This window comes from Carettochelys insculpta, chromosome 5, assembly GCF_033958435.1.
Source record: "Carettochelys insculpta isolate YL-2023 chromosome 5, ASM3395843v1, whole genome shotgun sequence".
NCBI classification, from domain to species: Eukaryota; Metazoa; Chordata; order Testudines; family Carettochelyidae; genus Carettochelys; species Carettochelys insculpta.
The window spans coordinates 97,953,465-98,241,822 of NC_134141.1; the positions used below are offsets into that span (position 1 = coordinate 97,953,465).

A 288,358-nucleotide genomic window follows, 5' to 3' on the forward strand; every position below is an offset into this window, starting at 1 on the left:
CTGCCCCTGGCGCACCCACCAACACAGCCACCCCCCAGCCAGCCCCCAGTGCACCCCAAAACCCCCACTAACCTGCCCCTGGCGCACCCACCAACACAGCCACCCCCCAGCCAGCCCCCAGTGCACCCCAAAACCCCTCTAACCTGCCCCCGGTGCACCCACCAACACAGCCTTGCTCAAACCAGCCCCCAGCACACCCCAGTAACCTGCCCCCGGCGCAACCACCAACACAGCCACTCCCCAGCCAGCCCCCAGTGCCCCCCAAAACCCCTCTAACCTGCCCCCGGCGCACCCACCAACACAGCCACTTCCCAGCCAGTCCCCAGTGCACCCCAAAACCTCCTCTAACCTGCCCCTGGTGCACCCACCAACACAGCCACTCCCCAGCCAGCCCCCAGTGCACCCCAAAAACCCCTCTAACCTGCCCCCGGTGCACCCACCAACACAGCCACCCCTCAACCAGCCCCCAGCCCACCCCAATAACCCCTCCAACCTGCCCCCAGCGCACTCACCAACACAGCCACCCTCCCAGCCTGCCCCAGCATGCCCCAATAACCCCCCAACTTGTCCCCAGTGAACCCACCAACACAGTCCCCTCAACCTGCCCCGAGTGCACTCCAAGAACTCCTCTAACCTGCCCCGAGCACAGCCAGCAGAAGAGTAACTGAAAATACCATGGGGCTGGTGTTGTGACAGTCTTGTGTCCCATGTCTGTCTGTACTGGCTGCCTCATTATTAGCAATATTGTGGGTTATGTCCAGGAAAAGCAGGCCAAATCAAACCTTTCCTCTGCCTACCTCTCCACCCTCTGCCAGGTTGTCAATTACACATCCATCTGCATGGTGATCCACCTCCAGCCGAAACTCTGCGGTCTCGGTGCACCAAGTTTATGTTTGTTTGTTTTTCAAATTATTGTTGTCTTGTTTATAGTCATTGTACATTGATTGTTTGATATATTTTGTTATCATAGCCTTGCCTATAGTCACTATGTTGCATTTGGATATATTTTGTCATTGTAGCCTTGGTCATAGTTATTAGTTTGCATTGTTTTGTTGTTTGATATGTATTTTGTTATTATGGACTTGCTTTCATTCGTTGTTTCCTTATTAATGTATGTTGCCTTTAGTGTAGATTTAGGGTAGTACCCCAGCACACCCGACCAACACAGTCAACCCCCCCAATCTGCCCCATCACATGCCAACCTGTTCCCAGTCACGCACTAACCCACCCTCTCCCCTGCACTAACATACCTCTCCAAACACCTACCCAACCTGTCCCCCCAAACACACCCTACCCCCACCAACTTGCCCCGTGAACACATCCCCGCCTGCCCCTCCAAACACACGCCACACCATTAATCTTTTCCCCAGCCAGACATTAACTTGCCCCTGCAAACACACGCCAGCCTTTCCCAGCAAACACACCCCATTCCACTAATTGCCCCTTCAAAACAAAAAGCAGTCAAGTAGCACTTTAAAGACTAGCAAAATAGTTTATTAGGTGAGCTTTCGTGGGACAGACCCACTTCTTCAGACCAAGAAGTGGGTCTGTCCCATGAAAGCTCACCTAATAAACTATTTTGCTAGTCTTTAAAGTGCTACTTGACTGCTTTTTGTTTTGATAGTGTATAGACTAGCATGGCTTCCTCTCTGTTACTATTAATTGCCCCTTGAAACACATCAGTCTTCCCAAACACACCCCACACCACTCGTCTGTCCCCAGCCACCATCTAACCTTCCCCAGACACCCCAAATACTTCCCAATCTGCGCCTCCAAAAACCCCACCAACACATCTCCCCAAACGCACTTCACCCCATCCCACTAACCTGCCCTCCAACTACACACTAACCTGACCCTCCAAGCACCCCCATCCACTGACTTTCTCTCCCTACATACCTCATCCCAGTAGCCTGTCCCCAACAACCACACACTAACCTGTCCCCCAATACACCCCATCCCATTAATTTACATTTGCAGACTAAGAAATCCAACACACACAACCTGTCATGAGATAGCCCCTCACCACACATTGTCCTTCCTTAACCCTATCTAAAATCCATTCACCTCCACCAACACAGGCAGCCTTTTCCCCTAAACTGTTGCCATATAGTTACACCTGTGTAAAAATAAAAGAGTTTTGCTGTATGCTCTGATGTAGTAGAAGCTTAGCTCAGCCTCCTAATATCTCTGTTGGAAGTTGTATGGTCAAGGGTCTTCCACTGAGAAAGGCTAGTCCTGGACTGCTGCTGAGCATTTTACATTGTACATTGTCAACCTTACATCAGGGCTCTCTGTTCCATGGACTCTGATTCTTCCATCATGGGACTTCCAACAAAAACATCTCTTGCAACAGAGTTGTACTGTAAAATCTCAGCTTCCCTGTACATCTCTATGGCTACGTCTACACTAGCCCCTTCCCTTTGGAAGGGGCATGGTAATGCGCGAGTTGGGAAGATGCTAAGGAGGCACTGCCATGAATATGCAGTGCCTCATTAGCCTCATGGCAGCCACGCATGATTCAAAAGTGGCACTTTCAAATCACATGCTGCCTGTATAGATGGGTGCCTTTTAAAAGGACCCCCTGGACTTCGAAAGCCCCTTCTTCCTATAGCCTAATATTCATGGCAGTGCCTCATTAGGATCTTCCTAACTCACTCATTACCATGTGCCTTCCAAAAGGAACGGACTAGTGTGGACATAGACTGTGTGTGTTATACATCTATATCTCCACACACAGAGTCTATATAACACACGTTTCCAGAGCTCAAACAGTATTTGCTTCTTCGATCTGTTGACAGCCTGAAAAAATAGTTCTGAGAGATGTGAACTCCTCGTTTCAGTTATGGAGTAAGTGAAAAAATCAAAAGCAGAGACGTAAAATCAATTGGGTTAACATAAAAATAAACAACAGTGGATGCTGCACAGATCATATAATTTGTTCTCAGGTTTAATCAAATAGCTCTATCTTTTAATCTAAATGACTGCTACAGATTTTCCATTCTGCCAAACCAGAGTACTGAAGAATCCAAGAATCTCGCCGAAGGACTGAGTTCAGTTGCTATAGAGTACCCATCACGTTGTCTGCTGTGTACTAGTTAATATGCCATATTTTTGTCTTTAACACATCAGAGACTATAAGGGTCAGAAATGGACACCAATCTGAAGCTGAACAGGAAAAGCCCATGTAAGTTGCTGGACCTCTGTGCTGTTTTTAGCCAATTAGCACTAAAAGCACTACCTGGATAAATCAAAGCCGTGGACAGACATTCTCCTTTTCTTCCCCACAATTCTAACTCGTATCCAAATTCACATTGATCCCTTTTTTCATTCTGTTTGGAATCTAGTACAACAATGATTCTTTGGTGAGTAAATATAACTTTAGGGCTTATTTACATAGGGACAATAGAGTATTGGCAAAATTCCCCTGGAATAAACCTGGAATGATGGTATTCCCCCCCACTCCCGATATATTTTACACCACTGTTAAAATGATATAAGCCCTGAGAAACTGGGAAAAGATAGGAGGGACTTGTCATATAAGTCATTTATGAATACCTTTCCATTATTTAGCAATTTCCTGGTGCACAGCCACTTACTAACCCTGACACACCTACTCATGAACAAACATACATAGTCACTACCTTTATTCCCAGAAAACATACAGTTACTTACTAACCCTTAAAGATTCCCCATAAATACTCAGTCAGTTACACACAGCTCTCTGAATACAATCACTCAGCTTCTCCTGTTCTGAGACATACTTCAACATGCCAACACACTCCCTCAGGATGTACAAACACTGGGGCCGTGGCTACACTGTAAAAATAACTTTGAAGTTGCTTACTTCAAAGTAACGGAATTCAAAGTTGAGCGTCTACACATATCCTACTTTGAAGTTAAACTTCAAAGTAGACTACTACTCCATTCCCAGGAATGGAGTAAGGACTTTGAAGTTGGGCTCCCTTACTTTGAAGTTAACTTCAAAGTAAGGGAAGATATGTGTAGATTCTCTGAAGTTAGTTAACTAATTAACTTCAAAGTTAGTTCCTAATGTAGACACACCTTGGACATTTTCAGCTGCAATAATAAGTACAATGTAGTAGTTCTGAAGCATTGCACTGGTCACTCCTGGTCTTCTAGAGGAAGTTTATGCATGTGAAAGCACACATACTATTAGTGGGAGAAATGCCCCATACTTTGTTATAGATACATCCTAAAGCAAAGAGAGAAATGGCAGCAGATCCTACTAAAAGAAAAACAAAAGCACTATATTTAAATCTAGAAATTCACAACATATGAACATAGTGTCCCTATGTATGAAACTTATGGTAAGGGGAAGATTACCAGTGTTCATTCTTTTGGTCAGACAAGGGAATAACATAAAACACAAAGCACAGAGAATAATCTTAGAGAGGTAGATGTTAGTCTGTATCTTCTGGGAAATCCTGCTCTGAACAAGTGGGTCTGTCCCACAAAAGTTCATCACCTAATAAATTACAGTGTTAGTCTTTAAAGAGCTACAGGACTGCTGGTTTTTTTTCTTTTGTAAAAGCAAGACAGCAAGGTGCCTTACCTGCAGTCTTCCCAGAACCTAGACATAGTTACGTCATTCTCACTGTACATGTGGCCTAAGGATATGAAATTCTCACACACATCATTCTAAGACAAAGTGTCTCATGTACAGACAAAGGCAAAGGGATTTTTATGTTCCACACACCCACACATAGGTATACTAATACATGGTACAGTAAGTGCCGTACAAATACCATACTCTTATAAATGTGACTTTAAATGGGAATGCTTTACTGATTAATGATTTAAGAAGCTTTGGATACTACTATATCTTAAATATGACAGGAAAACAGTGCCATCTTATCCCATTTCCCATTTTCTTTAGTAGTACAGGTTGAGCCTCTCTAGTCCAGCACCTTCAGGACTGAATAAGAGAATTTGCCGACCAACAGGAGGTCTATGTTATCTAGCAGCATTAGCAACACTTCCACGGCTTACTGGGCTCTTAGAAGACATTTAGGGGCAAATTCCAGCTAAAGAATATCACAGAACACAGAGAGCCAGGACTGGTGACTGTAAACAAACTTTATGGGCCTGCAGAAAACTTGTCCACACTCGTGATAAATGGATATCCACTGAACTAAAACCATGCCAGTCTATGGATGTTTCTGGACAAGAGAGTACAGGATTAGAGAAGTTCAGCCTGTATTAAACAACAGCTTCTGATACTACTATATTGTCATGTAAATTGATTTTATATCTTACACAGTGCCATCTCATCACATTTCCTGAGCTCTTTATTGTATTGTTATACAGACACTGATCCACATTTCATCTTAGCATAATTTTTTCCAAGTTAAAAGACACCAGAGATCAGTTTGTTCTATGGTGGGTATAGTTCCTGCTCTGATAGATGCTTTTGATAAAGAAAAATTACAAAAGTCAATGAAAGAACCACAGATCATTGCACTTGGATATATGTCCAAACATTCTTATATGAAAGGAGCAGAAGTTGAGGTTGAGGTGGGGATTTGAGGAATAAGTAGGAAGGGAAAATGGAGTTCTCTCAATATAAGAAAAAAGTTCAGTGTCGGTTCAGTTGAAAGGTGAAGAGAAGATTTATGTGCATACTCATGAAAACAAATAAGCAGTCAAATAGCACTTTAAAGACTAACAAAATAATTTATTAGGTGAGCTTTCGTGGGACAGACCCACTTCTTGAGACCATAGCCATACCAGAACAGACTCAATATTTAAGGCATAGAGAACCAAAAACAGTAATCAAGGTGGACAAATCAGAAAAAAAAATATCAGGGTGAGCAAATCAGAGAGTAGAGGGGCAGAAAGGGCGGGGGGGTGGGAGGCCAAGAATTAGATTAAGCCAAGTATGCAAACGAGCCCCTATAGTGACCCAGAAAATTCCAATCTCTGTTCAAACCACATGTTAATGTGTTGAATTTGAATATAAAAGAGAGTTCATCAGCCTCTCTTTGAAGAATGTTGTGAAAATTCCTCTTCAGTAATACACAAACTCTTAAGTCATTAACAGAATGACCCACTCCATTAAAATGCCGACTAGCAGGTTTGTGGGTCTGGAGTGTTTTTATGTCTGTTTTGTGCCCATTAACTCTTTGTCTAAGAGAGTTTGAAGTCTGTCCAATATACAAAGCATGTGGGCATTGTTGGCACATGATGGCATATATGATGTTAGTTGAGGAGCATGAGAATGTGCCTGTGATTCTGTGAATAACCTGGTTAGGTCCAGTGATGGTATCTCCAGAAAAGATATGTGGACAATGGCTATGGTCTGAAGAAGTGGGTCTGTGCCATGAAAGCTCACCTAATAAATTATTCGGTTGGTCTTTAAAGTGCTACTTGATTGCTTTTTTTGTTTTGATAGTATATAGACTAGCACGGCTTTCTCTGTTCATATTCATGGTTACTCTGCCAATAATGTGAACATGTGTTCTCTTTTCTCTTTCAGCAGGATTTAATTATATTAAAACATTTCAATACATTTTATTTTATAGATTTTTGGATAGATTACATTTTCTTTTAAATTAGAGGTGAGAGAAGATCACCAGTAGAACAGATGTTGTGAAGATTGTCTATAGAATGAATGGGAAGTTTTTCAATCTCAGGAGACTGAAGGCTAAATGCAAGACCTCCACAATCTTGATCATGGAGCTCCAGTATGTAAATGACAACATGGTTGTTGCTTTTTCTCCCACAGACCATCTTAAGTGCCTTTGCTGAAGCATAAGAGAATCTTGGCCTCACACTGAACATCAAAAAGACCAAGGTGCTCCACCAGCCTTCATCAATGTGACAATCCCATGCACCTTCTATTGAAGACAACGGAGAACTGCTCAGGTATGTGGAGCACTTTCCATCTTTTCATTAAAGTCGACATTGATGCAGAAATCCAGCATTGTCTGAGCTGTGCAACTCTGCTTTTGCCCACCTCACACAACGGGTCTTTGAGAACCAGGACATCTATCCCAAGACAAACCTCCTTGTATACCATGCAGTGGTTGTTCCTGGACAACATACAAGCCTAATTTGAAGGCACTTGAACAATATCATTACAGTCATAACCCGAGATATGCACATTCAGGTTATGAGAATTTGACTTTATGAGGAGTTTCATTTAATACCCCTACTTCGGCTTAAGAGGCATTCCTTCGCATTTACAAGGACTGATTTGGATTTTGCACGCCTCAGCGGGACGTGGCTTCCTGCAGTGGGAGAAAGGCCGCGGCTCCAGGCAATGGCTGCCCACAGCTGCATCCCGCTCGGCGCATCTCTCCGCAGTGCCCGGCAGTGGTTTCCCGAAGCCCCCGGCCAGCCGCACTGTGCGCCCACCTCCGGAGCCAGGAGAGGAGGGAACCATGCCCATCCACAGAGCTGCCGCCTCGGGCACCTTGGCCCACCCTGCCTTTACCTTGACACAGCTGTGGCTGGTCTGGTTTCCACCTTGGCACTGCAGCCACGACGTGCCTCAGCCTGGCCGGTGGCCGTGGGCTCCCTGTGCTCCTGGCAGCACGGGCTGGGGCCAGGCAGAGGCTGGTGGCTCTGGAGACGAGCACTGAGGGGATGGAGTCAGCTGCATCAGTCTTGATGAAGAAGCTGTGCAGGGGGGCGACGGCACCCTGCAGGAGGGTGGTGGTCTGGGGCAGGGAGGTAGACTCCTCCAAGTCCCAGCAGTAGATCACGCCGCTCTGTGAGACATGGATGCTGGGCCTGCACCCTATCCTGGCCCACCACTGCCACTCACCCCCTGGGTGGCTAGGGGGCCACCGCTGCCCACCCTGCGCAGCTGTGCCTCAGGCACCGCTTGCCACCTGCGGCGTTCTGTCCCATTTAGCACCTGGCTAACCCGCTGCTGCCATCTTGGCCACCGCTGTGGGGGCCTCTGCACCGTGCAGGCCCGCATGAGCGAGTCATCGCCCAGCTGGGGGCCCCCTATGGCTGCCTAGCTCCCTCCACGGCCAGCCCGACACCGCCCCCTCCCCGCTTAACCTAAGCTGCACTCAGGCTGGGCTGCCTCCCTGTGCCCTGCTCTGCCCTGCCCTCCCGCTTGCCCTGGCCCCGCTTCTGCAGCTGCGGGCAGATACCCAGCCTTGCGCCCCCCTCCCAGGCGCTCTTCGATTTCCTTTCCCCTCACAGCCCTGTCTCTACACCTGGGACAGCCCCCCCCCCAAATGCAGGTAAACAGCCATATTATAGAGTAATTAATGGAGGGAAAATGCCTTGTTAGGTTGTGTTATGATAACTAATGTTAACTATTGAAGTAATTGTGTTCATTTTAATGGGATTTGGCGTTGTTTTAGCATAAATGGGTGTAAATTTTGGGGCTCAGGAACACACAAAATTTTTTCACATTGAAATTAATGGTAATTACATTTTTGACTTTTGAGAATTCACCCAAAGAGGGGCTTTTCAGGATCGAATTACCCTCGTAAGGTGGGTGAAGACTGTAATGCTGCCTCAGGAAAATCCTAAATATCTCTTGGGATGATAGACATATGAATACTAGCGTCCTGAAAAAGTAGAACATGACCAGCAATCATTCAACAACAATTTTGTGGGACGGGTCACATGGTTTGGATGTCTGTTCAGCACCTTCCAAAACAGATTCTGTTTTCCAAATTGGAAGAAGGACAGAGGAGCATTGGGGGCCAGCCAAAGCGATATAAGGAAATGCTGAAGGAACACATGAAAGACTGCAGCATTGGCATTGATACATGGGAGAACGTTGCCCATGACTGTCCCCAGTGGGAAAACGGTAATTCGTGAGGGGGTGGTGCAATTAGAGAGGTCCTGCCACAGTGCAAATGAGGAGAGGCAGGGAAGAAGAAAAGAGCATCAAAAACTGCCCTGCACCCCTAAAACAGCTACCAACACCTGCCTCTTCTGTGATAAGATCTGCAGCTCCAGAACTGGGCTGATCTGCATCAACAGACTCACAAATAGGAGAGTGACATGAAGACACTACTCATTATCGAGTGACTGCCAAGAAGAAGAAGAAGTAGAGCAATCCACTGTAGCTACCTATAAACATACTTAGGGTTTGCTGTAGCATCTGTCACCAAAATATCTGAGTGTTTCCTAGATCCACTAGTTATGTGTGAAACTACTAAAAGTATGTATTTTTTGTACCCAGCAGCCCTAGTAAAGGACCAGAACCCCATTGTGCTATGTGCTGTACAAACTCAGAAGAAAAAGGCAATTCCCTATCCCCAGGAATTTATAATTTAAGCATAACTCAAGAGATGACAAATGCATATTGATGGGCCATAGAGTACAAGTAAACAATTTGACAATATTGATTATTATCATTAAGGAGAGGATAACAAACGGTATGTATTACACAGCACAGTGAAGCTAAAACTTGATAATTATTGATTAACCCCCTACTGGGCTGATACTAATATATTTTAGATCACTACTGAGTGGAAAATAGCAATTTTAATTAATACCAATTTGCAAGATATCAAACCAGTTTCGTGCAAGAAAAGCTTTTATATAAAGTATACAAAAGCCTGTGTACATTTAAATACATATTTCAAATGTGTTTCTTCTTGATAAACTTTAAAGTAACTTTTCTCTATCAAGATGAAGATTCCAGAAGATAAGTGGTTTGACTGGAAGTTACTGTCATTGTTTTGTTTCCCAGAACAGTAAGAAAATGAAGGTGATGGACCATCTCGTAAGTTTGAATTTATTGTTAATTTTGCCAAAGAATAAAATCCAGTGACTAGTTTTGTTGCTAGGGCTTTACCAGTTAAATAGTTTTACAGATGTTTATACTGAACTTTTCATAATCTGATGACATAATACCATTTTCAGACCTTTTTATCCAGATATGGCCACACCATCTTCCTAAGAAGTAATTTCATATGTCTGTATTTTTGATAATTTTTTGTTTGGGCAGCGGGGTGAGGGTGAGAGAAGAGTGTTCTGTGTGCTTTGCAAAACACAGAATATTTTTAAATTGCTGTTTTAAGTGGGACTTTTTTCCAAATTAATGTTAAAGAAAGACCTTATTTGAACCTGAATGGACCAAGTTACATCATCCCAAATTAGGTTTCACACCTAAGTTGTCCACACACCCTTGGAGGGAGGCACTGCAAGGTAGAGTAAATGAAGTTTGCCAATGACAGCCTGGTTAAGGCTGAGAAATCTTGTCTTTCAGGTCAATAAGCTGCCTGAGTGAAGAATGACCTTCAAGAATCTCTGTGATTGATCAGTTTTGGAGAGGAAATCAAGACAGTAAAGGACAGGCCACTACAGCCTTTTTCTTTGGGTCTTTCTCTGGACTCAAAGCAGGACTGATAGCCAGAAATGCTTGGCAGCTGAACGTTACTGTCTGGCCCCTCCAGCTTCTACTGTATAATGATTCAGAAGACTGCAAGAGCTGAAGAGTTTGAATCTCCCTAGTATCTTATTTTTTCCTTTTTCTATTTGTGTGAAGTCGTCTGTGAGTACCAGGGAATATCTCTGTACAATGTGCGAATTCTGTGGGAGGTTATGAACAATGTGTGTTGACCAAGTGACAACTTTAGGAGGTGCAGTCTTTGACCTTCTCCTTGGGCTCTTTGCCTCCATGTTGGGTTGGAATGCCAAAGGCTGATGGCAAAACAAGAGAGGAAAGCAGACTAAGTACCCAGTCTCTGAGCACTGTATGCCCCTGACAGAGTTAAACAAGGCACACAGAAGCTTCACTTTGGGGTCTGAGTTCTGGCAAAGTGGTATGTTAAAGTGGCTTGTCTGAAGGGTCAACACTGGCCCTGGGGGCCTAGGGCAGGTGGGCTGAGCACTCCATTTCTAAGTAGCTGCAGTAGACAGAATCAGTACCCAGGAAATCTGCCAGAGAGGCCAACACAGACATGAATGCCATAAGCTGCCCAGGCTCCAGAAGCTGAACACACCCCAGGAGATCCAGAGCACCAGAGGCTTGGATTTCTCCCACCACGGTCCCAGCGAGTGGACCACAGAGAGTGTTGACTAGGCTCTGTGGCATCTCAGTCTTTTTATACTTTTATTTGTAGAAGCCAACAGCATGTTATCACTCTGTACAATTTAGTCAAAATCTTTTGACTATACCTAGAGATTAAAAATATACTAATACACACTGCATAATAGTAGCTTTGTACTAATGAGGAGATGAGTTACTTAGATGAATCCATGCAGTAAATCATTCCACTATTTTTTATACTTACGACTTCAGTGTTTGTATAATTATGTGTAATGATAAGGATGAAGGTGCGGGGGGAAAGGCAAAACTAGAATAATGGCCAAACCCATAGAAATATTTTGCTTATGAACATTTGACACTTCAAAATAGACAAATGAAATTTATAGTTTCTTTCCCATTTGTGAATTTCATTAACTGTGATTTCACTCTACTGTGCATACTAATTGTGCATTGGAGAACTTCACACTCCAGGCACTTTCAGTGAGAAACATTTTGCCCGGCTATTTTTCTCTCTCCATATGTCACTCACTGGGAGATTTAATGCCTACTCCAAATCATAGTTCTCAGGTAAAAAGGTCATTTTCTTATTGAAAATCTTTGATGTCACACCTCTAACTGTATTAATTCTCTGAGTCAAACCACCTATCATTCCACTCCTAACACTTTTGTGAGAACCGTTTACATTCACTTTGGGAAGCAAATTTTCTCAAGGGAAAATAAAGCATAAATAAATGATCTGATAGAGTAACTACATCATCCAAAATAACCTGACTTTCCTACAAGAGTTGTTGGGATTGAAAGGGAGAGGAAGCAACTTGACAAACAGAGAAAGACAGCTAGATCAAGAGTGGACTATTATGAAATATAATAAACAATTGTCAGCATGTACTTGACTCTTAGATAATGGGAGAAGATACAAAACAGCTAGGGAAGAGGAAATAGAATTGAAGAAATGAGATGTGTCGTTTATGGAGAGAAATCACACAACCTACTGTCCAAAGTTTTTTTTTTTGTCCTATGGCAGATGTCCTATCAGATTTTTTTGAGCTGAATAGCATCCATGTAGGAGAACTTTGAAAATGGGACTGTCCACTGAAAAGTTAGTATGAAAATGGCAGTTTGGGCCTCAGTCTACTCTGAGCTGAAACTTCTGATTTCCAAGTACTCAGATACTGTGTGGTGGCAATTCCCATACTATAGTCTGTGGACTAACAATGGTTCATGGCACACTTGCTGACTATATGAGGTGGGACCTTTTTTTTTTTTCAGGGGCTAAATTACTTTAAAACAGCATGGATTACTTTCCTCTTATTCATTTTCCATGTAAGAAAATATGGTAAGTGAGTAGGTACAGTGAAAGCATTCCTTAGACTTTTTTTCTTTTTAAGCTAGAACTGGAAGGGACCTTGAGAGGTCATCCAGTCCAGTCACCAGCAGGACCTACAACCATCCCTAGTTGTAATCACAAAAGGGAGGGGAATTGTCAGTGGGTGAGTTTCTTCATTAGCATGTGACACACACAGGCCTTGTCTACACTACAGCCCTCTTTCGAAAGGACGGCTTTCAAAACAGAACGTCAAAAGTCGTCCTTTTGAAAGGGAGCGTCCACACAGACAAACAGACCGAAGGTGCGATCCGCTCTTTCGAGAGTCCCTGAGTACAATTTCGAAAATGAGCATCCACACTATGCAGGGCGCTCTTTCGAAAGTACAGGCGCAGGAAGTCTCGTGGGCAGGGTTGCATGGCAGACGAGCCCTTCTGGGACTGCAGCCCGCCGTCCCCTTAAAGGGCACCCCCCATCCCATACCTTGGCCTGCACATGTCCAGGGCCAGGCACCTGTCCCCAGGCTCGCACACCGAGGAGACCAGAGGAGGCACCCCAGGCCCCCATGGAACCCAAGCAGCCCCCTGTCCCCATTGACGCCACGGCCAGTGTACTGGCTGTAGTCCTGGCCACTTCGCAGCAGCAGCTACGGTGGCCAGCCTACTAGCCACCCTCCTGGAAGTCATCCTGAGGGTGCAACGTCCCCAACCAGTCCCCCAGGGCATCCGCCACCTGTGGAGCTTCCCCACATGCAGCGACTGGTGGGACCAGCTGGTGCTGGAGGACTGGGGCGACAACCGGTGGCTACAGAACTTCTGGAAGACCAAGGGAACATTCCTAGAGCTGTACCACTGGCTCGCCCCAGCCCTCCAAGCACCAGGACACCCGCATGAGGCCAGCACTCTCGCTCCAGAAAAGAGTGGCCATTGCCCTCTGGAAACTGGCTAGCCCAGACAGTTACTGATTCATTGGCCACCAGTTTGGGGTGGGCAGGGCCACCGTTGGGGCCATCCTCAATGAGGTAAACCATGTGCATGCGGGGACCAGGGGATGGGGGGCACTCTAGCATAGGGCACCATCGAGGACCACAGGGCAGTCCTCACCAGGGACTGGACAGGGACAGGAACAGGGACCCCTGGGAGGCCTGCCCTGCAGGGGACAGGGATGGTCGGGCATACTGCTCCTCACCCCATGCTCATGAATGCATCCTCCTCCCGCTCCCTGAAGGCTGTCCGGGCCATCAACAGGGTCCTCCTGTGGCAGCTGGTCCATGTCAGGGACCTGGATGACGCTATCCAGTGCTTTGAGGAGTTGGGCTTCTCAAACTGCTTCAGGGCCTTGGACAGCACACATCCCCAGAGCACAGCAGCAGGGCTTTCATAAACCCTAAGGGCTACCACTCTGTGGTCCTGCAGGCACTCGTCGATGCCAATGGTCAGTTCCAGGACATCTGTGTGGGCTGGTCCAGCTGTGCCCCTGATGCCAGGGTGTTCCAGAACTTGGGGCTGGGCCACCACACGGCTGAGGGGACCTTCATGCCCCGGCGGGAGCTCCCCATTGGGGACTCCACAATGCCACCCTGCATCGTGGTGGATGTGGCCTACCCCCTGCAGGCCTGGCTCATGAGGCCATACATGGGACACACATAGCCCAGCTACAACTTTTTTAATGAGTGGCTGAACTGGTGAAGCAGGCATTTGTCCGCCTGAAAGGGTGCTTCAGATGCCTCCTCATGAGGCTGGAGGGGGGCCTCCCCAGTGTTCCGGCAGTGGTTGGGGCCTGCTGTGCACTGCACAACCTTGTGGAGGCAAAGCATGAGCCATTTGTGCATGGGTGGTTCATTGAGACAGGGCACGGGTTTGAGCAGCCCCCTGCTGCCCCATGCCACCAGGCCCAGCGGGATGGGATGCAGGTACGGGAGGCCCTGCGCCAGGCCTTTGAGTGGGGACCACAGTAACCACCCCACCCTGCACATGCACACCCCACCCCCATGCACACACACCCCACCACCCCATACACCCCACCACCCCCACACATGCACAGGGGATGCAGATGGAACCATGAAATAAACACTTAACTGCTGTTACTGCTGTGCCTATGTATAGGGAGGGGTATCACAGAAAGGTGGGCTGGGGGAACTGTATACAGGGGCTTTGCGGCTCCAAGTGGTCATCCTCCAGGCCCTAGGAGGGCTGAGGGTAAGGGCAGAAGGCCCTAATCATTTACTGGGGTCGAGGGATGGGATCCCTGTCGCCCATGTCTGTCCCTCCCCCTGGAGTCCAGGTGGTCCGTTGTGGCTGGGCTAGGGCGGGTGGCATGGGGAGGTATGGGCGCTGCTGGGGTGGGTCCCCTGCTGGCTCCCTGGGGTCAGATTGGGGGTGAGTGGGGGGGCAGGAGGGATGGCCTCACCCTGGCCAGCACTGGCCATCAACATATGGGCCAGCTGCAGCCGGGCGGCTGGGGGCAGGTGGGTTGGGACAAAGGCAGAGAGGTTGGGCTTACTGCGGGGGGTTTGCTGCAGGGGGTAGAGTGGGGAGACTGGGAAGGCAGGGGAGGTTGGGGGTGGGGAGGCTGACCAGGGGACCACGGAGGCGGTTGAGTTTGGGGGTAGGGAGGCTGACCGGGGGACCAGGGAGGTGGGAGAGGTCAGAGATGGGGGGGGTGGCTGGGTGATGGGGATGAGGGGTGGTAGAGTAGGGGCAGGAGGGGTGGGTAAGGGAGTGGCTTGCAATGGGGCGGCAGCTGTGTCTAGGTGGCTCACCACAGTCCGGGTCAGGGCATCCATGTTTGCCGCGACCCAGTCCCAGGCCTGCTGCTCCATGGCAAGCCACTCCTGCAGTATGCCAGTAAGATCCTGCAGAGCTGTGGTATGGGCAGTGTCCCCTGTCTCCTTGTCACCGCCCTGGCGGTGCCAGCGGATGGCCTGGTGGCAACCCCACAAGGTCCCTGCTCGGGATCCAGGCCGCTTCCCCTCACCCTCCGTGGGGGGGCTGGTCTGGCCACTGGGTGCAGGAGCTGTGGAGACAGAAGGGGAGGGAGGAATGGGCCATTAGTCCCAGGAGCAGGTCCCCTTGTCCTGCCCACCTCCCCTCCCAAGGTCCATGTCTCCGGGTCCCCCACAGGGGTACCAAGGACATGCACCCCCTGCTGTTCCCCAGTTCCTCCAAGTCTGATCAGCATGTGGTGCTGTCCCATCTATGTAGTTCTGAGTGCTGCACATTGTGCCGCTGAGCCCGGGGAGCATAGCTGTCCAGGGTCCACATGCACCTGGGCTGGTGGCTGTGTGGGATGCCTGTGGCCACCCTGGGTGGGACCTGACACTCCCTCCCTGGGCACTAGGGAGGCTGGTGTGCACGCCACCCACCTATGGGTCCCTCCAGGAAGGCAGGCGAGGCACGGTCAGATGGGGTCTGGCTGGACGGCCCAGATGGGATGTCAATGACAAGGGCCCCCTTGCTTGACCCCTCATCATCACTGGTGGGGTCGAGCTGCTGTGCTGTCTGTGGTTGCCTGGAGCTCCTCGCCTTCTGTCGCCACCTCTGGCTCAGTGTCAGACATGGACGTGTCGAGGAGGATGGCAGGGGGGTCCGGCATCCTTCGGCCCCAGGAGGCGGTGGAGCTCTTTGTAGTAGGGACAGCTTGTGGCAGCTTCCCCTGACCGCCCGGCTGCATCCCAGGTCATGCAATACCCCTGCTGCAGTTCTTTCACCTTCGACCAGACCTCGTCTGGTGTGTGGGTGGAGTGGCCACAGAGGCTATGGCATTGCGGCGACGGACCCCCATTTGTTGGAGGACATCCTCATCTTCCCATAGGGAGAGGAGGTCCTGGATCTCAGCCTCTATCCAGGAGGCGGCTTGACACTTTGGGGCCTGGCCCACCTCCTGGGACAACTCCCTGCTGTCTTTGGGGGGGCCCTAGGGTGGGCGGGGGTCCGGGTGGCTGGCCATGGGTCCAGGTGCTGTGAGGGACTGGCTGGCCGACATAGTGGCTGGTGAGCTGGAGAGCAGTGTGGCCTCACTGCTGCCTGCATGCATCACACTGTTGTCTCATATTTAGCTTGTGGTCCACTATAACCCCTAGCTCCCTTTCTGCTGTAGTCGTTCCTAGACAGTCTTTCGCCATTCTGTGTGTGTGAAACTGATTGTTCCTTCCCAAGTGGAGCACTTTGCATTTGTCCTTATTAAACTTCATCCTGTTTACCTCAGATCATTTCTCCAATTTTTCCAGATCATTTTGAATTATGACCCTATCCTCCAAAGCAGTTGCAACCCCTCCCAGCTTGGTATCATCTGCAAACTTAATAAGCGTACTTTCTGTGCCAATATCTAAATCGTTGATGAAGATATTGAACAGAACCGGTCCTAACACAGATCCCTGTGGAACCCCACTTGTTATACTTTTCCAGCAGGATTGAGAACCATTAAGAACTACTCTCTGAGTATGGTTCTCCAGCCAGTTATGCACCCTCCTTATAGTAGCCTCCTCTAAATTGTATTTGCCTAGTTTTTTTTTATACGAATATCATGTGAGACCGTAACAAATGCTTTACTAAAGTCTAGGTATACCACATCTACCGCTTCTCCCTTATCCACAAGGCTCATTATCCTATTAAAGAAAGCTATCAGATTAGATTGACATGATTTGTTCTTTACAAATCCGTGCTGGCTGTTCCCTATCACCTTACCACCTTCCAAGTGCTTGCAGATGATTTCTTCAATTACCTGCTCCATTATCTTTCCTGGCACAGAAGTTAAGCTGACTGGCCTGTAGTTTCCTGGCTCAGAAGCATTTATTACTACAGCTATAGGAGAGAATGCAGAGCGACAGAGGTTTGGTCTTCCATCGATGCGAACCCTAAATGCAAGGGCTTATATAGAAAAATTACCTCTGTGACCATATAGTGAAATGCTGACAAAAGGCATATCGACAGGAAACTCAGTAACACACAGTTGTTCCCAATAAAGTATACAGTTGATAAGAGGAACTAGCAGGTCAAGGGTTGATAAGAGTCTAACGGCCAGACTTGTGTTTTTTTATACATATTCAGCTAAATCTACTAATATCTTCGTTTGTGATGTAGCATATGCTAAACTAAGCTAAACTAAATGGCCTTGGCCAAAATTTTAGGCCTAAAGAGGCCTTCCTCCACAGGTCAGAGTATAAAATATGAAAGAACAAGTTAAAATTACTTAGACAAATTAGATGTCTTCAGGTCCCTAGGACCTGATGAAATGCATCCAAGAATAATAAAGGAGCTGACTGATTAGCTATGTGAACCACAAGCTATTATTTTTGAAAAGCCATGGAATACAGGAGAGATTTGAGAACACTGGAAAGGGGCAAATTTACAACCAATCTCTAAAAAAGAGAAATAAGGACAACTTGAGGAATTACAGACCAGTCAGCATAACTTCTGTACTCAGATAAAGGAACAAATAATTAAGCAATCAATTTGCAAACATCCGGAAGATAATAAGATGATATTCAATGATCAGCATGCACGTAAGAACAAATCACATCAAACCAATGTGATGGCTTTCTTTGACAGGGTAACAACCTTACGGATAGGTGGTAAGTGGTAGGTGTATAGTTTGATGTAGTAAGGCTTTGGATACCATCTTGCATGACCATCTTAAAAACAAAATAGGGAAATACAGCCCAGTTACAAGATGGGTATAAGACTGGTTGGAAAACTGTTCCCAGAGAGCAGTTATTTATGATTAACAGTCATTCTGGAAAGGCATAAAGAGGGAGGGTCCAGCAGTTCTAAATCCAATTCTGTGTAATGTCTTCATAAATGTTTTTTTAGCTAGTGGCATAGAGAGTGTACACTTTTAACATTTGTGGATGATACCAAACGTTGCAAGCAGTTTGGAGGACAGGATTAAAGTTCAGAATTATCTGGAGAAATGGCTTGAAGTAAGTAGGATGTAATTCAATATGGACAAACGTAAAATACTCCATTTAGGAAGGGGCTATCAGTTGCCAGTCCTGGGTCCAGTACTATTCAATATTTTCATTATTCTATTGGAAAATGGAGTGGGGCATCTGTTTATAAGATTTGTAGATGCAGAAGAAAGATAAATGGTATGGGGAAAAACTGGCTAGGTGAAATACTGCTGAAAAGTTTCTGGGGGCTATTGTTGATCACCAATTGCCTGTGAGTCAATTATGTTTGGCAGCTGGAAGAATGCTAATATCATTTTTGAGAGTCTTACTGGGAGTGTTGTAGCTAAGACGTGGAAGGTAATTGTTCTACTCCGCTAGGCACTGGTGACGTCTCACCAGGCATATAGCGCCCAGCTCTGGGTGTCACACTTTAGGAAAGATGTAGAGAAATTGACAGCAACCCAAAGACGAGCAACATAAAGTATAAAAGATTTAGAAACCTGCCCTATGAGGAAAAGTTAAAAAAAATGGTATGTCGTTGTCATCAAGAAAAGACAACAGAAGAGGACCTGATAACTCTTCTGGTATGTAAAGGGCTGTTAATAAAAGGTGGAGAGCAATTGTTCTCCAAGTGCACCGAAGGCAGGACAAAAACTAATGGTCTTAATCTTTGATAGGGGAAATTTTCTAACTATGTGGATAATTAAGTACTAGACTTCCAACAGAGATTGTAGAATCCCCATCATAGATTTTTAAGAGGAGACTAGAAAAACACTTGCCAAAGTTCGTGCAGGTATACGTGATCCTGCCTCAACACAGTTGCTACCTTATCAAGCTTCCTAAGAAAGGCAACCTGAAGAAATGCAAAAACTGGAGGGGCATCATGTTGCTGTCTATTCCAGGAAAAGTGCACAACTACACTCTTCCTCTAATTCAAGGAAGATTGCAAAGGCCAGACTAGTAACAGCATTTCACATCTGGAAAGTGCTATGTATGTATTAACCAGTGTGTACTAGTATCTTCCGTAAGAAAAATAATGAGATGAGCTGTATTTATATCTCTTCAGGGTTCTGATGAGACGATTTTCCATATAACTCTTTTACATCAGTTTCAGCAGCCACTTAGCCTTTGGGCTGGTCTTCTTTGAAAAATTGTATCAGGATAGTTTTATCTCTTGGTTTTGAATTTTTCCACACCTGAGAGGGATGTAGTTAAATTGACCTAACTGCATCCTCTCTCCCCAAGAGGTGTCACCAGCTGCCACCTCTTGGGAAGATGGAGTATCCATGCGTAATATAGTAAAGCAGTGTAGCTGTAGTTAACATAGCCCCCTTCATTGGTTTTCTTTCCTTCTTACAGGGCTTAATCCTGAGCACACTGAAGGGAACTGAAAAGTTCTGGTGTCTTTCAAGCATGCAGGTTCCAGGACTAAGACTGTTTAATTTGATAACTTTGTATCCAGTTTTGTGTCACTGGCACAATATACTACAAGGCTTACTTGAGGATATAAATTCTGATTTGTTTTATTCATATGGGCTGTGGCCACACTAGCCCCTCCTTTTGGAGGGGGCACGGTAATGTGTCACTTCAGCAGATGCTAATGAGGTGCTGCCGCGAATATGCAGTGCCTCATTAGCATAATGGTGGCCACGCTCTTTGAAAGTGCTACTTTTGAAATGCACGCCGCCTGTGTAGTTGGGGGTCTTTTGAAATGACCCCTGATTTTGAAAGCCCCTTCTTCCCATTTGGTTTTGGAAAGAAGGGGCTTTCAAAATCAGCGGGCTGTTTCGAAAGGTCCCCAGCTACATGGGTGGCGTGTGTTTAGCAAGTGGCACTTTCGAAGCGTGTGCAGCTGCCATTATGCTAATGAGGCACTGCATATTCATACCACATTCCCTCTGAAAGGAGGGGCTAGTGTGGCCACAGCCATGAAGTTGTATCAGCACAATGAGTGTGGGAGGGCGGACAGAAAATGTGAAAAAAAATGGCAAAATGTTTTGTGATCCTTCCCCAATCCCTCCCCTCCCAGAAAATGTTGGTTTCACTGGAAATTTTTCCACCAGCTCTGATTATTAGACATGTACATCACAGAAACCTTTGTAAACATATGCTCAGTGTGTGACAGGATGTTGCTAATACTGACTTGTAATTCACAATGGAAGCAGGTTTTTATTTGATAAGTTCACTTAGGTAAAAAATTGTAGAATTGAGGTATTATTACAAAACATTTGTGTTGTGAAATAAATGATGCAACCTTTGCCTTCTAGGAAATGCTGTTTGAAGTAGTTTGGTGGGATGTGATGAGTCATTGTAATTAGACAAGACATCTAAGTATTCAAGAACAAACTGCGAGCAACAGCTGTGAATTGGCCAGAGTGACAGATAACATGGACAATGGGTTCCGTTTTTAACTTCCATGATGATGGGAAATCTTGTCTGTGTTAGTTTAGACATACTATATAGATGTATGCACTTTTCATATATGCTTGTTATTTAAGCAGTTTCCAAAATGGTGTGTGTGCAGTTATTTTATATTTAATGACAGTCCAAAGTTCCTTGCTATTGTAGTTTTGCCCCAGTGCATACTTTCATAATACATTTTTTCCAGGGTCACTGTTGGGGGAAGGCAAAGAGAGCAATTGCCATGTGGCCTGGAGATTCAAAGGGGCCTGGAGCTCCCAGCCCCCACCAGAGCCTGGGGCCCCTTTGTATTGCTGCTGGAGTATTGCTCTGCATAGCTCTGAGGGTTGGAGGGGTGGATCATACCACAGTCTGGCTAGAATTAAGGACTGACTGTTCTCAGCCCTGCCCCTTTCCAGGAGCACAGATCCTCTCCCTGAAACCCACACATACCTTGTCCCAGGGCCCACAGTGGATGTCAGCTGTTGCTGGTTTTTTTCCATTCACATGACAAATATCTCTCATATTATGGTTCTTTCATATCACTCAGGAAGCAACATTATATCACACAAACAAAATATTCAGCCAATCTGGACACATTGTTATTTATTAATAAAATGTATGAAACAAGTCTACAGAAGAGAAGCAAACGTACAGAATTTAACAGGCTTTCTTATGATTCTCCCTCTTAAAAAGTGTGCAAAATTCAAAGACTTATTACCATTAAGTGGTGTAATAAACCATGGTGCTCACCCCCCTTGGTCTCATTCCCCTGCCCCAACTGATGGTCATGCATTGTCCATATAATGCCTTGCTTACAGCAGTTTCCAAAAGAGGCTGAAGTGGAGGTGTAGCTGATGAGTGGCCACTGCACCAGGCTCCAATCTTGAGGTTTGTGGGTTTGTATCTTGCTTGCTCTGACATTGAAAGGCCACCTTTAGTTCACCTGCTTGCAAAATGGGTATCTGATTCCAAGACTTAGACAAGCCAAAGATGGTTGGATGTGATATTAGCCACTTTGCTGATGAGCCAGTGCCTTAAACCACATCAGCCTAGTCAATCATCTGTGATTTTCATTAAGGTTCTAACTCCACTCTACATATAATTTGAAGAAGAGAGCTTTTGCCTTCACCATATGCACAGTCTAGTGATACCTTTTCATCAGCATACAGTGTTCTTTAATTGCCTCACATAAAAATTCTTTGGGATAAGATTTCTGTCAATACTGATGCTGGAAGTCAAAAAGTGGAAAAAATCTCAACCAGTGGCAGAGGAATTTAATTTAACATGAGATCAGTTTTTGAACACTGATGCTTAAGTTGCATCAGTAAAAGAATTGCAACATATACTCCCTGTTTATGCAAAGTGTATACTGGTATGTTCAAAATGTCTATCTGCATATTTGATGGTATGATTTAGAAATCAAAGTTCAAAGTGTTGTATTTAATGACACACAAATATTCATGCTTCAAATACTTATTTAGGCAGAGGTAATTACTCAGCTGATGGACTGGAGCTATGACAATTTACACCAATTGACAAACTATTTACAAGTTTATGAATAAATGAGGACATAATTCAAAAATCAGCATAATGCATTATTTTTGTGTAAATTTACTAAACCATTATCAATTATTTATACTGTGCTGAAAGGGACTTATTGCTTTATACCGTGATGATGGACTCAGGGCAGAAATCCAGAAACTCCTTAGCATTTTCAAGTAAAGAGAAAAGGGCACAAGATGGATAAAATTGGGCTGGGAAGAAATTTCATTTAATAAAGTTTCTGAGAAGTGTATACATGTGCAAGAACACTTTTTCGTTCATATGTACATCTTTTTGCCTTTGCTTTTAGTAAAAAATAACTAGCAATATAATTAACAAAACTGAAAAGCAGTCCTGTAGCACTTTAAAGACTAACAAATTTATGAGGTGATGAGCTTTCTTGGGCAGACCCACTTCTTCAGATCACCCAATACATTATTTTGTTAGTCTTTAAAGTGCTACAGGACTGCTCTTTTGTTTTGTTCAGATACAGACTAACACGGCTACCTCTCTGTTACTAGCGATATAATGGCAGATGATCCTGTATGCAGTATATGATAAATCTGAAAAGATTAGGTTAGCTTAAAATTTAGGACATATGTCTCATGTTGGTGCAATCCTTATCCCCACTCTGGCTTCTGTATGTCAGGCAAAAATACTGGCCTAACATCACAGGGCTGCAAAGCCTTTGTGCCATCTGGAGGACCTCCCTCTGTGCGGGCACTGCAGAAGACAATCATATGGCTGCCTGCTGAAGATTTCTCAACAAGTCTTGACATAAGATTTGTGGTAAGGGCAGGGCCAACAGTAGGAGGAGTGCATTTAGGGTGAGGCCAGATTGTGCTGCACTGCAGTCCATGGAAACTGCTATACTTTAATAGGTCCCCCAGGGCAGCATAAAGTACATAGGAGACTTCTAAAATTCTTAGAATGACCCAGGATTGGAAAGGGAGGTTTAGTGCTTCCTCCTCTAGGCTGTGAGTTCTGTTATGTCTCAGAAGCACAACACAGAATATCACTCTTTAAATCAGTTTACAGAACACCAGAATGAATCATCTCTCACCTATCTTAAGTCCCTATCCTTAAAAAAAACCAAAAAACCAAAAAAAAACCCAAAACCACCTCTGTATCAGTATCAATAATTTCAAAGGGCCTCTGGGGACAAAACGTTCCTTCTCTACAAGATTGGGCCCCTCAGTCTTCTAAAATTGTATTGGGTATACACACCAGCCCTGCTGATAAACTTTTTTAAACCAAAAAACCCTCAAAAGTTCCTACCCACCAACTGTTAATTATTATATTGACACTTCCCTGCTTCTTAATTAACAGAATCAAAAGGTCCTTGAGAGGTTTCTGAGATTTGCACCATAGTTTCAATGGAGTCTTCTGTGGATAGTGTGATAAGGGCCATATTGCTTTTGCTATGGCATGTGCAAAGGTTGTAGGGGGTACAAACAGAGCACTGCTAATCACTGCTAATGCAGGTTGAGTGATAAGGAAGTATTCCATCACAGCACTTATGTGTGTACTAGTTATGTTTAAGTAGTTTCTTTTTTTTTAAAAAATGAGACTCTAAAGCTATGTCTACACTAGAGGATTTTGTTAACAAAACTTGGGGAACGCCCAAATTCCCAATGTGTTCCGTCGACAGTAATTCGACAGAATGCTGCACTTTTGTCAACAGCATTCCGCTGTTCTCCCATCAGGCAGAATGCCTCTGTTGACAGAGATCTGTTGACTGAAAGCCAATCTGGACATTCCGGCAGGCCCTCTGTCAACAGACAGAGCATCTGGGACACTGGGCAGTCCTGTCTGCTGTACTTTCAGTTGGTTGTTTTGTCGAGGGAGTGGCCAGGCAGTCCGGCTGCTCTTTGTTGACAGAGTGGATTGCACTTGTGGTGATTCACTTGGCAATGTGGCAGTGATCTGTCAACAGAAATTTTGTCAGAAAATATCTTCCAACAAAAACTTCTGTTGACAAATCACTGTAATCTAGACATGCCTAAGAGAGAAGAATGAGCAGGAAGAATGCACCACAATGCAAGCAGAGAAGACTATTATTGCATGTACGATGCAAAGAGTGACTTAAATGGATGAAAATGAGCTTTACCTAGGAAGGATACTTATGTATTCTTTCCCTAGGGAAATATATTGTATACAAAATCATGGTTGATGATGCATATTACTCAATAACAGCATTGAGTAGAAATGAAATGAAACATTTCATTAAAAATATCACTTAATGGATTGTGACTGTTGAAAAGTGAAGAACTTAGAAGTCAGGATATGCTACAGTTTAAATTACCTGACTTTACACAGCTCCATTATATTATAATATACACATTTTTACACAGCAGTTAATCAGGTGTAGGGAAGGAAGGATGGCCTTATAGTTAAAAGACAACACAGGAATTCAGGTGACTGGGATGAGGGGTGTCACTTCCTGCTCTGCCACAGACTTCCTGTGTGACTGTAGGTGAGGTCTTGATCTCTACAAAACTAGGGATAAAAACATTTTCCCCATCTCCCAGGGATGGTCTGAGGCTACATGTGTTAACATTTGTGAGGCACACCATATTAAGAACCTCAGGCAGCAGCATCTATTTGGGGCCATGTCTGTGTGCCTACAGCGTGCAAACTTGTGCTCTTATAGTGTGCAAACTGGACCATAGACAATGAATGAAGAAGCTATTTAATTGTTGTTTTCATCTTCACAGTGCAATGAGTGGACTGCTGGTCATTCCGCTGCTGACCATTTTGCACACTGAATGGAGCTGGGGATTTTACATGCCACTTTTTGAATCCTAATTTTCCTTCCTTTCAGGTTCTTATACTATGACCATCACCATGACAACAGAGCACCCATGCTTTTTGAAGGCTCATTTCTGCTCTCAGTTATCACACCATCACAGAGCACTAGAACTGGAAGAAACCTCTAGAGGGCATCAAGTCCAGTCCCCTGTCCCCACAGCAGGACCACGCACCATCTATATCATCCCTGTTAGAAATGTATCCAACCTGCCTCCGTATACCTGTGGAGTAAGCCCACTGACTTTGGTGGATTTACTCTGAACAAACTCTATGGGACAGGATAGGCCCAGTTATTTATAAAGTTCATGTTGTAAGTCTGCCATACTTTCTAATGAAGTACTAAACACGGGCAATTCCAGTCTGGCTATTATTGTGCAATCATAATCTTCCTTGCATATGAAAGAAAGCTGATAAACACTTTGGCCATTTCTACACAGGCCACTTTCTTTGAAAGTGGCATAGTAATACCTGGCCCGAAATATGCTAATGAGGTGTGGATGCAAATTCCCCGTGCCTCATTAGCATACAGTCACGTGATTTGGAGTCCAGAAGATCGTTCTTCCAGACTCGAAAACACTGTTTAGAAGCATGGCCCCCAAGGGGTCTTCTGGAAGGAAGTCCTCCTTCTGGAGGCCCCTTCTTCCCAAAAATTTTTGGGAAGAAGGGGCCTCTGGAAGAAGGACTTCCTTCCAGAAGCTCTCCTGGGGCCGTGCTTCTACATGGCGTTTTGGAGTCCGGAAGAACGGTCTTCCGGACTCCAAATCACGTGACCGTATGCTAATGAGGCACGGGGAATTTGCATCTGCACCTCATTAGCATATTTTGGACCGTGTATTACCATGCCACTTTCAAAGAAAGTGGCCTGTGTAGAAACGGCCTTTCAAATGAACTCATACTTGCTATAGTCATGACTTTCAAGCCATGCCAATGAGTACCATATAAGATAAAGATACCTGATTTCCTCCCAGACACCTTTCAAACATGAAGCACACCCTAGTAAATTTCCAGAGCTCTATTTGCCAACTTCAGCCAAATTCAGCCAATGGTCACTTTTTTAGAAAAATCTACACTCTTATTAAAAAGTAACAATATATCTGATAAAACTATTATCAAAATATAAAACAAATATACCTGACATGTTGTGTTCTTTGGAAAAACTACAGTGGTTTTTGCATTTCAGTGAAATTTGTATCAAGGACATGAATAAACTCCAGTGTCTAAATGCTGGGCTAGTTTTGGAAGATGAAGGCATATCCACATAGGCTCATCTTATAGAAGGAAGGCAACCCATGTGAAAGATAGAGGCAGCATTACATTAAAGATTACTAGTGCTCTAAGTGATTTTAGAAAAACAGAAATATCATTTTAGTATCTGTTTCAGTGTATTATAAAACATTTTAAATCTTCGCTACAAAATAATTATCATTTGTTAACTGCTTAGTTGGCATACAAATTTTGCATCAATACTTAAAGCTGTAAGTAATGAGTGAGGTGTGGTTTGTAACACAGAAAGCTTGCCAGTGTTTTTCTAACTGTTCTTTTGATAATTATCTTCTTCAGAACTTTCAGACTACTGAATTAAATAGCTACACAGTAACTTCTCCCGGATATTTCAAGAAACTACCCTATTGGCTAGCCCTACATACATCGTAAGCTGTAAAATTTTCAGGGTGCCTCTAAAAAACATCTACTACAATATTTCTGGGCACATGAGTTTGTGAATCTAAGGGTAGGTCTACATAGCAGAGTTATTTTGAAATAGCTGTTATTTTGAAACATCTATCCTAACATCTACACAATGCAACTGCTATTTCAAAATAATTTCAAAATAGTGTTTGGCTTATTTTGAAATTGGTAAACCTCATTCTTTGAGGCTGTGGCCACATTACCCCTCTATTTTGGAAGGGGCATGTTAATGAGGGATTTTGGAAGATGCTAATGAGGCGTTGACATGAGGCGTTGACATGACAGAGCCTCATTAGCATATTGGTGGCCACATGTAATTAAAAAGTGCCACTTTCAGAATGCATGTCTCCTCTTTAGATGGGGGCCTTTCGAAAGGACCCCCTGACTCTGAAAATCCCTTCTTCCTATTTGTCAGTGCCTCATAAGCATCTGCCAAAATCCCTCATTACCATGCCGCTTCTGAAAGGAGGGGGCTAGTGCAGACACAGCCTGTCTCTACTTTGAAAGAGACTGTGTGTGCGGACACTGTATTTTGAAATAGCTGAGTGCTATTTCAAAATGCATTTTGGGTTATGTCTACACTAGCCCCTGCCTTTCACAAGGGGATGCTAATAAGACACTTGTGGAGATGCTAATGAGGCACTGCCATGAACATGCAGTGTCTCATTAGCATAATGCTGGCCGCGGTGATTCGAAAGTGCTGCTTTCGAATCGTGCACCGGCCATGTAGCCGTGGGCCTTTCTAAAGGACCCCCCAGTCTTTGAAAGCCCTTTATTCCAATTTGGTTTTATCAATAAGGGGCTTTTGAAGACTGGGGGTCATTTTGAAAGGCCCACATCTACACAGGCAGCGCGCAATTCAGAAGTGGCACTTTCGAATTGCCATGGCAGGCATTATGCTAATGAAGTGCTGTCATTCATAGCAACACCTCATTAGCATCTGCCAAAATGTCTCATTAGCATCCCCCCTTCGAAAAGCAGGGGCTAGTGTAGACATAGCTTTTGTGTGTAGCAGCGTTATTTTGAAATAAGTTATTCTAGAATACCTTTTCCAGAAAAGCTTATTTCAAAATAAGGATGCTGTGTAGACATACCCTAAGGCCGTTTCTACACAGGCCACTTTCTTTGAAAGTGGCATGGTAATACATGGCCCGAAATACACTAATGAGGCCTGGATGCAAATTCTCCGTGCCTCATTAGCATACGGTCACATGATTTGGAGTCCGGAAGACTGTTCTTCTGGATTCCAAAACGCTGTTTAGAAGCACGGCCCCGAGGGGTCTTCCAGAAGGAAGTCCTTCTTCCAGAGGCCCCTTCTTCCCAAAAATTTTCGGGAAGAAGGGGCCTCCGGAAGGACTTCCTTCCGGAAGCCCCCCCAGGGCCACGCTTCTACACGGCATTTTGGAGTCCAGAAGAACAGTCTTCCGGACTCCGAATCACCTGACCGTATGCTGTGAAGCGCGGACAATTTGCATCTGCACCTCATTAGCATATTTCGGGCTGTGTATTACCTTGCCACTTTCGAAGAAAGTGGCCTGTATAGAAACAGCCTAAATGTGCATCTGTTTACTGGCAAACAAACCTGCTGTGCTTGTAATTATTGTGAGCACAATTTTACAGGCCTGATTAAAAAAACAACAGATTCTGGTTCAGACATTTGTATGAGTTAAGCAATCAATCCTGAATGGTTTTGTTAATAATACAAATGTATTTAATAGAATGGCCTCTGTACATCTGGATGAACTGCATTAAGAAGTAAGAAAAGTTCTTAGCATAGCAAACTCTGCAGTTGCCCATTTCCTCTAGATTTCCATTTGCCAAATATACCCAACTATATCTGGTGCCTGCTCAAGGTCTGAAAGTCTGGCCTAGCCAATTGTCAGGATATTATGAGAAATGACTATTGCCCATTTTTGCTGTTGGAAGTGAAAACATACGGTAAAGATATTGTGATTACTGCTTTCTTGCACAATTTGGGCCAAAGAATTATTTCACTTGTTGGCTACGTCTACACGTGCACGCTACATCGAAATAGTCTATTTTGATGAATAACGTCTACACGTCCTCCAGGGCTGGCAACGTCGATGTTCAACTTCGACGTTGGGCAGCACCACATCGAAATAGGCGCTGCGAGGGAACGTCTACACGCCAAAGTAGCACACATCGAAATAAGGGTGCCAGGAACAGCTGCAGACAGGGTCACAGGGCGGACTCAACAGCCAGCTGCTCCCTTAAAGGGCCCCTCCCAGACACAGTTGCACTAAACAACACAAGATCCACAGAGCCGACAACTGGTTGCAGACCCTGTGCATGCAGCATGGATCCCCAGCTGCAGCAGCAGCAGCCAGAAGCCCCGGGCTAAGGGCTGCTGCACATGGTGACCATAGAGCCCCGCAGGGGCTGGAGAGAGAGCGTCTTTCAACCCCTCAGCTGATGGCCGCCATGGAGGACCCCGCTATTTCGATGTTGTGGGACGTGGATCGTCTACACGTGCCCTACTTCGACGTTCAACTTCGAAGTAGGGCGCTATTCCCATCCCCTCATGGGGTTAGCGACTTCGACGTCTCGCCGCCTAACATCGATTTCAACTTTGAAATAGCGCCCAATACGTGTAGCCGTGATGGGCGCTATTTCGAAGTTGGCACCGCTACTTCGAAGTAGCGTGCACGTGTAGACGCGGCCGTTTTAAAAAAAGAACATACTATTTTCCCCTATACAAAACAACTCAGAATCTTAAAATTGAGTTACTCTCCAAAAAAGAGTAACAGCTTAAGATATTTTCCAACATATTACAAAATACTATGTGGTTGTCTTTCCCCTTTTTAACATTTGCCTATATACTTCGTTGTTTATCTTAAAAAAACCCCTCAATTAGTTCATCATGAAGTTTAGAAAATAGTGTGACCATCAAATTTATAACTATATTTTTAGATTTACAGTCATGTATTTGAGGCAGACCTGAGGACAGATCATTGTTTAATTGCAACATGTCTTCCTTTGGTAGAATTCATTTCTCCATTTTCTTCTTTAGTGGCCTTTTGAAAAATCCAATCTGTATATGGAAGAAAAAAATAATGCAATTCAAAACGGTTTCAGAAACATCTGTGACACTTTGGCAAAGCTTAAATGTTTTTATTTACTGTTTTAAAGCCGGCAGCTGATACCAATTCACTTACCACTGAAGTACAATGTTGCTTTAACAGAATTGAAAAACAATGACATCTCTCATGCTGACAAACTGAGAGCAAAGTCAATGAACAATGATCACCAAAAAAAAAAAATTGTCAAGTCTTCATACAAACTAATAATACTTGGAAGTCTGTTGAATAAACATTAGTTTACCATTTAAATGCCAGATTTTCCAGTAGTTACTTTTGCTAATTACTTACATGCTAATGGGACATACTGAGTTTTGGGTTTGAGAAGACTGCCCACTTGTGGCAAAATATTTGAGCACAGCAGTAAAGTGGAATGTCGTAATTTATGAATTTCTGATCATCAGGTCCCTTCATGTATCTCAAATTGAGGCACTCCAAAATTATTATTCACTTTTAAGTTTATTGCCTAATTGCACAATTCATAGCTTATACCTACATAATAGAAAAATAAGACCTTAAGATCAGCTGAAGAAATATGAGCAAATATTGTGCCTCCCATGAGCATACATACAAATCAAGTGATTGAATATATGTAAACGGTTAATTAAGAATGTAATCAGTTTAATTATATGTTCGAATGGCTGTGTGTTTACAATACTGTATCTATGTAGACTGTTGCATATGGACCTCATGACTCCCTTTTAAAATGTAGCCTAATGTATACAGTTCTATATTTAAAAGGGAAAAACATTATGAATGACTACTGATACAAAATGTTACTAGCGCCATCTCTCTAATACACTTCTGTTAGGTGTAAAACAGACTAGCAATCATGAGGTCTCTAGTTGATTTCATGGAGTTTGACTCTTCTCCCATTTCATGGTATAGGAATTCTGCTTGGGATAGTTAGTGACTTCTAATCTTGGATTACATTTCACAGCTACAACAGTGTTCTATTTCAAGAGATAGTACAATGAATTGTTAAAGGGCTTGCAAGGTGTTAAATGTTCACTGTAGGATTCTGTTAAATGTGAATTCCTATTGAGTTGACTGAAAGAGAAGGGCATCCAACTTCAAGAAGTGCTCATAACTTTGCAAGATCAAACTGTGAATCCTTGGATTTCCGTGATACTTGTGAGTAGGTATTTAGGGCCTGACTCTCAGAAAGGGGGGGCATTCATCCTGTTTTTGGTGGGACCACCCCATAATTTGGGCACCAGAATGGCGTCCCAACTTACTTTAACAAAGGGGCTAATTGCCCCGTATTCGACCCCCTCCTGGCTCGCAGGTGCAGCTGCTGGCTGGAGAGCACCATGTGGAGAGCATGTACTGACATGCTCTCCAGCCAAACCAGAGGGAGCCAGCAGGGGTCCCTGCAAAGGGAGAAGTATGTCGGGATACTGAGGTGGGCGGTGGTGACTGCCTCCTCCTTCGCAGCTCCCCGAGGTGCAGGGAAGCCAGGAGTCCAGTTTCATGGCTCTGGCAGGGGAGGCAAGGGTCCCAGGCACCGCACCGCACAGCACTGGCCCATGAGGCCAGGGTGCCCCATCCACTCTCTGTGGCTCTGCACCACCTGGCAGCCCTGTAAGCTGCTCAGGGCTTGGGGAGACCAGTGCACAGTCCGACATGGAGCGCAGGCCACACATTGCCCAGAGGTCCCAGGGTGGCCCTCAGAGTGCACAGCTGGGCCCAGGGCTCCCAAGGCCCCACATGTGTACCCTACCACGGCCGGGACCTTTCCTGCAGGGGCAGCTGTGGGGTCCAATGTGCCCCACCCACTCCATGCATGGGTAGCCCCCAGCCTTGCCCTGGGCACAGAGCCATGTGGAGCTACCAGGCTCCCAGAGGCTGGCAGGGGTCACCCAGACCCCAAAGCCCATGGGCTGTGCATCAGGGCAGCACAGGCAGAAGCCCAAAACTCTGAGCTGGACCAGTGGAGATGGGGCAGGGGATGGGGCCCATGAGTGCCCTCTGCCTGGGTTCTGCTCTCAGCAGCATCTGGGCTCTGGTGGGTCTGCAAAGGTACTGGCACCCCTTACCCCCTGCCGCAGGACTGCTCCTCCGGGGCAGGGTAGTGCTTCCTTGAGCTTCCCAGGAGCAGTGGCGTGATCCCATCCCTCCCGTGCACTCCAGGCACCCTGCAGGGTCTGGCCCCTGGAGCACGCAGCGAGTGCCCCTCACCTTGCAGGGATCCTTCGGCTTCTCCCGACACCTGGGAAACAGCTGCCCTGGCCCCCTCCCTGCTGCACTCTGGCCACCCTGTGCAGCAGCCTGCTCTCCACCAGGCATCTGTGCATCCGCTGCTCAGGCTGATTGGATTCAGGGGACCGGGGCGGGGGATGGAGGGGCTGGGGCAGCCCAGCTCTGGGCGGATCGGCAGGGACAGGGCTGAGCACCACTGAACCAGCCTGTAATACTGGGCAGGATGGAGCCTGCCTCAAGCCCCCAGCACCTCTTTGGCTGGCACCCTGCGGGGCGGGGGTTAGAAGAGGGGGTGCTCAGCTGCTCATGCCCTAACCTGGCCCAGGAGGCAGCTGCTGATAATTCCAAGGTTGGTCCCTGTCCCCTCACCCTGTGGGTTTCCTCCTCAGCAAGTCAGGCCCAGCCTTGGACCAAGTCTGGGTTTCCAGCCCCCTCTACCTGAACTGGGGTCCTCACTGCACCGTACTGAGGCAGGGACAGAACACTGGCATGGCTGCTGCTTTCTTCCTGGCTCCCTGAGGTGTGGGGCAGCTGGGGAGGTCCACTGGGCTGGCGGCACATGGCAGCCACAGCCAGGGAGCCATCCCCACCTCCCCATATCTTCCTGTCCCATATTATGTTTGTCCAGTTCTTGTGGTAAGAACACAAGACTGAACTCAAACATCCAAATATATAAAAATCTACACACACACACACACACAACACCCCACCCTCTGCCAAATATGTAGCTTACCTTCCACAATACAAATATAAGAAGTGCAAGAATCAAGAGTCCAGCAAAGACACTGAGTAAAATGACCCATATAGGGGTGACACCAGGCTGAAGTTCTTTTGAAACTTTAATTATGATCTGTGAAGATTAATTGAAAGATAAATGGTAAAAAAAAAAAAAAAAAGAATCTAAGTAACAAAGTAGTATAACTTGTATCCCCTATTGTAGGTACTGTTCTACCACTTTCAAGAGTACCCAATAGTTTTGTCATGAGGGTAGAAATTTATAGGATGAAAATGAGAATAAAATCTCTAGCATAAGCACTGATATTTACATAAAAAGTCTCACAAGATGTACACAATTCACACAAAAGACCAGTTTTCTTAAGGACATCACTGCTTCCTCCAGAAACTCTGCAACATCAACGACTTCCTTCATGACACCCTCTCTAACCACTATAATGAACACTCAGAAATCTAACCCAAATACATTGCCAAATTCACCCACAGCTACTTTACATTTAACAATAAACATCTTGTCTAAACTATGGGAAGAGCAATGACTAGTAAAATGTCAACTTTTTTATGAGACACCTCATGGAGGAATTTCTGGGAATATGCACCAAAAACCCAATGATATACCTGAGATACATCATTTTTATTTTCATCCTCTGGACAGGTGACCTAAATTCCCTCACAGTTTCTACCAGAACTTCAATCACCACAGACAACTTTATATAAGAAAGACATGGATCACCACATTTACCATTCCAAATCCAACAACCACCCCAGACATGCCAAGAAATCTGTTCTTTCCAGCCAGGCGCTCAGATACCAAAAGAATTTGCTCCATAGAGAAAGTCCAGGATACACATCTGAACACGTTTAATTTGCCTTCTTTAATCAAGAAGTACATTGCATCATGGAATGGGCCACCCAAAAACCCAGAAGAACCTGCATCAATACAGGGGAAAAACTCTGGCAGTCACTTACTTCCCATATGGAGTATCATCTAAAAATTATAACTCATACTTGAAAGGGAACTAAACCCTGCCTTCTACACTTCAGCTAACACCCAATCAACAAATGCTGCACAGACCAGCCAACTCTAAGTGGGACTAGACCCTGATTAGATTCATGAAAAAGCTGCACTGGTTTAACCAAATTTGTTGATTTTAAACCAATTTAGTTAAATCAATATCAAATGCTACGTAGACAATCCTATCTCAGTCTAAATCCGACTTTTTTCAGTTTTATTAGTAATTGGTTTAAGATAAACTGAAATATCAGAGTCCACTCGGGATTTCTCAGTTTTAACTTACATAGGTTTAAACACTAATTTCAGTTATAATAGTGTAGCTTTCTTGTACAGCAAGGCCTTAAAATCTGTAAACTAAATATTTAATTTCAATGACTTCTTATATTGCAAACTAGAAATCTCTGATCAAATCACACTGTACAGATAGCTCAGTTTAGCCTCAAGAGAAGTTCAGTTAATGAAATTGATCTGGCCAGAAGAGCTATTTGAAATGAGGGTGCACAGTCAGGGTAGATGTAGTTTTGAGAAATAAAACTTTATTTTCACATAAATATAGTTACGAAAAGGAGAAAACAGAATTAGAGGAAAATATTGTGTATAAGCAGAATTATGTTTGAAGGACATTTGTCTTCAAACTACCCAGGACAGCTGCATTTTAAATTATTGTTTTTAAAAGATTCTTTTTAAGTGTCTCATATCCACATGGATAGAGAATGCACTACTATAGTGCAATGGTTAGCTCCAGATTGGGTGGATAATTTTCCGCTTCATAGGTAGATTGGTAAATCGTATGGTTTTCTACCATACAGCATTATTTTTAGCTAGTTCTGACATTTTTTATTTAGAATAAATAGCAAATTATAAACCTCTTCCTTGGAGGAGTGTGGCAGGTAAACATATTAAACATGCCATTCACAGGGTGTCCTACAATGGCTGTCAGAGATCGGGTCACACATACCTCTCTTTTTTGATTGCTTCCTCTCAAAATCAGTGATGAGTTTTCACTCTGAAGTAATGCTCTTACAGTGAGATTTAAACTGTGAATAACTGCCTGAAAGAAAACAGACCCCACTGTTTACGTTAAATTATTTTTGAGTCTGAAATTCCATAAATGAATCTCAGCATAGAACTAATTTCAATTTCCGGGGAAGTATGATTGCAAAATGCAATGATAAGCAGAAAAATCACAGAGAGACATAGTGGGATGCAACTAGGATTATTAAGTCAAATCTTATTAATATTATTAATGAATTTAGGTGTGGGGGTAAATGGCACATTGATTCTGCACACTATGCTAAACTGGGAAAAAACTCAAACTATGGTGAAGCCAGAGAAATGCCAGGCATGAGAACATGCCAGGCACTCTCAGTACTTACAGAATTGAATCCCAAATATAGGTAAAATTATGGTAAAGAAATAAAATATATGAAATTGAGACTGGACATATTTAAAACCTTGAGGCTGCAATATTGCACATGTGCATGCCACAAGCATGCAGGCATAACTAGTAAGCATCAAATTAACTGCATACATAAGTGTTTTTAAGAGTGGAGCCTAATACAGCTCTAAAAATAAAGCAAAGCTAGATATTTAAAGGAAAATGGACTCTTGAAAAATTGAATTCCTGACATATGAATTTGGAATGTAAAATATTAGCAAAAATCTGAATGCTATTTTGGATCAGATACACAGAGGCATCCCATCACATGTAGCTAATAGTTCTTTTGTGTATAGATGAAAAGGCATTTTTAATTCTGATCTTCTAAATACTTTAGTAAGGGAATTTATATAGGTTAATCTCAAGAGATTTCATAACAGAGCGAGGAAACAATTTCAAGTACTGTAAGAATGAAGATTAAAAAAATGTGTAACTGTCTAAGCATTGCATTTGGCGTAATGTTGTTTCTAACCCATAGTTATACTGAATGTGGTGAAGGCTTACTTACTTTTATAAAAGTCTGCTTCCATAATCTTAATGAAATATTCACTTGATTTATATCAGCTGGAGCAAGGGAACAATTAATAGATGCACATCTGTATTTATCACAGTCCTGTTTAAATGATCATGCACAAGAATTAGTAATTAAATATTTTAATATCACTCTTTAGAAAAAAATTGTCCTATGTATAGGCTGGTAATTGGTAATTTGTATAGTTTAGTTGTATATGGCATTAACACTAAGAGAATATTGATTACTAGGACTTGTCTAGAGAAAAAAAGTTTCACAAATAACCAAGTTAACTTTTTTAATTCACAGTTTCTGATAGATTGATCTACACAGAAACTTGCAACAATCTAAATATCAAGAACCTAAATATCACTTGCCACCTTACACAATCACTTACATCTGGGCAAACTGCCTGGCTAATGTAACATGTCACAATAATAATATTTTGTTCATTCTTTGCATAATTGGAAATGACTAAACAAAGTTACCAAGAAGTAGGGGTTCAGGCATTTAAAAATTGCTTAATATTTATTTCATTACAGTAGAAGAGTAGGGCTAGAAGATTTATACTGATGTAAATAGGCATAGTTCCACTGAAGTCAACAGAGATACAATGATTTAGACAACCTGATCTGAGGATATGTAGTTCAGCTTCATGTGCAAAAAAACTTCAGGTTGTTAAAATATACAAGATTAAATTATTTGGACAAATGTCTTACTAGTATTTTGGAACTCAAAATATTACAGGTAACTAGTGCAATGAATTTAAACATTTTAGACAGGCTTACCATAATTGTATCTTTTGTAGGTTCTTTTATTTTTTTCACCTCAAACAGTGTCCCAGTGTTAATCTTGAATGGATCTATGGGGGGGCTGGTTTGGCAGGTAGCATTCTGTTAAAAAAATATTAACATCTATTTTACTGTTTGAAGGTCCAATATAATAATATTTAAAAGCTCCAGAAATAGGCCAGTATTCTTAATATTTAGTAGCTGTAATAACAAGGTATTTTATAGTACACCCACTTCTATATGTGTAATAAACAGAGTATAGAAGAGCAAAATGAAGGTGACGTACATACTGAAGCATATTATTTGTATTACCTTTCTCATTACAGATATAATACAGTCTTTCGTGAGCAGGCTTGTCAACAGGGCAGAGACTACAAAATGGGTAGCTGCCCCAACACCTGGCAATTTGAAAGGGCCTGAGGTTTGTGGCCTCTAGCACAGGAGTGGTAACAACCACAAGCCCCATGCATTTAAATCACTGCATGGCTCTGAGGGCTGGGATCGACCAGCGTGAGACAGCCTCCAGGCGATCCTAAGATCTGGCTGCCCTCTTCTGCCCAAGGGCCCACCCCTTCCAAAAGCTCAGAGCCAGGTTCCCTCCATCTTGCTGAGGAGCTCAGCAAGGCTGTTGGCCCCTCCTATTTGCGAAGTAATTTATGCTACCTCTACGCTGCACACCACTGATGGTGGTAGGTAGTGTGAATGTAGCAGGAAAAGCAGGATGCTGCCAAATCTTTCAGAGCCCCAACTGCTAAGTCACACACTCTTGTCCATAAATGAAATTAACTTTGATATTTTAAAATTATTGTTCAAACATCTTTAAATAAAACTAGGTAAGCATTCTTTTGTGAACATCTATATTCCTATAAATTCTTCATTCAGGTTTACCTCTTATTCCAAAGCCAGGTTATTGCTTAGATTGCAATCAAAACAAAACTTTCTGTAATCTAATTGAATTATTCCATTTCTGACACCAAACCCAAAAGTGGGATGAAACACATTTCAGATTTAAAATAAAATGAAGGCGCATTCATGTTTACAGGCATCACTTACAGGTGAAGACGACAGTCCACTTAGGTAGAGAATGGGGTTTTGGGATGAAGTCAAATTAGGAAATGAAATCTGCAGAGTGAGTTGTGCCATTGGAAAATGTTTACCTTTTTCAATCTATAAGAAAAAAAAAAGAACAACACTGTTTCCTGTTTTTTAGTTAGTACCTTCCTTATTTTATTGGTGTTTGTGCTTTCCCCTGCTTCAGAACTATGCAGCCAGCTGGTTGTGAAAGGGATATTGATGTAGCTCCATTACTTTTATTCCAGCAGAAGACAGGTATTATTGTTCTCTAGAATTAGTAAAACTAGATTATTGTGTGTCTGATGAATGAACAGGGGGAGAAAAGCAAGAGAATAGAAGGATTCAATCTGAGCTTCTATTTTGATGCGTTCTGCATTTCTTGCTACTCCCTTGTACAGCTCATCTGCTTTGCATTTAGCACTTGTATTACATTAGTTCCTAGGGGCTTCCTGTTTGGAACTCTGTGGTCAAGTCCAACACAATACTTTAACTTGGGAAGCAGTAGAAGCCAGTGTTGGGAAAAGGAAACGGCTTCTGGCAGCAGTATTGTCCAGCTCAAAGAAAGATTTTTCCCCGAAGATGCTTAAAGCACAGGCCATTTTACTCCTTCCCTATCTCAGCTCAGTCTGACTGCTATTTCAGAGACTACAATAGCTTCACAGCCATGCCCCTTGCCCCCCACCCCCCACATGCACACACAGCTGTATGTTTCTGCTCCCTCTGAACTAGTACTGTGTGTGAAGGGAAGGGGAGAAAGAATATCACTTGCAAGCATGGTCCCAAGTTAGTAGCAAGGACACTATAAGATCTGAGACAATGCCTCTCAGCTCCTGCTTTCAGTCAGTCAGGTAGGGTTTAAAGTTAGTTAATCCAACCTAAAATAATCTCTTAATTTAAACAGTAAAACAAAGGTTGGACATTACTGTATCTCAATTTAAATGTTTAAAAGTATGCATGGGTAACACTGCATAGATGGGAGATATCAAAAAGGAATCACAGTGTCACCTTTGTGATTACAGTATTGTATAGAAAGTGCTTTTCTAAGGTCCATCTGTTATAGACAGAAAGTCGAGGATGCAGACTTTTCATACGGGAAAGACTAATAGTCAGTGCTAGATTTAAAACTGGGATAATTAAATTCAGTCCTGATGCAATGTGAGGCATTTATAACCCACTAAATGTCTTTTCCAGCTCAACTCTTCTACTTTGCCATCTTCATTTAATTAGAAATGCAAAGTCCTTAGTGCATGATACTTTCTTTCTACAAGGCTGGCTAGTTTCTGGAAATATCAATCCTCAACAATGAGTACAAACTGTAATAAATTAAGGGCTACTTCCTGTTTCAAGGGCACATGCCTTCCCATTCTGAAAGGAAAGACCATCTGGAATGTCTCCAAAGCCCACAGATCATATTTGAATACCACTGATATTTAATATTTTGAAAGCAAAAAACTGCTGAAGGAAGTGTAATATGTTGCATATGTGCCACTTAGATAATAGGTTAGAAAAGGATGTAAATGCTTTCAACCTAGTCTCACAACATAGAACTAGTCCTTTTACAATACTGTTGTAGCTCCTGTAGCTTACCTTATAGTTTATGTTAACTTCATCCCCAATGTCCTCAGTTGTATTTATGTAAGCAGGAACTGTATCATTTGCTGCAATTATAATATGGGATTCTTTGGGATCTTTCAAATGACTGTGGGTTAAAAAATAACAAAACCTTTACAATCATGCAGTCTAAGTGACAGATCTTTTTGTTACTTTGCTAATTCTTCAGAGCTAGTTTTGTTACAGTCAGTATAGTATGCTACAATTTCAATTAATGCATAACTCATCAGTTTGCTAAGTACTTGTCATTTTAAATATTATTTACTTTACGCTTTCCTTGTTTAACTAAAACTGTACCAGAAGAAATCACTAATAAATGAAAGACAAATTCAAGGCCTCACTCTACATTGCCTTGCTCAAGTAGTAGTCCTTCACTCCAACCACAGTGACCAGCAAAATGGACAGTATCCTAATAAACAAAAAGAGCAAGGAGGATAAAACCAGACAGGCAAAATTTAGCTCTATTCCATATAGGTAGGACTAGTATTCAAAGCTAGATTTGACATCCATGTATGGCGGTGATTTAAGTCAGTGAAGTAACACAAAGAGGGGAAATTTTCAGAAGCACAAATGAGAGACAGTCAATTCTCTTGAGATGCTTTGAACATCTGACTTAGAATGAATTTATTTTCATCATTTACACTGGGGTAAATAAATTTAGACTGCTGAAATTTGACATTTTGACTCTATGTACAGCCCAAGTGCCAGTGATAGTTTTAAAGTCACTAATAGTCCTATTACTTAAAATAGCTTCATTAATAAATTAAGATGTAGAGCTTTACTGTTTAGGTTGGTTGTTGGTAGCATTAGCTTCTCTTTTGTTAATCCACAGGCATCAAAGCTTGGGGCAAGCTCATGGTGGCATGGGGGATGAAGGGCAAGGCTGAGCTCCTGACTCATGTGTTGTTGAAAATTGGCTTGTGTGTCACTTGTGAGCCCTGATTTAGACACACAAATACACGCACAGCACATCTCATACATCTTTACTATAGCAGAACCTTTGTATTAAGAATATATATGGGAACTGATAAAAGGCTTTTGAAACTCTGGAAATTAAGGCTAATTTATGAAACCTTAAAAATAAAATATAAAAGAGGGCCAATACAAAACACTAGTTTTCATTAGCAGGGGAAAGCTGTAGTTTCTATTACAGGCTGATGCACCTCAGAATGAAGAGAATAAGTATGAGAGTCACTGTCTCTTCTTGGTGATCACTTGATAATGAGTAGGATGTCTTCACGTCACCCTCCTATTTGTGAGTTCATTAATGCAGATCAGCCCAATTCTGGAGCCACAGATCTTATCACAGAAGGGGCAGGCACTAGTAGCTATTGGAGGGGTGCAGGGCAGTTTTTGACTCTTTCTCCACCTCTCCTCGACTGCACTGTAGTGGGACCGCTCATATTTTGCCAGCCCCTCAAGGATTACCATTCTCCTCTGGGGATGGTCTTGTGCAAAGTTCTCCCAAGTATCAACGCTGACACTGCACTTTTTCATGTGTGCCTTCAGCATGTCCTTATATCGCATCTGCTGGCTCCGAACTCTCCTCTGTCCTTCCTCCAACTCAGAAAGCAGAATCTGTTTTGGGAGTCACTGATCAGACATCTGAACCACATAACCAGTCCAAAGAAGTTGTTGATGATGATAATGGCTTCAATGTTGATCATGGTTAACTCTTCCAGGATGCTAGTGTTTGTGCACCTGTGCTCCCAAGAGATATTCAGAGTACTCTGGAGACAGCGTTGATGATATTGTTCAAGTGCCTTCAAATGATGCTTGTATGTTGTCCAGGTTTCATATGCACACAGTAGCACTAGAACAACCACCGTACAGTATACAAAGATCTGGGGACAGATGTTCTGGATCTCAAAGACCCTATGTTATAAGCGGGAAAAAGCAGAGCTTGCACAGCTCAGACAATGCTCGATTTCCATATCATTGTTGACTTTAGCAGAAAGATGACTTCCAAGGTATGTGAAGTGCTCCACATCTTCCAGCAGATCTCCAATGGATTTCAATAGAAGGTACATGAGATTGTCCTGTTGGCGAGGGCTGGTGGAGCATCTTGGCCTTTTTGATGTTCAGTGTGAGGCCAAAATTCTCTTACACTTCAGCAAAGGCACTTAAGATGGTCTGAAGGGCTGTAAGAGAAAGAGCAGAAACCACTTTGTCATTCCACATACTGGAGCTCCATGATCGAGATTGTGGGGGTTCTTGCTTTTAGCCTCCTGTCTCCTGAGATTGAAAAGCTTCCCATTCATTCTATAGACAATATGCATGCCATTTGAAAGCTTGCCATCAAAGAAATGAAGGGTCACGGTGATGAAGATCCAGAACAGTGATGGGGCAATGATGTAGCTTTGTTTGACTCCCGTTTTGACCTCAAGGGAGCCGCTTTGGGATCCAATGTTGCTCAATACTGGGGAAGCTATGTTGTCACGAAGCAGTCTCAAGATGTTAATGAATTTTTGGGGCAGCTGATGTTTAAGAGGACGGTCCACAGGGCGTTATAACTGACTAACTTGAATGCTTTGGTCAGGTCGATGAAACTCATGTATAAGGCTTGGCTTTGTTTATGACATTTTTCCTGAACTTACTGGGTGGTGAAGATCTTGTCTGTTCCTCAGAATGGTCAGAAGCAACATTGGGATTCTGGGAGAATTTCTTCTGAAAGCAGCAGGAGTCGGTTTGCAAGGATTCAAACTAAGGTCTTCCTTGCTGTTGCCAGGAGGGAGATGAAACAGTTTCCACAGTCCAACTTGTCACCCTTGAAGAGACTGACGATTGGTGTGTCACTGAAATCTTGTGGCATCTGCTCCCCGTTCCAGATCTGGAGAATCAGAAGGTGGAATTGTTTGTGGAGCTCTGGTCTGCCTTGCTTGAAGACCTTAGCAGGGATTTTACCTAGTCTGGTTGCCTTGTTGCACTTCATCACTTTGACGGCAGCTTGGACCTCATTCTGGGTAGCAAATGTTGCAAGGTTGTGGGGGCTGGGGTGGTTCAAGAGCTCATTATAGTGCTCCCTCCAGCAAGAAGCAATGGCTTCATTGTCTTTCAAGATTTGGGTACCATCCTTTGATGTCAAGGGACTGATTTCATGGTTTCTTGGTCCATAAACAGTTTTGGTAACATTGAAGAAATCTCTTGTATATCTGATGTCTGTGAGATGCTGGAATTCTCACACCTTTTTAGTCCACCACTGGGTTTTCAGAGTCCTTGTTTTACATTGGACTTTTGTCTTGGCCTTGGCATGCACTTGTCTTTTGGTTGTGCAATTGATGTTGCTTTGCCAGGCCCTAAACATTTTCCTTTTTGCCTCAATCAGGCATTCAATTTCAACATCATTCTCATAAAACCAGTCCTGATACTTCCTGGACTGGTAGCCAATGGTTTCTCCACAAGCTCCAATGATGGCATTTTCAATTGACACTAGTGTTCTTCCATATCTTCCGGGTATACTCTCAGCAGCTTCCTTTGGAGCGCTATCTGGAAGTCACTTCCTCTGATGGGAACCTTCAAGAGCTCTACATTAATCCTTCATCGGATCTGTTTCCTCTGACTTCTCCATTTGGTGACATTGAGAATTGAATAAGACAGTTATAGGTTCAGCAGTCATCAGTACTAGTTATTGCAGGTGTGAGAAGGACATCATGCAGATCCTGAGTGGGGACTGACATAGTCTATGAGGTGCCAGTGCTTAGCTTGAGGATGTTGCCATGGAGGACTTAAATTTGTTGTTATGGTGGAAGAGGGTGTTCATGCTGATGAGCTCGTGTTCTATACATTTTGTCAGGAGGAGCACTCCACTGGAGTTGCAACTGCCAACTCCTTCTGTCCCAATGATCGTCAGCCAGTGGTCCATATCTTCTTAGACCATGGCAGTGAAACCACCAAGAGACTAATCTTGTCTTCTTTGGGGATGTCTTTCAGGACTGCGTCCAATTGGCTGGAGAACTTCTTCACATCATCTTTGGCATCTAGAGATGGTACACAAGCACTGATGACAGTTGCCTGCTGGTGTCTGCCACGCTTCAAGTGGAGAGTCATGAGGAGGATCTTTGTCAGTTCACTTTTGATGGCAAATCTTATTCCATTACTTGGGTTTTCTTTCTGTGGGGTTCCTTTCCAGAAAGATGTGTACCCCCAGCTTCTTCTTTTAGCTGTCCTTCTTCTGGTCTATGTGTTTTTGCCAGGTCACCTACGTCACTTGCAGGCAATAACTGCCATGAATCTTTTGGGTCACTCACTGTCTGGTTTGTCCATTTGAGTCCAAATATTCCATATACCAAAGTTTACTGCTTGATTTCAAAGACACAGTGGTGAACCCACTGGATATGGCTATCTAGCTGGGGAGAGGGTGTTGAGGTTCTTTTCTAGCCCCTCCCTATGTGGGGTGAGCAGAACGGATCCTAAATAGGCTGCTTAGTCATGGGTGCAGCAGCCAGACCGTTCTACCACATCCATAACTCCAAACAATGACTGATACATATATCCATCACCTATGTGCTGTCCATGACTAAAAGCTTCCAGATTTCACAATCCTGCTCTTGTCACCATTCATCAGTTGCCGTAGGGCTTAAGTTTAGCAGAGTAGTATGCAGAGGAAGATGCCTGTGCATGACTTGTTTTAACTTGGGGGTGGGGACTGTTGCACTGCAGCCACCATATGATTCTTGACGGATAGAAGGCTCAGGTCCAAGGGCATGGGATCCATGACGACTGGCGGTCTCCTGTCTGCTGCAGCCTTCACCTGCCTTCGCAGCCATTGTAGCATTACCCTTGCTATCCTTCACCTGTTCTGCTGTTGAGGACTTTTAGGCTCATTCTTCATCTGGACATGACTCCCCACCCCTTGTCCTTGCCACCATGGGTGACCCTGACAGGAGTCCCAGACTCCCTATGGCATCACTCTCAGGTTCACTGGAACACACGAGCCCACACAGCATGACAAGATCACGATCTGGAGAGTGAGATGAGAGTCAACAGAAGCTGCTACTACACAAGTAAATAAACAAAAAGTGGCAGCAGTCTGCTAGGAATAGTGATTGGTCCATCATGTCTTATCTAAAACCCTTTACTTCTCATTCATGAGACCACTGTTCGTCTTTTGTGTACATTAGCAACCACAATCTAACAGCAAAACCATGCATTATGCTCTTTAAATGTCTGACATATACTATCAAGTTAAGTACAGAAAAAGCATTAGTACCTTAAAAACTTTAATCCCATTTCATATTTTAGTGGAATTGTAATTTCTCCTCCATTGTCAGCAAGGGTCTCAAGTGGTTCTTCGCTGTCACTAGAACACAACACACATCATTCCAGTCAGATTATGATACTCATCAGTTCAAAGTACAAGTATAGTTGGGGAGGGCTCTAATAGACTGAAATACCTGCAGCTGTGGGGATAAAACCCAACTGGGCACTTCAAGTTAATCATGATCTTTTAAAAATAAATTGAAATGGCTGTTTCCAGTAAGTAAAAGGTACATGCTGCATTGGGCCAAAGTCAAAATTACACCCTTGTAGAAATGAAAATACAAACTGCTATAGATTGAATATAGTAACATTATATCAAGAAGGGGACATCTCAGTCACACAATCCCTGTAATTTCCTGTGAAAGCACATATTACTATCAGGTGCAGTACAATTTACCCATGCATCTGTGTCAAGACACTTCAATCTTGACCTTCTGCAATGCCATTGCTATTTGAGGTCTAGGCCACTCTCCTTGGCAGAGACTGAAAATTATGTCACAATGTATGGTAATTTTGTAATCAGACCAGATGCCTTCTTTGGTTGAGGCTACAAATCTGATTCACTTGTGACTTATTGGCCTCTATAAATTAATCTCCATTTATTTAATTCACTTCTTTTGATTGCATAAACTCAACCAATAGTGCTGTACTTCTTTATAGTTGGCCGCTCTGGACTTTCAGTATTCTCTTTTGAACCATAAAAGCTATCTCTGTCATAGCAATAGTAATGGAGTGAAAAGCTATAATGTACAGTGACTAAAAGGAAAGCCTGAGATACAAAAACAATAATTTTGGTAACTAACCTTGTTACATACACATGAACAGTAGCATTTTCCAGGAGATAAGAAGTGTTGAACTGGAACACTATGCTGAAGGAAATCTGAGAGAGAAAACTTATTTTAAAAAGATAATAGGGAAAGAAAAGTAATACTCAGCTAACTGTTAAAATTTACTCTGATGAAAATTGGCTAAAATCCTAAATCAAAAATCTTGGAGTCCATATACAGATTACTAACTGAATGAATAGGACTTCGGGATTTTGCCCAAAATGCATAGGAAATCCAACAGCAATCAGGTTATTACACTGGAGGACCAATTTTTCAAAACTGGGGACCTATAATAAAGCTGAATATAAAATAAGTGTAAAAATTGCAATAGAAATAAAATCACAAACTTGAATTCCAATTTATAAATTTATTTTCTTTGATTTAAGAATCCCATATGTTGATCCCAAGAGCTGACTACAACAGCTCTCAGACCTTTTGGGAAGCATCTGATATAAAGTCATAGCCGAAGTGGGCTGTATCCTCTTCTCAGTTAGACAAGGCTGCTGCATTTCCATTTATCTGTACTAATTAAATTGCACATTTAATACATGACTATAATCGAGAACAATACGTCATAATATGGTCACTTGGGAGGGTTTGGAAGTTCTGTTCTCAACATGAACTTCTCAACATTACTAGATAGATCACACCATAGCTTTGGTTTAATGAAAACGTAGCATTTGATGACATAAGGTAAATTTTATGTGCTATAACAATTTTACAGTTTGTTAAGGATTTGAATTCAAGATCTTTATTTCTCCATTGGTTTAAATGTGTACACAGCTTGATACAGAATAAGTCGGACAATTGGAACAAATAAGGAAGTCAGGAAGAGGCCTAGGACAGGAATTTATTGGCACTATTATTAGCCAATTAAATGAATTAATATCTGAATGCAAATAAGCGTATGAGACATCTAGGTTTTCAGACTGAATGGGAATTGATGGACATCAACGGATGATTACAGCTTGAAAGTGAAAAGAGAGAATTCTTAAGAAGCTGAAATTGGAACAATAATAAGCAGTGGGTTTTGTCCTGATTTGTCTACATGGAAGGAACAGCTGATCTAGTAGTTGCATATCAGAGACTGAAATTGGAAAAGTATGCACAGTATGTGGGTACACAGGAGAGAATCTAAGATAATTCATTACATCTACACAAGATTTGGTGCACCCCAAAACAGAAGGCATAAGATACTTTATCTCAGAGCAGCTTATTGTCCTTATTTTAAACTATTTTACACATATCAAAGTTCAAATTTAAACTGCTGTATTTGGTCATTTGATTTAATCAACAAAGAATACATCTGAACTACCAGAAGTTAATTCCCAAAATATAAAAAAATATATTACAATTGTTACACCTTATAGACTAACAGATATATGGGAGCATAAGCTTGATGCATCTGACGAAGTGGGTCTTTGCCCACAAAAGTTTATGCTCCAATAAGTCTGTTAGTCTATAAGGTGCCACGGGACTTTTCTTTGTTTTTGCAGATACAGACTAACACAGCTACCCGTCTGATGCTTATTACAATTGTTTAAAACATTTTATCTCCAGATCCCTAGGAACATGTCTTCTGAAAAACATTGAGATTTTGGGAAAATTTTCTTTCCTATAGCCATTTTTTTAAACAAACACAGCCAGGACACTCATGGAAAGTCTAGAAGAAGTTGAGATTTCATATGAATACAGCAGTCTCTTGAGTTACGTGAGGGTTGTATTCCAATGCACCCTCACATAACTCGAATTTCACTTAAGTTGGGGGGCGGGCAGCTTTTTTCCCTGGCAGAACACATATTCTGCAGCCAGGGAAGCAGTGGGAGCACCTAGAGCAACTTTTCAAAGGTAAGTACTGGGGATGGGGGGTCAGTTGGGGAGGGTTAAACCTGACGGTGGGTTGGGGCCATGGGAGAGGGCACAAGGGGGTTGAAGATGGGGTAGGTAAGGGCTCACGGGGTTGGAACAACTGATCTAGTAGCTACAGATCAGAGACTGGCATTGGAAAAGTATGCACAGTATGTGGGTACACAAGACAGAATCTAACCTCGGGGGGTAGAGTTAAGCTGGGGCCACACAGGGGAGGGGTGAGCCACAACTGTGCAGGGTGGTTGAGCCAGAACCACATGTGGGGAGGAGTGAGCTGGAGTTGGAGCTGGGCTGCAGGGGGTTTGAACGGGTCAGGATGAGCGGTTGAAATGGCGTGGGGGAGGTGAGCCAGAGCCATGCGTAGGGTTGGGGAGCCAGAGCCGGGGGAGGGGCGGGGGGAGAGCAGGATTTTGGTTTGCGCTTAGCTCGCGTTAATGTGAGTTAAGCACAACTTGAAATTGCACCTTTTGAGGGTTTACTGTGTAGCTTTCCACACCACAAACACAGCAATGGGCTACATCATCAATGTAGAGACTATGATCTACTCTGTGCTGGAGAACTCCCTTGAATTCCATTACTAGCACTGACGCCTCAATTCCAAGGAGCCAGGACAGAATTAGTAGGGACGTGGAAGCACAAGGGGTGGGATTCACTAAAGTATTGAGAGATTAAATCCCTTATTTAGGCATCTAAATCTCTACTTCATGCTCCATTGTGATCCACAAAACATCTGCTGAATCCTATAGGCATATAACAATCAGAGCCTAAGTTTCCAGGGTAAAAGCTCCCTTTGGGCAGGTGCATTGCTGCTTTACCAGAAGAATCCAGATATCTATCTCTTGAGTAAGCCTAAGACAGGGAGTTTCTGTCTGTGACTGATTAGCAGATACTGGTGCCTCCCTGCTGCCTGGAATGAGAAAAACTACCTCTGTGAGAGAGGCGGGGCTTAGAACACTTCTCTCTCCTCCATATCTCCCACGGCTGGCTCAGAATGCTGCCCCCAGCTTCTGTGAAGCACATTCTAATGTCACACATCTCTACTCATTCCTCATATAGGAGTCTAGGTCCCTGCTCAGGTTCTGTGGACCACAGTGTTGCTCCTGTGATTTTCTAGGCAACTAAAAGTTAGATGCCTTGATGTGGAATCCCTTTGTGGATGCAGACCGGGGCCTCCGTGATGAAGACCCGTACCAGTGCTCCCTCTAATTTTTTCCATTTGTGGATGGATTAAATTGTGTTATGTGTGACAAACCATGTGCAAATACACACTGTAGTAATAAGAAGCTTGGTGTAAGGCTAAAGGCCAAGAACAACACTCAATGCTTTGTTAACATATAGCAAAGCTAAAGGCTTCAAGCCTGAACAACAGCAGATTAAAGCAAAAACTGTGCTAGGTAGAGTCTGCCCACAGGAATGCAGCAAGAGACATAACTGGTAAGTCACAGGGCCTAAAAGCACCCAGAGTCAGGCACCTAGTGATACACATAAACACATCCTGCTTAGTACTATGCACTCCCCATATCCTCCCCATAAATAACAGCTGATAACCAGCTATGTTCCAACCCAAGTTCAGGAACAGGTCGTAATGACAGCATGACGGATAGTGTTGTTTTGATGGTACCACCATTATCCCCTAAGTTAACGGGTAGATCTAGTTACTTTAGGGGGCGTCTATGTATTACACTGAGGGGGTTGTACCTGAATACATAACTTGTTTATACCTGTGTATAAAAGTGTGTGTAACAAGGGCTCTGTAGAGCAACCTAGGGGATGACGGAGCCCCCCTTGCCGTCAACTGAGTCATGTCCATTGTCACGGAGTATGCATGTACCCATGTAAACTGTTGAGTCATATTATATTGGAGACTCATGAGGGTGTTGGAGACCATACATCAACGACAGTAAACCTGGCTCCAGCGCCTTCGTATCTCACTTTATTTGTGGTTCTTGGGGGCTCTCCAAGGTCTGCAGTGTTGGCTAACTACAGGGCCTACACTGTTGTCCAAAGGGAGCACACGCACGTGGCCAAAGTGATTAGCATCAAAGGGAGCAGACTGGATGTCTGAGCACCGTTCTGGCAGAGACACCCGACTACACATACCACCAGTAGAAACACATGGTGATGGCTGTGGGCACTCAGCTAATCAGCTGGGCTGCACCTGAATCCCTTCCAAGTGCTCAGACTACAGAGAACACTGGCTCATGCTATTGTCAGATATTGGAGGATCTGCAGAATTTGGAAGGCTGGATTCTAGGTTTCTTCCTTGAAGAACTGAAGGGTAACTATGCAGATAGTTGCCATACAGGACAACTGCCCCCTCCAAAAATATTCTATTAACAATTTCCTACCTCTTCTCCAGACTTTAGGAAAGGGTATCCCACTTTACAGGTGATATTGTGGTTGGATTCACAACTATCTTTCTGTATACCCTAGATAAAAAGAATCACAACATTACAAGACTAATCTCACTTTTATGTGTACCATTTTAAAAAGTTTTAATTAAAATTAAACAGACCAGAAGTATATCACATCATTTTCGTAATATTTGTCACTTTCCAACATAATTTAAAACTGAAATTGTTAACTGATATGAAACAAGTGTTCAAAGCTTTAACACATGTTAAATGTTTTATCAGAATATTGTTATTAAAGTTATATCACTGTTACTATCTTTGTTTATCAGTGGAAGTGTATAGGGAATTATACAAATGCACAGGGCTACAGTTTAAAATATCCGTACAATCAAATTAATTATTTTTTCTATCCTAAAGCATCTTTACAAGTATAGGAAACATTACAGTGCCAGCTGGTCATTCCTGACCATGACTTGTACCTTTACTAAACTCAGCTTGGTCATATAGCTGCATACAACGTTCTGTCAGATAGCCTGTGGCCAGCCTTTATGACTCTGGTTTTGTTTGCATTATATTTTCAGCTTCCTATCTACTGTTTATTTTTTCCAATGACCCCACCAGCAAAATATTTTACTGCAACCAATCCCCTGTTCTCATCCTAATTTAATTGTTTTGTTCCATTTTTAACCTGCCATCTTCCAAGAACTATCATCTCTACTTCCTCAACCTTCTGAGGTCTGTTTCATTTTATGTAGCTGCTTCCAAACTGTAGAATACTACTCTTAATAAATAATATTGATACATTTTCACTTTGTTAGCTAATGTATATCTAGTTTTAACCTCATCCTTGATAGAACCATCTGAACTGATCAGGCTTCTTAGTACACCTAATATTTCTCTTGTTCTACGGCTTCACTTCTGCCACCTTTCAACACTTTATCTATTGTCTGTTTCATAAGATACAACCCATTCATCTTCTTGGCATTCACTTTAAATCTAAGTTGACTACACCAATTTTCCTAGGTAACAAAAATGCCATATTTAAATAATAGGTTTCTTGCAGTTGTACAATGCCATCTGCATGAGTTAAAGAACTTAATTTTAGAGCATACAATGTCACACCTTCCATCTCATCTACCATTCTGAACACCTAATTTAGGAAGGATGAAAAGTGATGGTGATTAACTGCCTTCTTGCCTTATGCCCCCTTACTTGAATCAGCTGTTTATTTTTCTACCACTGGTACAGAAGAGGCCATATGTAACTTTTTTCATTGCAGTTATTCTAGCCAGAACACCATATGGATTTTCTACTTTACACTTCACTCCAAATTAAATTAAAAGCCTTTGTGAAGTTGATGAAAAGAGTAGCCATTTTAAATCCACATTCCTGTTTTTTCCTGTCTTGTGATATTATAAATATCTGATGAATGCCACTTCATTCTGGCTCGAAGCCACTCTTTTCCATGTGTGCTACTCCCTCTAAAACTTGCCTTAATCTACTCACAATTTGTTTCAATATGATTTTTATAGTACTGATCTTTAACTTTGACTTTTATAATTATTCAGACTTGCACGATCTTTCTTCAGGAATTGCACAGCTATTGCCTCTAAGAAGTCACCTGTTACTTCTTGCTCCTATGCTATCTTATGTGTTTTTCCTAATGCTCTGATAGTACTTGTCCCACTGATTTTAGCAGATCAGCTGTTTATTTCTGCATCTTTACTATGTTTAACTGCTTCACTGATCTTTCTGTTCCCCCTTCTGATCGTAGTTCAATGCTGATATTCATTCTGTCTTGCAGCCTGCCCAATTCATCTAGCATACGCAGAAAATTTGCATCTGGATTAAGTACAGGGTGCAGCATTTTGTCAAAATGTTCCTTCCATACTTTCATCACCTCTTTGACATATGGGCTACATCTACACTAGCATTCCTCTTTCGAAAGAGGAATGCAAATGAGGGGAATCAAAACTGCAAATGAGGCACAGATTTACATATCTGGCACTCCATTTGCATAGTGTTCTTTCAGAAGAGCTTCTTTCAAAAGAAAAGCAGGGTAGATGCAGCTCTTTTGAAAGTGATCCCCATCGTTGAAAGAACCCTTCTTCCTATATTTTTAGGAAGAAGGCTTCTTTCAAAGATGGGGTTTACTTTTGATAGAGCCACGTCTACACCATTTTTCTTCTTTCAAAATATGAATATGCAAATGAGGTACCAGATTTGTAAATCTGCACCTCATTTGCATAACTCTTCCAAAAGAGGAATGGTAGTGTAGACAGAGTCTTGAGGTCAGTTCACTGGAGCCTCTCTTACAATTTGCATTGCTGGCATGACTGTCTTTCTATACAACTTAACCTTTTTGTGTATTTTTTTCATATCTTCCTTTGCTGCTGCTTTCTACCAGTTTTCTGGGCTCTTCATTCCAGACCTTTACTTGACCGACCTTTGTGATTTTCTCTCTGCTTTGTGCAATGCTTTCACTTTTTCTGCTTTTCCAGCTGCCTTGGCTTATTTACACTTTTTCTTTAACGTTCTTGTTTAGTATTCAGAATGCATAAAATTGCATGCACAATGACACCTACTTGCAGGCACAACTACCATGGCTGCACATAAATCTAGCATTTAGCTCATAAAAAACAGGAATCATGTAAATCAAGCATTGGGTCTAGGTAGCCATTTGCACGCACAAAAACTGGATGTGTTCAAGTAACTGTGGAAACTGTGTACACAACTTAAGCACATAATTGCATGCATAGTTTTTAAAAGCAGGCCCATGATAAACAGATAAACAACACTTTCAAGCACTGGCATCTAATCAAACAGATCATCTTGATTGCCACAGAATTAAGTATAAATTGCCTGTAGTCCTAGTTCTACCACATTTATTATTAATATTTATTTTAACGGAAACTAAACAATGTCTGCCCTTGACATCACAATGTCAACAAAGCACATATTATTGTTCTCCCCTTCCTGTGCATTACATAATACCCCTCTTCCCAACTGGTGCTGCTGTATGTAGTGCTCCTTCCTGCCCTTTGACTTTAATGACACGATGGAGAGCCTCCTCTCAGGCTGCATTCATGGACCTGATTCCTCCTATCACTTATAAAAATTATATGGTCCATTTAAGTCAAAAGAGTTACACCATCTTTCTGATGTAAGTGAATCTGCTTTCCTGTTGTTGTCCCGTCAGTCCCAGGATATGAGAGAGACAAGGGGGATGAGGAGATATCTTTTATTAGATTTCCATCTTTTGACAGAAGTGATGAGCTTTTCAAACTTCATAGAATTCTTCCTCAGGCCTGGAGAATATAATCAGAATGTCCTGGATAAAGCTGAGGAACATGGGGAGAAGTTCTGTGAAGTTTGAAAGCATGTCCTTTCCACTAACAGAAGCTGGTCCAATAAAAGATATTACCTCACATTACTTGTGTTGCTGGTGTACGTGAAGGCAGATGTAGGCTCCAAGTAGCTGCACTGTTCTGACACCACCTTCGATTGAACAGTACAGCATACACTCGAAATAAGCAGCTTCAAGTTGCGCGAAGCTCACTTTAATGCAAGTTAAGCACAACTTGAACCCGCTCTGTGGCTGTCAGCCTGCCAAGCTGTCCGCACCTGCAGGTAGCTAGGCAGACTAAGAGTCCCTTCTCCCTGCCTTCCCCCAGCCACGCAGCTGTCAGGCTGACAGTGGCACTGCTGTGGGGAAGGCAGGGAGAAGTAGCCAGGAAACTGACCAGCCCTGGTGGGCTGGTCAGTTTCCTGGTTCCCACAAGCAGTGGGGAGCTGGGAACCAAGCAGCAGCCTGGTTCCTGGCTTACCACCCTGACTTGCACAAAAATTTGAGTTATGCGGGGGTTGCAGGAATGCAAACCCCATGTAACTTGGTGTTTTACTGTCACATTCTCATCCAGATCCTTAAATAACATAAGGGTTTTTGATTTGCATTGGCCTAGGAAAATTTGAGTCCCATGATAAGTGTCAAAATGATGTCCCTAGTTTAGCAGCTTAATACAGCAACTCCCTTAAATCTTCCCATGAAAAACTGAAAATTTATACCTCAATTCCAGCAAAAATAATATTTGGCGAGTACTTCACTAGGACCCTGGTATTATAGGCACTATCTTTTTCATTCTTGACAGACAGTGACACGTTGAACTTATCATTCCTTGATTTTATGATTAATGGAGAGGAACTGTAAAATAAAATAAAAAAATGTTGATAATCTTTTCCATTCAAAGTGATAAAAAATTAAGCAGTGGAATTTTTTCCCATGGTCACACTGTTTTGTCATTGAATGAGAAAACACTGATCACCAGTTCTCTATCAGTGCACAGAATCTCTATTATATTAGTAGAGAAGATATATTAAACTTCAGTGTAGTTACCTGTCTCCCGCTGTTATATTCAGAACCAGATCTGCAATACACTTATTTTTGATTCCACAGTCTTTTGTGAAAGGAATCTGCAACAATAATGTTGACAGTAATATTCACATTTTGTTTTAGGCATAATTAAAACCTAAGTATCACCATTTGAAGTCATTATTGTGTTTTCCATTATAAAACACCTTTTGTCTGACTGTTAGAGACCTTTGCTGGTATTAGTTAATGAAGCTTCCCAGCACCCTGTGAAAAAGATGGGTGTTATTACCCAGCTACAGCAGAGTGATACCTATACATGGATGAACAGAAAGGTTCGGTGATTTACCCATGATCACAGAGTGGGTCAGTGAAAAATTTTTGAACAGTATCAACAAGTCCTGACTCACACATCCCTGCTCTAACATGTAGACTAGATACAGTTGCTTCTTCTTACTGGAGCATCCTACATGTAGAGATGACTAAGCTTTAAAATTCTGTCAGATCCTGATTCAAAATCCTCTAAGTCAAAGTCCCCACCAGGATTTTTACATTTATTATTTATTTTTTATTATTTTGCTGGTCTTTAAAGTGCTACATGACTGCTGGTTTGTTTTGTCAGAATACAGACTAACACAGACACCTCTCTATTACTATCCCCCACCAGGAGGTGTCGTGTGAGAGTGCATCGTCCCAGCCTGGCCCTCCACACTCAGTGGCCAGCCCTAGCCAATTTGTGGTCTGAGCCATCGAGCTCTGAGATTTGTGGGGGCTATCTGGGGAGGGTGAATCTCACCATAAATACTCCACCTACTAGCAATGACCCCTACTGACTTACATATTCAGACACTGAATTTGGTTGCTCGCTATCGAGGACAGGACCATTCTCCGGATCAGAAAAATTGAACTCCAACAAAACCCTTACGGAGTCCCGAAAATCAGGCTTGTCCTAGAAATGAAACACATGAAATGGTTATGATAATATTTCCCCTTGAAACCACCAGTGGTGGAGGCTTCTTAAGGAGAATAAATAGGGAAACACCTCCCCCTGCCACCCTTCAGTGTCATATTTTTAGTCATATTTTCACCAGAACCACAGTGCAGGAAAAATATCTGAAAGATGAACAACTTGGTGTAGGAAAGTGATGACGACAAACCAGCTTGTTTCCAACCAAAACTTCCAAAATATATGTCCTGTAGGATCACAAAAGATTATCCAGTTCATCACTCTGCCAATGCACGATCATTCAAGATCTCAGAAATGACAGCATTTAAAGTTACTTTTATCCTTCTCAGTGAAGCACAGGCAGCCCTAAAATAAACAGATAGGATACCCACAGACATGCACAGTATCCTCTTGTGACAGGGATGAATTTGTACCCATTATTCTCACCTCATGTTCAAGCAAATCTATGTGTTATGTATCATATAGCTAGGGAGTCATTCTTCCTGAAAGCAACTGTGGAGTCATTAGGATCTGTGTGCACAAAAGGAGTTAGGTGCCAAAGTCCTTATGTTAAGTGCCTAGGTCCTAGTTTCAGAACCACTGAGATGTATGAAACTCCCAATGACTTTGTAACCATCTAAATTTGCCCTCCATCCGAGTTTTTGCTGTAAAAACTATCTAGGTGCCTGTGTTTCCAAGCATGTTCATTGCTGCCTCCCTGTAGGCATCCAGATGCCTATCAGCCACCTAAGTTCCTGAGAGATTCACAAAGTAGGAGAAGAAAGATTTTTTCCCCTTTAATTTGCACCAGAGGTTGATGCAGTAGGCATGCTCCCAGGCTGCCTAATGGATTGGGCCTCCATAGGTGATCTTTCACAAAGCAGCTTGAGGAGTGGAGAGGTACAGGAAGAGCTGCCACCTCTCAAATATTTGCTCGAACCACTGGGCTATGAGGTATTCTAATATAAGGAGTCCTTCTGTCTTTTCCATTAAAGACATTATGTGGATAAATAATGAATCACTGGAACAGGAGGACAGGATCCTGCATCTCCCACACCCTGGTGGACTGTTCCAAGCATCATAATACGGAGTCACTCTCATACATGTTCTTACTGTCTCCCCCTTCAAGAATCGGTTGGGCCAGTCGTTGGGCTTAGTGTCTCAACACCCAATTCCTTTGGAGCTTTCAGCCCTAGATGTTTTAAGAATACATATTGCTAGCATACACCCCAAATGACTGTATAAAAACAATGATCCTACCCTTATATTACCTTTTATTTAATAGTAAAAAAGTGCTGCCAGCTCTGGTCATCTCATACATGCTCCATCTCAACCCTAATTATGGAGATTTCAAGCTACCCTTGCAAAGAATTGCACCAGTGGGCAAATTACACTTCCTTCTCACACCTTTCAGCTGACTCTTCTGCCCACATTTAACCCATCGACTGTTCTGCCCAGTTGAGTTATTTGGCTTTTAGATATAAATTGCAAAGAAATGAAAAAATCTGAGCTAGCAGAATTTGACTATGTAGTCAAATTTTATTACTATGAAATTGGATTAATAAGGTGTATACCAGCTATTGGCAATGACTACAAATATAAGGACCCTTTTAAATCTATCTTAGCATTAATGCAATAAAAATGCACTTTGAGATAATTGTAGTGTACCAATGAGAAAATATAGCCACTTTATATGATTTACTTGCCAACATGTAGAAGTTATGTTTAATACATTCTGACCCTTTGACAGTGATATTTTTTAGCATCTTCCTTTCTTGGCTTTCCATGAACAAACTTCGAGATATTTGTCTTTGTGAATCAAGTGTAACCAAATACTTTATACCTACAAAGATAATTGAAATGAGAATAAAAAAAACTTGTGTGAACAGGATTGTAAGCAGATAGACATCTTCTTACTCTTTTTTCAACTCAGTATATTTTTAAAATAAATATTGAAAACCCTTTTTTAAAAAACATAATCATTTAGTAGTTGCATTCTTGGGGGCAGGGGGATGGGAGAGAAAACAAAATCAAGCAGACAACAAAAACAAAACACAACACCCCAAAACAAAACAAAAAATCCCTCCTGCCACCAAACCTAAATGTAAATAAACCAGGTTTGCATGCAAAGCTCAGATAGTTTGATCCTATCCACTTACTGGTTTTGTATACTGTATCTTCCTTAGACTTCAGTCTCACTTCAAAACAAATTGTCATATTTATACATATTTTTTCTTTTTTATCCATATTGCAGTTTTTGTTTTGGATATTGATTGTACTGGGTATGAAATTCATGGAAACATTTACTTCTGCTACATCACGCGACCTTAAGAAAACATCAGCAGGGGGAAAAAAAACCCTTAAAATAATAATGTAAATCTTCTAGCATTTTAATAACAAACTTGTAAGGCAGTGTATATTCGTAAGCAGATATACAGAGATAGAGGCAGATAATGGCACACACTCTACATACTACAAAATATACTTTGTAATGGGAAGGGAATATTTACTGGAATACTTTTCACACCTTCTCTGGCAATGCACAAACAATATGATTTTCAGAAGCAGCTAAGTGACTTAGGATCCTAAGTCCCATTTTCTAAAGAGATTGGTAGGTACTTAGGAGCCTAAATCTTATTGCAAGTATGAGAGTTAGTCCCTCTGGAAGTGGGACTTAGTCTGTATTTTTGAAAATTGTATGCAAAATGGTTGCTACTTATTTTTCTGAAGTTTGCAAAGTATGTAAAAGCCAGCAAACTAAAACCTAACCAAGGCAACATAAAATGTATTAACAAAAAATAAAAGTAGGTCTAAGGTGCAACAATTTGGTTGGCAAAGTCTTGGGGGAAGGATTATTTGTTTTGATGATTTCTATTCTCTGTTTTTACGAGAAGATGCTGATTTGTATATGCAAATTTCACTGTCTTCCAGGGTTAAATCCAGCCCAGTAAAAACAGTCACAGCATCCACTGGCTTCAGGAGTTGTATTTCCTTTCACTAAAATGTTTTAACGTATCTAATATTGTAGCAGTTAGATTCCTCAATCAGTCAGGCCTCTGTCGTACCAAACACATAGTAAATGATGGTCCCCGTGCTGCCAAATCGTATGATTTTTGTCATTTTTGAAATGGCTGATTAGGTAAGAATCTTAGCTGTCATTTATAAAAGAAAAGTAAGTTTCTAGTCCTTGTAGACACAGAGAAAAGCTTGAAATGTAACTCATGGACACACTTATGGTTAAAAAGTCAGAATATAAATAAGAGGACACCAAACTTGTTTTAAAAATTTCATATAATCGTTAAGAAAATCTGTTGACTCTTGCAGCCTTATTCGTGATTTTCAACACTTGGGCTGTTAACACTGAACCCACCCAACTCCTCTCTCTTTCCATCTAATAAGAGTTTGGTTTAGTTGGCCAATATTATATATTTTGCTACACTGCTCTTATCCTCCAGTTCAAAACAGACAGATAACTGCAATGTCTTACACTGCCCAACGTTGGTACAAGTTTGCCGGGATATGGAGTGACTAACAAGTGCATTTTCTGTGCTTGTGTTTGCAGCTGCAAGGCTATGAGTGAGAGAAGCTGCATTTTCTCTGTGTTGTTTTTTACCCTTTTGTTTGTGCATCCAACCTGTTGCGTCTTCTATGTCGGACAGACAACAACAGCAACAACTGTTCCAGCCTTTTTTTTTTCCCTAATGAGAACATTTATTACCATCTATAAACCTGTCAAGCACAGTGTGGAGGGGAATGAAGTGGAGATGGGAATTCTCCAGCGAGAGAAAAGGGCAATAAGGAATGCTATTAAAGTGAAAACCACATTTAATGCTTTGCATTTCAAATGCTTTAACTGATTATCCTTTTTCTGTACCTTTATAGGCAAAAAGGATGTGTCATGGTTTCTCTGCAATGGCATATACTAAGAAGTCTGAGGTCTCTGTGTATCAAACCCTGAATTTGTTTAGCTCTGCTCAGTGCTGGAAAGTTTCAGGTCATATTCATACCCATGAATCTTTGGGCCCTTTTATTCCATATAAATTAATACAATATCACTACTGGGAATAAGAAAATCTAAATCTACCGACAGAGCGCACCAACCATCTATAGGCAACAAGGTTTTTTTCTCGTCAAACAAATGCTTATACTACACATACCAGAAGAGGGCAGCACCACCAATGCCTCCAATAGTGACATCTGTTAGACCATCACCATTTAAATCCATTTCTCCGTGTATAGACTGACCAAAAAATTTCACTTTTTCCCCATCTCCACCTGATGGAATACGCTGAAAGAAGCATTAGTAGCTTTATGTAGAATACAAGAATGTGTATGTGAAAAATTAAGAAAAATTAATGCATGAGTTGGGCCTGACAAGGCTTTTTAGAACATTTAACACTGGATTTTTCACTATAGAAAATGGATGGCCAAACTATGACTTGTGAGCCACAGGCAGCTCTGTGGGTTTGGCTCACGGAGGACCCCACACTCCCTGCATTCTCCACCAGATTGATGGGTGGGAAGCTCAGAGCTTCTGCTGTGCACAAAGGTGGTAGACAATGGGTGTCTGGCTAGTGGGGAGGGTGATCACTCAGTTTCAGCCCTGCAGGGCACACTTGCCTGGGCTTGGGCTTCAACAGAACTGAAGTTCTGAGTTCTGGCAGGCGTGCCCTTGCACTCAAATTTCTGAAGATTGTCATATGTGGCCCAAAGGGTCAGTAAGTTTGGCCACCTCTGTTATAGACCTTCTGGAAGGATTACCACGCTTACTATCCTGAGAGGCTTTTAAGTCCTGGCTTGACAAAGTCCTGGCCAGGATCATTTAGTTGGGGTTGATCCTGCTTAAGGCAGGGGCCTGGACTTGATGACCTCCTGAGGTCCCTTTCAGCCTTAGGAGCCTATGAGGAACACAATATAAATGCCTAGCTACACTACTGGATCTTTCAGGACTTCTCACGTGTCTCCTTTATCTGTCCACACAGAGCACATTTGGAAGGTTTCTACTGAAAACACAACACAAAACATGATCATTCATAACAAAGCATTTCATAAAACTAGAGCATAGTAGTTAAATTCAGTTAAGTCAGAATGAGTTAACCAATACTTAGCTTTCTCTAAGGGAAGCTGCTGAGGTCACAATTTGATGCTACTGATGCTACGGTTGGTGGAAGGCCTCCCATAGACTTCAATGGGGCCTGTCAAATACTGACTGAAGTCAATAGGAATCATGCCGTCGATTTCAGCTATAACTGGATTGAGCCTAAAGTGCTGTAGCAAAAAAACTCAGTCTGTCATCGGGCTTGTCTACACTACCACCTTCCTTCAAAGGAAGGATGGTAATTAGAGTGTTGGGAGTTTTACTAATGAAGTGCTTCGCAGCATACAAAGCATTGCATTAAGCAAATTCCCCCCCGTGGCAACTTTGAAGTTTTAAACTTCGAAGTACAGGCGTGTATCTAGCCGTGGCTCACCTGCCCGTACTTCGAAGTGCCAGAACAACTTTGAAGTCCCTTTACTCCTCAAAATTTTGTGTGTAAAATTTGTATTGCAAAATTTTGAGGAGTAAAGGGACTTCGAAGTTGCCCCAGCACTTCCAAGTACCGGTGGGTGAGCCGTGGCTAGATGCGCACCGGTACTTCGAAGTTTAAAAGTTCGAAGTTGACATGGGGGCGGGGGGAAATTTGCTTAATGAAGTGCTGCGTATGCAGCGCAGCACTTCATGAGTAAACTCCCAACACCCTAATTACCATCCTTCCTTCAAAGAAAGGTGGTAGTGTAGACAAGCCCATCCAGAGTAAAAGGAAAGACTTCCACTCATTTCAGTGGGAGTTGGATCAAGTCCAAAAGGAGTAATAACTCGACCCTAACCAGAAAATAGATCTGTTAACAGTAAGAAACACCATTCTTATAACTGCTGCTAAGTAACATGTTTGACTCTAGAATGGTCCTTAGGTGGGGAGCGTTGTCTAGTGGTGATAACAACAATTCCTGGCTGCCAAGGCAATTGTGGGCAGATGACCCCAGGCCCTCCCACTCCACTGGACTTGAAACCAGGGACCGTTGGGCTATCAGTAGTCTGGCAACCAGCTGTGTATGGTAGTCTTTCTTGGGTCTTTTCCTCCTGTCCACCCCAAGGAGATCAGCTTAGTGCAAGTCTTTCCCCTGGTGGGGAAATCCAAATCTCAATAATTAAGAGGGATAACCAATGTCTAAGGTCCACAGGCTACTCTCCCTTTCCCAATGTCTCTTGCACGGGTCTCCCTCTCGGCTACTGTGTCAGAGTTTCAGGCTTCCCACTGTACTGCCAGAGCTGTAGGCTGCAGATCTGCCACCCAGGTCATCTCAAGCTCAGCCAACCAAATGAACTAATTCCCTGCTTTTTAATTCCTGCATCAGATAGAGAATTCACTGCAGGCATGGCTTAGTGGGAGCTGTCTCAGCCCAGAATAATCCTTAACCCCTTACTGCTCAATGTACGATTTGTACACCATATCACAGTCCTACCTGTGCATATTCCTTCCTTATACTACTGCCGTTGCCATGATAGATGTACACAGCTCCTCGATGATCATCCTCTAAAGGAGCTCCTATTACAATATCATTACACCCATCAAGGTTGAGGTCCTTTACTGCAGCAATTGCAGTCCCAAAGCGTGCACCGCAAGGTTCATTCTTGTGATTTTTGCAAGTGCTGTGCTTTAACAATGAACAGCAAGTTTGCTTCTTAGGTTCAAGGCTCATCTGATATTCAAATGTTGTCTGTGAAAAGGATAAATGTAATGTTTAGGGAGGGCCATCAACTCTGCAGCACAGCAGGCTTTTGAAAGCACGCACAGTTAAGACAAACAAAGCTAAATCACTTAACAAAAATCATGTGGTATTAAAATATTATTCTATATATGGTGAAAAGCTGTGGTTCCTAAATGCTGGCCCCCAAGCTGACTCTAAGCAGGAAAGGCGAGACAAGTAGTGTGTTTCTGTATCTGTGACAGCTTTCTCAAGTAATGGGGTGTAGGAAGGGACAGCATGCCAATAATGTCTATATGGTACTTCAACTAAACTTCTTAACTGCTTATGGTGCTGTGCAAAAGATTCTTTCCAAAGTGAGTTCCTTGAACCAGAAAGATACAACATGATTTATTTTGGATTACAAACAGCAGTTGTCCTGAATACCATAATTCCACTTGGTAAGTATAGTTGTTTATGAGTCCTGACATAGTCCCTCCTCACATACAAGATTGGATTTTTTAAATCATCAGGATCCTTTGGTGCTGTGCCAGGTTCTAGATCAGGGTGAGCAAACTTGTTACATTGGGCCTCACTTTTCATCCCTGCAATCAGCAAATCCCTGGTCCAGCCTTTCTGATGTAATCCAAAGCGATGGAAATTTTGGTTATGTTCATATAACACGCCCCTCCTCAACTTTTGGCATATGTAAGAAAATCAGTATGTACAATGTAAAAACTTTATTAATGGGTATATAAATGGGAATATACATACATAAAATTGTAACATATTTCAACATTTTTAATGAGATGGATGAGCCTGAGACCCCGCAGCTGATCATGCTGTGTGCCCCTTATGAAATTTCATGCCCCAAGGGGGCCCACCCCCACATCCTGTTCTAGATGTCCTCAAGTTCCCATCTGGGGGTATAAAGGACAGAGCATGCCCAGGTGGCCTTCAGTTCTTTAGTCAATACAGAATGCAGAGGACTAGGTCTTTACAGCAGCAGGGAAAGAGGGCAGATTTTGGAATCCTTGAGGACAACATATTTTGAAAAATCACAGTTAGTGTAAGGGAAATAACTGTGCTTTCTTCTTCAGAGGAGTATTCCCAGAGTTTCCACTTGTGATGGCCATCAAGCAGTTGTCTGTTCGTGTGTCGGGAAGCACTAGGAATCCTGCTTAAACAATAACTGTGGGACAGTTCTACCAAAATAGGCACCTGATCTGGAAGACTGTGTGAAAGACTAGTCTCTTGCAAATGTGTGGATTGAACTCCATATGTTGCTGTCCTATAAATTTCAGCAATCGGGACATTCCTCAGTCAGGCAACAGAGGCTGCCTGAGCTCTAGTGGAATAAGCAATAATGTGCCTAGTTGGAAAATGTGAATAACTTGTAACATGAAGCACAGCAAGGTTTTTCCCTAATTTGTTGACAACACAATTGAAAGTTGTAGTGTAAAAGGGGCTGAGCTGTTTTCACTCAGCACTACTGAGGGTGCTTTTCTCACCCACATGAAATACTATGGTAGGTTCCTTGGAGCTACTCTGTACTGTGTGCTGATAATTTAACAAGATTTGTCATTGAAAAATATTTTCCTTCCTCTGTTTTTCAGAGGTAATCTCCCTCGTCTTCTATATGAGCATTTCCAAGTCAAGGTTTTAACTAGATTATTTTTCCAATAAGGCATGCAAAGAAACTAATGATCATAACCCTTTCCCCCAGCCAATAACTGTATCACTGTTACCTTGTTCAAAGAATAGACATACACTTTTCCTTGCTCCTCTTTTTCAGTTCCCATGTACATAGGAGCTCCAACTAGTAAAATGTCTGTAACTGAGTCTTTATTGATGTCAACTGTAGTAATAACACTACCGAAGTATGAGCCAATCTGCAATAAAAACATATAATATATTTATTACAGGTGAGGCTGGTAATACTGCCTAATATTGCAGATGCCCAGCATTTCCCATTATAAAACCATGCTTTCAATTGTGTATATCCTGGTGAAACATTAACATTTGGGCTGAAATTTTACATATGAGGTTTCTGTCTTCAGCTGCACTTTTTGGAAAATTTTAGCCAACATGTTTTAGCAATTTCTCAGAATGAGATTAGAGAGAGAGAGAGAGAAAAAAAAACTTTAGGAAAAAAGGCTGGGACCTTTTCCTTGAACTGCTCCAGTACCCCCTTGCTCTGGGGCAGGAACTGAAATTTGGCAGAGGGTAGCCTTTCTGTCCGAGATATGTCTTCAGCTTCTCTTGTGAAAATCTGCCCAATTTGGGACAAGTTTAAGTCTTTGAAAAACATCCCAATTTAGTTTTACTAGAGTTAAAGTTTAGTGTGCTGGCCTCTATGACTTGAATGTGTGACCAGACACAATCCCCACAAAGAAAACAAGCATGCTGAGGCCAGGGAGATGGGGGCAAAGCAAGACTTTCCCTCTAAGTGCTGCTTTTGCTGCTGTGGACTGGGTGCAATGCAAGTGACTGAGGAGTCAGTCTCTCCTGCGCCCTCTTCTGATATCCAGACAGCATGGAAGAGGAAGATGCCTGACATAAATCCAGAGAGCACAAAACCAGACTGAGGTGGTGTGGGGGGAGGGAGGAAAGGGGAAGGAAAGGACCAGATTAGGACAGGGGGGCTCATGGGGAAGAAAAGAAAAAACTATGACTGGGAGCTGAAGGGAAAGACTAGAATTCATTGGGTAAGGAGAATGGGAGATGGTAGTGGGGAGGTAGAGAGGCTGACATTGCTTGGATAAGAAAACAATGAGCCAGTGCAGAAAACGCTGTATGTGTATGTGTGGAGGGGTTGAGAGTGGGCATTGGGACTGGGACCCAGCTGGCACAGGTTACCAAGATCAAAAGTGGAGATGGGAGGAGAAGAGGAGTGTGGTACTGGCTTGAGAAAGATGCTGGGAATATTATGAGACACCTGAAGTGTGAAGACTGGGAAGTGAAAGAGAATAGGAGGGGATGAGGAACTAGAAATGGGGAAGAGAAGGGACTGGGGCAGGACAAGTAGGTAGAAAAGAAGACAAAAGGGTCAAGCTTGAATAAGAAAACAGGCAGAAGGCTCTATGACTAACAGAGTACACTACACTTGAAAGTTGGGAATAGAATGCAAAATCCCAAGTCTCAGCATTCCTCTGCTATCAACAGTTATCTGCGACTTCCCTTGGAAGTGTGAGTTCTCATTCCCCTGTGGGGACGGTCCACGTAGAGGACAACAACCTACTATTGCTATCCTTTTCTTCATTATTTCAAGAGGCTACAGTCTGTGAAGTTGACCTCAATGTTCCAGTTCAGCTGATGAACCATGTAGATGTAAATGTGATGTCCTATGATGGAATTTCTGCTGTTTCAATTTTTTTTCTAAAAGCTCAGAAACTACAAAATATAGGAATTAAATGTTATTAATAAGATTGCAGTGTAAAGCACTCAAAACTTAGGAAATGTCAGAAATAAGGCTGCATCTGAACTTTAATTTGGCCCCTGGTGCATTTGTATTACAACATAGTCTGCTATTACACAATCACATACTATTTTCTCCAGAGGATTCCTGCTTCATTGAGTGCACAGGGTGGACCTGGTTTCAGGAAGGATCAGGCTGTGTAGGGATCCCCCTCATATTTATTGCAGAAGGTAGAAGATATCTAGTGAATGAGGACAGGGACTACAGGAAGAGAAAGGCCATGTCTCCTGTGTAAGGCAACTGAATGAGGTCTAGTCAGAGAGAGACAACTGTGTTAGTCTGTATCTTCACAAAACAATGAAGAAGCACCCTTGTCGCACGTCAAAGACTAACAAAATAATGTAGTAGGTGACGATCTTTCACGGGACAGACCCACTTCTTCAGATCCAAGAAGATCTGAAGAAGTGGGTCTGTCCCACAAAAGCTCATCACCTAATAATTATTTTGTTAGCCTTTAAATTGCTACGTAACTGCCTTTTTTTCTTTTTAAGTGAATGAAGTGTGGTAGAATTAGATTCTATCCCCATCCAGCCACAGAGTTCAAGTATAATGCAGGCCAAGTTGGTTAAACCAAACTTTTCAAAGCTGGATGATGATAATGTACTCCTTAATTTCTGCTTGCCTGACCTGAGATGCTGGGTTCTCATTTGCAAAAGTGCTAAGTCCTCACAAATGCCACTGAAGTGAATGAGAGCTGTGTGCTGTGTCTGAAATGCTAAGTACTGTGCTCAGCAAAATCAGGTCTTAGTTGTCTCAAATTGAGGATCCAAAATTAGCGGACACCTTTATCCCTAATCTCGCTGTCCCTCCATTTCCCATATGAAAAATGGGGATAATAATACTCCCACTTCTCATGGTGGGAAGATAAATTAATTCTTGTGAAGCACTCAGATGCTACTGTAAGGAGCAACATAGAAAATCCAGGAAAAAACATAATTATGTCTTGAAGTAGGCTTTCAGTAGTGTACAATGAATAATATAGAGGGCCACTCACTGAACAAACAGAAAACAAAATATTGAAGGGATGTTTATAAAATGAGCAACACTCATTCCGTCCACTGGATGAGGCAGTGCATCTTTGAGAAAATGTGTGCAGTCATGTAATTAAAGACTATATCACAATGCGTATCCACACAGGGCCTGAACTAAAGCTGCACAGGTAAATTTAATTTAGACATCTCCCATACGTTGAGTATACAATTTTGCAACTTAAGTGTTCTTTTCATGTAGGGTGTGTTTGTGTCTTTGTTTGTATGGGCATGTGCACATCTAAAAGAAGATTGCAGGACATGTCTGAAATTGCGTACCAAGGAGACACTATGAACTTGTAGTTTGTGGGAATGTATAAGCTTTTCAAATTCAAATAGAATAAAAGGTCATAGTGATGATACAGCATGAAATTTGGGTGAGTGTTAAGAAGATCTCTGTTGCCTTAAATATACAAGCTTAATAATTCTCAACCACACGTGAGCTGCGCTCTGGTATACGCAACGACAGCAGTGGGAAGTCAGCCATGACTCCTGGTTCAGGCTACTCAGTCCTGGTGGAAGTTTAAGCAACAGAGGCCAAGTGTAACTTTGCCCTCTAGAACAAGGTGCCACAGCACTTGTATTAGTAGGGAGACCAAGTGTAGTGTAACTTTCTTCTATCATACCCCCTGCTCTGCCCTGACACACCTACTCCTCCTCAGAGAGAGGAGTAGCAGTAGCTAGAGCAAGTGGCTATGTGTCCTCTACTAGCTGTAGAGTGGCTGAGATTCTCAGTACATGGTGACTCATCCAGGAGCAATATCTGGAATTTCTCATCAGACAGGAGAATCCTGCCATTGCATTATAATCTTTCAGTTTATGATTTTCCCTACGATGCTTTTCTGTTCCATAGTTTTCATTCAAATCACATTGCAAACAGATTATTTACACTAAATTCCACCAACATTTTAACTTCAAAATACATGCTTACTTGTTCTCCATTTAACCGCTGTAGTATTTCTACATCATCTCCTACCATTTTGTAAATGACAACTTGGCCTGTGTGATTATAGCGAGGATGCCCAGCAACGTACAGCACATCTCCAGGTGTTGATGCTGAATTTACTGTATATCCTAGGAAAAGTAAAACAATGCCCTATGTAACACTGACAGACTGGACAGCAATAATTTTCATGATTCTAAAACTTAAGGTCTCACACTTGTTTCCATGAGGCTCTATTAGCACATGTATATAAGGATGCAACCACATGGCGACTCAGAGTGAACCTTCTGGACCAGGTAGAGAGACTCCTGCTACCTTGGCTCCACTTTCCTGGTCTGAGCTCAAAGAGCTAGTCTGAGCCTCCACTGGTGTTACAATGCCCCCACATGCTATTTTTAGCACGCTAGTTTGAGCCAGACTAGCAATAATCAGTCTACTCAGGCTGGGAGACTTCCTTTCAACTCAGTTGAGACTGATCCAAAGGGTGAATGGCTGTCTCCTGGTCCACACTGACTTCTGAGTTAGGGTCATACTGTGTCATCTAACTTGATTGGACATACACAGATTCTAACATGATAAAATATAGTATACATATGCCCCCGGAGTCCAAAGCTTCCTCAGCACCTGGAAGCCAGGACTGTATTTTGTAGGGAATATCTTTTTGGAAGAGTTTTAGAGAGAACACATGCAATTCATAGGTCAAAGACCTGAGCAGGATCATTTTTCTTACCTAAATAAGCTGCAAGAGGTTCATTTTTTTCTGAAGTCTTGTCACGAAATGTATCATTTTTTGGCATGAAAACCATGCTCTCCTTTTGCATGACTATTGTCCCATTCCAGTCATAAGCGCCAACTGCTCCAAGCATAATCCAGTCCTTATACAGAAAAAAAATTGTGTGTTATAGGAACCATATTTATTTGATATTGTCTGATTTTTGTTTCACATATACTTGCAGTATTTAGCCTTGCATTAAACACATTAGTGGGTGTGTCTACACTAGGAACTAACTTCGAAGTTAGGCACTACATCAAAGTAGCCAGCAGAGAGTCTACACACATTTTTTTTCCCCTTACTTTGAAGTTAACTTTGAAGTAGGGAGCCCAACTTTGAAGTCCTTACTCCATTCCAGGAACGGAGTAGTGCCCTACTTCGTGTGTATAGACATTCTACTTCGAAGTAAGCAACTTCAAAGTTACTTTTGTAGTGTAGACACAGCCTGTATGTTCCACACAACATAAAGTGAAGTCACTTTTCATTCCATTTTTAGTAACAACTTTGGCCAAAGGAATAAATGTGAAGAGGAATACCTTATTCCACTGGTGGATGCAGAGTCAGTGGGAAGAAGCAAAACAACAAAAAGTAGCCAGTGCAAGGACAACTGGGAAATGCACTGATTTAATGCCTTTCTGGTAGCCTCTTAGAACAGTGCTTCTATTGCTCTCCAGATGGATTTTAAAACCTTAGCGGTGGGCCTACTGATCTTTTTGTGCTTGTGGGCAACAATCTCTCTCTCCAGAAAGAATAAAGGTAGCTCATATCAAGTCTGCCAAAATACCCTCAATCCCAAATGCAATCCTGCAATGAGATTCTGATCATGGCAGTTTGATCCTTTGGCTAGTGCAACCATATGCAGCACCAAATCAATCTTAAGCCTTTCTTTGGCTGTCAGTCTAGAAAATGTTGGTGTTTAAGGGCTAATGCTCTCTGTGAATCATAATTACCATGTTATATTTTATATTTCTCAGGAAGAAATCGGGTGATTGTATTTCTGAAACAAAGAATTTGTCCTAATAAAACAAAGTATGTTGTTTAGGTTGTCATCAATGCCAGTGGCTTTTGCCCATGAAAGCTTATAACCTATCAAATTTGTTAGTTTCTAGGTGCCAGAGGACTGCTTCTTCTTTGTGTATTCAAACCTGAGTGTGGAGGCTTTTCATGTGGCCTGGGCCAGTTCATACCTAATGGACTGCCCAGATCATTTCATTTCTTTTTGGGTGCATCTACACTTGCATTCCTCTTTCGAAAGAGGTATGGAAATGAAGTAAATTGAAAATGTAAATGAGGGGTACATTTGCATATTTGGTACCTTATTTGCATATTCTAATTTTAAAAGAGCTTCTTTTGAAAGAAGAAAGGCAGTATAGACGCTGCTCTTTCAAAAGTAAACCCCATCTTCGAAAGCATCCTTCCTTCCCATTAAATGGAGGACTGGGCCAAAAGAAATCTGATGCGGTTCAATAAGGAGAAGTGTAGAGTCCTGCACCTGGGGCGGAAGAATCCCAAACGTTGTTACAGGCTGGGGACTGACTGGCTCAGCAGCAGTACGATGGAAAGGGACCGAGGGGTTATGGTGGATGAAAGGCTGGATATGAGTAAACAGTGTGCCCTTGTAGCCACGAAAGCTAACAGCATACTGGGGTGCATTAGGAGGAGCATTTCGAGCAGATCTTGGGAAGTAGTTATGCCTCTTTATTCGGCACTGGTGAGGCCACATCTGGAATATTGTGTCCAGTTTTGGGCCCCCCAGTATAAAAAGGATGTGGATTTGCTGGAGCAAGTTCAGCAAAGGGCAACAAAAATGATTAAGGGTCTAGAGCACAAGGCCTATGAGGATAGGCTGAGGGATTTGGGCTTGTTTAGTTTACAGAAGAGAAGACTTAGAGGTGATTTAATAGCAGCCTTCAACTTCCTGAAGGGGAGCTCTAAAAAGTAGGGTGAGAAACTGTTCTCAGTGGTGTCAGATGGCAGAACAAGGAGTAATGGTCAGAAGTTGAAGAGGGAAAGGTGTAGGTTAGATATTAGGAAAAACTTCTTCACCAGGTGGGTGGTGAAGCACTGGAATGCGTTGCCTAGAGAGGTGGTGGATTCTCCATCCCTTGAGGTTTTTAAGTCCTGGATGGACAAGGTCCTGGCTGGGATGACTTAGTAGGGGTTGATCCTGCTTGAAGCAGGGGGCTGGACTAGAACACCTCTTGAGGTCCCTTCCAGCCCTATCATTCTGTGATTCTTTTGAAGATGGGTTTACTTTTGAAAGAGCAGCATCTACACTAGCTTTCTTCTTTTAAAAAAAGCTCTTTCGAAATTAAAACATGCAAATGAGCTGTCCAATATGCAAATTTATACCTCATTTGCACTTTCGATTTACCTCATTTGTATACCTCTTTTGAAAGAGGAATGCAAGTGCAGACGCACCCTTTATGTTGTTTTTCTTTGCCTCTTTATAGACGATAGTTATTGAGAGCTCCAAAACACAATGCAACAAATCAGTAACAAAATTGCGTGCAGAATTCAGGAATCTGAATTCCAAATCCATGCATTAACTAGAAGACAACTGCTTGCCTTCTAACAATGATTTTTACATCTAAAACAGGCAATTTACCTGGGAATAATGAGCACTGAAGCCTGCTTGGGACATTTCCATTTCAAACGAGGCTGCCAGCTGGTCTGTTGTAGCTACCAAACAGGAAATTTTGAGTTTTAAACATATTACACATTTCAGCATAAAAATCATATAATGAAAACTCTGATCTGATGGGATGAGATGATGCAATTAACTCGTGCATTCAGTGAACAGTTTAATGTGTATCATTATATTTAATGAGCATTACAGACTTTATGGCCTGGGTAATTAGTGTTACTTTAAGAATGAGGAGGCATTTGTAGCCTACTGCACTATATCCATTCTAACTTATCATATTAAACATCTATCTATCTATCTATCTCTTAATGTTTGGACTGAGCTTAACCCAGTGGCAAATATGTTTGGAAAGTCTGATCAAAAGTGCTCCAGCCATTTTTCACTTGATGAAGGTAAACAGTAAAACCCTTACTTGTACAACCTATTTTTTTTCTTTTTGGTCTCAAATATTCAAACATTTTAGGCACTTTTAATGATAATGTAAGAAAGCTGCCATGCCAGTGTGTCCCCTGTGGCCACATAGTAACACCAACACTGCCTCAGTTTCTTCTTTGGCTTACTGTGGTGAATGGAGTTGCCGGCCCTCATGCCAGATCACTTTGCAAATCCAGGGTTTCAGAGCCTGTTACCCAAATCCAACAAAAATATGAAAATCACCTGTTCCTTCAGCCCAGCCAGGCTAAGTAAGCTACCCGTTCTTCAGTTTCTACTATCTTTCATCACATCTCTCTGAAGGTTCCTGTGTCTCAGACATCACCACTGTCTAGGGGCAGGGGCGCTCTTCCACTTGCTAGCTGTTCAGGCAGGCTGCAGCTCATCAGGGTTCCTGTGTCCAGGCAGGATCCTGGCCTACCACAGGACAGTCTATCTGTACATCTTTCCCCACCAGTCTCCATCTGTTGGGCTTCACCCTTTCCAACGTTCTTTTCAAGCTTAACAGCCCACAAAGATGTAATAGGGTATTGTTACTTATCCTTCAGATTGACAGTTAACACCTTTCAGCCAGGGACAGGGTTTGTACACAAAGGAACAGTTAGCCTATGTCTACACGTGGCCCTTCCTTTCGAAAGGGGCATGTTAATGAGTGGGTTCAAAAGATGCTAATGAGGTGCTGCAATGAATATGCAGCACCTCATTAGCATAGTGGCGGCTGCGGCAATTCGAAAGTGCAGCTTTTTGAATCACGCACTGCCCATGGAGATGGGACCTTTTGAAAGGATCCCTCCTCATTTTTGAAAGCCCTTCTTCTGATCACCTGATAGGAAGAAGGGCTTTCGAAAACTGGCGAGGCTCCTTTTGGAAGGTCCCGTCTCCACAGGCAGCGCGCGATTCGAAAAGCCGCGCTTTTGAATTGCCGTGGCCACCATTATGCTAATGAAGTGCTGCATAGTCATTGCAGCACCTCATTGGCATCTTTTGAACCTGGTCATTAACATACCTCTTTCAAAAGGAAGGGGCACATGCAGACCCAGCCTTAATCTTAGAGCCTTGTCGAACTTCCTCATCAAAACCCTAAATCAGATCAAACGCAATGGGTTGTGAACACTAACCTACCTAAAAGGCTCAGTGTGCTTCGGGCAAGATTTGACGGGCTTCAGTCAAGGGCTGGAAGCCTTACTCTTTACCAATGAGCTAGAACAACATCCCACTACTTCTTTTGGGTGGCTTTTTTGTTGGGGATCTAATCTGGTTGTCTGGCACAGTACCACATCTTTTCAAAAGACTGAGGAGGCAGCCAACTGGCCTTAACTTAATTTAGTGGGGACTGCTGGAAGTATAGCCCCGCTTACTTGTAGTGTTAGGTGTCTAGCACAGTAGGCTTCCTCACTCTGAGAAGCACAGCAAATATCTTCAGTGCAGTAAATTGTCTGCGTGGTCCCCCTTTCCCTACCAGCAGGATTAGAATGGCTCCTGGCTGACTGCTACATTCACTTGGAGGCTTGCTTCGCAAGAACCATCTGTTTGCCTGAGTCTGAGAACCTTAACTCCAGAGACACCTCAAAGAATGTGAAACAAACCACTTTGTAAGAATAGTAACAGAGAGGACGCCGTGCTAGTCTATACACTATTAAAACAAAAAGCAGTCAAGTAGCACTTTAAAGACTAGCAACATAGCTTATTAGGTGAGTTCTCGTGGGACAGACCCACGAAGCTCACCTAATAAACTATTTTGCTAGTCTTTAAAGTGCGACTTGACTGCTTTTTGTTTTCACTTTGTAAGAAGCCATTGCCATATACATAACAGAAACCAAAGGCATCCGAGGAAGTTCAGCCTGTGATACCCAAAATACAGGTCTCCATCTTTTGTGCAAAAGGAGGAATTATTTTGACAACAATAAGCTGTTAATTGCTGTTCTCAACCATCAAAGGTAGACTTGATCACAGGCACTCAGTTGATGAATTAGAACTGCAGGTGCAGCCTTGTGATTACACAAAACCCAGTAACTTCAGTAAGTCTGAAGAAAACTAAAAAAGTTTTAAAACAGAAAATGCTAAAGACACCTACTAACTGATATTTAATATTTACCCTGGGCAGCCCTAAACGCCCCATGTTGGTCTCTCTGGGGCAAAGTGGGCTCCACCTGATCTAGGTGGATGATTATATCACAGTTATAGTTGGGAATATAGATTAGATAATGGTGCCCACTCTAGTTTTCCAAATCATTCTTTTAAATTGCCAGCCATTCTGCAAAAGATGGTTTGTGCCAAAACACTTCTGCCAACCTAAAGTTTGGGTAAAATGGAAAACTGCTGTTAAAACCATAGTCTGTGCCACGGGATTTAGGGTCATATGAAAAAGATTATTATAAAAATGCATGTTCTAGCACAGAACTATGCAGCATTTCTTGGCTTTGTTTTTTGAATTTTCTTTGTTTTTTTTGTTTTTTGTTTTTTTGAAACAAACAAGACCCCCATGGAAATAAAATGTAAGAGTTATGTTACTGGAATGTTGGTTAGACTTAAAATTTAAACACATTAAAGTCAGTCGCTTCAAACACTAAGTTTCATACTGTGCTGCAGAAGATAACTCAGCCATGTGGAGCACATTTAAACAACACTTTGTAGGCTGCACCAAAACCAAAATGCTGAGTCTGACGCAAGGAAACTGCCCAAAGGGCATAGACAAAATGAATCACTTAGCTATTGTGTCCATAGTTGACACTGCAATCCTGAGAGTGGAGTAACTCCAGCTGTGTCTTTAGCTCTGTGTGAGGCAATGACTACAAAATCCACTACCCACCCTGTCCCACCCCTACCCAGACTGCATTGCACATTGGTACACAGGGGTTCCCCCAAGGGCTGGGCTCACTTTCTGATGCCTCTGAGCAGTCAGACTGCACTGCTCCTGGGGAACTCCACACCAAGGACAAGACAGCAGGATTTTGATCCTAGTATTTTCAAATTCTGGTTTTGTGATTAAAAATATCTCCCCTCAATCCCACAAATGGCTTGGCCAATGCTATTGTAAAAGCCTTGGACCATATCCCTAGCTAAGGTGACCATCGGTCCTGGTTTCAGTGGGACAGTCCCATATTTGGGATGCCAGGATGGTGTCCCAATTTATTTTGTCAAAGGGGCTAATTGCCCTGTATTTTCCTGTGGCTGCCACCCGCTTCCCCCAGGTCTCCTGCAGCAGCACGGCTCCCCCCCACCTCCGCTTTCCACAGCTGGGTGAGCTGGACCTGGCCATGGCTACCCCACCCCCAGCTTCCCCTGCCTGTGGGAGCCTGGAGCCACACCCACGCAGCAGCGGGGCTGCTCCCCAGCTTCCCCTGGCTTCTTCCAACTTCCCCCAGCTGGTGAAGCTGGAAGCTGGACCCGCACTGTGACTGCCCCCACCAGCTTCCCTCGGCTAGGGGAGCCGGAGCTGGACCCACACAGCAGCGCAGCTGCTCCCCAGCTTCCCTTGGTTGGGGGAGCCAGGAGCTGGAGCAGCAGCAGGGTGTTCCCCCAGCTGGTGGAATCTGGGAGTTTCACTGGGAGGGTGACAGCCCCCACAGGGCAGCCACCTCCCGACTCCAAGATAGGTGACCATCCGTCCCGTTTTGGCTGGGACGGCATCATTCCCCTTTTCCCACATTTGAGTGGGTGAGAGATGGTCACCCTAACCCAGCCATAAGGCCAGCTTCCCTAAAGGGGCAGCGAAGGATCCCCCTTTGTACAAAGGGTATAGAGAATAGCCAGCTCTATTCAACACATTCCCTCCCCACCAAAGGGAATGGGTTGTGGGTGGGTTATGGTGCAAAATGCAGCAAAACTGATGCTCTGTCTAACTTTTAGAGGGTCTGATGAAGTCCTTATAGGACTTTGGCAGGTGATGTAACTCAGAGCAGGCCTTGGGTTTCAGCCCCACACCTCCCAGATTCACAGGACTTGGAAAGGACTTTCACAGTCATCTTTCTCTCTGTCACTCTACCTGTATAAAATAAAAGCCTAGCCCATCTGAGGATTTATTCAATTTTTCTATTCCTGACTTCTCTATGTTTAAATTAGTAAGCCTAATTTTGCCTGAACATCATTTTTGTATAAAAGAGAAAGTTTATTTCTCCTGTTTCAAACAGGACCTTATTTTAAAATGCCCTTTTGCAAGAATGTGAAAAAATTCAAAATCTTGATGACATGTACATGAAATTAGAAAATTGCTAATTTTCTTTGAGGTATGTAACAATTTAGCCTATGTTCTCTTTAACTAAATATTTGTCTTTTGGAGGCTAGAATTTCACCTTTCTCAAACACACAAAACATTTAAAAGTGAGAAAATTAGAAGTCCTCAAAAGCCAAGAGAGGAAAATAAGAAAATATAGCACTTAATTGAAAAAAGCTGTCTAATATTTTTAAAGAAACCAGTTGAAATATTGGCACTTTAGCCAGCTAAATGCTCTAACAAAAATTTTGTCCATATTTTTCTAACCAGTGGAATTCTAATTTAAATATTTTTATAAATTATTTCTTGTATTTATATTATTTATTTTGGTCTAATGATAAACAATCCCATTCTAATAATGTGGAAGGTTGAAATGCTGAAATGTGAAGTACAAAACAAAAACCATACGGATGTCTTCCCTGCATGACAGTGTAATCCTTTTGAAAAGTGGTTATAATTTAAAACAAATAAATAACTTGGAGTTCTGTTACTAGCCGCACACTTGAAACACAGTATTGGCTGACTGGGATAGAGGATGTGGGCTGAGTTGGATGGTAGATATGGCAACTATTATTACACAGGGGATCTTCTTTATTAAAAAGCTGGACTCCATGAACATTTCCAAAAGAAAAGAATAGTTGGGCACAGTTCTAGCTCCTTGGCAAACTATTCTGTGGGCAAAGTAATACAATATAATCTTGAATAACTAACCAACATCTGGAAGGTAATCAGATTCAACAGTGGTAGGGGCTCCATAAAAATGTAGGATAGATAGCTAGGGTGAAATATTTCACCCTTTAAATCAACATGCACTCCTTTACCAATACTTTCCAAAATCCCAGCAAAACCAGTGAAATCTAAAATGAGACTTGGGGAAATTTAAAGATCCAGTCTGTCTTATATTATCTTTAACATTTCAAACTCCAGCTAAATTTTCAAAGAAATATATGTAGGAGGAAGAGATTTGGTTCTGTTAGGGCTTGTCCATGCTAGCTCCCTATTTCAAAGGGAGCATGGCAAGTAAGGTGTGGGGAGATTATTAATGAAGTGCTGTGCTGCATATGCAGCACTTCATTAAGCTAATTCTTCCCCACAGCAACTCCAAAGTGTTTAACTTCAAAGTGCCAGCTCAAGTCTAGCTGCAACTAACCCACTGGTTGTTCAAAGTGCCTGGGCAACTTCGAAGTCCCTTTACTCCTCAAAATTTTGAAGATCTTCTTGGATCTGAAGAAGTGGATCTGTCCCACGAAAGCTCATCACCTAATAAATTATTTTATTAGTCTTTAAAGTGCTACCTGACTGCTTTTTTGTTTTGCTAGGATACACGGCTAACTCTAACACGGCTAACTCTCTGTCACTACCCTTACTGATGTGTGTTATAAGACCACTGTATGATCAGTATGCTATAACATGAACATATAGGCTATGTCTACACAAGAGAGATCTGTCAACAGAAGTTTCTGTCAGAAGATGTCTTCTAACAAAACTTCTGTAAACAGATCGCAGCCAGACTGTCAAGCGGATCAATAGAGCGATCTGCTATGTTACAGAGCATGGCTGGACTGCCTGGCCATTTTCTTGACAGAATGGCCAACCAGAAGAACAGCAGACAGGGCTTCCCAGTGTCCTGGAAGCCCTCTCTGTTGACAGAGTCATTTTGCCTCATGGAGGAGCAGCAGAACACTATTGACAGAAGGGCCACATTCTGTTGATTTACTGCTGACAGAACGACTTGGGAATGTGGATGCTTCACAGGTTTTGTCAACAAAACTCTCTAGTGTAGATATAGCCATTATGCATTGTACTTTACCTAGTACAATACATCCCTAAGAGCAAGGGATCCATTATTTAATTATAATAATGCAAAGATACATTAAAATTTAAAGAAATTTCATACCTTCCAACGCAAATATTCTCTCTCCAAGTGCTTCAACAATAGTGAGAAGAGCTAATTCATCTGAGACATTGAAGAAATGCTTCTCAGTAGGTTCACTTGCAATTGATTTTATTTCCTCCACAAATTTTTCTGCACTTAAATTTCCTCTACTGTAGTAACCAAGAATCTAAGGCAATAAAAATGTCAAGAATACTTATTACACATTATATGTTAAAGACACATTTTAGGCAGATTGTCAGTGCATACCAGGAACTAATGCCTTAGCATAATTCAATCCCCTTAACACTAACCCTACAGTGTCAGAAAAGCACTTTTGGTAATATGAGATCATGAATATTAAATTTAAAGTTGATACAACTTTAAAAAACAAAAATAGGATTCTCACTAACACCAAATTTAACGAAGGCAAATACGTATATCCAGAAACCTACACAGAAATGTGACTTCAGAGTCAGGTTTTCAGAAAAGATCGACATTGCCCTGACTGTGTTCCCACTGATACTCTGAAGGAGTACACAGCCATACCAAGGCTAAGCTTCTCTGCAAATATCAGCCTTAATCACCACAACAACCATGTTACAAGCACTGTTATTCTCATTCTTCCCTATATCCTGCAACATTTCTAAATCACTCATCAAGTTACATCATAATTTAGGTCACAACCCTACACGTGATGCAAGTTTTATTGAGGTCCTGTACATGTGCAAGGGTCCACCAGCTCATATCATGTTGAGGTATCAGGGCTATAGATTGTACGCCCTCTGTTCTATTTAAGTGTCATGAACATTTATGGTACTATAAAAATAAGCCACAATGACGGACACTCCTATGCAGTGCTAATGAAAAGATTCTAGAGAATGGTACTGGAAATTAGGACATCTAGGGTTTGTTCATAGCTCTGTTGCCAACTTTGAGACGTCTTTGTAAATTATATAACCTCTCCATGCATTAGTTTACTCAACTTCAAAATGTGTGACTTCTTTAATTCAAGGGGATGTTGTGAAAGTTAATTTACTGAGCTTTGTAAAGTACCCTTTGATGCTCAGATAAAATTTACCCCATGGATTAAAGTATTATTTACTACTAGTGATGGGCCACAAACACCTCCAGATCATAAATGCCTCTGGGTTTTGGGGAAGTACAGATCCACACAGAGGCCTGAATTTTACTAGAGCCCATCAGTGCCTATGATATTTTAGCTCCACATGGGATTTTAAATTTGAGAAACTCTTGATTAATGAAGGAAACTACCATCAAACCCTACCATCAAAGAACCATAGAATACAAGAACTGGAGGGGTCCTCAAAAGGTTATTGAGCCTAGTCCCCTGCACTCATGGCAGGACCAAGCACTACCTAGACAGATGTTTATCTAACCTGCTCTTAAATATCTCCACAGATGAAGATTCCACAGCCTGCCTAGGTAATTTATTCCAGCCACATGTGATATCACTGGCAACATGAAACTAAATATTGTTTACTTCTTAAAATCTGTGATATGTGCATCTTAGTTACACTGATGTTTAATAATTAAACAATTAACAGCAAGCTGCTTGGCCCTGCAGTAACACTTCCTAATGGCATTGCTCATGAATGGATCCTTTGATCTGGCAGTTGTCTGTTCTGCCTATAAAATCTGGAAACAATACAACTGTGGAACAATAAAGAGAAATGTGATCTGGAAGGATTAAAAATAAATCAAGTACTTTTTAAAAAAATCAACTAAATATAATTAGACTAATTCTACTGTATAGATACAGTATATAGTTCTCACACAAAAATAATAATATTCCCCTTCATAAATTATTTTCAAAATAGGGAATAAAATCTCAAATTTCATATCCATTCTCCCATGGCTCATAAGGTTTGTCTGTCCCCTTTCTTGAAGTAGACAGCTTCAGTATGCTAACTACGCCTATTAATGAGCAATACAATGATTAAATAAATGATAGTGTGTATTAAGACATTGTTGGGATGATTCAGACTAATCTTCTCAATTCATTTTTGTTCTTAACAGAGAGATTTTACATGTTTCCTCCTCTCCACATAAACAATCCCCCTACACACAACAAAATGCCCTCCACTAGGAGTATGGACTGATTGGCTTTTTCTGATGTGTTCTGAAATTGGAAAGCTATCTTTCACATTCTTCAAGTATCCCTAATTTCACCCTCTCTCGGGTAAATGTAGTCATGAAACAAACTTTTTAACAGGCATTAAAATGTAAAAGATAAAACAAATATTTAAGATTTAAATTTCCCTGTAATATTTCACTTACAGCAATAGAAAATCTTTGAATGTTTTCACGTTCACAGTTCTCAATCACTTCTGCTAATTTGTAGCCATCATGCGATTCTCCATCAGTCACAATAACCATTACTTTCTTTACTCCTCTTCGTGCGCCACGAGCCTCGGTGAATGCCTCCTTCCTTTAGGGACCATGCACAGAAAAGCAAAGTACCACTCTTATTTCACAGCATTAAAAAAATGGATCAGAGACTAAACTACTTGCTGTCAACCCATACGCACAAATTATATATCCAATCCAATGTTGATATAAATGACAATTTTTATTATAACAGACTCTGGCTAGCAATCTTCACAAACCAATTAATTATTCACTAATTAATATTTCATGGTTAAACAAAACCATAAGAACAGCACAATTATCAACCAAACTCATACACTGGCTGCTGGAAAATAGAGTTCATAACTTTCTGTTCTAAACCACAGATTTCAGCAGTTTGTAAGGAAAGAGGATATCTGGTGGATTCACTGACTCTTGTTTGCAGTCACTGATTCTTTAGATAGGTGGGAAGGTTTATCCAACAAGTGAGAGTAATTACTTGCCAATACCTGGGTCAGGTAATAAGAATGAGATTAATAGTTACACTAATAGCACAACATGGCTGGCTGGAGAGGGGCAATGAATCGCTTTATAAGAACACAGCAATTCTGCCATGACAGAGAAACAAATGTAAGACAAAAGGAGAAGAGAAGAGAGAAGAACATAGTGAACGAAATTTTTGAAAGTTCTCAGCACTGGCCTAATTCATATTCCACTGTAGCCCAGGTATACAATGTACTTTATTATGGCAGCATTGCTCTATTCTTCTGAGACACTGCATACTCCACCTCCAGCCAACTACATTATGCTATTATTGTTATTGTAAATCTGTTTCTAATAATCTGTCCCGTGCATGTTGGGAGACCTTCCCAGCCACTGTACAGTATTTGTGCCTGTAAATAACACACGTTCCATCAGCTATTCTTCTTTGACATATGTAGCAGCATACTTTGACTTCAACGGGAGCAGAGCAAGATCAATGTCGAAAAATCTGAAAAATCTCACTCCTATATTTTCTGTCTTTTATATGAACTCTGCCTCTTTCAGTCACCTCGCACCCTAGATTGATGAATTCACAGTGCTGATCAGACAGCTGTCCACATCTGTTGTGTGAGACTCTGATTTGGTATCTATAGTCTACCTCGCAGACACCAGAATTTATCTATTGTGGTAAGGGAGGTATCCTAAAGTAACAATATTCAAAAAAAAAAAAAGCTTCTGATGCTTAGCAGTCGTTAGAATCACATATAATCACATATTCTAGGGCTGAATAGTAACAGAGAGGTAGCTGTGTTAGTCTGTACTCCAACAAAACAAAGCAGCAGAAATGTAGCACTTTAAAGACTAACAAAATGATTTGTTCAGTGATGAACTTTCGTGGGACAGACCCACTTCATCAGATCCTATTCTAAGGTTCTCTCTAAGATAATGACTTACAGATTTCCACTACAGGATTTGTTTTACTGGAGAGTGCCATGGTAGCGAGCAAAGCAACAGAAGCATAAACATCAGTACTAAAGCCCTCTACTGCTCAACTTTAGAAGTACCCATGGCTGTTACTGTGCTTGTTAATCTTCCCTTCGGTGAGGTTGTTTTTCCTCCCCACTCCACCCATTCCCAGCTGAAAGCTTTGATCCTGACTGAAACAGGCTGTGAAGGTATGAGGAGGAGATGAGGTCTGAATAAACTATAGAAGAGAACAAAATAGTGTAACAAATTGTAAATTCAGTGGGCTTTTTGGTAGATTGTGATGTTATTAAATCCAATAATAGAACAGACGGTGTCCTTCTAGGAGCAACATAGCAAGATTAGTTAGATAAGTAGATCTGTGCTCCATCTGTAGGTAGACAGGAAGATAAAGACATAGACAAAAAATACTAAGGGCATATCTACACCACAGAGAAGATCGACCCTGCCGTGGTCAATCTCCCGGAGCTTGATTTGGCATGCCTAGTGAGGACGTTCTATATAGAATGTACACAGCATTCCCATCAACCACCATACTTCTGCCTCCTGTTAGGACTATGAGAAGTCGATGGGGATGCAGGCTTAGTGGAGATGGTATGGAACCTGAATTAAGGTACATCAACTTTAGCTACATAATTAATGTAGCTGAAACTGCATATCTTAATTCAAACTTCCCCTATAGTGTAGACCTGCCTTTAGCACCAACCTGAAACTTCTATTTTTTCCATCCAAATTCCCTCTACACTTGACAAAGATAAGATATAAAAACATGTGTACAAGGAAAAATATTAAATCACAGCAGGAGAAAATGAAAACTATAATCTTTCATATTCACAAAGTACCATGTGTTATTCAGATGTTACATAAGGCATAAGGATGCATCAGATAGAGCTAGATGATATTTTTGGACAAAAGTATTTTTCAATAACTAATACAGATTGGGTAACATCACTAAATTTTGTGAATTCATGTCAACTTTACTGTATCGGCAGAAAAAACAAAATTCTGAAAAAATCAAAATGTTTTCCTTTGATATTATTTAAATGTCATGTTTAAATTTTTCAGTTTCAAATGAATTATTGTTTCTAAATTGCTTTTAATTTTATTTTAAGAACTCAAATACTTTTTAAAATAGTCAGCATCAAAACAAAATATTTTGGGTTTTTTTCCAATTTTCAGATCTAAGCGGGCCGTGATTTTGATTTTTCAGAATCAGAATCTGTAAAAACCAAATCTACAAACACATCTGATTTTAATCATCTCTATCATAACTTATAAAACTGTGTGCACTTACCTTGCTGTATCTATTCCAAGAGCTGTCATAGTTTGTGTTCCACCTCTTTGACGGATTGCCTTGGCTGCAATCAATACTTTATCTGTTGTCATGTAAGTATTGAGGTTAAATTCATGGACTACCTCTTGCCCATATTGAACAATTCCAACCTGAAACAAGTATTATTTATTTAAAAAAGCTCACAGTACGAATATTTTTGTGATCACCAGTGTCTCAATGGGCTAAAGGCCTCTGTAGAAGGCCTAGGCAAGGATTATGCACAAATCCTTGGTAGGGCTGTGTGAGTAACTGATTGGTAGCCCAAAACAAAAACAACGCCCCCCTCACCCAACTCCAAAAAAAAAAAAAATCAGGCAAAGAATTCATTTCACATGAACTCAAAATGAAAAAAATTCAAAATATTCAGGAGTCACAAGAAGTAAGAGAAATGGATGAGAGAGTTTCCTCCTGCTGTGAGGATGGCACAGAAAACTGATCAATTCACGTAGCTTCAGCTGCATACTTAAATTGATTTTTCTTCTCTAGTGCAGGCCTGGCCTCAGAGTGAACTGGGAGATCCAGATTTGAGTCTGATTTAGAGCCAACTGGGTGAGAATATCCAGGTCTTAATCCAGAGTCAGGCCAGAGTCTTAACTACTAACAAATAAACTATTTCTCTATCCTCAATACTTTTGTAAAAAGAATTATCCAGCTCTGCAGGTGAGCTTACACACCTTTGGAGTAAAAGAACATATTTCACACTCAATAATACCTACATTTTTCAAGTATCGGAGGGGTAGCCGTGTTAGTCTGGATCTGTAACAGCAACGAAGGGTCCTGTGGCACCTTATAGACTAACAGATAAGTTTTGAGCATGAGCTCCTGTGAGCACAGACTCGCTTCGTCAGATGCTGGTCATGGAAATCTGCAGGGCCAGGTATAAATAAGCCAGAGCAAGGCTGGGGATAACAAGGTTAGCTCAGTCAGCAAGGGTGAGGCTTACTACCAGCAGTTGATCTGGAGGTGTGAACACCAAGGGAGGGAAAGCTGCTTTTGTACTTAGCCAGCCACTCACAGTCTTTGTTTAAGCCTGAGCTGAGGGTGTCGAATTTGCAGATGAATTGTAGCTCAGAAATTTCTCTTTGGAGTCTGGTCCTGAAACTTTTTTGCTGTACGATAGCTACTTTTAAGTCTGCTACTGTGTGGCCTGGGAGATTGAAGTGCTCTCCTACGGGTTTTGTATATTGCCATTTCTGATATCTGATTTGTGTGCGTTTATTCTTTTATGTAGAGACTGTCCAGTTTCTCCGATGTATATAGCAGAGGGGCATTGCTGACACATGATGGCATAAATTATATTGGTAGATGTGCACCTGAATGAACCCATGATGGTGTGGCTGATCTGGTTAGGTCCTGTAATGGTGTTGCTGGTGCAGAGACGTGGGCAGAACTGGCAACGATGTTTGTTGCATGGATGGGTCGCTGAGTTAGAGAAACTGTGGTGCAGTGTATATTTGCTGGTTAGGATTTGCTTCAGGTTGGCAGGTTGTCTGTGGGCAAGGACTGGTCTGCCTCCCAAGGCCTGTGAAAGTGGGGGATCATTGTCCAGGATGGGTTGTAAATCCCTGATGATGCGCTGCAGAGGTTTTAGCTCAGGACTGTAGGTGATGGCTAATGGTGTTCTGTTGGTTTCTCTCTTGGGCTTGTCCTGTAGTAAGAGGCTTCGTGGCACACGTCTGGCTCTGTTGATCTGTTTTTTAACTTCCTCAGGTGGGTATTGCAGTTTCAAGAATGCTTGGTAGAGATCCTGTAGGTGTTTGTCTCTGTCGGAGGGGTTGGAGCAAATGTGATTATATCTTAATGCTTGGCTGTAGACATGTTTTTCAAATGCATTTCAGTTATATCCAATATATTATTTATACTAAACCAAGAGTAGAAGTATCTTGCAGCTGATGTTTTCAGACCCCTGAGCGAGATGAAGATCATGGCAATCTTTAGCTTGATCTTAAGAGCAAAGTGCTCTCTGATTTACGGGACAGGACAGAGAGTTGTCCAGGTTCAGGGCATTCTTCTAGCATGAGGTAAGACAAAGGAATAGTTTCTGTATGCCTGACTTGTGCCCATGGGAAGAACTTGAACAAAATGGTGGCTCCTGGAAGTCAGGGAAACCTCAGAAAACCTCATCTGGACAACTCTTTGCATGAGACACCAACACAGAATTATAGCAGAGAATTACAGCAAATGCCTGAGGAAACCTACAGCAAAAATGTAATGTAAAATAAAAAAAGATAAGCAATATTCCTAAATATTATTTAATTTCTCTCATTCATCTCAGTATCTTTTAATGTTTTAGCAAGTTCTTGACTACTTTTACTGGGGATGAAATCCACACAATATTCCATTAGCATATTTCAGTTTTATGGTAAGCTTTACAATTTATTGGCATTATTTAGGGTAATGCACCATTGCATGGCATATTTATATTTCACGCATTTGTGATTAAAAGCTCTGTAACATGTAGGTATTGCAGATCAATAAGACTTCTATAATGTTTATACAGTCATATTATTTTATAGGGAGCTTAGCATGTGTTTCAGGCTTGCTTTATAGATGTGTTTCTGAGACAATTTTATAACATTGCCTTCAGCCTGTGAACATGTTTTGTTCACTAGCATTCAGACTGAATACCAGAAGGTAACCTGCAACATGTGGTGCTGGGGCTAAAATGGGATAAATACTCTGAAACTGCGATAAACTAAACACTGATACTTTAATAGTCTGAATAACTCCACGGTCCTGCTGCCAGGTGTTTGATTATAAAGGGATCTGACAACAGGAGGGAGTCCTAACATCACCTTTAATTTCTGCGTCTCAGATTTGCTTGCTTTTTCTAATGGAAGGATATGCATACATTCACTCCATTAGTACAAATGGCACCATTTTAAAATTGCCTCTAAAAATGTGCCCTTCTGTTCCCATAAAGAGGAATGTCCAGAAGCTGTGTGCCTCTGGATTCTCCACATTGTGTATCTCTTGGTTAGGTTACATAGAAGACTGAACCACATACAGCATTTGCTGCTAATGGGAGATGTGTGGCTACATCTGTATCCCTTGTCAAAGATTAAAGTCTGAATCCCTTGCCTCCCATGCACCTAACTTTGCTGTTAATATAAAACAATTAAACCCAGGATAGAGTTTCATCCCCCTTATCTTCCATTTAATGTGGTAGAAGCCAACAAAATATCGATACATGGAAATTAGCTCTATTCTACCATGAACTATTTATATGCTCTTCCACATAAAATAATACAAGTGAGATACTGTGTATATTTTAACTAAGGGCTGTCAAAACTTTCCCTGTACACCTGTGATAAATGCCAAGGCCAAACCCCTCTACCCTGCTTGGATGTATTTTCATTGCTCTAGCAGCACAAAGCAGACAGAACACTTGTTTCAAAAATCAGCTGTGGATTCCCTTGCATTTTAAGGAATTCTTGGTTGGCATAAAGATGGTTAGGCAGCTCCATGTCATTTGCAGGGGACAGGCCAAAAGCGTGCTGGGGTCATGAATGAATGTAAGCAGAGAAAACTGAATCCCAGAAAACGCTGGCTGATGGAATTACTTCCAGGAGACCATTACCGACCACATAAATAAGATCACCGCACTGAGGCTGCTCTAATTTGCACTATGGGCCATATTTAATTCTGGCTGCTCACAAAATCAGGGAAGCTGAAAAGAAGCTGGCTGCCACAAATACCACCCTATCCCAGGAAAGTCCCATGTACATAGTACTCCTTGTTCTTGCAGATAAGAGGAGTGACAGACTATGGAATGGATTCATTTTTGTTTTCCCACTTTAACAAGAATCAGGCTCTTTGTGGAGTTATAAGGAATCCTGCCTTGGAAAAATGTTTCAAAAAACCTGCCATCTGGTACAATCTAGTCTAAGGGATCAATGCTATGTCATCTCTGGCAGGGATAGCTTACTGCTTTTCAAGAAAATTGTTCCAGTCTTCAGCACAGTGACAGAATCAGTCCCACCTTTTAAAACTAGACATTAATGATAGGTTTGGCTTTTGGGGGCCTTTAGATAGGACATTCATCTGACTAATGTAACCTTACCACATTGGGCCCATGATCCTGTGCAAACTCCACAAGCTCACAGACTGCTTATCATTATTCTATGTGTAATTTGAGTCTTAATTTACTTGGTTTGCATACGGAAACTGGGATCCCATTAGTTAGGGGTCAGTATTTCTGTCCTCAGCTGTGCTAACCACAGCTCATTGACCATGTTTTTTGGCTTATGGCTTATTGACCATATCTTTGTCCTCTTTGCTTACATTCCACACATTTTTATGTTCCAAGAAGGAATGGTTCTGTACTTGTCCCAAGTTCCTGTGAAACAGTGCTGTAAGAAACTTCAGGGAAAAGTTCCACGTTCTGTATGACCGCTCTATTCTAAGACAAGTTTTTTGAGGAATGTACATTGCTGTTCCTTCTATTAATAAAGGCAGTCCATTGCTTGAAATATGTAAGTCAGCTGCTCCAGTAAGTATACATGTAAACAATTGTATTCTTAAAAACAAAATAGTAAAATTAAAAGCAATAAAATGCCAGGACATTCATCAGTGGGGTATGGAGAAGGGAGAGAAAGAAATATACAATTGATCATCTTCTCTGAGATGAGGTTAAAAACTTAAAAAGCTTGGAAAGCAATAACCGATGATCCATTTTTACATATACAGAACCAACTGAACTTTCCTCAGTAATGACAAAGTCTGATTTATTTCATGGCTTTGTGTTTTGTCCATTTTGCCTCTAAGTCAACCATAATGATCTTTAAGGCACCTCTAAATCCTCCCTTCATTCAAAAGCTCCTTAATGCCACAGTATTTTATACATTTAATGCCTTTTCTGTCTTTTGGAAATAAAAGGGATCATTAAGCTAGCACACAGCGTATTTTATTAGCTCACGAATCCAGCCCTATGGGGGGAAAAAGCCGTAGCTCCCACAGTGTGAATTAATGCAACAGAAAATGTGCCTCAGAATCTCTTAAAATCATGGTAATAAAGTTTTAATGGAAGTTCCCCCACCCCCACTTTGGCATAGACTTGTGCCACAGGAAACAGCTCAGAAAGGAGAGGAAAAAAACAACATGTGAGAAAGGCAGTGATGCTCTTTTCCTTAATTTATTATCCCTATTTTAACTCTCTTTTCTTTGCAACTTCTCAGACCACTCCCAGTTTTCACTGTTTCTTTCCTCCTGTTTTGCCTTATCCAATTTCCTCCATGCCCCTTTTCCCGTTCCCCTCCATCCCTTCAGTTCTCTCCCCACCATTCAGAAAAAAGCAACCATACTCAGCCCAGCCACTTGAGCAGCTCTGCTCATCATATGACCAGCAATAGTTCTGTTCCCTTTCAGTGTGAGATCTAGGCACTCCCTTTCATGATTGATTCTCAAGTGGCCCAACTTCAAAGAAGAATGCCACATTTCTCCTTCATTTTGGCTTCTGTTACCAGCCACGACTGAAACAATTGGGCTGCTTTAAACTCTGGCAGCTGGGTTGCTTTTGAACTGAACTCTTACATCTGAAGCTGAATTCGGAAACATACATTCTGTGTCTGATATACAAGTACAACATAGAAGCAGGCCAGCTGCCTGAGAGGCTGTGCTGAGTACTCTGCATCATTCTAAAAGAGAGAATGGAGACTTGGTCTCTTTCCCCTTTCACTTCGTTCCTTTCTTAGTGAGGGTGAGAGGAAATCTCATCTAGCTATAAATGTGACAACCATATTTTCATGGAGGAGATAAAGAAGCAAAAGGTCCCCAGCAGACAATCAGAAAATGGTTCTGTAAAAACTAATAGCCAAAGCCATATCAATTTGTTCTATACGACAGTGGTTAGCAGGGACCCAATTCTCCTTTTACTTGTGGAGCACTGGCTTGACGTCTGTGGATTTCAAAGGGCTCAGAAATCATAGTGATGGAAGCAGTCATGCAAATCCAATCTGATCCGCTCAAATAGAATTTAAAGTAGTGAGAGAAAAATAAGGTCTACATGCTTGAAAATATAGATAAGAGGGGCAGAGGGCCTCACCCTTCCTAACCATAGGCAGGGAAGGGGAAGAGGCAGCAGTCCAGGCCACTCTAGGGGGTGGGGTGGGAGGGAGGAGAAGTCCTGGTCAATTAGGGTCTCTTCAGTGGGAAGTGAGGGGAGAGGTCCCAGTCTCTCCAGCAGGAGGGGAGAGAAAGCAGGGAGAAGGCCTGACCTCTCCATGGTGGGAGGAGGGAGTACAGAACTATTAGGGTCTTCCCAGTGAGAGGGGAAGGGTGGGATCTCAAATGATCGGAACTTCTATAATAGGTAGTGTGATAAGCTGCACTGAAATTCCCATGCTCCCATAGCCTTCTTTCTATCTCAGAAAGGAGGGAATGTTTGATCTGATGGCAGGGAAAACACAATGTCCAGTGTCCTGAAAAGAGGGAGAAAAGGCATGACTGCTCTGAGGCTCGCTGTCTACACAGAATGCATATGGAGATGGTGTATTGTAGGGAAGAGGGTAGAGGTGTGGAGATTCTCTGTTTTTTTTCTCATGCCATGGTCTAGGCTTGGGGATAGAGAAGAAGCCATGGGGCATGAGGCTGCAGCCATTCTCCTGTGGTTGTTTTTGCCTTCCTGAGCTGGTAATGGAGATACTGTTTGATTTGTGTTTCCAAGAAGCTGTGTGCCTGAGCAAGAAGGAATGTTTTCTTTTTCACAAAACTGACAAGGCAGAATAAAATAATTATTTTACTTTTACTCATTGTAATAAATAATAAACTCACTTTATTTTGCACACACTTGCTGCTCATTTTATTTTCTATCATTTCTATTTTTCTGCAAATAAGAATATCACAGCATCACTTTACCTGTGTTTGTTGAGGACCTATGTCCATTTTTTCCAAAAGGCGGTTTAAAAATTCCGTGACACTATCCCATGGGTAAATACTATTAGAACCATCAAGAACTATGACAATATCCAGTTGGGTTTTACATTCTGCAACATAAATTGCCAGATAAGAATTGTGACAACCAAGTGTCAAATACATAATCATTGCACCAATAAGTGTAGACATCACATTTGAGCCTGACTTTCAAAAATACACATCTAAATCAAAATGATTCTTCATCTATCTTTGCTTCGTGATTTTAGTTGTAGGGTATTTCATGTATAAGTAGTCCCATTAACATTAATGGAACTACTTGCACACAGATAATTACAATGTGTTTGTATAAAGGATGCAGATCTTTATTATGGTAAACCCTTAATTTTCCAATTTCTTACTTTCCCACTCTAGTTCTTCCACTGAAATATATCCTAGTGTTTGGTAATGTGCATCTTACCAGATGGAGCTTCTTAGACTTTGCAGTAACTTGCCATCATTATTTAAAGAAACTCTTCTGACCATAAGGAAAAGCATCAGGACTATTTTTAGCATTTTTGTTTAGACATTACATAGTGTGCTAGAAATTGTTTACACTGCACATTTAGTCCAAAAGGAGCAAGTCGTCAGCTTATATACTGACAATGAAAACATTTACTTAACTTGGTAACGCTGGTAGCTTGAAAAATAGTTTGTGCTTTTTGGTATGTCTGTGTGTATACACTTGTCTTGTTCAGTGTTTTATGCTTTCAAACAGATGAGAACATTACTGTGGTATGCATACCTCGTACAGATGGTGCAATGGCATTTACAACTTCAAATGTGGAACTGACGTTAGAACAGATGCCAGTGGTATAATGCAAATGCCCACATTTGTAAGCATATAGTGGCCCGCATGCCTTTAAGAAGTAAGAAGAGTTAAAAGTTAGATAATGGAACTTCTGGGAAATGCATAATTCCCTATCAAAGTCAGTAACGTATTTATTTTCTTACCAGAAAGCCTCCTTTTGGATTAGTCACTAACGTTGTTCCAAGAGTCATGTTCTCTTTCACTTCCATGACGTTAGGAATCGAAGTGTTAGCTATAAATAGATCAAAATGCTAAGTACTTTGAAATGTGAAAAGATGTTAAAGTATATATCCTGTAGTAATAAAACTTCCAAACTTTTAACATATAGAACAGCTTGGTTTTGGTTTTGGTTCTATCAAGTTTTTTAGCATGCCTCTTCCTCCTGGAACAATGATTAGGAGCACAAAGAACAAGTAAAAAATGCAACGGCTGGGCCTTCATCCCAGAATTTTGTCTGGGTCACTGTCTCACATAGTTTTCTTGAACCACAAAAGAACATAAAAATAGCAATGTGATGAAGGCAGGAAATTACAGTTCACACAACTTTGCCAATTAGAATAAATAAACATTATATCTTGCATGTAATTCTGCTGTTAAATAAGATATGGGGTTTTTTTACATCAGAATACATCACTGATATGCAAGGGTTTCAGAGAAAATTAGAACTAAACATGCCAAAATAATAAATCTTGTCAAACACAGCTTTATGGTAATTGTCTCCTAACGCCAGTAACGGTTATGGTATTAAGATCAGTTGACTCTAATTGACTTACTAAATGCATCACTTTTCTAGCAAGACCACTTCTACCTAGTGATGATTTCATTTAAAGCCCATTGCAGTAATTTGAAAAGTCGCATTGGTTTCAGCAGGGTTTAGAGCAGATCCTGAAAGGGTAATCTAATCCATGATAAATTAGCCCTTGGTCTGTCTAAAGGGACTGCCAGGCAGAATCAATTAGTGCAAATTGTACTGGTGTTTCTGTAACATAGCCATTGTTCACCATCAGTTAGATTGAAATCACCAACACATTTCATGCAGACATAAGGCAATGACGAGACTTCAGAATACTATTATTATTAAGATGTCAGTATGCAACCTTGATCTGAAAAGCTTCCTAGGTCATTATCATGAGTCATTTTATATCCCAGAATATAAGCATTTGATACATGAATTCAGCTATTGTTTTGCTGTAAACAATTTAAATAAAAATGTTAGCCATAAACATGCTAGGATACCCCCACTATGGGAGCTTGACGCATAGGTTAGTCCTCTACGATCCCTGTTTTCTTTCGTACCTGGTAGATTCAGTTTTATGCAAGATGACTGGCCCTTCCCTACTGGGCATTTGTAGACATCTCCTGTTCTCTTCTGGGGTTGACCAACTAATGGAGAACCAATAAGAACCCTGAAAATGAAATAACCACATAAATGTTCTCCTCAAAGCATAACATGCCTTCGTTTTCTTCCATTAGTGGACATGAGAATCAGTACTGAGTATAATGCACCTTTATAAGACTTATTGGGGAGCCCATCTGCAGCAAGCACTGAATAATTGTGAAGAGTGGAGAGAGAACTGGAAAAAACATACATCGTATGTTTAGGTAAAGAGCCAAAGAAAAATTGTCATGTTATCTTCTGTTCCTTAAAAGGGAACACAGAAATGGAAAGAGGTGCGTGAGCCTCTGTATTCATGGGTGTGTGGAGGAAAAGACAATGCTATATGAAAAAAGGACATTTGGTGGGACAAAAAGATTTAAAAAGTATCTGCATTTGTCTTTTTAAAAATTTCTCTCTCCTCCCTTATTGTTTGTATGTTATAGTTTACATTACAATGGTCTACTGCAGAATAATAGATGTTCACTGGCATCCAAGGGGAGAATTTGGCCTTAAGGAATTTAAAGAAATAGTGTAAGAGATATGGTTCTTCCCTTTCGGTATTCATAAAAGTAATCGCTATGTAGAAATTGTGAATTAAAACTAACCTTTTTAAAATTCTTCTAAACTGTTGGGCTCTTTGAGTTCGACAGAACCAATATTCTGGATTATATTTTTGCACTCTTCTATAATCCATATTTTATAAGTACTGTGAATTAATATTCACTTTGGCTGCATCTACATTAGCAAGTTCTTTCAAAAGATTTTTTGAAAGACGTGAGCCCTTTTGAAAGAACCCGTGGAGTGTCTACACACAAAGGCTGTTTCTACACTAGTGACGGACATAAATTGCACATTTGTCTCCATAAATGCTGGAATAATTTGTATAGCGTCAGCACGGAGAAACATTGAACCAAGCTTAAAACCCTGTACGTTATGGAAGCCACCAAGCCATTAAACCTGCACCCTTGCCACTCCTAAGTCTAGCACATATGTTTATTTCTGAATTTGATCTTTGGGGATCAAATTCTTTCAGTCACTGGAGCCTCATCATCTTTGGTTTGCATTTCTGATTGCATTTTCTGATTTCGAAAGAGTACGTTACACTGCCAGTGAGTGCACTTGGCAAAATTTCTCTTCTGGAATGTATGAAGTTTTCTAAAAAGCCAGATCCAGGTTAAGGAAGGAAGGCAGGCACAGGCCTGGCATTGACCATTGGTCATTACTTTCAAAGCCTTCTAGAGAGTCTGTAATAGTCAGCATGAGTCATTGTTTCTCAGCACTGACACCATACAAATTATTCCAGCACTTACGGAGACAAATGTGCAATTCATGTCCATCTCTAGTTCAGGGGTGTGTTGGGAGGCTGTATCTCTTTAAGCATTTTAATAGTCTAGGGTAGAGCATCAGCATGTTATAGAGAATAGGATATCTATAGACTGCTTAAAACATATTGTGCATGGACTAATCAACAACCTGAAGCTATGTTGTTACATTTGTGCAAAAGATTAGTGCTAGTATTACATACTGATAGGTTGATGTAGCAGAGTACATCTATAGCCAAATGGGCCTCAAACCCTTAGATTGTCATTGACTGTGTCCCTATCTCATTAAGCAGAAACATTAGACTGCTGCAGAGGTCCATTTTAAAAATAGGGAATGCACACAATAATGAATGCTTCAGAGCTCTACTTCAGTATTCCCAATATTTGGGTCATTCAAGCCCCAATTCAATCATCAGACCAACCAGCGACCAGTGCAGAAACAGGAATAATTCTCCAAAAGAAGTGAGTGCAATTTTTGTGCAGCTTCAGATAGGACGAATAACTCCTTCCCAACTGGACAGGTAACGGGAAGGAGATACTTTTATTCTGAATTCCACTCTCAATACAGTGGAGATGGTACCATCTCAGTGGAATATCTAGCCAAGCATCATTCTGAAGAAGCAAATACAGCAGCAAACCTTGCTGAATAAACCTTCTGTTTCAGATTGCGGCAACAATAAACAGAGGATCCAAAACACCAAAGAGCAAGACAATAATCAAAGGCGAAATTTTAGCCGAAATTAAAGGGTACTGAATTATTTGATATTTTGAACCAAAAGTCTTCCTCCAAGGTGGCCTAATCAATGGAGACAATCTATTACAGACAACCATACAGCAAATTATTCAAGTAAAAAAGAATCACTTTCAGTCATGATGTATTTAATCTGGTGATTAGTGGAGCTATGTGTTTTATAAAAATACTCTCTACTCACAGGACCAACCTGGTGAGGTACTAAACCTCCTTATCTCTAGGTGAAGTAGATTCATTCCCTTATAGTGCCCTCATCTGAGAATGCAAATTCAAAATTTAACCTCATACTTATCAGCACAATTTTCAAGTCGATTTCTTTGGAGCTTATTATAATGCCAGGACTATAGAAGGCAGAATCTGGACCTTAGTTGCTGAAATTATTGAAGAGAATACAGTTCCAATGTGTGTTATTTCTAGAGCGACCATCTGTCCCGTATTGGGCAGGACAGTCCCATATTTGGGATGCCAAAAAAGGGTTTGTATTTATCTTTTAAAAGGGACTAATTGTCCTGTATTTGGGCCATCCCCCCACCTCACTTCCCTGAGCCTTGGGGATGTGGGGGGAGTGTGAGCACCTGCTGCTTCCCCAGGGCTCAGGGAGTGCCGGTGTCTGCCGCTTCCCCGGGGCTCCAGGACAGTGCCAGCAGCTGCCACTTTCCCGGGGCTCCCAGGGAGTGCCAGCAGTTGCTGCCTCCTTCCCGGCTCCCCTGGGCTTGGAGGAGCTTCCCCTCCCACCATATCTCCCTGTCCTGTATTTGGGACAGGGAAATATGGTCGCCCTAGTTATTTCTATTATTAAATAGTTTGCATTTAGGACACTGTCCTATCTAGAAAAAAAAACTCACCATTTTCCTTCCTCATTTTCATACTGTTGAACTGTGTAACCAAACATGTCCTCCACAGGGCCATTGAACGTCATTGTATTTTTTACATCAACATTGAAGCATAAACTGAGGTGAAGAAGAGCTGTATAAAAAAAAATCAAATTCAATGTAACATGAAACAATATGTAACTGTAAACACAAATCAAGACCATGGAGTGGCCACTGTGATTTTGTTTAGAAGTGATTTTACTGAGCTTGTTATTTGAGGCAGCCATTTTATTCAAAATGGCATTTTGACACCAGAAACAATGCCTCTAAAATTAGGCAGCTACCTTAAGTTTTAGTCCTACATAACTTTGAAAAAATTATTCATTTATTTTAAAACAAAAATATAATAGGAATTTTGTTTCTGCGACAGCCAAATTGCAGGAGTTATGCCAGATAGCTGGATAAAGGAGATTATAAAGTGTTGAATGGGAGAACTGGTTGGATTCTGGATGGATGGATTTACATGACTCAGGATCTTTTCCTATCTGTTAATTAAGTGTGCTCCAGGTGGCTAGTATAATAAAACTGTTCACACTTGGGCTGCGTCTACACCACCCCACCCTTTTGGAAGGGGTACGTAAATACAGCAGATCGAAAATGCTAATGCGGTGCTGATATAAATATTCAGTGCCTCATTTGCCTAGCGGCAGCCACTCACCATGTTGAAAGTGCTATTTTCAAAATGTAAAATAGTGATGTAGACAGGGTTCCTTTGAAAGGATGCCCCATTTTTGATAGCATCCTTCTTACCAATTTGTTTTAGGAAGAAGGTTGCCTTTGAAAACAGGGCTTCCTTTCAAAGGAACTCCATCTACACAGCTATTTTACGTTTTGAAAGGCAGCACTTTCAATGCAGTGAGTGGCTGCTCTTATGCAATGAGATGCTGAATATTCATATCAGTGCCTCATTAGCATTTTTGACCCACTGCATTTACCTCCCCCTTTCGAAAGGGAAGGGCAGTGAAGATGCAGCCCTAGAGCTCATCCTAATGATCTCTGTCTTTATGATTTCTGTGCTTTGCTATTCTCATAGCCTATGAATGAACAGTGAGAATGACTTACTGCAATTTCAGCAGGAAGTCTTGTGGCACCTTATAGACTAACAGATATTTTGGAGCATTATAATAAATGCATCTGATGAAGTGGGTCTTTGCCCACGAAAGCTTATGCTCCAAAATATCTGTTAGTCTTTACGGTGCCACAGGACTTCTTGTTGTTTTTGAAGACACAGACTAACACGGCTACCTCTTTGACACTTATTGCAATTTGAGTCTTGCTTGTTCCTTGTGATACAGTACTGGGAAGAACAGCTGTTTCTGCACTTTGGTCATTGGATTACCAGTTAAATTGCCTGAGAATAAACTGTTTCTATCTGAGAGAGGTAGCTGTGTTAGTCTGCATCTTCACAGAACAAAGCAAGCAGTCCTGTAGCATCTTAAAGACTAGCAATATTATTAGGTAACGAGCTTTCGCATTGTTAGTCTTTAAGGTGCTACAGGACCGCTTGCTTTGTTCTGTGTCTCTCTTGCAGACTAAGGATGGGTTAATTAACTCATTAGCCCAGTGAATAGAATGTCACAAGAAGATAGTGGTCAGGTGTGAAGAGAAAATGTTAAAATTTTCAGTCAGAAGAGATCTCTTGGAGGGTAGATGCTTCCTCCCCTTCGTGACTGAGAGTATGCTAAGCATTATGTGTCCTTGTAAATATTGAGACACAAAGTCTGTAAGGCTGGTGGGAAAGGGCACTGTAAATAAAGTGCACATGGTGTTTGACCAATAGAAGATTTCTGAGCAGTTTGTGACTACAAAAGAGACATGAATGGGACAATGCCCTGTCATATTCCTTTAACATTTGTTGAATAATTGCCCCTCTTTCCCTCTGATGTTCATAGATTGGCTAAATCTCTTGGCATCAGCCACAGTTTTTGGTACTTGGATTCTATGATCAGCAGACATCTTGACCTTCAGACTAAATGGACTAAAAAAGAAAAGCAACTAAGAAGTTCATTCTGCTACCAAAAAGTGCATCTAACAACAGCAAACTATCCACTAAGGTGTAGCTCCAAATCTATGAGCCTTCTGTGCTCTCATCCCTGCTCTATGGATCAGAAACATGGACTACATTTGCAAGGCACATCAGAGGACTGGTCAGCTTCAACATGAGATATCAGCTTAAGATTCTGGAAATGAAGTGGGATAACAAAATACTAAACACAGAGGTGCTGGAATGCATGCGATCGACATGTTTAGAAATTACTATCAAGAAGAGGGGGTTGCGATGGCTCAGTCATGGCAGGAGACTAGGAGGATGCTGTATCGCCAAGAATATTTTGTATGGGGAGATTCAAGACAGCCCTAGAAAGTGTGGTCACCTTTACTGTGGCACCATTATGTGTACATAAATGATATGAAGTCATCCAAAAATCAACGAAGACAGCTAGGAGGAATGCACAGAAGCCTGTTCAATCTGGAGGGAACATCTTACATGGGGTGAAGCTCAACTTGAAATGGCTTTGATCCAGACAACGGAAGCAAAGCAAAAAAGGAAGAAAAGCAGCATGCTGTAATGTTGGACTCCAACTCAGACAACACACAGATTTGTCAAGCTTGTAATGAGCTGTGTTGCTTTTGAATTAGGCTTGTCAGCCGTAAGTGAATTCATCAGACCTCTGACTGGATGTTTAACAGCTACACCATGATCCAATGGATCGATGTTTGCCTATACAGTATATCTCCTTGCACTAGGAAAATTAGGTTCAGGTAAAGGAGATAAGGGAAATAGTAGCTGAAAGGATAAAAATACCCATTCTTAGCTATTTAAATGAGCCAGCCCACAGAGTACTGACCCCCAGCAGGCTGCAGGATGGGGAGGACACTACACCAAGCAAATCCTGCCCCCCCACCACCACCGGAGCAGCTGCAGCGGTGGCAGGGCAGCAGCAGGCTGCGGGCTGCCCCAGAGCACTGCCCCTCCCACAAGGCTGTAGACCATGTGGGACAGCTGGAGCCAACTGCCAGTTTGCAGAGTCACAGCCCCTACCAAACAAGCACGCGGCCCCAGATCCACCCCCGCAGGAAGATGTACTGGCTAGGATGCACTGACCCAGTCCCCTGGGAAGAGACTCCATCAGAGCAGCACCATCCTCATTGCTACACATGGCCCCTGTAAGCCCGTCCACCTAAAAAACCCTGTCCTGAATCCCCTGCCTTGACTTCTCCACCCTGCCCTTTGCCTGAGACCTCATCCCCACCCCTCTGCCTTAAGCCACCTACCCCTATCCCTCCAAACCCATGAACTGTCACTCCAGCCTTCAAATGTAATTGAAACAACACATGTACATTTTTCATTTATTTTCAGAAAAATTACTTTAAAAAACCCGAGCAATGCTGGGCATGTCTGCTAGTTATAAAAGTTTACCAGTTCTTAAATATGTGGCAGGTTTTTAAACATGAATGTGTAAAAAAGTTCATGCAGACAGAGCTGGTGGTCCACATAATACTAGTTATAAAACACTGCAATTAAGACAATAAATGAGAAATTACACATTATCTAGTTCACTTTTGTGTTTTGGCATTTTGTGTCAATGACCCTTTTGAAAAACATGTATATGAAAAATTACCAGATTACCAATCTGTTAGATTTACCACTCAAAGGCAAAACCTTATTTCAAAACTAGAGGAAGTGACCTATCTAATGACCAACTGTAAACTCCTAACAGCTTAGAAGGCGTTCAAAGATATCTATTCATTCATACTTTCAGAATCCACACACCACATACAAGACAAAGTGTAGAGGCCAGATTTTGCTCTTGTTGACAGCGGTGTAAATCTAGAGTAACTCCACTGAAAGTTGCTGTAAATTTCAATACTGTACGCTTTGTGCTAGGACTGAAAGGTTCTCTTTCTTCTCCTGTCAGTGCCAGAACTCCCACTGAACTGTGTGGTGCAAGATCAGATATTAAGGCCATGTCTACACTTGGCCATAATTTCAAAAGGGCCATGCTAATGGCCAAATCGGAGAATATTAATGAGGTGCTGAAATGAATATTCAGAACCTCACAAGCATGCTGCTGGCCACAGCACTTTGAAAGTGCTGCGTTTTGCTCGTGTGCAATTTGTCTACATGGGGGTCCTTTTCTAAAGGACCCTGCAAACATTGAAATCCGCTTAATCCTAGGAATATATATGCTATTACAGTAAAATCTTGGTTATCTGGCACGTGGATAACTGGCACATAGGGTTAACCAGCATGCCATGGAACCAAGAGCCAGCTGCTCAGCCAGGACCAGAGCTGGCATCCGCAGGGCCAGCTCTCCAGCCAGTGGTGGTGGCAATGGGGCTGGGAGCTGGCTGCTTGGCCAGTAGAACGGGGCCACTAGCCCCACTCCAATATCCAGCATATTGGATTATCCAGCACCCCCAGTTCCCATGAGGGTGCTGGATAACAGAGCTTTTATTGTACAACTATTTTAGTAAACAGTTACAAACTTAAACTTACATTGCAAAAAGTATTTGATTTTAAATCTTTATTCAGCTGTATAAAATGCTCATATCAATATGCAACAATTGGTCTACTCACTAAATTGTCTAGATAGACAATGGCCATTTAGATATAACTATCTTACCAAGTCAAAAACTAAGTGATGTATTCAACTCATCTGTGAGCCCTTGAATATGCAAATGTTTAATACTTATTTGCCTCTCTGAACTTCTTAACTTTTGTAGCACTGAATGGGAAATACATACAAACTCACACTCTTATGGTATTTTTGGCTCTACTGGACAGGAAATAGCTTAAGAATGGAGTAATGGTGAGGGTGGGGTATTTGTTTGTGGGGAAGGTGAGGGTGGGAGGTATTTTAAATTTTCCAATTTCCAGACAATGTCAGGAAGTTCAGAAGTCTCTCCTTCCCAAAGTCAACTTTAAAACCTCAGAAAAGACTCACAGGTTTGGTTTGAGGGATAAATGTTATACTAGGAGATTCTGAGGAAAAAAGGACAGGGATTATGGGGGGAAAAAGATTACTTAGCATATGTCCCTCTTATTAAAAATTAAGAGCCAGATATTACTTACTGATACTGAGTAGTTCCTTACATCAGAAGTATCAGGAAATGGTGGCAAAATCTGCCCCTTAAGGATCAAGAATTTTGTGATAGGTATACATGTTACTTGTTATCAAAATGACTTGTTAAACCTCATATATTTTAAAATAATCAACTGGTACAATTAATTTTTGACATTGTGTTACTATAATACAAAGAGGAACTCTTGTCTACTGATTAGAGAATATGACTGGCATTCAGAATGCCCACTTTCAACTTCATTTAATTAGCTTGCCACTGGCTCAGTGTATGCCCTTGCATACAAATTATCTAACGTCTTATGCCTCAGTTAACATACATATAAAATGTGGCCATCTCCTAGGAGTGTTGTAAGGTTTAATTCACTAATATTTGCACACTGCTCCTTAGAAGAAAGAAGCTCTGTATAAATCCTATTCCACAGGATTATAGAAACATAGGCCCTCTTTATTTCCTGTGTAGCTCTTTAGTTTCAACAGTTTACAACAGAGATGAATGTTGCTTTCCAGGATAAGACTGGGAAATCTTATCCCCTCTTACTATAGAATTGTTCCCAATAGCATCTTCTGCCATGCTCTCTTCAATTATCTTCATGGATAAGGCTTCTTCCGGCATTGCTCTGGAAAGCTCATTACAGAGTTTTATAATCAGATAGTCCACTGGGTGACAATGACTTGGTGTTTGGACCCAATTCATTTTAGTTAATCAAACAAGTTAAAAATAAATGCTGCCTAGCTTCACAATACCACAGACAATATTTTTATTAAAAAAACACAATGTCCAGGTTATCTGGGTCTTTAGAAACCTACTAGAAGAAATTTGAGTAGTTTCAATACCCAAGCGTCCGAAGGAGAATACATTCATATCAGCCTCACTTTTGCTGTACAGAAAATGAAAGGAAATAGGAGCCTTGTTACAAGTTTAAACTGTGTTCTAATGCAGTTCATTAGGCTGTAATACTAAACTTCAGCACATGGTCTAGGAACACAGGTGCTCTAATGCTCCCTATAAAGGGTAAAAGTAAAGTATTAAAGATGACTATGAATTCTCCATCAGAAAACACAGATTTATCGAAACGAACTGTGGGCAAGGACTGGTTTTAATGAATTTCTCAATTTGAAAAAAAAGGGGATATTTTTCAAAATTGGCAAGATGCCCCATTTCAATATTTTTAAAATTAAAAACCCTCCTTTCCCAGTTCAAAATGACTTTGTTTCAAAATACAAGCTAAGTATAGTAAAAATATTCAAGATCAAAACCAAAACATTGATCCAAACTAAATTTGAACACCAGTTAGATCAGGAAACAGATGTAGGGTTAGATCCTGGCTCCAGTGAAGTCAAAAGGAGTTTTGCCATTTACTTCAATATGACCAGGATTTGATTTATATTGTACATAGGAAGAAGCAGCACTGACATAGGATTAGCTAACTCCCCTCGTTTTCTCCCCACCCACACACTTTTTATCAATTTTACTTGCCTTGTTTCTTTTCTTATCTCAAATTCAATATCTTATTATTCACTTCAAGGTCTTGGCACAATTTCACTACTACATTTCTGATCTGATCTCATTTCCTTTTGCTCCCTAATGTCATTCCAGCACTCCTCCTAATCCTCTCTCTTTCCTGCTCTGTGCAGTCTCCTTTTCTCATTCAACTTTGTTACTTCAGTGACTGGGGAGGTATAGACAGTCAGGCCTAATATTCAAAGCCAATGGTCAAAAACAAAGAGGGCGTCAGTTTCCCTACCAGGGGTCACAACCAGAGACAAAGTCAGGGTTAAAGTGGAGGAGTACAGACCCGAAGTAGGATAGGACTGTAGTCACTGGAAGCAGATGGAAGTCTTGTTTGGACAGAAGACAGGAACACAGGAATCAGGAGTTAGGTGAACAGGAACAGTCCACAGTAGCAGCCAGCCAGGAATTCCTTTACTGTCTCAGGCAGCTTCCTGGTTTATATAGCACTCCGGAGGCAGTCAGGGAGGTGGATATTTCCCTTAGTCAGGAACTCTGGGAGTGGGGCCCTCTGCAAGCTGAGCCCTCCCAGTTTACTTAGGTGAGCTGTTTGGTAACAGCTGTGCCTTGAACACTGCTTAGGACTCCATGGACCTGGCCAGTGAAGCTAGTTATCCCTCAGAATTACCCATTTTGCTTCTGTTCTAGTTACTGCCTGACATGTGCCCACCCTCTCTTCCTTCCTTGTTTTTTAAATGAATTTTTCCTGCATTTTCCTCTCCACATACTCTCTTTGCTCAGCAGTCATCCCATGCTGAGTCTTGTTTGTGCTCAATTGTGAATTCTTCTATAGTATTTGGGGCTCGATGTGGTGGTGTCATTTGGTGTGCATGTCCTCTGAGCACATGATCTTCTGTGAGGTATTACTGAAAAATGCTCAGGCTTTCCCAGAATAGAATGGTAGCACAGATTTTCTGAGAACAGAATGGTAGCACAAAATCAGGCATGTGGCTGTGTTGTGGAAGGAAAAAGAAACCACCACGTGTCACCCAGAGATGCCTTTGGTTATTGGTTTAAATAACACAAGGAAAAAAATATCTCTAACCTGAAGTTTGTCGTTACCAGGCCCTGCAACCCCAAGTCTGCTGACACAGGCCAGCCAAGGTGCAAAAAAGAGGTTGTACCTTGCATCGAACAAAGGCTGCACATTGGCTTCCTGTTCATCTTCCTCCAGCTTGTGGAAAATGTTGTCAATTGTACAAATTCACACTTATTTGTACATGATTTTGAACCTCAAACACAAAACCTATATGCATATCTGTTTTTGTGTACATGCCAGGGTACAAAGGTGCTTAAGATCTGACACTTTGTAAAAAGGAACTGAAAACTAAAAGGGCTCTCTCTCTCTCCCTCTCTCACACACACATACAGAACAGCTAGAAAAATTCAAGATCTATCTCACCATGATTTTGGGAAATAGAAGGTGGCAGGGGAATTTAGATAATGATTAAAATGTTGCGCAGCATATACAAGTTAAATCAGGAAACTTATGCACTAAAAATGCTGTTATAAAGATCTGTACCTCACATACAGCATCCAATGCTATTACAAGGATATTTGAATACCTGAGAACTTAACAATATATTTTATAAGATGAACTCTTTTATAATTAAATGACACTAAGATGGGTGTCCCATTTTATAAGGCAATACTCAAGCTCCTGAGTGCCTTATACATTAGTTTATGTTGATGGGGAACTGAATTATTGCCTTGTAAAAGTTTGCCACTTCCATTAGTGCTTTTATGGTTCATTGAAAATAGGAAACAAATCAGAGAAATTACTGAAGACTGTTATTTAGAAATGGCAATAGCGGACAGTTCACTGGGAATGTTTTGTGGGCTTCACTGCTACAATTTATGTGAAAAAGAAGCGAAGTAAAATAGCCAATTTGCACTTACAAAACATCTTTCATTAGAGGACATGAAGCAACTCTGAAACAGAGGCCCAAAGTTTTTCAAAAAGTAGGTGTTATCCTCACTTTATAGATGTAGAAAATGAGTCACAGTCAGAAGCTGCTTAAGAAAGGTTGGACTGTGAGTCAGTGAAAAGTAGAGCTAAGGATAGAAACAAGGAGGACATCTCAGTGCTTGCATCCTATCAGTAGTCTTTACTCCTTTATGCAGACACAACATAGAAATGTTAATAACCAACTGTTGGCTCAAGAACATGGATGTGGATTCCTCAATTGTGCATGATATATGTGAGAAGCTTAATGCTGCAACTTTTTTCTGGTTTGTTAATGTCATCACTGAATTTTACAGTCTCGGTTTATTGTTTATCAAATCAACATCTTTCTTAGAGAAAAACAGGACTACTTGCAAAAATTCCACATGGAAGTAAATATCTGTTTGTGATACAATGACGTTCTTTGAAATTAGGCTACAGAGTGCTTTACTCTCACAGCATAAGTCTGAGACAGCTATGCTGGGAGTTCACATTACATTTAATTCCAGCTGGCTAAATATCAGTGCCTGTATTTCAGATAAAGTTTTACAAAAAGTTTTCAACTTTTTAAACCTTTCAGTACAGTTTAAATCGGTCTCTCTGTTTCTCTGCACTACAAAAGAACCTTTGTACAATATTGCCTCCAACTAATATTCCTTAAACTTTAACCTTTGAAGAGCAAAAGACCAACTTTCTGGATAGACTCCAAGCCACTGAAAAATGACTTTTATTTATTAAAAATAGACAACTGTCCAATAAAACAAGGCAAAGAAATAAATATCTTACAAGTAGCTCCAGATTCAGTAGCCAGGACTTACTCAAACCCAATAAAATGCTTTGTATAAACCAGCAAATAAAAGCTTCCTTTACTGGATTGTACAAAGTGATTTGTATTGGAACATAGTATTATAATATGGTATTAAGCCTGGAAATGTATTGAATCAAAGCTTTGTAATCTGTTCTTGAATGAATAAGACTATATAGTACCAAAAACCTTTTAAAATATAGTAAGTCATAAAAATGACAATAAAAATGTCACCTACTAAACTGTACAACTATTTGAATAAAGCCATTGAATACAAAAATTGGGAAACTGGCATTTTTATTTACGCAGCTCTTAAAAATTTGCATATTTCACCTTATGCAAGAGGTTTCCAGTTTCCAGAGTGCTTTACAAATATGTAAGAAGCCTCACAAAGAGCCTTGTGAGGTTTTTAAACAGAATTATGCTCTTGTTCATATGTGTAATCAGAGGCACACAGAGAATGAGTGATTTGCTGAAGGCCACACATCAAACTCCAGAAAGCTATTCAACTCACTTATTCAGTGATTTCCAATCCATCTTCTCATACACCTGCCATTGACTTTATTCACTCTCCAGAAACTCACCTCCCACTCCAGTTTGCACTGAGGTCCGTTCCCTTATTCACATCTCACATTCTCCCTTAATTCCTGGCATATCTTTTTCTCCTTCATCACTAAACCAGACTCCAACTTCTGCCCCTTGACCTTTTAGCTGAACAAACAACACCACATATTTTTATTTGCTTAGGCATAGGAACTAATACATTAGAGTATCATTAAAATTTTGTAAGCTGTAATTTGTTATGAAGAAATATAGAAATTTTAAAAAACAAATGTGACAATACAGAAGTTTCATGAAAAGGATTAATTTTAAGTCTTTCACAACATGCTTTGCATTTTACAGCATCTTCTAATCTATTATAGCTGACAGAAAATATTCTCTAGAAGAAAATCCACACCCTAAACTTTCACCAAGTCCTATGCACTTATTACTACTTCCATATTATTTTATCATGTAATGCCTCTATTTGTAAATTGGCTTCTTATTTCACTTCTTACACACTGCATTTAACTATATTAATATTACCCAAAATACAAATATATTTGAGAATTTCTTTGAAGCACCACAAATAGCATTTAAGTATCTAGTCTTGTTTTTAATACTATGTTTCAATGATCCTGTGCATTTTTTATCACACCAAGGGCACGTCTACATGGGCCACATTCCCTCGACAGAACAGGCTTTTGTTGACAAAACTCGCAGAGCATCCACAAGGTAAAAGTGCTCTCTCGAGGGTTTGTTGGCAAAACCCAGCTGTTTAGCTGACAGCATTATACCTCTCCCCATTTGGGTATAGGATCTCTGTTGACACTATTTTGTCAACAAAGTGCCAGTTTAGATGCTCCAGGGCCTCTTCTGTCAACAGAGGGGTCCTCCAAATGGTGTCAGCCTGCTACAGCTGGGAGACACTCTCCCCACTGCCCTGAGCTCAATGATCCCAGCTGCTGGTCATGTTTAAAGGTACAGGAAGCCTCACAGGCTCCGTCCAGAAAGCTGTAGTATGGCTGCAGGCTTCCGGCAGATGTGCTGAACCCCACCCAATCAGCCACTCCCCAGTGTTCTTAAAACATGTCCCTGCCCTCCTGAGACTGACCTGGCCCCTTCCAGGTGAGGTATCCCAGGACTCTGCTCGAGGAGCAAGAAAGTGAGCCCCACTCCTGGTCTAGCCCAGAGATAAAGGACTTGCTGGCCCTCTGGACCGAGAAGCCCTTCATCCTGGACCCCAGTGTCAACAGGAGGAATTCCCCAGCTATGGATGCATTGCCAGTGCCTGGCTGAGTGTGGCCACCTCTCATGCACACTGCAGCAGATGTATGCCAAGATTAAGGAGCTCTGCCAGGGCTACATGTGGGCCAGAGATGCCTGGCAGAGATCAGGTGCAGGGGTGACCACCTGTACCCACTTCAAGCAGCTGAAAGTGATGCTGAGAGGAGATGACAGCACCCCAATCCTGGAGGCCACTGACACTGGGGAGGAGCCCCCCCCACAACCAGGATGCTGGCACAGGAGCTGGGATTGTTGCCTGAGCCACTGGAGGAGATGTTGCCCAACCCCAACTCAAGCCAGGGCACCCTGGTGATTGCCCTTTCCTCTGGCACGGGCATCCCCAGACCTATTCTCAGGACCACCTGGTGAGTCACCCATAGGGCATGTACACATGGGCCAGTGGAGCAGGCTGGGTGTGCCATGGGCCCATGCCTGGAACCTACATAGCTGGGCATACCACCTGAGCCCTGCAGGCATGGCTGTCAGCTTGCTGACATCTCCACAACAGGTTGCACAAGCACCAGTGCCCCAAGGGAAAGGCAGCCAGCTGCTGCCACACCCAGGAGTGGGCCAGCTATGAGGGCAACGGGCACACCCCACCCTCAGCGCCACCCACACTGGCCCTCCTCCTATAGGGCCACTAGCCCATCAGGCTGGTCTTCAGGAAGGCTGCGGTTGGCCTGTCCCCATCACACCACTGTGTTCCTGAATGGCAGGGGTCACCAAACAAGGACCATGGGTGCACACACTGGGACAGTCACACCCCACGGCCCGGGGAGGGCACTGCTCACAGTCGTTTGGGGACTGGGCCCAGGGCCTGCACAGCAGGAAGGATTCACCCACCCCCTTTCCTCCATACAGCTGCACCTTCTGAGGGCCACACCAGCCCCCACACCCAGCCAGGCAGCCCGCCTGAGGAGCAGGACCTAGTGGAAACTGGACCTGCACACCAGAGAAAAAGCACCCCACCACCAGTGCACCATGCCCACACTAGGAGGGTACTTCGCCACCAGGAAGAGGAGAAGGTGCAATGGTCACTCACAGCTCACTCCGTGGTCACTCCATGAGCAGACAGAGTTCACCTGGCACCCTCTATAGGGGGAGGAGGTATGGCAGGAGCAGAGGGAGTGATCCTCCTAGCACTGGCTGGCGAGGGTCCACCATGTCCCGGACCTCGTGGAGGCCTGGCTGGCGCGGTGCGCTGCACCTGTGGCCCTTGATGCCTCTCTCTCCCACTGTGCCAGTGTCTCCACTCCCACTCAAGCTCGTCTAGAGTCTGCTGATCCTGAGCCTGTCCTCCCTGACCCGTGCACCACATGCTGGTGCAGCCCCCATGGTAGGCAGTGGAGAAGGCTGGTATATGGGGCCCCCAGATCCCCCAGCCCCCCCGTTGAGCCCAAACCTGCTGCAGTCCCCCCACCTTTGTACCTTCCCATCCTCCCTGCCTCGTAGGCGCCCCAACGAGGACCCCGGACACAGAGTGGGAGAGGGTCCCACAGCCGGTTTGTCTCACGGCCATCCACCCCCTGCCTTTACTAGGGTCCCCCCTCCCACTTAAGAACCTCCCCAGACAGGAAGCTCCCCACCCCACAGTTAGAGACAGCTTTGTATACAGTTAAAAACATATGGTTATTTTTGCACAACATTATATTTTTCTATGGTTTTGAAAATATTAATATTTCTTTTATATGCACGCCTTGGGTTTTTGTTACTAAACTGTCAGGATTTACCTGACAGCATTCCTCCTTGTGTGGTGCTGTTTGGGAGAAGGGAGGGGTGGCAGTGGGGAAGGCGAAGGGCTGTGGGCCCAGGGCATCCTGCACCCTGGAGGTGACCTGGGAAGGGTTACTGGGGCCTGCCTTATGGATGTGCACCCCATCAGTGTGTGTTTGGTGGCTGGGGGCAGCAGCCAGCTGTTCATAGGGGCCCCCTCCACCAGGCTGGAAGTCCTCCCTTTTCTGCTCCACCAGGTTGTGAAGGGCACAACACATGGTCATGACTTGGGGGATATTGTGCTTCACTACATCCAGCCGATTCAGGAGGCACCTGAACCTCCCCTTCAATCGCCCAAAGGTGAGTTCCACACAGTTGCATGTCCAGGTCAGCCGGGCATTAAATAGGTTGTGGATGCCTGGTGTATGGGTGCATAAGCCGTGGCATGAGTGGGTAGGCCGCAACACTCACAACACACAGGTCCATGTGCTTAGTCCCAATGGCCAGCTCGCAGTGGGGGATGCTGATGCCTGCCTCCATTCTCCAGAACAGGCTGGAGTTCCAGAACACCCTGGCATCATGGCTCCTGCCCCATCACCCAATGCAAACGTCCAGAAACTGTCCTTGGTGGTCCACCAGGATCAAAAAGTGGTAGCCCTTCCTGTAGATGTGTTGTCCAGTGCTGTGCTCTGGGGCTCAGATCGGGATGTGGGTCCCATCCAGCGTTCCAAAGCAGTTGGGGAAGCCAATGAGGTCAAAGCCAGCGAAGAGGGCATACATGTTGCTGATCTGCACAGGCCTTCGCAGCAGGATGGCATTGATGGCTCGCACCTCCTGCGAGTGGAGGAGACCAGACAAGCCCATGAGAGTCTGTGGGGGTTAGAGATGGTGGGTTACAGCGAGCCCTGCATCCCTCAGCCCGTCTCCACTGTCCCTGCTCCCTCTGTCCCCCTTCTCCCTCCCGTAACACCCTGCCTCTCCTTCCCCCTCTGCCTTTGTCCCCACTCCTGCTGTGCACAGCCTGCAGCCAGATAGGTTCCTTACCTGCATCATGACGGCCCTGATGGTGGACCTCCTGATGCCAAATTCGTGAGCCACAAAGCACTAGCTGGTAGGAATGGCCAGCTTCCACAGGGCAATTGCGACCCTCTCCTCTGCAGGGATGGCAGGCTGCATGTTGGTGTCATGCTTGTCGTAGGGCAGGAGTAAGCAAGTTGCAGAGTTCTAGGAACATGTCCCTGTGCACCCTGAAATTCTGTGTCCACTGCTTGTCAGCCCATTGCCCCACGATCTCACCAGTTGGAGCAGGTGGGGTGCTGCCCAAGCCACCTGCTCACCTGCGGGGGTGAACACAGGTGCGGCACTATGCCATGGAGGGCCTGCTCTGCAGGCTGTCAGCGTCTTCTGTGGAATGGCCATCAGGAGCAGGTCCATGGTTCCGGGCATGCCTGAGGGCTGCTCTTCCATAGTCATGGTCAGGAAGTGTTGGGGGTCGGGCTGGGAGGGAGAAGGGTGTTGGGTCAGGGAGCCGGGGGGGGAGGGTCAGGAGTGTGGGAGAGTGTTGGTCAGGGAGGGTGTGGGGTCAAAGGGGATTAGGTGTCAGGAAGGGTGAGGGGTCAGTAAAGGTACAGAGTGGTTTGGAAAGAGCAGTGTCTCTCACAAACAGCAAGGAGCCCTACAACAGCTTAGCTTTCCCTCCAAGAGATAGGCAAGCCTCAGCATGGGCAGTGAGGGTGGGTTGTGGGCAGGGAGGGTGGGGGTGCTTTCAGGGCACATGGTGGCAGCATTCCAGGAAAGGCTTCCCCTCCATACATGCCTGCCTTCTGGGGCTACGGTGGCCAGTTCTGTCGACAGAGTGGCTGGCACATTTGGACCATCTCTGTCGACAGAGCTGCTTTTGTGTATGGACATGCTCCGTGGACAGAGAGGGTGTCGGGTAAACTCCGTTGACGGGCATGTCTCTCGACAGAGGCGCCCGTGTAGACATGGGCCAAGTGATTTCATTTTAAATATATTATTTATTACTATTCTGTAAGAACAGATTTCTAAAATATAAATAGCCCCAAGCAAAAATGTTTTAGCTTACATTTCATTGCAGTGTTTTGCTATACCGCATTGAACTCCCAGAAATACTATACATCATTTTCTAACTGTTGTCCATCTACTCACAACAGTCCTCGCCAAACAAAGGATTTTTCAACATTGTTCTTCTGTTTCATGCTGAATTTTTCTACACTTAGCAGAAAAAAGTTAGTGAGGCAAAATCATACCTTGCTAAATTTACCATCAGGGTTAAATCTGCTATAAAATCCTTGAGTAGCATCACTCTGCTACTTTCTGATGTCAGCAGTAAACCAGTTAAGAAGATATGTCTTAGTATCAAAGAATGTACAATCTCCTAAGAATATATCAGTAGGTCTACTCCTATGCATAAATGTTTGCAGAAGCGGGGCCTTAAAAAGATACGTGGTGCCTGTTCTTTGCACAGAGGAGGACTTGTTTCTATATTTAAATCAAACGCCTATAAGTGATTATTAGTATCTCTCTTCACCTTCCTCCTAGATACATGGCTTTATACCCAATACACAGAATAGAGAAAAAAAAAACCTCCAAATTTATTTGCAAGTATGGAATCAAGCCCTAGAAGAAACCTAAACTTAAACCCACTGAAGCTATGACTTAAAGCGATCACTCTTTCAGGTAAGATGGAGTTTTCTATCCATTTGTGTTCAGAAACACACTGAAAAGCTCACAATACCTTCGCACATTTTAGGTCTCTTACTGAAAATGTTATTTGGTACATATGTGATTCTCCTTGTTCAAACTATTTTGCTTGGCATTTTATCTTCTAAAAATGCAATAAAATAAAATACTCTGACAGTAATGCGGGAAAAATTGCTCGACACAGCACTCAACTTAATGTAGTGATGAGGCAGGATGTATTTGGAACTATGCTGTAAACTGCAAAAATTTCCCATCCCATTTTATTTTACCAGGAATATGAAACTATGGCCCTAACTGTTCTACATTAGTCAATGCTATTGCACTTTGCAATTACTCATTGTGAAACTCTGTACCTCAAAGTAGCACCCCAGAGCTCCCATGTTCACAACTGCCACAATTATGTTCTGTACAAAGTATGACTTCAAAATATCATCTTAAAAATCTTGATCTGTTGAATATTAATATTCTGCTGCATCATATGTATTCTTATTGTTTGTGAAGTTATGAAGTATTGCTATGTGTGATATTGAAATATATAGCAAGGTGGAGAGATGCTCACAGCGACATGTTCGATAAGGGAGATGGCTCATATGCACATATGCAAAGAACACTGTTTGACCCATGGGGCCTGCCTGACCTAGCACAATAAATATCTCTGTAGCAGCTTTAAGAAGTTATAAAATGAGAAACAGTGACATAATCACCTGGCCTCTCTTCCTACCATCTCAATGCCTGAAAGATTGTCTGAAAGACAGAGAGTTTGGAGTCAGAGTTTGGTCTGAGGCTGAAAGGGGTCCAGTCTGTTCATCAAAGAATTGTAAGCTGCTTATACCATCAATTCAGGTGAGAGAGTCAGTTTGATTAAAAACCTTGCTTAATCTATTTAAGTTAAAATGTAGACTACCTAAGAAACAAAAATGAATCTGCAATCAACTTTGATCTCTCTGGCTATGTCTATACTATGATATTCATTCAATTTTATGAAGATCGATTTTATAACGCTGGGTTTTATAAATTTGAATTTGAGTATCCTCACCTCCCCACAAGTCCTCACAAAGTCGACTTATTGCTGCCACACAATCACCAGACATTGACTGTTGCAGCAGTGCATTGTGGGAATCTATCCCACAGTTCCCTCAGCCCCATAGCATTCTGGGTATTTTTCACTGATGCCCTGCAAGTGGTTGTGGGTATGTGATATCATCTTCCCACATTGCATTGTCCTCATTCCCCTCCTGTGGAAAGCAAATGGCCATTTTTCCAGAAGGAAAGAAGGAAAAGTAGGGAATCCCAGGAGAAGGAAAACCAAATAGTCTGGCTTCAGAAGGCAACTGAACCATGTAAACTAGTTGCTAAGCTGCTTTTCTGCCATGGATAGAACACCTTTAGGTATGCCTTTTACATTAACAGCCAAGTAGTGCACCAGGCAGGGGACTGTCCTACTGCCTTGGGATCACCCAGGTGACTGTGCCATCTCAGCTGTTCCCCCAGCCACTCTGCCCCATGTTGAAGCCAGAAACATCCTCCCTTAAAGTATTACAGGAACAGGTTTTGGCTTGAGGAAAGAGTAGTATAGTAAAGCTGAGGAAAGTGCAAACCGTAACAGCTAAAGCAAACTCCCTCAGGAAGGGGAAAGGAGGCAATTTGTGGACCACTCAGTTAGAAAAGATTTTTGGCTTCCCACTTCACTACACAGATGTGTCCAACACAGGGCATGGAGCTCACCAAATTTCCACATGCCAGATTGACTCTGTGCCCTGTGATCACCTAAGTGTCTATGCCATCTCAACTGGCCCTCCAGCCACACCCCCACCACTTGAAAGCACCCCTGCCTGGGCAGAATGGTATGGCTTCTACCTGATAAGCCAACTGGTGCTCCAGGCAGGGGATTGCCATACTGCTCTGGGACCACCCAGAGCAAGAGTCAGGGTGAGGCAGGGCTGGAGCAGAGTAAATGCGGAAGGGGGTGCAGTACAGGCAGCAAGAGGCATGGCCTGAAGTGAAAGGGGGTTTTCCTGGCCCTTCCCCAGGCTAGAGGAGAACATTTGGCTGATGCATTCCATCCCCAGGCTCATAGATTTGGAGTGCTCAACCAGCCCCACAGTCCAAGGGACCCCAGCACACTCATACAGTGATCGTTACAGTGGAAAAAGAAAATACAACTCCCTTCCTGAATTTTATGAAACAAATATCAGAGACCAGATGTCAAAACTGAGGGCAAACTAAAAAATATCGTTGGCATCTCACTATAAACGTCCAACAGCAGTTTTCTGGTGTCTTGACTTGTTCGTTGCCAGTCCTAGGCTATGTCTGTCCCTGTAGATTTCTCCCTCCCTGAGAAGTCCACAAAGCCTGACTAGCAAGAGGCAGATCGAGTAGGAGTAATTTGAGGGATAGAACTTCAGAACAAATCTTTTCTACAAACAGCTACTTTTCTCACTTTTTTGATCCACAATAGCCATAACCCCTTGTTTCTGCTAGGCCATATACTGAATATATAGACATTCAGGGCTCATTCTGACTACATCAGTAAAGGCTGAAAGAAAAAGAAAAAAAATCTTCTAAAAGGTAAAGATTTAAAAGTAGGCATCCTTCTACAAAAACCCTTCAAAACTGGATTATGAAAGGAAACAGCTGAATTGGAATTCATTTGCAAATTCAATACTATACAATTTGGCCTCAATAAGGATCTTTATTGATTAACTCTCTAGAGAGGCAACTTCCCATTGATGCACAGTCACATCTCCCTATCAGTTACAATGAATGGCCACAATCACACAGACTGATCACCCATATTTATAATGGATAATAACTTTTTTTACAGTAATTTTCTTAGATATATACTTGCCTTTGCATTTCCACTCCAGTCCATCTGATGAAGTAGGTTTTACCCATGAAAGCTTATGCCCTACTACATCTGTTAGTCTCTTAAGGTGGTACAGCACTCCTCATTGTTTTTACCCATCCATATCTAATCCCAGCCCAGCTGTTCTCAAATCAAGGCAGCTAGTCTCAAATCCAAGTTAGCTGCCCATTATAATGCCTTACCCTTAAGAAGTGACTTTGGAACAGAAAGCATAATGACAGACCAGTAATATGCTATGGAACAGAAAAAAATACTTGCAATCACGCAGGTAGCCTCAAAGTTCTAGAAGCCTTATGTAGGATATGCATTGTTCATCTTAAGGTTCTAAAGAGGTTAAATCTTAATATTTTTCATATAATTTAAATATCAATATGCAGCTCAATCTTGTGCCAGGGAATCAGTAAGAACAGGGATCAGGACCTCAGGCATTTAACTTTCATTGCAACTTGACAATACCTTTTCTTGTGGCATAAATATTGTGTAATCATGTAATAGAAAACCCATAATGCAAAGAGGGAAGCAGGCAAAGAAAAGTTAGAGTCTAATGGGAATGTATACTCCACATTCGTAATTTCTTAGCACAAAAGCCCTATTCATGTTTTTTGCAGGAAAAAATGAATGGACAACTTTATAATACATTAAGTTTTTCACTTGGAGGATAGTGTAATATTTAGTAACTGTTTATATTCTGGATCCAATGTCCATTAAAGTCCAGGGGAATGTTTGTGTTGACTTTAATGAGTAGACCCCATATTAAAACAACATTCATTTTTTTATCTCATTCAGAATATTTAGTTGATCAGGACTTGAGAAATTGCTATCATTTTAGCAAACCAAAGAACAAAACAAAAAGCCGCAAAGGCTATGCCTACACTAGAGAGTTTTGAGGATAAAACCGGGGTTTTGTCAATAAAACTTGCATTGCATCTAAACACAAAATGCATTTTGTCAACAGAAACTGCCGGAAAAAAACACCCATGTAGATGCTTCCGGGGCCCTTTTGTCAACAGAGCAGGACAAAAGATCAATCTGCTTTTATGTGTACATGTGAGCTGTCGACAGCTGTTTTGTCAGAAGAACTCTTCTGACAGTAACTTCTGTAGGCAGATGCTTCTAGTGTAGACATAGCCAGAGTAAATAATGCCACCTAAACCTCATAAAATGGCCTCTATTCATAAATCTCAAGGTGCTTTACTCAAGAGGTAAGAATATTATGCTTATTTTTCTGATGGGGAAAACCTGTCACAAGAGAAGTTATTTGCACAAGGTCAGCAGTAGAGCTGTGATTCCCAGTCCAGTGCTCTGCCTCTGAAGCCACACAGCCTCTTACAAAAAGACTTTAAAACTACTTTCAAAAGGATAATTACATAATCGATCCACAAACTGCATAAACCAAAATCATTTTACATGACTGAACTCTATTTGACCTGTACAGAGAATACTACTACTGAGTATGATGGAAAATATGTCACAAAGGTAAATATTTTAGGAACATTTAAACCAAAGCACCTAAAATGTAAGTAAGAAAACTTGCAATTCTTGAGGTCAGAAGTGATGATGGTGGAGCTCAGGCTACAGAGATGAAGTTTGCTGCTAAAATGTAAGTTGACAATAGACGTCTAGTAAAACTAATTGGTAGCATGCTTAAAACAAAAGGAAGCACTTTTTCACACAATGCACAGTTAACCTTGCCAAAGGATGTTCTGAAGTCCAAGACTATAACAGGGTTCAGAGAAGAGCTCTATAAATTCATGGAGGATAGGTCCATCAGTAGCTATTGGCCAGGATAGGCAGATATGGTCTCCCTAGCCCTTGTTTATCAGAAGCTGGGAATGGGTGACAGGGGATGGATCACTTGATGATTAACTGTTCTGTTCATTCCCTCTGGGGCATGTGGCATTAGCCACTCTCAGAAGACAGGATTCTGGGCTAGATAGACCTTTGGTCTTATCTAGTATGGCCATTCTTATGTTCTTATGGTGTTAACCAATGTTTTGAGGGAAATCATGCCTCATCAATCTCTTGGAATTGTTTGAGGCTGTCAACAAAACATCCGGAAGAGGGCAATCCAGTGGATATAGTGTACTTGGTCTTTCAGAAAGCCTTCCAAAATTCTCTCATGAAAGGCTCTTCAGCAAAGCAAGCAATTACAGGATAAGAAGGAAAGTCCTTTCATTGATCAGTAACTGGTTACAAGGTATTGGAGGGGTAGCCGTGTTAGTCTGGATTTGTAACAGCAACGAAGGGTCCTGTGGCACCTTACAGACTAACAGAAAAGTTTTGAGCATGAGCTTTCGTGAGCACAGACTCACTTAATCAGATGAAGTGAGTCTGTGCTCACGAAAGCTCACGCTCAAAACTTTTCTGTTAGTCTATAAGGTGCCACAGGACCCTTCGTTGTGGTTACAAGGTAGGAAATGAAGTACAGGAGTAAACAGTTTTCACAGTGGAAAGAGTAAATAACAGGTTCTCCAAAGATCTGTACAGGGACCGGTGCTGCTCAACATATTTATACATGATCTGTAAAATGGGGTGAACAGTGAGGGGACAAACTTTGCAGATGAAACAAAACTGCTTCAGATAGTTAAAGCCAAAGCAGACTGAAAAAATTTTCAAAGGGATCTCACAAAACTGTGTCATTCTGCAACAAAATAATAAAGGATATTCAATATTGATATACTTAAAGATAACATGAAAAATTATTAGTTAGGAAAAAGCTTGCATTTTATTCTATTTTTGGTAATACCCTTTAAAGATCATATCTTTAGGAATCAATATGAACTGCAAGTGTCAACATCTTTTCAAAAAGGCAATAAGTATCTGAGAGAATTGAGCGCTTACAACATTTTCACAATAATGAACTCTTGTGAATAAACACTTTTGCTTCATAGTTTTATCATATGCTCTTCCATCAACAGGCTCTCAACTTCATGGCTGAAGCAGTGCAAAGGGGCTGGAAACTGGCCAGCTACCCTTTCCTTCCAGTCTCAGCTTACAGAGTATGCCAGAAGCGATACTGTACTTCAATCAGTCTTAGCTAGCTGACAGCTCCTTGGAAGATGTTCACAGCTGTCACTGTTCAGTGAAAACCCCAGGGTCTTCTAAACTATGTTGTAGTGAATGGAGACGCAATAAAATAAAATCAGATAAAATAAAAGGAAGTTGTGGTTGTTCCTTTGTGACCCTACCCTTCCTTGCCATGCTGTTCAAAGACTGGGAGTAGCTGTGAATTTGGATCTTAGTTTTATCAAATTTAAGAATGAAACTTAAAATTTATACTTCATAAATTTATTTACATACTTTATAATTTATAGTTAAAATACCTACAATAATGTATTTAAGGTGTTTTCTTATATATTGAAACATTTCCAATTCAATTTAAAATTCTAGGACTCCTACTGAAGGTTGGGGATACACAAGCCGTGAGTACCACATTTAGCACTTCCTCATTCTGCACCAAAAATGTAAAAATTCTGCACAAGATAATTTTAAAATTCTACTAAATTTCGCAAATGTTATGTCAAAATAACACTATATAGTCACTCCAGTTTCAATCATTTTGGTAATTTATTTCAAAATATTTCTGTAACAATACTAACACACAAAACATTTCCCTTAAGAAACCCCTATTTCTCTACCCATCATTTCTGGACCTACTGAAAAGCTCATACTCCCAGCTAAGCCCTTACCTCAGCCCACCTAACTCTATATTCCCAGTCAGAGCCCTCAGCCCCTACATCCCCTAATTCCCTACCCCATGTCCCCTCCTGTAGCCCAAACCCTTCACCCACAGCTCTACCCCAGAGCACACATCAAGAACTGGCACATTGACACACACACCCCTGCCACCTCCTGCCCTATGAAAATAAATGAGCTGGTGTGGGGAGTGAACAATGAAGCGGTGTGGAGTCAGCAGCGGCCAGGCCCTCAGAGCAGGAGCAGGAGCAGGGCAAAGACCAGGACAAGGGTACTTAGTTTTCTGCAATCAGAAAGTAGGCAACCGTATTTCTCTCCCCCCCACCGTGGAAGGTGGGACCTCCTGTCCCATGTGCAATTATCTTAAGGGAGGTAAAGGATTTCTGGAGTCCATATAATGTAAGAGAAATCAAGCTGGGCTCCATCTTGGGAGCTGGAGGAGATCCAGCTCATTGTTGTGCCCCTTCCTGCCACTCTCTTCCTTCCACAAAAATACACACACACACACACACACCATGGCAGATCACAGGTGTTTTCACTAATATTGTTAATCTGGCCATGAAGTGTTCTGTGATTCTGGCAGTCTGCCAAAATTTTCCCAAGGCACACACAAAGATGTGAAAAGAAATATTTTTAAATACCTTACATATCAGGGCTTTTCTACACACAAAACATGAACTTGTTAAACTATGCTGGCATATTTATAGCTATACAATCCCCCCATGTTGCGATAGTTTCCGTATGGAAGCTACACCAATATAGAGCACCTTTATCTTGACAAAAAGGCATCTACATTAGGTACTATACTGGATAACTATTTCAAATAAAAGTAATCAAATCCCTAACCAAAGTAATTATACCACTACAAAAACTGCTGTAGACCGGACCTCCAAACTTAATGTCACAGGACAATGGAATGGCACTTCTTTACCTGGAAAGGATTCCGTCTGCTACATACCATGGACCTGCTGCAGATAAAGGGGTAGCTGCTTCAAGAAAAAGGTCATATGAATCTTTTCTCTTGAACAATGTTAGACAATCTAAATATAAGAAGAGCTACTACATCCTCCTAGAATTATTGTACATATGGGGCCTGAAAATCTGCACAAAAACAGAACCTTCCCCCTAAATTTTTGGCTGGCAAACAGGAAGTGCCAGTTTTCTGAGATTAATGCTTCACTGAAAGACTTAATTAACATTCTCTCTCATGTGAAGACTTTGCATATTTTTGCCGCAATATATGTTTCTATTTGCTGGGTTTTTAAACTCTTCCATTAAAAAATAAATTGAACATTTTTCCAGCACACAAACATTTAAGCATTTTTATCCTGTATGATTAATCTGCTCAAACCTTATGGCAGTAGTTAAATTTTGTACAGAATTTAATTTCCAAAAGTGAATAGCAAATAGTCCAGGGCCAATACTTGTTCAGAACTAAAACTTGATATTTGGGATCAGCCAGAAGCTGGCAGTGCTAAGGAGCTACTACTTTTCCTCGCATGCTGCCTAATAATGGGATTTCTAATAGAGATCAACTGAGGAGTTAATGCTTCTTCAAGAAATATTAACTCTCCCTTCCCCGTCTTCTTCAGTCCTCAACTACAGTTTTGAAAGACAATCTTTTAAACAACAGCATAAGGAGATCTGGGGCTGGCTCGCCCCCACACTCTGGGGACTGGACTACCATCCCCATGGAGAAGTGGGTCACAGTCACCCTCTGTAAGCCCACCACCCCCAACAGCTACCACTTGGTGGAAAATCAGTTTGGTGTGGTGAAGTCCAATGTTGGGGCCTTCCTCATGGAGGTAAGGGACTCTCGGGCTGCAGTCCCTGCATGGGTTGTGTGTGTGGCCCACCAGAGGGGGACCCTCAGGAAGTGGGGTTGCCAGTGCAAGGGGTGAGCTTGGGAAGCTCTGTGCCCAGGGGGACTGTGATGTCCCACCCTTGCACAGTCCTGCTGCCGGGGGGGGGGGCAGCCTTATGGAGGGGCTCCTGGAGAGCCCAAGGGGGAAGGGGACCCCCGGGGCTCAGGGACTTCCTTCCTCATTCCATGATGTGTGTTCAGTCCCCTCCCTCCACAGGTCATGATGGCAATCAACACCATCCCCCGTGGAGGGTCATCCATCTGGGAGACGGGGATGGTCGTGGCTAGATTTGCCATGCTGGGGTTCCTGATCTGCATCAGAGCTATCAGTGGGACCTACAACCTGATCTGTGCCCTGGAGCAGAACACAGCTGAGTATATAAACCAAAAGGGATACTTCTCCGTGGTGCTGCAGGCCCTAGTCAACCACCATGGACAGTTCACAGACATTTACATCAGGTGGTCAGGCCAGGCACACAATGCATGTGTGTGTTCTGCAATTCTGGCCTGTGCCAGAGGATGGAGGCAGGTACATTCATCCCCTACCATGATCTGGGTGTTGGGGGCGTGCAGATGCCACTGTGCATTTTGTGGGATGTGGCCTACCCCCTCCTTACCTGGCTCATAAAGCTTTACACTGGCCAACTGGACTCCAGCCAGGAACTCTTCTCTGCCCACATCAACCAGGCCAGGATGCAGGTGGAGTGCGCCTTCGGCCACCTTAAGGCATGCTTCAAGTGCCGCTCCCTTGCCTGGATGTGGGACAGCACAATGTCCCCAAGTTTTAGTTGTGTGTTGTGCTCCCATAGTGAAGGGAAAGGGGAAGTCCTTCCTCCTGGCGTGGGGGATGGACACCAGCTACCAGTATGAGGAGTTGGGTGCAGCTCCAATCCACCAGGCCCATTGGAACAGCATGCAAATCTGGGAGGCCCCGAGGGAGAGCTTCTCCCATGGTCCCCAATAACACACTCTAGGGTGCCCCTGCAAGCAGAGGCTTCAGGCCCACAGCCCTAACCCATCTTTACCATGACCCCTCCCTTTGCCCCTTCACCCTCCCTGACCTCTGCCCAATAAACAAAGAACTAGTTTACTGAACCAAATACAAATGTGGGGAAAAGAATCAGTGTAATAAACCATTTACAATAAAGTGAAGTGCAAAACCCCTGAACTATGTACAGTGGTGGGGAGGCTTGGGACAGGCGTGGGAAGGCTTTAAACCATGGAGGAGGTGAGGAGCTGGTGGAGCTCCAGCAGGGTCTCCAGCACCATATCAACAGTGCAGTTTGGAAGTAACATGGAGCTCCTTGTAATAGTGGCAGATGGCAGGTCCTGCCATAGAGCATCAGGCAGCATCCCAGGCATGGACACGGCCCTGCTGGAGTTTCTTTATCTTTGCCCAGACCTGCTCCATGGATGGAGGAGGGGAGAATATTCCAGCAGGGCAGTGGCCATCTGGGAATAGGCAGGGCTTAACTGTACTTCACCTTGGAGTCCTGCAGTATGCACTCAGGCCCAGTACAGAAGGGTGTCCACCTCTTCAAGCCTCAGGGTGGAGCCCCTTTGCTGTGCTCTGATTGCTGTGGACAGAGCGTCCCCTGGGGCATAAAAACAGTGCCCTGGAAGCTTTTTCTGTCGACAGAACGCCCCTGAGAATGTACACACCCACCTTCTTCTGACAGAGACCTGTCAACACAGGCATTCTTCTTCATGGGGAGAGAGGTATGGCTGTCTACGGAAGTGCTGCATTCTGTCAACTTACTGTTGACTGAATACACTTGGTAATCTGGATGCTCCCTGAGTTTTGTCGATAAAATGCCAGTTTTGTTGACTAAACCATATAGGGTAGACATTGGCAGCCTTAAACATTGTTCACTGAGCAACTCTTTTTGCAAGTGTCAGATCAGAAGCTTTCAAGCCTGTGTTTATTTCTTCTATTGCTGGTGTGGGGAGTGGGAGGGGTAGGGGAGGCTCAATATGGAGTATGAATTGAATATAATACTTGCAAGACCTAAACTGTTTGGCTTTTCTTTTTATTTAAACTTCACTCGCCACTGACTAAACAGATCCTCAAAACAGAATTTCTGTGTTAAAAGTTCTGTTTTAATAAAGTTACTTTTCTATACACAATCTGAATGTAACAATCTTCTCCAACATTACTGTGGAAGTAATCAGAGTGCTGTGGAATCACATATATTGAAGTCATTCCCTCTCACAAAAAAATCACTATTATCTAAATTTCACAGAACAAAATACTCTTTCAATATTTCCACTATTTACAGATCTTTAGATAAAAATCATCTTTGAAATTCATGTTTGTTTGAATCTATGTGAAGAGTACAAAAACTTCCAAATCTTTCCCTTAAGTTTTGGTAACCACATTGCCAAAGTAACTCAGGTGTCTCACTAGAGCTGTGTCTACACGTGCACGCTACTTCGAAGTAGCGGCACTAACTTCGACATAGCGCCCGTCGCAGCTACACGCGTCGGGCGCTATTTCGAAGTTAACTTCGACGTTAGGCGGCGAGACGTCGAAGTCGCTAACCTCATGAGGGGATCGGAATAGCGCCCTACTTCCGACGTTCAACGTCGAAGTAGGGACCGTGTAGATGATCCGCGTCCCGCAACGTCGAAATTGCCGGGTCCTCCATGGTGGCCATCAGCTGGGGGGTTGAGAGATGCTCTCTCTCCAGCCCCTGCGGGGCTCTATGGTCAGCGTGGGCAGCAGCCCTTAGCCCAGGGTTTCTGGCTGCTGCTGCAGCAGCTGGGGATCCATGCTGCATGCACAGGGTCTGCAACCAGTTGTCGGCTCTGTGGATCTTGTGTTGTTTAGTGCAACTGTGTCTGGGAAGGGCCCTTTAAGGGAGCGGCTTGCTGTTGAGTCCACCCTGTGATCCTGTCTGCAGCTGTGCCTGGCACCCTTATTTCGATGTGTGCTACTTTGGCGTGTAGACATATCCTCGCAGCGCCTATTTCGATGTGGTGCCGCGCAACGTCGAAGTTGAACATCGACGTTGCCAGCCCTGGAGGATGTGTAGACGTTATTCATCGAAATAGCCTATTTCGATGTTGGCTTCACGTGTAGACGTAGCCTAGGACAGCAAGTATTCCCATAAACTGCAGGCCCTCTTCCAGAAATGTCATTGTTTTGAAAGTTACTTTCAGAGATCTTGTGTACAAAAAACAGACCATGTTCTGCAGATGAGAGACTAGGGAAGAGGAACAATAGCATAAACCTTTTTGGTATTTGACACTTCAAATATTTTTCCTTTTAAAATGAGGTGACCTGTGCCCTTTCTGTTTAAGGAAGCAAGCTAGAAGTATTGAAACTTTCATCATGTAAACTGCAGTCTAACTGAAGTAATTCAAAAGTGAACTTTAGAAGCCTATATGTGACTGTTCACTTAATAAGTTGGTTATATTTTCATTATGTATATTCCAAAGTAAACAGAACAAAGTGTCTAATATATGCTATGTAACAAATTATAAAGAAAGAAAAGTTTATTTGTCCCGCTGTATTTTTGAAAGTTAAAAATAAGTGGAGTTAGTACTATTCTGTTCTATTCCAAACATAAGACATGTTTTTTGGAGGGTTTCAGACCAAATAATACAATAACAAAAACATAATCCTTAATATCTTACATTGTTTCTATTTAACCACCATTGCTGTAACAAAAGGGACTAAACCCAAGTTTTACATTTCACAGCTCACTATCGTGAATCCCTAAATTCACTAGCTGTGTGCAGACTTCATCAAAGGGTTGAGAGTGAGGCTCAAGAGCCATAAGTGGCTCTTTAATGCGTCTCACACAGCTCTTTGCATGGCTATTAAAACACTGATTTCATTATTAACCAGTCTAAGTTATTAAACAATCAGGCTGCTTCTACTATGTTATCAACCAATCATCCTTGATTAAATTAGTCATTTTGCTCTAAATTTGTGTGCGTGCATGCACGCGTGTGTGTACAGAGAGAGAGAGAAAGTGATTACAAAGCAAATAATCAAGTGGATTTTTTTTCAGTTGCTGATCATATTGTATTATAGTAAATTTTACACTGAAAAGCCCAGAACAATTGCATGGCATGTTGAGCTCTGCAGTGGTTCTTCCAAAGTCAATAATACAGTCTAGGAACAGGGGTTGCTTTAACCTAAAGTCCTCTGGATCAGAATAAACAGGACTACTGACACACTTAATGTTAAGCACCGGCCAGGTCATAAACATGTGGATCCTACAAGCAGATATGCTCAAAGTGACTCCTCTGTGTTAAGCCCCTTATGCTTCAAAAGTGTCACAGATGAACTGGGGAAGTGGTAATAAGATAATTACAGCATAAACCATAGTAGTAGTGTTAATTTATATCTATATGTCTCATTCTTTTTTCAGAAAGACAATATTGAGGTCCTCTTTGTGAATGCTGAAAACCTAAGGCTTAAGTTTAAGGGTGGGCTGACCCTCCATGTTCTGGCCCAATCCTAGTGCAGTTTTAGTTAGAAAAGGTATTCAACTCCTATCGTGAGTTGTAGTGTAGTGCTGCTGTGTTGTTTTAACACATGCTGACTTCTAAGTAATGGATGAAATACCCCTATACATAAGTTTAAGGCCTTAACTTTCAACGTATGTGTGCCAATGTTGAACGAACCCTTTAACCACAGCAAATACCACTAACCACGAAAGGCATTAATATCAACAGAACTTGACAGAGCATAGGGAGTCAGCATTATTATATCTGTATCTATTCTTTCCTGAAACTGGACGCATGCTATTTGTGTATCATTTATGGGTTTATTCCCCTGAAAAAAATGCACAAATTGACAGGTGTTCTATTTCCTGATAGATTACTGGAAGGAATATATACTAATGACACTGATAACCGTTAAAAGAAATTTCTGTATTTTTATAAGTTTCCTTCATATGCTTTGACTGCAGAACTCCCATTCTAAACTTAAAACAGAAACAAAGTCACTATAAAATGTTACTGAATGGTAAAATTAGGTTCTCATATTTCTGAGAATTACACCTTTCCAAAAAACAGATGCAGAGACATAAGCTGTATTTATCTGAAGAGCTTGTATTTGACTATACAGCAGATGCTGTCATACAAGCATGTAGCATACAAATACGGCATTTTGACTTTATAGCCTTCATGTACCATCAAGACGAAAATATGTAGTATTACTTAATTCATTTCTTCAAATGGACTCATTCCTTCATTTATGACAACCAGCAAGCCTTTTTGTCCCGCAATCTGGGACAGCATAATTCAACAAATGAAGACTGAACTAAAGGAGGCATAGCTATCAATGTCAAATACAAGCTCAGTGCTGCAGTCTGGTGTTAAATTATAAACAGAAATAATCTTCAGTATAATCCAATATATAATTAATGACCACTGATGTTTACTTATCAACATACAGGTCTAATACAGCTATCTCAAAGGAGAAAACACTTATGCAATATTTAGACACAGTGAGACCACCTAGTGCTATAATACTAACTTTTGCCAGATTTAAGATGATTTCTTGCAATTTGGTTCTGCCATATGCTGAGTATCTCTCAAATTATATTGACTCAGTGTAAGCTGAGGGCACACTAACACTTGCTAAATAATCAATACCTTTCCAGATAAAACTGCAGCCTTTCAACAAGAATGCTTTTTAAAAAAAAAAAAATGAAATAGTGCTAATTGTCAGAGAAAAACTTGGTGACTACTTATAATTCCTCAAACAGATAAATGTTCAATAGGTGCTGAGGATGTTGAAGACATTGAAAGACTGGGCTCTAGTGCCAAGATCCCTGTAAACAGATTTCCAAAGTGGATCACTACAACTCACTGCAAAGTTAAACCAAGTTGTAACTCAAGTGCTGCCCCAACTTGAGTTCTAACAGTATTAAAAAAAAAAAAAAAAGCCCTAAAAGTGAGGTGATGCCTAGTCTAAAATCACCCTTACAAAAGCTAATTTTTGCATGCAAAGGTTACACTATTACTCTTGACAAAAAAACAAATCAAAACCTCCTTAATTGTGTTTCAAAATATGAAGATTCCTCATTCCTCACTAAGCTTTTACACCCAACTGTAAATACCATGAAAAATTGGATTTTTGCCTGATCACCGGAGTTCCGTGCATCTTTAATAAATATGGTTAAACAGATTAAATAAAATTGGGAATGAATTCCATTAGCTTTTTCCAACTATCATTATCTTCAAAAGAGGCCCAAGTCTTGCCTTTAGTTAGATCTTATATTTTCAAGAGGTATTGTATAATACACCTGTTTAAAAACCATGTACATGACAATACTAGATTATGAGACTGTAATGCAAGCCATTTAAGTATCTCCAAAAAGATTCCTGAGGAAGCTATGGACTTAATTTTGCAAATGTGTTCTCATGTAAGTAAGGGTTTGCAGTATTTGGCCCAAATTATCATAACACCCATTCATTAGAAAACAGTTAAGGTAGAGTGACTTTAGTACAACATATGCAGCAAATCCTCGAAACACATGGCTTCAAGTTGTATGTAACTCACTCTAACACAACTTAAGCACACCTTGAAGCTGCTCTGCAGCTGTCAGCCTGCCTAGCTGCCCACAGCTGCAGGCAGCTAAGCAGGCTAGGAGCCCCTACTTCTTGCCTTCCCCCCAGACATGCAGTTTGTCACCCAGACAGCAGCACCACTGGGAGACATCAGGGAGAAGACTTTTAGCCTGCATAGCTGCCTGCAGGCTAAGAGCTCCTTCTCCCTGCCTTCCCTCAACTGTGCAGATGTCAGCCTGACATGGCGCTGCTGGGGAAAGTCAGGGAGAAGCAGCCAGGAAACTGATTAGCCCTCAGAGGTTGTTCAGTTTCCCAAATCCTGCAAATGGCGGGGAGCTGAGAACCAAGTGGCAGCTCCCCACCTGGGAACCAGGTTCCCAGCTCCCCTGACTTGTGTGAAAATTTGAGTTATGAGGGGCTTACAGGAACACAATCTTTGCGTAACTTGAGGGTTTACTGCAGTACAGTTTTTAGGAAGAACTACCCAAAGCACAGCCCACACAGCTTCACACCTTGGTCTGCATTTGCCACCGTGGCTAATGGGATACTGTCAATTCAGAGAGTTTCTACTTTTAAAAGTTTCCATTTCTGATAGAACAGTACTAAATAGCATTTCCAAATTCAGGCAAATGTTTAGATTCACACATAAGACAGGTCCACATCTGCTATTCTTCTCTTCCCTAGTATGATCTACTCCTCTTTATACTAATAAAGCATGGCCCCTGGGTTCCTGACCAAGTTGGCAACATGGCCCTTCCAACGAGCAAAGCTTGAATGGCTACCTTCCCATACTTTGGAGTGCTATTTGCAAGCACGTAAAACAGGAAACATGGCATTCCCCCCTTTTATTTATTTATTTTTTTGTATATGCAACAACAAGCAAAGAGGCTCATTTGCTTTAAGACACATAATCAGCAGCTTTCAGGAACCAAATCAGAGTTATATTAGTTTGCTGTGCTCTTGGAGATCCAGAATGTATTTTGTACAAACAAGGGTCAACTCCAACCTATAGCCACTCATCATCACCATCACTGCAAGTGCAAATATATATGGATATCCAGTACATCATGCTCAGCAAAACCAGACACCTTAAAAACATTGTCCTTCAAAAAGTTAAATTGCATGCCAGCACAAATATGCTTGCAGTATTCGGAAAAGAAATGCCATGACTGTCATTTCAGTCTTATTATGCTATAGGGGAAGGGTAGAGAGAGCCACTATCATCAATCTTCTTCAGAACTAGATTCCTCCTCTTGGTCAGAGACCTCAGCAACAGGGAAACGCAAAATAGCTGCTACCCCCGTCAGCTGGCCAAGCTGCTCTCCAGACACATGGAGGCTGGAGAATATGCGCACTGTGCCCATGTTCTCCCGGACACTATCTACCAGCCTCACATATCGGCTTCGAGAAGCCACGTCCAGGTGCCTGAAGAGCTCATCGCTGATCAACAGGGTATCAATGGCCATGGCTTCATTAGCCTTTTCCACATGTTTGAGGCCATAAAATGCCCGGTCAGGCTCATGCTGTAGCATCTTGTAGAAATCATCCAAGGCTTTGACCTCACCAGCTGCCTTGGTGTCAGAAAGACGGCTGGCCACAGCAGGGTCACAAAGGGCTTCCTTCAGTGCATATTTATGTCCAGAAGAGGCGTGGACCTACAATAATAAATGTTATAAACAGAAGAAAAAGTGGATCATTTAGTCCATGCTGGGCAGTCTCATGCTTCACCAGTGAACTGATTTTTCCGTTGCCAGTTTTTTCCTCAAGGTGAATTTTTTTTTCCAGAATATTGAACACAAATCCCTTTGGCTACCTCTGAGTTTTAGCAAAGTTAGAAAATATGCTTCAGCCATTCAAAATCTGTTTTAAACATACGGGGATCTTGAGCACTGGCCTAGAGCAAAAAACATCTAAAACTAGATTCCTTTTTCTCTCTAAAGTTACATCTCTGAAACACATATTGCATATTCCTGTAGGATCTGTGCACTTTTCGTTCGTGATTGGACCCTGGTCCTCATGCTGGTCAACACTACAAATCCGATAATACTTCATTCATATGCATTTTAATACACTGAACTAAAACAAATGTTCAACAAACTTTTGAAGCTGTTTTAAATGCACTGAGACCTTCAAAGGCTTAGCAGCTTGACTTTGGAGTAAAGACTTGCTTAACTCAGGAACAATATGAATTCTCTAGGAAGCCAGGCATTATAAACCTCAGGAAATCAATAAAATCTGGGATTTTTTTCATTTTCCACAGCCCTGCCCCCAGGAGTCTCATTTAAAAACACCCAATACAACAGATGAAAAATCATTACTAAATAAAAGCTTAACATTAGGCAGACAACAAAACCCAAGAGAAACAAAACCAAAAGATTTTTAACAGCAATGTTAAGTCAGCCATGCTATTTATAGGCATATTTCATCTGCTTCTTACAGTGGCTTTAAATCCACCATCCACCTCAGCTGGAATATTGTGTCCAGTTCTGGGCACCCCAATTCACGAAAAATGTGGAGAAATTAGAGAAGGTCCAGAGAAGAGCAACTAGAATGATAAAAGGTCTGGAGAACATGACTTATGAAGAAAGGCTGAAAGAATTGGGCTTGTTTAGCTTGGAAAAAAGAAGATTGAGGGGGGACATGATAGCGGTTTTCAGACATCTTAAAGGGGTGTCATAAGGAGGAGGGAGAAAACTTGTTCTTCTTGGCCTCTGAGGAGAGAACAAGAGGCAATGGACTTAAGCTGCAGCAAGGGAAATTTAGGTTGGACATTAGGAAAAAGTTCCTAACTGTCAGGGTGGTCAAGTACTGGAAAAAGTTGCCAAGGGAGGTTGTGGAATCTCCCTCGCTGGAGATATTTAAGAACAGATTAGATAGATGTCTATCAGGGATGGTGTAGATAGTGGTCGGTCCTGCCGTCGGGGCAGGGGACTGGACTCGATGGCCTCTCGAGGCCCCTTCCGGTCCTAGTGTTCTATGATTCTATAAAATACTCATGAGCCTCAACACAACTGAGCTGACATTTTTGCTAGTAATGCAATTTCCCAACTGGTGAAATCTCTGCAATCACTTTTTTTTTTGTTTTATTTTTAACTGGGAAAAAGTGGAGGGTTGCATTTAATTATTAAATGATTTAACTTAGTTTAAATTTTAGCTGTTCCAACAAAACTACACCTGCATTCCTTATTGGCCATAATTTAAAGTCTCACTAAAACTAATTTTTTCTTGATTTTTCAGCTTAAGTTCTCTCTTGTGTTAGTATCATTTCACTTACAACACCCTTTTGTCACACCATACAATTCTTCACTCTTTTTGGAGTTCCCTGTTTAGAATTACTTATCTATTTTACCTGAAGGAATTTGGAGCGGTTCTCTAGGAGCAGCTTGTTGTCAGTCTTGACTGCCTGCTGGAACATGTAGTCACAGAACTGTTCTCTTACAAACCCGGGACTGGCCACCAGCACACATTTAACAATCTCGAAGTTGATATGACGCTGGATTGCCTGCACCACCTGCTCATAAAATCTCTCCAGCGCTCGGTCATGTTGACTGCAATTTCCCTTTCGTTTTCTAGGGATGTTCACTTCAATCTTGGCCCGGGTCAGGGTCATGCTGGGGGTAACCAGACAGATATGAGCCAGCCCCTCCTGCATGACCACTGCAGCCACGTCAGCGCTCCAGCTTGGGTCACAGGCCTGCTCAATGCGCTCCAGCACCACACTGTCCCACTGCTTCTTGGCTAGGGTGAACTGGCGGTTGGGCTCCAACTCGATGGTGTGGTAGGCCCCCATCTTGACATACTCGTTCTCTTGGATGTTGGTGCCCTTGACCCGCAACTGGCAGGCCTGTGAGTCAAAGTCGATGGCCTCCACAGAAAGGGTGAGGGTGGTGCGGATGCGGTTGCTGCCCACGCTGCCCGTGGAAGACTCGGTCTGCACCTTGCGGATGGTGGACGCCCGCAGGCTGTCTCCCACCTGCAGCAGGTTGTAGGTGTGCCACATGTCTTCGGCGTCCTCAGGGATCAGGGTCACCTGCCCCGCGTTATCCTTCTCGATGTCCTTCCTCACCAGCTTCATCCTGCCACTGCCCCGACCGACCCTCTCTGCAGGGGATGCGCGGAGCCCGGCGCCTTTCAGCCCTCGCACGGCCCGGGGGCCTGCGTCCCCTCAGCGGCAAGGGAGGGGCAGGCCTGGCACACACGGCGGGGATGGGAGCCTCCGGGCGGGGCCAGTTGGCTCTGGGCCCTGGCACAGGGCGGCGAAGGTGCAAGCAAGCGCCGGACCCCTCCGTCAACGCGCCTACCGCGCCGCGGCACCTCACTGGTCTGAGCGACGCTCGACCCTATGTCAGTCGGCGATGGCAGCAGCACTAGGACGCTCCGACGCCCTGGCTGGTGACAGGACTCAACACAGTCGGAAGCAGCCCCCAGACAGCATCGTCCGTGACAGCGCTAACTAGGCAGCTTCGCCTTCCCACAGAGCGCATGCGCACATTGCCCACCCCGAGCAGAGTCATCGAGACAACTTCCGGCGCATTTCCAGCAGCGCGAGCCCGACTCACGCATGCGCACAGAAAACTCCCGGGCGTCGCGTTTAGCGCCTGCGCGGAGAAAGCTTGGAGGAAGCAGCCGAAATGGGAGTTCGGGGCTAGTCTGCTACCGCGCTGCAGCAGCGAAGCGGCGCAGAGAGAGGTGGGGCAGCGCCTGTGGTCTGGTTACCGTGTCCGCAAAGCGGCTCCGCACTCCGCCCGGCTTAGTCTCGTCTGGCTCCGCGGCCGGTGCGAGGGCCGAGGTCCCTGGGAAAGCAGCGAGCTGGAGCTTCCGCAGCTGGGACCTGAGTGGTGCTCTGCTAGAAAGCTGAGCGTGGCTGGGTGCAGGCCGTGTGCTGCTCCGCTTCCCTCTAGCGCAGAGATACAGCAACACGTGGGTCAGTCGGACCCACAGGCACCGCCACCCGCCCACTCTTCCATGTAATAGGGTATCTGTGCACTGCAGGTTTCTTCAACATTATGCACTTTGAGGGGCTAATGTTTCAATGGTTACGATTACGGGACAGTGATCTGTCGGCAGAAGTCATTGTTGGCAGAGATATCCCAACAAAGCTTCTGGGGACAGAGTGCAGCCACACAGAAAAGCCAATCAGGAGAGTGCTCTGTTCTGTTGACAGAGTGGCTGGGGTGCCTGGCTGTTCTCAATTAAACAGGCACCAGGAAGCACAGCAAATGGGGGTGCCCGTTGTTCTGGTGCCCTGTGTGTTGAGGGAAGAACAACAAGAAGTCTTGTGGCACCTTATAGACTAACAGATATTTTGGAGCATAAGCTTTCGTAGGCAAAGACCCATTTCATCTGATGAAGCAGGCCTTTGCCCATGAAAGCTTATGCTCCAAAATATCTGTTAGTCTATAAGGTGTCACAAGAGGTCTTGTTCTCAAAGCTACAGACTAACAGGGCTACCTCTCTGATACTTGTTGATTGAAGGCTCCCCCCCCCACACACACACAGCATCCACACAGCTTTTTTCGTTGACGGAATCTGTCAATAGCAGTGTTATGCCTTGTGACAGACAGAATGCTGCCAGCAAAAGTGCTGAGTTTTGTTGACAAAACACATGTTGTGTATGGATGTTCTACCAGTTCTATCAACAAAACTGAGGTTTTGTTGGAAAAACTCGCTAGTGTAACCTTAGCCAATAACAACAGAGAGGAAGCCATGCTAGTCTATACACTATCAAAACAAAAAGCAGTCAAGTAACACTTTAAAGACGAGCAAAAAAGTTTATTAGGTGAGCTTTCATGGGACAGACCATAGCCAGACCAGAACAGACTCAATATTTAAGGCACAGAGAACCAAAAACAGTAAGCAAGGAGGACAAATCAGAAAAAGATAATCAAGGTGAGCAAATCTCCACTCTGGCTATGGTCTGTTCTACGAAAGCTCACCTAATAAACTCTTTTGCTCGTCTTTAAAGTGCTACTTGACTGCTTTTTGTTTTCATAGCCAATAAGTAATGCCTGAAAATTGCATTGTTCTGATTTATGGCCACAACACTGCAAAAGAAGCCTTCAGGTGAGCTGATAATAACTGCTTTGTTCACACACATTCTTTTTCAACCTTCAAAAGGGAGCTGAGTTGGCAGACTTGGAGTAATTATTTTGAGGGAAAAGCCTTCTTACCTTAAATTATCCTGTTGGCTGTATGAACACTTTCCAAAAACAAACAAACAAACAAAACCTGTGGACAAGCCCTTAGTGATAACTTACATAATCCTTACCATTTCTACAGAACTGTCCACCAGAAGTGGTCAAATCCCATTACAAATGAGGTTACAATCTTTTCCTTTTTCACAGATGGGGAAACTAAAATGCAGAGAAGTGACTTGGCCATGGTTAGCATTTCAGTGTGAGAGCCAGCAATAGTCACCCAAGGCTCCTGAGTTCAGTTCTTGGGCTCCCCCCCAGCTCCCCCCCAAGCTGCCAGTTTTACAGTTGTCGCAACAAGCCAAATTTGAAGACTGAAGTAAGGAAAATTCAAAGCTAGATTTATGGGTTTTAGGGAAGGTCAGATGACATGATCAGAGCGTTTTCTTCTAGCTTCAGAAAGTATGGAAAAAACAAAAACCATGACTTGGGAAAAGAAGTTGGTGAGTGCGAGAGCACTGGGTTTCAACCTCTTTCTCGTATGCACGTCTCTAAAGTACTTCACATGGAGATGGACCTCTGCTGCAAGTCTTAGCCATCATAGGTGTGGACTTTCAAAAGTGCAGGGTGTGCCCCGTCACACTCCCACCCACCTCTTCCTGTCCTGCTCCACGCTTGCAGATTTGGAATAAAGTGTTTATGTAAAAAAATGACTTTTATCAAGTCTCGAGACTTTTAGTTACACAAAATGGGTAGAGGCCTGGAATCATTTGAAAAAAGGAAATTAAGAAACAACTACATTAAGGCAGAGCAATTGGAAAAATGTAACAATGATTGCTGGGGGCAGCAACCACTGGAGAGGCGAGGGGCGAAGACAGGGTCTCAATTTCTCCCTCAATGTTCCTGCTAGTGAAGGAGATCTGTTGTGGCAAGCATAGTTTCCTGTGCATTTGGCGACTAGCGGGCCAGGGGCTATGCCTAATTGATATGATGGAGTCAAAACGTTAGTTTAATCTTCACAGAGCCCTGGACATTCAGTGGCAGATTTAAGGGTGACAGTTCTGAAACAAAAAAATCTCAAAAATCAAATGGAGAGAGAAATCTCTGAGCTGCAATTTATTTGCAAATTTGACTCCATTGCCCATGGATTAAACAGAGACTGGGTGTGGCTCGCAGTTTACAAAGGCAGTTTCTCTGCTCTGGGTGCTAATATCTCCCCATTAGACTCTGACAAAGGCTCACATCCCTGTCTGATCTGACTTGTTTTTTCCTCTTTTGATAAGTGCTGCTGATACTGAACCATTTCCACCTTGCTGAATAGACCTTGTCAGCTCTGGTCCTCCCTCTTACTGGGACCCCACTCTTTAAATACCCCTCTGAAACCAGCCCCCCCCACACTCATGCATCTGATGAAGCAGGTCTTTGCCCATGAAAGCTTATGCTCCAAAATATCCCTTAGTCTATAAGGTGCCACAAGACTTCTTGTTGTTCACAGAGCAGTTAAGGATGAAACTGCAATTAAAACCACAAAGGATATATAAGAGAGTTGGGTTCTCTCCTGTTGCTAGTCTTTTTCTGTTCTGTCAAAAGGAAGCACGAAGCATCTAACAACATTTTAAAAACCTTAACATATTTGGAATTGATATTTTTCCATCCCTCTTATTTCTTATGTTCTTCTCATCTAGATCTATTTTTATGCAATGAATGGTTCCTGATTTTGACAGAACAAACAGGTAATGCTGGAGAACAGATACATTTTTGTAGGAGGGAGGCATATTCCCCATCCACACTGAGGCTTATTATGCTGTTAGATGTATGTGCACCTAGTCACTAAGGTAGTAACAGTACAGGATCAGTGCTCTTTACAGAAGTCACAATAGCAATATTGATGTAGGAATCTGGACCAGAATTTTCAAATTTAGGCTCTAAATTATGGTGTCTTGATTTTCAGGCATGCTGAGCACCTGTGTAAAATTAAAGAACCAAACCTTTAAAAAATGTAAACTAATAGAACTTCTTTAGGCAATCACATTTTATCCTTTGTCAATTTCAGATATTTTACTTACATCTGAAGTTAGCCAGTCATATATCACTGTTCAGTTGGTCCGATATATTTGTGATACATAGTAATGCTCCCAATATTCAAAAGTTATTAACATACAGGTTACATCTACACTAGCAAGTTCACTCAAAAGATTTTTTGAAAAGGGAGCTCTTTCGAAAAAGCCCATGGAGTATCTACACACAAAAGTGTTCTTCTGAAAGTAAATTGAAAGAATGTGGTGCTCCTTTCAAAATCCTTCTTCCTTTCCCGTTTCTGGAAGAGCACCTCCTTTTGCAAGCTTATTTTGAAAGAAAATGTGTGTAGATTCTCTGCAGGGCTCTTATTTTGAATGAACAGTCTTCATTTTCAATCCCTGGCCTGTTCTTTTGAAAGAGTGGGGGCTGTATGGACGGTCTCTTTTGCAACAGCAGATCACTCTTTTGATCTGCTTTTTTGTGTGTGGATGCACTCTTTTGAAAGAAGCTATTTCGGAAGAGATCTTCCGGAAGAACTTCTTTCAAAAGATTTCTGTAGTGTACACATAGCCACAGGCTGTGGCCACACTACCCTCTCCTTTTGGAGGGTGCATGCTAAAGAGCCACTTCGGTAGATGCTAATAAGGCGCTGCCATGAATACGCAGCTTCTCATTAGCACAATGGTGGCTGTGTGTACTTCGAAAGTGCTGATTCTGAAATGACCCCCTCATTTAGAAAATCAATTCTTCCTATTTGGTTTTGGGAAGAAGGAGCTTTTGAAATCAGGCGAGTTGTTTCAAAAGGCCCCTGGCTATATGGGCAGCATGCATTTCGAAACCAGCACTTTCGAAGCATGCATGGCTGCCATTTTGCTAATGAGGTGCTGCATATTCATGAAAGTGCCTCATTAGCATCTGTTGAAGTGGCTCATTAGCCACAGCGATTACCAATGAACAGATAAAGATCAAACTACTAAGTCCTATATTCTACAAATCTTTACTTACCTGAATAATTTGGTAGAAGGGAACAACACGCTTGAGTAAGGATTACATCTCTAGATAGGTTTGGAAAATCTCCAAACAGTTACTGCCCCAAATGACTGAAGGGTAGTGAATATTGTACTCAGGAATAAAATGGTTCTTGTGAGAATTACAGACCACAAAGCCTTACCCTGTACCTGGCAGATTTGATGAGCACTTGCAAACTAAATAATAAAGCACTTGAAGATCATTATCTGATATCCTCTAGCCAACAGGATTTCTGCTAATGAAAATAATGTCTCAGTCTTCTCTTATAAGGTTTCATAAAAGTTGTAGATAAAGACAAACCACTTGACAATTTGTTTAGAGTTTGACAAGTTCCCTTAGGAAAAGACTGTCGGAGTAGCTAAGCAATCATGGGCTGGGAGGTGAAGTAGTTCATTGATCAAAAGCAGTCTAGAAGAACAAAAGTAGGATTGCAAGATCAATTTTCATCACGGCAAAAAGTAAATAGCCGTCTGACTCAAGGTTCTGTAGTAAGTCCTGTGTAGTCATATGTATATTTTAGAGAGTGTGTCTGTGCTATATTTGTTCAAGAACTCCTAACCCATAAGAGCACTGACCACAAAATCTGGCATGCAACTTCTTACCCTAACTTAAACCAAGGTCAAGGGTTGGTTGTGCCTGGGTAGTGAGAAGTGACCAAACACCAGTTTTCCAGAACATGGAAAGGGATGGGTCTCAAGAGCCAGGACAACATACTTCAGATTCACCACTGGGGGAAGCAAACACAGGCAACAGCAATTCTGCACAGTAACCACTGGGGGCAGCCTCAGCAGGAACACAGTGGCTACATGGAGACCTGACTCTCCACCCTGCTGGCCACTGGACAGACAAGTGTCCCTCTGCCAATCCTGCACCAACACTCATCAGGGACTCCCCGCGACCACAACAAGAGGCCAGGAACCCTTGTCCGGCCCATATCCTCTCCTCTCCCCCCGAACGCTGGGGCCAGGAACCCTGTCCCTCTTCCTCCAACCTCAAACTTGGCTAGGCAATATGCCTAGCCAGCCCTGGCCCCAGCCCCCTCCTCCCTCCCCAGGCTCACACTGGGACTGGGCCTAGCACTGTGGCTTTGCCCGGCTCAGCCCTGCTGCTCATCTGAGGGCTGGGCCCAGTGTTGGGGCCAGGCCACAACCTCTTTGCCCCCTGTCCCTGGAGTTTCAGCAGGGGCTGGGCCCAGCATCCTTGGCCTTGGGGTGGAGGCTAGTCAGGGAGCTGTGGTCCGACAGCCCCAAACACAGGCCATGCAGCCCATATAGCCTTCCCCCATCCCTCTCCCACCAAGGAGAGGCAGGGTGGGGCCAGGACCTGAGCAACACCAAGTACATCTTCTAGTTTAATATATTTATTAAAACCCTGGAAAAGATGAAATGGATAATAGGGTATCAATTATTTAGGTAAAATAAGGACCAGAGAGGACTGTAAAGAACTTCACAGAGACCTCAACAAGATATATGAATGGGTGATATGAAGGCAAATGGGGTTTGATGTTGACAAATGCAAAGTATACAAGTGCAGGTGACAATGTAAACTACTCTGGTATCTCAGAAGGTTCTAACTTAACTGTGGCAATGGAGGAAAGGATTCTGAGCATCCCTGTAGACATTTCAAGAAAGACTTCTGCCCAATGTGTAGCAGCAGTCAAAACTACAGATGATTTTAGACTGCATAAGGCATGGGGTGGAGAATGGCAGAGAAAGTATTTTAATCCTTTTAAATAAATCAGAGCTGCAGAGAAGACTGATGAGAATAACGTGTGAGGCAAGGGAAAACTCATGTGAGGAGCGATTGAAATGAATGGAATTATTTAAGTTAGAACCAAGACAAATGGGAGAGTACATGTTAGAAGTATATAAAATAATGAACAGTGCTTCAATTCTTCCTGTCTCCTAACATAAAAGGAAGGACACATTTAATGAAATTAAAAAGTAGCAAATTTAAGAACTGATACTAGGAAACATTTTTTTCATGCTGACACATAACTGGACTGAAACTCACTGCTCCTGGACATGATTGAGGCCAAGAATTTGGTAGGATTCAAAAATGGATTGGATTGGATTGGATGTTTATACAGATCAGAATCTCCTGAGTTATCATAAGAAATAGCAAAAATTCTGAGAGGGATTTTAATCTTCATGCTTCAAGGTTTAAGCCACTCTAATGACCAAAGCTCAAGATGAAAGCTAGTGGAGGGCAGATTTCCCACTTCTGAAGCATCTAGTTCTAGCACAATACTGGACTAAATGGACCTCATTTCTGATTTGATATTACAATTCCTAAATTCCTAAAACTGAATCCTAAGTAAGATGCAAAAGATACTATTTAATGCAGTTTGAGAATAAAAGGCCTGAAATTCTATTCTAAACAAACTCACCTACATACTTCAGTAATAGCATGTTTAAGGCCATGCAAGTTAATGGGACCACTCATAGGTGTAAAGTTAGGCACAGACATAACTGGTAGGATTGGGTCCAATACTTGTTCCTTCTTTTCAGTTACAAAATTATGCAATATAGGTGGGGATAGTGTTCAGTTTTTCTTTATGAATTTCTTCCTACTTTAATATTCACAGGATATGCAGTTTCCTGACATTCAAGGAGAAGATTTTCTAATTTTCCTTGCATTGTATGTTTAAGAATGTTTCCATATTTTAGCATAACACCTTATGGGGGCTCTAAATACATGAGACGGACAATTGTTTATCCAACATACTGGTGTAGAGAATATTTTCATACATTCATTATGCTGATTTTTGTGACACGTTTTTAAGACATTGCTTTTGGCTGAATTGGTGTGGTTCCACTGTGCCAGAGAAGAGATGAATATGGAAATCCAAGTTGTGGGTGTGAGCTCTTATGCACAGTTCTTGGCCTTGTGTGGTATGAAGCTTCTGAGCAGCATGCAGGAGAAAATATGGTGGGGTAAGGCATGTGTGTCCTTCCACCCTTCACCTCCACCCCTGCAGAGGTCATCTCAGTCACTGGGAGTCTAGTTACTATGCAAAACAGTGCTTTTTAGAAATCAAGTTAGGTGACTTGAATGAATTAAGACATTCGGAAACATCTAATTACATAGTTTAGCATCTTTACAATCACATTAGCTAGTTTGGAAATCCAAATTTTCTCCACAATTGTGCTATTTTTGGGGAGGGTGCAGGGGAGAAAATTTCTTCCTACTGTAACACTGTGCATTTCCTCAGTACATGGTCCAGTTCTACAGGATGACAGGTGTGTTTTCTTCCTCTTTCGATTGCTTAGAATATACATGATTTCAAGTGTAAGATTCACTCTGTTCTCAGTTAAATTAGCCATAAGTAGGACTTTCACAATAGTAAAATAATATTATATTTGCTGTATAAGTGTAATTCTCTTTGTCTGCCAGGTCAACTAGATGCATTGTTATACTCTGGTGCATCTTAAAGGATAACTTAGATGTTGCAGGAGAAGAGTAGAATGTCATTAATCATAGAATCATAGAACACTAGGACCGGAAGGGGCCTCGAGAGGCCATCGAGTCCAGTCCCCTGCCCCGACGGCAGGACCGACCACTATCTACACCATCCCTGATAGACATCTATCTAATCTGTTCTTAAATATCTCCAGTGAGGGAGATTCCACAACCTCCCTTGGCAACTTATTCCAGTACTTTACCACCCTGACAGTTAGGAACTTTTTCCTAATGTCCAACCTAAACTTCCCTTGCTGCAGCTTAAGTCCATTGCCTCTTGTTCTCTCCTCAGAGGCCAAGAAGAACAAGTTTTCTCCCTCCTCCTTATGATACCCTTTAAGATATCTGAAAACCGCTATCATGTCCCACCTCAATCTTCTCTTTTCCAAGCTAAACAAGCCCAATTCTTTCAGCCTTTCTTCATAAGTCATGTTCTCCAGACCTTTTAACATTCTAGTTGCTCTTCTCTGAACCTTCTTTAATTTCTCCACATTTTTCTTGAATTGGGGTGCCCAGAACTGGACACAATATTCCAGCTGAGGCCTAACCAGCGCAGAGTAGAGCGGAAGAATGATTTCTCGTGTCTTGTTCACAACACACCTGCTAATGCATCCCAGAATTATGTTTGCTTTTTTTGCAACAGCATCACACTGTTGACTCATATTTAACTTGTGATCTACTAGAACCCCTAGATCACTTTCTGCTGTACTCCTTCCTAGACAGTCTTTTCCCATTCTGTATGTGTGAAACAGATTATTCCTTCCTAAGTGCAGCACCTTACATTTATCTTTATTAAACTTCATCCTGTTTACTTCAGCCCATTTCTCCAATTTATCTAGATCATTCTGAATTATGACCCTATCCTCCAAGGTAGCTGCAACCCCTCCCAGCTTGGTATCATCTGCAAACTTAATAAGCGTACTTTCTATGCCAATATCCAAATCATTAATGAAGATATTGAACAGAACTGGTCCCAAAACAGACCCCTGCGGAACCCCACTTGTTATGCTTTTCCAGCAGGATTGAGCACCATTAACAACTACTCTCTGGGTACGATTAGCCAGCCAGTTATGCACCCACCTTATTGCAGCCCCATTTAAGTTGGACTTGCCTAGTTTGTCGATAAGAATATTATGCGAGACCGTATCAAATGCTTTACTAAAGTCTAGGTATACCACATCCACTGCTTCTCCCTTACCTACGAGTCTCGTTATCGTGTCAAAAAAAGCTATCAGGTTGGTTTGAAATGATTTGTTTTTTACAAAACCATGCTGGCTGTTCCCTATCACTTTACTACCTTCTAAGTGCTTGCAGATGACTTCCTTAACTACCTTCTCCATTACCTTTCCTGGCACAGAAGTTAAGCTGACTGGCCTGTAATTTCCTGGGTTGTTCTTGTTCCCCTTTTTGTAGATTGGCACTATATTTGCCCTCTTCCAGTCTTCTGCAATCTCTCCTGTCTCCCATGACTTTCCAAAAATGAGAGCTAACGGCTCAGCTACCTCTTCTATCAGCTCCTTGAGGATTCTAGGATGCATTTCATCAGGCCCTGGTGACTTGCAGACATCTAATTTTTCCAAATGGTTTTTAACTTGTTCTTTTTTTATTTCAAAAACTAACTCTACCCCTTTTCCACCAGCATTCTCTATGTCAGGCATAATAACAGATACATACTTGGTTCATGCAAGTTTTGACTAGTTTGTGTCAAAACTGAACAAGCTTGCTACCGTAATAGTAACAACAGAGTTCTAACACAACACACATAATCAACTTCTGTTATGCAATGGGAAGAAGCAGACATTTCTAGGGATACTGGATTCTTTTTTCAAGCAAACAACTACGAAAACTTTAGAAACAATTATCCACAGCTATGTTCATGGCAACCTCAAACAATAATTATTTAATCTGCAGTTAAAGAGACATTGTCAACCTAGATCATATTTTGAAAATTTTGTGACTATTCTTAAAACAATTATCATCAAAGCTTATTATAACGGAAAGTGAAAGTATTTTGCTCTGCCCTTCTGATGTATTTCATTTTTTTTGCTTTTGACAAGCATCAGTTTTACTCTTATCCCATACAAATCCCAATCCTGCAACTAATTAAGCAATTGAATAACTTTTTCTATGAATAATCCCATGAAAGTCCCCCACCGTGCTTCTTCTACACCCTTGCTCCACCTGACCTCTTCCACCAACTGAGGCAGCCAAGGAGAATAGTGGGTTTGGGGGTCCAGCACAATCAAGAGGGGTCCTGCCCACTGGCATAACTAGGAAAGGAAGAGTGGACCCAGATTTAAGGTGGCTGGGCAATGATGGGAGGCAGTGTAGAGGGATGGAGGATCCTGGGAAGAGGCAGGAAGAATCAGGTGTGCAGGAAGAATCCAGTGCCATAGAGAGGGGAGGGGAGGGGAGAGGAGGAGAGGGAAGGGGAGGAATAAGGTGCTCTGGAGGGTGGCAGGAAGTGGAGGGTATACAAGAGTGATCTGGGGCCCTGGCTAGAGGGGGCAGCAGCAATGAGGGACCTGCTTCCCTTCAACCTCCCTCTTAGTGCTCAGCAGGCATCCAGGGCATACAGGTTGCAGGGCACACCCATGGGGCACAGAGGGACCCTGCCACTGTTCCCTGTAAGCTGAGCACTTGGGCAGCTGCCCAGGACAGATTCAGGTGCCGCCCAGCTGATCAGCAGAGTGCCCACAGCTGCTCATAACTGGCAGCATGTGTTTCTATTGGTGGTGCACCTCTGCACACGCCTCGATACATGTAACAAAATTTGTTCTGTCTGAGAATGGAAAAAACGAGAGGGAACGCTGGACCCCACCAGAGCTTGCGCTCCACCCATCCCTCCCCACTTCAGAGTCTGCCGTCCCTGCCGCAGCTCTCTCTTGCAGATGTGCTGCGGTGTGCTTCCCCAGTTTAACCTGAGTGCTAACCCTGCCTAGATCTTCACCTTTGAGGGGCATCGCCCCGGCAAGAGAGGGCAGGAGCAATGGGAGAGAAGAGCAAGAGAGATCTGGTGTCTGGAGGAGGGGCAGGAAGTAGAGGGGGCACAGAAGGGATCCAGGGACCTGGCATGAGGGAGCAGGAGGAATGGGGGAACTGCTTCCCCCCATCCCTCTCATTGCTCAGCAGGCAGCCCTGCTTCATCACTCTCCTGCTGGCACTTCTGCCCCGGTTTCCGACCCTAGCACTAGCCTTGCCCAGACCTGCTCCTATGAGACGCATTCCCTGGGGCTGGCGCAGCGGCTGCAGACCAGGGCAGCAGCACATGGCATGCCAGCAGGAGAGCCATGCGGCCAGACTGATGGACAGCCAGCTAGAGTCAAGAGTCCCAGCCAGTGTGTTCAGGGGGCTCCAGCCCTGATTTGGGTGGGCCTGGATGACAAGTGGCTGGGCCATGGCCCACTCACGTCTGCCCCTTGTCTGGCTGCTCCTTGCATTCACCAGCAGCAGTAGGGGAAGTGGAGAAAGGCAGCCCCAGCTTGCATTGCTCTCTCATCTGCGACATTCTGATTTCTGCCAGGGAATGTGGGGCTGCTCCTGCCCTCCGCCCAAGTGATGTGGCCAGAAAGCAGTGTGAGTTGGGGCTGCCTTACTGTGCTTTCCCCACCTCTGCAGGTGGACCCCCTACTAGTTCCACACTGGCTGCTGGCTCGCCCCTCCTGCCCAAGGTGTTTGGGGTGCACATGACCCCTCCTGTCCCATGCATCACCCCATCTGGCCTTATTGTTTTTGCTTACAGCATGTGTCAACATGATTTTCTGAAGCTTCTTTTTTCTGTATTATTAGACAATATTTGCCTGCAGTTGAGTCACACAGTTCTTCTTTGTCAAATCAAGGTAGCACTTCGACCCGTTTGTCATTACTTATCTTAGATCAGCAGTTGCATGAAGAGTAGCTGGCTAAAGCAGAAACTGGGCAAGACTGAGGTGGTGCTGTTAGGAAGAAGGGTTGTGAGCATTGTATCTTGGACTTGTGAACTCAGAATAGTACTTAACAATATAGAGGGTCTCTGAATGGGTGTGGTCTCTGAATGAAATCAAGTATGGAGACAGCAGCTGAGGGAAATGATGGGAGAAAAATTGCTATGGACAAATGGTAGTGAAGGGTAAGAAAATAAGTGATGGAGCAGTTTTGTTATATTACTTCCTCTCCTTCTGTGTTAAGCTTGTCTATGTAGGTTGTAAGCTTTTCAGGACAGGGACTGTCCAGGTCTACACTAGACAATGTTGATTGTAGATATGCAATTCCAGCTATGGCAACTGTGTGGCTGGAATCAACTTATCTACAATCAACTTACCTGGCTGTCCTCACTGATGGACGTTGATGGGAGATTGAGGAGTACAGGGGCCTACTGTCAGCCTCTGATAGTTTGATTTCATACATCCTCCCTACGCATGCAAAATTAAACCCCAGTTCATCCGGGTAATAGAGACATACCCTTACTCTGTGTTTTCATGTCTACTCTATGTAGCCCAGTCTTGGTTGGTCCTTAGGAGCTACAGTAATAAACATGATAATGATGCATTAAGGTGCCCATAAGAGAAGAGGGAGTTCCAGTAGGGAAAAGGCTCAAGGACTGCATAGAAAGAGAGAGAGGGAGAAAGCTGAAGAAGCCTCCTTGTTTTGATACAAAAATGATCTGTGTGTGTGCAGTATTATAGTTGTTACATAGAAGTTAGGCAAGCAAAGTTAAAGTTAACACTAGTTATCCAGTGACCACCAAGAAAGGGGGAAGCGCTGTTAATTTATCCACATTACACCTAATGTGAAAGCACCTTAACTTTTGTGTTTCTTAACATTTAAATATGCAGTTTTCTTGCTGAACCATCTGTAGCTAATGCAGCTGTTAACTTTGCAATGCCAGGTAGAAAAGGAGCCCAGATATAAGTGTTTCAGATGCTGCTGCTGGTATATATCCTACATCCACAAAGAAAGACCACCACCTCTTGCACACCATCAAGTATAGAAATTTGGAAAAGGATCATATAATAGTTTAGGAGATAAACATAATGTGATACACATTTGCAAAGTGCTATCTAGGTTACTACACTGCTTTCTATGTGCAGATCACAGCAGAACAGTCCCAAAGTGAAGAAAAGAGTTACAAAACAAATTCAACAATGCAAATGATCTTATTCTTCCCCCCACCCCCAGTCACTCTCCATTTGGATGATTTGTATAAAACACATTTCTTCCTATTTATTCGTTCATTTCAGACTTTCTCAGCTCATTTTTTGGCTTGCTCACTCTAAGAAAATTGTCCCCCTGAGAGCCACATTGCACAGTTGTGAATGTTTGCATTTCCTCAACTCATGTCCATTTCCTTGAATTTCCCACTCCAAATACAAATGCTTGAACCATAAAGCCCCAGACATCTTAGAAATTGTCCATACTTGAATTCCCCCCGCTCCTTTTTTTCTTTCTGGCAAAACAAAAGACATCCCCAACGACATGAAGTCCTTAAATGGAAATGCTTCACGCTTAATGGCTGAGCTGTCATCCTCTTAAGATCTTTTTTATCTTTCCTCAGTTACCCTGAGCAGCTAACATTGCACTTCACATTCAACCCTATCAGAAACCAGCAGAAAAACCGAGTCTGTTCTGGTATGGCTATGATTTGAAGAAGTGGGTCTCTCCCACCAAAGCTCATCACCTAATAAATTATTTTGTTAGTCTTTAAAGTGCTACTGGACTGCTGATTTTTTGTTTTTTTTTTCAGCAGAAAAAGAAGTTCTCACTCTTAAAAGTTGTTTCCACACGCCCCACCCTTCCCCCAGCAGCTTCTACTTGTATTGTCCTCCTCTCCCATTCCTCCAGCTTTTTGAGGGTGGGGGAGAAAAGGAAGGAAGGAAACATGTCTTAGAACCTCTCTCCCGAGCATTGTCTTAAACAAGGGCCCTGTGAGCGGGCAGAGCTTTGTAGGGATGAGGGCTGCAGAGATTGGCAGGTCTGATCCGAGACGATGGAAACAGGAAGAGGTCGCTCACCTGTCAGAATCCCGCATGGGACTGCCACACCTCGGCTTCTGCTGCGGAGGGGCTGCGTGTCCATGGCTGCAGTGGCAGGGCTAGCCCGTGAAGGAGGACAGCAGATCCCCTGCGCTGGCTGGGTCGTTCACACGGTGCCTGTTAGAGAGACGAGCTCACAGCGCTGGAGCTGCCTCTGGTCCCCTCTGCATCTGCAGCAGCCGTGCGAGGCATTTCCTGTTTGCTGAGTTCTTTTCACATCAAGAGAAGCGTGCCCCCGCCACGCACCCTCCTTCCCAAGCCCTAATGGCCCCCGAGCCTTTGAAACCCCCCGCGCGGCAAGAGCCAGGAGCCGAGAGACATGTACAAATAAAGCCCGATCTCACCGATCTCAGGGTTTAGGCAGAGGTCTCCAGGGAGCACAGCGAGCCTTAAAGAGACACGGGCACTTTTAGAGTTCATGGGTGTCTCCTGCCGGCCAGCCCTCACTCAGGACAGGCGTGGGAGAGGGGGGCAGAACTGCATGCCTGGCTCAGGATTGCAACCGGTGTGTCATTGTAGTGTGCCCCTTCCTCCCTCCCAGCACGTGAAACGAATTGAAGTGATGTGTGTTTAATCCAGTTTACAAGACCCTTCCAGGCTGAGAGCAGCCTTTGTTGGGCCAGTTTTATTTCACTTACATCATGCTTTAAAAATGTGTATGTGCTGTACCACAGTCCTAAAGTTGCCTAAGTTGTAGGAGAACACCAGGGAAATTTCCCCTCCCCCACTGAACTACATGTTGCTGGGACCTACGTTTTCAATGACTTCTCAGATCCAGGATGCATTTCCTCCATGCATGGGTCTGTGGTTGCATGTGTTTTGCTTTATCGTTAGAGGACAAGACAAAAATTACCTCTGCCCACAACTTCCGAACACTTTTGTGGTTCCTTCCATTCTCTCTCAGATATTTCACACATTAATCACTGAATAAGCCATAGGAATAATGCTGAGCTAACTTCAGAGTGAGTAGTGTTTGTCCTCAGGATCTTTTAAACTCACTGCAAATGTGCCTGGCAATATTTATTCTTTTCTAATGTTTCAGAGATATATCCAGTTTGTGTTATATTCCCTTCAAAAATTACTCAAAGTTTCATCTCAAGTATACTACCCAGTTATTGTATTACCTTTTGCAAAATAAAATTGAAATTGTGTGTTGCTGCACTATTGCAAGAAAAGAGTTCAAAACGCTATTCCAAGTACTCAGTGACTGTACATTTTTACTGAATTCTTTGCTTTTTGAGCTGGAGTCAGGATTTCAGTGACTAATCAGAAGTTCTTGGAATTTTCTATTGTTCCTGTAAAATATGACCAGTAATGATCACTAGCTACAGCTAAAATGTTTTTCTATTTTGGCCTTAGATGTTAAGAGAACAACTGAATATACTTCCTATAAGCAAAATATATGGATATACAGATTTTCTGAAGATTGAACTTGTTTGGGGCTAAATTTATCAATGCAGGTCTGATCCTGTGAAAATTTGTGCACGTTTACCTCTGCACATGAGCAGTCCTGTTTACTTCAGTGGGACTACTCACAGTTCATAAAGCTCAGCAGTAGATGTTTTTTCAGGATCAGAATCTTAGATAATGTTGTCACTGTAAGAAACCTAATTATAACTTCTTCTGCAAGTACAAGGATTATGCATAAAATTAAACAAGTCAAGTCTAATCTCAAGCAAGTAAGTGAGTATATGCAAAAAAGTTAGGAAAATTTTAAATTCTCCTAATAAAGTCTTAAATATTTTTGATTATACCATATCAGTTAGAATGAAAAGATTAGCTCTGAGTGTTTTGTGCAAAACAAATATTTTCTTTTTAAAAATCTTTTTTTTATTGCTTTCTTATCTTTACATACAAAGTAACTTTGGGGAACCATCTCTCCCTTTTACAAAATATCAGAAGATTTCTTTCCATTTCTTTGTGTTTCAGGCACAAGCAGAAAGGGATGAATGTATTTTGTACCATGCCATCAAACTTCAATTTGTTCTTTTTACTCTCTTAATAAGAATAAGTTTTCTTTATTATTTATGTGGTAGGATTTTCACATGCAATAGACCAAAGGGATTACATCTGGTGCTTCAATTCATTTGTTTGTTGAGTCCTTTTCCCCCCATTGTTTTCTGTACTACTCTATTGCTACTGAGTCATCTACTTTTGCGTAGTGAGCGCACTACACTGAATACCCCAGTCACTGTTGTCTGTTGCTCATGGCACTCTGTTTTAATTCTCTGGAGTACTATAGCCCTGCTTTTAACTAAGGTTTTGGGGTTTTTTTTTATAACACAGATATTGTACGAGACCCAACCAAGAATCAAATGTCCCTTTTTGGAACATATTAACTGATATAACAATAGCAATCTAAAGATCAGCTATTTGCTGTGTAGCTGCGTTGGTCCTGGGATATAAGGGAGACAAGGAAAGTAAGGTGATATCTTTTAATAGGCCAATTTGTGTTAGTGGAAGGTAGAAGCTTTTGATGTTGGTCCAGTAAAAGATATCACCACACTTACTTTGTCTAAATGGAAGATCATGAACAGTTGTATTTGGATACACATTCATGGAATTAGATGAAAGCTATGTTGATTTAGTGATGCAAGTGCTACAGCTTCTGTACACCACAAAGCCTAATCCTGCATCAGTAAAATCAATGGAGCTTTGCCATTGACTTAGATGGAAGTAGGACTGAGGATTTGATGACAGAACTTGAGAAAAATCATGTTTACTAATCTGTATTTTAAGGATGGTATCCCTAAAAATATCCATGTAATACAGGCTAATGCAAGCCTTATGGGTTCATTTATGGGATTGCTGCATACAATCTAGACAAAGTTATATGAATTGAGGACAGAAATATGAGCTAGTGAGTTATTTTTTATTTATGTTTAAAATCTGCATTCTAGTTGTATAGCCATTTTGCATCATTTTAGCCATTAAAGTCTTTCTTGTAAATAGCTACCTAAGTATGCTTTAAAACAAAATCTAGTTATTCCTCAGGCATTTTCCAATCTTTCATAAAGTATTTAGATAACTGAGAACTGCTCTTTGTATTTTAAGCGTTTGAAGAAACATTATGTAATTCATAACAATAATTTATCAAAATTAGTAATAAGACAGTAGGTGTGACTGGCCTCTGCAGGGTTGTTGCATTCTGGTGTGATTTTGTTGGTACTTTGCACCCACAGTAGTGCTCTCTGGTTCTTTAAAGCTATTTGGATGCAGAAAAAGGTGAGTGTGAGGGTACAATAATCCCATTTTAAAATGTACTTTTTCTCCTTCTTTCTGTCCCAAAATATTCAAAAGCAGTAGTCCACACTGTAATGCTGGCAGATCAGGTGCCAGCTCATGCCAGGCCCCTGGGCCTCAATGTACACTGACTGGATACACAGCTGGAAAACACTCTGGCTCACCAGTGTGTTCATATTGTTAAAATAGATATTAGAGTGCTAAAAATGTGTTTAGCTTTTAAAATTTATGAGATGCTTTTAAGTTACTGCCCCTATTAATTTTATTTATAACACCCTTAGCCCATATTGTAAGGTACTACTTAAGCGTTTGCTCTAAACCTGTAAACCACCACAATTACGAGAGAAGCATTACCAAGTTCTGCACCACAAGAGGGGTTATTTCCTCTCCAACCAAAAGAAGGTGGTAGTGTGATGTTAAGGTTTAAGTTTTTTTTTTCCCCATCATGTGCATCCTCAGAAAAAGTTGAAACTCCTACAGTAACATGAACTTCTCCATATTGCATGTATATTAAAAACAAAAAATATTACTTCACTATAGGAGCCATAGCTTGTGCATTTATTAATTTATAAGAAGTGTAACCCACTAGGGCTAAAGTATGGCTTTGCCACAAACCTTCAGTGAAGAGGAGGGTATTGTTACTCCTTAACAGGGATTTGAGGCAGCTCCTCTCCACTGACTTTAATGGAGCAATGGCAGTTTATACCAGCTGAAAACCTACCCCATGGAGACACAGTTTATTTCCAATTGCATTCCTTATCTGGGGGAGGAGAAGGATGAATCTTCTCTTACCCCACATATGGTGCAGTTTATTACGATATTTTTGCTGGCTCCAGCACTTAGGGAGAGAGGCCTTGTCTCTACCCATTCTCTCGTCACCTTACTTACCACCCTACACTAGTGTCTGCAATCAGAACTTCATTAACAGAGCTGTCTATGTAGGACCTAGAATAGGATGCAGTTCAATGTTCCATAGTTTTGTCAGTTCTGAATAGCTAACAGAAGTAAATCTGAAACTTTGTAAAGGATGTAGCTCTTACTGAATGCATGGGAGAGGAGAAATGATGATTGAGATGGGGCCTTTTTCATAGTTTCATGGTGGCATATTCTAAAAAGAGCTGGAGTGGCTCATGATCATGAATGCCAATCTCAGGGCAGACAGCTAAAAACAGACAGAAACTCCAAATTTGTTGTATGTTCTATAATTAGATGTCACCAACCCAGTAACAAATGATAACTCCTCAAGCACTACACGATGGAGTCAGAGAGAGCCTCTTGGGCATTCTAGGCTATCCTCCCTCATAGGTAAGTTGGATTGCGTGGTAGCTGGTCACTTTACACCAAGGCTACGTCTATACTAGCACACTATGTCAAAGTAGTCTATTTCGAAGTAAGGACATCGAAATAGGCTACTTCGACATGTATTGTCTACACGTCCTCCAGGGCTGGTGCCGTCAACGTTCCACATCGAACTAGCGACGGGGAATATCGAAAGGAGCTGCCCCGGAAGGAAATGTGGAGTGTCCACACACACAAGTGCTCCCCATCAAAATAAGGGGCCAGCAAAGCCCCTAGCCACTCCCTTAAAGGGCCCCTCCCAGACACACTTGCCCTGCATAGCACGAGATCCACAGAGTCAACAACCAGTTGTAGATCCTGTGCACGCAGCACGGACCCCCAGCTGCAGCAGCAGCAGCCGGAAGCCCTGGGCTAAGGGCTGCTGCACGCAGTGACCATAGAGCCCTGCAGGGGTTGGACAGAGCGTCTCTCAACCCCTCAGCTGATGGCCACCATGGAGGACCCTGCTATTTCAAAGTAGCGGGATGCGGATCGTCTACACACACCCTACTTCGACGTTGAACGTCGAAGTAGGGGGCAATAGCGATTTCAACGTCTTGCCACCTAACATCAATTTCAACGTCGAAATAGCACATGGCGCGTGTAGACGCGATGCGTGCTATTTCGACGTTGTGCTGGCTACTTCGAAGCAGCTGGCTAGTGTAGACGCACCCCAAAACTCATGACATTCAGGTTACTCCTAGTTCCAAAGGGTCAGTCACTTACCCAAGGTCAGTTGTGAAGTCAGTGCCTGTAGCCTGTCCTATAATAAATTATCTAAAGATGTATTAACTGAGAAAATAAACAAGAAAGTTATTTACAAGGTTCAAATGGGACACGTACACATGCAAATGAATTACAGTCTTAGATTTAAAAAGGTAACAAACTTCTATACTAAACAGTTCTGCATGGCTACAGCTACATTAGCAAGTTTTTTAGACAAAGCCAGAGTATTGTCAACAAACTCACTGCACATCCATACAAAAAATACATTTTGTTGACAGTCTGTTGACAAAATTTGGTACTTCTGCTGACCACCTTCTGTCTCTCCTGAATGTGGAAAAGTGACTTTTGTTGATAGATTCTGTCGACAAAAAAGGCTAGGTGGATGCTCTGAGGGGCCTTCTGTCAACAGACAGGGTTTACAGGACATTGGGAAGCCCTGTCTGCTGTTCTTCTGATTGGCTGTTTTATCAAGAGAGAATGGCCAGGCAGTTCAGCCACTACGTTGAAAGAGCAGCTCCCTCTTTCAATCTTCTTTAGTGTTTGGCCACACTCTGTCAACAGATGTTTTATTGGAAAATCTCTTTGCACAGAAATGTCTGCAACAGATGCTTCTAGTGTAACCATAGCTTAAGTTTTTAGGGCTGACCCATTCTAAGCAGAATGTGGATCTCTAGCTTATGTTAAGAATCTTTGCACATTGGAGTCCAAACAGTATAAAGTTCCCAGAACCTCCTTGTCAGGGATTTCCGACCCTGCGCTTGAATCCATAATTCAAGTTAATGGTGTGGGTTCAGGCACAGGCCTTTTCTTCTTGTTAGGAGTCAAGAATGCAATCAACTAAGCCCCTATACTTTGGTGCTACAAATGCCTCATGGGACTCCAGTAGACCGTCTTGTGTGCAGGACAAGCATTTTACCTTAATGAATGCTGCTTTTCCTGTTTATATTTTTCACAACTCCACCACCTTGTTGACTCTTATTCAATCTGTGATCCGCTATAACTCTCAGATCTTTTCAGCAGTATTACCACCTAACCCATTTTCTACTTGTGCATTCAAGTTTTCTTTCCTAAGTGCAGTACTTCACACTTGTCTTTAGTGAATTTTGTCTTACTAATTTCAGATGAATTCTCCAATTTGTCAAGGTCATTTTAAATTCTGCTGTCTCGAAAGGGCTTGCAATTTCTCCCAGCATGGGCCATCCACAAATTTTATAAACATTCCCAACTTCATTTTCCAGTTTAACAAAATATTGAATAGTACCAAATCTGGGACTGACTTGTGAAAGGCCCTATTAGATATACTCCTGAAGTGAACCATTGATAACTATGCTTTTCTATGTTGATACATATGGCAGCATAGCCAATACAGATACGGCATGCCCAGTTAGCATGGATCTAAATAACAGTGTAAATTGTGAGGCACTCTTTGGGCTAGTAGAGTACAGACACGCCAGAAACTTTATGGCACATATCCCATTAGCTCTCTACCTATGAAAGTAGTGCCTCCCCTGTCTACACTGCTATTTTTGACAGTGTGGAATCCTGTTGCCTCCCCACTGCTGGGACCTTTCATGCTGTAGTGAAAGTCTCTGGTAACAGGAAAAGGCTCTGGCTGTAGAGGTGCAATAGGAAACTGAGTAGAAAGTTTCCAACAGCCAACTTGAATACACTGAACTCATCTAAATGTTCTTTAACCTGTTCTTTATATACTTTGGATTGCATTCCTTCTTCAATATTAATAAGTTGTCCCAGCATGTTTGCAGGTATTGAAGTTAGGTTGATTGGTCTATAGTTCCTCCGGTGATCTTTTCACCCTTTCTAAAGAAAAGCATATGTTCACCCTTCTTCAGTCTTTGGGGACTCACCAGTCCTCCATGAATTCTCAAAAATCAAGGCCATTTTTAAATTACTGCATTGACCTCTGTCCAAAATATTTGCATGTGAAGACTTACAGTGTTCTCAGGAAGACCTACTTTTCCAACTGTACCTGGGGTGGGATTTGGAAATAATGATGCTGCTAAGACTGCCATACATGATAGATAGGTACAAATTATACTAGTGTCTGATTAGAAGTGAATTAGATAATTTTCTTGTAGGTATTGTGGTGGGACAAGGTCTTGAGAAGAATCTCAAAGAAGAAAGGATAGTGGTTTTATGGAACAATTCTGAATAAACCTCTGTGCATAAAAGGTCTTATGGAGGAAAACACAACACTGCATAATATGGCAGGAGGGACAGGGTTAAAACACAATCTGAAATAAATTCCAGATGATTACCAGTGTGTTTATAATGAAACTCAACCTAATTTCCTGTTAACAAACAGTATTCTCTTCATTCCTCCCTCTAAATAGTACTGGCAGGGCACCAGTTAAACAACCCAAGACCAAAAAGGTCGACTTAACATGCATTAATGTTAAGTGCTAAGTTTTATCAGAATTCTGAATATAAAAGTGTGTTAAAGGTATTGCTGAAAAGCAACACCAGATATGTACATCACTGATAAAGTTCTTGCCTCAGTTCACTGGCTCATATCAAATCATTGGGTCTGAATTCTTATCTTGTGTCTACACGTGCCCCTTCCTTTCAAAAGGGGCATGTTAATGAGGGGGTTCGAAAGATGCTAATGAGGTGCTGCAATGAATATGCAGCGCCTCATTAGCATGATGGCAGCTGTGGCAATTCGAAAGTGCGGCTTTTCGAATCGTGCGCCGCCCATGGAGATGAGACCTTCCGAAAGGACTCCCCCCAGTTGTTTGAAAGCCCTTCTTCCTATCTGGTCTAGCCTCATTAGCATCTTTCGAACCTGCTCATTAACATGCCCCTTTCAAAAGGAAGTGGCATGTGTAGACACAGCCTTAGAGATTCCCCTTGTATAGAGCCCCTCCCACTACAGCTGCTTTAATTTATGACAGGGAACTAGTCTGGCACAAGGTTTGCAATCTCTCTCCTGAGCTGCACTGATGTTAGCATCTGCCCATAGCATGATGTGCTTGGTTGGGAGAAAGGAGCCTCAAGACTCCCTCATAACCCTCCGCATGGCACTGTGCCAGGGCCAGGCACAAAATCTTTCCTAGTGCGTAGGAAAGCACAGGGTCTCCTCCCACGTGATGTCACCAAGGGGTGCAAATCATCCCAAAGTGGAAGCGAGAGCTATGGTGGAGTCAGGGCCATGGCTTCATGTCACTGTTGGTTCAGGCCTAGAGAACTGGTCATCCTGGGGAAGGAAGCTGCACCATCCAAAGTGATGGGAAGAGGATGAAGCTAATTTTAGCAAAAATTAGAAGCACACAGCTTTTTACATAATGGGCCACAATGTTCAAAAATGAACAGTGATTTTCCAGTGCCTAATTTTTGGTTGCCATTTTGAGATATCTTTAAGGGGGATAAATTCACAGCATTTGCTGAAAAGCAGTGTCCTTTCAATGTGTCTCAGGTGGGAACTTAACAATTAAATTACCTAAGCTTTTTGAAAATTTCAACATCACTAACAAGGTTTCTTCTTAAAAAAAAACAGCAGAAATGTAGCAGTTTAAAGACTAACAAAATGATTTATTCGGTGATGAACTTTCATGGGACAGACCCACTTCATTGGATCAATCTTATTTATAAGTACAGAGGACAAAAAAAAATGCAATAAAAACTGACACGGGGCATGAGGGTCCGGGGGATGTTAATTGTCCTTCCTGAGATAATTATGAGCATCAAAGGAAGGGAAACGGTTCTTGTAATGCATGAGGTAATTGATGTCTCTGTTCATACCATGTGTTAATGTGTTGCATTGAACATGAATTCCAACTCACAAATTTCTCGCTCTAATCTGTTTTTGAATTCTTTTTGCTCCTGGACACAAATTCTTAGATCTTTAACAGAATGGCCCACTCCATTGAAGTGTTCACTGACTGGCTTATGTGTATCGAGTTTCTTGATGTCTCCTCTATGTCCATTTATTCTTTGGCAAAGATTTTGCTCAATGTACATAGTGGCACAACATTGTTGGCACATAATGGCATATATAATATTGCCGGAAAAGCATGAGAATGTGCCTTTATTAGTACAACATGAAAGGGCACAGTTTTTCTTCTTCAAGACATTTTGAATGACAGAGAATTCTAATCAAGGATCTTACTTTTGCAAAGGAAGAATTATCAACATTCTTACATAAAAGGGAAAAATATATATTCTTTCAGTTGGTGGTTCCCAACCTGTCATCTGCCTTACCATTGAATTTTCTTCTAGGTAATCCAAGGATAATTTGCAATCAGGAATATAATGGGAGGTGGTGTAAGAGAAGAACACTGGTAACAGAGGTAAAGAATCAAATAATTCCAACAAAGCATAACTGTTGTACTTTCAGAATTAGCCTACCCATTATCTGTAGGCTTTGAAGGATTAGATTTTTCTCAGTAAATGTTGGTAAAAAAATCAAATTTTCCACACATACACAAACTGATAACATTATTTTCACTAATACATGTTGCATCTCCCTAAACTGGGACTCTCTCATCTGGCAACATCCATGGTCCAGGAGGACCACGGATTTTCCCAGGCCAGACAGCCCCAGTCATCGGGACTCAGTGAGCAAGAGGGCTGGCAGCTCCGGGCTGCTGTGGCAACTTTGGCTCCCAGCTGTGCAGCAGCTGGGAGCTGGGGCTGTGGCAGGGCTCTGACCTGGGGCCATGATGTTAACCATGGTAGATGTGGGAGCCAGGTCAATGGTGGGGCTCAGAGCTGGGGCAGTCTCCCTGGTCTGCAGCCTCTCTGTCACTCCAGGAACCACTGCTGCCTCTTTGTGACTTGGACCTCTGAGTTTGGTAAGTCTCTTCTCACAGCTTCAGGCAGTCTTTCTACCCACTGTCTTACAGTGCCACTTTCTAATTGCCAGGGGAAGTTAGACCCCTACTCTATTCTGGATTCTGCCTAAATGACCCTCTAGCCAGTAGTCAAGTTCTGTTGCATCTTAGAACTTACTGCCTTTCCTTGATCCCTGTTGTATCTTTCAGGTTTCCTCTTCTCTGGCTAGTCCAAATACACCTCCTTTCTCCCAGGGAGTGACTGCAGACTTTCCCAGCAACATTCTCTGTTTCCCGTTTCCAGTATTTATATATCCAGTCCAGCTCCTTCTGACCTCAGACAAGGGATTGCTTAGCCACCTGATTCCTCTCAGCTGGGTCCTATTGGGTCAATTTGCCTTAACACTTTCAGGGTAATTGTCAGGTGGATCCACCATTCTACAGCCACAACTTCTGGTATTTCCTTACATGCCCACACATATAAAGAAAGAGCATTTTCCAATTCTAATAAAAATGTGGAAGGGTGCGTTCAGTGATGAAGCAGTAACCACCGTCACTAAGTTGCAGCAGAAATGAACAAGCATCACCCTTCTGACCACCTTGTACAAAGCACTCTCTGACAAAAAGGCAGCATAAAAAGCACTCTCTATTGGCTCTCTTCTTATGATTCACACGGCTTCCAAGTTTCTCAGAAGTCTTCAGGGAAGAGTACAGGCCCTCTCTATTATCCAGAGTCCAGTTCGAGAAATCTGAAACACTGCAAGTTGCCAGGGTGGAGGCTGGGTCAAGCATTAATCAGTTAGGAATCTGCCTGAGGTGGAGAAGACAAAGCACTTGGTTGAGGGATGTTTTCCCAGCTATGCTGATTTTCAGAGTTCTTCCAGCTGCATCATCTTTTCATCAGATTATGTCTACACTAACCCCAGAACTTCTAAAGGGACAAGATAATGAACCTAATCGAAATATGTTAATGAGGTGCTTTCATGAATATGCAGCACCTCATTAGCATAACAGCAGCTGCAGCACTTTGAAAGTGCTACTTTCCATGGCGCGTGCAGCTCGTCTACATGGGGTCCTTTTTGAAAGGACCCCGCACACTTCAAAATCCTCTTATTCCTGTTTGGTTATAGGAATAAGGGGATTTCAAAATGTGTTGGGTCCTTGCAAAAAGGATCCCTTGTAGATGAGCCGAGTGTGATTGAAAGTGGCACTTTTGAAGTTTTGCGGCCACCATTATGCTAATGAGGCACTGCATATTGATGTCAGCACCTCATTAGCTTCTTTTGATTAGGTTCATTATCATGCCCCTTTCGAAGTCTTGGGCTAGTGTAGACATAGCCTAGTTTCTACAAACAACTTAAGTATCACTTAATAGGCAAAGAGGCACCAAGAGCATGGCTCCAGTTATACTGACCCGAACTGTCAGCAGCGGTACACAAATGGGCAGTCTTGAAAGTGCAAATGGATGCTCATTTGCATATTCACTCACCAACAGAGGCCGCTGCTGGAGGGAAGAAAGCAGTGTAAACATGGTTCTGCTGGTTAAATGCCCCCCTTTGTTGACAGCTTCTTATGCCTGGAAAAAATCAGGCATAAGTGGCTGCCAACAAAGGGGAGAGGTTGCCAGCAGAACCACATTTACACTTGCATTTGATGAATTGGGTCTTTGCCCATGCAAGTTTATGCTCCAAAATATCTGTTAGTCTATAAGGTGCCACAGGAGTTCTTGTTTTTGAAGATACAGACTAACTTGGCTACCTCTCTGATACTTGTCACATTTACACTGCTTTTTTCGTGCCAGCAGCAGCCTCTGTCAGCGAGCAAATGTGCAAATGAGCGGCCATTTGTATTTTCGAGACTGCCCATTTGTGTACAGTTCCAGTCACTGTAACTTGAGCCCATGAGTCTCCAGAGGGAAGAAATATCAGCTAATACTCCTGAGAGCTGTATTTGTTAAAGAATCTATGAACAGCAAGATTGGCTTAAAATTAAGATGCATTCATGAGACAGGAGCCTAAAATCATGAGCAATTGTAGGATCTTTTCCAGTGGTGAACTTCCTGGATCTGGAATTTTGTGTCAGTTGCTAATGTTCTTCTCTTAGGTTATGTCTACACTACAGAGTTTTGTAGACAAAACTGGAGTTTTATAGACAAAACTCATGGAGTATCTACACACAAAATGCATTTTGTTGACAGAAACTGTCAACAGAAAAGTTGCATAGATGCTCTGGGGGCCCATTTATCGACAGAATGTATCAAAAGATTGATCTGCTTTTATATATAGCTGGAATCTGTCAACAGAAGTTTTGTTTGGACATCTCTTCTGACAGTAACTTCTGTAGGTACATGCTTGTAGTGTAGATGTAACTTAATGGAAAGCTCTGAGAAGTAACCATAAAGCATTTATTCAGCAATGGAGGACTTTGCTGCTGTATGCTATCTGTTCACTCCTGTTGCTTACAAGAAAAGTAAAAATATGAGAATATGCATGAATGATGGTGGTGGTCTGATTGGGCCAAAAAGATTTTGGTTTACAATGGTAGATCTATTCCTTTTTTAAAGCTTTGAATTGGCTGTCTAAACTGCTTTTCTTTTAAGACTCACAACACACACACAAAAGTTCACCTAAAGTTAAATATCTTTATTTTCCACTTTAAATTAATTGTAACAAAGTTTTTGGTTTGGAATTAGCTTTCTAATTTTTGTTGCGATTCAAAAGAAAAAAAAACTCTTAATTAACAACCTCCAACTGTCTCTTGCACCACTTTCAAGAAATTATTTGAGTAAATTTAGGAACCAACCAAGGGAAACTAATCTTTATATTTTATGTTACCAGACTTGGTTCACTAACAGTAAGTGTGTAGTGTTGTAGCCAATCTGGTCCCAAGATACTAGAGACACAAAGTGAAAGAGACTCAACTTCTGTTGTTGAGCGCGCCAAGCTATTGAGCTGACATAGACACCGTGCCAGAGATCTGAAGAAGTCTGTACAAGCTTGAAAGTTTTTCTCTCTCACCAACAGAAGTTGGTCCAATAAAAGGTATTATCTCACTTACCTAAAGGTAAGTAGGCATTTTGATTCAAGTTCTTGTATTTGTAAATAGATGTAAATACATTTTAAACTCTCCAGGAAACATCTGTTTCCTGTTCATAATACAAATAGCATAGCAAACATTTTGGAGCCAAAAGTGACATGTTGTAAACCTAAATCTATCTAATTTTATCTTTAAGGTTTATGAGTGAAATTGAACTCATTACCACCCCATTCATCTGCCTCTCTGCCACCTCCAGGCTGTCTGTGGGAGCTTGAACCTTCTAGATTCCCCCCTCTGCAGCCTATTGCCCTCTGTTCCAGTTGCCCCCATCCAGTAGTCCCCTTTAGAGCCTACAGTTGCTCCATGGAGATGTAGACTTCGAGTTGTAGGGGCTTCTCATCCATTCTGGTGGCAGGCAAGATTGCAGAGCCCAAGCCCTGCTGCCCACTCTCTTGGTCAGGGGTATGGAAGATGTGGTCTGTGGGCTGAATCTGGCGTGTCAAGCTTTTTAATCTGGCCCATGTTGGGACCTACAGTTGAGGAGGATGGGGGAGAGTTTTCTGTGCTGCTCCTACCCCCCACAAAATCTATCAGCTCCCCTTGACAAGTTTCACACTTTGCTCCCACCCCCACAAAAATCTCTCGGCTCCTATTGGTTAGAAATCAGCCAATGGAAGCAGATATTTTGCTGGGGTTGGGTGGTGCAGCACAATTTCTCACCTCCTATTGGCTAGTTTCAAGAACCAGCTAATGGGAACTAAGAGATTTTGATGGAGGCAGGGGCAGTGCATGACACTCGCCAATAGGAGCTGAGAGATTTTGCTGGGGAGGTTGTGCAACATCCTCTTTCCCAGCACAGAGAGCAACATGGAACAGCCAGAGGACTGGGCCTGCTGGCAGGCAGGGAAGCCTGCCTGAGAATGGTGCTGGCCTTGAGCTACATAGGTAAGCATCTCCGGGTCAGAGAAAACACTGCACCCGAACTCCCTCCCAGCCCCTGCTTCTACTTCTGCACCCCTCCACAAGTCAAAATCATCCCCTGCGTCCAAACTCCCTCTCAGACTCCACATCCTATCCCGCACCCCAGTCCCTTACCCCAAGCTCCCTTCTGAGCCCACCACAGAACTCACGCTTTAATCTTGGAGTGCCCCCCCATCAAAAATCATTGCCTATCCCTGCCTTTGGTGCTCCAGTTGCCCTCAGTGGCCACTCTCAGTATTGCATCCCTCCTCTGTGCTCCTCCCTTTCATGTTCCTCCTCTCTTTGCCCTCTGCCTTTTCATATTATTCCCAGTACTTCCTGTTTCCTGGGTAAAACCAAACACTGGCCTTGGTTTAAGTTAGGCTAAGAGGAAGCTGTATATCAAATGTGGCGTTCCCAGCTCTTACAGTTTAGGAGGAGTTCTTGAACAAACAGGTTCACGGATGCACAAATAGATGGATTCACAAACAGACAGACACTCTAAAATATATACAGACAGACATTATCTGTCTATAAAGGTTATGCTTTATATACTATCATACAGGTCAGTGCTAGAATAGGTGGTACCAGAAATAGTCGAGGAAATTGTATAACCATCTTGACTAAAAAAAAGAAGTTTTTACATTTAGTGTATTCTTTTGCTGTGACACCTTTCACGTGATCTCAAGTTCTAATACATCTCCACAACAGACACACTTGCCATGAAGAAAACTTAAGCAGATATTCATATGCCCCAATGAAATGAGCACTTTTTTTTAGAGAGAATCACAACAGATTTAGAAATGTAGCAACAAACCAAATTCTTTGTAAACGTAGATTTCCAGAAGTATGGTACCCAAAAACCATCCACTCCTTTTCCTGAAATCCAAGACACACTGTTTTTTTGTTGAAACTAATAATGCTGTTTGAGACTACTGTGTAGGATATCAAACTGAAACTCTTTATCTTACTGCTGGCACTTACAAGGATTTTAGTTCTCTTTAGGAAAGGTAATATCAGATTTATCACTTTTAAGAAAAAATACTGAGCATTTTTTTAAATAAAATGAGGTGGCTTTGCAGGAATCACAGCATAAGTTAATGTCTCACATAGGATGTCATTCATTCTCCTCATTTCCACTGGATAGAGTCTTTCAAAATAAAAATTGAAATATAGAAGTTGGTTTCCAAAGTTACATTCATGCAGTATTTCCCTCAAAAGATAAAACCAATCAAATGAAAATTTTATAGCTATGGCTCATATTGAAATTAGCTAACATTAATTTTCTATCTTATTCCCCCAAAATAGCAATTTAACTAGAAAAATCCATATTTTATTTAATGGCTACATAATTCGTTACACTTTGGCTGTGTCTACACTACAAAAATAACTTTGAAGTTTCTTACTTCGAAGTACAACTTTGAAGTAAGCAACTTTGAAGTTGAGTGTCTCCACACACCCTGCTTCGAAGTTAATCTTCGAAGTAGAGCACTATTGCATGCCCGGAGATGAAGTAAAGACTTGGAAGCTGGGCTCCAAAACTTCAAAGTAAGGCTGTGGCTACACTAGCACCCCACTTTCAAAAGGGGATGCTAATGTGGCACTGCCACGCATATGCAGACCTGATAAGCATAATGGCAGCCACGAGCGTTTTGAAACTGTCACTTTCAAAATGCATACCCTGGGTATAGATGGGGGCCTTTTGAAAGGACTCCCTGGATTTTGAAAGCCCCTTCCTCCCAAACCAAACGAGAAGAAGGGACTTTCGAAATCTGGGAGTCCTTTCAAAAGGCCCTTATCTACACAAGCAGAAAGTGTTTTGAAAGCAGCAGTTTGGAAACGCAGATGGCTGCCATTATGCTAATGAGGCACTGCATATGCATGGCAGCACCTCATTAGCATTTGCCGAAGTGGCTCATTAGCATCCCCCCTTTGAAAGGGGAGTGCTAGTGTAGCCACAGCCTAAGGGAATATGTGTGTATATGCCACTGGCTACTTCGAGGTAGTGTTTAACTTTAAGTTATCTTCAAAGTTAGTTCCTATGGGTGCATCTGCACTAGGAACTAACTGCAAAGTTAACTTCGAAGTTAGGCACTACTTCGAGGTAGCCAGCAGAGAGCCTACACATGTTTTTCCTCACTTCGAAGTTAACTTTGATGTAAGGGATCCCAACTTCGAAGTCCTTACTCCATTTGTGGGAATGGAGTAGTGCCCTACTTCAAAGTTTAACTTTGAAGTAAGGTGTGTGTAGATGCTCAACTTCGAAGTTGTACTTTGAAGTAAGCAACTTCGAAGTTATTTTTGGCTGTGTCTACACTAGCTCCCTACTTCGAAGGGAGCATGGTAAGTAGGATTTCGGGAGATTATTAATGAAGTGCTGTAGTGCATATGCAGCACTTCATTAAGCTAATTCTTCCCCATAGCAACTTTTAACTTCGATGTGCTGGTCTGCATGTAGCTGCGGCTAACCCACCGGTACTTCGAAGTGCCTGGGCAACTTCGAAGTCGCTTTACTTTATTTATTTTTTGTTAGTACTCCTCGGAGTAAAGGGATTTCAAAGTTGCCCAGGCACTTCGAAGTACTGGTGGGTTAGCTGCAGTTACACGCAAGCCAGCACTTCAAAGTTTAACACTTCGAAGTTGCCGCGGGGGAGAATTAGCTTAATGAAGTACTGCATATGCACTGCAACCCTTCATTAATAATCTCCTGATGCCCTACTTACCATGTTCCCTTCGAAGGAGGGAGCTAGTGTAGACACAGCATTTGTAGTGTAGACACAGCCTATGAGACATAATTATCTGTTAAAAAGTATTATAAAATCTCATGCATCTCACCTGAGATTCTATCTGAAATGGTCGTATTTATGAACAAAAAATACATTATTTTAGACAACCAAATGGAACAAAAATATTAGGATGACTTAAGGAATGAGCGGATGGACACAAAATTCTAAATCAGACCATAGATAAATTGGAATAATCTGCTTGTGAAATACAAAGCCAGTACAAAGCACATCTCTGGGATGCACAGGGATTTCTTACGTGACACCCCTCATGGGACCTAAGTGGAAAAGGGTCTCACAAGGTCTCTGCTTCCTTAATGTAATTTTACTAAATTTCTATACCCATAGTTAATCCTGCTTTACAGCGATTCCAGAAATTGAATTATGGGCAGTCTTACACCCACTGAAATCAGTAGGAATTTTGCCATCAACATGAGTAGGATCAGGATTTGTCCCATAAGATTTGTTTGTTTATTGGAGGGATCAGCAACTCCCGTCAGAGGTGCCAAGAGTGGCAAGCAAGCTGATTTTCATCAGCATGTGAGGCAGGAGCTCAGGCTCGCCCGTCCTCCCCCATGCAGCCAGGAGCTTGCTCAAAACCTGTGGATTAACAGACTAGCTAATGCTACCAAGCACCACCTAAATGGTAAAGCTCTGCATATTTATTTATTAATGAAGCTGTTGTAAGTACGACTATTAGTGGCATTAAAAAGTATCACCAGCACTTGGACTGTACATAGAGGTCAAAAGGTCAAATTCTGGCATTCCACCTTGGAAGAAGTTGTTGACCCCTGGTCTATTGCATGCCTAACCTTCTTCTCTCATCCCCCACCCCACCATACACATTTTGTAGCTCTTCACATTCTTTTTATGTCCCCACCCAGGATTAAAGAGTACTTGGACATCGTTCAGGGTTTTTCCTCTAATAACATTTTTCTTTTTGTTCAAGTCAACTAAATTGGAAGTGAATGTAACTAAACAATAGATGACCTTCGACAGACTTGTGCCATTTTAGCACAAAGTGAGTGAACCACCCATCCCAAATAAACAATGTAGCCAGTGCCTGAAGCGAAATTGCACATGCTGCTAGGAGCTGAGAAAAGGGCTGTGTGTGCACCTGACATTTTAGTGTAAACATCCAAGATAAAAGTGGTTCACACCTTTTCCTAGGTGCTTGAGCTCCGACCTTGGGGAAAAAGGAGACATTCCATTGTCTGTTTTGACCAGGGAGCTGCAGTTATTTATAGAGTGAAGGGAAAGAGCTTTTAGGGCTTATGAAATTTCTGGAGGAGATCAGAATGATGCTGTATATCTTGATGTTTTTCTGTGGCTTTGGTCTTACAGTCTGAAGAGGACATCCAGCTGGGAGAGTCTGAGCACTGTTTAAGCAGATAAGCAGCCAATATTTTCCTGGATGGGATTACAGTGGGATTTGTTTGTTTCTTAACACATCTTCTAAGCCATTTGCACCTGAGAAATACTTAATACAGGTTGTACTCCCAGGTCAGGCACCCATGGGACCTCCATGATCCTGAATGAGGGATTTTGCCATATCAAAGGAGGTTAATTTCTCCCCCCATCTCCCCCATTCCTGGCAACCCCCACTGGTCCTCCAGCTGTGGCTCAGCACTGCAGCCAACCCCTGACTCCAGCCCCAGCACTTGGGCACCATGTGACAGCCAGGGTACATTGGCACTCCGGCCCTGCTTGGGACTGTCAGGTGAAGTCAGCGCTCTGGCCCTTGTGCCCTGTGGGAGGTTGCTGGACGAGGGATGTTGCTGGACCACAGAATGCCACTTTTAGTAGGTGCAACCTGTACCAGATTTTAAATTTCCATTCAGTTTCTCACCAGCTTTGGCTTTCTGATACTGACCTTATCAAATCTCAACCTTGTGCAAACTTGATTGGATAATGTGGCACTGAAAGTTTTCTAAGCTGTTTTTCTCTAGCATATGTCAGGCTTATCCTTAGAGCTCCTCTAGTTTTTGCTCCTCAAAGGAAATTAGCTTAGAAACATATTGTTCCTCTAGGAGCCATGAGTAGAGAAGAATCTTCTTACAAGAAAATCTCCTTGTCTGCATAGAAAGGGCTGAGTGTCACATCTAAGCAATGCTCTTCTAAACACACTCTATAACTCTGTGAAAATCCCTCCATGGAAAGGACATCTTTGGAAGGGCAGGGACTGGGACAATAGACACATGGGCATTATTCCACCTGGAAACTTCCAAGAGGTCCATTATAAATTTGTTGGCATTGAATTGTGGAATGCCCCAACACCTCTTAGAGGTGTTCCAGGGGTAACTTCATAAAGCAAATACCCTGTCAGCATAGCTCCCTCACTGCTGAGCTGACAGGGGGCTGGGGAAAGCCAGAGAGCAGCAACAATCACTTGAAAGAGACAGGGCTGCCACGGGAAATGGTCTGGTCTCTGATGGATTCTCAGAAGTCAGGGTAGATGTGAGGGGAAGTGCAAGTTTCAGGGTGGTGGGTGGAAACTCTGATGGGAACCTTGTGGATTTTCTTGTTCACTCCCTGTTTTAGTTTGCTTTTCCTCTGCAGAAGAAAAGAATGTGGATCCTACAATCCATACTCAGGCAAAACTATTGATTTCAAATTGAGTAAGGACTGTGGGATTGGTTCCATTTACAATAAGTTGCTGTTTTCTGTAATTTAGGGTTTTATATTCACTCTAAAGACTCAGAGTATTTCGTATCAAATTTGAAGAGGTTGCATAACCCACCGGTTGGTATGTCTCTTTCAGGGCCTCAACCACAGACTTTGCAGATAAGTCACAGCTGTCAGCTTGAGACAGCCTGGTGTTTTAGCTCAAGCTGTAGAGACTTCTGCTGTTAGCTCTGGAGTTTCCAACTGTTCACCATCAATCTCTCCTACAGCTGGTTAGGCTGATGGCAAGAGTATGTAAATTTGATACAACTATAGCTTTTGATTACCTGCTGTAGTCTTTTGAGCATAACAGGGAGTTTAAATGACTTGTCAGAGCTATTGTAAAATGAAGCTAAAAGATACCACTTCAAACATACTTTTCAACCTCTGAGTATTTTAAGGAGAGGTTTAGGCCATGTCTACACTAGGGGAAAATTTCAAAATGGCCATGCTAATGGCCAAATTGGGCAATACTAATGAGGTGCTGAAATGAATATTCAGCACCTCATTAGCATGTTGCCAGCCATGGCACTTTGAAAGTGCCGCATTTTGATTCTGCGCAGCTCGTCTACATGGGGTCCTTTTTGACAGGAGTAAGGGGATTTCGACATTTGCAGGGTCCTTTCAAAAAGGACCCTGATGTAGACAAGCCACACTTGATTGAAACCAGGCACTTTCGAAGTGCTGAATGTTCATTTCAGCGCCTCATTAGTATTCTCCAATTTGGCCATTAGCATGGCCATTTTGAAATTTTCCCCTAGTGTAGACATAGCTTTAGAGGCAAAAATGTCTCCATTATTTTTAATACTCACTTTCATTTTTTTTAATGAGAAAAGAGCGAAGACAATGGTAGCAGGAACTTTTTAACATAGTACTCGCACTATGTCCTGATCTGGAGGCCCTACAGTTATCTGTTTTCTTGTTCATGTATGAGCTTAGCTAATCGTCTGACACCAATGTGATTAATAACCAGCAATAGCTTTGCTATTCGGTTGCACATGGAAAGACCGTGCAAAGCACATTTATGGTGAAGCACTTCAGTAATTCTCATCAGTCTTTCTGAACATAGCTGAAAACATGGGCCACATGCACAAAAGCACCTAAAATAACACATGAGATTTGGACATAACTGGAGGTTTTTAGCTGGTTGTCAAGTGTGATATGCAGTTTACCAGGTGACAGATTGACAGTGAAGGACAAAGGGCAAGCTTCATGGTCTGCAAGGAAAGTGAACTCACTCAGTGTAAACCTGGGTTTGATTTACTGCAAAGGCAACAGAGCCTTCTGAACTACTTTCTTCTGGGACTTGGAATTTGTGCCACAGCCTAATTTTGGTGGCATTTTATGTTGATGTGGGCAGCCATGGACCATGACACATGTTGACAAGGACTCCAAAATAGCTGAATTTCCTGGCGGTCTCGTGCCTTGAACATAGTTGATAAGATCACTGTGGCTTGACTAAACTGGTTTGCACATGCCAAGCAAGAATTTTAATGTCAAATCCATTGTGTTTTGTAATTTTGTAATGCTATAGTGACCTTTTAAAATATTGTGGATTGTTCTACCACTCTTTGGCTGCTAAAGAGGAAAGTGGAACCTTTAGAAAGCCAGTGTAGGAGACTATCCTATGGGTTTTTCAAGGAACAAGGAAGGCTTTAAAATCTCATTCTTAGGATAATCAGTGCAAATGAAATAGAAAAGAACACAACATGAACCCATTCTCATCATGTTACAAAGTTATCACTTCTGGTTCCAATCCTACAATCTAATGCTTTCTTAAAATAGTATTTTTTAAAAGTTTGTGCTACTTGTTGAACGGGAGTAGGTCAGAGAACCCCTAAAATAGCACTCAGATAACATGATAATGGGTATTCTCCAGCACCACATGGGGTTTTCAGCACTTGGAAGGATGCTGGTGGCTGGAGTCCAATCTTGGAGTCCTGGGGTTCCTCCTTATCACCTCTCTATTCCCAGAGAGTGATTGAGACTCTTTCCCGTGGCTGTTTATTCTGCTTTCAACTTCCCAGTTTCCCAATCACCACCCAACCCTTCTTCAGCTGGTCTTGATCATCAGTGAAGCCTGGCTTTTTGTCTCATAGGTGCTTCCATGCATGTTCATTGGCCCATATACCCACCTTCACCCACTCAGGGCCTGTATGGGGTACTCAACCTATCACAGAGGAACTACTGAGATAGCACTGAGATAAAGATCCAGCACAGAGAGTAATAATTTTGTTTATAAAAAAATTGCTGTATTTAGTTTAACGAATACCCAACCATTTGAAATCTGTTTAGTGGGCATTCACAGATTAAAATAACTTTATATCAACAGGTTAACTGAAATTTAGCTGAAACATACCTAAGGGCACAGATAGTTATGCATTCATATGTTTATTTATTCAAAGAACATAAATTCCACTGCCTCCAGATTTTCTTTTACAGTTTTCCCCTTTAAAAACTTACAAAATTAAAAGAAATCTAAACCAAACCAAACCACGAACCCGTTACAATACTGAAACATGTTCAAAATTAGAATTACTTCGGCATTGTTATGTTGATGACATAGAAATTACAGCATTTCTCTTGTTAAGGATACAGTCTTGCTACCTTTTCTCAGGTAAGTAAACCTTGCTTGAGCACAGTCCCATTAAAGTCAGAATTTAAGGCCAGAAAGGACAACCATATTAGCTTGTCTAACTTCCTATATATCGTCAACTACCAAAGCCACCCAGTATTTGCACAATAAATGCAACCACTGTAATTAGGCCTAAATACTACAGCCCACAGGAAACTAGAATGTTATGCGCCACACGCAAAGAATAGGAGTGACTGCAGTTCACCAGGCTCTGTGGTGACAAAGAAATGACTAAATGAGAGCTGTACTCAGATAATTCTGGCAAGTGAATGGCACGTACACACTGCAGAGAAAGGCAAAAATCCCTCAGAGTTACTTCCTATCACTGTCACTGACCTGGGGGAAATTTCTTCTTGACTCCACCTATGGGCTGTGTCTACACGTGCCCCAAACTTCGAAATGGCCATGCAAATGGCCATTTCGAAGTTTACTAATGAAGCGCTGACATGCATATTCAGCGCTTCATTAGCATGCGGGCGGCAGCGGCGCTTCGAAATTGACGAGTCTTGCAGCCGCGCGGCGCGTCCAGACGGGTCTCCTTTTCGAAAGGATGCTGCCTACTTCGAAGTCCCCTTATTCCCATGAGCTCAGCAAAATTCAGCTAAATGTAGTATTGGGGCACGTGTAGACACAGCCATGGTGATTACTTAGCTTCTGAACATGTGAATGAGAACCAGCCAGCCAAGAGAGAATGTTTGGGGAAACCTCAGACCCTAGCCCTCCCTTCTCTAACTTAGGCCATTCCCAATGCTTTGGAGGAAGGAGATTTTAAAAACAAATAAACAAACAAACAAACAACCCAACCAACCAACCAATGAATTAAAAGGGCAGGGAATCGGTGGGGGTAGACATCCAGGCGAAACCATGAAACATGAGCTTTTAGAAACATGAAACATAAATCAGAAGTAAGCCTGAAGGCTACTGAGCTTTGCTTTCTATAATCAGAATTGTACTGCAGCTCTCTGTTAAAACTACTTAAGTTTTCTCCACAAACCCCACTAGATCATAGCCATACCAGAATAGACTCAATATTTAAGGCACAGAGAACCAAAAATAGTGATCAAGGTTGACAAATTATTAATATTTTTCTGATCTGTCAACCTTAACTCCTACTGGGAAGCTTGTTCAAGAATCTCAACCCTCTGATAATTAGAAACCTGATTTCCAGTCAGAATTTGTTCATGATGAATTTATATCCATTTATTCCTGCCTCTATATTATCTTTAATGCTTTAAACGTGCTTCAATACTTTAAGCACTTAAAAAGAAGTATTTTCCCCTAAAGATTGAGAACAAGCATATCCAGCCTCTGACTTCTTTTTACTAAACTAAAGCCAAGTTTTTCCAATCTCTTCTCATAAGATATGTCCTCCATCCTCCCTATTATTCTTGTAGGTCTTCTCTGCACCTCTTCTAGTCTGAATACCTCTTGAACATGGGTGACCAGAACTCTTGGCAGGATTTCAGAAACTGTCTCACAAGTGCCTTGTACAATGGCTATTGGAACAACCTTATCTTCTAGAATTTCCAGACTTCTGAGTGCTTTCTCACATTCGTCACACTTTATTAACACTACTTTCCTCCATTTCTTGTAACAGTTTTTAATTAATGCCTCCTTTAGTCCGCAGAAGAAAATATTTACAAATTATATTTATGCAGAACTCACTTTTCCATTGAAATGCAGCCATGTCTGGGGTGGAGGATAGCACCTAGATCAGGGAATTTTTTGGCTGAGGACACCAGGACAAGCCTTAATGATACTGCCCATACAGAACAGGATAGCCTAGGAAGATTTTAGCCAAAGCATGCTCACACCGGGTGAATGTAATTCATCTTTATGTGTGCAGAAATCTTGTCCTGTTTTTTGCACAGAAGTGAATTTCACAGACATGAAATTTGCATAGAATTACTTCCAAAGTCCTGGATCTGATGCAGAGATCTGTGGAATTCACTCACCTTCCTTTACTGGAGTTCTCAGTATGCAGGAAGTTTACAATGCAGGATGCCTGGCCTTTTCTTTTTGTTTATTCTGAATGCAATTCACTTGTTAGTTCTGATGAATGGTTTAGCTCATTGGTAATGGCATTTGCTGCCAGTTTTGTGTTTTGGCAGAATAATAGTGGAAAAACCACTGCATCAGCAGCTGGACTTATTGAAGCTGTAGTTAAAAGTGTTATGAAATGATGGGCAAAAGCAAGCAGTAGCTTGTTAGTGATAGAATCCTAGAATTATAGAATCCATGGGCTGGAAGAGAGACCTCAGGAGGTCATTGAGTCCAGCCATCCACCCAAAGCAGGATCAACCCCAACTAAATCATCCCAGCCAAGACTTTGTCAAGCCAGGACTTAAAAACCTCCAGATGGCGAAGATTCCACCATCTCTCTTGGTAACACATTCCAGTGCTTCTCTGCTCTCCTGGTGAAATAGTATCAGAGGGGTAGCTGTGTTAGTTGGTATCTGTCAAAACAATGAGCAGTTCTGTAGCACCCGCCACAGAACAACAGATCCACAGGAGGACAAGCCCTCATTGGAAAAGACCCACCTCATCAGATGCATCTGATGGAGTGGGTCTCCGCTCATGAAAGCCCACACTCCAATATACCTGCCCGTCTACGAGGTGTCACAGGACTTCCCCTTGTTTTTCATAGTGAAATAGTTTTTCCTAATATTCAACCTAGACCTCTCCCACTGTAACTTGAGACCATTGCTCCTTGTTCTGTCATCTGTCACCACAGAGAACAGCCTCTCTCCATCTTCTTTAGAGCCCCCTTCAGGAAGTTGAAGGCTGCTATCAAATCACCCCTCACTCTTTTCTTCTGCAAACTATTAAAATCAAAATCCCTCGGCCTCTCTTCTTAGGTCATGGGCTGCAGATCCCTAATAATTTCCATTGCCTTCTCCTGAACCCTCTCTAATTTGTCTACATCTGTTCTGTATTGGGGGCCCAGAACTTGATGCAATACACCAGATGTGGCCTCACTAGTGCTAAATAGAGGGGAATAATAACTTCTCTAGATTGCTAGCAATGCTTGTCCTAATGCACCCCAATATGCTATTAGCCTTCTTGGCTACAAGGGCACACTGTTGACTCATATCCAGCCTCTCATTCACTGTAATCCCCAGGTCCTTTTCTTCTGCACTGCTACTTAGCCAGTTGATCCCCAACCTGTAACAATGCTTGGGATTCTTCAGTCCCAATTGCACGACTCTGCACTTGTCCTTGTTGAACCTCATCAGATTACTTTTGGCCCAGTCCTCCAACTTATCTAGGTCACTCTGGATCCTATCCTTACCTTCAAATGTATCTACCTGTCTGCCCAGCTTCATGTTATCTGCAAAAGCTCAGGGTCAGTAAGGGCAAAGAGAGCTGGTGCTGATGCGGTGGCTGGGTGGGACCCTTCTACACTGGCACATTGCTGCTGCTGATGCACCTCCCAGAGAAGAGTCAGTCCAAACTAAAAGAGCAGGAGTTTTACCCATGAAAGCTCATGCGTGATAGATAAAATGGTTACTCTTTAAGTTGCTACAGGACTGCTGGTTGTTTGAGAAGAGTGTCTGCCACTGATTTCCTCCCAGTACTTTCCTGATAGCTTTTGCAAACAAACTCACTGGCACAGAGCCCCTAGGACACACTAGTGTGGCTGAGCAGCCCTGGGTCACCACCACAACTTCCCAAGAGGCCCATGTGCCAGCGAGCAGCAGGGCTGGGATGTGCATAGCAGGTGGACAGAAGAACCATATGAGTAGCTCCCTGCATGTTGTATGACTACAGCTGGGGGAAGGGCTTCAGACCCAAGAGGCACAACGAAGGAGCCGGACAGTGCAGCGGGTGGTTAGTTCTCTTCACCTGGGCTATGTCCACACTAGCCAAAAACTTCAAAATGGCCATGCAAATGACCTTTTCGAAGTTTACTAATGAAGTGCTGAAATACATATTCAGTGCCTCATTAGCATGCGGGCGGCTGTGGCACTTCGAAATTGACGCGGCTCGCCGTCATGCGGCTCATCCAGACGGGGCTCCTTTTTGAAAGGACCCCGCCTACTTCAAAATCCCCTTATTCCTATGAGCAGATGGGAATATGGGGACTTCGAGGTAGGCGGGGTCCTTTCGAAAAGGAGCCCCATCTGGATGAGCTGCGTGGCAGCAAGCTGCGTCAATTTCGAAGTGCTGTGGCCGCCAGCATGCTAATGAGGCACTGAATATGTATTTCAGCACTTCATTAGTAAACTTCTAAATGCCCATTTGCATGGCCATTTCGAAGTTTTTGGCTAGTGTGGACATAGCCCTGGAGACACTTCCCATTTCTAGCTCCAAAGAGGCATCCATGGATGGAGCAAAAGCCCAGCATCTCCTGGAGTCTGCCTGGCACATACCCTGCCACCCAGTCAAGGCTTACAGGGGCTGATTTTGAACACATATATTTAAACTAGAAAATATGGAAAATTTATACTTTCTGCCTAGTGTTGGGGAGTAACTGAAATAAAATTTGGGGAATAAAATGAAGACTCCCCTTCCTTCATCTCATGGGATTCCAAAACTTTTCGGCATCAGAATACAGTTTTAGGTATCTCTATCAAAACAAAAAAGCAGTCCAGTAACACTTTAAAGACTAACAAAAAGATTTATTAGGTGATGAGCTTTTGTGGGACAGACCCACTTCTTCAGACCAGAGCCCTACCAGAACAGACTCAATATTTAAGGCACAGAGAACCAAAAACAGTTATCAAGGTTGACCAATCAGAAAAATTGTAATCAAGGTGGGCAAATCAGAGAGCAGACAGGCGGTGGAGAGGGGGAAGTCAAGAGTCAGATGAAACAAATTATATAAAAGAGTCCATAATTTATTTTCTCTGACTCTTGACTTTCCCCCCCCACACTGCCCCTCAGCTCTTCTGATTTGCCCACCTTGATTAAAATTTTTCTGATCTGTCAACCTTGATAACTATTTTTGGTTCTCTGTGCCTTAAATATTGAGTGTGTTCTGGCAGGGCTCTGGTCTGAAGAAGTGGGTCTGTCCCACAAAAGCTCATCACCCAATAAATCATTTTGTTAGTCTTTAAAGTGCTACTGGACTGCTTTTTGTGTTTTGATAGAATATAGACTAACATGGCTATCTCTCTGTTACAATTAGATATCTGTGATATCAATCAAAGGGTGATTGAAACCAGGGGCAAGCAGTAGGACTTCGGTATCAAGCTACAGTTCCCAGAGTTCAAAAATAGATGTAGCTGAGTGTTAGGAAGAGACTGATCTGTTGACCTGGCTAATTTCTAATAGAAAATATATATAAAATGTTAGCAGAGCTGTACTTTAAATAAACAGCAAGACAGTGTGTCACGAAGGGATAGCTCTGAGTAAGGGATTGTGTGTAGTTGCCCATGGGAAACTAGGAAAGGCATTGTGCTTCGGTAGGGCATATTACTCCCTATAGCTCCTGCAGATCATGCCTATGTGCCATGTCAGAGGAAGATCAGCAAGGGAGTACCGGGCTGCACTGGGGCTGCACCTGTAGAGTGAGGCTCAGTGTGAGGGAGGCTTCATGATCCCTCTGTCTACCCTTCTCCGCTACATCAAGGCCAGCTGCTTGCTGATCCTTGTGTTTAAAATGATAGTAAAGTAACTAAAGAACAAAATCCTTCAGCCCTTACTCTTGTGTGTAGTACCATTAATACCAAAGGGAATAAGTAAGTAAGGATGGCAGGGTCAGAAAATGTCGAATGTTTGTGCAACTCGTTATGTAACATTTAAAAGCGTTCAAAAATGCAGAGTCACCTTTGAATTCAATGATATAGTAATTTAAAATATAGCTACTAAGTGCCACCTAGTGAAGGGGATCAAGCATGAAACATATTGGAGAAAATTATTCTGTTATTTATTATTGTGGGGATTGCAGTGGTGCCTCTGAATGAGTCCAATGCTTCTGAAACATGTAAGAAGACTTGAGACCACATGCTCAGAAGGTGTCAATCAACATAGCTCTATTGACTTCAATGGAATTATACTGATTGACATCAGCTAAGGATCTCCCTCTCTGGCCCTGCTCCAAAGAGCGCACAGTTCATCCAAAGACAAACTTCTGTTCATTTCTGTTCTGCATTTCAGTATAATTTCTAATAAGAAAAAAACATTATGGGCCTGATCCAAAGTCAAGTGAGTCTGCCCATTGAACAAAGTGAGCTCAAACCTTGAGAGATTATTGTTTTAGGAGAGAAGTAACATTGTAAGTATAGGCACATGCAGAGTTTTTCTCACTCTTATTTTAGTTACCAGCTGGAGAGCTGCCTTTTAAGTACAGAGGTATTACATTAGTCATTTCCCATCAGTTTTACACAAGCCTGCTTTGTTTTGCCTTTTTTAATCTCATCTCAATCTAGTACTTTCCAATCCTACTCTCTGGATAGCTTGAGTTAGCACAGTAAAAAAGAAAGAAGCTGAAATACTTCTTAAAACTCCAACATTTTTATTTCAGTCTGTTACTGCTACTTTCTAATTGATAATATTATCCAGTTTGCCACAGGGTTGCAAAGTGCTCGGTTTTAAATTGGAACACCTGGTTGAAAAGGGACGTTGGCAGCTGCAATCAGCACTGTTGATCAGGCTGATAAAAGTCCAGCTGGTACTGGGCTGGCAGGATCCCGACACACTCCACACAGCTCGCAGAAGCCATGACCTGTCCTGCTGACTCCTAGGCATAGGGGTGGCCCCTGGGGATCTGCACACTGCTCCATCATGATCATTGACTTTGTTGCAATTTCCATTAGTCAGGAACTGCAGATAATGAGAGCTGTGGGGGTGGTGCTTGTGAGTGGGGGAAAACAGAGCTGCCTGGCTGCACCTCTGTCTAGGAACCTTGGGGCAGGAAGAGGGATGAGGGTGTTTGATTTTGTGCCGTCAGAAAGCTGGCAACTCTAATTTGTCAGTTGGTGAAGAAAAGTGTCTTTTAAAACTTTGCATGCATCAAGAAAAAAATTTATGAATATATTTTTTGCAACAAACCTTTGCTCCAAATTCTAACTATAAAGAATAATACTTAGCATGTAAATAGTGTTTTTAATCTACAAAGTGCCTGCAAATAGAGCTGGATGAAATCTTTCAGCTGAAACTTTTTTGGAGTCTGAGGTGTCTTCAGGAAAGGCCATTGGGATGGGATGAATTTCTTGTATGGTCCATTGTGACAACTGAGTCTTTTATGGGCTATCAACCCAAAGCTGTTTAACCCAAACGTAATCTTATTTGGTGGGTCTTGCCCAGGAATACAGCAAATATGTAAGATACCAGGACATATACATAATTTCAGACACAAAAGTCATGCATGTAAACATCATACTTATATTTAAAAAAATTATGACTTTTTCGTTGACACCTTGCATGACATATAATGTACAAGAACCGTTGCAATTGTCTAACAATGGCAATATCATTGATATAAATGGTCATATTTCAAACATATGGCATCATACCACCCAGCACTTACAGAACACTTTTCACTGGCAAACCTCAAAGTGCTCCACAAAGGAGGGCAGTTTCTTTATCCTCATAATCAATTCTACCTGGCTGCTTACTGAAGAATTGTCCTTAAAGAGGGACTGAAGGACAAGCCTTAGGGACCTGATTCTGCCCCAGTTTAGTGCCCAGTCTTGCATCAGCAAAGCCAATGGGAGATTTAATATTGATTTCAATTGCTGCCAGAGTGGGCTCCTTTATCAATATTAATCTGGTGTATTTTCACTGGAATCAGTAGCATTAAAACAGCATCAAAGGAACCCAGTGTGAAAAGAGACTATGGGTGAAATTCTAGTTAAGATTTATTCAGAACATTACTTGTACTTTAAACAAGAAATAGGATGTGATGTGATGTTTGTGTTCAATAGCAGTTCATGAACAGCTGGAAATGTTACACATTTCATAAATGTTTGTCTGGCTTCCGTCAGCTGGAAAGTTCAGGGCAATGAGTTAATGTCGGGAATATCAAGTATTCCTACCATGCACCAGTGTTAAAAATTTAAAATATCTATATCTATTTATCTATACATACTCAGCAAGGTGTGAATTATACTGTTCTGTGCTAGTCTGCCCACCTGGATTCACTCTCATGGAAAACAGACATCATAGCCTTCCTTTTCAGATTTCTGGTTGGGGAAGGGGAGATTTAGATCCTTGGTCCCTGATCTGGCAGCACAAAACAATTTCAGAGATGCCTTCAGGAAGCAGCTGAGGATTCTCAGAAAGCAGCTGAATGTTGGTTGTTGTACAACCAGTGAACCTTCCTTATGCCACCTGGATCCGCCCCTCTGGACTGCACAGTGATTGACCTTCATCTGAGTCTCTGTGGAACTGATGTAGCTAGTGTAACTTTGATGGCATAATTGAAATAAACAATAATCCTGAATATGTAGAAAGTTAATGTGCTGAAGGAGGTGGGATGAGAAAACATGTAAGATAATGTAATAGGGAGGCCAGCAGACCTCGCTTGGATGGGGGAAAGGGTGGCGCAGTCTGGCAGCCTGAGCTAGGGAAGCAGCTAATGCTGTAACGCAGGTGAGAGCAGTCTGCAATCAGCTAAAAGAATCAGCTGGTCTGATTGGTGGACATCTTAAAAGCAGCCCAGTCAAGCAGGGGCCTTGTGTGTGTGTGTGTGTGTGTGTGTGAGAGAGAGAGAGAGAGAGAGAGAGAGAGGGAGGAGGTGGATGAGTTTGGAGAGCCATTGTGAATGAGGACAGGAGAAGGCAAAAGCAGATAAGCAGTACAGACAGTGGTCATAGGAAACTGGGGAAGAAGGAGTGGCTGGATTCCCCTCCTCCCCGCCAGCCCAGGCCAGGAGTAGAGGAAGGGAGAAGACTGGCCAACTGACCAGAACAGTAGATATAGCTGCAACCTAGACCCTACAGTCAGGGGCAGGAGCAAGGGCCCCTAACCAGACAAAGGGGCACCTTGACACAGATGTTTTTAGGCTTATCATCAATCTATATAAGATTCCAGGAGTCTCAATCTCTGTGTGTCTCTGAAGCCTAGAATGTCTGTGGAATCAGTGTGAACCAAACCAAACCAACCAATCCAGTCACAAGCATGGTTCAGGACTCTTTTTGTTCAGAACATCACTAGGTTCATTTGTCATTGGATTTTGTGGTTTGTTACCATCTAAGTTTTAAGTGCTCTGACATTTTGATGTTACAGATTACTCCTGTTTGCCGTACAGCTACAGTAAGTCATGTAAATATGCTGTGCTAAGAGTCCTAGAGTGTTGTGAGGAGAGGTAATTCAGCCAATCACCACCCCTACTTTACAGCCAATTTGCATCCAACAATACCTTGGCTGTATGAGGGAGAGAGCACACATTAGGGATTACTTGCCTCAACTGATACCTCCATGTGCCATCTGCACAAATCAGCTGAAATCTCCCAGCACAACCTTCTACAAATAGACTGACTCAACCAGCACATGCATTAGCCTCAAATACATATAGTCCCCAACCACAGCCCACAGCCTCATTTGCTACCTGCATCAGTCCCCACAGCTCTCTCAGCCACAACACAACTCACATCCACAATAACCCTGAACAGTGCTTGGAAGTCCAGCATGTCTATGGAGTTAGCGAGAAGTGATGAAAACAGCTACCAAACCATGAATGAGGGAGTGGGAATGTGTTGTGGTAAAGGAAGATATCTGCCTATTGGACACTCACATTGGTGTGTGGAGAACCAAGTTAACGGGTTATTGCCAAAATTAGCCGGGGGGGTGAAGTTGTATTTTACTTTTCATTTATTTAGATATATATTTTTAGTGATATTTCTTTTGCCCCTTTGTGTTCTCCTGGTTTCATACACAGACTCCCTACTTGTGAATGGGGACATATCAGCTAATAAGAACATACAGGAAAGGTAATTAATGATCCCAGGAATTCTGCCTGTGGCCTGAGTCAACGGGTTGTTTAGTTTTAAGAGGAGACCCTCGCTGTTTGAGCCTAGCCAGCTGGTTTCTGCCTAGCAACACGTGGCACAGAGGTGACATCAGTTTGCCAACAGTCACTGTACAGTGGTATCAGTGATTATACAGATTATATTCCAAATTCATTTCAGTACAAAATGAGACAAGTGGAAAAAAAGGTTACTGGGGAATCAGGAATTCTCTCAAGCTGAGATCCTGCTGGTGTCCACAGAAGAGTACTGGGGAACGAATGAGCTGTTCATGGCCTTTTAAGATTGCTCCCGCTTTCTTTCCTCCTTCCTGTTAAAATACTTGGAAAAAGAGACTTTGGTGATCAATGTGTGAAAACCAGGGGCAAATGTATTGTTCTAGTGGCTTTTCCTGTGACTTGGTATCACAAACTAATACCCTGATCTAGACAGTGTTCTGTAATATTAGTGGTAATGATTTTAAGGATGGATAATTCTGAACAATAAAGTATGCATTTACAGTCAGGCAAAGACAGCTGGAATCAGCTGGGTTCTTGTACGCTTGTCAGCTTGGTATTTGTCCTTGTAAGGAGGGCTCTTTATTTTTGTCTTTACATATTCTTGCCTTGAAATGCAGTCAAGAAATGTAATGAGTTGCTGCTCGGGTCAAAGTTTATCGCTATGTAATTACAGCACATTCCCTTACTGTAGAAGTGGAAACAAACAAAATAGAATAAAATAAAAAAGTGTGAAAAATTTGAAGTTCTATTTAAGCCTTCTCAGTGCTTTTTACTCACGCTTAAGTACATAAAATTTTCACTGAAAATTTCCAAGCAGTGTGAAACTCCCAAGGGATCTTGTTGGAATTCATGGAGATAAAATTTTACACAACACTTAAAGAAGAAACAGAAGAGGGGAAAAAAAACCCCTTTACTTATTAAATGCAATATGCAGAAATTTTCTATATTCCATTTAAAGCCATGCTTATATTTTCCTGAACAGTAAAGAGGTGTGTGGGGGGGGGGGCACGGGGGGGTTGGGGAGTGTTGTTAATGGCCGTGTCTACACTAGCCAAAAACTTCAAAATGGCCATGCAAATGGCCATTTTGAAGTTTACTAATGAAGCGCTGAAATACATATTCAGCACCTCATTAGCATACAGGCGTCCGCAGCACTTTGAAATTGATGCGGCTTGCCGCCGCGCGGCTCGTCCAGACAGGGCTCCTTTTTGAAAGGACCCTGACTACTTTGAAGTCCCCTTATTCCTATGCCAGTTTGAATACTTCTGGTTTTCTTTTTGAGCGTACACTCTCTGCTGGGCAGCAGAGCTATTTATGTTTTATGACAGTTTCCTGTGTTAGGAGAAAAAGTCAGACCCTTCTCTTTGCTTGCGCATAGCTCTGTCTGTAGCAGAATCAGTATGGCCCTGCTGTATTTAAGAAGCAGGAACTGGGGATCCCTGTGCACTGTGGAACAGAGTGCACAGTCAGAATGTTTTTTTCCAATAAAAATGCCTATTTGAAACAAACATCTTGTGTGAAACTGTCAGTTTCAATTAATTTTATTTTCCCATATTTTTTGAAGTTTTAAAGGATCAAAAGGTTTATTTAAACATTTTTAAATAAAAATCTTCCATTTTTTGTGTTCTAATGAAATTTCTTTTTTTAATAATTTTAAGGAAGTATAAAAAATGAAATCTAAGCAAAATAGTTAAATGAATTAATACGAAATGTTTTGAGTGACCTGAACAGAATCTTTTCTTTGTTTTGATTTTTAATTCACAAATATTTCTGAGATTTTTTTACTTTTCTTCCCAATTTGGGATAGGAAGATTTTTTCAAAAATCCACAGATTTTCACAGGATAGGAAAACTATTTTCCACATTTATTTTGTAATCCAAATCCATGGAGGATACCTCTGCATTCCCATACAGATCTGGGGAAGGCTGAAAGAGGAGTAAGGGGAGGCGGGCTGACTCATTGCTATCCCAAGTTCAAATGCTGGCCACTGCACAGTTGACTCTGCGGGAATAGTCACTTTGTATGTGGGAAGGACTGGTTTTTACAGTCCATCTGAAACCTTCTCTTTCAGATTTGCATGTAAGTTTTGAGAACCTTTTCCCTCCCCAAGCTACATTTTTTCCTACTTGCAATAAGGCAATTAAAAGCAATAGAGGATCATTTGTGCAGGTATATAGGAAAGTGGACATAAATTAGTCCTTCCCCACTGTAGTGGCTTTGAGGGATTCCTGCCAATCAGCCTCAGAGGAAGACCACTGTACATTGCTAATCCATCTAGAGGCTGATAGTCAATTGGTAGTGGATTTGCGTGGTGCATGTGAATAAAGAATCTAGCTCTCTGCCCTGCAGGGTCAGGGCAGGGCAATTAACAGTCCTGAGGCCAGCTCCCTAACTGGGACAGACAGCAAATGCAATCAGGCTCAAGCCCCTCTGGGTGGAACAGGGCAGCAACAGTCTATAGCTTGGCTCGGTAAGACAGCAAATAGGCACAGGCTCTTTGGCCTCATGTGGGTTGGTTGCCACTCCAGGGATGGGTTTGATAGTAGGGAGTAGGGGATGCGGGTTCACCCTGCTCCACTGGGTCCCAGCCAGGACCTTGGGTTCCTAGGTAGGTGTTTCTGTGTTGTGTGGCTGTAGGTGAGTTTTGCGTCAGGTTGGAGGGCTGTCTGTAGGCAAAGACTGGTATGTCTCCCAAGGTCTTTGAGCGTGAGCACTCATTTTCCAGGACAGGCTGTACATTGACTAACTGGACAGTCTCTGCACCAAAGGATAAAGGGGCACAGATCAAGAAAGGGAACATACGTAAATCTGTAGGGGAACACTTAAACCTCCCAGGCCATTCAGTAAAGGATTTTAAAGTAGATATCCTTCTCCAAAACAGCTTCAAAACTCAATTACAAAGGGAAAGAGCTGAGTTGGAGCTCATTTACAAATTCCAAACTATAAAATTAGGCCTCAGAAAGAGCTAATTGGTTAATACTCCACAGAGGCATCTTCCTCTTGATGGATTTACAATGAACAGTAACTGCTTTCTTTTGCACTAAGTTTCTTACATATATACCTGACTTTGTATTTCCACAACAGCCCATCTGAAGAAGGGGGTTTTACCCACAAAAGCTTATGTCCTCATAAGCCCCTTAGTATCTAAGGTGCTTCAGGACTCCTTGTTGTTTTTACAGCATCACAGTTGGACTAGTATTTGGTTTTTCTTGGCTACTTCCTGCTCCTGCTTGTTTGTAAGGCTCTGTTGCTTACAAGTCCCTCAATCTCTCCAGGCTACTCAGCTGCTGGTAGTCCCAGGAGCTTCTTGAGGTACTTGCTAATGGCAGCCTCAGCAGCTCCCCTTCCTTGTAGTTCTCCCCCAGGAGCAGGAACAGGGGTTGGCACAAATTGGTCTCTGGTGAAAGGGACAGCAGCGTGGCAGAGGCATCTGATTCCTGTCCTCATTCTGGCCTGACTGAACTGGAGTCCTTGCCTCTTATACTTCCTGTTCTGCCTTTCCACTTCTAGCATGAGAGAAAGGTCTGGCTTGACTCTACCTATCAAAGACAGAGGAGTGATTCCTCCCTGTTGGCTTGGGAAGAAGCCACTTTACCTTGCTACACGCACTAATGGTAATCCCTCCAGGCTAAGATGGAGGTACAATTGAAATAAAGTTTGGAGAATTTTACATGGAATCTGTCTGTGCAGTACCTGCTAATATGGGGATAAAGGGACTCAGGCCTAGATTTAACTCTTTTCACAAGCACTAAATACTTTCAAAATTCCACATCTTTTGGTATTGTCTTCATACATTATCCAAATGCCTTGAAGTAGTTGCTGTGGCTTATTGAAGTTAGCTATGAGATTTCACAGTACTCACAGTGCTAACAGGTAAATATTCTCTGATGCATCTTTGCTTCTAACAAAGGTCAGTTCTTGGATCAGCCTCAGGAAAAGCCTCACATGTGGGGTGGCCATATTTCCCAAATGAGAATGGGACACTGCATGGGACTTGCCCAAATCTCAACACCTCTTCCCCTCCCTCACATGGAGCCAGCTCAAACTATGCATTCAAGCACTAACCTGCATGTGGGGCTGGCCTGAGCCCTCTTCCCCAGACATGGCTGGCCCAAACTGCCCACTCAAGCCCTGACCCCATACCCACAACAGTGCTGGTGTTGCTGCTCACTCCAGCCCTGCCTGCCTCCTGCCCAAGTTCTACCTTCCCCCTACATGTTCCCAACCCCATTTTTTGACAAAAGTAGGCATTTGAATCTACTTCCAACTTTCATCAGGGAGAAAGACAAGTTTTGAGTCAGCATGGAGATCTGTGACACTGTAACATCTCGTATTAAAAACAGCAAATCTATGTGCACTCACACACACAACCCACTTAGAGTTAACTCACTCACTATTCTGGCCTAATTTTCATATTACCCTAGGCATCCACATAAGTCTTTGAAAACAGATCCCTTTTCCTGCATCCAGGCAATTGCTCAGGTACAGCATAAGCTTTACAATATGTGTATATGCAAGATTATTTGAAAATTTAGCTCTAAATTATGTAAATGTAAAGTAAGTTCTAATATAGTAAAGACAGACTTTTTCCTCTCCTTTACAATGGCTTTATATCAGTGAATTCTCATTGACATCAAAAGGTTATTCCTCATTTACAACAGGAAACGTAAGAGGACCAAAGGTACATCAGAATGGCCATAGTAAGTCAGACCAATGATCCTTCTAGCCTGGTGTCCTGTCTTCTGGCAGTGGACAATGCTGGGTGCGTCAGAGGGAACGAACAGAACATGTGGCCTGACACCTGTCACTCATACCCAGCTTCTCAGAAAGAGAGACTAAAGATACTTCCGAGCATTGTTTTGCATCCCTGCCTATCCTGGCTAACAGCTAATAGTCATTGATGGACCTATGCTGCAGGAGTTTATCTAGTTCTTTTTTTAAATTTGTTATAGTCTTGGCCTTTGTAACCTCCTCTAGTAAAAAGTTCCATCAGTTGACCATACATTGTATGAAGAAGTACTTTCTTTTGTTTGTTTTAATCCCGAGGCCTATTAATTTCACTTAGTAACTCCATAGTTCTTGTGTTAGCAGAAGGAGTTAATAACACTTCCTTATTTATATTCTCCAAAGCAATTATGATTTTATAGATCTCCATCATATCCTCCCCTTAGTTGTCTGTTTTCCATGTTGCCCCTTTCTGAACCTTTTGCAATTCCAGTATATCCTCTGGGTAACCAGATCTACACTCAGCATTCACGATGTGGGCATAGCATGGATTTATATAGAAGCAATATGATATTTTCTGATTTATTATATATTCTTTTCTTAATGAATCCTATCATTATGTTAGCTATAGAAGAGAATCAGATCCTGTATATCTCCTTTTACTTCTATCTTTCAGACTTTACTGATAAACCCCACATCTTTACACATATAAATACTAATTTAGGTCATAAGCAGTGGCTACCTATTCAAATCTGAAAGACCTGGGATAGTCATGGAGCAGCCAGACTTTCAGACAGCAGTGTAGCATAAGAAAGTCCATTTTAACTCCTTTTCATTTACATTCTGTTCACAGATACAACATATTCAATAAACAACTGCACCATTTCTTTTTGGAAATGTCAATCTAATAAATGACAGATTTGACTCAATTGTTTATTGGTCTTTCAGCTCTGAATGGCTGTCTAATTGACTTCCAGTTGGCAACTTGAACTGGAACAGGGAACAAAATAAAGGCCATTTCAAACTCTAGCAGGGATTTGGGCATTTGTGTTAATGACTCTGCATGTCAATTTGTAGTATGTATACATGACTTAGCACAGTGAACTTACTGTTAAAGTCCTTAAAGCAGGCCTTACTCAGACAAACGCCCCATTGACTTTTTTTTCCTAAACGTTTTGGTTGAGTAAAAACTGTAGGGGACTATCCCTAAATAAAAGGGCAGTGATTGTTCGCATGGACCTTCAGTCTTAAGGGTGGCTTTGGGTGCCTTATGCATTTGTGAATCTCAGCCAAAATTTCCCAGTGGTTCACACACTCCAGCTGATGATGTTCTCCTGACTTTTATAAAGGAATCCGCGCAGGAAATCACTATTACACTGGTCCAAGGTCAGGATTTATACTGAGTCCTGGGCCAGGGCAAAATAATTATCACCAGATTAGGGGCGAGGAACCTCCACACACAGCACATCAGGGTTAGCCTCTGCCAGGCTGCCTGGTGTTTTGTTCATCTGAGCATCCACAGGAATGGAGCTCTGCAGCTCCCGATGGCCATGGTGCACCACTTTCCACAGCTCCCATTGGCAGAGAAGGGCAAACTAAGCCACTAGAAGCAATGGTCTGTGTCCGCAGATACCCAGGTAAACGATGTGGTTGGCTGTCTGACAGCAGCCAAGTCTGATGAACTGCTTTGGGTCCAGGGGCCAGAGGTTCCCACCCCTGCACTAGAAAGGGAACGCTGACAAATTTAAGCTTCAGCACCTTGTAAATTTCTCTGTAGTAGAAACAAAGCATATTACACATTACGGAATTCTCAGCCTTTGGGGCTGTATAGCACTAATTTGCAGCCATTGAAGATTCCAAGACAGCAGACATAGGAACACAAACCAATGCTTCCTGTGGTCCAGTATCCTTCTTCCTAGAGCAGCCAGTGCCAGCCGTTTCAGAGGAAGGTTCAACAACTCTGTATTAGGCAGCTACTAAATAATTTGCCCATCGGTCACCATTCTGACTACCATCTTGGCATCTTCCATGTCAGGTCTGATAGTGTCTGTTATCTCATTAAGAGCTGGAGTTAGTTATTTGTGCTTTACATTTGAAAGTTGGAATTTCAAGCATCTGGTAAACTTTCTAGATACTAGTGCTGGACCAATTATCACAAGGTAAAATAATCAATATTTTATGAGACTAGAGGACAATTCCCCCTCAAATAAAATGCTGAGGTCTAGCTAAAATGCATTGGCTGGACCATATACGGGTGGATACAGCTGTTAGCTTCACTTTATTTTATTGGGTTAAAGTAACATGTAAAGTTCAAAGAAAACGTGTGAGGTTTGGTTTGCTGCCAACACTTGAGTAGACACTGCAGGATTCAGTTTGTGTGGCCCACATAAACTGCCGTGTTTGTACAATCCTAATACTCATGTACAGGGCATGCCTCCATACATCAACATAGTGCAAATCAACTTGTCCAGTAGCGTTTCTGGTTACCCCAACTTGGTGTGCCTATTCAAATAGCTCTGGAAATAATTGATATATCCTGTGTAAATGTATTAGAAAAGAAATGTGGATTGGATTTTTCCACAAGTGTCAGGCTGAATGTTATTGTTAAAAGTGTATTTATATACTTCCCCATATATATGGGATGTGTGTGTATAAATAATACTTTTAAAAATAATGGTCACCCTGACACCTGCGTTTCTGGACACACACACAGACACAGACACAGACACAGAGTGGAGTAGTGTACAGACAATGAAATAATTAAAATGTCATAAATAATGGCACGTGCATCTTTAAAAATATTTTAGCCTCTGTGCCACTTTGTCATTGTAGTTATTGTTTCATTATTTTGGGTATAGAATATTGCCACATTTAAGTTTTAGATACAGTCTCTTAATAGTAACTGCAATGTTACCATGCTGGCCAATTAAATATTATTTGATGATTCTTCTTACTTACATTACAGATTGCCAGTGGTCCCTAGAAATGACACAGTTTTGCATAGTTTGCCAATGATTTTAGAAACAGTTTAATCTATAATTTCATAAGGTTGAGCAATCAAGTTGCTATCCTGCTTCCCAGGCTGGGTGAAATGATACAGTTTTTGACTGTATCAGTAATGTTAAAATGCGAGAGAGGAAAAAAAAACTATTCTAAACATCAAACACTAATAACATCAGAAGACAAGCACCTGAATTTCTGCAACAAAGGGAGAATAGTATTGCCAAGAGCATTACAGATGGCCATTCACAATTCCAGCTGTCGGCCTTGCAGCATATAATCACAGGGTGTATTTAAGTTCTTCAGCAATTGCAACTCCATAAAAAACGTAGTATTCTGACAACCATCAAGATGAAGGAATGACAGGTAAAAAATACTTATGAATATAAATTGCATTCTTTCTAATGGTGCTTTTCTTGTATAAAGAAATGATTGAATTCACTTGCAAATGAGCTTTTTATATTTTTCTTTGTACAATCTTAGAACACACTTGGTAACAAAGGGTAATTGTTTTATAAGCTATTGTGAACATGTTGCCTCAGAACTACCTATAGGGTAAGATGAGGGGAACTTCTCATTCAGATTGTCTTGTAGAAATTGAGCCTTGTGAAAATACGTGGCCAGTTTATGGCATTTAGCTGGCTGCACGTATTGGGTTCTTAGAGTGATTGCGCCTTTGTGGTGCAGCCTGTTCCATACAGCATACCCAAACAGTGCTGGGGACTGACCTGAGGGCTAGAGAAGTCATGAATTCAAAGGTGCTGGAACTATGGGTGTGAGGGTGCTGAAGCTTGAAGTGGTGTCCATTATATATAGGGTCAACAATTTAGTTCAATTGTTCTCAGAGCTCCCTGGAAAAAATTGTTCCAGCACCACTGCATGAATTTGTTTTCATCCTTCCTCCTTTAGGGTCATTTGTGCTCTGAGAGTGCTAGGAGGGCTCCATTGTCGTAGGCACTGTACAAATATAGTGAAAGTGTCCAAAAGAGCTTAGGAAAGAGGATTGAAGGTCAGTGCAAATTATCCCCTAATTGGACAGTACTGGCCAAACTTACGGCTTAGTTAGGTCTGCTTCCATGTATTACTTAGGCAGCCTCTACCAGTAGGTCTGTTATGGAGCTGTTGGAGGGGACTGAAGATGACCTTCCTGATAATTACCCTGAGGGAGGGTAAACAACAGTACACTGAAGAATGGGAGACCACACGCCACCTCCTGGGGCACAAAGGGCCAGGTTCAACACAGGAAGGTATAGTTTATGTCTCCCTGCATCAGGAGAAGTGGATTTAATCTCTGGGCCCAAAGTCAATCAGTCAGCTATCTGGGCAAATCCATTTCTCATCTGCAGCTGCTAGTTTGCAGAGCTCAAATGGGCCAGTTTGGTATTTATACTTTCTCCTGGGAGAGAAGGGAAAAAACAGCCTCCACACTTCCCATCCTTTGAAAGCCCAAAATATTAGCTGCCGCAGTGTATATTGGCTGACCTCAGCAGTCGCGGGTGTGCTTCTGACTGGTTCAGCTATTTTCTCACTAGAGATATCACTGTGCAAGGAACATTCATCATTACTGGAGAGAACGTTGGGCATTTCCTGCTAATGAGCCTAAACAAAGGCACATACTGCATCACACCAAGTTTCCTTACAAATCCCACCGGCAAATAAAAATGTCACATGATTCTGTACCATTCTGATTGTGTGACATGGCTGAATTTCACCAGTGCTTTTACCTCATAAACTAAAACACATGTTTTATTGGAGCAATGGATCAAAGATGGTCCCACTCTGACAGCAACGGGGATAACCACTGCAGGCACAATAAAATGATTACTTCAGAATATGAATGCAGAAGAAAAACTGTTCTTTGTAACCCCTCCTATATATTATATGCCTGAGATATTAACTCCGTGAAGTGCAGCCCTTCTCCATGAAGTGTAGGCCCTTGGGTACCATGGTGATGAATGTGGCTTAAAAACTTAGATTTTGTTGTGATATTAGAACTAATGGGACTCTAGCTGCTCTGAGAGCACACCTTTGTTTGCTGACAAATGAGCAAATGATAAGGGCTGGAATCTTGCTGGATAAGACCGGACCACGAAAAAGAGAAATAAAAGCATGACAATAAATCTGAAATTAATATGGAAATCAAAATGTGTCTGCCAGCCCTAAATACTGGATGGCTCTGGTGTTATGAAGCTATTTCAGAAAGAAAAGGCTGTGGGAGCAGGAGGATGAATGAAATAGAAGGGTTTCCTTTCTTTGTGTTTTGTCAGAACAGTAGGACTTTATTTTACTTAGTAAAGTAACCAGGAAATAAAGCTCTAAAAGTGAGAGGATGAACTGGATGTATTTTTTATTGGCTACACATGGGAAAATCGATTCATCTAGTTCTAAGTGCTAGGCATGGTTTGGACAGCATGCCTGTGCAGTCGGGTAAGGGAGGGATGATAAGATTGTTCCTTCCACCAGGAAGTGGAAAAGGAACTTACCTTGCAGCAGGAAGTAGAAAAGGAACTGTGACTTAAGATAGCAGTCAGGATCCTGAGGCTATTCATGAGGAGGTTCAGCTCGCACCCTAACTTGAGAGTAGGGCTGTGCCTAATGCCACAAGCTACCCCTAAGGACCTAAATCTGTGGGGTGCTTAGTACTTCCCAGAGCACCTTCAGCTGTAACTGAAAGTGACAAGAACTGACTGTGCTCAGCCCCTCAGTGGATCAAAACTGAGAGGTCTGAATATCTTATCGGACAGCTATTTTATATAAATGGGCAAACTGCACACAGGATTACACATACTGAAAAGATAAGAGTATCACTGTGCAGGAAATACCATAACTGGTCAAAATGAATAGAAAAGATAAGAGTACTACTGTGCAGGAGATCCTGTAACTGGCCAAAATGAACAAACAAACAGCAAACAATCCCCACTTCCAGAGCCCTCATATTAACTTTGTGCTGTTTTCACAGATGGATTGATTTAAAAAAAAAGACATAGGCCTGGGCACCCACTGTGGGACCACCTGTGATTGGGGCTAAAGGAGCAGGACAATTCTGCAAAGATCCATCTCCTGGAGATTTTTTCCCAGACGTTCAAATCAGAGTGGAGTTCACCCCCGGGGAACTGGCTGTGGGATCAGTCCCAAATAATGTGGATACTGGCTTCAGAGCTGGTTTCAAATCATGGGGAAACAGCTGGAGGCCAGATACATGTTTGCTCAAAGGATCTTTGCCTCCAGGGTATGGAAGTATCTGAGCAGCCTCTGCACATGAGGGAGGGAGTGATCAAGTGTGGAATCCTTAATGCTACAAATAAGTGTATGCTAGAGAATCTCCTTGTATTCATTCAAAGATTAAATTACATTAAAGGGACACACACACAAAAGAAAAAAAGAAAGCATAAAAATTGTTCTCTGTTGTTAGAAGAGCTAGGAAATCTGTAAGAATGTTGCCAGTTCAAACATTTCTCAAGGAGGTTTGTTTGAGGCATTGTGCAATTCAGTTCAAATGAAACTGCTTGCAAAACCAGATCTAGCCATTTGCACTGAAAAAACAAGCACAAAGCACAGGCACCAGTCATACCCCCTAGGTGTGAGTTGGATTTCCACAGCCTTATGCTATTGTCCTTCTGTACAGGGGAGAATCTTATGACTAAACTTAAGTCAAGCATCCAGAATGTTTACTTTATGGCTAACATTATTATTTGTTTGGGAAACAGTGTAGTACTTTGAGAGCATCCCAAGCGCAAGAAGTTGAACACCGTAATGTACAAGGGAGAAAAAACAGACTGTGACAGATAAAAAAAGGAACAAAAAGATCCCAAAAAACAGATAGCTAGAGAGCAACAAAAATGTAGATCACCAGTGAAAGGGAGACAGTTGTACTGAAAGGAAGAGATTATCTACTCTCTGCTGAATAGTCTATTCATAACATCAAAACTGTATGAAGAAAGCACATCCAGTAAGTATAACAGAGCTAGAGACTGGAAGCCTGCAATTAGTTATGGTGAGCTGCACATCATACCAACGACAAATCCAGTCATGCTTGCAGTGGAAGCTTCTATCTTTTTGATATGAGCTGTAAACTCAGCTTCCCCTAAGATGCTGAGTAGCCTTTGTTCCTGTTGCTGTAAAATGTTTGAAGCTCTGAGAATGCTTGGTACTTCATAGAAGGCACATGGCTTGGAAGGTGGAACATGTGAAATGACAATGGAATAATTTATCAGTTTGCCTCTGAGGAAAGGAAACAAGACTCTTTGGAGTTAGATTAGAGAATATGGGCTGGTCATCAGGCCTCTGGAGGTCTCATGTATCATTAAAATGGGACAATGGTTAACATGTAAGTTCATAGCATCTTGGAAGCAATAACAGTGAGTTATGCTAATTATAAGCCATTACACATGTACATGTATGCTGTCTGGCTAATAATGGTGGGAATACATTTGGTAAAAGACACAGCACTTTTTTGGAAACTTTAAAAAAAATCCATGAAGTTCAGGAGCTCTCCAGGTTTGTTGGTGTGTGTGTGTGCGCACTTGTGTGTGTGTGTGTGTGAGTGTGTGTGTGAGTTTGGGTGTGTGAAATAGCTAAATTATTAATATAATAATAATAGCTAAATCTTACGTAGCGTTTGTCATCAGTAAATCTCAAAATGCGTCAGGAAATGTTCAATGTATTTATGCTCACAACACCCTGTGAGGTAAGGAAGTGCTATTACTGCCATTTTACACATGGGACCTCTGGCACGGAATGTCTAAATGACTTGTCTAGTTCCCACAGGAAGTCTGTGGTGGAGCAGGCAATTAAACTCAGGTCTCCTAAAAGGGGCTTTAACTACTGGATCATCTCTCCTTCCTATGAAGTTTGTCCATTACTTTCATGTAATTTTCATGAAATTCAGGAGGCCATCAGTTTAACGTGTGCCGGTAGGGATAGCTGAATTAAAAGGGAGACCATTGTAGCAAATGAGAGGCTCAGCTGCACTGGTGGAGTTTATACGAGCGAATGCAAGAGGAAGGGAAAGACATATGGGCCATGTCTACACTTGGGCAAAGCTTCAAAATGGCCATGCTAATGGCCAAATTGGAAAATACTAATGAGGTGCTGAAATGAATATTCAACACCTCATTAGCATGCTGGCGGCCTCAGCACTTCGGAAGTGCCACATTTCGCTCACGGGCAGCTCGTCTACATGTGGGTCCTTTTCAAAAGGACCCTGCAAACATTGAAATCCTCTTATTCCCCTTATTCCTATCAACTGACATTTGCTGGGTCCTTTTGAAAAGGACCCCCTAGTAGATGAGCTGTGTTCGAGTGAAATGTGACACTTTTGAAGATCCGCGGCCAGCAGCATGCTAATGAGATGCTGAATCTCATTTCAGTGCCTCATTAGTATTCTCCAATTTGACCATTAGCAAGGCCATTTCGAAGTTTTGCCCAAGTGTAGATGTAGCCATGGGGTAATTGCCCACAAGAAAACAACCCAGGAAGGATAAAGAGGTTAAAGTAAGCAAATGGTAGACAGAAAGGGCACAACAGTAAGTAGTCAAACTGACAGGCCTAGAAAGAAACCAAAGGAATAGTTATGGGCTAAAATCAGGACATGTGAAGAGACCTTGAAATGTATTAAAGGAATCAACCATGGCCAATGCTTTAAGTGTCTGTCTTAACAAACAGAATACTAAATATATGGGAACTGAAATTACATTAATTGAACATGAAAGTATTCCTGCATCCAGGATTTGGCTAGCAAAAAAAGTGCCACTGGTATACAGCTAAAGCAGCAAGTAAAAGAACTTAAGCACGCCTGCATTGGGCTCGACCAAAAGTCCATCTAGCCACCCACTATTCTGTCTTTCGACAGTGGCTAATACCATATGTCCCAGAGGGAATGAACAGAACTGGTGAACATCAGGTAATCCATTCCCTACTGCCCATACACAGCTTCTGGCAAACAGAGGCTAGGTACACTGGTACCATCCCTGGGTAATAGCCATCGATAGACATATCCTCCATGTACTTACATAGTTCTTGTTTGAAACCTGTTATAATCCTGTTATAATCTTGGCCTTAACGATAGCCTCTGGCAAGGAGTTCCAGAGGTTGACTGTTTATTTTGTGAAAAAAATACTTCTGCTTTACAACTGCCACCTATTAATTTCATTGGGTGAGTCTTCTTATGTCATGAGAAGGAGTAAATAACACTTGGTTATTTACTTTCTTCATACCAATCATGAGTTTCTAGACCCCTATCATATCCCCTTTTAGTTATCTCTACAGTTTCCAAGTTGAAAAGTCCCAGTTAGATATAAGCAGGACCACATCAATATGGCTAGAAATAAAAAGAACAATCATAAGGGGACAGAACAGACATTAGTGTTCACTGGCGTTTGGAATAAAATGGAAATGAGATAAGCCAGATCAAAGAAGCATGTAGATGATGAATGAGTAGCAGTGGTTGATATCTGCAGAAATAGAAACTTTCTATCCCAATAGAAACTTTACACTAAAATGTGAGAAATCACATCCCTTTTTGGGAAGTACATGGTGAAGATGGAATTATTCTGAACAGCTTAGTGCCCAATCATGCATTTTTGAACATGTACCTACCACCATATAGAATGACGTGGAGCAGTGGTCAGAGGTCCTTCCTTTCCTCAGGTTTGACAGAGATCTCGCTGCAGGTTTGGGATACTTGCAGGGAAGGGCTGACCAGTAGGTAGGACAGGCATGAGCCTAAGAAGCATGCCTATTGTTTCCCCTGCTAGTCCTCCAGAAAAAGAACACCTCCTGAGGTCCTTTAGCTGCTGAGAAGCCCAGTTAAAAGTAAAGTCTGGAGGCAGATATCAAACACAGGACACCTTGCTTCACTGGTGTTGTGTTGCCTTGGTGTTGCATGGACCCGGTGTGGAGACAGTGTGCTTCAACATGAATAGCTATGGCTTCTCACTGATTCCCCAGGATCCATGCAAAACACAGGATATCCACAGAGTTTATCAGGCTAACCTCATGACCTGTTCTGCAGTTCCTATCCCTGCATCTCCCAGGGAACAGTTAGGGGAATGCTCAGAGTTTTCCTATCCCACTTTGGCTTTTCTCACAGGAAAGGACCACTAAACATTTAGTTTTTACAGAGCATGGACTGTTTGCTTACAAACACATGAAAAACTAGGATTTAATTTGTATCTAAGGATCCAGTTCTGCCCTCAGTTACATGCATGATGCAACCTCACTCAGCTGCATGGCAGTAACTGATGGGAAAATTGGTTCATGATCAAACTGGAGAATTGGTTTGAAATAAATTCGGTAAAAGTAAGGGCAAAGTACTGCACATAGGAAGGAAAAGTCAAATGCAGCACTGCAAAATGGGGAATAACTGTCTAGGCAGTAGTACTGCTGAGAGGGCTCTCGCATTATAGTGCATCACAAACAAATCTGAGTCCACAGTGTGATGCAGTTGTGAGAAAGACTAATACAGGTTGGACGTGCTTGGTCTGGCACCCTTGGGACCAGAGCAGTCCTGAACTAGGGATTTTGCTGCACTAGGGGAGATCTATGATCCCCTGCTGGCTTCTGACCCCTGATCCGGGGCAACCCTCTCAGCTCTTGGCCTATTCCTGTCTACCTGAATGGGCCGTTAGACTCAGCTTTAGGACTTTCCCATCTGGAAACTGGAAATGATCATGTCTAATGGTAGGATTTTTAAGGGTTATGTCTCTACTGTGTTTTCAAACTCAGGACGGCGAGTCTCAGAACCAAGGTCTAGAGATGTTGACTTCAGCGGCTTTGCTTCAGCGCTGAAAAGAGCAGTGGAGACATTGTGACTCGAGTTGGTGCTCAGGCTCTGAAGCCCTCCCTCTTCCCTGGCTTTCAGAGCCTGAGCCATAATGTTTACACTGCACTTTTTAGTACTACAGTGTGAGTTTCACAAGCGCCAGGTTTTAAAATGCAGTGTAGATGTATTGAAAAAGGCCTAAGGGAGTTAGGCACGCAGCTCCAACTGAAACTGTCCCCCTCACTTCCCCCACAGGGGATCCCAGGCTAATTTCATAAAAGGTTTGTACTTCAGATGAATGCGTCTTTAAAAGTGCATAGCCAGTATTACTAATGATCAAATCACATTTCTGAAGAGTTCAAGGAAGATTCATGTGGAAGTGCTTTAAAACACACTTCATGTCTGTTGTCATCTGTTCAACGCAAATGTCTTATCCAGCCCAGTTCTTTTCCACTGATTTAACGAGGACAAAGAACTCCCTTTTCCCACTCTCATGTTGTCTTGTGGTACAAACAAGCGGGAAACACAAGATCATTAGGCCCGCCCTCCGAAGTCTGGCCAGTTCTATTTTTGGATTGACTTGTAAAACTCTGATGGATTCAATTTAATCAGTCTCGACTCCCATTCTTAGAATCATCAACGATGATGATAAGGCATTTTTCTGAAAGCTACCCTGAATGTTTCTGGGAACACTGCTTACCGAGCACAAAACCTGAGTGCTGAGATTTCTGTTATCAGCATTTTTAATAATTTTCTTTAATTTAGAAATGAGAAAGTCACATCTGAAGAACAAGATGGATATTCCTTCAGCTGTTGAATTGGTTTTGTATTAGATTACTTTCCAGCAGGAGGGGGGAAACACTTTTTCATCAGGATCACTCACACTTTGCTTGGCTTGTGCCAACCTCCAGGCCTGTGGCTGGGCTCTGAGGCTCCAGGCTTCCCTCTGCAGTGTGGTGAGTCAGCACTCACACTCCAGTCCCACTAGTTATAGAAACTTTTTTTTTTTAAAAAAAAGGACAAGCAGATCCACTGATGGAGCGGGGATGGGGTGGGGTGGGGCAAAGGGGCAGTTGCCCCAGGGCTCAATGATTTAAAGAGCCTGTTGCTCTGGCCACCACTGAGCAGTTGATGTGCCCAGAACCCTGTGCCATTTAAATTGCCACTGGAGTGCCTCTGCGGTGCTCTGAGCAGCTCTTAGGGCAGCTTGGGGCGGTGGGGATGCTACAAGGTGAACTCCAGGCAGCATTGGGGGAGGGGAGTGCCAGGGTCTGGGTGGCACTGAGGGGCTGGCTGCCCTCAGCCCTGTCCCTTCCTCCCTCATCCTGGCCCCTTTAATGTTGAAAGAACGCTTTTTGTGTGTAGATGCTCTGATTGATCCTGATTGATTTCAATGGGAATTAGAGAAGACGGTGAATAGAAATTTCAGGAGGTGAACCCCTATTAGTCTCATTATCTTTGCTGCTATAACTTACCCTTCCCAGCATTGCCAAAAGTGACAATTTTAGCTGATAAAATGTTATACCAGAATCCCAGGAAAAAAATCCAGGCTCAAACTATAAAAACAAGGCTACCTGAATTAATAACTCAAACCAGGATAAGCAAGGAAAGCAATCTCCCCCACCCCCACATCAAAAACCAAAAGCGAAGCAAAGCAAACAAACTAATGAAAAGGCCAAAACAAAAAAGCCAGACCAAACAAAACAACAAAATAACCTTCCCTCACCATTTAAACAAAGCAGAAGCAAATCATGACATGTTTGACATCACAGTAATTAGCCTCAAATCATGTTTCAGCAGAAGCCAAGGGACATAAATTCTATGTAGGTGAGAAATTTGTGGGCCTGATCCTGTGAAGTGCTAACCTCCACAGTGGTATGTGTTGGCTTGTCCATCACTAATTCCCTGGGTTATGCTTTACTTTTTCTTTCACTGCTTTATGGGAAAGCAAGTCCATCCTGTAGCTGGAAGTTCTCAAAATGGTTGTATCTTTTTCTTCAGAGTGCACCAAATAAATGAGATACTAGATTTCATAGTTGAAACACATTTGAAACAAGTGTAAATACTGCAACAATATTTTACATAAAGTGACTTGTCTCACTACACCTGGGCATGCCAAGCACTGCTTTAAAGATAAACCACAAGTGACAAAAAATGGGAAACCATTCTAACCTAACTGCAGAGTCCTTTATATCAGTCCTTACTTTTACACTGCACAGTGGTCTCTGTTTGAATCATTATCATTTTACAGGTATTCCCTAAAGAAAGTTATGACTCTAATAGCACCCCAATACCAGATGGTAAAGGGTTTCCTGGTATTACCTATCCAGCTTTGTTATGGCCTATCCAGCCTGGCATGCTCTATCCATGACTTTGTTGTCATGATCATCACGTAAAAGACACTCCGTCATAGATCACTTGAAAGCTAGTAACACGCTGGAATATGTAATACCATTGGGAAATGTATATAACAATGCTGTATGTGAAATTATGGGAACTCTCTGATATTAGGTTTTTTGGTCTTTTAGTGGAGGGGTAAAACAGTTTGCTGTAATCATAATCCGCATCCAAAGGGTATTGTACAAAGCTTTATATGCAAACTGGTAGCAAGCTGGTCTCCAAATTATGCATGTAGGGGATGTATACAAAGAATTACAAATTCATACTGTTATAAATTGTATTTGGCAGGCAGTTAATAAAGCCTTGCTTGCCTTGGACAAAGGAACATGCATTTTGCTTGTCTGACCATCTTAATTGCAGAGGACAATGAAAAGGGATATTTACATGCAAGTTAAAGAAAGCCACCAAGATAGTTAAGTGGGAGGTGACTGCTTAATGATCACTGTGGGAGATGGAGTCAGCACCTCCAGGAAGTCTTCTGGGCTCTTGAAGCAGAGACAATGAACTTTGAAGTAATATAAGGGAGGAGCAGTGAGATAGTTAAATCATCCACCAGGAGAACAAAGCATGGGGAAGAACAAAGAAGCCAGAGCTTTTTATCTATAAAAGATGGGTTCTCCTGCTAAATTAGCTGGACAATGTGGATAGCCTGATATGAGTAAGAAGGTGTGTTGGCAAAGCTTTGCTTGCTAGAATTAAACTGAGATGTCAGAAAACGCATTATTTTTGTTTTGTTTGTAAACACTTTCATATCTCTTTCACTCTTGCTTGAAATCACTTGAAATCTATGTTCTTTGTTAACGAATTTATTCTTGGTTTTACTATAAACTATTTCAGGGCTGGCATTAAGGCGGAGTGTACTAACCCAACTCAGCTGGCAAGCTGTTGTGTGTACTGGCTCTGTGGAGGCAGTGAAATTCGCAATACCTCAAACAGGAAATAGACACTTCAGGGGAGAAATTCTGGGGAGACTCAGGATGGAAGTGCTGTTGAGGGCTATGCAAAGTTACAGAATATGAAAAAAAAATTATAGTATAGTCTGTAGCTATCCCTAGAAATGGCTGTTTTCAAACCTGAACTTAAAAGAAAATATAGAATCATAGGACTGGAAGGGACCTCAGGAGGTCCTCAAGTCCAGTCCCCTGCACTTATGGCATGACCAAGCACATCTAGACCATCCCTACCAGGTATTTGTCTAATTTCTTAAAGATTGCCAATGATGGAGATTACAATACCTCCCTAAGTAATTTCTGCCAGTGCTTAACCATCTTAACAGATGGGAAGCTTTTCCTAGGCTCTGTCTACATTACATTCCTCTTTCAAAAGGGGAATGCCGATGAGGAATATTGAAAATGCAAATGAAGTGCTGGTTTACAAATCCTGTGCTTCATTTGCATAATCTCACGTGATCGCATTTTCAGAAGAGATGTTTTTGAAAGCAAAAACAGCTGTGTGGATGGGGTTACTTCAAAAATAAACCCTGTTTTCAAAAGAAACCTTCTTAAAGCAAAATAGGATGCGCTTCATTTTCATTTTTGATCTTCCTCATTTGCATTTCCCTTTTGAAAGGGAATTGTAGTGTAGGCACAGCCCTAATGTCCAACTTAAACTTTCCTTTCTGGAATTTATCCCAGTGCTTCTTGTTCTATCATCAATTTCTCTCTCCCCAACATTTTAGATTCTTGAAATCTGTTATTGTGTTCCCTCTCTGTCTTTTCTTTTCTAGATTAAACAAAACCAGGTCTTTCAATATTCCCCCATAGGTCATGTTTTCTAAACCTTTAATCATTTTGTTGCTTTCCTTTGGACCTTTTTGTCCTAATTTTTCCACATCTCTCTTGAAATGTGGCACCAAGAAGTGGAGACAATACTCCAGGAAAATACAGGAAAGTGCTGCAACTGTGCAGAATCTATCATCTCCATCCTTAGTTCAGCTGTGGATAATAATAAGGAGACATGGGAGCAAGAACTGATTTAAAAACCCATGCAAAATGTAATAGTTTGTAGTTGGTCAATAACTTACATTGTATCCATCACTGATACATACGTATTCCTCTTTTCCTTTCTGTTATTCACATAAGATCTCAGCTATCTAGTCACTGCAGTGTTGCCTGGAGAGGACATTGTTCTCAAAAAATTTAAATTAGTTGAGACCTCCTTTCTCCCTGTGTAGTGGTGCTGACTTCTGCTGTAGGCCCCAGGGCAAGCTGGGAGGGGAACTCACCTCTATGGTAGGGCCAATTGCAAAAGGAGCTGGGTCAAGGGCATTCATTCCTCAGCATTGCTCTGGCCACGGCACTGCTCCCTGCCCCTCGTCTCAGTCACACGCAGCTGGAGCACCACTACCATGGCAGGTCAAAAGGGCTGGGAGCTCCCATCACAGCATCTACCAAAGAAGCAGCCATGGCAGCCGATGTTCCAGGCCCCTTTGAAATGCTGGGCTCAGGTGCAACTGCCCTCTTTGCCCACCATCAGTGGGCCTGTCTCTATGTGCCATTGTGGGTGCTATAGCAACAGAAACATTTTTCTTGACACAACCAACATTTGTGAAAACAACTAGTGAGTCTGAGTGCCCACCGTAGATTCTGTAAAGATGCCTGATTTGCAGTAGGCAGCTGCTTAGCTTTTCTGAGCACCAAATCCCTCAAAGGTACCTCAATTTTATCACCTAAAATTGAAGCATTATGTCTTTTTATGCAGTATATCTCATTTCCAACAGAAAACCCAAGTTCCCAATCCTGAAATAAAATCCACATGGATTTACATGAATTTTTGGTACAGTTGTAACAGGAATTTGCACAGACAAAAGGTCCACACACATTGATTTTACTGCAGGATTGGAGTCCAAACATGTAAAATCCCTAACTCTTTTAAAAAAAAATACACCATTCTGAATTATTTTGTATAAGTTATCCAACATGTGGCCAGTGATACAACATTATAGCTGTCTATCTGATAGCATAACATAACCTGGTTAGCAGTTCTTCTCCCTTGACATGACAAATAGTGCAAATGTTATGGACTGAAATCTCTTTGATTTATGAAAGTCTTAAAGCAGCAATATGTACCTGCTCATTTGATATCTGCAATGACAGATTCTAGAAAGACTTGGATAGTCTTTACTTGATCTTGTTTTTTTTTATTGAAACATTACAAAAACAGAAAAAATATCTTAATTATAGAACTAGGATAAAATTATCTGGAATGAAATTTCTTAATTCAAAGCCCTCTGAAATCAATGGGAGTCTTCCTATTTGACTTCAGTAGGAACTGGGCTGGGTCTTTAGTAGTCTCAAAACATTGTAGATAGAGTCTTTCAAAATGAAATCAGTTTGATGATGCTGTGTCAGGAATGAGTGCAGGAAAGGGGTTAATCTCCTGAGGTAACCTGAGTTGAGCCAATAGGAGAGAAGTAGCTTTGTTTAAACTGAGAAGAATTGCAGCTTTCATAGAATTGTAGGGCTGGAAGGGATGTCAGGAGGTCATCTAGTCCAGCCCCCTGCTTCAAGCAGGATCAACACCAGCTAAGTCATGCCAGCCAGGACCTTGTCAAGCCGTGACTTAAAAACCTCTAGGGATGGAGAATCCACCACCTCTCTCGGGAATGCATTCCAGTGCTTCCCCACCCTCCTGGTGAAATAGTTTTTCCTAATATCTAGCCTATTCCTCTCCTTCTGTAACTCCAGACCTTTGCTCCTTTTTCTGCTGTCTGGCACCACTGAGAACAGTTTCTCACCCTCCTCTTGAGAGCTTCCCTTCAGGAAGTTGAAGGCTGCTATTAAATCACCCCTCAGTCTTCTCTTCTGTAAACTAAACAAGCCCAAATCCTTCAGCCTCTTCTCATAAGTCACGTGCTCCAGCCCCTTAATCATTTTGGTTGCCCTCTGCTGAACCTGTTCCAGCACATCCACATCTTTTTTAGACTGGGGGCCCAAAACTGGACACAATATTCCAGATGTGGTCTCACCAGTGCCCAATAGAGGGGAACAACCACTTCCCTAGAGCTGCTTGAAATGCTCCTCCTAATGCACCCTAATATGCCATTAGCCTTCTTGTCTACAAGGGCACACTCTTTACTCATATCCAGCCTTTCATCCACCATAACCGCTCCTTTTCCTCTGTACTGCTGCTTAGCCAGTCAGTCCACAGCCTATAACAACATTTGGGATTCTTCCATCCCTTTCAGGGCTTTCTTTTTCTGTGGACCAGCAGAGAGGAAGACTGGGGGTGGGGTGGGGGTGGGGAAATGTCTCTCACGCATTCACACATATACTTGGCTGTTGCAAAATCAGCCATAGAGGTGGAAATAATAGGAAAAGGCGTAGTTAAACACAATTAGGTTATGGTTATGTTAAATCTGGTTGGGCTGGCTGCTTTGTTTTTCTCTTTTGTGTTGTTTGACTTGATGTTTTTTCCCTTGTAACTTTTAAGCTGAATCCCAAGGAAATATTTTTCTCGTGTGCAACCCATGATTTATATTCTCTTGTTTTGTGAATAAATCACTGTTTTTTTTAAGCAACCAATCTGAAATCCCTGCCTGTGAGGTGTCCGTGTACATGACTTTGACCACACAGCTATTACATTACAGCCTGCTGTTCTCAAGGCCTCTGTGGAAGGGAAAGCAGGGTCAGAGTTCTGCCTACAGTGGACATCCCCAGTGTGCCTGCTTGGGTTAAAGGGGTCTCCAAGGCCTGGGGTGGTGGCAGCTACCTTTCAGGGTCCAGGGGATCTGTGGCCCTGGAGAAGTTTTAAAGTCAAGCCTGTGTATAGGCAAGGTGTTTTTAGGTCTCTGTGGGGCCCCACTTTCTGCACTCTGAGGCTGCGTGTACACTAGCTCCCTACTTTGAAGAGAAGAAGGTAAGTAGGGTGTTGGGAGATTATTAATGAAGTGCTGGGGTGCATATGCAGCACTTCATTAAGCTAATTCTCCCCCGTGGCAACTTTGAAGTGCTGAACTTCGAAGTGCTGGCTTGCGTGTAGCCACTGCTAACCTGCCGGTACTTCGAAGTAAAGGGTCTTTGAAGTTGCCCAGGCACTTCAAACTACCAGCAGGTTAGCCACAGCTACACGCAAGCCAGCGCTTCAAAGTTTAACACTTTGAAGTTGCCGTGGGGGAGAATTAGCTTAATGAAGTGCTGCATATGCACCGCAGCACTTCATTAATAATATCCCAATACCCTACTTACCATGCTCCCTTTGAAGTAGGGCGCTCGTGTAGACGCAGCCTGAGTGTCGGGGGTGGGGCTGGGCGGGAAGGATGCCTGACATGCTGTCTCACTTGATGCATTAAAATGCTGCCGCTGTCCTTCTAAACATACATTATTTGCAATGCTGTTCTGAGTTTCACATGTTTAAATTAGTTCTTTTTAACCTCTTTTCAGTTATTCATCTTAAGGTCTAACAAAGTTCTCTTGCTTCAGGACCGTAACTCCTCAATTTGTAATTTATTCCTGACTTAACAATAGTTCCTTTTCACTTATCCTTGTAAAAAACCACATTCATGAGCATAAACATGCATAGAAGACTAAAGTAATTTATTTTGACATTCTGCATGAAGAATTGTGTAGGTTTGTCATAAATGGTGAGGAAAAGAAGGTATGTCTACCTGTTTTTTGTTTAAAGTAGGGTGCAATGTGTGTATGATTAGCAGCATCTTTTTGTTCCACATCTGAATTTCATCATAAATTATTTTTCCATTTCCTAGATGGGTTAGTATAACACATCACCACTTCTTCTCTCTTTCCCAAACCCATGTAGAAAAATAAATCTTCCAAACTTTCTCTACTTCTTTGCCCTTCTACTGAATGTTGAAGATACCTGAAAATGTTTCATTTTCTTTGAAGAAATGATGAGATTCGTATGTGGGAACACAAAGCTTTTCAAATGCGGAATGTGAGGTGTTTAAATTAAAAACCTGTAGGATTAGCACAGCATGCCAACCAACATAAAAATGATGCCACTACTGAATGCAATAGAAGATTTGGGTCTAACCCAGATTATTACATAGCTCCCATATTTCACATCAAATGTTAATGTCTGGGTTTTTTGCATACTTGCAGGTGCAAAGAAGCCAGGCTGTCTGATTAATTTATCCCTGTGTGTGTGTTTTATCAAAAACCTCTAATTTCCATGAACAATCCCTAAACTCAATCTCTCCAAAGGTTTTGGTTCCTCCAGATGCCTAGTTTGCGCCTCCATACATATCTACTCAAAACCAATTCAGATATGCAAAATGAGCTACAGTGGAAACCTTTATTTAACTGTGTAAAAATGAAGGGGGAATTTTTCAGACAGTTAGCTTCCCTTTTCCTTTATGTGATGTTTTGTCAAAACATTTACATTCCCATTTAAATATGCTTACATTTCTATTTGGTTAAACCGTTATTTTCTGTATGTAACTGTTTGCTCAGACATGTTTAATTCCTTACACTGGAAGCAAAAGTAAGATTCAAAATACCATATTTGAAGCTCTCTCTTTGTTAGAGAATTATTATGCAGTGAACAATGTTTTAATTAGAATTACTGTGACAAAGAATGTCTGTTGATCAAGTTTTCAACTACTCTCACTTGGGATTTGCAATTAGGTTCCCATAATTTTGCCCTACTTCTCTGTCTCTTATATCTGGATACAATGCAGATGTGGCTCTTGAGGTACTGAGACTCCTAACAACCAGAGTGATGTCCCTTCTCTTCAGCTTTGGCTCAGTGCCAGCTGGCTTCTAGCTCATGTGGTAGAGCACATGGCTTTAGCCCCTAAGCTCTCAGGTCATTCTCTCTTGCTGCCAGCCTGGGTCTGTTGGCTTTCTACAGAATTGTTCTGCACTGTTATAATTAAATTAAAGTTAACACCTACACAAGAATCAAGACACAGCTGGTTGCGCCCCGAAAGGATAATGTGTAATTAGGAAGAATTACCACTCAAGATAAATTATCCTATACAGATTGGTGCTCGATTGCCTGCTGGATATTTGGGCAGATTTCATATATTGGAATAATTATTAAAACAATATTCTTAGTTAAATTTTCCCCCTATATTTCTTAGGTTGAATGAAATTATATGATTTCAAAAGAGCTACTAAAAACCTGTGTTTTAGACACAAAGTCGGGGAATTTCAAACGTGCTGTGCTTTGGTTTAACCCTGCTTCTTCTGAAGTTAGTGGGAGTTCTACTATTGGCTTCAAAGGGAACAAAATTAAGAAGAAACTAAGACCCAGGTCCACAAAAATATTTAGGCTCCTAACTTTAGATTTCAATGGAAGTTTGGAGCCTAAAAATCTTTGAGGATCTGGGCCAAAGTATAAGAGAAAGTTAGACAAAGAAAATAAAATAAAACTGAAAGATACTAAAAATTAATGAAAAACAAAAATGGCAACCTTTTTTATTGTGGAATTAGAAATAGCAGTATATATTAACATCAAGGGAGCTACTACTACACTCATGGTGTATCTACACTAGAATGCAATGTTGAAGCAGCAAGCCCAACTTTCAAATAGCATGCACCGCACCTACACATGGCATTTGCTGCTTTGAAGTTGAAATCGAAGTTTGACGGTGAGACGTCAAAATTGCCATTCCTATCAGAAGATGGGACTAGCACCCTGCATCAAAGTCTAACATCAATTTGTGTAGACGTTCCGCATCCCACTTCTTCTAAATAGCGGGGTCTGCTATACCAGCAATCAGCTGTTAGGCGGAGAAGTGCTGTCCAGCCCCTGCCGGGCTCTATGATCTCTGCACCCAGCGGTTCTTAAAGCCACATGGACCCGGAAACTCCATAGTAGGAAGCTGAGACTGTGCAGGCAGCAGCTGTACCATAAGGCACCCCTGCACGGCCCACAGACAGCACATGGCAGCAAGCCAGCCCCCCCCGAGCACCCCCAGAGCTCCCCCCCCAGGCCATCCCAGGGCTCCCAGGCCTCCAGACAGCGGGGCAGGAAGCAGGGCCCCTCCTGGACCAACTCTGAGCTTCATGACTTGCTGGGGCACTGGGGTGAGGAGGAAGTGCTCCACATAATGGGGAACAAGTGGTGGAACGTGGAGGCATTTGCCCAGCTGGCCGAGGGCCTGGCTGCTGGGGTCACCCTGCCTGCACTCCTGACCATGTCAGGAATAAGGTCAAGGAGTTGCGGCAGGGTTACGCCTGGGCCCGGGATTCGGCCAGCCGGTCTGGGGCTGCCCCCGCTGCTTGCCCCTATTACCAGGATCTCAGGGCTATCATGGGCCCCCGGGACACCTCCTTCCCCACCAGCCACCCTTGACGCCATGGCCAAGGAGCCCCAGCAGGCCTCGGAGCCAGAGTCAGGTCCGCAGCCCAGCCCTGCACCCCCAGGGCCAGAGCTGGGACCCTTCACCCCAGCCATGGAGTGGTCCAGCGAGGAAGGGGAGCTTGTGCCAGACATCCCTTCATGCAGCTCCAGCCAGGCATCCACCAGACGGGCCTTCCCTGACCATGGCAGTGGACTGTCAGGTATGTACCCCACAAGGCACACACACACACAGGGCATGGGGTGGGGGCACCACAGGACTGGGGGCCCCCCACATCCCCAGCAGACCCCAGCCTGCCAGGACCCAGGCAGATCATAGCCCAGGGATGATTCCATGGCCACCCGTGCTCTTCAGCACCCTTACCCGTGGACAGTGCCATGCCCCGCCCCTAGTGGGAGGGGGTGGACCACTGGAAGTGGCCACCCACAGGGCCACTGCACACACCAATGGGGTCAGGGGATGGGTTAGCGGGGTGGGCCACTGGTCAGGGCTCGGTACTCATGGCCTCCCTCCCCTCTTTCCCCCTGTTTCCGTAGCCTCACCATCCATGGTCCCAGACAGCCCCCCAAGACCCCTGGACCATCACCAGCCGGTGGCACCACCAGCACCAGGATGGGCCCACCCCCGCCGGGGCCAGAGGCGCACCACCCATGACCCCAAGGTGGCAGCTGCCCTCCGGCGCCAGGTGGACATGATAGAGCAGAGGCTCCACTTCGAAGAGCAGGAGGCTTCCTGGCACCAGGAGGCCTGGCAGGACTTTATGGCCACCTTTAACCATGTGGCCTCCACCTTGGAGGATCTGGTGGCCCGGCTGTGCCCCCCGACCCATTGTGCTCCGTGCTGCCCTCCCTTCCGCCTCTCCTGCCACCCTGCCTGATGTCCTACCTGCCTCCCCGCCTGACGTCCCACCTGCCAGCTCCGCAGGGCAGGATCCCACTGGGGCCGATGACTGGGCCGAGGACCCACCCTGGTTATACCTCCCCATCCTCCTGGCCCCCAGCCGGGCTCACCGGGAACGCCAGCTGAGGAGGGGACCTGCCACCCGGACACGGCAGGGGTTGTGCCCATCCACTCCCTCCCCAGAATGATGGGCCGTTGGCTGGTCTGGCCCCATCTTCCCCATGTATATAGTTGTCCCCTGCTGTATATAGTTATTATGCGTGTCCCCCTGTATACAGTTATTATAGTTGTCCCCCCGATATAGTTATTTTCCACGATGCTGTTTGTTATTAGTTTTATATGCACAGAGGTGAGGTTTTTGGTTATTTAAACAATGAAGCAATTTTATTTTTCAAAAACCCCATGTCCCTTGTGCTTTCGGTGGGAGTGATATGTGGATGCTAGGGGCGGTGTGCAGGGGACCCACCAGGGATTGCCTGGATGATGCTCACTAGGCACCCTGGTCAAAGTACTCCCACAAGGCTTCCCGGACCTGGACCGCACCACGGTGGGCCTGGCGGCTAGGGGCAGCGGCTGGCTAGGGGTAGCCTGTTCCAGCCTCCAGTGCCCAGCCCTGCACGAAGGCCTCTCCCTCGCTTTCCACCAGGTTGTGGAGCGTGAAGCAGGCACCCACAACCTGAGGGACGTTTGGGAAGCCCACGTCCTGGTGGGCCAGGAGGCAAAGCCACCTGACCTTCAGGTGCCTGAAGGCCCGCTCGACCATTTGATGGGCGTGGTTCAGTCAGGTGTCATAGCGCTTCTGGCTGGCATTGAGGTGACCCGTGTAGGGGTGCATAAGGCAGGGCTGGAGGGGGTAGGCTGCATCTGCCACGAGGCAGAGGGGTATGGTGGTATCCCCCAGAGAATGTAGGTTCCTGCCTCCAGCCAGTGGCATAGTCCTGAATTGCAGAACACGTGAGTGTCATGGGTACAGCCAGGCCAGCCCACATATGAGTCCTGGAAGTGGCCACGGCTGTCCACTATGGCCTGCAGGACTATGGAGTGATAGCATTTCGTGTTGACATAGCACCCACCACTGTGGTCTGGGGTGTGGGTGAGGATGTGGGTCCCATTGAGGGCCCTGAAGCAGTTAGGGAATCCCATGGCAGCGAATCCTGCGATGGACACGCCCAGGCCCCCAACTCGGATGACCCTCTGCAGCAGCAGGGTATTGAGTGCACGTACCACCTATGGGAAGGGGACATGGGTGCCTGTGAGGGTATGCAGAATGTGCCCACCACCTGGGCCCCCCTCCCCAGGCCCCCCCCAGGGCCCCCTCCTGGGCCCCCCTCCCCAGGCCACCACCCCCCAGTGGGTTCAGGCCCAGGCCTCCTTACTTCCATCATGTGGCCTTGCCAATGCCGAACTGCTTCCCACGGAGCAGTAGCTGTCTGGAGTGGCCAGCGTCCAGACAGCTATTGCGACCCTCTTCTCGATGGTGAGGGCGCGCTGCATCCAGGTGTCCTGGTGCCTCAAGGCGGGGATGAGCCACTGGCAGAGCTCCATGAAGGTCTGCTGGCTCACATGGAAATTCTGCAGCCACTGGTCATCGTCCACTCCCCCATGACCAGGTGGTCCCACCACTTGGTGCTGGAGGGATAGCTCCAGAGCCGGCGGGGCACCCGGCAGGGGCGAGGGGAGCAGCAGGGCCTGATAGTCCAGGGCATCCACTTGTGCTCCTGGGGAGGGCTCCCCTGCCGGAAGCTGCTTGGTGGCCGCCCATGCAGCATCTAGCAGGGCGTCTGCCCCACAGGAGGCAGCTTGGAGGGCTTCCAGCTGCTGCTGGATGTCCATGTCTGCAGGCTCGAGGTCTGCGAGGCTTGTGTCACCAGTGCAGGTTTCGTGCAGTGCAGGCCGAGTGTGTCTGGGAGGGGTCCTTTAAGGGAGCAGCATGCTGTTGCCCCAGCGGGGCTAGTCTGCCCTGTGACCCCCATCTGCAGGCTTTCTTGGCCCCTTATTTTGAAGCGGGGTGCTTGTGTGCGTGGATGCTCTGCTTTTGCTTCTGGGGCGTCCCCTTTCGAAGTTCCCTATCTCTACTTTGATGTTGAATATCGACGGCACCAGACCCAGAGCATGTGTGGACAATATGCATCGAAGTAGCCTATTTCGACGTCATTACTTCAAAATAGCCTGCTTCGACATAGCATCCAAGTGCAGACATAGCCCCAGTGACAGAACAAAATTGAATTCACATTGTAATCAGCTTCCAGACTTTAAGACAAATCTAACAAAAAATTCTATTGAGCTGTAAAGTATGTGTTTTATGGGATATAAAATATAATTTCTAATATATTCAATATTATGCATTTTTCCCACACCATTGTATTTCCAAACATAGCTGAATCTTCTTCTCCTTTAGGTGTTTTGGGGGCTCAAAAGATTGCTTATGTGTTTTTAAAACTTTCACTTCTAAGGTGGGGTTTCATTTCACAGCAGGCTGAAGTGATCAGGTTGTTTCCCACTGATGACTGTTGGGTTGTCCTAATGGCATTCCTACTGGATGAATGATCACATCACAGAATCTAATGTCACAGGTAACCTTGTTAGAGATTTCAGAGGGGAAGCTAAGAACTGGCCAGATATAGCTACTAAACTAGCCTCTCACCCTTAGAGGCAGTACCTCTGCTGAGTCCACAGTCACACAGTATGGGGCCCACTTGCCCTTGTCAGGGTTTGGGCCTCAGTCTCATGGCCTGAAGGGCAGGGAGTAGGAGCTCCATGGTCTGACCGGGCTCAAAGACCAGTTCCTCTCAGCCTCTGGCTGAGGCCTAGGGTTACCAGGGGCGGGGAGCCCAAACAAGCTGCTCACCTGCCCTGTTGTCTCTGATACTATTGGTATTCTCCTTTGCCACTCTCTTTCTCTTCATCTGCCATAGTCTCCTCTCCTCACCCACTTTGGAGGAGTGGGGAGAGGAAGCCTCTTTTAAAAGACCTGTAGCAGCCTCAAATGGGATTAGCTGGCTGTAACTGATTTATAGCAACTTCTCCTGGCTGTTCCCACTCTGCCCATGATGATACCTGATTAGCCAGGGCTGCTTTTACTTTTTAGAGCTGTCTCTGGCCTCACCCAGTCATACAGAGCACATATGAAAAAAGTTGTGTAATTGACCTTTGTGTTGTACCTAATCTGGTGACAGACTCTGAACGGAATGTCAGAGTTCTGAGATTGCCACTCAGGCATCTTTTCACAAACATGACATTTACTTAACACTTAAAACAAAAAAAGACAATAGCAGCGTGGAAGCAAACAAAAATTGCACACATCACCATTGTTCTGTGGACGTGAATCTGTTTCTAAAGCCTTACTTCGTTCTTTTTTGTCAAGAGACAAGGCCGCTATGAAGCCTATGGGAAACTACCAATTTCCAATGGCTAAGTAGAGGGTCAGTTGGGACTTTGGATGTTTGTCTTAGCTATTTGGCCTGCATGAATGAATGTTATAATTGGCTACCCTCGTTTTCATTCTCACTGTTCTAATTGTTCATCACAACCACTTGATGCATGTTGTCAATTAGAATATAAACCCTTCAGAGTTGAAGTCAACTTTCACACTGTTTGCAGAGCAAGTACTACAATAGTGCACTAAAGTAATTAAATAATAACGCCAAAGTGGTACCCAATGGATAGGGGATTCTCTGAATCATCACTTCATGTGGCTCTATATATCTATCCTGAGAAATTTTGTTTTCTAAAGTTGCATATAGCTATACTATTATGACCCACAGACCTCAAACCTGGCTCTGCAGGAGCAACCGTGTTCTAACCCTCTACCTAGCAACCTTCTGATGCATGCTTCCCCTTGAAGCCCACTCTTGAAGTCCTAATGGTGGAGTCCCAGAGCAGCTGACTGGCCTGCTGGTCCTACTTAAGCCAGAAGTAGAAACGAGAAACTGTCTGAACACCATCCTATTCAAAACTGTATACCTTGTGCTTCGTGATTCAGTAGCTTGGTTGCCTTGCATTCCAACCCAGTATTACTTCTGGTATGTGATTTGTGGTTCTGACCTCCAGTTTGTCCCTTGATTCTGAGTTCCCGGTATCCTCACCCAGCATGACTCTGGTTCCTGATGTCTGGTTCTGATATTCTTCTTACAACATCCTGTTCTTTTGACTCCTGTCTTGTGCTTATGGTGGCTGGCTCTGACTACTAGATTTGGCTGCCCACAGCCTGGCTGTGATAAGGACATTAATGAGAGATAAAATAATAAATATAGGTATCTAAAGCCTCAGTTCTGCTATTGAGTCAGATTCTGATCTTGGTTACAACACTAAAGTCAACTGAATTATGTTGGATTTGTAGTGGTGAAAATGACTCCTCTGTCTGACCTGTTATTTTAGTCTATTTAGTTGCAGGAGGAAGCACTCAGACCCATCTACTCAAAGATATACTACATAGGTGTTTCTCTATTCAGCAATGCAATTCTTAACTTCTTAGACACTCACCTATCTAGTAGAATCCTCACCTCTGAGCTTGGTATGTAGTTTCCTCATACAATGCATGGGAGCTGGAAGGGACTCTCATAAGTAGGGCTGGCCTCATCATGTAGGCAAACTAGTCAGTTGCCCAGGGTGCCGGGCTTGTGCGTGTGCTAAATTAGATGGAAGTGAAAATTTTCCTCTATTTAAAATCTTATAAATGAAAGTATATGGTACTTCAAAAGCAGTGCATCTTCTTCTTGGCCACATCTACATGAGAAGCCTCTGTCAACAGAAGTTATCATCAGAAGGGATTTCCCAGTATAACTTCTATTGACAGATTGCGTCTACACATAAAATCAGAATGAAAGCGCAATCTGCTCTTTGACAGAGAGCAGCCAGACTGCCTGGCCTGCCCTCTGCAGAATGGCTGATTGGAAACTCTGCAAATGGGGCTGCCTGGTGAACCAGATGCCCTGTCTGTTGACAAAAGGCCACGAAGCATCTGAACATCTCTGTTGTTGGCAGAACACTGTCAAGAGAGAAGTTACACCTGAAAGGGGAGAGGGGTTCCAGGTTTTGCTGACAAAGTGCATTTTGCATGCAGACACTCCATGGTTTTTCCCAACAAAAGCGTAGTTTTGCTGGGAAAAGCTACTTGTGTAGATGTAGACTTAATGAAAAATGTCCTGAATGTTTGGAAACTTTACAAAATTGGAAAGAACTTGAACATCAATTGGAAAACATACAGCTACTCATGAAGAAAATGTACATCTAATCAAGTGAGAAGTGTAGTGGAATCAAATATTGGATCATTTGCTTGCTTTAGTAAGAGTTCTTGGTGGACAATTCCTGGCATTCTGTGGGACAAATGAGAAATTGTATGATACAGGTAATGGAAACTTCTTAAAATGTGTTGATTTTTGATCTTTGATCAAGTCATGAAGGGTCATCTGTGTAAAATAAGTGACCATGAAAGCCATGTTCATTACGTGAGAAAAAATCTGTAGAATGAGCTGAATTAAACAACAAATGCTATTAAAGAGAAAATCTTGCCCATTCTGCAATATACTTTTCAATGATTCTCAACTGTACACCACATGCAGGTCATATTGAGCAGATGACAACCATCACTTGCTTTGTAAAGCTGTGTCTACACGTGCACGCTACTTCGAAGTAGCGGCACTAACTTCGAAATAGCGCCCGTTGCGGCTACACGCGTCGGGCGCTATTTCGAAGTTAACTTCGACGTTAGGCGGCGAGACGTCAAAGTCGCTAACCTCATGAGGGGATCGGAATAGCGCCCTACTTCGACGTTCAACGTCGAAGTAGGGACCGTGTAGACGATCCGTGTCCCGCAACGTCGAAATTGTGGGGTCCTCCATGGCAGCCATCAGCTGGGGGGTTGAGAGACGCTGTCTCTCCAGCCCCTGTAGGGCTCTATGGTCACCGTGTGCAGCAGCCAGAAGCCCTGGGCTAAGGGCTGCTGCCCACGGTGACCATAGAGCCCTGCAGGGGCTGGAGAGAGAGCATCTCTCAACCCCCCAGCTGATGGCCGCCATGGAGGACCCGGCAATTTTGACGTTGCGGGACGCGGATCATCTACACAGTCCCTACTTCGACGTTGAACGTCGAAGTAGGGAGCTATTCCGATCCCCTCATGAGGTTAGCGACTTTGACGTCTCGCCGCCTAACGTCGAAGTTAACTTCGAAATAGCGCCCGACGCGTGTAGCCGCGACGGGCGCTATTTCGAAGTTAGTGCCGCTACTTCGAAGTAGCGTGCACGTGTAGACACAGCTCTGGTTAAATTACTCAGACTTCAGTGAGTTCAAAATAACATTGTTACTGAGCAGCCATCAAAAAGCCATACAAATTTTTTATAACTAATAATAGGTAAAAAAAAATTAAAACTATATATTTACAAGACAATGGTTACTGCTGTTTTATAAGGGCCTGCCTCTTGGTCCTGCACCATGCTCCATTGCCCCCCTAAAGGCTCACATAAATGTTTGGGCACTGGACCCACAGGAAACTAATCTGTCCCTGTTTCCAGAGGATTCTCCACCAAAGGGTGCCCCTGGGGAATGCAGAATTAAGCCCTGCTACTCCTAACTGTTGCCCAGAGATGGGGTACTGGACATAGGGTTCCTGCCCTGCAGTGGTGGCCCTGGGCATAGGGGCTGCAGCTTCCCAGTGGGGTCAGGGGACCCAACAATGAAGGCTACAGTTCTGCAGGCCTGTGGGGTGTCCACGTGGGCTGTGGGGCAGCTGCCTAACATGAGGCACCAGGAATGTAGCTTGTCAGAGAAGGAGTCTGGTTGCAGGGTGCCTGTTCCAAGCCATGGGGGCATCCTGGCTGCCTCAAGCAATAGAGCACAATGGGGTTGCTTCCCCAGTGAGGATGCGGGGAAGGCTCCTCCACAGCTGCCACGCACTGCACAGCACCCCGGCTATTCCATGCTGTGGGATGCTGGGAACTGGCTGCCTCCCTGCTGGGGACTGAGGCTGCCATCCTGCAAGGGAGCTCCCAAGCTTCAGGGTCATTTGCCTTGTGGGAGCTACCTCCCCATGGGCAGGGCTCTCCCCGGCTGTCCCACACTGTGTGGCACTGGGAACGAGGTTGCAGCCCCACAGATTTGGTTTCCAGCTGTCCCAAGTTGGATGGTGGGGCTTAGGGCAGCCAGGAGCCTCTTCCACAGGGCTGCAGCCCTGCCTTGACTTCTCTCTCACTAGAGGGGAAGCTTCCTGGGACACCAGGTCCCCTTAATATCTTAAAAAGGACTGATGGGGACACACATTACCCCCTGCCTTACCTTATGGCTCCCACTCCTGCTACTGCCTGAACACCTAGTCAGTCAGTATGTGCGACATGTAATCTCAGGCCAGCGCCTGGTACCTGTGGCTGTGCTGACATTGGGGAAGAGCAACTCAGCAGGGGGCATGAATATGGGACAATTAGCCCTTTTGTTAAAATAGGTTGGGACACTTTCCTGATGCCTGAAATACGGGACTGTCCTGGCCAAAACGGAGCAGGTGGTCACCCTAGCAATATGGCACATACAGATACAGAAGCTTTTGAAAATTGTCTTTGCAAGTTCATATTTGTAGTTGCATTCATTTTGTGGTATGATATCTTGTTTGAGATTAATCTTACGGGTAAGAAATTTCTGGCGAAGGATTTTGATAACAGTGGCAACAGACCAAGAAGTTTCTGGAAGAATGCAGGCATAATGAAGCATTTGAAAAGACACTAACAGATGCTTGTGAACTTTTTGAGGAAGTTGAACTACCAACAGACTTTGAAATGGAAGCAGCACATATTCTAAGAAGCACCAGTTCACATATGAAGCAAAAGAAGAACCAGTTCAGGATCCAAAGAAACTCAAAGTAATCCTCTGCTTTTTCATTCCTAGATACTTCAGTCCAGTCAAAGAACTATTTGAACAGATACAACAGCTTTATTCAGTATTTAGTTTCCTCAGTCATGTGCACAGTTTGCAAAATAAGACTTCAAAACAGATATTAGAGCACTCCTTGAGGCTAGAGTTGGAAATACAATGTGGCAATTCAAAAGATATTGATGCAGCAGGTTTGTGCACTAAACTGAAAGCTATTTCATGATAACTTCCAAGACATATTACACCTTGGCTGTGTCTACACTTGTCTTCAGTTTTAAAGGGGGCATGGTAATAAAGGCCACGGGAGATTCCTAATGAAGTTGTGTGGTGAATACACAGCAATTCATTAGGCTACTTTTCCTCCCACAGCAACTTCAAAGAATCAAACTTTGAAGTGTCGGCATGTGTGTAGCTGTGGGCACTTCGAAGTGCCCATGCTACTTCGAAGTCCCTTTACTCCTTAAAAGTTTGCTGCTTTGAAGTTGCCAAGGGGAAAAATTAGCCAAATGAACTGCTGCTTATTCACCACAGCACTTCATAAGTAATCTCCCGTGGCCCTGATTACCATGCTCCCTTGGAAGTTGGGGGCAAGTGTAGACATAGCCCTTAAGATGTGTTGGAGTTTGTTTCTGAACACACACAGCTTTCCCAGCATTTTCATTGTTCTTGAAATTCTCTTGACTCTTCCAGTTTTTGTTGCTAGTAGGGAGCATAGCTCTTCAAAGTTAAAATTGATAAAGAGAAGCCTTCATTCTTCCATGATGAAAGAGATTTGTTGGATGGGTCACCATCTTGATAAAACATGAAATAGTTTCAAAACTGTGCCCCAAACTACTTTTTGCTCAACTTTGAAAGAGAAGGCATGAAAAGCAAAGTTTATACATATTGATGGCTCTAGTGCAAAAGGATTACAATTCAAAACCAGACTTTATTGAATATCAAGGAATAAGGATTTCCAGACCAGTGCTGACTTTGGTAACCTCAGGGGAATGTACGAGAGCATCAAGAAGGCATTAGGACCCACCCAGAACAAGATGGCACCTCTGAAATCCAAATCTGGTGAAGTCATCACTGACAAAGCCAAACAGATGGAGCGCTGGGTTGAGTACTACTCCGAGCTGTACTCACACGAGAACATTGTGGTCGACTCAGCCCTCGATGCCATCAAACTCCTACCAGTAGTGGAAGAACTGGACCAGGAACCAACTATGGATGAACTGAAGAAAGCCATCGACAACATTGCAGTGGGAAAGGCCGCGGGCCAGGATGGTATACCACCAAAGGTAATCAAGTGTGCCACAGACACTCTCCTGGAACCCCTACATGAGCTACTGTGCCTGTGCTGGAGAGAGGGAGAGGTTCCACAGGACATGCGCGACACTAACATCATAACCTTGTATAAGAACAAAGGAGACAGAAGCGACTGCAACAATTACCGTGGAATCTCTCTCCTAAGCACCACTGGTAAACTGTTTGCTCGCGTCATCCTTGGAAGACTCCAGAAGATTGGTGAGAGGGTATATCCTGAATCACAATGTGGATTCCGCGCAGAGAGATCTACCGTAGACATGGTCTTCTCTCTGAGGCAGCTGCAGGAGAAATGCAGGGAGCAGAGGAAGCCACTCTATATTGTCTTCATTGACCTAACCAAGGCCTTCGACTTGGTCACCAGGGATGGACTGTTCAAACTGCTCCACAAGATAGGATGTCCGCCATGGTTACTCAAGATGATCCAGTCTTTCCACGAAGACGTGAGAGGAACCATCCAATACGATGGCACATTATCGGATGCTTTCAACATCAGGAGTGGCGTCAAACAAGGATGCATCCTTGCTCCGACATTGTTCGGTATCTTCTTCGCACTCCTCCTTAAACACACCTTTGGATCTTCAACAGAGGGCATCTTTTTGCACACAAGATCTGATGGGAAACTGTTTAATCTTGCAAGGCTGAAAGCTAAATCTAAGGTGCGGGAAGTCCTCAGCAGAGATATGCTGTTCGCAGATGACGCTGCTGTCGTATCACACGCAGAAGACCAGCTTCAGAAGCTGCTGGATCGGTTCTCCAAAGCATGCAAGGACTTTGGGCTCTCCATCAGCCTAAAGAAGACAAATGTACTTGCTCAGGACGTTGCTGTTTCTCCATCAATCAGCAATGACAACCACACGTTAGAGGTCATCCATGAGTTCATTTACCTCGGGTCCACCATCACTGACACCCTGTCCTTGGAGACTGAGCTAAATAGGAGGATCGGTAAAGCAGCCACAACTCTGTCCAGAGTCAGCGAGAGAGTGTGGAATAACAACAAGCTGTACATTCACACCAAAATGCAAGTCTACAGAGCCTGCATCCTCAGCACCCTCCTTTACAGCAGCGAGACTTGGACCCTGTACGCCCGCCAGGAAAAGAGGCTGAATGTCTTCCACTTGCGCTGCCTCAGGTGCATCCTTGGAATATTGTGGAAGGACAGAGTGTCCAACACTACCGTCCTTGAGCAAGCTGGAATCCCAACTATGCACACCCTCCTTAGGCAGGGTTGGCTCCGCTGGCTTGGCCACGTCCACAGGATAAATGATGGAAGGATCCCAAAAGACATCCTGTATGGCGAGCTAGCCTCTGGCAAAAGACCTCCCGGATGCCCCCAGCTGTGCTACAAAGATGTTTGCAAGAGAGACCTCAGGGAAGTAGACATCAAGCCAGACAGCTGGGAGGAGCTGACAGACGATCGCAGCAGATGGAGGCAGGAACTATACAAGGGCCTTTAGAAGGGTGAGTTGAGAATCAGACAGCTAGCAAAGGAGAAGCGAGCCCACAGAAAGCACAGCAAGGACCTGCCAGACACCCATTACATATGCAACAGATGCAGCAAGGACTGTCACGCTCGTGTGGGTCTTCACAGTCACAGCCGACGGTGCAAATGAGGATGCCAAATGGAACTACAAAGGGCGCGTTCCATAGTCTGTGTAGACTGAAGGATGCTACTAACTAAGGATTTTCATAGCTTCCCAAAATCAGTTCCTTTGGAAGGAAGACAGATAAAACTTGAAATGCAACTGTTTATAATGCTGAACAGAAACACTGTACAAATTAAAACTTTAAAATATCAGCTACTGGGTGGGTTGCCTTATACAGTATATTTGTGTTAGGATTAATGAAAAGTAGAAAAAAATAAAATATTTATTTTTATCTTTATTCATTCCAAATGACAAGTAAATTAAAGCCAAATTTCATTCTAGACTTGTTATTTTTCTGTATACTGATTGTGTGTGTGGTGTGGATCAAACCCATGGTTCTCCTAGGCTGACAAAAAGCCCTTGGGTAGAACCTGTGCAGAAGCCAGTGAGTTGAGTAGAGTGCCATCTAAGCTACTCAGAAGAGAAATATTGAGGCCTAATCCCATTTTTATTAACAGAAGGTGCAATTGGCACATGGGCGCAAAGAGAGTAGTGAGTTCACAGGTGTCCTGTTAGCATGAGATGATTCAGAGTGAGCAGCCGCACCACCTGAAAGCTAAGACCTCTTTGATAGAAATAGCATTTAGCCCTGACTGGAGTACCTTGTAGATGGCAGCTAGCCATGCCTTGAATCAGGGGATCCTTAATATACAGAACAGTCCTCTTGGGGTGTGATGTAGTTGCCACTTCTATAATGATGCCAACAGAACATCACAAACTGGCAATACATTACTAAGACCCCATTCTTTGTCACACCATTTTTCTTTATCACTGGGTAGTTCTGAAGGCCCCAGATAGTGTTATCAAGTGTTTTGTTTTCAACTGGAACAGCTGGTTGAAGAGGGATCCTGGAAGCTTCATTTGGTACCACCAACTAAGCCATTAAAAGTCCAGTCAGTGGTGCTGCAGAGCCACGGCAGGCTAGTCTTTGTCCTAGGGCACTGCACTGTACCCTACGAATGGCCAACAGATCCAGTTCCTAGGTGGGGGGGATGGGTGGGGGACTCTGTACCCTGCCCCTGCTCTGAACACTGTCTCCACATTCCCATTGGCCATGACCCAGCCAATGGGGGTGGGAAGCAATGCATATGATGCACCATGGAGCCCCCTGTCACTCTGCCTAGAAGTTGAACCTCCTGACCACTTTTAGGGTAAATGTGGTGACCCAGGACAGGCAGCTTGCCTTAGGGTTGCTGACCAAGAGCCACGCCCGGATAAGTCCCATCCTCAGTCTCGTGCAGCAGGCCCCTTTCCCAGACCTGAGCCCACTGCAAACCAGGACTGCACCCCAAATCCCTCATTCCCAGCTCCACCCAAAGCCCACTTCCCTAGTCTAGAGCCTCCTGAAAATGAACCCTCAGGCCTGACCTCCCTTCTTAAATGGTGGAGCCCCCTCTTGCATTCAAACCCCCTCATCCTCGGCCCATCACAGAGCCCTCATCCAGTCTTGCACCCCAACTACCTGCCTCCACCTGGAGCCCCCTCCTGGATTCCGAATCCCTCATCCCCAGACCCACGCCTCCAGCCACCCTGACTATCGACCCAGACAGTAGCCCTCTCCTGCACCTGGAGCCCCAGTTTAGAGCTGAACCACCATATAGAGCTCTCACTCCAATCCCTTTTTCCATTCCAGTGCAAATAAAGGTTGGGGAGAATGAGCCACTGAGGGAGAGAGAATATAGCGACTGGGGAGCAGAGCCTCAGGAAGGGGTCCAGTAGGAGTGGGCCTTGAGGAAGAGGCAATGATAGGTGGCAATGGAAATTTGGCAATCCTAGCTTCATACAATATTGTGCTAGATACTGCACATACAAATAATGTTAGTCCTATCCCCAAGTTAATGAAATTTTGCATAGACAAGACAGTCAAACAGTAGGAGAAAGAAAATACTATTATTAATTGTGTCTTACTAATGCGGGACAGAGGCATTTAGTGACTTGCCCAAACACACACAGGAGGTCTATTACAAGGCCAAGACTTTCACTCATATCTGAGTCCCAGCCAAGGGCTTTGTCCACAAGGCGCTTCTTTCATTTGTTCACCCTCTTGTTCTGCATCCTCTTCTTAGTGTAAGATTAGTGTGGCAGGAATTGTTTTCCTTATATATCTGTGATCTTGCAACCAGACCCTGTAGCTTCAACTAATGAGCAGTCTGGTGTCAAGATAAAGCCTTTGTTAGAAATAGAAATGAGATTACAAAGCTTCTGGCTACTCTGTGTAGTTGTAACCTGTGACCACTCTGCCCCAGGCTTCGTTGTTTCTGCCATACCAGGAAGCGTCTCAAAGTAAACGAAAATCTGCCAGAGGAGCATTTATGATATGTGACATCTCACCACTTCCCGAAAAACTCTGTAGAACATCATCTCCTTTTTAGGTTCCTTTTAACATTTCTGAAGAAAAATAACAACTTATTACAAATGCATTAACTGACATAAGCCTTCAGGTTGCTCTAATACGTTAACATGCCTTGATCAGTTTTTGAGGGTGTTCAGCAATCTTCCCAGCCTGCTGTGTTGCCAGGCCTGCCAATGGGGGAGGGCAAAGGGGGCAGCTGCCTTGGGCCCAGTGATTCAAAAGAACCTTAGGAAGTGGTGGTGGTTGGAACTCCTGGCCCTTTTTATCGCCACTAGAGCCCCAGGTGGCATACTCCAGACAGCAAGAAGGGATGGCTGCAGGGGCAGGGCCTGGTCTAGGTGGTACTGAGGGATGGCTGTCCCAGCCCTCCACCTCCGGCTGAGCTCACCGACTTCCAGGAGCATGGAGACATAGATTCCATAATAGGCTCAGTTTATGAAGTATTTTTGACATGTGACTTTTGTTAGAGAGATTCTCAGGACTCTTGAGCAAATACTTACATTTCCTTTATAAAATTTCCCCTTCACCTGTGATCACCATACTTTTGACTGGCCAGGGTCCACTTTACCAAATTCTCAAGAGCCTTTGTTTTTTAACTGCATGAATAATATTGTTAATATATTGTCTTATATTTGTCTGATTGAGCATTCCTAGTCTTTTTCCTGACTATCATTGATTTCTCAGCCATTTTTGGTCCCATATTTGGTATTTGCATGTTTTATGTACAACTGTTCAGCGGGTGACTTTCAGGATTACATTTTTTTTGCTTTATAATCTAGTAGTGTTAAACTCTGTTGCTACGGGAGCCCTCTGCCGACATCCCGGTAATCCTCATTCTGCAAGGAAGAAGAGAGGAGTTCGCAGGTGTTGGGAAAGCCTCTCACAACAGAACTGTTGGCAAGAGATAGGCAAATACTTTGTGCAATTTGCATATCTTCTGCCAACAATTCTGGGCAGTCTAGACATAGCCCAACTAAGGATGTAAAGAAGACTCAGTATTTCTTTCTGTAACTGGTATAATTGGCACTACATAGGATACTGACCCATAACCAGTGGCATGTGGGTTACACAAGCTCTTCTTCAAGCCTTTTTCTCAAAAAGGAACTTTTCATGGTATATGCACCACATATTACGCATCTTCTCTATTCTCTACTCATCTAGGCTATGGTTACACTACAGTGATCTGTTAACAGAAGTCACAGTCAGAAGAGATTTCCCAACAAAGCTTCTGTCCACAGAGGGTGGCCACACACAAAAGCCAACCAGGAGAGCACTCCACTCTGTCGACAGAGCAGCGGGGCTGCCTGGCCACTCTCTTTACAGAACAGGCACCTGGAAGCACAGCAGACAGGGCTGCCTATTTTTCTGGATGCTCTGTCTGCCGAGAGAAGGCTCCCCAGTGCAGCCACACAGTTTTTTTGTTGACAGATTCTTTTGACAGTAGTGTTATGCCTCATGGCTCAGAGGCAGAATTCTGCCTGCAGTTCTGAGTTTTTTCGACAGTATCAACAAAACACATTTTGTATGTGGATGTTCCACCAGTTTTGTTGACAAAACCGGGGCTTTGTTGGCAAACTTTGCTAGTGTAACCATAGCTGTAGTGTACATAATTGGGAGGCACTATTTCCTGTTAATATGATGCATTTATACGTCCCCATTATGTTCTAGATGGTCTCTCTATTTCTAAGATGTCCATATTCTTAATGAGACCAGTACCTCACAAGCTTGGCAAAGCCCTGGCTGGGTTGATTTATTGGGATTAGTCCTGGTTTCAGCAGGGAGATGGACTCAATAACCTTGTGAGGACTCTTCCAACCCTATGAGTCTATGATTCTTACTGAGCTACAAATGTGAGCAAGGGTGACAAAATTCAGTCCTGGAGAGTTTAGCTTAATAATAATAATGTAAATCAGTTTTGTTTTCTCTCTGTAAACACCATCCTCTTGAGCCAAACATTGAGGGTGAAGATTTGCTAATCGAGATTCTGATTTCCTCTACCACTGAAACAGATGATAAATATGGTCTGGTTTCACCACTGGTAAACTACAACTGGTAAGCTATAGGCAGGAGATGGAAATCCATTCTGTGATACAAATCCTCATTTCTGCAGTGTTGCACAGGTGAAAACTGAATACAAATGTGGGCCCAAAGTCAAATTTAATCCACACGCAGTAGTTATTTTATCACTGCACACTAGCAAGAAAACTCCTATTTCAATGCTTTAGAATTTGTGTAGCTGTCAAAGGTCTGAAACCTCCTGATTTACTTAGCAATTTAATACAATTTCTACTCTTAGCATAAGGAGTTAATAACACAATTCAGCAGGCAGGAAGTCTTTTGGAATTCTGTAGTAGTAAGAATCAGTGGTGTGCTAATTTGGTGATTGTACATATCCCAGCTTGGTATTTGGATTTTAGCAGCAGCTATAGTAATAAGTCATGCATATCAATTTTGAAGAGACGACCTCAGGAGCTGCTTCAGACTGTGAAGACTATTATACCTACTATATGCCGTTATTAGAGATAACACATTCAGTACCTCTATAGCCAACAGACATGTTCAATATCTTAAGTAAATTCTTAACAGTACGCTGTTTGGAGTTGATGAACACGTTTCCAGAAGACCTTTTTAGTTGTTGTTGGAAAATATCTTTGAGGAACATATCAGCTTTGACAATTTCAAGGTGAAAATGTGTTTATTAGTCTTGGAACATTCCCACCTGTGACAGACTTCTGGCCAAGAAGAGTAAGCCAGGGTTCTGCCACACCAGCTCCAGCAGGAAAGGCTAATTGGAGCTAGCTAAGTAAGCCCAAACCTGAGGAGGAAATGGGGAACAGCTACAGGCCTCGTTAGCCACAGGGCTATATAAGCAAGCAGGAACGAAGTAGAGAAGAGAGGAAGGTGAAAGCAGTGTCATGGTGGGAGGCTGGGTGCCCTAGCTAGCTGGAGAAGCTAGTGGTCTCTGAAGCCCTTTATGCAGAAAGCAGTGGGAACTGACATGGATAATAAAGGGCATGAGTGATTTCAGAATAAGAAAGATCTGATTGTTTTGTGGGTTCAGAAGGTCCCAAAGGCTGAGGGGCCTGTGCACGAACCTGTTACCCCACCTTCTTGAAAAGCTGAAGCTTCCTAAGCTTATCAGAATAGAATATTTTAAATGACTTGTTTCTGGAAGCTTAAAATTTAGAATATAAATTAGAAAAATATTTATAGGTCAAATAATGATTTTTTTCAGAAAGTTTTGTTTTGTGGCAAATTTCAAAGCTCTTTGGTTTTGATTTGGAAAGAAACTTTTTTTTTTTTTGGAAATGTTTAAATTTCACACAGAGAACAGGAACTATAAGCTTTGACCAGTTCCTCTGCTCATCCACAGTTACACAAACTGCCATTACTTATTGAATTTGGTAAACTCTTTCATTTCTGGCATTCTATTATCCGGAACTCTCAAATAACCAACATTTTAATCATAAGTAAACACTATGTTTTCCGTAAGTATAGTACAGTGAAAGTAAATACAAATAAATAGAGCAAATACAGTATGGATATGTCTACACTAGAAGCATCTGTCTACAGAAGTTACTGTTAGAAGAGATATTCCAAAAAAACTTCTGTTGACAGGTCGAGTCTACACATAAAGGAAGATTGATCTTTTGATGTGCTCTGACAAAAGGGCTCGCAGAAAGGCTACATGGCTTTTTTGTCAACATAACGCATTTGGTGTGTAGATGCTCCTTGGGTTTTGTTGACAAAACTCTCTAGTGTAGACATAGCCTATAAATTTACACTGTACAATACTGCTGTTGTTGGTAAATAAAATACTCTGCATACATTTTTGTTTATTTCTTAATTCGAATCTTGTTTTTCTTTAGTGTTATGCATTGTTAGGTATACCTCTCCTTTACCCAGGTTATTTGAATATCCAGCAACCTGAGGCTGCTGGATATGAAAGAGTTTACTATATATTTGTTTGAAAGTGTCAAGGGACTGCCTTTACCCTTTAACAGTCATTTAACCAGTATGTATCGTTCACAAGTGGGGTTTCTTCAGTTTGACACATTTCCCATGGACTACAGTCATTAGATCGTACCAGCAGAGCTGTTTGAGGAAGATCAAACTGTCATTATCTGTGTGGTACCTGTTCTCTAGGCAAACAGAAGACCTCTGTCTGCAGTGCCTAACACAGAAAATGTCATTTTCGTGCCTTAAGGAGGTCCAGTTTCTGGGAAGTGCTGAGCACCCACACTCTCAACAGCAGGTCCCCTTGTAAGTCCATGGCCACACAAACTCCCATTACTGATCAAATATATTGAAGTGTCAAGTTACTGGCAGTTTCCACAGACTGGCTCTGCACTTATAGCTAAAACAACTAATTTCATTATTTAAATATTCCAAGTTACAGGATCGTCAAGTCAAATCCAATTTCTTCTAGTAAGTGAAACACTCTCACAGAGGACAGACACAAAAAATTTGCAATTATTACTAATTTGTTTTGTCAAAAGCACTAATCAAGAACCAGGACCCTAATGCCTAGCACAACGTACAGTAAAAAGATAGTCCCTTCTTTAAAAGAAGGAACAGGTCACCCAGGGAGAAATACTTGGTAAGAATCTATATCATTTATATATCATTTTTCAATAACCATGGTGTGAAGGCACCTTGTAAGTTAGGACATTCCAGATCTTAGTAAGAGACAGTAACCGTCTTAGGAAGCCAAGGTAAGATCAGCTGAGAAGACCTAGGCCAAGAGGAATATTGCAACTTTGTCCTCTTCTTCAGAGACCAATAAAATAACATCTCCACAGGTTCAGAAAGTGAACATTTACAACGGATGTTACATTTCACACTCCATACTGATGAATAGGGCTACAGATATTCCATGCTTGATGGGTCAGGCGAAAATAAAAATGTGGGGAGAAACACAGTTCAGCATCCTACTCCAAACTTCAATAAGGTAAGATTCAAATTAGTTATGCCATCTCAAGGAACAACTCCATTATGCTAGGGCTGGCCCTATGTCATTTACTGTATTGAACATGTGCTTTTTATGCATCAGCCACAAGATGGGAGTGTTGACTTTTGAAGTTATGCCACAATATTACACTATGTCTTCACACTATGGCATTGAAAGGACTCTGAGAAAGTGTTTTGTTCCCTCTGCAACCAATTCCCTGTGCCATAAATGAAATTAGAAGTGAAATTTATTTTTCAATAAAATGATTTAATTTTACTAATAATTAAATAATTAATGTTTATTGAAATGATTGGAAATAATGATTTTTTTTTAAATAAACCCAATCGTATTCTGAATTTATGAAATGACGCAGTCTGTCCATTTCCTAGCATCAGACCACAAAGCAAGTATTAAATGATCCTTAAATGAAGTAAATTCTAATAAGTGTCAGACTTCAGCTATAAAATTTAAGCCCAATTTTTAGTCAGTTTTGATTTGACACCTTCTCAGATAATGGCATCCCCTTAGCACCCTCATTTAGCTGTTAGCATAAGTGGAGTAACACGTCAAACCACTTTACAGTATGTTTGCAAGTCAGTAGATGCAATATAGGTGGAAAGCAGCTTGTTTTCTAAAAATGCCTAAATTTGGGTAATTTGAGAAGTAATAAATGTGTAAGGTAACCAAATTTACAGATTTCAACATTTTTGGAAAAATGGCAACATTACAAGGGTATTCTTCATTAGAGACTATCACTGAAAGACCTCTGGACTGGCTAACAAAATGATAAAATCCCATATACAATGCATATATACAAACCTCTCTCCACTTCAGAAAACACCAGAACTGCAGCGGGGATGAGTCTAAAATAAAACTGCAGATCCTGAGATCCCTGACTGCTGGGGAAGTTCACATCACACTCAGCTATGGATGCTTTCAAATTTTGAAAAAAGGGGTTTTCAAACTCTGTGGCACACTCACGTCTCTAGATTGCAAATGTGGCATCCCATTTTATCATCAAAATATGTTAGAAGCTGTCCATTGCTTTTTTGATTTATACAGTAAGGTCTCAGAGTACGGGAATGCAGAGTATGGAACCCTGCTCTTACACGGCTGATCCCTGATTCATACAGTAGTCCTCGCTTTACGCGGCTTCACGTTCACACAACACAAAGCTGCTGTCTCTCAGCCTACCTAACTTCCTGCAGCTGCAGGCAGCTAGGCAAGCTAAGAGCCCCTTCCCCTGCTTCCCAGAGTAGCAGTAGGAACTGCCCTGGGAAGGTAGGTAGAAGACCTTTAGCTTGCCTAGCTACCTGGCCCTGTGGGCAGCCAGGCAGGCTAAAACCCCCTTTCCCCTGCTTCCTAGAGTGGCACAGCTTGACAGCCATGCCAGTTTACCCCTGTTAAACCTCCCCACCAACTCAGCCTCCCCCCTCGTGCCCCTGTGGCTCCAGCTCACCCCCATCACATACCCCAGCTCACCTCCCGCAGTGGAGGGGCTCCAGCCACATGCAGGGGCTCCCCTCCAACTCCCATGGACTTGGCTCCAACCCCTGTGCCCCAACCCTCCCTGCACACCCAGGCCTCAACCCCCACCACCTGGCCCCAACCCCCAGAGACCCAGACCCACCCCCAACCCCCATGTGGTCCCAGATCACTGCCCCCCCATGCACAGCTGGCTCAGTGCACGCGGGGGTCCAACCTGTCCCTCTCTCAAGCACCCTGCCCTGGTGCACCCCCGTTCAACACCTCCACCCAGCTCAAACCCTCCCTCCCACGGCCCCAGCTCACCTGCTGTCAGCCACTGCCGGCATGTGCAGAGGCTATATCCCCCCTGACAGCTCAACCCACCCCTGTTCAGTCCACCCTCCACCCAGCTCAACCCCCCCGTCTCCAGCTAACCTCCACCCGGCTCACACTGGGCTGTCAGCCGCCAGTACACACGGGGATCCAGCTCTCAGCTGCTGCAGGTGCATGAGACTCTACCCCCACCCGCAGCTAACTCCCCCATCCCCATTCACCCCATTCCACCCTTGAATCCCCCATGACCTCAGTTCACACTCTATGGTACACAGGGCTCCAGCTTCAACCTGTGCTTGGGGCTCCCAATCCTCAGCATGTGGGGCTCCAGCTCCATCCCCCCTACCCACCACCCCCGCAGCCCTGGCTCCAACCCTCAACTGGACTCAATCCCTGCCCCAGGCCCCTGCAGCCCAGGTCCAACCCCTTGCAAGCCCCAGCTCAACTGTACCCTCCCGCCACCCCTGCAGCCCTAACCCACCTCAGGCTTAACTCCTCTGCCCGCTCCCAGGGTCCCAACCCATCCCCACAAGCCCTCCCTGGGGTGCATGGCAGATAGGAAAATGCCAAGATAGGGCATCAGACCCGCACTCCACCAGATGGCCTGAAGTACGGGTGGGAGGTGGCCCACCTGCCACTCAGCCCCGACCACCAGGCCAGAGCTCTTGACCCAGTTGACCCAGGCGGAGGAGGCTGCCGATAGATGGCAGGCACATACACCTCTCAAAGCAGCTGGTGCTAGCAAAAGAGGAATGGCTTTTGCCTTAACTGGCTACAGCTGAAAGTCAGGGCAAAACATGAGTCTGTAATCAAAAAAAAAAAAAGAAAAAAAGAAATCACTGGATGGATCAACAGAATAATTCCATAAACTAGGATTGGGGAGTATAGTGGTTCTCAGCCTTTCCAGTTTACTGTGCCCCAGGGTCTGATTGGTCTTGTGTACCCCAAGTTTCACCTCACTTAACTCTGGCTTTGGCTTCATGCCTCCATGGTAGTGTTCAGGCTATGGCTTTCTGCCCTGCTTCCCAGAGAGTCTAATGATGGCCAGGGTGCTCCCAGTAAAATGAACTTGCCCACAATCTGAGAACACTGATATATAGAACAGCATAATCAAGTCATTGTCCGTATGAAATGTTTGTTTGTATTGACCTACTCATGGCTTTTTATGCAGTCCATGGTAAAACTAAGCAGAAAGCTTGATGAGTTTGATGTAGTCCCTTGGAAGACCGCTGTGTACTCCGAGGGCTACATGTACCCCTGGTTTACATCCAGTAGGCTGGTGCTTGCCAGGGTTGGCTACAGCTTGGAAAAGTACTTATAAAAGCTACTATTAATTTCTTATGATTCAGTTCTCTAAAGGGCTCAGCTTCAATTTAGGCACGTAAATGAAGTGACCACGTTTTCAAAAACCACTCAGCACCCGGCACTTCAGCCTGAGAAAGTGGTGTCCATTCACACTCAGGGTACAGCTATGCTGCAATTGGAAGTGTGACTGCAGCTTTGGTAGGTATACATTCTCTTTAATCTACCTAGAGCAGCTAAAACAGCACCAGCACATCCCAGCAACATGAGTAAGTACTCAGGATTCTGGGCAAACTTGTACTTTTTGTGATGAAACCACATCTTTGCTTCTCTTTTTAAGCCACGCTAAATAGGTTAAAGTTACATAAGAACAACCGTAGTGTGCCAGACCAATGGTGTGTCTAGGCCAGTACCCTAGTGAGTGCTTGGGAAAAGGGAGTGCAACCCTATTACAACCCCATTGTTTAGCTGGCATCCTGCTTCCAATGGACTTACATTTTTGACAGCTTTAGTGCCTTTTGCTGCTGCCCTTTAAATTCTTTTTTGCCTGCTTAATTATACTTCTACACTTGCTGGAGTTTATGTTCATTTCTGTTTTTCTCTCTATGGTCTGACTTTCATATTTTAAAGGATGTCTTTTTGCCTCGAATATTTAATTTACTCTCTTTAGTCATTGTGGCATTGCTTTGTCCTCTTCATTTTTAGGGGGTATATATTTAATCTGAGTCTTTACTATGGAGTTTTTAAAATGTTTTCATAGAGCGCATGAGCATTTTACTCTTTTAGTTTCTTTCAGTATCCTCATTTTATCCGTAGCTCCCCTTTTTGAAGTTAACTGCTATTCTATTGGGCTTCTTTAGTATGTCCTGCCTACAAAGATGTTACTTTTAATTACATTATGATTGCTATTACTGAATGATTTTTATATATTCACTGCTTGGATCAGATCCTGTGCTCCATTTAGGACTAAATCAAGAATTGCCTGTTCCCTGGTGGTTTCCAGGCCTAACTGTTCCAAGCTACAGTCATTAATGTTGTCTACAAATTTTCTCGCAGCATCCTGCCCTGAGGTGATATGTTTCCAATCAATGAAGGGTTAGTTGAAAGCCCCCACTGTTATTAGGCTGTCTGTTTTTTGGAGCCTTTCTAATCTCACTGAGAATTTCATAGTCATCATCTTCACCATTCTAGTCATACAATCAAGAGTATATTTTTACTGGAGTTCTCTTATTATTCAAGAATGGAATGTTTATTCAGAGAGATTCTATGGAAATGTTTAATTCTTTTAACATTTTAATATGGTTGACTTTTATTTCTTTCATATATAATGCCACTTCATCAGTGGGTTTCTCTACACTTGTCCCCAACTTTGAAGGGACACGTTAATGCAGCACTTCATTAGGCTAATTCTCCCCCGCGGCAACTTGAAGGTGTTAAACTTCGAAGTGCCGGCATGCTGTGGAGCCACGGGCACATAGAAGTGCCTGTGCTACTTCAAAGTGCCTTTACTCCCCAAAATTTTGAGGAGTAAAGGCAATTTGAAGTAGCGCGGGCACTTCAAAGTGCCCGCAGCTACACGTATGCCGGCACTTTGAAGTTTGACACTTCAAAGTTTCTGTGTGGGAGAATTAGCCTAATGAAGTGCTGCATATTCATTGTAGCACTTCATTAGTAATATCCCATCCCCCTGATTAACATGCCCCTTTGAAGCTGGAGCAAGTGTAGACCCAGCCAATGTGACCTACTCAATCATTCCTGCATATTTTTTACCTGGTATTAGTGTGTCCCATTGATTATCATCATCCCACCAAGTTTGTGTTGCCTGTTACAGCAAACGCTTTCATATCTGGCAACCTTATTACTGAGAAGATGCCAGTATTCAAATATTTTGTATAATAGAGGTATACCTAGCAATGCATAACACTAAAGAAAACCAAGATTAGATATTAAGAAACAAACCAAAATGTATGCAGAGTACTTTATTTACCAACAACAGTAGTATTATATACTCTAGACTTATACTGTATTTGCTGTATTTGTTTGTATTTACTTTCACTATACAAAACTTATGGAAAATGTAACTAAAATTAATTTACTGTTAAAAAGCTGGTTATTTGAGAGTTCCAGATAATAGAATGCTGAATATAAAAAGGTTAGCTGTATATCAATATTCTCATTTAATATCAAGTACTCATGTTTACCTGCCTTGGTATATAAACTTCTTGCATGGGTCTGTCAACCTGAGTTGGAATCCTACTTCCTACTGTAGTGTGGAATCATATAGACTCGTAGAATACTAGAAGTGGAAGGGACCTCAAGAGGTCATCAATTCCAGTCCCCTACCCTCATGGCAAAACCAAGCACCATCTATACATCACCCCTGTTAGACATTTATACAACTTGTTCTTAAATGTCTACAGTGATGGAGCTTCTACAACAACCCAAAGTGATTTATTCCAATACTTAAGCACCCTGCCAGGAACTTTTTCCTAATGTCCATCCTAAACCTCCCTGCAATTTAAGCCCATTTCTTCTTGTCCTGTCATCAGAAGCTAAGGAGAATATTTTTTCTCCTTCCTCCTTTAAACACCCTTTTAGGTATTTGTGAAAGCTACTATTATGTCCCCTGTGAGCATTTGCTTTTCAAAACTAAATAAAACCAGTTCTTTTAATCTTCTCTCATAGGCCATATTTTCCAGACCTTTAATCAGTTTAGTTGCTCTTCTCCGGACTCTCTCCAATTTCTCCACTTCTTTCCTAAAACGTGGTGTGCAGAACTGGATACAATACTCCAATTGTGGCCTACTCAGCTCAGAAATATTTGGAATAGACACACTTCAATTTATATTTTTTTAAAAAAGGTTCTATTCCACTTTCTCCCTCCCTCCCTTCTCCATTAAAGGCTATTGGACTAATGATGCATTTAAATTAGTTGTGACTGTGACCATAGTAAAGACCCAGAATCCCCTTTTGAACTAAAACCAATTGAATGTCTAATTCGATATTCCAGATATAATCAGTAAAGGCCATCATTTCAATTACCACCACAAGCTTGTGCTAACAAGATGGATATGGAGAGGTGGGACTTACTAAAGTTAGATTAGGGGTTGAAGTCTGGCAAATTGAAAACTTGATGGGTTTTTCGTCCCACCCTTTGAGGTGCACCAAAAATTAACTACCTTTGGGCACTGATCTTTTCTGAGCGTAACTGTGTTTATGGACTTGTGAATGTGGTATCATCCTGAGTGGGCACTTTACACATAAACTGAAGAGATAAGATCTTGGCCAGCAGTGGGGTTTTTCCTTCCACTCCAGTTGGGTTCATAGTGTGTGTCATTACATGGCAATGCTCTGATCCTATTCCGTATTCCTTAGGTTTCAAACCATGAACATCACTCCTTTCTGTTTCTCCTGTCTGAAGGGAACTGTTTGTTCCTCTTCAACTTGACACAAGGTCTGTGTCTACAGTAGCATTCCTCTTTTGAAAGAGGCATGCAAATGAGGGAATTCAAAAATGCAAATGCGGTACACATTTGCATATCTGGTACCTCATTTGCATACCCTTCCTTTGGAAGAGCTTCTTTCAAATGAAGAAAAGCAGTGTAGATGCGGCTCTTTTGAAAATAAGCCCCATCTTTGAAAGAACCCTCCTTCCTTAAAAAAAAGGAGGAAGGGTTCTTTCAAAGATGGGGACTACTTTACAAAGAGCCGTGTCCACATTGTTTTTCTTCTTTCGAAAGAAGGATATGCAAATGAAGTGCCAGATATGTAAATCTGCATCTTGTTTGCATTTTTGAATTCACTCATTTGCATGCCTCTTTCAAAAGAGTAGTGCTAGTGTGGACATAGCCAAGGAGTGACACTGCTGCACAGGCCCATGTCAAGCAATGGAAAAGCAGTATTTGTGGTAAGCAGTAGCAGGACTGAGTGCAGCTGATTCATTGGTGTTTTCCCTGTACTCCTGGGCTTCCAGCTAACCCTGAAACTAGGACAACTTGTTTTCACCTGACTGTGATCCTACTGGAAACCTGACAATGAAGGGTCTCTAAATGATAACTCAGAACAGGCATAGTCACAGCACAGGAGTCTGAGGAAATATTGGTCTGAGAGGAAACTGTATTATTTTTAAAGAAAATAAATCTCAATAAAATCAGTCACTCTCAAAGTTGAAAGAGAAAGGAAAAGGCTAGTTCTGACATTTCAGCAGCAATGGCTCTCTTTCATCCTTCAGCAGTTTCAGAAAAAAAGGAGTTTTTCTGCAGCTGTTCAATGAGCTCTAGGTTCTCCTTAAAATGCAGTGCTACTCTGAAAAGCTGCTATATAAAAATGACACCTGATGAAACAGACCCGCTCCCTGCATATGTTCAAAACTAGAGCTGCTCATTCTGATAATATAAAAATTTGACAACCTTTTATTTCCTCCAGTACAAGATGATGAGATTTTCTTCTCCCCGGGTGGAAATCAACAGAAGTATTTACTATGTTACAATCAGTTACTTCTGTGAAAATTCAGTCACAATATCAAGGTAGCCTAAGTGTAACTGGAGAAATACTTTGAAGATAACGGATTGTGAAAGGGCATACAGGGCTCCTGGAGCAGATGCTGAAGCCCCACTATAATCTGCCCAAGTTATGCACCAGAAAAAAGAGCCTATTGAATGACCCTGTGTATTTCAGAGTGGAGGAGCAGATTCCTAACTAGGGCTCATAGCCAGTTCAGGACTATAATGCCAGCTAACAACTAACCCATGAAGAGGGAATTTTAGTTAATTATGAACTGTAAAAGTCCAGATACATTCTTATTCTGTGGGTGAATTTAATTATTTCATACACATTATGCGAACTTACCAACTGGTGAGAACTGGAACTAAAACTAGCCAGCTAATATTGTGCAGAAGTTGTGCAGGGCAGCCTCCACACTAGTGGAACAGCATTCTGATACCTTTCAAAAGGGAGTAGGAGCATGAGGTGAGGGGCTATGCGGAGGACACATTCAGTTGGCATGGCATGGGTTGTCAGCTTTCCATGATGACCCACATTGTGTGGGGCTGGAAGAGAGCATGTAAGGGCCAGTACTGTGGGAACCACTGTTATGACAGGTAAGAATACATTTAAGACTTTGCTGTAGAGCCACAGTCCACCAATCTGCCTAAAACCTGGTCTAGCATCTTATAGTGAGATGTGATTGTGGATCTGAGTTTTGATCCAGCTATAGAGGTATTGAATACATACTAGTATTTCAGGCAAACTTTGCTATTTCTGATAACAAAAATCCAGTTCTTTCAGGAATTAAGAGCACACACTTTCTACAGCTGCTAGAAGTGCTCAGGATGTGCTTGCTGTACAATCACTGAGAGGCAGCCCAAGGATAAAATTTCTTAGAGGAAAAATTAAATCAATTCTTTTCTGTTGCTAGGGTAAAGTTGGTCAATAGCTGGTGCTCCAAAGCACCGCCATCAACAATTTATGAGATTTATTCAGTTTATGCGAAAAAGCACTCCACAATCATCAGTACACAGTGATGGCCCAACAGGGTGTTGCTAACTGGATATCATTTAATAAAAGTTTTTCAAGTGCTCAGCATGCTTTCATCAGAGGGTGATTTTTGTTTTTATCCTTGTTTTGTATGAGCATTAGGAGGTAATCAAGAAGTTGTAAAAGTTGATGATTTATGAAGCTTTTCAAGTGGTGGGTGCAATTCCAGGCTTGAGATGTTGCTTATACTGATCAAATTGTTGGTAAAAGCACGATAAGACTATTGACTAAAAGTGCTATTAAAATCAGTTTTTATGGCACCCTGCTAAAGAGAGAGAGTATTATACGTGGTGCAGTTAAATAGTAGGCTTTGTCAACAAGGAGAACGTTTATAAACAGCTGATAGGGCCCCTAACTTCATCAAAAGTTCTATAACCTTTTGCCTTAATGTATTGTGTTGTGTGTTCAGAAGCAAGAATGGAGTCACACTTAATCTTCCTCAGCAACTAGAGGAACACTCCCCTATTTACCTCCACATTTCTCACACAACTCACTGTATTTTTATCCTTCACACTCTTCCCATTTTTTTGTTTTGTTTTGTTTTTTGGTTCTTTCTCTTCAATATATTTTCTCTGATTTACTATTCTGATTTCCTGGCTCTCATCTTACTCTATTGATTGCTTTTTCACTAACATCTGCACATCTCTTGGAGTTCCCGAGCCTTCTATTCTTGATCTCTTCTACCTCTATTCTTGCTTTGAAATCAAGGGAGAAGATGCATTTGCAACTGCACACTTCTGCAAATACCTCCCTACATACACTTGTTTTCACTTCTCTGTCCAGTCCTCTTTTTGAAGTCCCATGCCTGAGCTTCTCATTCACTGGTTAGTTACTGCCTCCCTTCTCTATTACCATCATCCGTCTAGTGTCCCAGGCTTCTCTCAGTTTTGAAGAAACGTTCTGACTCTTCTCCATTCTCCTGTCCGCTGAATATCTAGTGTTTTGGTAAATGCCCACAGCAAAACGTCCTTGGGAACATTTCGCCTCACATTGAGTACTCTTACTTTTTCCTCTGGTTATTATAATGCATCCAATTCACAGTGCCATATCTGCTTATCACTTCTCTCCCAATTTGATAGATATTGGTTAAAGATAAAATTCATGTAGCACACTTACTTTGGACTTCCAAAAGGAAACTAATTGTGGCTTCCTCCTTTGGGCAACTCCTTTCTTTTGGGAGGGAGGTTCTCTTTGGAGGTGCCCTTCCCCTTACCTAGAAACCAGGATTTTTTAGCTAGAAGAATTCAGAATCACCATTCTTTTGGCATGAGATCCTGTTTCTGTAACTCAGTTACATTATACGCAAATCTAATGTGTAATCTATCAGTCATATGTCCCATGCTGTCATGAGAAAGTTATGTGCATGCATTCCATGCTATTATCTGCTTTAGGGAAAGTTTTCCAAACCAGGCTAAAAGGATGGCCATCAAAACCAAACACCACAAAAAGCCCTGCTTGCCAAGCTCCCCATCTGAAGGCACACCTTCCTGGAATTGCATACTCAGATAAGGGGTGCTCAGGCCCACTGATGATGGGGGTGGTGAATGGGGGGCAGTGGAGAGGGAGACAAAGGTGGCAGTTGTCCCACAGCCTGGTGATACAAAAGGTTCCAAAGCTCCAAGCCACTGTTGCTGCTACTTCAAAAGAGGCAGAGCCCCGGGCCCTTTAAATTACTGCTGGAGTGCCAAAAATAGGCCCATTATATCTAAAGGGGATCTATTTAGGGCATTGAAAAATGTTGAAAAATGTAAGCATCCTAAGGGTGTTTCTCACCCTCAGCCTTTCAAAACTTCGTGAATAAATACTAGATGGGTCATATCACAGGACCAGTTTGAAGAGTGAGGAACACTATCCTATAGCTCCCCGCCCACTTAAAGTTAGAGTGGGCATTTTGTAATTTTGTATCACCTCTCGACTAGCAGAGAGAATGATTAAGTAGCGCATTTGTCTTTTCATTTGTTTACCTTTAGAAATATTTAAATAGCTGAGGCTTATTCCTATTTGTAAATAGGTGATTTCACAAGGAACACTTTACTAGAAACAGGTCACAACGCAGCCCATACCCTGACATACAGCACAAGGTTTTTCAGGTTTATGTCATTTCAGATTGCACCAGTCTATCTCTTACTCACTAACATCAGTCTCCATTAGATGTATGTGTAGAGCACATTGTCTGTCAGCCACATCCTCAGCTGGTGTAAATCAGAACAGTTCTAGTGAAATTAATGGAGCTGTGTTGATTTACGCCAGCTGAGAATGTTTGCCTTATGTATATTGGGAGAACTATAAGGGGAAAGTTGTACATAATATTAGAAAATGCAAGTACAGTACAATTGTTGTGCGTACCACTTGAACTAACTTTACTCCTAGCCATACTATTAATACACCTAAATGTCATATCTCTTGTATGCGAGTCTAAACACGGTTCTTTGGAAAAATCACTGCCTTCTGGCTAAGCTAAAGAATTGTGCAGCTTTGACTGCAAACAATAGAGCCTTTGAAATATAGCTGTGCAGCCATGAAACTGGTTATGTGTAGGGAAAAGTGACCCACTTCTCCTAGGAACATGACCCAATTTAATTCACTGAAAAAAAAAAGAGTAGCAATTTGACCTACATTTTTAAAAGTGAGGTGGATGGTGAGCAGGAAACTGCCCTCAGAGTTCAAGAAGCAGAAACACTCATAAGTCACTGGTTCCACAGGTCAGTTTGTATTTTGCCTCTGTTAACAGGCAGAGATTAGAAATGAGCAACAACTATCTCCCAAATATCTTCAATATCTCCACAGTGCTTCAGTGTGTCATGTTAGAATGTCTTCCCACTACCTGTTTTCTCTGAGAGACCAACAAAAACTCACATCTGATTCTCAGCAGTACCACTTACAGAAAAGACTTTATGCTTTCAGAACAATGCTTACAGTTAAGGTATGGCATTTACCGATAAACTATTTGCTTTATCTTGCATTCACTGAATGCTCCCAAGACTCTCAGTTTAATCTGGAGAACAAGAGGGTACACCTCAAAGCACAATCTAAAATCTAAGGACTTAATGCTGTCCTCCAGTAGAAGTGGGTCACAGGTATCATGTTCAGATCAGGGTTAGTTTAAGACAGAACAAGACCAAAGCTGTGAGTCCAATTTGGCCATCTTAAATGGGGGATATTTCTAATGATTTGGCTTTTTGAAAAATTCTTAGTCTCTTGTACTAGATGTAAACCAGATCTTAAGGATAGCTCCAAAGCCAGAAGACATCTAATTTGGATGTTCATCTTGGTCCCATCTCTTGAGTTATCTATCCCATATCAAATTATGAGCCTGGTCCTTTTATCCTTGAGCCAATAAAACTCCCACTTACATGAATGGGAGCTTGCTTCTGCAAGATTAGGACTCAAGATTGGGCCCTTAGCACAGGCTGAACCTCTGCTTTCCCCTACCAGTCCTCAGAGTTGCTGAGAACATGCTGTGCAGGGTTCTGGTGGAGATTCAAAGGGCCTGGGGTAGTGGTGGCAGTGGCCAGGAACTCTAGGTCCTTTTGGGTTGCTGGGTCCTGGGGCAGTTGGACCTTTTGCCCCTACCCTCCCTCAGTGGCAGGCCTGTGAATGGGTCCTAGCAGGGGATTGTGTAATGGAGCTCAGCTATGTACTCCCATTAGAATGAATGAGCCTTTCAGTTGATTAGCTTCAAAACTGAGTGTAGACCCTTGCTAGTGGAGCTGTTCTCCATGGAAATATTCCCAATTAATCATGGTACACCTGAGACCAAAACTGGACCCTTTTACTTGGAAAAGGCTATATATCTTATACCTTCTTACACCCCAATAGTTTGTTTTTCTTACATATATAAAACTATGGTACGCCCACATCTTGAGTACTGTGTGCAGATGTGGTCTCCTCACCTCAAAAAAGATATATTGGCATTAGAAAAGGTTCAGAAAAGGGCGACTAAGATGATTAGGGGCTTGGAAAGGGTCCCATATGGGGAGAGGCTAGAGAGACTGGGACTTTTCAGTTTGGAAAAGAGGCGATTGAGGGGCGATATGATAGAGGTATATAAAATCATGAATGGTGTGGAGAAAGTGAATATAGAAAAATTATTTACCTTTTCCCATAATACAAGAACTAGGGGACACCAAATGAAATTGATGGGTAGTAGGTTCAAAACTAATAAAAGGAAATTTTTCTTCACACAGCGCACAGTCAACCTGTGGAACTCCTTGCCCGAGGAGGCTGTGAAGGCCAGGACTCTATTAGGGTTTAAAAAAGAGCTTGATAAATTTTTGCAGGTCAGGTCCATAAATGGCTATTAGCCAGGGATAAAGTATGGTGCCCTAGCCTTCATAACAAGGGCAGGAGATGGATGGCAGGAGATAAATCACTTGTCTTCTGTTCTCCTTCTCTGGGGCACCTGGCATTGGCCACCGTCGGCAGATGGGATGCTGGGCTTGATGGACCTTTGGTCTGACCCAGTATGGCCATTCTTATGTTCTTATGTTCTTAATGAGGCGTGGATGTAAATTCCCGGCACCTCATTAGCATAAAGTCACAGAATTGAAGTGTGGAAGATGCTCTTCCAGACTCCAAAATGGTGGGTAGAAGTACAGCCCCTGGGGCAGTCTTCTGGAAGGAATTCTACTTCTGGAGGCCCCTTCTTTCCAAAAATTTTCAGGAAGAAGGGGCCTCCAGGAGGAGGACTTTCTTCCGGAAGACTCCCCAGGAGCCGTGCTTCTACACGCTGTTTTGGAGTCCAGAAAAGCAACTTCCGGACTCCAAATCATGTGACCATATGCTAATGAGGCACCAGGAATTTACATCCATGCCTCATTAGCATCGTTTGGGCCATTTATTAGCATTCCACTTTTGGAGAAAGTGGCATGGGTAGAAACGGACATGGAGATGGGGGTCTTTCGACTGGACACCCAGTGTTTGAAAGCCCCTTATTCCTATCTGGTGTTAGGAAGAAGGGGCTTTCAAAGACCGGGGAGGTCCTGTTGAAAGGCTCCCATCTCCACGGGTGGCACACAATTTGAAAGTGGCACTTTCAAATCTCCATGGCCACCATTATGCTAATGAGGTGCCGCATATTCATGGCAGCATCTCATTAGCGTCTTTCAAACTTGCTCATTAATACGCCCCTTCCAAAAGGAAGGGGCTCGTGTAGACACAACTAAAGTGAAATGATGTATTATGAGGTATTTTCCCCATAAGAAATAATGTAAATAGAGACATCAAAGTACACACTAAGCACGTTATGCACAATGCTGGACCAACAAATGAGACAGACGACAGTCACGGAGGATGCTGGGAAGGTAAGCTGAGATGGCAGCACAAGCACAGTACATGAATTTTCCATTTTCTAAATGACATAATGTGAGTGTGAGGAATTTTTACACCATATTCCTCAAAGTTTGAATGGTGTAAGTGTGAAACAACATATATTGGAGTGATGTATATTGAGGACCCCCTGTACTGAAATGACAAAGCCAGTAGAGGATAAAGTCGGGGAAATGGATGGGGAGAATAGCTCTCCTTCCTCTCCTTTGTTTGGCAGAGCAGTGCTCTCAGTTTTGGTTGGTGGGGAGTCAATCCCCTTGTGTTCCAGTTTAAACATTGCTTGTTCTGTAGATGAACACATCAGGCTCTGTGGGTTTCAAGCCTGAACCTTTCACAAGAGCTAAAATTCACTCAACAAATTAAAAGTCACTCTTTGAAAATAAACAGTGACGTGTACTTCAACTCCAACACTGAAAAAAAGAGAGACATTTTATGGGGAAAAAGAGAGACATTTTATGGGTTCCTAATAGTAAATGAAATTTTACTGTGGATAAACACAATGCTACTTAGCGTATGCTTCCCTGCCCTGGTGATAGTTTGAGAAACAAACTTATCATAGAATCATAGAATACTATGACTGGAAGGGACCTTAGGTCATCGAGTCCAGCCCCCTGCCCTCATGGGAGGACCAAGTATTGTCTAGACCATCCCTGATAGATATTTATCTAACCTGTTCTTAAATATCTCCAGAGATGGAGATTCCACAACCTCCCTAGGCAATTTATTCCAGTGTTTGACCCCCCTGACAGTTAGGAACTTTTTCCTAATGTCCAACCTAAACCTCCCGTGCTGCAGTTTAAGCCCATTGCTTCTTGTTTATTCTCAGAGGCCAGGAACAAGTTTTCTCCCTCCTCCTTATGACACCCTTTTAGACACCTGAAAACTGTAATCATGCCCCCCCCGTCAATCTTCTCTTTTCCAAACTAAACAAGCCCAATTCTTTCAGCCTTCCTCCATAGGTCATGTTCACTAGACCTCTGATCATTCTTGTTGCTCTTTTCTGGACCCTCTCCAATTTCTCCACATCTTTCTTGATGTAGACACAATACTGCAACTAAGGCCTAACCAGCGCAGAGTAGAGAGGAAGAATGACTTCTCATGTCTTGCTCATGACATACTTGTTAATGCATCCCAGAATCATGTTTGCTTTTTTTGCAACAGCATCACACTGTTGACTCATATTTAGCTTGTGGTCCACTATAACCACTGGATCCCTTTCTGCTCTACTGCTTCCTAGACAGTCACTTCCCATTCTGTATGTGTGAAACTGATTGTTCCTTCCTAAGTGGAGCACTTTGTATTTGTCTTTATTAAACTTCATCCTGTTTACCTCAGACCATTTCTCCAATTTGTGCAGAATTTCTGCTTCAGATTCACGCCTCAGAGCTGCCATGCTCTGCAAATATTACATGGGGTTTTAATATAAGACATGCTGGAATGTTGCCTGGTTATATTGCTGCTGAAGACTGTTTTTCCCTACTAACACTTCAAATTTAGATTTATTTCATAAATGCCTTATTAATATTTATTAAATGATTGCTAGATGCAGTTACATTGATTAGTCTATTACATATTTCAGAGTTTGTTTGATCAAGAACTCTGCTTAAATGGTAAGAGGTAGGTTCATCAAATTCAGTATACAACTTCCTCTTATCATAACGTAAATGAATGGAATGGTTTGGCTGTGCTAGGAAAATGAAATGGGATGCTCCTGGAATGGGATTGAATGCCATAAAATCAAAAAGAAAGGCGAGAGAATTACCAAATCAAGTACAGTTCTCAAAATTAACATAAATGAGTGAATGGTGAAAAAGACTGAACCAAGATGAGCCAGAAAAATAGGATGGACCTGTTATAGGATTGCTTCTCAATCAACCTTATGGAAAAGGGATAAAATGGAGAAATTTAGGGTAGTGCTCTGTTTTGGCACAGCCAAATCAATGCTTAAGGTTTGAAACCTGAAAAAAAAGATGGTACTGGAAAGCAAATTGATTATAGCCCATTTTTGTTAAAACATAGTGAATTTATAGAGATGAAAAAACAAAGTTGATAATTTCCTTTTTAAAAATATACTAAAAATGAAAAAAATTAACAATCTCTTTTTTAAATAAATCTAAAATAAAAATTACCTTCATAAAAATAATATTCCATTTTTGAAAAATACAATAACCTTTATTGAGTTAAGAACCTGAGCAACACTGGGTAAATCTTCTTGTACATTATATCCTTAATAGGTAAACATTGCTATGCTGTAAAGAAAACTGAATATCTTACCTCAGCTTGTGACCTTATCACTTACATGGATTGGGAAGCAATTTTTCTTCCATGTACTTTGCATAATTAGCTAGATACATTAGTTGTGTGAAAACTGATTCCCCTCTCATTCCTCAGGAACTAACCAGTATTACAGAGACAAATCTCACCATCCAACATCAGTAGGTGGCAAAAATCAATGGGGGCAGAGGTGAAAGGGGGACATTTCAAGTAGCATGTGAGGTAATGTGACCCTCCGTCCCATATTAGGCGGGACAGTCCCGTTTTTGGGATGCCAAAAAGGCATCCCTACTTAGTTTTAAAAAGGGACTTATTGTCCCGTATTTGGGCCCTCCCCCACTGATCTTTTCTGCCAGCACCTGCACAGGTGCAGCTGCCAGTGGGAGTCACTTTCACAAGCCTCAGGGAAGCGGGGGGAGTGGCTGCTGTGTTACTGCTGCTTCCCCAGGGCTCCCAGAAAGGACCAGCAGCTGCCGCTTCCTTGGGGCGGGCTGGTGGCTGCTGCTTCCTGGGACGGGCCAGTGAATGCTGCTTCCCTGGGCTCCTGGGGCAGGCCAGTGTCTGCCACCTCCTTCCTGGCTCCCTGGGACTTGGTGGATCCAGGAGGAGCTGCCCCTCCCCCCATATCCCCCTGTCCCATATTTGGGACAGGGAGATATGGTCACCCTAGTGTGAGGGAGACACTTGCCAAGCAACAATAGGTAGCTCTGCCCCTTGGAGTGTTTAGTAACTATTAGCCAGTTGTAGGAGATGGCAATGGATTGGCCAGCATACCCCACATCCCAGCATTTAGACCCGTGCAGAGACTTTACTGAAACTCTTTTGACTCTGTTTCATCAGCCCACTCAGATTAGGAATGGGTACCTGGCCAGACAGATGCTGGGTCTAGCTGATCATCTGTTTAGGGTCACAAAGGAATCGCAAGAATAACATGAACTGTTACCAGAGGTAAAAGCCCTGGGTCATGGCAATGTGCCCTTGGCTCATGCAATAAACTGAGCATCATGGACCTCAGAGGCCAAGGTCCCTGTCCTGATGCATGCACTTTTCCCCTCCTGATGGTCAGGATAAGGTGCTGGGCTAAGAAAGCTGAATCCTAAGGCTAGGTTGAGGAGCACCACTATGTGCTATGTGTTTATGCTAAGGAGCCTGTAACCATGGCACTAGTTATGCAAAGAAACCCTACAACCCCAGCAGTGGACACAACTAAACACCTGGTGGGTTGGTGGACCCCCCCCCAGTGTTAAAAACTGATAAAGGTGCAGGAACCATTAAGAGCATTTAGTCGGAACTTCTGCACAACACGTCTTATAATTTCATGCAGAAATTCCTATATCAAACCTAAAATATGTTCCTAGGCACGTGTCTAACATTTTGATAATTCATGATGTGTGGGCCAAATCCTGAAGTCTTTATGTAGGAATAGAAAATGGACGGAAGTCAATAGGAGTTGAGGGCACTTTGAAGAATTATATTTAAGTCCTTATTTTGTTCCACTGAAATAAATGAAAGGTTTTTCTGAATAACTGCTGTATTAAATGTGAATAAGGAGTCTACGCAGGAAGCAGTGACTCTGAAAAAAGATTTGATGATCACGGTGCATAATCAGCTGAACATGAACTTCCAGTGTGACACTGTGTCCAGAAAAGGCTAATGTGAGCCGAGGATGCTCAACCAGGGGAATCTAGAGTAGGAGCAGAGAGATTATTTTTCCTTTATCAATGGAGGGAGGTGCTGCTTCTGGAATACTGTGTCCAATGCTGGTTTCCACAATTCAAGAAGGATGTTGATAAATTGGAGAGAGTTCAGACAAGAGCCACACAAATGAATAAAGGATTAGAAAATCTGCCTTACAAGGATATAGAGTGCGCTTAGTCTGCTTAGCTTAACTAAGAGAAGGTTAAGGGGGTGACTTGATTTTTTTACAAGTACTTCCCTGGGGAATAAATATCTGAAAATTTTCTCTTCAGCCGACCAGAGCAAAGTAGAAAATAATCTGCAGAGCAGCCACTGAAAGGGGCCAGCATCAAAAGCAGCTCCTTCTTTTCCATGCCTGGAGTCTTGCCTGCCTTGGTGAGTGGTGGAACATATGTGGTGGCTGGGCAGACACAGTAGGAAGACAAAGAACCCCAGCCACAGATACCATAGAGCAGGGAGAGTGTGGTGACTTGCCCTTTAGATTAAGCCCCTAGTACAGGAGGCACCAGATGAATATGGGGTACCCTTGGTGGAGAGGGGGAGACAAGAAGTGGGTTTGGGGAATTGAGGGAAGAATGGCATGGGGGACAGGCCCTAGGAAAACAGGGGCCAGGAGAGGTTGAGCAACCCCGGGAAATCCGGAAGGCTGAACCTCTGACCATTGGAACAATTTACCAAGAGTTGTGGCATATTTTGTATCACTGGCAGTTTTAAAAGGAAGACAGTATCTAAATGTACTATGGGAACTATTTCGGGAAAATTCTATAACCTGTTTTATGTAGGACTTCAGTCTAGACCAGTGATACTCAAATCTCAGTGCTTCAGGAACCAAATAAGCAATCAGCAGCACCCAAAAGAACCACAGTAGTTCGAATTCATTATTTCATTTACTATGTATAGATACCTAGTATTTTCAGCAAAATGACTGACCAAGTATTATTATTGTATGAACCACAATTGATTAATAACATAGTAAAGGTATCCTGACTGGTTAATAACTTAGTGGTTAATAATTAAATCATATAGTTTATTAATATCATGTACTACAAAGAGCTCCAAGAATCACGAAAGAGCCACTTGCTGCTCCCGAATCTCAGTCTGTGTCTCACTGGCCCAGATGATCAGAAAGTCCATTCTGGCTTTGGAATCTTTCTCTCTCTTATTTCTAAGTCACCTATAGCATCTCAATGCTATTTATAGCACAGATATGTTCCGTCCCGGCTTTTTGTTTTGCCATTTAAAAGATATTACAAGATACACGTTGCTACCTGCTTGTATTGCTGATGGCAGAATTGGCTCTTCACCCAGGCACCTATGCTGTTTCTAAATCGACAACATTCTTTCTTGTCCTGCTCCTATCACTGTCTTTTTTCACAGATTGGTTTAGCTGGAAGATATTCAGACACTTAAGCTGAAACTTTCACACTAAAAATTCCCTTTTCTTTTCATTTCCCATTTCCACAGATGTATTTTTTCCTGGGGGTGGATAAGTGGGGCTGTTTTGCATGCAGCCTTCCCAGAAAGGCAGATGCACAGCTGTTTTCCTAGTCGACAACAGTGCTGCTGGCAAGGAGTGAATACATGTATCGTGACCACCCAGGAACAGTCCAGGCAGCAGGAATGATATTGTACACGGTTTCAGAAGTTGCATTCTCATTACTCACCCTCTTTCACTTTTTCTGTCTCTTTAACTCTGTTGCACACATCTATCTTCCCTTAAGAACAGCTGTGCTCATCATACCCTGTACATAACATGGTATTTTCAAGTCCTAGAAGGTGAAGTGACTGAACAACTGAAAGATTGTAATGGCAAAGAAAATTACACCATAAATTCTTCAGGAACAGGATAGTATAACTCTCATATATTTGTACATTGTCTATCACACTTGGCCCTGAATCTGACTTGTACTTTTGGATTCTATATTAGTATAAATATTAAATAAATAATGATGATTTAATAAAAAATATAAACCTATATGGCTGCTTGATTAACACTCTTGCTAATTTGAAAGATGTTCTAAAATATGGATGTTTTTCTCACATAATCTATGTCAGAATGTTGGAATATGTTCCACTATGTTCCTCAATATTACAAATTATCTAAGGACTGTTCATGATAATACAGGTTGAACTTCTCTAGTCTGGCACCCTGGGGACATAACCTGTGCCAAATGAGAGAATTTGCCAGACCATGGGAGTTCAATATGGTCTAGCAGCATTACCAACTCTTCCACTGCTTACTAGTCTGTTAGAGGACATTTAGGGGTAAATCACAGCTGAATAATAGCACAGAACATGGAGAGCCAGGACTGGTGGCTGTAAACAAACTTTATGAGACTTCTGGAAACTTGGCCACAACAATGATAAATGGTTGTCTGGCTAAGTAAAATCATGCCAGATTAAAGATATTGCCAGACTAGAGAGGTTCAACCTGTGCCTTTAATTACCTACCATGTTTCTTAAAATTAACACACATGCACAAGTATGTGTAAGGAGTGACTTGCTTAGAAGAATGTAAACAGTCTTTCTAGGCTTTTTATTCAGGATTTAAAATGTTGTTAATCTGAGTTCCAAAAATTGTACAGAAGTCATGAATACGTTGGCTATTTTAGATCATAGCTCAATGCCACTGTTTTTTAAGCAGAGTTGCATATTAACAAACCCTGGTGAAAACAGATCCCATTAAGAACTTAATAGACTTGTAAATGTGTTCTTAATATGTTGGTGGTGGCAATTCCAACATAATTAGTCTAACATGTTAGTATACAAGAATAAACACAGGAGGCCACATGCTCCAATTTATCCTGTTTGTTATGACTATGCTTCAAGCCTTTGTCATGCACAGTATTTAAATATCTTGCAGTTGCTATGCAGTTTAGCCTTAGAGACACTAGAAAGATATAATACTTAGCTTTCATAGAGTGCTTTCCACCAGTAGATGTCAAAGTGCTTTGAAAAGTTTAATCTCACTGTAGCCCAGTGGCCTAGAAAAGGTTAAAATCCCCATTTCTAGGGATGGAAAATGGAGGTACAGGAAGCTAAGTGATTTCCCCAAAGTCAAACATTAGAAGTCAGGTATAATCAGGATTTAGACCCCTCCTTTCCAATCTAAGATGCCAGGCATTGGTGTATCCTTTCACCAGCTTGTGAGCTGGTGAAAATCAGCACCCTTTGAATGATGTCAGTGACCCTATGCTGATTTATAACTTTAGAATATTTGACACACAATAGCTGCGTCTACACGTGCACGCTACTTCGAAGTAGCGGCACCAACTTCAAAATAGCGCCCGTCGCGTCTACACGCGTCGGGCGCTATTTCGAAGTTAACTTCGATGTTAGGCGGCAAGACGTCGAAGTCGCTAACCTCATGAGGAGATAGGAATAGCGCCCTACTTCGACGTTCAACGTCGAAGTAGGGACCGTGTAGACGATCCGCGTCCTGCAACGTCGAAATTGCTGGGTCCTCCATGGCGGCCATCAGCTGGGGGGTTGAGAGATGCTCTCTCTCCAGCCCCTGCGGGGCTCTATGGTCACCGTGGGCAGCAGCCCTTAGCCCAGGGCTTCTGGCTGCTTCTGCGGCAGCTGGGGATCTATGCTGCAGGCACAGGGTCTGCAACCAGTTGTCAGCTCTGTGTATCTTGTGTTGTTTAGTGCAAGTGTGTCTGGGAGGGGCCCTTTAAGGGAGCGGCTGGCTGTTGAGTCCGCCCTGTGACCCTGTCTGCAGCTGTGCCTGGCATCCCTATTTCGATGTGTGCTACTTTGACGTGTAGACGTTCCCTCGCTGCGCCTATTTCGATGTTGGGCTGAGCAATGTCGAAGTTGAACATCGACGTTGCCGGCCCTGGAGGACGTGTAGACGTTATTCATCGAAATAGACTATTTCGATGTCGCAACATCGAAATAAGCTATTTCGATGTTGGCTGCACGTGTAGACGTAGCCAATATGTGCATTTATTTTCCCGTATTTCAGTACTAACAATGTTAGAACAAACTAAGATAAGTTGAAAAATGTAACTTTCACCAGTTATGTTGTTCAATGTTTTTTCAGGTCACTCAGCAGGGAAAGTGGAATCAAACTGTCTAGTTTCCCTTTCAGATAAATATTGTTTTCTTTTGTTTCTCAGTTGTTAACACAATGTTGTTTTGGTTAGGTTCCCAATCCCTTAACTGCATTAAAGTATCCTTTTAGCAATCCACTAATGATGAAGAGATCATTAGAAATATTTTGACAAGAAGGGTTGCCCATGCCAGAGGAATACATAAGGGAAAGTTAGGTTTAAGTCAAACTTATTTTCTTATTACTTGGGTGGCAATGGTAGAAATTACACATACAAACACTGGAAATGAGGAAAGATTTGATTTACTGAACAATTCCCTTCTAGACTCTTACTATTTGCCTTGATTAAATGAAAATGTAGATGTATTTGAGTTGCAAAGGTGAGAGTTGAATCTGAATTTTACCCAAATTCCAGAATTGTCATTTTTCTAGTTGTCTCGTGTTTGACACCCACCACAGCAGCTGGAAGAGGAATACGCTCTTTCCCAAGTGTAACCAACCTAGGAGAAGGTCTACTGTAAAGTGTGCTGGGTATACGGGATAAGAAAGTACATAGGCTGAGGACCTTATTTCTCTAAAAATGGAAACATACTTGATTTTACAAAAACCTAGTGTTCTACAAAGATGGCATGTATGCGGATTTCTCACTGCTAGGGTATAGTCTCCTTAGCTTGAGACTGGTAGAACTCTTAGCTTTTAAGGGTTTTGACCATTTAAAGCACCAGTGGTCATGGAACCCAGCCCAGGCCCCCTTCTGACTATTACGCATCACCACTTCTTAGGTATGTCTACACTACAGCAATCTGTCAACAGAAGTCACTGTTGGAAGAGATCTTGTGACAAAACTTCTGTTGACAGTGCATCCAGACACAAAATTGGATCAAAAAAGTGATCATTCTGTCCACAGAGAATGGCCAGGCTGTCTGGTCCTCTCTTGACAGAGCAGCCAACCGGAAGCACAGCAGATGGAGCTGCCCAGTGACCCAGAAGTCCTCTCTGTCGACAGAGGGCCCGCTGGAGAATCCACATGGCTTTTTTGTTGACAGATTCTGTTGAGAAAGGCATTCTGCCTCATGGGGGAGAGGCAGAAGGCTGTCAACAAAAGTGCTGAGTTCTGTCGACAATATGTTGACAGAATGCATTTTTAGTGTGGACATTCTGCAGGTTTGTCAACAAAACACCAGGTTTGTCATAAAACAAAAAAACAAGAAAACAAAAAACCCTCCAGTGTAGATGTAGCCCTAGGCTATGGCTACACTAGCAAGTTTTGCCGACGAACCCCCGGTTTTGTCAACAAAGCTAGTGGAATGTACACACACAAAGTGCATTTTGTTGACAGCATGTTGACAAAAGTCTGCACTTCCGCCGTAACATTCTGCCTCTCCCAGATGAGGAAGAGTGCCTTTTGTTGACAGGTCACAAACAAACTGTGTGGATGTTCTGTGGGAGACTTCTCTCTAAAGAGAGGGCATCCAGAACAATGGGCAGCCCTGTCTGTTTTGTCAAGAGTGCAGTTGGGCAGTCTGGCCGCTCCGTCAACAGAGGGGAGTACTCTTCCAAATGGGCACTCTGTCGACAGAAGTTTTGTTGAGAAATCTCTTCTTACTTCCATAAATCCCAGCAGAATAAACTACCAAAAGATGACAACACATGAAAAGGGAGGGGGGAATATTCTGTTCAGTGTAGTAAGTTATTGATGAAGAAAAATGCATAAGTAAGTTTCAACAGGAAAATATAGGAATAAGGAAAAATAAGGGAAAAGATAAACTACAGTCAAGAGAGAAAATGAAGTTAAAGATCACTGTTCCTTCTAAAGAAAGTATAGAATTAAGCAAAAGGAGCAGAGGGAAAAACAGCACAAAATATATAGTTTAAAATATATAGTTTAAAACTGATACTCTAGCATTTTATCCATAAGCAAATATATGTACATATATTTCCTTTCAATCTAAGTACACTTAGAAATCTAAAACTTTGTTAATAAATTTAACATCTTTATTCAAACTACATGGTTAACCTTGCATTGGGAAGAGGTGAATTTTAAATCAGGTAGTATATTGTAAAAGGTTCTCATTTGTTTAATGCATTTGTATCCCTTATAATCTTATCATCCCAGATTCAATTAGCTGAATGGTGACTCCTAGTTTTTTTTCAGATTTACTGCAATAGGTTTCTCTTTCTCTGGCATATCTGATATGCCGAGGAGTTACCTCATGTCATTTCAGTCAGAGAGATATGGCAATGCTAATTTCCTGGGGAGGAAATCTTTGTCTGCTGCTTTATTAGTAATGAGACTCCACATAATCTTACAGGTGTTTTTCACTGTGGGGTTAGAATCCATCTCAATCTGATAAGGCATCCCTAATCAGAGGAAATTAGTCCTGTACTCACAGAAAGGATAAAGTGCCATATGTCTTGAGTTTTCACAGTGATTGGTAAACCTCAAGAGGCCATGTACACAGCATATTTAATTCTGGAGAAAACAAAGCAGGACTTTATGAAGCAGTTACATTTTCCTAATAAACAGGCCATTAGTATCAAAGTATTGTGTCTTTTGTTTAACATAAAGAGAGAAAATGTTTTGTTTAACATAAAAGGAGAAATTGTATACTGCACAAAACTGCAAGTAAAGAATTCTATAAATCTAAGGGTTCTACTTCCACTTTGATTTTTTTTGAATGTGTGGATATGCAACCATTCCTAAGACTGTTAAAGTAAGAAATCACTATATATTGGGGAAAAATTAATTTAAACCCCATTCACCATGCCTCAGCCTTGTCTCAGAACCTTAATTGATACTAATTTTTTCAGTTAGCTCCCCATTCACGAACTGCTATTTTTCTAATATTTCAGGAGCTCTAAGGGACTGTGACCAGAATAGCATTGGCTCAACCTCTATGGGAACTGCTTTGGCCTATGCTTGTGTTGCTTGAAGAGAACTGTTTTGCTTGACTTCTAGTCAATTGACTAGTATGTGGGTGCTTCTACACTCTCAAGTACATTTGAAATTAGGATTGGAAGACTGAGTTCTTTTGAAAGAAGCTGCAGAACATCTACACTGACATCACGCCCTTTCAAAATTAACTTTGAAAGAACTCCCCTGTTCCTGGACACTGCTGACCCCCCCGACCAAACTGGAGATGGGGACAGGGACCAAGGGGGAGGACCAGCCCAGACCACCAGCTACCCACAGACACCCCCGACAGATCCAGGATGTAATCGACGTCCCCTTGGGCCCATCCAGCCTGGCCCCCTCCAACTGTTTCTTGCCCAAGTTCCTGGAGGGACCCACAGGTACGTACCGTGCATGCTGGTGGCCGCGGGGCCGGGGGAGGGGGCGTGCAGTCTCACCCCAGGTGGCCACAGCCTACCCAAAGAGACATCAGGCCCAGGGCACTCACAGCCCAGATGGCCCCATCGCCCCAGCCTCAGAGGGTTGACGTGTGGCAGCCAGCACCATGTGGGCTGAACAGTACCATGGGCCGCCAGGCTGCGGAGGGACCGAGGGAGGCAGAGGAGAGACAGTGCTCCCGCAATCCTGATGGGGAACCCCAGATAGGGTTGGAGGGATGCAGTTGTTCAGGGGGTCCCTCACTGGGACTAATGGCCCGTTCCTCTTTTGTCTCCACAGCTCCAGCAGCCAGCAGCCAGACCAGCCCTGTGACAGGCCCGGAGAGCCTCACCTCGGAGGGTAAGGGGGAGTGGCCCAGGCCTCAGACGGGGCCAGCACGGGGCTGCCGCCAGTCCCTCCACTGGTGCCACCAGGCTGAGGAGGAGCAGGCAGAGGACATAGCCCACACGGCCACTGTCAGGGAGCTGATGGGCGTCGTGCAGGAGTGGCTTGCCATGGAGTGGCAGGCATGGGACTGGATGGCATCCAACCTGGACTCCCTCACCCAGGCCGTGGTTGGCCACCTGGCCCCTGCCGCCACTCCATTGCGGGTCACTCCCACACCCCCCATCACTCGCCCCCACCATCCCCCATGCCCCCGTCACCCATGCATCCTCTCCCCTCCCTCCCAGTGGTCTACCCCCCTGCCTCAATCCCACATCCCCCTGCCTCCCTCACAACGACCCCATCCAAGGAGGCCAACCTGGAGGCCCTGTTCCCTCCCCACCTTTCCCCGGCCAGCCTTATCCACCTGGCCCACACCCTGCTGGCCAGAGCTGGCCACACGGAGGCCAAGCCCCCAGCCCCCTCTCCCCCCGTGCCAAGCCCAGCATAGGCATGGGGACCGTGCCAGAGCCACGCCCCTACCTCCCTGTGCCACAGGCCCTGGCCCAGGCCCAGCCCTGGCTGGACCCCTGGACACAAGGAGGGAGGGGTGGGCGTCGGCAATGGGGCTACCCCCAACCCCGGATCCCTGCTCCCCCTCCCTCCTCCCATGTATATAGTTCTCCCCATTCAGCATCCCCCCACATGTGTATATAGTTCCCCCTAGATAATGTGGGGCACACTTTTTTCATAGTAAACAGTTTATTTTTATGGTTTACCTTGTGTCCTCCATACATCTGTACTGGTGTGTGTGCGTGTGTGTGTGTGTGTGCAGGGTGCAGGTGGTGGGGGAGTGTGTGTGCAGGGTGTGGAGGGGAGGAGGTGTGCAGGGTGGGGGGGTTACCGTGGCTCCCGCTCAAAGATCTGGTGCAAGGCCTCCCTTACATGCACCCCATCCTGCTGGGCCTGGTGGCACGGGGCAACAGGGGGCTGTTCGTACCCGTGCTCCACATCGGCAGCCCACCCCTGCATATAGGGCTCATGTTTTGCTCCACCAGGTTATGGAGGGTGCAGCAGACCCTGACCACTGCCGGCGCACTGGGGATGCCCACCTCCAGCCTGGTGTAGAGGCATCTAAAACGCCCCTTGAGGTGGCCAAACGCCCGCTCCATGGTGTTCCGGGTGTGGTTCAGCCACTCATTATAAAGGTCCTGGCTCGGCTAGGTGTGCCCGGTGTATGACCTCATCAGCCAGGCCTGCAGGGGGTAGGCCGCGTCTGCCATGATGTGGGGTGGCATTGTCATGTCCCTGATGGGGAGCTCCCACCGGGGGATGAAGTTCCCCTTGGCCATATGACGTCCCAGCCCTGAGTTCCTGAAGACCCTTGCCTTGTGGGCGCAGCTGGACCAGCCCACATAGATGTCCTGGAACCAGCTGTTGGCATCGACCAGGGCCTGCAGGACCACCGAGTAGTAGCCCTTGTGATTCACGTAGGCCCCGTGGCTTTGCTCTGGGGCCCAGATGGCGATGTGGGTGCCAGCCATGGCCCTGAAGCAGTTGGGGAAGCTCAGCTCCCGGAATCCCTGGATGGCATCCTACAGGTCCCCGACATGAACCAGCTGCCTCAGGAGCACCTTGTTGATCACCCAGATGACCTTCAGTGCATGGGGGGGGGCGTGCTTGTGAGCATGGGATGGGGTGCAACTTGTCTGCCCGTGCCTATCCCCATCCCCACCCCTGTCCCCAGGGTGCCCACCCTTCTCTCGATGGTGTCTGTTGCCAGGCTGCACCCCACCCCGGCTCCCCGCATGCAGTCTAGGTGTGAGCTGGGCATGGTTTACATCGATGAGGACTACCCCGACAATAGCTTTGCCCACTCTGAACTGGTGGCTGATGGATCAGTAACTGTCTGGGGTGGCCAGCTTCCATAGTGCGATGGCCACCCTTTTGTGCAGGGGGAACGCCAGCTTCAGGTGTGTGTCCTGGAGCTGGAGGACTGGGACAAGTCAGTGGCACAGCTCCAGGAATGTTCCCTTGGTCATTCCGAAGTTCTGTAGCCACCGGTTGTCACCCCAGTCCTCCAGCACCAGCTGGTCCCACCAGTTGCTGCTTGTGGAAAAGCTCCACAGGAGGCGGATGACCCGGGGGATCGGCTGGGGATGTTGCGCCCTGAGGATGGCATCCAGGAGGGTGGCTATTGTGGTGGCCACCTGGAGCCGCTGCAGCACAGCAGGCAGGACCGTGACCAGGGAGCTGGCCATGGCAGTGATGGAGGCAGGTGCTCCTCGGGGTCCTTGGGGGCCCAGGATACCACCTCCGATCTCTCCCTCTCTCTCTCTCTCTCTCTCTTTCTCTCTCTTGCACTGCCTGGGGACAGGGTTGCTGGCCCTTAGTGTGTTCAGGCTGAGGTACAGGGGGGCCCTTTAAGGGGATGGTGGGTGGCAGCCCTGGAAGGGCTCATCTGCCATACAAACCTGCCTGTGGCGCTTCCTGCCCCTGCTCTTTCGAAAGAGCACCCTGGCATGTGTGGATGCTCTCTTTCAAAACTGTGCTGGGGGTCTTCGAAAGAACAGCCCGAACCTTCAGTCACCGCTGGTGTGTGTGGACGCTTCATTTTGAAAGAGCATCTTTCGAAGTTTTCTTTCAAAAGACGTTCTTTTGAAAGATAATTGTAGTGTAAACGCAGCCTGTGTGAGGTATGCGACTGCCTTTTACCACTTGTTGTGCTCAAATATTTGTAATCAGCCTGCTAGAAATCCTAAAGGCTGGACCAGGAAGGCAATAGAAGTCTTACTAGTAAAATAGCTAACAGGAGTTTTTATTTGCATAGTTGATACTGGCTCACGTTCCTGGAACCAAAAAATTCAAGCTGTATTTACTGATGTGTGAAACCTGGCATAAACGTGGGACCTTGTTGGCTTTATTTACCTTTGTGATGACTGGTGCTTGAGTGAAGTTCACAAAACTGTCCATGTGCGTCTGATAGAGCTTTAATGGAAGCTTATGGATACCCCCAAGATTCACTTGAGTTTAATGAATCTTAGATATTTGGGAGGGAAGCATCCAAAACTAACGGGTCAGGCTTGGCTATAATACAGATCAAAGCCTTCCACAAGTTTTACACAAATCCTCATATTCACCATTTATTGGAAATGTGCAGATTAGTTTTGTCTTCAATGTCACACAGCTCTAGTTCAGCAGCTATTATCTCTGGCTATGGTTACATGACAGCGGTCTATCGACAGAAGTCATTGTTGGAAGAGATTTCCGGACAAAACTTCTTTCGACAGAGTGAGGCCACACACAAAAGCCAATTGGAAGAGTGCTCCACTCTGTCAACAGAGTAGCCGGACTGCCTGGCTGCTGTCTTGATAACAGAAACACCCTGAAGCACAGCAGACAGGGCTGCCCATTGTTCTGAAGGCCCTGTCTGTTGAGAGAAGGCTCCCTAGACTGTCCACACAGAACCTGCCAAAAAAAATCACTCTTCCTTATTTGGGTGAGGCAGAAGGCTGTCAGCACAAGTGCCCACTTTTGTCAACATACTGTAGACAAAATGCATTGTGTGTATGGATGTTCTACCAGTTTTGTCAACAAAACCAGGGTTTTGTCAGTAAAACTTGCTAGGGTAGCTGTAACCTACATGAATATAATTAATACATACAAATATGTATTTCTTTGATCACATTTGCAATTTATAAAATATGCCTCATATAATGTTTTTGGGCACAGGTTAACTGAAACATGGAGATACACGTATCTCATTGACGGGGAAGGGATGTCGTTGAGTCCAGTCCCCTGCACTCACAGCAGGACCTAACACCATTCCTGACAGATTATTTTATTTTTTTAAAAATCTAACCTGCCCCAGGCCTTCTCAAGGATTCAACTCACAGCTGTTGGTTTACCATGCCAACACTCTAACCCCTGAGCTATCTGCCGTACACCCACAGTTCAGTTTAAAGCTTCTTGAACTAGTCAACCACATTCCAATGCCTCTTTCATCAGGTCATACCCTAAATATTCCAAGCTCCTTATGTAACACTGACAGACCCAGGTCTCCAGCCCCAGGGATAGAACCTTCAAGCAGAGGGTCTAAAACCCTGCACTCTACCACACAAGCTAAAGGTTAGCTGGCTGTCAGCCAAGGCTGTAAAGCAGAGCCTTCACTCACCCAAGAGGAGGTCTCAGTACCTCTGGCTACTGCACATATTTTAAATATATTCTCCATCTTGGAAGGGCTTAATCAAAAGGCTCTAGAGTCAAACCTTTTAATTATGGGCACCTTCCATTAGGCACCTAAATAAATGGTCTGATCTTCAGAGTAACTGAGCCTCTGGAATGCCACAGGAAAACAGACAGCTTGTTGATGTACTTGTATCTGAATTTATGTTCCTAAATGTTACCCATGTTTGAAAATGTTGGGCTTCTTTTACAGTGGACATGGGATTGTCAACTGGAGCTGAGATCCAGATCTGAACTTTACTTGTTTGCAATGTTCTGATTATTTTCTCCTAGCTCATTATATAACAAAAAAGAGCTAGCTGTACAGTTTTAATCTAGCTCACAGCCAGACTGTGGTTTAGTCCCTTAAGCTGCGTCTACACGTGCACTTAATTTAAAAAATACAGGCCCGCTTTTGAAATAACATGTTCTGTTGAAAGGAAATCAAAGAAATGCGGCTCAGACTTTGAAATCTATACCCCAATCCCATATTAGGAAAAACTCCCCCTTTTGATAATCTCTTTCGAAAGACGATATGTTTAGATACTCCATGGTCCACTCTTTCAAAAGAAGAGTCTGCCATGGCATCAGCCAGCTGGAGGGCAGAGGTGCCCTGGCCCACAGCAGTGGGGCTCCATAATCCTTGCGTCCGTCTGCTTTTAAAGCTTCATGAACCCAGAAACCCTGTGGCAGGAGCCCCAGGGCCTCCTCTCAGAGCCCTCACAGGGCTCACAGGAGCAGCAGGGCAAGGAAAAAGAAGGACCTACTCTTGGACAAAGCCTGAGCTCCGAGACCTGCTTGGACTTCGGAAGGTGGAGGAGATCCTCTGGGAGGTGGGGGTAAAGTGCTGCAATGTCACAGCCTTTGCCCACCTGGCCCAGGGACTCACAATCAGAGGACACCTGGAGCAAACCCTGGACCAAGTACAGAACAAAGTTGAAGAGCTCTGGCAGGGATATGCCCAGGCCTGGGAAGAGGTCAGGCGCTCAGGGGAAAGTCCTCCACCTGCCTCTACTACCAGGAGATCCATGCCATCCTGAGGCCTTGGGACAGCTCCCTGTCACCCATTATCCTGGACACTGCTGTGGACCAGTCTGAGCCAGAGGTCCAGGAGGAGCTGGGATCAGGCAGCCAGAGCCAGGGGCTGCACACCACCCTGAAGTGGTCCAGTGAGGAGGGTGACCTCATCGTTGATGTCCCCTCATGGTCCTTCAGCTGGGTGAGTGAGAGCAGAGCATTGCCGCAGGTCATTGAGGGACCCTCTGATAAGTCCATGGTGATGTGTGCACCCTAGCTACTGGGGCAGGGGTGACACAGCTGCCAGCTGGCCATGCACAGTTCTTGTGGTCTGGGCCCAGACTCATCTCAGCTGGCCATGGTCCTCAGCACACCATGATGGCCGCTGGTGACAGCCAGCACCTGCTCCCATGAACAGCTCCATGCACCACATATGCGGTGAGACATAGGCAGGGCTGGCCTCCACCTGGGGACAGTGCCACTTGGGCTGCAAACCCCTCTGTGCCCCCAGTACCGCATGGATGCTGTGCTTGTTTTGTCCCCGGGGTGGGGGTTGTTGTCCCAGGGTCACAGCCCTGAGGTTCCTGATCAGGGACTGTAACGCCATCCTGCTCTTCTTTCAGCCGCACCATTTGAGGTCCCGCAGAGTCCCATGCCCTCTGTGGTCCTGGAGGGCCCCCTGGTGGTGGCGGAGAGGGGCCAGGTGCCTCCATCAGTGCCACTGTGCCGTGCCCACAGCCAGAGACTGCAGTGGTGTTCAGGGGAGGACACTGCCAGCCTCTGCCAGGCTAAGGTGGTGGACCAGCACCTCCGACTGGAGAAGGCCGACCTGGCTTGGCAGAGAGAGGCCTGGGACCACCTACCATCCTGCCTGAAGAGCGTTCGCAGGACCCTTCAGGAGCATTTGTCTAACATGGCCCGCCTCCTGCCCACCACGCTGCCCCTCCTCCACATCCCCCACCGAACTCCAAATTGAGCCCCCTGCTAAAGTCCCCCATGGCCCTATCTGACAGTGCTTCCTGCCTCATCCCAGCCCTGCTGTGGACCCCAAAACTAGGGAGGGAGGGGATCCTGGCCTGGATGGGGCTCTCAGCCTGCTACCCCTGCCCCTGAGTGACCCTCCCAGTTCAGGCCCCTCCCTGCCTGCTCAATGTACATAGTTTGCCCCCTCCCCATTATAAATAGCTTGTGTTTGTTAGGTTCAATGGTTCAAAGTTTAACAGTATAAAGGTTTTATTTCACGAAGATGCCCATGTCCCTTGTTCTCATGAGTGGTCTTTCAAAAGGACGTATCAAACCTTCGATCCACTTTTGCTGTGTAGTCATGCCCTTTCCAAAGGCTAGATTTCGATTGCTGTCATTCGATTTTTAGCCTTTTGAAAGAGGGCTCCCGTGTAGACACAGCTTCATTGTTTTCCTTGGTTCCGGGACTTCATGGGTTATATGTGATTACAGCATTCTTATTCCTTCAGCTCACTCCCAGAGGCGCAGGCCTGCAGAATCTATCACCTCCCAGTGGCCTTGTGCAGCAGCAGATATGATACCCCGGAACACCATCAGAACAGTTTTCAGGTGTTTGGTGATATGCAGGCAAGGTGGAAAGGACACTTTTCTGAGATTGCTGAGCAGCAAGACCTTTTGCTGAACAGTGCTAGCTTTGGAGAGTACTGCAAACTGAATAATAAAAATAATAAAAAAGATAGACTGACATTAGTAATTTTGAGACGATAAGGACAGCAACCCTAACTCATTGACCTTCGATCAGCTCATTACTGGAAGACTGGAATAATTAATATATAGCAATTTTTGCCAAGTAGGGTCAGGTTGAAGTGCATTTGCTGGTCAGAAGCAAAGGTAGGGAAGATATTCATGTTCAAATAGTTGGATTTGTGGAGGAGCTAATTGTTTATCAGCACAAGGGCACCATTTCTTCTCTCTGACACTCCACAAACTTCCAGTGTTGAAATCAAGTGTATGCATATGAAAATACAAATATATGCAATATTTTTTCCTGAATAGAATTATGAGATATCATTTTAGCTTGTCTCTTTTTTCTTGAAGATATTGCTGCCAATTATTTTCTGTAGACTGACAGTCTGAAATGTACAGTACATTTGTTGTCCAAGATGTAATACCCAGTAGTGGGAGGTCTGCAGCCTTAAACGGCGATTACACTGCATTTTATGAGTGGAAATTTTATGAACACTGACAATATTACTAAATTCCAAAAGTCACTTAACATAGTAAGAACAGATGCAATAGCAGAGCCATCACACAAAGCCCAGCATGCTTCTCTGTGCTCAACCTCTGTGGCACATTATTGGATCAACTTTCTCTGACTGTGAGCAATTTTTGCACTTTGGAACATACTGATGTAAGCAATGGCTTGTGTCATTGATTTGAACTTAATCTGCGTGTTGCATCTTTATTGTATTGTCATGATTCATTTAAAAGCAAATGTTTTTGAGCATGGCTGGCTGGCTTTCACGATAGCATAGGAGCGAGGAAAGAAAAAAACATTTCAGTGCAGCTTTTCTGGTTTATGTCTTGAAGGGAAAATGGCTAAAAACATTAGTCTCCCTACTATTCAGAGTTTTGACTGCTTTAGTTGTGAGGGGCTGGTTCATGATCCTGTCTACTGTTTCCTGTCCAGCATTTAGTTGGTACATTATGTCCTATGTCTCTTTCCATTAGCTGAGACCTATATGATGTCAATTGAGAACAGTAGCTGTACATTATAAAATCCTTGCAGTGGTGTGACAATGGAAAAGGACCGTTTACTTTCTTCCATCGTACATTTTGCCATTGTATTTCATGCCTGCAGCTCAGTAAAGGCTTTATCTATAGCCCAGATGGGGTTTTAATTTTTTTTCTTTGATATGTTTTATAAGGGAGTACTTGCTAGACAGTTAACTCTGACATTCTTTTCAGTTCACCAAATGTGGGACAAATAACTCCTGTAAGGAACTCAAATACAGCTCAGATACTTTATTCTGACATTTGTAAGGTTTTTTTTTTCTGAAGTAATCTGCTGTTAAGTGTAAAGTTTTTTGTGACTTTCCTGTCACAGATAAAGCACTTCTGCTTCAGGTGACGTACAATTAAAGAAAGCCAGCCCATCTAATGGGGAGCTGACATTTTATGTTTTGTCAGTGGAGAGCAATAGGAAGCCCCACCTGTGCTGTCGTAAAAAGCAAGTGTCCATGTGATAAGTGGATTGTATTTTGAAAGGACATTTACAAACACCAAGATCAAAACACAACAGCAAATAAAGTTAATGGTGTTGGGGGGGTTTATATCCCTAGTATTTAACGTTGATTTTTTGGATGCAGTAAAGGCTTGTTTACATGCTACATTGGTCCATATCTGAGAGGTGTAACTTTTAGTCTCCACTAGCAAGTTGTGCGCTACTAATAGTCTCTGCTAAAAGTTCCCTGAAATAAATTAATATAGTACTGTGTGGAATAGGACAACATTAATGGGCAGTAGGGAGCTTTTAGTGCACACCAGGAGGGTCCACATGGGACCCTGTGGAGATTAAAATTTACACCCCTCTGGTGCAGACTACATCACTGGGTAGACAACCCAGACAAGTGGCTCCTACTTCTCAGAATCACTAGCAATCCAAACACAAGCCAAGAATGACAATAATAGTGTGGGCAAAACCTTCAAGTCTTCCTTATTAAGCTGCAGTGACACCATTTGTGAGTGTCCTCACTGTGTCCAGGAGCCCATATTTGAGTGCTCAGAGAGGCGCTGCATACACAAAACAGGTAGGTACACATCTAAACCTTGTCCAAGCTAATGTGGTGTGGCCAGGGCCCCCCTTGCCCAAGCCACTGCTCAGTTAGTCTCTCGCCCCTTTCCCCCAGGGACTGGGGTTTTGCAAAGTGTCTGTGGTAGGGAGCCCAACCACTCCTGGGACTCCCTCCCCTGCCATTTCTGAGCTGGAGTGGGTCTAACTCCCTGTTAGGCTTCTGCTCTGCTTGCTGTCTATCTCTCCTACACTTCTCCCATGCACCCATTCTCTCTCACCTTCCAGCTATGGAGGGTTTATAAAGGCCTTCATTCAAACCAGCAGTGAAGTCAGCCGGCCCCAGTCAGCCTGAGCCAGCTCCCTCCCAGCTGTTTGTAATTGCTCTGTTGCCCTCTGCTTGTGTTTAGCAGGTCTTTTTTCCCTTTCAGACTTCCAGTCTCACTCTGATGGCGCCTTCTGGCTGGACCTTGCCACAGTGGGTTCTACATATGCAACCAACTGAACGCCAACACTAAAAGACACCTCACCTCCTTTGTTGCAGAAGAATAGAGTTCAATTTCAATGGTCATCTAATGGTCACTGAAATAGAAAAATAAATTGTCTGCATGCCAGTATAATTTAAAATTTCTACAGGAATTAAATTCTTATAAAGAATTTCCCACAGCCACCCTTTGGAGGGGGGATGGAGGAAGGTGTGGGGAGATAGAAAATATTTACTCAAGTTCGTCTTTGGACAGCTCCAGTTTGAGCCCTGAATATCATTGAGAAACATCATTGACAAAAATTAATGCTTTTCATGCTGATTGATCTCAGAAGATTCTACAAATTGTATTATAGGAAAGCACAGCCATGTCTGCAGTTAGGTTTACGTGGTGTCCATTCTAAGGAAACCTTCTCAATCATTCTTTTGTCTTCCAGAGCTGATATTTGGTACAGAAGTAATTTTTTAGAAACTATGATCAAAATTCATCCAAAAATCATTAAAAGCAATCCATTTCTAAAAGAAAATTTGCAAATATTTATTAGAACAGCTTTCATGCCTTAGCAGTAGAAACCTGAAATCTGGGAAAGACAGAGATCTTTCTAGCAAATGTGCTTTTTTAGTAATTGGCTGAAGATTTAGTAATATAAAGTAGTGGCTCTCAACCTTTCCAGAATATCACACCTCTTTCAGGAGTCTGATTTGCCTTGTGTAAACCCAAATTTCACCTCACTTAAAACCAAAGTGCATACAAAATCAGACATAAAAATACAAAAGTATCACAACACATTATTCCTGAAAAATTGCTTACTTTTTCATTGTTGCCATATCATTATAAATTAATTGTGATATATTGTACTTGCATTCATTGTATAGACAAGTATAAACAAGTCATTGTATCAAATATTAGTCTGAACTGACTTCACTACTACTTTTTACATAGCCTGTTGTAAAATTAGGCAACTATCTGGAGGACCACTGCATACTCCGGGAGTTATGTATGCCTTTGGTTGTGAACCACTGGTATAAAGATCTGGGTCATTTCCTTTCTACTCTGTTCAAACACGTGCTATGTAGTATACATATTTCTTCAAAACTGCAGTGAATTGACAAACACTGGCTACGTCTACACGTGCAGCCAACATCGAAATAGCTTATTTCGATGTTGCGACATCGAAATAGTCTATTTCGATGAATAACGTCTACACGTCCTCCAGGGCCGGCAACGTCGATGTTCAACTTCGACGTTGCTCAGCCCAACATCGAAATAGGCGCAGTGAGGGAACATCTACACGTCAAAGTAGCACACATCGAAATAGGGATGCCAGGCACAGCTGCAGACAGGGTCACAGGGCGGACTCAACAGCCAGCCGCTCCCTTAAAGGGCCCCTCCCAGACACAGTTGCACTAAACAACACAAGATCCACAGAGCTGACAACTGGTTGCAGACCCTGTGCCTGCAGCATAGATCCCCAGCTGCCGCAGAAGCAGCCAGAAGCCCTGGGCTAAGGGCTGCTGCCCACGGTGACCATAGAGCCCCGCAGGGGCTGGAGAGAGAGCATCTCTCAACCCCCCAGCTGATGGCCGCCATGGAGGACCCAGCAATTTCGACGTTGCGGGACGCGGATCGTCTACACGGTCCCTACTTCGACGTTGAACGTCAAAGTAGGGCGCTATTCCTATCTCCTCATGAGGTTAGCGACTTCGATGTCTCGCTGCCTAATGTCGAAGTTAACTTCGAAATAGCACCTGATGCGTGTAGACGCGACGGGCGCTATTTCGAAGTTGGTGCCGCTACTTCGAAGTAGCGTGCACGTGTAGACGCAGCTACTATGTAACAAAGTCCACTGAACCCTCTGCATTACTTTTAATGCTATGCCCCTGTGATTTTGTTTAGTACTTTGTGCTCGTATATTAAATTATTTGTGAAATAGTATCAGATCACATAATGAACATGAAACCATAGGCTTAGCACTTCCTGTTGTCAGTCAGTTCCGCTCTACTTGAACTGCGTTGATTTTCACCAGCTGAAGATACAAATATAAAGCTAGTGCACTAGCAGGCATGGTTAAGATTGTGTCTGCAGCTTTATCTTTGCCATATCATTGTTTTTGACTATGGCATGTCTTTAATGCATTGGATAGTTATGGGATATAAAATTGCAACGGAATGTAGTAGAATACCAAAACACTATTTTCATGTTATATAACCATTATAATAAAAATAATACAGTGTTCAAACAGTCTCACTATCCTCCCACAATTTGCTGTGATTAAGGAGAACAGTCTTGAGCAGAAGAGATCCTTTTAGAACCTGACCTTTCCTATTGCCTGATTGTAATATTGCTTAGTTTCCTTGGTGTAAGGAAGTATCCTGCCCTTCTTCAAATGGAATATATTCATATGATTTATTATCCAAATAGATTTCTCTCCTGAAGTTTGGTTTTATTGGTAATTCACTGCAATAATATAACATTAACCTAAACTTTCTCTCTGTGTTGGCTGTTTTTAATGTTTTATGTTCCTAGGGTTTCTCTGCAGGGCCTCCTCTGTCTGAGCCCCTAATTTCTTCTACTCAGGAGAACACTCTACCCTTCTTATGTCCTGATTGGAGCTCATGGGAATCACTGTGAGACAGCAGTAATTATACTATATCTTTATATAGGTTTCTAGCCCCATCTCAAAGTAGCTCATCAGAGGAGCCTTGTTCCTGAACAGGGTCCTAAAAACTCTCACCCCATGATACTAAATAATCCAGAGGCAGACAATAATAGATCAGGGCGAAAAAAGAAAGCCACAAAGGTCTACTTTTCCATTTAAAACTGGGGATGGTCATGAGAGTCAAAAGTGAAAATGTGAAATACATACTAGGAATGAACAATAGTAAAACTCAATTTCTGAGGAAGAAGAGAACAACTGAATTTCTGACATGACACTGTTTCAAAAAATTAAATCTGGGATAAATTGTGCTTGTTTCAAAGAAAGGACTCGCATAGTATTAACTTTAACTTCATCTGAAGGGGTTACATGTTTGTCCATGCCTGTTTTTACTTGTGTCTTTAGTAAGAACCCATTCTTAACTGTACCGTGTTTGTAAAAGTAGTGGACAAATGAAGATTTAAGAACAGTTAGCTGCCTAGTTGCTATGGAAACCAACAGTAATAGACACTGATTGCTGAGCACAGTAAAGTAGAAACAGAATGTACCATTTTAAAGAGGGTGATTCTAAAAGGCATAAAAGTAAATTAGCTACTGGAAATAACCAATTTATGTAAAGTTCATTGCCCCTGTAAAATGCTTTCTATACATAAAGCATGTTTTGGGGGTGGCAGGGTGCTGAAAGGACACTTTCACCTTTTTGAAGAGGATTTATAAATAATGTGTCTGTTCAGCTGAGATTATGTGTGTGCGCGCACACATGTATATCTATTGTATAGTAGCAAACAGATAGTGTCCTTTATTCCAGATGCTGATAATAGCCTACAATTTTATCTATATTGGGTACAGTGAAATGGTCTGAATATTTTGCTAGAACACAGAGAACTGACAAAATCATGTTGGCTATTGCACAGGACCATTCAGTTACCGTGGTAATGCTAATAAAAATACACAGATTATTTACTTACTCATAGAAATAAATGATACTTTTAAAACTCTATAAATCAGTTTGTGGATTCTACTAAATAGGAAGGGTTGCAAGTGCTCTGGAGGATAGCGTTATAATTCAAAGTGATCTGGAGAAACTAGACAAATGGTCTGAGGTACCTACAATGAAATTCAACCAGGACAAATTCAAAGTATTCTACTTAAGAAGGAACAATTAGTTTCACACATACAAAATGGGAAGTGACTGTCTAGGAAGGCGAACTGCAAAAAGGAACCTAGCAGTCTTAGTGGACCACATTGTGTGACATTGTCACAAAAAAGCAACTGTGTTACACTGTTGCAAAAAAAGGCAAATGTGATTCTGGGGTGCACTTAGAGCATTGTTGTGAGAAAGACATGATAAGTAATTCTTCTCCTCTACTCTGTGCTGATTAGGTCTCAGTTGGCGTATTGTATCACATATAAGGAAAGATGTGGAGAAATTAGAAAAGGTCCAGAGAAGAGCACAAAAATGATTAAAGGCATAGAAAATATGACCTATGAGGGAAGTCTGAAAGAACTGGGTTTATTTAATCTGGAAAAGAGAAAACTGAAAGGGGTCATTATAATAGTTTTCAAGTACCTAGAAGTTGTTACACACAGGAGAGAGAAAAATGATTCTCCTCAACTTCTGATGATAACAGAAGAAGCAATGGGTTTAAATTGAAGCAAGGAAGGTTCAGGTTGGATATTAATGTAAGCTTCCTTCAGGGTGGTTAGCCACTAAAATAAGTTGCTTAAGGAAGTTGTGGAACCTCCATCAATGTAAATTTTTAAGAGCAGGTTAGACAAATACCTGTCAGAGATGGTCCAGCTAGTGTTTGGTTCTGCCATGAGTGCAGGGGACTGGACTTGATGATCTTTTGAGATTCCTTCCTGTTTTATGGTTCTGTGATTCTCCAGTATAGTAAACTCTTACTTCTTAACAGCTGGCACACTCAGATTGTGACTACATATAAGCTACGTCTACACGTGTATGCTACATCAAAATAGCTTATTTCAATGTAGCGAAATTGAAATAAGCTATTTCGATGAATAGCGTTTACACGTCCTCCAGGGCTGGTGCCCTTGACGTTCAACGTCAATGTTGGGCAGCACCACATTGAAGTAGGCGCTGCGGGGAAGCGTCTACACACCAAAGCGGCCCACATCGAAATAAGGGTGCCAGGAACAGCTGCAGACAGGGTCACAGGGCGGACGAGCACTTCCCGGGCAACAGCTAGCCGCTCCCTTAAAGGGCCCCTCCCAGACACACTTGCACTAAACAGCACAAGATCCACAGAGCCGACAACTGGTTGCAGACCCTGTGCATGCAGCATGGATCCCCAGCTGCAGCAGCAGCAGCCAGAAGCCCTGGGCTAAGGGCTGCTCACACGGTGACCGTAGAGCCCCTCAGGGGCTGGAGAAAGTGTCTCTTTGAGTTTTTCTGTAGTTTTTTACAAATCTTAATTAATTAATCTATTTTATTCATTATTATATTTTAATAATTGAGTAATTAAATAAACAAAGAAAAGAGATTACCTTACCCGCCTGGTCTTTCTCATGCTGAAACATCATGGCTACAACAGCACTCCTGAAAACTAATTACTTGTCAGAACATTTAATGGATGAGAATAAAGGATGTTAGTTCCATGTTGGCAAAGTTAAAATTAAAAAATAAAGTCAGATATTTCCAATTTAGTACTGAAGTTAGGCCCTTAATGGTAAGAGTTTCAAAAAAGCAAAGAAAAATTAGCTTATTATTTAGGTGTCTGAGGTGGAGCAAAGCATTTCTGAAAATCTATTCCCACTTTCATGTGTAGAAACCTCAGTAAGTTACCTGACTGCAGAAGTAATAAGCACACAGAACTCCGTCTTCTGTGAATGAGGACAGAATGTGATCCCATGCTCACTTTCTTGAGCTGCTTCCAACAAGGCATTCTTGTGGTTTAGTCTTTACACCTGCATTCCTGGCTCCTTACAAAGCCTTACTAAAATCAATGGCATGTTTGTCCAAAAAACAAAACAAAACTAAACAAAACCAAACCAAAACCCTGCAAATAGTGAATGCAGCCAAAACTAACAGATAAGAAATAGTGAAAAAACAGACAATCCGAAGCCAAATGGGATGGATGCCATCTACTCTGAAGGAAGGTAGATGCCATGGGCAGAGCTTCCACAAGAGAATCATTGTCAATCAATATCAGGAAGACAAACTTACATTTCCTTTAAGAGCAGCCAGGGTTAATCAGAACTATCTTCCGATAGACCCACACTACCAGCCCTAACTTATGCTAGCAAAAATAGCTGCAGTAAACTGTTTCTTATCTGCAGAGCTGCAATTCATTTGCAAATTTGGCCCCATGAACCAAGGATTGAACAGACACTGGGAGTGGCAGACAAACTACAAAAACAATTTCTCCTCTTTGGATGTTCACACCGCCACATTAGCTACTGAGAATGGGCCCCATTCTCCCTGACTGAATTGATCTGGTTTCTTCTCTTTTGGGCCATGTCTACATTTGTGCTGCCCCCTTCTGGAAGGGGCATGGTAATGATTGGATCGGAAGATGCTATTGAGGTGTGGACTAAAATATCTTGAGCCTCATTCGCAAATCCCCACGAGATCTTGCTTCCATCACGGCTGGAAGGTGTGGGGGCTAGCTGGAGCCTTGAAAGGGGGCAGTCTGAGTGGGAGCTCATGCCGTCCCTGCTTGTGACACGGTCTCAGCTTCCTGCCTGGGGTTGCCAGGGAGCTGCTTCTGGTCAGGCAGCCAACAGGGACCATAAAGCCCTGCCTGGGCTGGCCTGACTGTCTCGGTGCTCCAGGGGTAGCAAAGTGGTGAGTGCAGAACGTCTACACGCCCCCTACTTCAAAGTTAAACTTCTTAGTAGGGCACTACTCCATTCCCTCACTTCAAAGTTAACTTCAAAGTTATTTTGTAGTGTAGACACAGCTGAATGTGATCTTCCGGAAGCGAGGTCTCATGGGGATATGCTAATGAGGCATAAGATATTTTAATCTATGCCTCTTTAGCATCTTCCAATCTGCTCATTACCATGCCCCTTCTGGAAGTTAGGGGTGAGTGTAGACATGGCCTTGATGTTAACACCTCCACATTAGCTGCTGATAAGGGGCCACATCCTCTGTGACTGAATTGACCTTGTCAGCTCTAGCCTTCCTCTTGACTGGGACTCTCTCCTTTTCATGAGCCTGTAAATGTAGACCCTCCTCTGTAACCTCCATGCATGCATCTGATAAAGCAGGTCTTTGCCCATGAAAGCTTATGTTCCAAAATATCTGTTAGTCTATAACATGTCACAGGGCTTCTTGTTCTTTCCTATCTGCCATTCTATCATGTGCAATTCTCAAATAACTGGCCTGTTAACCATAAATTCATTTTAATTATGTTTCCATAGGTACAGTATAGCGAAAATAAATAAAAATATAGTATTCAAGTTTAGAGTGTACAAGTTGTTGGTCAATAAAGTACTCTGAACACATTTTTGCTTGTTTCTTAGTATCAAATCTTGTTTTTCTTAAGTGCTATGCATTGCTTGGAATACCTTTCTATTATCCAGACAACCTGAATATCTGGCAACTTCCTGATCCTGGGGCTGCCAGATATGAAAGAATTTACTGTAGATATGAGTAGTGAACCCAGATTAGGAAAACAATATCTCTTCCTTTTTCTGGATGTCCTACTCACACAGCCCTGCCCAGCTCTAGGGATGCCTGCCTTCTTCCTTTCTGCCTTCCTCTGTCAGTCACACAGGCCAAGTCTACACTACAGTGATCCTTTGAAAGAAGTTCTTTTGGAAGATCTCTTCTGAGAAAAGCTTCTTTTCAATGACTGCATCCACACATGCACACACACACACAAAAAAAAAACAGAGAGAAAGCCGTGCTAGACTACATATTATCGAAACAAAAAAGCAGTCCAGTAGCACTTTAAAGACTAACAAAATAATTTACTAGGTGATGAGCTTTCGTGGGACAGACCCATGAAAGCTCATCACCTAATAAATTATTTTGTTAGTCTTTAAAGTGCTACTGAACTGCTTTTTTGTTTTGACAAAAAAAAAACAGATTGAAAAAATTGATCCACTCTTTTGATAGAGTGTGTCCACCCAGCCCCCTGCTCTTTTGAAAGAACAGGCTGGGGATTGAAAAGTCCCGTGCCATGAGGACTGCTTGTTTGAAAAAAGGGTCCCCAGGGTGTCTACACATTTTTTTTCCTGAAATAATGTTTTAGAAAAAGGCATTCTTTCTCATCTGGGAGAGGAAGAGGGCCACTGGAAAAAGTGCCGTGTTTTTCCAATTTAATATCAAAAGAACTTATTGTGCGTGTAGATGCTCCATGGTATTTTCCAAAGACGCCCAGCTTTTAAAAAAAAAATTGCTTGTGAAGACGTATCCACAGTGTTTGTATCTGAGTCCTCCTAAATATCCTATGCTGTAGAGCCTATCAAGCCTGTTTGGAATGAAACACGAAGTGCAGAAGTATCAGCAGTGGTATGACCAAGATGGGTGAGTGTATTTTGACTGTTTACAAACATTCTTGAACACTGGGGCTCCAAATGAACAACTTAAATCAAGCCCTTTAAAGTTCATGATTCACTTAGACCTGGAAAAATTCTTGTTTCCAGCTGCTGCTATCAACAGCAACCCTGAGCTAGTAGTGCATACACGACAAAGGTAGAGGGAGGGAGAGATTTTTTTGACTGGAGGGCCGTGTCTACATGTGCACGCTACTTCGACATAGCGGCGCCAACTTCGAAATAGCGCCCGTCACGGCTACACGTGTTGGGTGCTATTTCGAAGTTGAAATCGACGTTAGGCGGCGAGATGTCGAAGTCGCTAACCCCATGAGGGGATGGGAATAGCGCCCTACTTCGACATTCAACGTCGAAGTAGGGAACGTGTAGACGATCCGCGTCCTGTAACATTGAAATAGCGGGGTCCTCCATGGCGGCCATCAGCTGAGGGGTTGAGAGACGTGCTCTCTCCAGCCCCTGCGGGGCTCTATGGTCATCGTGTGCAGCAGCCCTTAGCCCAGGGCTTCTGGCTGCTGCTGCTGCAGCTGGGGATCCATGCTGCATGCACAGGGTCTGCAACCAGTTGTCGGCTCTGTGGATCTTGTGTTGTTTAGTGCAACTGTGTCTGGGAGGGGCCCTTTAAGGGAGCGGCTTGCTGTTGAGTCTGCCCTGTGACCCTGTCTGCAGCTGTTCCTGGCACCCTTATTTCGACATGTGCTACTTTGGCGTGTAGATGTTCCCTCGCAGCGCCTATTTCGATGTGGTGCTGCCCAATGTCGAAGTTGAACGTCGACGTTGCCAGCCCTGGAGGACGTGTAGACGTTATTCATCAAAATAGACTATTTCGATAAGCTATTTCGATGTAGTGTGCACATGTAGGCTACGTCTACACGTGAAGCCTACATCGAAGTAGCCTATTTCGATGTGGCGACATTGAAATAGGCTATTTCAATGAATAACGTCTACACGTCCTCCAGGGCTGGCAACGTCGATGTTCAACATCGACGTTGCGCAGCACCACATCGAAATAGGCGCTGCGAGGGAACGTCTACACGCCACAGTAGCACACATCGAAATAAGGGTGCCAGGCACAGCTGCAGACAGGGTCACAGGGCGGACTCAACAGCCAGCCGCTCCCTTAAAGGGCCCCTCCCAGACACACTTGCACTAAACAGCACAAGATCCACAGAGCCGACAACGAGTTGCAGACCCTGTGCATGCAGCATGAATCCCCCGCTGCAGCAGCAGCAGCCAGAAGCCCTGGGCTAAAGGCTGCTGCACACGGTGACCATAGAGCCCCGCAGGGGCTGGAGAGACAGCGTCTCTCAACCCTCCAGCTGATGGCTGCCATGGAGGACCCCACAATTTCGACGTTGCGGGACACGGATCGTCTACGCGGTCCCTACTTCGACGTTGAACGTCGAAGTAGGGCGCTATTCCGATCCCCTCATGAGGTTAGCGACTTTGACGTCTCGCCGCCTAACATCGAAGTTAACTTCAAAATAGCGCCCGACGCGTGTAGCCGCGACGGGTGCTATTTCGAAGTTAGTGCCGCTACTTCGAAGTAGCGTGCACGTGTAGACACAGCCGTAGATGTAGCCGAGGAGAGAAATATGAGCAGGGTGTCCATGCTTCCAAGTTTAGCCAGGACAGTCCTGTTTTAGGGTCTGTTCCAAGTGTCCTGACTTTCTGGGCAAAAATGGGAATTTGCTGGCTTCCTACTTGGCTGCTTGATCAAGTGACATGGCAAATGGTTACTTTTGTCACAGAGTCAGGTGTGGAGGGCAGGAAGGCAGGGTCTGGGAGAGAAGCTTTGCCAGCTCCACCCTCACAGGCAGAGGGCAGGTAGGACTTGGACAAGCAGCAACCCTAGCCTTGTGTGTAGTAGGGTAGAGCTTGGATGAGTGGCTCAGGCCAGCACCACATGGAGAAGTGATGGCTAGCCAGGTGGTGTCCTGTTTTCCCTTTGGGAAATCTGCTCATCCTAAATAAGAGGATATCTCACCTTCCCATGTAGGGAGGAGGAGAAGGAATAGCTCCCACCAGTTTCCTCAACCCCTTAATTGTTCCTGGGGGATTGAGAATAAAGATGGCAATCCCTCTAAGCCCCTAGACTTCTTCATCTTCCCAGCAAACCTCAGGCTACCTGTTGTTATCTGTGGTATCTCTTGGACATGCAGGATGCCCTTCCATTTTCTGTTTGTGGTTGAAAGGAAACTTGTTCTAAGACTGGGGGCTTGCTGATCTACCGATAGACAGGAAAATGCTCCTTCCACTCCACCGCACTACACCATTAGGTGTCATGAGCCACTGGTGTCTATGTTGCACTGGGCTTCAAAAGAATCCAACCAAGCTCTGGGAAATCTTTGTTCAGGTTGTGTAGGTTCTGTGGGAAGCCCATTTACAAGCAGGATCAGGTGTTTCTCAAACCCTAGTATTCTAGCACTATGTCATAGCAATTAAAGAGTCAGTATATGCTTTCTAGTTTCACTATTGTCTGACAGTGTCAAGGGTTTGTGGAGATCTGGCTTCAAGTTTTGTACAGGTGACAAGCACTAACGCGTGTATCTTTTTAGAGCAACAGTGAAGATAGATGAAGAATTTGTTGCCCTAATATCCTGAAGGAGGCTGGGTCAGAGACTGTTCATGCAACTCTTAGCACTCATCTTTTCACCCAGCTCCTACTTACAAGAGCAGAAATTTTACAATTCTGTCCCTAGCATTTAAAATTTGACATGCAACATTTTTCCAGTTTCTACTGTTTTCACAATTTTAAAGTCAGTTATAATTAATTCTCATCATTTAGTCCAATCACATAGTAGAATATTGCTTTGTAGCTTGAAAAAATATGTGGATCTGTTTGTTGATTTATGGGCTGGAGGGACCATGTGACAGTAATAGTTTCACTTCACATAACAAAATATTAGCCACAAAGTTTAATTTTATTATTGCTGTTAGTTTCTGCAAAAGATGCCTAATAAGAAAGGTCAAGGTATCATCAAAGCATAGGCAGATTTTGCTGAATGACATAAAGCTGTCAGAGATGCTGAGCTTTGATGTTCCATTAAGTGATCGATGTAGATTACTGACTTTTGGCTAAATGCTGCTCAACTGTATAAGGTCAATATTTGTTAGTCCATTGGTAGAATAATTAATCAATCAATGCAGGATGCCTGGAGTCATGAAAAATTATTGCCAAGTCTATATCTCTGGCTTTGGTCACTAAAATTATTTCAAAATGTCTTTGGAGCATTATTAACTCCCCCTGCACAAAATTTATGTGTGGCCATTATATTTCTCATGAAAAGAGGTGGGGGGTGGTGGGAGGGAGGAGTATGGAGTACCAAGCGAAGATCAGTTTTATTTTGAGCTCCTTTGAAAGAAAAACCTCAAACAAGCAAAGTGCATCATCATTAGTCCTTCCCTTTCACATCATCAACTCAGCTTGTAAAATAATTACATGCAATTTTTCTATTTTACAGTCAGGCCACATGACACAATGTTCCTTCTGCAGAGTTGTTCTGCCATCCCTGTCATTTGTATTTTATTGTAGTCCATAGCATCTGCAGTAACCTTTCAGCTATCTCTGTTGTTAGATATCGTACAGCTCCAAGCACAGTGAGGCTTTAAACCTTGATTGGGGCCACTTGCCACTAGTGCGATACAAATAAATAACAACTGGTCAGTCTCTATGTAAAAGAATAAATGGACATAAATCAGACATCAGGAACGGCAATGTACAGAAACTTGTGGGAGAGCACTTCAATCTCCCTGGACACTCAGTAACAGATTTAAAAGTAGCAGTCCTAAACCAAAGAAATTTAAAAAATCAAATGGAGAGAGAAATATCTGAGCTGCAGTTTATTTGCAAATTTGACTCCATTAGCCAAGGATTAAACAGAGACTGGGAGTGGCTTGCACCTTACAAAAAGAGCTTCTCTGCCCTATGTGTTAACATCTCCACTTTAGACTGAAAACGGGCCATATCTCCCCTGCCTTATCTAACTTGTTTTTTCCTCTTCTCATACTTATTACTCATAATGGGCCTTTTACACCCTGACTGAACAGACCTTGTCAGCTCTGGACCTCCCTTTTATTGGGACCCCTCTCTTTAAATACTCCTCTGAAACCACCCCCCAACTCATGCATCTGATGAAGCAGGTCTTTGCCCACGAAAGCTTATGCTCCAAAATATCTGTTAGTCTATAAGGTGCCACAGGCCTTCTTGTTGTTTTCAAAGATACAGACTAACATGGCTACATCTCTGACACTAATGACTAGCACTTCAGTAGCCATCTGCTGCGTTTTTCTGGATAGGAGAGAACCTGGCATGACATTTCGTAGTCCTACTGGCACTTATTCCTCATGCAACTTAGGTTCCTGCAGCTAACATAAAAGAAATGTGTGAGATTACCATTTAGTATTCAGTGTTAAGGCTAATACTCCATCCTTCATTTCAAATATCTTAGTTACTCTGAGATCATGAGGATTAAAAGAAAAAAGTCCTTCAAAGAAGGTTATAAAATGGATGTTTTATTGAGAGAGGTTTTCAGCTAATTAAGTATTTGGATTTTTTTAAAAGGCATAATATATACTTATTTGGCACTTACCCATAGGGATAAGATATGTATGGCTCATTTTTTAAGGAGAGAAGGAACACAAATACTATTTTCACCAAGATCAGTCATCTGAATGAAACAGATGAGGAAAGCTAGCAAACGAATAAGGTTAAATTAAAATGGAACTAAATGGCTTCAAGGTATTTCTGATGCATTGTTGAGAGATACTATTGTAACCTGGCACAGTCTGGAGGCTGAAAGTATATGGATATTATGCCTGAATGAGAATCTGTCTAACATAGGGCTGGCATCATTGCTCATTAGAGCCCTGCCTGCCTTCCCCCCACAACACACACACACACACAAGCCCTGCCTCTCCCACTGTACAGGGCTGGCATTGCCCTATCTTTCTGGATTTTAAATTAGCTGCCCTCAGATTTCAAATATTCTAGATACCACAAGAAGAGAGGCAAATTATTGTGGCAGGAGCCTATGATATTCCAAAAGCAGCACCATAACAGTACTTTAAATTGGCCCAATATTTTAATGCATTAACATGAATGTGTTATTTGTGTTTGGGGGATTTATTAGCGCTGTATTCATGATGGTTTTAAGGCACACTGATATTTATATGCCCCATGTTTATATGATTATGTATAATAATGGCTTCACCTGAAAAGCCAAAGGGTCCATGGCATATTATGTATTGACCAACAGCATCATATTTTCATTTGAGGAAATATAATCAGATTTTTGAGTAGATAACTGGAAATTTCATAGGGATACCAGCTATTAGAATTTCCATTTATTTTGTATTTGAGAAATGCAATTAAAGTACATAGTAAAGAACATAGTGAAAACCGTGTCCATTAAGTAGCATGCTCACTGCCACGAATGACCTACTTTCTGCTCTGTGTTATTGTCTGTTTTGGAGGTTCTATGAAAGCGGCTTCTAGTCCATAGTCTCACATTAAAATTGTTCAAAAATGTAAACAAAATTTGCTGTCACACACACCAACATCATTCTAAGACTTGAATTTCTGTTTCTGAATTCTCCCATATAACAGTTTTTCCAAAATATTAATCATGTTACTCAGTTTCTGAATGGTTCATGTCTAATTAGCTGAATATGTCTTTCTTTTTGAATCCTGTGGTAACATTGTAATTCTGTGTGCTTTGCTCTTCATGTATTCTTTCAGGCTATGGCTACACTACAGAGACCTGTCGACAGAAGAAACCGTTGGACGAGATTTCCAGACAAAACATCTGTCAACATAATGCAGCCATACACAAAAGACAATTGGAAGAGTGTTCTGTTCTGTTGACAGAGTAGCTGTACTGTCCGGCCGCTCTCCCGACAAAACAGCCACCTGGAAGCACAGCAGACAGGGCTGCCCATTGTTTTGGATGCCCTGTCTGTTGAGAGAAGGCACCCCAGAGCACCCACAAAGCTTTTTGTCGAAAGAATCTTTGACAGCAGTGTTCTGCCTCATGGCTGAGAGGCAGAACGCTCCCCACAAAAGTGCTGATTTTTGTCAACAAGCTGTCAACGAAACGCATTTTGTCGGTGGATATTCCACCATTTTTGTTGACAAAACCCGGGCTTTGTCAGCAGAACTCACTAGTGTAACCATAGCCTCTCAGAAGGGAAAAGAAGCACTTAAGTGAGTTATCTTATGCTCTATTTTATTGGGCTAAATTGTGTTATGATGCCATAGCAAGTTAAGTCACCTTACAACTAATGAATCATGACAGAAATGAGCCAATGAAGATATAAAAGTTCCACAGCACTGAGCTCTGCCTAATTTATACAAATCAGTTAAATATCAAATGGTGCTGACATATTATTTGTAGTTTAACAACTTTAATTTGATTATGAAAAAAGGGTTTTGACAGAACTAGTTTTAGAATTTTTACCCCCACAGGGAAAAAAAAAAAGAAAGCTTCAGGATTCCACTCTACTTCAAAGGAAAGATGTCAATAGCAGCACATCCTTTTTAAGTTGCATTAAGCTGAGATAGATAATGCCTCTGACATACAAGCACAAGAAACCCTGCTTTGTGTGAGCAGCAATTTTTTTAAATGTCAGAAGACAGAGCAGTGATTTTTGTTTATGTATAGGAGAGCAGCACACAACAATGTCCTTGCTCCTGTGATGACTCCTTCTCTCGTGGTATCTATGGAAAGAAATGCTGTGCATTATTGTTGTTGTTTTGTATTGGGTATTTCCTAATCAGGATCTGGAACCCTGTGTGATGTGCTGTACAAACGCACAATAAAACTTGTTCCCCGCAGTAGACCCAGAAGGAGTTGGCAATCCAAGAATGTTAATTTTTCATTATGCCCCATACAGATACTTGCAGTGTGTCCATAAAGACTGTTCTTGGATTAGGAATGAGGATATAAGTGTACACCATAACAATCTTTTACACATTACCCACTTGCACATTACTACAAATGTACCCCGGGACTAACATTGTTGGAAACCTATGGCACATAAGACCATATTATTTGCTCCATAGTGCACACATCCTGAAGATATAAGTTAATGTAATATAAGGTGATAACGGACAGCATCTTTAGGGAATCACATTACTAGGAGAAAGGGCTTCTTTAAGAAATGCATAGGTTTCTGTGTAGGTTTCACAAACTCTGGAGGAACCTCTTGATGATTTTATATTATTTATCCCATGTTTCCATTTGAAGGGATGCAAGGTATCAAGGATATCTTGGCACCTTATTGATCAGGAGCAGGAAAATTTCACTTTCAAGGAGTATTACTTTTCTAAACATTAACTGGACCTACCAGTGACAGTCCCCCTCGCCACCCATGTTCTGGATTCTGTTTTTCAACTTCATTTTCATCTGATGGGGTGGGTTTTACCTACAAAAACTCATGACCTAGTAAATACGTTATTCTTTAAGGTGTCACAGAACTGCTTGTTAAGTGTGAAGCTAAAGACTAATATAGCTACCCCTCTCAGAATTTTTAGATAGAGTTTTTCCCTTCAAAAGAAAATATTGGAGAAGAACTCTGTGTATCTCAAAAGCTTGTCCCTCTCACCAATAGAGATTGGTCCAGTAAAAGATACTACCTCCCCTACCTTGTCTCCATAAAAATTAAGGCATTTAGGGAGATTCTTTTGCCAAATCAGAGCTATTGCTGAAGAATTGCCTGCAGCTCAGTGAATTCTTGACATTAATGGTCTCTAGACTGTGTCTACACTTATGCTTGCTCCACAAAACTTTTGTCATTCATGGGCATTAAACCCCCTCTCTCCTGCCAACAACGCAAAACCCATTCACTGAAGGTGAAAGTATTTTGTCCGCAAAAACGTGAACAAAAAGCATTCACACATGCTGATTATGTCTACATTAGAGGGTTTTGTCAATGAAACCAGGGTTTTGTTGACAAAACTCGCAGAGCATCTCCACACAAAATGTATTTTGGCGACAGTCTGTCGACAACACTCGGCACTTCCACCAACAGCATTCTGCCTCTCCACAGTGAGAGACAATGCCTTTGCTGACAGTTTCTGTTGACAAAAAAAGCTGTCTAGACGCTCCAGTGCATCCTCTGTTGGCAGACAGGGCTTCCAGTTCACTGAACAGCCCTCTTTGCCGAGCTTCCGGTTGGCTGTTCTGTTAAGAGAGTGGATGGGCAGTCTGGCCATTCTCTCTCAACAGAGCAGATTGCTCTTTTGATCCTCTTTTATGTGTGGATGTAATCTGTCCACAGAGGTTTTGCCTGAACTTCTCTTCTGACAGTAACTTCTGTTGACAGATTGCTGTAGTGTAGCCGTAGCCACTGACTTTTAAGGACAGTGTTGTGTCGACACAGTGTTGTACTACAATCTGCATAGTGTAGACATAACCTTCTCTAAAGAAGATTTCTATTTTGGCTGAGAATGGTTTCCTAAGAAGAAATACTGCTTGCTTTTCTAAGGGAAACATTCTCTCTTGAGAAATGATTTACTAGTGAAGGAATAGAAAAGAGGAAAATAACTGAAACACAAGTCATTGAGAATTTCAGTCCTGATGATTGAGAATTTCCTGCTTGAATCTATCTCATTTTTGTTCATTTGTTTCTTTGTTTTTCAGAAAATCCATTGGGGATTTTGCTTAGTATCTATAGTTGTATGTTTATTCTTGAGACCAATGAGGACTTCTATGAATCACAGGGGATATTAGTTTGTGATTAAGGACTAAAACTGCAAAGATGGGAAATATACAACCACTTTGTGTAGAAGTAGAAGCAGTGGCACAAGTAAATGTAACTAGGGCTATGTCTAGAATTGAGTGATTTGTAGAAAGGAGTTTTTGTCAGAAGATATCTTCTGACAAATCTTCTGTCAACAGACCACGGCCAAACTGCCAAGTGGATCGAAAGAGTGATCCAGTCTTTCAACAGAGAGCAGCTGGACTGACCAGCCACTCTCTTGACAAAATGACCACCTGGAAGCACAGCAAACAGGGCTGCCCAGTGTCCTGGGAGTCCTTTTTGTTGACAGATGGCCCCCTGGAATGTCCAGACCAGCTTTCTATTGACAGAGAGACAGACAGGCTTTCTGTCATGGGCAGCAGGATAAGACTGCTAACAAAAGTGCTGAATTCTGTTGATTTACTGTCAATAGATCACCTTGGGAATTTGGATGGTCTCCAGGTTTTGTCGACAAAAGTCCAGTTTTGCCGCCAAAACCCGCTAGTATGAACATAGCCTAACAGATTGAATCCGTGGCTCTTTGGAAGCTGTTTTTAGCATTAGCTATGAATTCCATTCAGATCTAGCTGGTTCTACAGAAGGATAAAACTCTTTGTCTGCATCTAAACTGGGAAGTTATTTCTAAAGATTTTTCAAAAGGAGGGGGTCTCTTTCGAAGTGTACTTTTGAAAGGAAATAGAAAGAATGCAGTGCTCCTTGAGAAATTGCTCTTCCTTTCCCATTTCAGGAAGAGTGCCCCTTTTCGAAAGCTTCTTTCGAAAGAAAACATGCATGGATGCTCTGCAGGTCCCCCCACACGTTTTTTTTGAGAGAGCAGTCCTCAGGGGCCTGATTTTTCAATCCCTGGCCTGTTCTTTCGAAAGAGAGAGGGCTGTGTGTACACTCTCTTTTGAAAGAGCAGATCACTCTTTTGATCTGCTTTTTGTGTGTGGGTGCACTCTTTTGAAATAAATTCTTTCGAAAGATCTCTGTAGTGTAGCATTCTTGAAACAGTAAGTTTAGCAGATAGTTTTTCTAATGTGTATTGGTCAAGTTAACTTGTGAGTTTGGAAGAAATGAAACAGCATCTAACTTGTAGGGTTTGTAGATGATAATGGTGGTATAAAACTACCTTTTTCTCACTCTCATCTGTCATAGATCATGGTTGGCTGGACCAGGGTATCTGGACCTGTATAAAAATAGTAATCTTCAATATATTCTTTAATACATTGATATACAGGGGAAGTTCTCTCTGTGATATACCTAGTAGGACATGCATTTTCCAGTATGCCTTACACATAATAAGAAAATGATGCTATGATGGAGGTTGTAGGCAACCTCCTGATTATTAATTCTGAAAGGAGACACTAAGCAGAAAAGTGTTGTTCTCCTTCTTTGCCCGGGGGCTGTCTTAAGTGCCAGGCCTTTGATCATAGTGACAGTTTTAAACCTCTTAAGAAAACCAGAATTGAGATTAAAATAAATGACAGCTGTGGTTCACCTTGCACTCTCTTTCTTTTCTCTTCTCTTAATCCCTTGAGAATCCCTGGAGTTTTTATTGTACACATGATGAAATAGCACATCTCATGTGGCCCTTGGAAGTGAAGTATGTGTTCTTTTCCTTCTGACATATTCCTGAAGTACTAACAGTCATGGCCAAGCTATGTATGGGGGTGATAAACAAGGATTTAAGGTGCCACAGACTCCTGTAAAATAAATATCTTTTCTGTGCCATAATCTTATTTAAATTGGGATTCTTTTCCATTTCCACACTCATTTCCCCTCTTCCATACATTGATTAAGTCCCATACATCAGTGTATATTCTGAGATCCAAAAGGCATTTTTCAGTGAATTTTAGGTACCAAACACTGTAGAGTTTAATGAAATCAGAGTGAAGAGTTAAATAGACGGTAGACATCTAAAAAGGAGCAGCGAACAGGGCAGCAGACAACAGGGGAGTTTGCCTGGGAAACGTCCGAGAGGAGCTCAGTTCAGTGTGGCTTTCGGGGGAGCTGTGTTGTGAGCTGATGGGTTGAATATCCAAGTGTCTGTCTGTGGGCATTTGTTTGATTGTATGTTTGGCATTTTGAAAAGAGCTGTAGCTTGAAGGTGTATTTGGCAGTTTGAAAAGTTTGAATTGGGAGTGCTTTTTTCCAGGTGGGCTTTCAAGGGTTGATTGGATTGGAGGCAAAGCTTTGAGCCAGGCCTAGCCAGCAGCTTTATTAAAAGGCAGCCAAAACATTTTTTTGCCCTTCGATAGCTCTGCTGGTAGACCAGAGGACTCTAGAGAGTGCTCTACACATTATCCTTAGGTAGCTGGTTCAGCTCTGGTTCGAAGAAGAGCTTCTTTTCCCTTGAGGTTTTTAAATCCTGGCTTGACAAAGTCCTGGCTGGGATGCTTTGGATAACGTTGATCTGACTTTTAGGCTGGGGGCTGGACTCGATGGCCTCCTGAGGTCTCTTCCAGCCTTAGAATTCTATGAGTAGATGCAATAAACAAATACAGAAGATGAAAATAGAAAAGTAATTTTTAGGCTGAAAAATATTATTATTTGTGAAGTTATATAATTTAGGAACTTGATAGCACCTTTGGTTGATATGCTTGACCTTCACCTATGGACGGCTGAAAACAAATCAGAATACTCAGTATGTTTGTCTGGTGTTAACTATATCTTATTCAACTGAGTTTTGTTAAGAGTGAAACCACCATGCAATTTTTTTTATTTGGATTGAATTGCAGTAACTCAAAATATGCCAGTCCTGGTCTCCAGGTGTTGCTTCTGCTATTAATTATAAAACACAATGTAAAAGTCACTGTTGCGACTCTCTAATAATTCTTGGAATGTCTCCAAGCATATCCTTGACAAAATCTGCATGTGCAATCACCTTTTTTTTGCATGAATATGTATATTTTTGCAAATGTAAATATATGTGATTCCAATTTTTGCAGGTACATCTAGGAGCCCTGCAGAAAATGGGTCCATGGCAGTACTGTAAAATAACTTATTGAAGGTATTTTTACATCTAAGGCACTAATGCAACTATTTCGCGTGCATTAATGCAGCTGAGTTGCTAAAATGAGGATTGCAAAGATAGTATATTTGACCATTCTTACTATAGCCTTGTAGGACATTATGATCATTTTATGATGGTCTCTTGTCCTAGATCATCAGTACAGTATCCCCTAAGTTCCTTTTCCCTACAAATCATCTTCAAAAGTGATCAAGGTTTATAGATGACTATGACAGACTGACTGAGAGCTTGTCTATGAGTAATAAGCTGGGTTATGAATCTATTCCATGCTTGCCTGCCATAGACCCAGCTGACATACATTAACATTTTGTTAATATGCTGTTATCTAGTACTCTTTAAATGGAGCTAATCAACATGCATTAACAAAGTGTTAATGTGCATCAGTAAGTCCACAGCTGACAAGTTCAGAATAGATTCTCATCCCAGGTTGGTGTGTATAAAGTTTTTGTGTAAACATCTGTATGTGTGTGACATAAATTAGACCATCGCTGGTAGCAATTACACTGTATTTACAGCAACAAAAGTTTTTAAAGTCCTGTACCTTAGCTGTCGTTGAAGTGGAAAAAACAAAAACAAAACTATTTTCTAGCACTGCATTGAAGAAACTACTTCAATGGATTCCTTCAAATGTAGGTTGCTGACAGATTAATAAATCACTGCTTCTTCTTCCTCTCTTCTTAACAGTTAGATTTATCCTACTGCAAGGAAATTTTCTTTTGACTTTTGAGCTTTTGTGGTAGAAGAAATACACTGTCTTGTTTGGTTGGGTTCCAGCCAGCAGCATTCACTGAGGTTCTAGAGATGCTAAGAGAACTTCATCCAGTGACTTGTGAATTAGATCTTGACTCTTTTGTCCAGTCAAGAGACAACAAAGACCAGATTTGTGAAAATATTTGACCACCTAGATTGTAACTAAGCACAAAAGTGATTCATTTCATAGGAACTTATCTCCATCTTTACACACCAAATTATTTAAAAAATTGTTCTTGAGTCCATTGTTGGTTCTACCTCCAGTAAATGTCTGGAAATTAGATATGAGGAAATTTGCTAAAGACAAATCCTAAAAGAAAGTTATTTTTAAGGACACACCTAGTCTGGGTAACACCAGAGAGCACAGAAATGAGACCAGAGGCTAAGTAGCTTTCTCATTTATTGTAACTCTGGTCACTTACCTCATGTCATGAAAGATTTCTTTCCTACAACTCTATCTGTTCCATATCTGTGTTATTTATTGCCCACGAAATAAAGGTCACACAGGAAATTTGGCAAAAATCAACGGCTGACCCTAGGTCTTCTAAGTCAGAGTCCAGGGCCTTAACCACAAGATGATTATTCTTCTCAAACCCTAACATAAAACCAGGCTACGGTTTATTTTGTTGTCCTGTTACTTGCACGTCACACTTCACCTGTTTCACAGTACTTTCTACACTGACTATGCAGTATTAATATTTACATGCTAATATTAAGGGTGCCCTTCCTATCTCCTCTGAAAGTATCTAATGGAGCCCACTTCTCAGTATATATAATGTATCCTTCCTGTTTGCCTGATCTACAGGGATGAAGATCTATTATAGCTCTTATCTGCATAGAGTCCGGCTTTTACACTCAAGCTGAACATAATCATAGTTTTAGAAATCCCTGGTTCAGTCTCCAGTGTTGGCCAAGATGGTGGCCTGACAGACATTTTCCAGTGTTGTTGTAACTGTGTCAGTCCCAGGATATTAGAGAGACAAGGTGGATGAGATAATTGCTTTTATTGGACCATCTTTAACTGGGGAGAGAGACAAGATTTTCAGTATTCAGCAAAAGAGCTCTGTGTAAGCTCAGAAGGTTGTGTCTGTCACCAACAGAAGTTGACAAAAGAAAATATATTACCTTGTCTACCTTTTTTCTCAAATGTTTTCCATTCATTGTAAGTTTACCAGGAAAGAAGGTGGCCCTGCATATTTTTGTGTTTGGCCATTATAAGCTCTCTAGCACCTACTAGCGTATGGTAGTTGCGAGGCTTTATTTATGAGTGTATACACAAGTAAGGGTGCCCTAGTAAGTCCTAACAGCATGTGAACTACTGCCCCCCCAACCCAAATTTACTTGTCTTGAATGGGGCTGCTCATATGCTTAGAATTAGGCACATGCCAAACTAGGGCCATTGTACAGGACCACAGGTAAGCCAGGTTTTAGTACTATGTGCTGTTTATGCCTTGAAAGAGTATATTTTAGGTAACACAGTATAATTGGATTAAAAAATATCACAGTCACAGTAAATCCTCTTCTTTATATTTGATTGCATTGAAACATAACATATTTAATTTTTTCCATTAGATTGGAAGTCTTAATGATAGCAAACATATAAAGTGATATCATCCAGTCTAGACTCCAAGGCTATTAATTTTTTCCAGCTCTAAATCAACCAGACTACAAACATTGTCACCTAGGATTTTGGTTCAGTCAGTTATAAACATATAGGCCAAGGAAGAATGATGAGTTCTTTTACCCAAACATTAGGAGATTGTTCGAATCAGGGTCTGTGTTTGAGTCTTATCATATTGAAAATACTGGTAATTTGGGTTATAGTAATTTGTAATTATGACTGGCTTTTGCATCTAATATCGTATCAGACTAAATTGTCATGTTTTACTTTTAGGAAATAACATGTCCAGTAAAATTGCCGTATTTATATACACCATGCACTTTAAGTAAAATCTTTAGGAAGGGCAAAAATGGGGAATTTAGCCAGTTCTTATTTACTCTGTGGTTTCCTGTCAAAATTTTAAATGGTAGCGAGAATGGTATCCATTTTTAGTCATGATAATAGACAGATTGTACAGGCAAGCACATTGGTACAGATTAACCTGTGTGTACAGTAACTGTTTGTAGGGTAAGTGGCCTTTGCGCATAGGATAATGTTATCTTCAGCAACCTGTCCTGCATAGCAGAATCTCCTTAATTTAGAAACTCAGAATCCTCCCCCAGCATACACTAATGGCTCTCTCTTTAAACAGACATTTGGATTTCTAATTAATCATGATGCCCTTCTCCAGTGTCAGAACCTGCTGCTATTGTCCTAATGCCCCAATTAGCTTGCCTGATAGACGGCGGATTTTCCCTACAGCATTATGGACTGTACTCTGTCTGAGAGCATGCTAGATATTTTCGTGTAGCATTTCACATTAAATTTTCACTTTGCATCTCATTTGTATCTCAGTTCATTGGAACTCAATTTCAATAAAAGTCCCATCACTGAACAAAGGGAGATTAACGTTCTTTACCAACTATTTTCACCTATTGCCCCAAAAGACTAACTTCATTATTATTTTCATAGTATGCTAGTCAAATTTAACTAATATTTATTTAATCAAAATCTGTCCTAGTGCAATTAAATAAGAGGTTTCATGTAAATTATTATCACAAGGTTTGAATAACAAAGCTTTTATTTTTGAAGATGCATTCAATGAAAATATATTTATAATGCATGTAATAGGAGCCACCTGGCTTAAAGTATTTTCTGTTTTTATTGTTTTTGTTTTGGTAGGGGGTCAATCAAAGTAAAGTGCCCAAGAACAATAATGTATTTCTAATGCAGTATACTTAATAGCTGACTAATAGCCCTTTGTCTATGAGCAATGTGGCAAAGGAAAACAGCTGATAATAGTAAAATACATGAAATCCTTCTGTATCTTCACTTATTTGTTCCAAAAGAGGGCAGCAAATGTCTGTTTTGTAGATGACGTATATTTTGAGCTCATCAACAGCTGTCATTGAATGACAGCTACATCTTACAGTTCAAGCAACCCTTCCCCCTACATACAACTTAAAGCATGTGTATTTTAAAAAATGATTTTTAGGCTAAACAATATAAGCAAACATTGGCCAATATAGTGCAACATATAGCATTTAAAATATTAGCCACAGATACTAGCATTTTCTTTTGTCTTCATCCAGCTTTGCCAAGTCAAAATGAAATCTCTTTTATGGTATAATATATACAGAGGACTCCATCTTCATGGTCTGGTTTCTTTTATGCACTGTCCTTATTCATTAAAAAATAAATCTACAAGCCCTTTGGACAGCACTATCTTATTCAAAATGAAAGTGGATTATGTAAAGTACTATAGAGGGTTACGTCGCCAGTGTGCTATTTGTGTAGATTTGTGTTAGGAAAAGATGGAAGGTGGATACATTTACACTTAATTCTTAAATCATATGAATTTTGGGAAAATAACTAATTTTCTCAGAGAACTAATACAATAGGCAAGATACAGAATTTATATAACACTGAGTTCAGTACTTACCATATTCCTGTAAATCCTAACCTAATGGCAAGGATTACTCACATGCACATGCACTTACTCTTGCTCACTCACATGCACACACACACACACACACACTCACACACACACATGCTTGTCTTTAAAATGTCCCTCAGCCATCACACATAATTCATTTTTTTCTTTTGGTATGGGAACTTATTGCAAAGTATCCAATCTTTCAAACGGGAAAAGGAAAACAAATCATGACCAGCTAAAAGTGATACCAATTTTTTGAGAGTAGCTCTTAAAAATAAGGAAGATAATTTGGTTCTTATCATTAGAACTCTAGGGCTATGTCTAGAGTAGAGGTTTTATTTGATTTATTGTCAATAGTTTGTTATTACACCGTTTCTTTTTGGCACATTTTTCTTTGGTTAAGTAAAATAGTTATTTGTTTGCCACACCTGTATTGAGCAGGAGTCTGGGAGTAGTGAGGGGGTGAAAGGAGGGGTTGTGGTGAGGACAGGCTAGAGCCGTGAGCATGAGGCTCCTGTTGGGGAGGTGGGAGGTTGGGAAGGGTTACTGGGGGGCCTTGGGAGAAGCTATCCCACAGGGCTTCATGGATCTGCACCCCATCCTGATGGTCCTGGTGGATGGGCGCTGCACCTAGCTGCTCATACTCATGGCCCTCAAGACCAGCATTCAATCCCCAACTCAGCAGGAAGGCCTCCCCACTCCCCTCCCCAATATTGTGTGGGGCACAGCATGCCGCCACAACTTGAGGGACCTTGTGCTCCCCCACATCCAGGCAGGTGAGCAGAAAACTAAAGTGTGTCTTGAGGCAGCCAAAGGTGCACTCGGCCTACATCCTGGCAAGGTCCCTGAAGGTGGTTATTGAAGAGTTCCTGCATGGGGTCCAGCTGGCTGGTGTAAGGCTTCATGACCATGAGTGGGTAGACTGTGTTGGCCATGATACAGACTGGCATCATCATGTCCCTGATCTCCAGCTCACAACAGGGGCCCCATGTGCTCGTCTTCAGCCTCCCGAACAGGTTGGAGTTGCAGAGCACATGAGTTTCATGCGCCTAGCCTGACCAGCCAACGTAAATGTTTGTGAACTGTCCACAGTGGTTGATCAGGACCTACAACACCATCAAGAAGTATCCCTTGCAGTTGATATACTTCGCCACATTATGCTCCTGGGCATGTATCATGGGTCCCACCGATAGCCTCAGTGCAGTATGGAAACCCCAGAACAGCAAATCTAGCCACAGCTCCATCCACATTTCCCAGATGGATGACCCTCCGCAGCAGGATGATGTTGATGGCCATCATGACCTGCAGAGGAAGGGGACTGAACACACATGTCATGGACTTAGGGAGAGAGTGCTTGGGCTTGGGGGGTCCTGTCAACCTCCAGTCCCACATCTGATCTCTCTGAGGGCCCCCCATGAGGCAGGGCTGTGCCAAGGTGGGATGACATGGTCTCCCAGGGATGGGGCCTCCCCCTCCTACCCCACTCCTCACCCCACCAATCCCACATCCTGAGGATCCCTCTTGGGTGGGACACCGACCCCTTTTCCCTGTTCTGGACATTTACCCCCCTTTCCCCATGTAGGGACTCCAGCCCAGGAGTGCCTTACCTTCATGAGGATGGCCCTTATGGTGGACTCCCCCATGCAAAACTGGTTGCCCACCAACTAGTTGCGGTTGGGGTGGTAAGCTTCCAGAGGGCAACTGTGACCCACTCGTCCAGGAGGATGGTGGGCCTCAGCCAGGTGATCTGTACCCAGAGCATAGGGGCAAGCCAGGCACAGAGCTCCAGGAAGGTGTTCTTCTGCATGCAGAAGTTCTGGAGCCACTTCTGGTCAGCCCACTGCCCCATGGCCAGCCTGTCCGACCAGTTGGAACTGGCACACTGCTTCCTGTGCATACAGGGGTAGGGGTTGCAGGAATTACCATCCTATAGCCATGGCAAAGTCCGTGAACGTGGTCTTGGGCTTCCCAATCAATGAGGAAGAGGAGGACAATCATCAGGAGGTGCAGCAGCTGCTGCAGCTCTTCTCTGTGGGGCCAATGCAAGCCCATGGGCTGCTGTGGCATCAAGGGTCCCTAGAATGAACTGTGTTTCCTAGAGAGAGACGAAGCCCTGATCTGGCTGTTCTGTCCCTTGTGAAGGTAGGTGAACAGATGTTGGGGGGGTCCCTTTAAGGGAGCATCTTGCTGGGGCTCTCAGAAGGCAATGGTGACTTGTAACCCTGTCTGCTGTGGTTCTGCATGGGCATTTTGCTGATAGAGTGGTCAGGCAGTCTGGCTGCTCTCTATTGACAGAGCAGATCACTCTTTTGACCGAAGTATCAGAGGGGTAGCCATGTTAGTTTGTATCTGCAAGAACAATGAGAAGTCTTGTGGCACCTTGTAGACTAACAGATTTTTTTGGAGCATAAACTTTCACGGGCAAAGACCTGCTTCATCAGATGCATGCAGGATCAGACGAAGTGGGTCTTTGCTCATGAAAACTTATTCTCCAAAAGAATCTGCTTGTCTATAAGGTGCCACAGGAATTCTCTTTGTCTTTTGATCCATGTTTGTCTCAATGCCATCTGTTGACAGAAATTTTGTCACAAAATATGTTCCGACAAAAATTTTTGTTGACAAATAGCTCCAAGCTAAACACAGCCTAAAAGATGTCTGATTCCTGCTTCTTAAACAGCTCACAGCAAAATTACATCTTTCAGAGCCAAATTGCACACCGAATGTCAAAAACATTACGCAGCACCTTTGCATTCACTTTTTGGCATTTTTGAGACATGAATTGCCAAGTGAGAAATTACTTGACTATGAATTATTAAGTGTAGTTGGCACTTTATGAGCTATTCATTGTCAGGTGATTTATTGACAGAATTTACTGGACGCCATTATTAAATTACTAAAGTCTGCACTCAGTGGTCTTGACCAGCCACCTAAACAAATTATTTTATCATTGAAGTAACAAATACGTTTAATGTCAAGAATAACACAAAGAAAAATTAATACCTATGCTGGGCTGAGAGGAAGACTGCACATAGTTGTTTTACCTTAAGTCCTCTGAAGGGAGTGGAGGAAGAAGGAGGAGTGGAAATTTACCCAAAAGACAAAACAAAGGAAGATAATAGGTTGTTAAATAGCAAGTCACAGAGGACCAGAGGGATCCATGAAACATGGGGGAGAACAAAGCTGGCTCATAAAACTGTGTAAGAGACTCCATGAGGGAGAGATCATGCATCATTTAACAGCCACAAGAGGAAACTGATGGTGCCTAAGGATTCCAAAAGGAAAGATCATGAGCTAGAAAGAGAGGGAAATAGCTGTGTGAGCTGTTGATTGTTTTGTACAATTTATACTCTCTTGTGCTTTACATGACTAAATAGTAAAGAGCAATAAAGTGTTAAAGTGTTACCATCTCTGCAAACTGGAGGAATGTGTCAAAACAAAAAGCAGTCAAGTAGCACTTTAAAGACTAGCAAAATAGTTTATTAGGTGAGCTTTCTGAGTCACTATCGGGGCTCGTCTGCATACTTGGCTTAGTCTAATTCTTGACCTTCCCCCCCCACCTCTCCACTCTCGGATTTGCTCACCTTGATTATCTTTTTCTAACTTGTCCTCCTTGCTTACTGTTTTTGGTTCTCTGTGTCTTAAATATTGAGTCTGTTCTGGTCTGGCTATGGTCTGAAGAAGTGGGTCTGTCCCACAAAAGCTAACCTAATAAACTATTTTGCTAGTCTTTAAAGTGCTACTTGACTGCTTTTTGTTTTGATAGTGTAGAGACTAGCACGGCTTACTCTCTGTTACTATTCATCATGGAGGAATGTGTGTGGGCTACTTCAAAACTGCTGCTTGTTCTCAAAAGAATTAACTTGTGAACCAGAAACATCACTTCTTTGGGATGGAGTTCTGGGATAGGTTGTGTTTAGGTAAATGGGGTATCTCTGGGGATCAGCATTGTTCCTCAGAGACTCAGGCAGGAGGACTGAGGAGCTTCACTTCCACAAAGAGGTAGCAGGTTAGAAACAGTGCCCAGGCGATTGGCCTGACAGACCCAGGGAAGAATTAATATTGCAGCCCACTGAGGCTTTAAAAGTCTGAAATAGTTGGCAATCCATACCAGTGGGGACTTGAATCCCTCTTGCACTCTGTCAGTGGGTGGCCAGGAGAAGGTGCTCAGTAGCATCACATACCATACATTTTCATAACATTGTAATACTTTTATTTGCTTGGATTTTGGGGTGTTCATTTTGAGGCACCATATTTTCAAAAGTGATGAGTGCCAGCAGCTATGAATATCTTTACTGGAGTTACTGATCTTTAGCTCTTCTGAGAATCAGGTGCAGGCTGCCTGCCACTGGCATACCCAAAGACAGAGGGTATGTAAGTATGCAAAATTACTTCAAAGCTCTGGGCATATCTGCAGTACCTAGGCCAATACCAGTTTAATTTATCATAAGTCAAACACAAACAGTCTCAAAGTATCGGAGGAAATGTAATGGCCTTTGGTGTATACAAGGAGAGAGGAGATGATCAAATCTGGCCTTAAATTTTGTGATTAAGTCCTTCAATATGATGCCTATGGGCCCAGATGATGGAGCTTCAAAGGACCCCACTCTGAACACGATTCTGATATTAGGTGGCACCTATGTTTACCTTCTGCATACAATATAGACATCAACAACTTCCTAAAAATGACTGTTCAAAAAAAATTTTGTTGTCACAAACTCCTTGGTCCTAGGGCCATATCTGCACATGGAGCTAGGGGTGATTCCCAGCTTGCATAGATATACTTGTGTTAGCTCTCCTCCAACACTATAGCTGCTTTATCACATCAGCAATGAGCAGCAGCACAGGTTGGTGGCTCCAGCTGCATATGCAGAAGACTCAAGAAGATTTGTACTCAGGGTGGTTAGTTGGTACTGTCTCTTGCCTCTGCCTCCTACCATAACTGCACTATTTTTAACATGCTCACTCTATGAGAAACTATCACCCGATTAGCTCCAAATGCAGACCTACCTGAGAAGGGGAATTGGGCAGAACTGCCCTAGAGACCACAGTTTTATGGTTATCCCAGGTCCATGTCTGCAGACCTCTACCCATTTGGCTACGTCTACACGTGAAGCCAACATCGAAATAGCCTGAGTAACGTCTACATGTCCTCCAGGGCTGGCAACGTCGATGTTCAACTTCGACGTTGCGCAGCACCACATCGAAATAGGCGCTGCGAGGGAACGACTACACGCCAAAGTAGCACACATCGAAATAAGGGTGCCAGGCACAGCTGCAGACAGGGTCACAGGGCGGACTCAACAGCAAGCCGCTCCCTTAAAGGGCCCCTCCCAGACACACTTGCACTAAACAGCACAAGATACACAGAGCCTACAACTGGTTGCAGACCCTGTGCCTGCAGCATGGATCCCCAGCTGCCGCAGCAGCAGCCAGAAGCCCTGGGCTAAGGGCTGCTGCCCACGGTGACCATAGAGCCCCACAGGGGCTCAAGAGAGAGCGTCTCTCAACCCCTCAGCTGATGGTCGCCATGGCGGACCCCGCTATTTCGAAGTTGCGGGACGCGCAACGACTACACGGTCCCTACTTCGACGTTGAATGTCGAAGTAGGGTGCTATTCCTATCCCCTCATGGGGTTAGCGACTTCGACGTCTCTCCGCCTAATGTCGAAGTTAACTTCGAAATAGCACCCGGCGCATGTAGCCGTGACGGGCGCTATTTCGAAGTTAGTGCCGCTACTTCGAAGTAGCGTGCACGTGTAGACACGGCTTTTGAGTGACAGCTCACCTTTCTGTGCTCCCTTCACATGACACGCTGCTGAGCTGTTGTTTGCTGCTAAGCAATGCCTAACTTTGATCACCACATGGGAAGCCACAGAACTGGTAGGTCTTCCTAGTGTTGCATCAAGCAGTATTAACTAATCATGTTTATGCATTTGGACTTTAATCTCTATAGAGGCTGGGGTGGGGATATTCAGCTTAGAATAGCCATCTATGTTACTTGTAGAGTGCCATTAGTGGACAGAGATTCAGCAGTTTTCCAGCTCCTTCATCTTTTTCTTACTCATTGTTTGGCTTGCAGCTTCTTTGTGGGATGTTTGTGGTCCTTTAGTGTCTCCTCTGTGCCTTATCTCAAGAATGTGCACATCGTGTAACAGGCATTAATTTTTCCTTCTTGTTAGTTGGTTTAAATCTGCTGTCTCTTTCCGTGGTAGAACAGCAAAAGCCTATTTAAGGTGTCTGCTTTGTGATGGAGAAAATATGGAATTAATTTAATAGATCATGTTGATTTGGTGTTCCAACATTATCTTCTGGCTTTGGTCTTAGTCCCAAAGAACTCTCTTCCTACCCGTGCACTGCAGCCAGGGCCAGTAAAACAAATCTTGCATTTCTCCCTCCCTCCTTCACTTAGGAGAAAGCAGTGAACAGTTCTGTAACCAGACGCTGACATTGTGCCTGCTTTAGAGAACAGGCGTTCTTTGTAGAGTGGTGGCCAATGAAAGAAGAGACAAGGACATCCTGTGAATGACAGCAAAAAAGATCTCCCAGCCTTTGGGTCTGGCAAGCCTCCAAGGAAAGTAGAGAGCAGCTGACTTGGGCTTTCATAGGAGGAGTTCCAGTTGATTCCACATGTATCCTTCAGCTAGTCTCTGTTGTTTCCCCATCTCAGATCGTTTGTATTGAAGGCCAGCAATCAGTAATTAATATGTTGCTTTGATCTAAGATGTTAGCTAAAACTGTGCAAAATTACCTGGTGATCCTTAAGTGAACAGCCACGCTTGGACACGTTAGGGTGAATTGCATGGGCACTTGAACAAGGCAGTGAGGTACATGGGGTGGAGGCAGGGTCCAGAGACCCTTTTAAATTGTTATAGGGAAATACACCTCAGCACAAACAGGCTAGACCACTAACCCCACACCAAGAACTGAGAAACCAAGTGAATTGGGCAAATCTAAATCAGTCAGCAACGGAATTTACTGAATTGCTTGCAGACTGCACTATCTGCAGCCTTCCCCCTGTCTACAGGTGACAAACAGGAAAAACCTATGCAGAAAAGATCCATGCCCTCTGACCTAGCAGCCCAGAGGGCCAGCTGCATAACTTAAAAGGAAAAAATAAGCATGAGATGTATGGTTGTGTAAAATGGGGAGGGATTCTGAGAGGGTCTGCAGGCGAACAGAAGCAGAAGCAACCAGGGTGTGATGTGTCAGGCCTCGGGTGGAGCCAGCAAACGGCAGGACCATAAAGGGGGGCAACAATGTAAGGAGGGGGAGTAACTCCCAAATCCTGGAGGGACCGGACGCTGTCTGCGACAAGGACTGATCACCCTTCAACGCTCCTCCTGCCTGCTCGCGAGTTAAACAGAATAGTGTGTGAATACCTATTGGTACCATGAAGAAATTTGTACCAGTATAGCTTAGATAGCCAGATGCAGTGTTTTGTTGTTTTGTTCCTGTACCTGCTCAGCTGTGTAAGTAAAAGCTAGCATTTGCCTTTTTATCTCTGGTTTTCCTTTTAGTACCCTGCCATAGCTATGTGTATTATTGTGTGTATGTCTTTAGTTTCATGAGCCTGTAAGGGTCACGTGTAAGGCTGAGGCAGAGACGCCCCAGAATCCCTGAAAGCAAGCTGCCTCAGCTGGGAAGCGTGGTCCACTGAACCTCGTGTTCTACAGGACAGTTTGTTTGTTTGTATCTGTACGTCACACTCTCCTATTAACCCTTAAGTCATATCCCCTGAAACTCAAAACTCTCACTTCCTGGAGATAGAAAACAGCTCTTAGAAATCAGGATAAATAACAGCCAATGAACTCCACCAACCCGTGGGCTGTTTTAGATAACTACTGGGAGTTAGAAAAACCTCAGGGGGTGTTTCTCTTTCTTTTGGGTGTAATCCTATTCCTCCTGTTAGTAGTGTGGTGTAATCCACGGCTATAATAACACCAGTTTCGTAAAAGCAAAATCAATCCCAGTGGTGCGGGTCATCACTGAGACGCAGCCCTCCTTTTTTTTTCCCAGTTCAACACTTCACCCACCTCTCACCTCCACCCTTACTTAGGACTTGGAGCACAGCATATTTGCTCCTCAAAAACCAGGAGAGAATTTCCATATAGAGTATTCTATGTAGGTAATTTCTATGAAGGCGACAGTCAGAACTTCTAGAAATACATGAAGAATAAATACATCTATTGTTTCAGTTAATGGTTGGGTATCAAGGAGCATTTGAGTGTAGACATTTTGCTCTTGCACAATCCTTATGCTGGCACTTTAGCACAAAATTGCTTCAGTACTGTAACCAACTTTTCCCTTGCCTCCAAAGAGAACAGACCTCCAAACTCAGACACAAGCCTGCCTTACTTCTATGTCATCCCAGAATTAGAGATTTACA

At 43.0% G+C, this 288,358-nt stretch overlaps 2 protein-coding genes across 2 annotated transcripts; both read right to left on the reverse strand.

Moving 5' to 3' along the window:
• Window positions 1-28,153: 28,153 nt before the first annotated feature.
• ITGA1 (integrin subunit alpha 1) lies at window positions 28,154-143,590 on the reverse strand. The gene is made up of 30 exons (XM_074995585.1): window positions 143,270-143,590; window positions 94,044-94,164; window positions 91,044-91,153; window positions 89,891-89,979; window positions 89,682-89,796; window positions 88,883-89,010; window positions 81,989-82,137; window positions 79,159-79,309; window positions 76,882-77,047; window positions 70,301-70,374; window positions 67,651-67,795; window positions 66,909-67,051; window positions 63,220-63,363; window positions 61,250-61,504; window positions 58,903-59,033; window positions 56,905-57,071; window positions 56,452-56,588; window positions 54,638-54,748; window positions 53,827-53,903; window positions 53,499-53,634; window positions 49,428-49,508; window positions 45,187-45,263; window positions 44,334-44,423; window positions 39,101-39,212; window positions 37,493-37,606; window positions 36,437-36,541; window positions 35,646-35,750; window positions 34,658-34,750; window positions 32,683-32,799; window positions 28,154-29,701 (listed from the first exon to the last, which is right to left on the reverse strand). Exons 1-30 carry the CDS (start codon window positions 143,331-143,333, stop codon window positions 29,657-29,659), a joined length of 3,552 nt encoding a protein of 1,183 aa, XP_074851686.1. The 5' UTR covers window positions 143,334-143,590; the 3' UTR covers window positions 28,154-29,656.
• On the reverse strand, window positions 121,589-129,126 carry PELO (pelota mRNA surveillance and ribosome rescue factor). Its single transcript, XM_074995586.1, has 2 exons — window positions 127,985-129,126; window positions 121,589-126,290 (listed from the first exon to the last, which is right to left on the reverse strand). The coding sequence occupies exons 1-2, from the start codon at window positions 128,708-128,710 to the stop codon at window positions 125,859-125,861; spliced, it is 1,158 nt and encodes a 385-aa protein (XP_074851687.1). The 5' UTR covers window positions 128,711-129,126; the 3' UTR covers window positions 121,589-125,858.
• Window positions 143,591-288,358: the final 144,768 nt, after the last annotated feature.

What these genes read in the sequence shown, in the direction of transcription:
- PELO (XM_074995586.1), bottom strand. Translation starts at nt 128,710, where the DNA reads ATGAAGCTGGTGAGGAAGGACATCGAGAAGGATAACGCGGGGCAGGTG. An exon ending in ACCGCTCCAAATTCCTTCAG is followed by an intron (nt 126,291 to 127,984) that starts GTAAAATAGATA and finishes TTATTATTGTAG; the next exon opens with GTCCACGCCTCTTCTGGACA.
- ITGA1 (XM_074995585.1), bottom strand. Translation starts at nt 143,333, where the DNA reads ATGGACACGCAGCCCCTCCGCAGCAGAAGCCGAGGTGTGGCAGTCCCA. An exon ending in CAAATTCAGTGTCTGAATAT is followed by an intron (nt 53,904 to 54,637) that starts GTAAGTCAGTAG and finishes TTATTGTTGCAG; the next exon opens with ATTCCTTTCACAAAAGACTG. An exon ending in GTGGACTGTCGTCTTCACCT is followed by an intron (nt 36,542 to 37,492) that starts GTAAGTGATGCC and finishes TTTTTTTAACAG; the next exon opens with AATGCTACCTGCCAAACCAG.